At 40.3% G+C, this 232707-nt stretch overlaps 3 protein-coding genes, 1 long non-coding RNA gene and 1 pseudogene across 7 annotated transcripts; 4 read left to right on the forward strand and 1 right to left on the reverse strand.

The window, feature by feature from the left end:
• Nucleotides 1-68715: 68715 nt before the first annotated feature.
• On the forward strand, nucleotides 68716-77118 carry Ugt3a1 (UDP glycosyltransferase family 3 member A1). The gene is made up of 4 exons (XM_087643136.1): nucleotides 68716-69255; nucleotides 72818-73049; nucleotides 74327-74546; nucleotides 76842-77118. The coding sequence occupies exons 1-4, from the start codon at nucleotides 68800-68802 to the stop codon at nucleotides 77116-77118; spliced, it is 1185 nt and encodes a 394-aa protein (XP_087499262.1). The 5' UTR covers nucleotides 68716-68799.
• A 29519-nt stretch (nucleotides 77119-106637) lies between these two features.
• On the forward strand, nucleotides 106638-119577 carry Ugt3a2-ps1 (UDP glycosyltransferase 3 family, polypeptide A2, pseudogene 1; annotated as a pseudogene).
• A 4709-nt stretch (nucleotides 119578-124286) lies between these two features.
• Nucleotides 124287-147263, forward strand: Capsl (calcyphosine-like). Its single transcript, NM_001106417.1, is given in 5 exon segments — nucleotides 124287-124425; nucleotides 140692-140828; nucleotides 143007-143184; nucleotides 143808-144017; nucleotides 146980-147263. Coding segments are annotated over 4 exon segments (627 nt in total). The 5' UTR covers nucleotides 124287-124425; the 3' UTR covers nucleotides 147082-147263.
• Nucleotides 147264-183732: 36469 nt separating this feature from the next.
• Il7r (interleukin 7 receptor) lies at nucleotides 183733-209258 on the reverse strand. 4 transcript variants are annotated; one of them, XM_087618376.1, is made up of 9 exons: nucleotides 208954-209148; nucleotides 204561-204699; nucleotides 198448-198583; nucleotides 195470-195627; nucleotides 192217-192374; nucleotides 190420-190588; nucleotides 189504-189597; nucleotides 188101-188176; nucleotides 183733-187732 (listed from the first exon to the last, which is right to left on the reverse strand). In XM_087618376.1, exons 3-9 carry the CDS (start codon nucleotides 198501-198503, stop codon nucleotides 187235-187237), a joined length of 1209 nt encoding a protein of 402 aa, XP_087474502.1. In that variant the 5' UTR covers nucleotides 198504-198583; nucleotides 204561-204699; nucleotides 208954-209148; the 3' UTR covers nucleotides 183733-187234.
• Nucleotides 209259-214548: 5290 nt separating this feature from the next.
• Nucleotides 214549-228690, forward strand: LOC148006656 (uncharacterized). Its single transcript, XR_015671177.1, has 3 exons — nucleotides 214549-214666; nucleotides 225194-225367; nucleotides 226234-228690. It is a non-coding gene; the product is annotated as an uncharacterized LOC148006656 (long non-coding RNA).
• The last annotated feature ends 4017 nt before the right edge of the window (nucleotides 228691-232707 follow it).

The following is a 232707-nucleotide window of genomic DNA, read 5'->3' on the forward strand; positions in this document are numbered from 1 at the left end:
TACACCAGTGGAAATCTTCTCTCTGGCTGTTCAGGTCTTTTGAGATTCCACTTTGCATCCGTTCTGCATGTAGGTTTTGAAATCCATGTAGGCTGTTAACTTCCCCTCTCTCCTCCCATGCCCCTTTTTGTCCCCCTCCCTTCCCTGCTCCTTCCCTGCTCTTTTCACTCCTTTCACTCACCCCTTCCCCTGACTCCTGGTTCTCAAGTAGCCCAGGATTACCTAGAACAGCTTTTGTTCTTGGTTCTTCTCATTACTTTGTGTTAGCATTTTGTCTAAGCTCTGCCCCACAGTTACCTGGCAAGAGCTATGAAAGGGGCCTCTCGCTCCCTCCTCACGCTCTTGCTCGTGCTCCTGCTCTTACTATTGATATTTTGTTCCGACTCTCTCCATTCCCTTCTCTCCACATTTCCTTCCTCCCCTCTCTCTACACGTGCTCATGACCAGCCTCTACTTCTCTCTCTTTTTTTTTTTTATTAACTTGAGTATTTCTTATATACATTTCGAGTGTTATTCCCTTTCCCGGTTTCCAGGCAAACATCCCCTCCCCCCTCCCCTTCTTCATGGGTGTTCCCCTCCCCACCCTCCCCCCATTGCCGCCCTCCCCCCAACAATCTAGTTCACTGGGGGTTCAGTCTTAGCAGGACCCAGGGCTTCCCCTTCCACTGGTGCTCTTACTAGGATATTCATTGCTACCTATGAGGTCAGAGTCCAGGGTCAGTCCATGTATAGTCTTTAGGTAGTGGCTTAGGCCCTGGAAGCTCTGGTTGCTTGGCATTGTTGTACATATGGGGTCTCGAGCCCCTTCAAGCTCTTCCAGTTCTTTCTCTGATTCCTTCAACGGGGGTCCTATTCTCAGTTCAGTGGTTTGCTGCTGGCATTCGCCTCTGTATTTGCTGTATTCTGGCTGTGTCTCTCAGGAGAGATCTACATCCGGCTCCTGTCGGCCTGCACTTCTTTGCTTCATCCATCTTGTCTAATTGGGTGGCTGTATATGTATGGGCCACCTGTGGGGCAGGCTCTGAATAGGTGTTCCTTCTGTGTCTGTTTTAATCTTTGCCTCTCTATTCCCTGCCAAGGGTATTCTTGTTCCCCTTTTAAAGAAGGAGTGAAGCATTCATATTTTGATCATCCGTCTTGAGTTTCATTTGTTCTAGGCATCTAGGGTAATTCAAGCATTTGGGCTAATAGCCACTTATCAATGAGTGCATACCATGTGTGTTTTTCTGTGATTGGGTTACCTCACTCAGGATGATATTTTCCAGTTCCAACCATTTGCCTACGAATTTCATAAAGTCATTGTTTTTGATAGCTGAGTAATATTCCATTGTGTAGATATACCACATTTTCTGTATCCATTCCTTTGTTGAAGGGCATCTGGGTTCTTTCAGCTTCTGGCTATTATAAATAAGGCTGCGATGAACATAGTGGAGCACGTGTCTTTTTTATATGTTGGGGCATCTTTTGGGTATATGCCCAAGAGAGGTATAGCTGGATCCTCAGGCAGTGCAATGTCCAATTTTCTGAGGAACCTCCAGACTGATTTCCAGAATGGTTGTACCAGTCTGCAATCCAACCAACAATGGAGGAGTGTTCCTCTTTCTCCGCATCCTCGCCAGCATCTGCTGTCCCCTGAGTTTTTGATCTTAGCCATTCTCACTGGTGTGAGGTGAAATCTCAGGGTTGTTTTGATTTGCATTTCCCTTATGACTAAAGATGTTGAACATTTCTTTAGGTGTTTCTCAGCCATTCCGCATTCCTCAGCTGTGAATTCTTTGTTTAGCTCTGAACCCCATTTTTTAATAGGGTTATTTGTCTCCCTGCGGTCTAACTTCTTGACTTCTTTGTATATTTTGGATATAAGGCCTCTATCTGTTGTAGGATTGGTAAAGATCTTTTCCCAATCTGTTGGTTGCCGTTTTATCCTAACCACAGTGTCCTTTGCCTTACAGAAGCTTTGCAGTTTTATGAGATCCCATTTGTCGATTCTTGATCTTAGAGCATAAGCCATTGGTGTTTTGTTCAGGAAATTTTTTCCAGTGCCCATGTGTTCCAGATGCTTCCCTAGTTTTTCTTCTATTAGTTTGAGTGTATCTGGTTTGATGTGGAGGTCCTTGATCCACTTGGACTTAAGCTTTGTACAGGGTGATAAGCATGGATCGATCTGCATTCTTCTACATGTTGCCCTCCAGTTGAACCAGCACCATTTGCTGAAAATGCTGTCTTTTTTCCATTTGATGGTTTTGGCTCCTTTGTCAAAAATCAAGTGCCCATAGGTGTGTGGGTTCATTTCTGGGTCTTCAATTCTGTTCCATTGGTCTGTCTGTCTCTGTACCAATACCATGCAGTTTTTATCACTATTGCTCTGTAATACTGCTTGAGTTCAGGGATAGTGATTCCCCCTGAAGTCCTTTTATTGTGGAGGATAGTTTTAGCTATCCTGGGTTTTTTTTTTTAAATTCCAGATGAATTTGCAAATTGTTCTGTCTAATTCTTTGAAGAATTGGGTTGGTATTTTGATGGGGATTGCATTGAATCTGTAGATCGCTTTTGGTAAAACGGCCATTTTTACTATATTAATCCTGCCAATCCATGAGCATGGGAGATCTTTCCATCTTCTGAGGTCTTCTTCAATTTCTTTCTTCAGAGTCTTGAAGTTCTTATTGTACAGATCTTTTACTTGCTTGGTTAATGTCACACTGAGGTACTTTATATTATTTGGGTCTGTTATGAAGGGTGTCGTTTCCCTAATTTCTTTCTCGGCCTGTTTCTCTTTTGTGTAGAGGAAGGCTACTGATTTATTTGAGTTAATTTTATACCCAGCCACTTTGCTGAAGTTGTCTATCAGCTTTAGTAGTTCTCTGGTGGAACTTTTGGGATCACTTAAATATACTATCATATCATCTGCAAATAGTGATATTTTGACTTCTTCTTTTCCGATCTGTATCCCCTTGACCTCCTTTTGTTGTCTGATTGCTCTGGCTAGAACTTCAAGAACTATATTGAATAAGTAGGGAGAGAGTGGGCAGCCTTGTCTAGTCCCTGATTTTAGTGGGATTGCTTCAAGTTTCTCTCCATTTAGTTTAGTGTTAGCAACTGATTTGCTGTATATGGCTTTTACTATGTTTAGATATGGGCGTTGAATTCCTATTCTTTCCAGGACTTTTATCATGAAGGGGTGTTGAATTTTGTCAAATGCTTTCTCAGCATCTAATGAAATGATCATGTGGTTTTGTTCTTTCAGTTTGTTTATATAATGGATCACGTTGATGGTTTTCCGTATATTAAACCATCCCTGCATGCCTGGGATGAAGCCTACTTGATCATGGTGGATGATTGTTTTGATGTGCTCTTGGATTCGGTTTGCCAGAATTTTATTGAGTATTTTTGCGTCGATATTCATAAGGGAAATTGGTCTGAAGTTCTCTTTCTTTGTTGTGTCTTTGTGTGGTTTAGGTATAAGAGTAATTGTGGCTTCATAGAAGGAATTTGGTAGTGCTCCATCTGTTTCAATTTTGTGGAATAGTTTGGATAGTATTGGTCTGAGGTCTTCTATGAAGGTCTCATAGAATTCTGCACTAAACCCGTCTGGACCTGGGCTCTTTTTGGTTGGGAGACCTTTAATGACTGCTTCTATTTCCTTAGGAGATATGGGGTTGTTTAACTGGTTCATCTGTTCCTGATTTAACTTCGGTACCTGGTATCTGTCTAGGAAATTGTCCATTTCCTGCAGATTTTCAAGTTTTGTTGAATATAGGCTTTTATAGTAAGATCTGATGATTTTTTGAATTTCCTCTGAATCTGTGGTTATGTCTCCCTTTTCATTTCTGAGTTTGTTAATTTCAGCCTCTACTTCTCAACTCTCTCCTCTCTGCCTTTCTCTGCCTCTATTATCATCTCAGCTCCCCTCCCTTTTCCTGAATAAACTCTTCTACACTGTACTATACTGTATACTATACTATTCGATACGATACAATACCTTTGTGTGGCTGGCCCCTCAGGGGGAAGGGATGCTTCAGCAGAGGGACCCCATTCCTGTACACACCACCCATACATCTACAAACATATCCCACCTCTCTTTATCTTTTTTTATAAGCACATCACTTTGAACGTTCAAGGGGAAAAAGAAGGCTTCACACATGTGCAACATGGTGCCGATTCCTACCAGTGCATGGTGAGAGGCTCAGCTTAGGTGAAAGATTCTGCTCAGCACAGAGAAGCTCAGGACAATGGCATGGAGACTGGGAGTCAGAGGGGAGATCTTAGGTGGAAGATTGTTGCAGGTGAAGGACGGGTGTCTAGCTCTGGGCATGTGGGTTGTGACTGACATGGCTCATCTCCCTCTTCTGGCAACTCCCCATTTCTCTAGCCTTCCTCTGATATAGTAATCTCTCTACCATCTTCAGCGCCCCCAAGTTCTTAGTTTGATAATGGCCATTGAACACTGTGCCCAGGTGAAAGCTACTGTATATTGATGGACCTCTTGTCTTCAGTTCTTCAAGATCATGGTTATGGTTTTACCGTGTTCCACTCAGGTAGAAGCACTCCAGTGTCAGGTATCTTTCTTATTATTTCTTTATCTCTTCTTCTCAAGGCAGACCACTCTTCTTTTTTTTATTGGATATTTTTGTATTTATGTTTCAAATGTTATTCTCTTTCCGGGTTTCTCATCTCTAAGCCTCCTATCCCATCCTCCTTCCCCCTTCTATTGGGGTGTTCCCCCTCCCCAACCATGCCCCATTCCCGCCCTAACATTCCCCCACACTGGGGGTTCCAGCATTGGCAGGAACAAGGACTGCTCCTCCCACTGGTACCCAACAAGGCCATCCTCTGTTACATATACAGCTGGAGACATGGGCCTGTCCATGTGTAGTCTTTGGGTAGTGCTTTAGTCCCTGGAGCTCTGGTTGGTTGGTATTGTTGTTCTTATGGGGTGGCAAACCCCTTCAGCTCCTTCAAACCTTTCTCTAACTCCTCCAATGGGGACCCCATTCTCAGTTTAATGGTTTTCTGCTAGCATTTGCCTCTGTATTTGTCATGCTCTGGCTGAGCCTCTCAGGAGACAGCTATATCAGGCTCCTGTCAGCATGCTCTTCTTGGCTTCATTAGTATGTTCTAGGTTTGGTGGCTGCGCGCATATATATATAGGCTGGATCCCCAGGCAAGGCAAGCTATGAATAGTCATTCCTTCAGACAGGAAAATTTTGTCTTCATATTCCTCCTATGAATATTTTTCTTCCCCCTTTTAAGAAGGACTGAAGCGTCTGCACTTTGGTCATCCTTGAGCTTCATGTGGTCTGTGGATTGTATCTTGGGTAATTTGAGCATTTGGGCTAATATCCACTTATCAGTGAGTGCATACCATGTGTATTTTTCTGTGATTGGGTTACCTCACTCAGGATGATATTTTCCAGTTCCATCCATTTGCCTATGAATTTCATAAAGTCATTGTTTTTGATAGCCGAGTAGTACTCCATTTTGTGGATGTACCACATTTTCTGTATCCATTCCTCTGTTGAAGGGCATCTGGGTTTTTCCAGCTTCTGGCTATTATAAATAAGGTTTTTATGAACATAGTGGAGCATGTGCCCTTGTTGTCTTTTGGATATATGCCCAAGAGAGGCTTAGCTGAGTAGTACTATATCCAATTTTCTGAGGAACCTCCAGACTGATTTCCAGAATGGTTGTACCAGCTTGCAACCCCACCAACAATGAAGGAGTGTTCCTCTTTCTCCACATCCTCACCAGCATCTGCTGTCACCTGAGTTTTTTATCTTAGCCATTCTGACTGGTATGAGGTGGAATCTCAGGGTTGTTTTGATTTGCATTTCCCTGATGACTAAGGATGTTGAACGTTTGTTTAGGTGTTCCTCAGCCATTCACTATTCCTCAGCTGAGAATTCTTTGTTTAACTCTGTACCCCATTTTTCAATAGGATTATTTGGCTCTCTGGAGTCTAACTTCTTGACTTCTTTGTATATTTTGGATATAAGGCCTCTATCTGTTGTAGGATTGGTAAAGATCTTTTCCCAATCTGTTGGTTGCCATTTTGTCCTAATGAGAGTGTCCTTTGCCTTACAGAAGCTTTGCAGTTTTATGAGGTCCCATTTGTGGATTCTTGATCTTAGAGCATAAGACATTGGTGTTTTGTTCAGGAAATTTTCCCCAGTGCCCATGTGATCAAGACTCTTCCCCATTTTTTCTTCTATTAGTTTGAGTGTATCTTGTTTTATGTGGAGGTCCTTGATCGTCTTGGACTAGGCAGGTTGCTCAGAACATGAGAGTTGGTCTTACCTCTGCTCTCAGGTGTGTCAGCGCTCCTTGGCACCTGGCTTTCAGCTATGGGCGCAGGCAGAAAGCTGGAAGGGTCCTGCCCTTGACTGCTCCTAGTTTCCTGTGCCCAGAGGGCACTAGGCAGGTTCCTCTTGGGCCAGGAATGTGAGCAGATGTAGAGGTCTCCCCTGAGCTCTCAGGAATGTCCACACTTCTCAAGGTAGACCACTCTTACATAAAGAAGATGCATTTCAGTAATCTGACTGGAAAAAAAGAAAAAGTACATAGAAGGTTGAAGTGTGTGTGTGTGTGTGTGTGTGTGTGTGTGTGTGTGTGTGTGTGTGTGTGTGTGTCAAAAGCATCAGAAAGCTTTTGAGTCCAATCAACGTAACTCTCCACATTCCTTTTTCTCCGTTAACTAGATTTCCACACCATCACATAAAATTCTCTGTTCAATATAGATTAATTCAGTGAATGATGTTTTATAATAATATTGTCACCAATCAGTTGAATGGAGTGTGTGATGATCAATTTTGATTGCCAACTTGATGAGAGTTAGTATCAACAACAAAGTATATTTCAATGTGTGATGGTTTATATGTGCTCAGCCCAGGGAATGGCACTATTAAGAGGTGTGGCCTTGTTGGAGTAGGTGTGTCACTGTGGATGTGGGCTTAATACCCTCACCCTAGCTGCCTGGAGGCCAGTATTCTGTTAGTGGCCTTCAGATGAAGATGTAGAGCTCTCAGCTCTTCCTGCACCATGCCTGCCTGGATGCTGCCATGCTCCCACCTTGATGATAATGGACTGATCCTGTAAGCCAGCCCCAATGAAATGTTGTCCTTATAAGAGTTGCCATGGTCATGGCATCTGTTCACAGCAATAAAATGCTTAGTAAGACACAATGTATCTGTGAGGTATTTCGAAAGAGGAAAGGCCCACTCTGAATATGGACATCCATCCCTTGGGTGATGTGAATAAGCTTTCATATTAGCCTGGTGACTAGAGTTAAGTCTCTGGAACCCATGTAAGGTGGAATGATAAAACCAACTACATATGGTTGCCCTCTGATATCTGCACACACCCTAAGGCAAAGGCACTCATATGCATAACATACATACTACTTAATAATAGATAAATAAAACTGACATGAACAATGAAGGGCTGGCTCTCTTAACAAGCCTGAGCATGGTAAACACAGGTCCAAACATGGCAAACATGGTGCTGACAGGTTGTGTACTTTTACCCCTTTTCTTCTGTCTTGCTAAAAACTGTTAATTACATCCCTAACGCTAGCTCTCAAGGTCTTTACCCTTATAAAGCCATTGATTCATCCCTGAGACAAAACACCAAGCTCCAACAATCAAGAGTTATTATTTGGGTCATATGTCCAATCAGGACTTATTAGCTCACCCTAGCACAGATTCCTGCTTTTCTCCTTAAAAACCCACTCCAGAAAGAAACAAAACAACAAAAACAAGTAAACAAAACATGAAAGCCTAACCACCCAACAACAAAACCCCTGTTGCTGCCGCCATCAACCCCCTGCACTGAGTTGGTGGCACTGTTTTTATCATCACTGTCGTCTTTCTCATCCCATGTTGCAAGTCTAGTCCTTAAAAAGAAATTACTCACTGTTACCTGCCCCAGGCTTCTCTCCACCAATTTCTACTTGTTTCTCTATCAAATTAACTGTTGAGTAGAGTGGAACAGTACTTGCTGTTGTCCGTGTGTGGTGGTACTCATCACACTATGCCCTTTCACGGTATGCTAGGTTTCGTCTCTCTGTTCTTCTGTTGCTGGCATTTGACTGGTTCTTACATCTTGCCTGTGGAAAACAATACTGCTATGAACTCCATGGCACAGACACCCACTGGCAGACTGGAGTCCCTGCTTAATGTCAATTTGGGTTCCATGTTCATGCAGTATGGTGAACTCCTTGTACCTACCTACTAGGCTAAGGGGTTGCAGTATAACATTTTAATGTAATTATTTTATAACTTCAGATATTTCGCTCAAAATTTGAAATCAAATCCACAGTTTAGATTCGGAGGACAATGTGTCGGCTGTCATGAGTTTTGAGTAAGTACCAAAAGCTACAGACTTCCCAACTCTTCAACAAATATATGAAACCACAGCAGGCTCAGATGGTGTACAAAGCCTTCCACTTTCTCATGTTTAAGAATTTTCACTGTTGTCTTATGGTAGACATCTCTAACACAATATTTTCCCTCCTCCCATCACCAATAGACTTGGATAAATGGCTGCAAGTATGGAAAACATATGATTGATGTTTGTTTCTGACTCTTAATTACCAGTATCAAACATTTGAGCCATTTATTAATTTTTGGTTTGGTCATACTCTCCCATGTCCAACTTTAATAAATAATTTGAGATGCACTAGAAAACTAGAGGGTTGTAGTACTTACCCTGGACTGGCTCTAGCCAGTATCTGGGATTACAATCAGGTTATAGGTACCAGCTTAAAGAATATTGAGAAATGCAATAAAAGAGTTGATTGTCTGGAACAGAATATTGGGAGCAATGTAAATACTATGAATATTAAACCAGAAGGAAGTGAGGATAGTGCTACAAAAAGTGTATACTGTATTAGAGATCAAATACACAACCATATAGATGTTAACTCTTTCTTGCTGTATATAGCAAAAATGTGGGAGGGAAACAAATTGAGAAAGTGATTATTAGGCAAAAAGCAAATGAGACTTCATGACTCGAGATATTCTCAGCCTGTTTGGATTTCAAGAATTTCTTAAAATTAAGAAACTTAATGTCAGGAAAGTAGTGAATCATTTTCTTGTCAAGGAAGTACCAAGAGCAACCTCAGCTTGGAGAGGGCCGGGTTCTGAGAGAAGGGGTGTCTGGGAGCAGGAAAAAAAACTCTGATTCAGCTTCTCCAGTCTGCTGCTCTCTATGTTCTGCTTTCTCTCTGGAGATTTCTCTATATTCTGCTTGCTCGGTGTTCTAAGAGGTCTCCTCTGTGTCTTGGCTTTGTGTGTGTGTGTGTGTGTGTGTGTGTGTGTGTGTGTGTGTATGAGAGAGAGGGGGGGGAGGGAGGAAGGAGGGAGGGAGGGAGAGAGAGTGAATGTGTGTTCTCTAGAAAGTTCTCTCTTTTTATCCTAAAAAAATTCTCTGGATAGCTCATCTGGAGAACACAGGTCCAATCTTTTATTTTACATAGCAATCCAGTCATTTACTCCAGGTTTTTTTTTAATTATTATCATCTGATGGATCAGCATCCCATAACCCCAGTTCTTTGAGTCTTAGGAGCCAGCAAACATTCATTTTTTTCTTTTACATTGCAAAGGAATTCAGACGTCTTTCTGCTTTTGTTAAACACAGATGATAAGCTAGTTGGGTGGGACTCTGCCCTGAAATACCCATTTCCGCCAAGCTTAAGTCTAACTTTGCTCTGTCCTAGGTTGATCCTGAATTGAGGAATCTGTCTGCCTTTGTAAGCATAAACGAAAAACTTAGCTGGGTGGGATCTCCTGCAAACTCCTTCCTTAGTAATTTTCTAACAAGTTGGCTCACAGTGCAGCTGCTTTTGTTCCTTTAGATTCATGAAGCCCCTCAGATAATTCATATTGCATCCTTATTTTTTCATAGTTGAGAAGTTACATATTTTCAAACTCCTGTATTGAGTGTTTACCATTTTGCTGAAATATAGTTACACCCTTAACTCCTGGACTCACAGTGTTTCCATTATTATACAAATATGCCTTATGCCCACAGCAGCCATCAACACTTCTGGAGGCTCACACTAGTGCCCCGTCCCAGGTGCAGGAACTTTGTCACTCTGTCCCCACCAGGGCCATGCCAGGCTCAACAAGGAAGCCAGAAGTATGAGTACACAGACTTTTCTCCCTATACAGGGCCAAAAGGCAGTGGGTTCAGTCACATGGTATGGCCATTGAAGAGCCTGTTACATAGAAAACCCACCATGCATGGCTTATCCATTTGTCTGAGTCTGGTAGAATAGAACACACATGCACACAACAAGTTGCCAGCAATCCTTTCATTATTTCCAAGTAGGCAGAAAGGAATAACAGTAAACCTTAGGATTCTTTGTGAACCAACCATAGAATCTCCCATTGATGCTTGGAGAATGCATCAGTGAATGCTTGAAGAATGAATGGAATGTCAAACTGCACATGGCTGCTCAGAACTGAAGAGCCCTGGAGGAAAGCAGCCTGCTCTGGCTTCTATATTCTGAGGGCAGTGACACACTAGGTTAAAACAATGGAGGACATCTTATTTCTAAGGGAGCAACTGCTTGAGTCACTTGTTTTCTATCTCAAGATGGTATCTTCACAGTATTATGTTCAGCTACTGCTGAGAAAACTATTCTAAGAGACAGGATTGCTGGGAACTGACTTCTTATATGGTTGATGGGATCAAAGACCATTTGGAAAATTCATGAATCACATCACTCATAGTGATGGAAGTCAGAAGCAGACATGAACCCATCTAGTAAAGTTCTCTTATAGAACTCACAGTGGCCAAAAGTGGAGGTGAAACTACCACAGTCTCCCAGCATAAGAACAAATATAGACTACCATTTCTCATTATTGGTAGAGAAATCAAAGATACCTTTTCTTTCTTCTCTTTCTCTCCCTTTTCTCTCAAATATCTTTTAAAAAGAGAGAGACTGGGCTGGAGAGATGGTTCAGCCGTTAAAGGCTAGGCTCACAACCAAAAATATAAAAAGAGAGAGACTAATTTTGCTCAATATCTGACCACTTAGAATCTTTTAAAGGTGATGAACTTGAAACATGGGACAAGAGGCTGAATTCTTTTGCTTCATCTGAGAATGAAAGAAATGCAAAACTCCTTTTTAGATACAGAGGAAAGATACACATCCCAGTCTGCCTTAGTTTCAATGTTCTTTTAGCACTCTTACTGACTTGAAAATTATTCTCAGTAGTTCTAGAGATGTTCTAATCTGGATTTTTCCAAAAATTCTTTTCCACCTTCAGGGTTAAAAGACCAAATCTCTTGATCTGATAAAATCCTCTCCTTTGACACTTAACCTATATCAAATTGCATTGTTGAATCTTATGTCTTAAGTAAATGCCTTGTTTTGGTTTTCTTTTCTTTTTTTCTATGCTTAACATTTAAAAAGGACAGCCATAAGTAATGTAAATGCATTCCAGACAACAATGTATTATTGACTTATTTACAATATGATTAATTAGCTATAACCTAGGAATTTTTAATGCATTATAAAAATTATATATAAAATATTTGGCAATGATTCAGTTTTAGATGAAATTTTTAAAAATACACATGAAGGAATGATATATTCAGTCACTTCCTTTGTGTGACCAAAGTTGAGTATAGGGTCAGTCAGAGCTCCAGAAACCATTTCTGAGTCCCCAGTCTCTGTCTCCTCTCTGGCTGGAGACTAAGGAGGCAGTGGTGAACATGGTATCAGTGTGTTGGTACTGCTTCCTCCTTTTTACCTTCTAGTAGCCAGTTAAATATGTCTGGAGGTCTTTTAAGGCTCAAAGTGAGTCTTAACTACCGGGAGACACCCCCTCCTCCAACCCAAGTGAGACAGGAGAATGGAGTTCCATGCAAATGCAAGAGGTTTATTTTCTGGTGCATCAGTGTTGACCTTCAATCAGCCCCTCGTGGTGAGTGACTGGAAGGTGACCCCAAATGGCTATAACAAGCAGTTTTTATACTTTTTCAGGGGTACAGGTTACATCAGCAAGGTTACAGTTTAAACTTATTGGCTAAGCATATTAACCTTTGAATCTATTGGCTAAAAAGCACATGACATGCATTCAAACTGGGACCAGAGGGTCAGGTGACTATCAGTAAGCACTTTCTATGGATTTTCAAGAATGTCCTGTCCCTGCTCCTCCTGAGAATTGTGGGTGGAGAATAGAATTTGACCTAGCCTTGACCCAAGGCAGGAAGCTGGTATTTGGCCTAATATTGACCTAAGGCAGTGGGCATAAAAGTGGTGAAAGACATCCCTGGCCCAAGAGGAAACTGTATACGGCCTCTGGGTTGCCGTAGAGGAGGGCCCAGGAGCAGCAGGTCTGCTGCATCTGAGACACCACCAGAACCTGAAGGGACCGACCAGATAAACAGTTCTCTGCACCCAAATCCTGTGGGAGGGAGAGCTAAACCTTCAGGGAGGCTTCATCTGGAACCCTGGTGCACGGAAGATCCCAGAAAGGGCAGCACAGATCTTCCTGGTTGCTGCCGCCACGGAGAGCTCATAAGCAACACCCCACGAGCAAACTTGAGCCTCGGAACGACAGGTAAGACCAACTTTTCTGCTGAAAGTGACCTGCCTGGTGAACTCAAGACACAGGCCCACAGGAACAGCTGAAGACCTGTAGATAGGAAAAACTACACACCCGAAAGCAGAACACTCTGTCCCCATAACTGGCTAAAAGAAAACAGGAAAACAGGTCTACAGCACTCCTGACACACAGGCTTATAGGACAGTCTAGCCACTGTCAGAAATAGCAGAACAAAGTAACACTAGAGATAATCTGATGGCGAGAGGCAAGCGCAGGAACCCAAGCAACAGAAACCAAGACTACATGGCATCATCGGAGCACAATTCTCCCACCAAAGCACACATGGAATATCCAAACTCACCAGAAAAGCAAGATCTAGTTTCAAAATCATATTTGATCATGATGCTGGAGGACTTCAAGAAAGACGTGAAGAACTGCCTTAGGGAACAAATAGAAGCCTACAGAGAGGAATCGCAAAAATCCCTGAAAGAATTCCAGGAAATCATAAATAAACAAGTAGAAGCCCATAGAGAGGAGTCACAAAAATCCTGAAGGAATTCCAGGAAAACACAATCAAATAGGTGAAGGAATTAAAAATGGAAATAGAAGCAATCAAGAAAGAACACATGAAAACAACCCTGGATATAGAAAACCAAAAGAAGAGACAAGGAGCTGTAGATACGAGCTTCACGAACAGAATACAAGAGATGGAAGAGAGAATCTCAGGAGCAGAAGATTGCATAGAAATCATTGAATCAACTGTCAAAGATAATGTAAAGCGGAAAAAGCTACTGGTCCAAAACATACAGGAAATCCAGGACTCAATGAGAAGATCAAACCTAAGGATAATAGGTATAGAAGAGAGTGAAGACTCCCAGCTCAAAGGACCAGTAAATATCTTCAACAAAATCATAGAAGAAAACTTCCCTAACCTAAAAAAAGAGATACCCATAGGCATACAAGAAGCCTACAGAACTCCAAATAGATTGGACCAGAAAAGAAACACCTCCCGTCACATAATAGTCAAAACACCAAACACACAAAATAAAGAAAGAATATTAAAAGCAGTAAGGGAAAAAGGTCAAGTAACATATAAAGGCAGACCTATCAAAATCACACCAGACTTTTCGCCAGAAACTATGAAAGCCAGAAGATCCTGGACAGATGTCATACAGACCCTAAGAGAACACAAATGCCAGCCCAGGTTACTGTATCCTGCAAAATTCTCAATTAACATAGATGGAGAAACCAAGATATTCCATGACAAAACCAAATATACACAATATCTTTCTACAAATCCAGCACTACAAAGGATAATATATGGTAAAACCCAAAATAAGAAGGCAAGCTATACCCTAGAAGAAGCAAGAAACTAATCGTTTTGGCAACAAAACAAAGAGAAGAAAAGCACACAAACATAACATCACATCCAAATATGAATATAACAGGAAGCAATAATCACTATTCCTTAATATCTCTCAACATCAATGGCCTCAACTCCCCAATAAAAAGACATAGATTAACAAACTGGATATGCAACGAGGACCCTGCATTCTGCTGCCTACAGGAAACACACCTCAGACACAAAGACAGACACTACCTCAGAGTGAAAGGCTGGAAAACAACTTTCCAAGCAAATGGTCAGAAGAAGCAAGCTGGAGTAGCCATTCTAATATCAAATAAAATCAATTTTCAACTAAAATTCATCAAAAAAGATAAGGAAGGACACTTCATATTCATCAAAGGAAAAATCCACCAAGATGAACTCTCAATCCTAAATACCTATGCCCCAAATACAAGGGCACCTACATATGTAAAAGAAACCTTACTAAAGCTCAAAACACACATTGCACCTCACACAATAATAGTGGGAGATTTCAACACACCACTCTCATCAATGGACAGATCATGGAAACAGAAATTAAACAGAGATGTAGACAGACTAAGAGAAGTCATGAGCCAAATGGACTTAACAGATATTTATAGAACATTCTATCCTAAAGCAAAAGGATATACCTTCTTCTCAGCTCCTCATGGTACTTTCTCCAAAATTGACCATACAATTGGTCAAAAAACAGGCCTCAACAGGTACAGAAAGATAGAAATAATCCCATGCGTGCTATCGGACCACCACGGCCTAAAACTGGTCTTCAATAATAATAAGGGAAGAATGCCCACATATACGTGGAAATTGAACAATGCTCTACTCAATGATAACTTGGTCAAGGAAGAAATAAAGAAAGAAATTAAAGACTTTTTAGAATTTAATGAAAATGAAGGTACAACATACCCAAACTTATGGGACACAATGAAAGCTGTGCTAAGAGGAAAACTCATAGTGCTGAGTGCCTGCAGAAAGAAAGAGGAAAGAGCATATGTCAGCAGCTTGACAGCACACCTAAAAGCTCTAGAACAAAAAGAAGCAAATACACCCAGGAGGAGTAGAAGGCAGGAAATAATCAAACTCAGAGCTGAAATCAACAAAGTAGAAACAAAAAGGATCATAGAAAGAATCAACAGAAGCAAAAGTTGGTTCTTTGAGAAAATCAACAAGATAGATAAACCCTTAGCCAGACTAACGAGAGGACACAGAGAGTGTGTCCAAATTAACAAAATCAGAAATGAAAAGGGAGACATAACCACAGATTCAGAGGAAATTCAAAAAGTCATCAGATCTTACTATAAAAGCCTATATTCAACAAAACTTGAAAATCTTCAGGAAATGGACAATTTCCTAGACAGATACCAGGTATCGAAGTTAAATCAGGAACAGATAAACCAGTTAAACAACCCCATAACTCCTAAGGAAATAGAAGCAGTCATTAAAGGTCTCCCAACCAAAAAGTGCCCAGGTCCAGACGGGTTTAGTGCAGAATTCTATCAAACCTTCATAGAAGACCTCAGACCAATACTATCCAAACTACTCCACAAAATTGAAACAGATGGAGCACTACCGAATTCCTTCTATGAAGCCACAATTACTCTTATACCTAAACCACACAAAGACCCAACAAAGAAAGAGAACTTCAGACCAATTTCCCTTATGAATATCGACACAAAAATACTCAATAAAATTCTGGCAAACCGAATCCAAGAGCACATCAAAACAATCATCCACCATGATCAAGTTGGCTTCATCCCAGGCATGCAGGGATGGTTTAATATACGGAAAACCATCAACGTGATCCATTATATAAACAAACTGAAAGAACAAAACCACATGATCATTTCATTAGACGCTGAGAAAGCATTTGACAAAATTCAACACCCCTTCATGATAAAAGTCCTGGAAAGAATAGGAATTCAAGGCCCATACCTGAACATGGTAAAAGCCATATACAGCAAACCAGTTGCTAACATTAAACTAAATGGAGAGAAACTTGAAGCAATCCCACTAAAATCAGGGACTAGATAAGGCTGCCCACTCTCTCCCTACTTATTCAATATAGTTCTTGAAGTTCTAGCCAGAGCAATCAGACAACAAAAGGAGGTCAAGGGGATACAGATCGGAAAAGAAGAAGTCAAAATATCACTATTTGCAGATGATATGATAGTATATTTAAGTGATCCCAAAAGTTCCACCAGAGAACTACTAAAGCTGATAGACAACTTCAGCAAAGTGGCTGGGTATAAAATTAACTCAAATAAATCAGTTGCCTTCCTCTATACAAAAGAGAAACAAGTCGAGAAAGAAATTAGGGAAACGACACCCTTCATAATAGACCCAAATAATATAAAGTACCTCGGTGTGACTTTAACAAAGCAAGTAAAAGATCTGTAGAATAAGAACTTCAAGACACTGAAGAAGGAAATTGAAGAAGACCTCAGAAGATGGAAAGATCTCCCATGCTCATGGATTGGCAGGATTAATTTAGTAAAAATGGCCATTTTACCAAAAGCGATCTACAGATTCAATGCAATCCCCATCAAAATACCAACCCAATTCTTCAAAGAGTTAGACAGAACAATTTGCAAATTCATCTGGAATAACAAAAAACCCAGGATAGCTAAAACTATCCTCCACAATAAAAGGACTTCAGGGGGAATCACTATCCCTGAACTCAAGCAGTATTACAGAGCAATAGTGATAAAAACTGCATGGTATTGGTACAGAGACAGACAGATAGACCAATGGAACAGAATTGAAGACCCAGAAATGAACCCACACACCTATGGGCACTTGATTTTTGACAAAGCAGCCAAAACCATCAAATGGAAAAAAGATAGCATTTTCAGCAAATGGTGCTGGTTCAACTGGAGGTCAACATGTAGAAGAATGCAGATCGATCCATGCTTATCACCCTGTACAAAGCTTAAGTCCAAGTGGATCAAGGACCTCCACATCAAACCAGATACACTCAAACTAATAGAAGAAAAACTAGGGAAGCATCTGGAACACATGGGCACTGGAAAAAATTTCCTGAACAAAACACCAATGGCTCATGCTCTAAGATCAAGAATCGACAAATGGGATCTCATAAAACTGCAAAGCTTCTGTAAGTCAAAGGACACTGTGGTTAGGATAAAACGGCAACCAACAGATTGGTTCTTTACCAATCCTACAACAGATAGAGGCCTTATATCCAAAATATACAAAGAAGTCAAGAAGTTAGACCGCAGGGAGACAAATAACCCTATTAAAAAATGGGGTTCAGAGCTAAACAAAGAATTCACAGCTGAGGAATGCCAAATGGCTGAGAAACACCTAAAGAAATGTTCAACATCTTTAGTCATAAGGGAAATGCAAATCAAAACAACCCTGAGATTTCACCTCACACCAGTGAGAATGGCTAAGATCAAAAACTCACGTGACAGCAGGTGCTGGTGAGGATGCAGAGAAAGAGGAACACTCCTCCATTGTTGGTTGGATTGCACACTGGTACAACCATTCTGGAAATCAGTCTGGAGGTTCCTCAGAAAATTGGACATTGAACTGCCTGAGGATCCAGCTATACTTCTCTTGGGCATATACCCAAAAGATGCCCCAACATATAAAAAAGACACGTGCTCCACTATGTTCATCACAGCCTTATTTATAATAGCCAGAAGTTGGAAAGAACCCAGATGCCCTTCAACAGAGGAATGGATACAGAAAATGTGGTACATCTACACAATGGAATATTACTCAGCTATCAAAAACAATGACTTTATGAAACTCGTAGGCAAATGGTTGGAACTGGAAAATATCATCCTGAGTAAGGTAACCCAATCACAGAAAAACACACATGGTATGCACTCATTGATAAGTGGCTATTAGCCCAAATGCTTGAATTACCCTAGATGCCCAGAACAAATGAAACTCAAGACGGATGATCAAAATGTGAATGCTTCACTCCTTCTTTAAAAGGGGAACAAGAATACCCTTGGCAGAGAATAGAGAGGCAAAGATTAAAACAGACACAGAAGGAACACCCATTCAGAGCCTGCCCCACATGTGGCCCATACATATACAGCCACCCAATCAGACAAGAATGATGATGCAAAGAAATGCAGGCCGACAGGAGCCGGATGTAGATCTCTCCTGAGAGACACAGCCAGAATACAGCAAATACGTAGGCAAATGCCAGCAGCAAACCTCTGAACTGAGAATAGGACCCCTCTTGAAGGAATCAGAGAAAGAACTGGAAGAGTTTGAAGGGGCTCGAGACCCCATATGTACAACAATGCCAAGCAACCAGAGCTTCCAGGGACTAAGCCACTACCTAAAGACTATACGTGGACTGACCGTGGACTCTGACCTCATAGGTAGCAATGAATATCCTAGTAAGAGCATCAGTGGAAGGGGAAGCCCTGGGTCCTGCTAAGACTGAACCCCCGTGAACTAGATTGTTGGTGGGAGGACGTCAATGGGGGGAGGATGGAGAGGGGGACACCCATAAAGAAGGGGAGGGGGAGGGATTAGGGGGATGTTTGGCTGGAAACCAGGAAAGGGAATAACACTCGAAATGTATATAAGAAATACTCAAGTTAATAAAAAAAGTGGTGAAAGACCCTAGGGTCCCCATAACCTACCTACTTTCTACCAGGCCAAGCCTCTTAATAGCTATTACACTTTAGTAATGACTAGGGTTCTTCAGTCCCATGGCTGCTAATTGTTGCCTGGATAGCCTGGCTTGTTTCCCCAGCTTTGTGCAAGATGAGGTCAAATTCTCAGTAATGATGATGGAAAATCATTGCAAGAAGAACGGCCTCTGCAATAGCTGAGTGAGCAATCTTATTCACTGTGACTTTGAAACCCTTTAAGTATTGAGTAAATGCCTTTCAGAAGTATCTCATGGGGGCATTTCCTCAAGGGAGGCTCCTTTTTCTGTGACAACTCCAGTTTGTGTCAAGTTGACACCCAAAACCAGCCAGTACAACATGATACCCTGAATTCAAGTCAAAAGATTACGTTGTGTGAAAAATTAATTTCTCCCTCTCATTCCTTGCCTCCTTGATGTAGAAAGGTAGAATTTCATGTTTTTTAAAGCTGGATTTTGAGTCGTATCTAACATGTTCAAAGAGTTGGAATGATCTTTCATGTAGTCAGTATAAGTGCCTATCAGTCATAATACCCCACCCACCCTGGTTTTTTTTTTTTTAGACGTTCTTATGTAGCATAATAAATCAAGCCTTGAAACCAATATGATAGGATGAGGATGACTTGAATTTCTCTTTTTCCTGTCTCCACATCAATAGTGCTGGGATTATAGGTTTGAACTACCATGCCTGATTAATGCGTGTTTGGCTACACACTCTGGCAAGCACTCTATCAACTGAGCCCTGCCTGTCCCCACTTTTTGACATTGTGATAGGACACGATCATTGACAAAACTCACATTCAAGAACCATTCAATTGAGTTGTCCTTTCCCAAGAAAACTGCAAAATAAATGCTATAATCTTACAAGTAAGTTCGCAATTTTGAGTTGGACCATATTCATAGCTATCCCAAGGTACATGTGGCTGCATATTGGACATACTTGGAAAAAATTGTCCAAATTATTACCAGTTAAATGGACACATCTTAACATCAACTTACCTACAGGCTATGTCTGAGATAACAAGAAAATCACTCATGAAGAATCATTAGGTAAATCAAAGCTAATCGGGACTTCCAAAAATCTATTGACAAAGTAACTCTGAAATTTTCCAAAGTCTGTGGTTGCTGGGTGGAGCTTTGATGGCTAATGGGATTTGGATAAAGAGGGAAAGAGCTGGGTAGCAGGGGAGGGTTAGGGGTCAACTGTTGAACAACTAGGTATTTGGTGTAATCATTTGTGACACAGAAAGAATGTCATGAATCTTAAACAAATGGTGTTAGTCTAACTAGATGTCTGCATGAAGAGGAATAGAAACAGATTGTTTACCACTCTCTACAAAATTCAAGTCAAACTGGATTAAAAACCTCAATATAAAATTAGATACACTACATAGAATAGAAGAGAACATGGGGAATAGCCTTAAACTCATTGGTACAGGAGAAAACTTCCTGAACAGAACTCTAATGTCTCAGGCTCTAAGGACAACCATTGATAAATGGGACCTCATGAAACAGAAAAGCTTCTGTAAGGCAAAGGACACTGTCAATGGGAGAAAATGGAAGCCTACAGATTGGAAAAAGATCTTCATCATCCAACATCTGACAGAGAGCTAATATCCAAAATATATAAAGAACTCATGAAGTTAGAAAGCAATAAACCAAATAATCCAATTAAACAATGGAATTAAGAGCTAAAGAGATAATTCTCCAATAGACAAGAAGGCAAGAAATGTTCAACATCCGTAGTAATCAGGAAAATGGTATAGTTAGGTCTTGAGGTAGAACTATTTCCAATTTTCTGGGAAACTGCCAAATTGGTTTCCATAGTGTTTGTACATGTTTGAACTCCCATCAGCAATGAAGGAGTGTTCTCCTTGCTCCACATCTTTGCCAGCATGTGCTATTACTTGAGTTTTTGTTCATATCCATCTGACATTTGCAAGATGGAATCTCACAGTTGTTTTGATTTGCATTTCCCTGATGACTAAGGACTTTGAACATTTCTTCAACTGCTTCTTGGCCATTTGAGATTCCTCTGTTGAGAATTGTTTATTTAGCTCTGTAGATCATTTTTAAGTTGGGTTATTTGAGTTGTTGTGTCTAACTTCTTGACACATTATATTATAAATTTTGTATATTAGCCCTCTGTCAAATGTAGGGTTAGTGAAGATTATTTCCCAATATATACGCTGCTATTTGTCCTATTAACAGTGTCCTTTGCCTTACAGAAGCTTTTCAGCTTCATAAGGTACCATTTATCAATTGTTGACGTTAGAGCCTGAGCTATTGGAATTCTGTTGAGGAAGTTGTCTCCTGCACCAATGAGTTCAAGGCTATTCCCCATTCTCTGTCCTACTAGATTTAGTGTGTCTGATTTTACATTGAGGTCTTTGATCTCAATTGGACTGAATTTTGTGCAGGGTGATAGATATGGATCTATTTGAATTCTTCTACATGGAGACATCCAGTTAGACTAGCACCACCAGCTGACTCAGATAGATACAGACACCCATAGCCAAACGGTAGATGGAGCTTGGGGACTCCTATGGAAGAATAGGCGGAAGGATTGTGAACTAAAGGGGATTGGAACTCCACAGGAAGACCAACAGAGTCAACTAACCTGGATTGTTGGGACTTTCAGAGACTGAATCACCAACCGAAGAGCATATACAAGCTGGACCTAGGCCCCCTGCACATGTACCAAATGTGAAACTTAGTCTTCATGTGGGTCCCTAACAACTGGAGCAAGGGCTATTCCTAAAGTTACTGCCTGTGTGTAGTATATATTCTTCTAGCTGGGCTGTCTTGTCTAGCCTCAGTGGGAGAGGATGCTCCTAGTCTTGCAGATACTTGAAGTTCCAGGGCGAGAGTATACCCAGGGGCATCCCCCTTCACTCAGAGAAGAAGGGGAGGGACAGTGAATGGAGGTATTGTGAGAAGGTTGAGTGAGAGGGGCAGTGGTCTGGATTAAGGTGAATAAATAAAATATGATACAATAATAATAATAATAATAATAATAATAGGGGAGAAAAAGAGTCTTGAGACTGAAGTAGGTTGATGACAAGGGACAACAGGGGCCACATTTTAAGAAAGTTCTCACTTTCCAGGGTTATACAAGTACAGTTAGATCTTGCAGAATCCTGGATTGAGGGCCTACTTATGTCGCACACTATAAGTTCCTTTGTATCCACATGTATTGAAGATTAAATTCTTTGGTGAAAGTTGATTTTTTCCCCATTTGACATTTTCAGAGCCATTTATTTATGTGCTGGTTTATTTTGAGACAGGCATTTATAGTGTTGTCCAGGTTGGGCTGGAGTGATCCTCGTGGATAATGCAGCACCATGCTCGGCTTTTCACTTGCATTTTGAGTAATGCATTGTCTTAGTTACTGCTGTGACAGAACACCATGATAAAGGCGACTTATAGAATGATGTACTTGATGGGGGCTTAGAATTTTAGAGACCATCATGGTGGGAATATGGTGATAGGCATACAGGCAGGGAGGCAGATAGGCAGGCCTGGTGCTGGAGCTTGTATCTGACTATCACAAGAAGGAACCAAAGTGAAGTAATTCAGGTTCTGTAAGCTCTGAGAACTGCCCATGTGCTTTGAAGGCACATCACAGACTCAGAACCATTGCTACTGAAGTGTTTCTTTTCTTTATACAAAGTAGTTTTTTATTTTCATAAAATGTAATGAGAGTATGGTATTCACTTCTTTTATTCCTCCCAGCTCCTCTGCACTTCCCTTCCCACCCAAATCCCGATTCTTTCTGCCTCTTATTAGAAAACAGACACCTAAGAAATAATAACAAAATAAAAAACAAACACATTGGAATATGACAAAAACAACCAAACAGGAAGAAGAGGCAAAGAAAAAAAACAAGAAACATGTATAAATATAGACACACATTCATATACTTAGGAATCCCATAAAACCCTCAAACCAGAAGCCATAATAAATATGTAAAGGACCTATAGGATAGAAAAAACAATCAAACCAACAAACACTCTGTCTTCACATTATAAGACAATGAACTTCTAAAGAGTCCACCGAGTTTGTTTTGTATTGACCATCTACTGCTGGACATAGGGCCTACCCTTAAAAGTGTTTTGTTTCCCCAGTGAGATGTCCTTGGAGAAAACTAATTTTTTTTTTTACTTTCCTTTTTTTTCTTTTTTCTTTTTTTTATTATTTATTTTTTTATTAACTTGAGTATTTCTTATATACATTTCAAGTGTTATTCCCTTTCCCGGTTTCCGGGCAAACATCCCCCTCCCCCCTCCCCTTCCTTATGGGTGTCCCCCTCCCAAACCTCCTTCCATTGCCGCCCTCCCCCCATAGTCTAGTTCACTGGGGGTTCAGTCTTAGCAGGACCCAGAGCTTCCCCTTCCACTGGTGCTCTTACTAGGATATTCATTGCTACCTATGGGGTCAGAGTCCAGGGTCAGTCCATGTATAGTCTTTAGGTAGTGGCTTAGTCCCTGGAAGCTCTGGTTGCTTGACATTGTTGTACTTTTGGGGTCTCGAGCCCCTTCAAGCTCTTCCAGTTCTTTCTCTGATTCCTTCAACGGGGGACCTATTCTCAGTTCAGTGGTTTGCTGCTGGCATTCGCCTCTGTATTTGCTGTATTCTGGCTGTGTCTCTCAGGAGCGATCTACATCCGGCTCCTGTCAGTCTGCACCTCTTTGCTTCATCCATCTTGTCCAATTGGGTGGCTGCAAATGTATGGGCCACCTGTGGGGCAAGCTCTGAATGGGTGTTCCTTCAGTCTCTGTTTTAATCTTTGCCTCTCCCTTCCCAGCCAAGGGTATTCTTTTTCCTCATTTAAAGAAGGAGTGAAGCATTCACATTTTGATCATCCGTCTTGAGTTTCGTTTGTTCTAGGGATCTAGGGTAATTCAAGCATTTGGGCTAATAGCCACTTATCAATGAGTGCATACCATGTGTGTTTTTCTGTTATTGGGTTACCTTACTCAGGATGATATTTTCCAGTTCTAAACATTTGCCTACGAATTTCATAAAGCCGTTGTTTTTGATAGCTGAGTAATATTCCATTGTGTAGATGTACCACATTTTCTGTATCCATTCCTCTGTTGAAGGGCATCTGGGTTCTTTCCAGTTTCTGGCTATTATAAGTAGGCTGCGATGAACATAGTGGAGCACGTGTCTCTTTTATATGTTGAGGCATCTTTTGGGTACATGCCCAAGAGAGGTATAGCTGGATCCTCAGGCAGTTCAATGTCCAATTTTCTGAGGAACCTCCAGACTGATTTCCAGAATGGTTTTACCAGTCTGCAATCCCACCAACAATGGAGGAGTGTTCCTCTTTCTCCACATCCTCGCCAGCGTCTGCTGTCACCTGAGTTTTTGATCTTAGCCATTCTCACTGGTGTGAGGTGAAATCTCAGGGTTGTTTTGATTTGCATTTCCCTTATGACTAAAGATGTTGAACATTTCTTTAGGTGTTTCTCAGCCATTCGGCATTCCTCAACTGTGAATTCTTTGTTTAGCTCTGAACCCCATTTTTTAATAGGGTTATTTGTTTCCCTGCGGTCTAACTTCTTGAGTTCTTTGTATATTTTGGATATAAGGCCTCTATCTGTTGTAGGATTGGTAAAGATCTTTTCCCAATCTGTTGGTTGCCGTTTTGTCCTAACCACAGTGTCCTTTGCCTTACAGAAGCTTTGCAGTTTTATGAGATCCCATTTGTCGATTCTTGATCTTAGAGCATAAGCCATTGGTGTTTTGTTCAGGAAATTTTTTCCAGTGCCCATGTGTTCCAGATGCTTCCCTAGTTTTTCTTCTATTAGTTTGAGTGTGTCTGGTTTGATGTGGAGGTCCTTGATCCACTTGGACTTAAGCTTTGTACAGGGTGATAAGCATGGATCGATCTGCATTCTTCTACATGTTGCCCTCCAGTTGAACCAGCACCATTTGCTGAAAATGCTATCTTTTTTCCATTGGATGGTTTTGGCTGCTTTGTCAAAAATCAAGTGACCATAGGTGTGTGGGTTCATTTCTGGGTCTTCAATTCTATTCCATTGGTCTATCTGTCTGTCTCTGTACCAATACCATGCAGTTTTTATCACTATTGCTCTGTAATACTGCTTGAGTTCAGGGATAGTGATTCCCCCTGAAGTCCTTTTATTGTGGAGGATAGCTTTAGCTATCCTGGGTTTTTTGTTATTCCAGATGAATTTGCAAATTGTTCTGTCTAACTCTTTGAAGAATTGGATTGGTATTTTGATGGGGATTGCATTGAATCTGTAGATTGCTTTTGGTAAAATGGCCATTTTTACTAAATTAATCCTGCCAATCCATGAGCATGGGAGATCTTTCCATCTTCTGAGGTCTTCTTCAATTTCCTTCTTCAGTGTCTTGAAGTTCTTATTGTACAGATCTTTTACTTGCTTGGTTAAAGTCACACCGAGGTACTTTATACTATTTGGGTCTATTATGAAGGGTGTCGTTTCCCTAATTTCTTTCTCGGCTTGTTTCTCTTTTGTATAGAGGAAGGCAACTGATTTATTTGAGTTAATTTTATACCCAGCCACTTTGCTGAAGTTGTTTATCAGCTTTAGTAGTTCTCTGGTGGAACTTTTGGGATCACTTAAATATTCTATCATGTCATCTGCAAATAGTGATATTTTGACCTCTTCTTTTCCGATCTGTATCCCCTTGATCTCCTTTTGTTGTCTGATTGCTCTGGCTAGAACTTCAAGAACTATATTGAATAAGTAGGGAGAGAGTGGGCAGCCTTGTCTAGTCCCTGATTTTAGTGGGATTGCTTCAAGTTTCTCTCCATTTAGTTTAATGTTAGCAACTGGTTTGCTGTATATGGCTTTTATTATGTTCAGGTATGGGCCTTGAATTCCTATTTTTTCCAGGACTTTTATCATGAAGGGGTGTTGAATTTTGTCAAATGCTTTCTCAGCATCTAATGAAATAACCATGTGGTTCTGTTCTTTCAGTTTGTTCATATAATGGATCACGTTGATGGTTTTCCGTATATTAAACCATCCCTGCATGCCTGGGATGAAGCCTACTTGATCATGGTGGATGATTGTTTTGATGTGCTCTTGAATTTGGTTTGCCAGAATTTTATTGAGTATTTTTGCATCGATATTCATAAGGGAAATTGGTCTGAAGTTCTCTTTCTTTGTTGTGTCTTTGTGTGGTTTAGGTATAAGAGTAATTGTGGCTTTGTAGAAGGAATTCGGTAGTGCTCCATCTGTTTCAATTTTGTGGAATAGTTTGGATAATATTGGTATGAGGTCTTCTATGAAGGTTTGATAGAATTCTGCACTAAACCCGTCTGGATCTGGGCTCTTTTTGGTTGGGAGACCTTTAATGACTGCTTTTATTTCCTTAGGAGTTATGGGGTTGTTTACCTGGTTTATCTGTTCCTGATTTAACTTCGATACCTGGTATCTGTCTAGGAAATTGTCCATTTCCTGAAGATTTTCAAGTTTTGTTGAATATAGGTTTTTATAGTAAGATCTAATGATTTTTTGAATTTCCTCTGAATCTGTAGTTATGTCTCCCTTTTCATTTCTGATTTTGTTAATTTGGACGCACTCTCTGTGTCCTCTAGTTAGTCTGGCTAAGAGTTTATCTATCTTGTGATTTTCTCAAAGAACCAACTTTTGGTTCTGTTGATTCTTTCTATGGTCCTTTTTGTTTCTACTTGGTTGATTTCAGCTCTGAGTTTGATTATTTCCTGCCTTCTACTCCTCCTGGGTGTATTTGCTTCTTTTTGTTCTAGAGCTTTTAGGTGTGCTGTCAAGCTGCTGACATATGCTCTTTCCTGTTTCTTTCTGCAGGCACTCAGCGCTATGAGTTTTCCTCTTAGCACAGCTTTCATTGTGTCCCATAAGTTTGAGTATGTTGTATCTTCATTTTCATTAAATTCTAAAAAGATTTTAATTTCTTTCTTTATTTCTTCCTTGACCAGGTTATCATTGAGTAGAGCATTGTTCAATTTCCACGTATATGTGGGCATTCTTCCCTTATTGTTATTGAAGACCAGTTTTAGGCCGTGGTGGTCCGATAGCATGCATGGGATTATTTCTATCTTTCTGTACCTGTTGAGGCCCGTTTTTTGACCAATTATATGGTCAATTTTGGAGAAAGTACCATGAGGAGCTGAGAAGAAGGTGTATCCTTTTGCTTTAGGATAGAATGTTCTATAAATATCCGTTAAGTCCATTTGGCTCATGACTTCTCTTAGTCTGTCGACATCACTGTTTAATTTCTGTTTCCATGATCTGTCCATTGATGAGAGTGGTGTGTTGAAATCTCCCACTATTATTGTGTGAGGTGCAATGTGTGCTTTGAGCTTTAGTAAGGTTTCTTTTATGTATGTAGGTACCCTTGTATTTGGGGCATAGATATTTAGGATTGAGAGTTCATCTTGGTGGATTTTTCCTTTGATGAATATGAAGTGTCCTTCCTTATCTTTTTTGATGACTTTTAGTTGGAAATTGATTTTATTTGATATTAGAATGGCTACTCCAGCTTGCTTCTTCTGACCATATGCTTGGAAAGTTGTTTTCCAACCTTTCACTCTGAGGTAGTGTCTGTCTTTGTGTCTGAGGTGTGTTTCCTGTAGGCAGCAGAATGCAGGGTCCTCGTTGCGTATCCAGTTTGTTAATCTATGTCTTTTTATTGGGGAGTTGAGGCCATTGATATTGAGAGATATTAAGGAATAGTGATTATTGCTTCCCGTTATATTCATATTTGGATGTGAGGTTATGTTTGTGTGCTTTCATTCTCTTTGTTTTGTTGCCAAGACGATTAGTTTCTTGCTTCTTCTAGGGTATAGCTTGCCTCCTTATGTTGGGCTTTACCATTTATTATCCTTTGTAGTGCTGGATTTGTAGAAAGATATTGTGTAAATTTGGTTTTGTCATGGAATATCTTGGTTTCTCCATCAATGTTAATTGAGAGTTTTGCTGGATACAGTAACCTGGGCTGGCATTTGTGTTCTCTTAGGGTCTGTATGACATCAGTCCAGGATCTTCTGGCCTTCATAGTTTCTGGCGAGAAGTCTGGTGTGATTCTGATAGGTCTCCCTTTATATGTTACTTGACCTTTTTCCCTTACTGCTTTTAATATTCTTTCTTTATTTTGTGCGTTTGGTGTTTTGACAATTATGTGACGGGAGGTGTTTCTTTTCTGGTCCAATCTATTTGGAGTTCTGTAGGCTTCTTGTATGCCTATGGGTATCTCTTTTTTTAGGTTAGGGAAGTTTTCTTCTATGATTTTGTTGAAGATATTTACTGGTCCTTTGAGCTGGGAGTCTTCACTCTCTTCTATACCTATTATCCTTAGGTTTGATCTTCTCATTGAGTCCTGGATTTCCTGTATGTTTTGGACCAGTAGCTTTTTCCGCTTTACATTATCTTTGACAGTTGAGTCAATGATTTCTATGGAATCTTCTGCTCCTGAGATTCTCTCTTCCATCTCTTGTATTCTGTTGGTGAAGCTTGTATCTACAGCTCCTTGTCTCTTCTTTTGGTTTTCTATATCCAGGGTTGTTTCCATGTGTTCTTTCTTGATTGCTTCTATTTCCATTTTTAATTCCTTCAACTGTTTGATTGTGTTTTCCTGGAATTCTTTCAGGGATTTTTGTGTCTCCTCTCTATGGGCTTCTACTTGTTTATTTATGTTTTCCTGGAATTCTTTCAGGGATTTTTGTGTCTCCTCTCTATGGGCTTCTACTTGTTTATTTATGTTTTCCTGGAATTCTTTCAGGGATTTTTGCGATTCTTTCAGGCATTTTTGCGATTCCTCTCTGTAGGCTTCTACTTGTTCTCTAAGGGAGTTCTTCACGTCTTTCTTGAAGTCCTCCAGCATCATGATCAAAAATGATTTTGGAACTAGATCTTGCTTTTCTGGTGTGTTTGGATATTCCATGTTTGTTTTGATGGGAGAATTGGGCTCCGATGGTGCCATGTAGTCTTGGTTTCTGTTGCTTGGGTTCCTGTGCTTGCCTCTCGCCATCAGATTATCTCTAGTGTTACTTTGTTCTGCTATTTCTGACAGTGGCTAGACTGTCCTATAAGCCTGTGTGTCAGGAGTGCTGTAGACCTGTTTACCTCTCTTTCAGTCAGTTATGGGGACAGAGTGTTCTGCTTTCCGGCGTGTGGTTTTTCCTCTCTACAGGTCTTCAGCTGTTCCTGTGGGCCTGTGTCTTGAGTTCACTAGGCAGCTTTCTTGCAGCAGAAAAGTTGGTCTTACCTGTGGTCCCGAGGCTCAAGTTCGCTTGTGGGGTGCTGCCCAGGGGCTCTCTGCAGCGGCAGCAACCAGGAAGACCTGTGCTGCCCCTTCCGGGAGCTTCAGTGCACCAGGGTTCCAGATGGTCTTTGGCTTTTTCCTCTGGCGTCCGAGATGTGTGTGCAGAGAGCAGTCTCTTCTGGTTTCCCAGGCTTGTCTGCCTCTCTGAAGGTTCAGCTCTCCCTCCCACGGGATTTGGGTGCAGAGAACTGTTTATCCGGTCTGTTTCCTTCTGGTTCTGGTGGTGTCTCAGGCACAGGGGTCCTGCCGCTCCTGGGCCCTCCCCCACGGGAGCCCAGAGGCCTTATACAGTTTCCTCTTGGGCCAGGGATGTGGGCAGGGGTGAGCAGTGTTGGTGGTCTCTTCCGCTCTGCAGCCTCAGGAGTGCCCACCTGACCAGGCGGTTGGGTCTCTCTCTCACAGGGTCTGGGGGCAGAGAGCTGCTGCGCGCCGGGATCCGCGGGTGTCGATTCTTTTTTTTTTAAGAGTTGAAACCCCATGTTTTATATTTAACCTACTGCAAATTGTAGACTTTATATGCACAATAGATGGATTCCATTCCATCTGAGAATGTCTTCGTCAAAGGATACAATGGACCCAGCCATGTTTTGATCCACTGAAGAACCACTGAAAAGCTGTAAAAATCCACACTTCATAAAATGATAAAAAATTTTTAAGCAGGCAAGGTGGCTCAATAGGTAAATGCACTTACTACCAAGCTTGATGAACTGAATCTGAAAGGTAAAATTTTAAAGTTGCCCCCTAGACACAAAGTTTAGAGCAGGAGAAAAAAAAAAAAAACAGGTTAGGCCCCAGAATTGTATGTTCCAAGAAGCCTCTCCTAGGGCTATAGAATGGGTAACTACATTGGCCAGCTCAACAGCTTTCTCCCAGAAACTAGCTGACCATAAATCTTAGAGAACAATCTTGAGAAGCAGGAAGCAACTTCTCCTAGGAACTAGCGGACCATAAAGTTAAACAATCTGAGAAGCAGGAATACAGCTTCTCCTAGGAAACAATCTTGAAAAACAGAGTTTTTCCTTATGATTTTTCACTGTTATTCTACACACTTTCCAATGACGCTATCCCTGCCCCCTCAGGTTGTGGTTTCTCCCTTTAAATACCTCTTCTCCCAGTCTCTTGGGGTCGAACTCCACTGCCCCTGCGTGGGATATGAGTCTCAACCCCAGTGCACTGGTTGCTATTGATAAACCTCATGTGATTACAACAAGGACGGTCTTGTGTAGGTTCTTGAGGGTTGGGGGTCGCGTCATCCTGAGACTTGAGTGAGGGTTTCCCCACTCCAGGGGTCTTTCAAATCCAATCCCCAGGTCTCACATAGTGGAAGGAGAGAACAGATCCTTTAAATATGTCTTCTAAACTCTACACATGTGCACTTTTAACCTTCACACATGTGCCATAGCATATGTAATCCTGCTACCACCACCAAACACAGAAATTATTAACTAAAACAATTTTTAAAATGGTGACAAATGGGTAAGTCCTGACTTTATAACCTAAGACATGTCTGTGGCTTTTGATTGGGAATTTGCATCTGTTAGTATTAAGAGTTAATGCTGAAAAGCCTGCATTTCTGTCATTATGTTGTTCTTGTAATATTTGGTCTGTCCTAATTTTTATTTACTTACCTGTTCTAGTGCAATTTATTCTTTACCCTTGAATGTGTTGCTCTTTCTCTGCATTATAGATTATTATTCCAAGTGCCTTTTGCATGCTGGCTTAGTGGTCAAGAATCCCTGTTTGTTATAGGAAGATTTTCTTTCTCTTCCAATTATAAAGGATACATTACTAGACATCCTAATCTGCTTTGACAGTTATTGCCATTCAGAGTGAGAGTATACAGTGTCTTGTCTTGCTTGTTGAGAAATATACTATTTTTATAAGCTTGTGTTTATTTATCTCAGCTTTCAATATTATTTCTTTTCTCTTCATACTTAGTGGTTTAACTTTAATATGGTATAATTTTTTTTGCCCTGTTTTTTTGGTCTTCTATGTCTCTCCTGTATCTAGATAACCATTCCTTTCCAACAACTGGGAAATTTTATTGAAAATATTCTTGAAGCCTCTACTTTGCACCTCTCCTTTTTAGATCCAAAAAGGTTTTGGTATAGTCAATGGGCTTTTTATGTTTAGAATCATGTCATCTGAATTAGACCAGGGGCTGTCTCTGACTCTGTTGCCTGCCACTGGATCCCCTTCCCCTCCCTAGACTGCCTAGTTGGTCCTCAGCAGGAGAGGATGTGCCTGATCCTGCTGGAACTAGATGTCCCAGGATGACTTAGTACCCAAGGAGTGCTTCACCTTCTTGGAAGAGAAGTGAGAGGGTAATGGAGGGAGGGATTTGAAAGGGTGGGACTGGGAGGAAAGGGTGGGGGCTACAGTTGAAATGTAAAGCAAATTTTAAAATTATTTTAAAAGGAAGAAACAAAAGAATCATGCTATCTAAAAATAGAGGTAGTTTAACTTCTCGCCAATTTTAATAAAGCTTGCTTAGACCACAATTTTGGAAGCTGAAAGTATGAGGTTGTGAACCTATGATGGCCTTCTGTCTAGGTCACAACAAAGGACCCGTTGTCACATGACAGAAATCATGGTAGAGAGATCTATATCCATATCCATATCCATATCATAAACCTATACATCATATACATATACATCATATACATATACATTACATCATATACACATATATAATATACATATGCATATACATATACACATACATATACATATATATATACATATACATACATGTATGTGTATAACAATAGTTAATAAAAGAGGCCATGGACTTGAAAGACAGCAAGGAGAGATATATGGGAGATGTCTTTAGTCACTGTTCTATTATTATTAAGAGAAACCATGATCATGGCAACTCTTATAAAAGGAAGCATTTCATTGAGGGCTTGCTTACAGTTTCAGAGCCTTAATCCATCATTAAATTGCGAGAGATGATGGAGGCAGCTGGCCAGCACTGGAGCAGTGGCCAAGACCTCTATACCTCTTGATACACAGACAAAGAGAAAAAGCCTGGGCATGGTGAGGGCTATGGAAACCCCAAAGCCCACCCACAGCAATAGGCTTCCTCCAAGAAGACCACACTTACTTTGATAAGGTTATCTCCCCTAATTCTTTTAAACAGTTTCAAACCATGGTGACCAAGTATTCAAATCTATGAGCTTATGGGGGCCACTCTTATTCAAACCACTACAGGAAGGTTTAGAGGGAAAAAGGGAAGGGAAAGTGGTGAAATTACATTATAATAACAAAAGATACAGAATTTAAAGGAAGAAGAGGGGGGAGTAGAGGAGGAGGAAGAGAGAGAAAAAATAGAAAAATACCAGGCCCCCTCTTCATAAAACTCACTCAAAATGAAAAATAATCTTTTCTTTGATAACCAAAATAATCCTTTACCATCATAAACTAGTTGCTTTCTAGTAGACCCCACCTCTTAAAGATAAATGCTTCTCAATTACATTGAATTAGAAGTCCAAGCTCCTGAACCATAAAGTATTTGAGTATATATTCTATCCACATGAAATCATAACAATAAATATAATTAAAAGCCCAGTTTAGGGTCTAATGGAATTTCTAAAACTTAAACACACACACAAAAAAGGTCATTCAGTCTATACAATTACTTATTTTATCTAAGGTGGCGAAGTCAAGCTGGTACGTAAGTAAAAGCTTCAACCTTACTGACTCCCTTTCACACTGTTACAAGATACTCTGTACAGTCCGATAAGAGAAAGGTCATCATCAATATCACCCAGCTACAAATCCTGTGACCTACAGCAGCAACCAGCCTGCAAGATATACTGGTGTAATAATAAATAAAGATTATGGTAGTGGGAAACCCCTTTTGGATTGAATTTACCACTCCCTGAGATGGAGCCCATAGCTGACACAGCTAGAGAGGCCAAGAGCCAAAGACTAGACTGATCATGGGCAGGCCTCCGGCAAAACCTACTATTATTCTGCAAAATGCATATGGCAATAAAATTAATCTTAATGACATTAGATTGTTATGCCCATAGACCTGTGCCTAGCTCAGCTCTCATCAAAGCTTCTTCTTGTAGTGTGTAAGAAACTAATGCAAAAATCCACAACTGGACAGTGTGCAAAGAGCAAGGGATTTTGGAACACTCAATCCTACATGGGATGTCTTCATTTAAACCCTCACCACAAGATTCAGAGTTCTAAGTATATGAAAAGACAAAAAGATTGTGAAGGACAGACTTCTTAGGAAATGGTGTCTCCCAGACACCACAGGCCTGATACACATTAACTCACCTAGACTGTGGGAGAACATGCACAGCCTGCACCGGTTGAAGCCAGACACGGTCTCAGTACTGAGAGGGGTAAATGCTCAGGGAATCCCACCCTTAACCAAGAAACTATCTGCAATTGATACCCACTGCAAAGAGGAAATACATTTTCTTCAGTGCAATGTCTCTGGGTTTATCATCCCCACACCAAAGTAGGTACTGTGCCAAGAAGTAATTGGCCAATACAAAAACAAAACAAAACAGAAACCAAAAACATGTTTGGTTTTGTAGAATCTATGTTTCATTTTGTTTTATTTGGGTATTATTTTTCTCATATTGGAGTTTGTTTTGATTTTCAAGGTTTTCTTAGTTTTGAGAGAGAAAGAACATGAGGTTGAGTGGGTAGGAAGATGGGCAGGATCGGGGAGGAGTTGGAGGAGGGGAAAACATTATCAAACTACAATTGTTTAAAAATTCTTAATAAAAATGAATAGTTCTATGGGATGAACTAATAGAACATGGTAATACCTGGCACAAATGGTGTTTTAGGGACAAAACTTGTTACCTGGTGACCATGATCTTGAAAAATTTGTGAAATGGAGTCTATCATGAAATAATGGCTTCCACCTAGAAGCAAAATAAAGTTTAATGTCATGAAAACAGGAACAAGATCTCTCATGATAAGGAGGCAGTTTCCCAGAGGAGATGAAAATCCTCACAAATCGACCTGTAAAATCACATGAAGCAGCGTGTAGTACAAAGGCAGACACAGTGTTACTCCCCTAGTATCACTTCAGGTAACATAGATGACGATCCTAGAATGTCCATAAGAAACGCCCTCTTATACCTAGCTCTCAAGCTTGAGTGAGAAACTTCATTGTGCATAGTTGTTTAGAGTTTCTTCTCCCACTGTACAAGTTGTGTTTCAGATGAGTGTGAGTATGTCCTGCGTGGTATAGCAGTAGTCCATCTGCACTTCAGCTGGGCTCTTTGAGAAGACATTGCATCAAAAATTACTGGAAATGTGAGAAATACGGAATTCTATACGTGTGTGGTGTGTGTTTCTATCAACCCAACAAAACTAGAGTTGCCCAGGGTAATAGAACCTCTATTGAAGAATTGTCTATCAGATTTACCTGTGAGTTTATATGTTGTGCATTTTCTCTATTAATGGTTGATGTGAGGGAGCCTACCCCACTGGGTGTGGTGCCACCCCTGGACAGGTGGTCCTGGGTTGTTAAAGGAAAGCGAGGTGAGCAATCACTGGAAAGCAAGCCAGTGAGCAGCATTCCTCTGTGCTTTCTGTTTCAATTTCTGCTCTGAGTTCTATGTAGTTTCTGCCTTGGCTTCCCTGGGTGATGGATTCTGACCTGTAAGATAAAATAAACCATTTCTTCCCCAAGTTGGTTTTGGCAAGTGTTTTGTAAGTCTTTGGCAACAGTAGAGCTTGTTTCTGTCATCAAAGAGTTATTTCAGAGATCTTTTGCTAGAAAGAGATGCTGGTTTTAGAAATAAAGATGAAAACACAAGAGGATGAGTTCAACATATAACCCTGTGGCCATGGATGCATAACTCAAACAAATACGCTCAAATGTATGCTTCTCTTTTTGGACCTGACTTTCGCAACCTGTTTCATTAACTCTTTATGGATAGCTGTAAGAGCAACTGTGGGAAATTCCAATGGATATTGATACCTGGAGTCTGTGACAACTTCATCATTGTAGTCTTGGGATCCTAAAGACAAAGAAAGCTGAGTTCTCAGAAGTATCAGTGTTATAACCTTCATGTCTTCTCTCAGGGCCTTGGTCTCTTTGTGATATTATTCTTGAGTATATAATTATCACAAGACAGTGGACATTATCAAAGAAGAGAAGTAATTAGAATTTCCAAAAGCTGAGATTCCAGCTTTTCTTCGAGTTGAAAGTGCCATGCTGATTAAATTAAAATACAGCTGTGCACCTATAAAATTTGTATATGTTTTCTGTAGTAACTTTTTAATGCCCAAATATGTGACTTGATTTAATATGGGACACAAAAATTGTACTTTCTACACCATTATTGAGGCTACCTCTCCTCGCTTATACTCGTTTGGTAAAAGAATGGGTACCAAGGAAACACAATGCACAAGAAGCAAATTCTAGTAATAGGTACCCATGACTAAGACTTCATCTTGGAGTAAATGTGAAAATTTCTAAATGCCAAACTGGACCAGCCTGTTCCCTGAAGTAGAGGCAGAAAGCAGTGAGAGCTCATGGTATCTCTTCTTTGGGTGGCTCAAAGAACCATAACAAAAAGAAATGGAAAATGAGACTCACAAAAATTGTAGCAGTTGGTTTGGAAAATCTCCACTACAAAGATACTCCATAATATAATGTTGGGTTTTTTTTAATGTGGCATTTGATGTGAAATGATCCTGCAATGGACAGCACAATTACCGCACTCCTTTTTCCACTCAGAGAGCCAAGTGTAAGACTGAATCAAGTCTACATATATATTCTTTACTTCCATTCAGCAACAAGGTCCGCAAGTTCTATGTATTGAAAGTGAGCCAAAGTGATAAACTGTCATTTGCAAAAGAGTTAAAGATCACTGACTCCTCATACTGAGACATTTTAAACTGTTTTTTTTTTGTGTTCTCCTTGCTTATGCAAACAAAACACAAATAATTTTTCTTCCATAATTTAAATGCCAGCCCTGTGTCATTTAAAACTTTTCAGGAAGTCGAGTAAGCATAAAATATTCTAGGATCTTCTTGGGGATGCATAATGAACTTGTCACTTTTACTGTATGCACTCATAATAAATCTCAGGTAAGATTTGAACGACTTGTCCTTACCATTGAAGTTATTCTGGGCTTCTCAAGCTTAGGACTATACCAAACTCTTCCACATCGGTCTTATGTAACTTATGTAACTTAAATGGTTACATAGCACTTAAAAAGAGAACCATTGTTTTCCACGAACCTGTTGCCCCGCTGAAATCATGGATGAGTCGATAGGGACACAAAGTAACTTATGTGCTGTTACCTGTTAAAGATGTATTTCCAATGCCTTCTCATAGAAGAGCTTACCTGCTCATAATTAGAACGAGACTAAGTATTCACTTATTCTTACATAACTAAGACTGTAAGTCACAGCAGAACAATATGTTGCTGTTAACAGTACCAATTGCCAGTGGATTATAGCAAGCTACACATTAAGTCACTAATTCTTTTGGAGAAACTTGACTACCACTGTTTCTAAAATCCCGATTCCTCACTGGCACCCTTAAATAGCTAGGGCATAGAAAACACAGAAACTCTCAGACTGTCTGCTTTGCTATCCTACCCCTTAGGTCAGATTCTACAGAACTCTGAGGTACAGGTTGACCATCTTAAAATATTTTCTCACACTATAGCACTTTAAAACAGCAAAAGATGAGTTGGAATTGATATACATTTACCCTAATGTATATAAGTGTATTATAAGTGGTTTAAATATAGGAAATCACACAGGCTTATTATGTCTTAATGAAATTCTGTCAGCATACCCTTACGGGGCCTCTGCCCTACCTCCCAGAGACCTTGTTTCCCTCTGAAACCTCCTGATGTACGTTTCCACTTCCCTGGTGGAAAACTTCACAACAGTCCCACAGAAAGTGCATACCTATTGTAGATATAGTCAGTATTTTTGCAGCCCCTGGGAGAAGGAATGCATGGAGTCAGAAGCTCACTAGAAGCAGAATCTGATGCTCAACTATGCTCATGTGTACAATGAGCTTTTAAACACCTATCAAAACGGTCCATTTAACTATGTTTATCCTGAAATTCTCAAACTCCAGACTCCTCCTGAAAGCACTTTCAAGGGCTCAAGAAGCAAGTAGTCAAGTTATCACAAGAATGACCTCGGTTCTGGCAGCTTTTTTATGTATTAACTGCACATCTCACTGCCATGACCAAACCAACTTGAGTAATAAAGGGCTCATTTTGGCTTCCATTTTCAAATTATACAATCCATCATTGCAGGGGAGAATGACAGAAGAGCCACAGAGCAGGGGATTATGTTGTATCCATAGTCAGTAACCAAGACTGGTTAATAATTGTATTCATCTCTTTTTCTTTCTGTTAAATTCAGAACTCAAGCCCATGGAAGGATGTTGCCCACATTTATGGTGGGTTTTCCACCCCAATTGACCTAAGTTACATTATAATCCATAAACACGCCCAGACATTTCTTTGTGTAATGATTCTCAATCCCTATCAAGATTAACTCTTACACCCTCTTTCAGCCTTTGTCTAATCTGTCTAGGAGTACACATGCATGATCTACTTAGGTGCAAATTTGACAAGATCTGGAGACCCAGATACCCCAAGCATGTAGTTTGCAATATTCCTACAGAAAGCACTTAGCCATCGTGGATATAGTCAGTATTTTTGCAGCCTCTGAGAGAAGGAGACCATGGAGACAGAAGCTCACTAGAAGCAGAACCTGAGGCCCAGCCATGCTCATACAGAAATTCAGAATTCACTTGTAGGCTGAACACCCTGGGAAGCGGGCTGTAGTCACTGACCCTGTGCTTCTGTCACAAAGCCCTGGCTGTAGCCTTGTGAGGACGTAAAAATAGGAAACCTGTCTGTCTTACGTTCTCTTTGCCTCTTGCCTTCTTCCTCTGCTCCACTGTCCTGAAACAGAGGTGATGCTGGATCAGATGAAGAGCTAACCTTTAAACTGACCTCTCCACATTATCTACCCCCTCTACCTAGTGCATAAACACTCAGAAATAAGAACGTGAAGATCTTGAGAGGTCCTGTTAATGATCATGGACCCATATCCCCTTTATATACACTTTCATTAACCTAAGACCTTGTCTCCCGGATTTCTCTTCTCCTTGCCTGATATTGTCATCTCTATAACCTGTGAGCCCATGGGCCAGTTTAGAAAACCTCTGCCGGTGTCCTAAATTCAAGATCTCAGAGGTTAATTATAAACCCACTATTCATGACTGTTAAAAGGGGACAAATGAAATCACCCTTTAGGATATGAAAAATAGCTGAGTACCCTGCAAGAGAACAGTGGCTCCTTACAGGGCTCCTATGCTGCTGCAAGTCTTCTGGCCTCAGCAAAGCAAAAGCCCACAATTTTACATCTTTCTCAAAAATAAGGATATATACTATATACAAAACAACAAAGAAAACTGCCAAGTTCTCTTGTCAGCTCAAAGAAGCTGGCCCCCTTTAACAGCTTGAAGCAGTTTCTATATGCTGGGTCTGGGAAAAGCCTCCCTGGGTCTCTGCTTTCCAGAAACAGAAGACCCCTTAGGCCCCATCTTTTTACAAGCTGAGCCTTCGATAAGAGGAATCGATCTTTCAGTAGTTTTCTGCTGTTCCAGTGCAGAGTGAAAGACTATTGTTATTTTACAACCTCTTTTCCATACTCCTCAGCTACAACCTTCTGCTCTCTAGTTGTCCTAGTTAGGTTTCAACTGTTGTGATAAAACACCATGACCAAAAGCATCTTTGACATGAAAGGGCTTGTTTTACCTTACAATTTGTAGTCCATCATCCAGGGGCATCCAAACCAGGACCTGAAGCAGAGACCGTGGAGGAACACTGATTCTTCGCCTTCCCCCAGGGCTTGCTCAGCCTACTTTCCAATAGAACTGAGGACCATCTGCCCAGGGTGGCACCACCACTTGTGAGCTGGGATCTTCTCGATCAATCGCAAGAAATTTGTCTACAGACTAACCTTATGGCGGCATTTTCTCAATTAAGATTTCCTCTTCGCAGACGTGTGTGTGAAGTTGAGGAAAACTAACCGGCCTGTCGCAGGGAGCATTTGACTGGTTCAGTGCAGTTCTGGGTGCAGACTTGGACTGCAGGTTCCTGCAGCTGACTGCTTGTATATTCCCATGTCCAGAGGCACTATTCAGTTTCCTCTTGGGCCAGGGATGTGGGCAAAGGTGGGCAGAAGTAGCAGTCTATCCTGTGGTCTCAGGACTGTCCATACTTCTGGGTGTTCGGGTCTCTCTCCCACGGGATTTGGGCATATTTTGTATTTTCAATGTAGAAATAAAATTAAAAATTCCAATTCAATTAAATCCTGGTTAGAAGTTTCTTATTGCATGTAAACCTCGTGTTCACAGAAATATTTTCATAATGTGATGCTAAAGTGCCATTCACAACTAATTTAGGCTTTTATCTATGACTCATCTGGATAAAAATTCTCATTCAGTTTTTTCTTTCAGTACTTGCTTAAGAGACAATGCATTCCAACAGCGATCATGGAAACAGGAGAGGAAGTCTCTGAACATTTGTAACAGGTACAGGTGCTATGCTTTCAAAGACCATGAGACTCAGTACTGATGCTAAACCTGTTATCCTACACAAAGAAGACCCATCAGTTGATAATTTAGAAGCATTCATATCTCTTAGCTCATCTCTTAACTCTTCTTTAAAACCAACATTATGTCACAAAGTGTAGGATTATCTAGCTGTTGTATTTCCTTTGGTACTCATGGTGTAGTAGATGAGCTCAAAGTGTGATATGATACCTTTAAGAATGAGAGCCTAATATGTGGTCACATGGGACCAGTCTAAGAATTAGTTATGGCTGCTTTCATGGAAACCCATATAGATCTTTATAACTGAGTTACAGTAGAAATAAAAACAAAACAAAATGAAAAACAAGTTTTATGATCCCTGTTTTTGATGTCTCCTCCAGTCATGTTATTCTATCCTGCCACCCTTCAGTTGCCATAGTAATGCCAAAAATTTCTACTAAAACTGAGCTGATGCTGGTGCAGTGCTCTTGGTACTACTAAACTGTGAACCAAGTAAAACTCTTGTCTTTACAAAATAATCCAACTTCTATTTTTTTGTTACACTATTAGAAACCATATACTACTGCTGGTTATTTTGTAAATTGTTTTCTACGTCATTTTTGACAATATGTACATAAATAGTAATTACCAAATAATTGCAAAAATAGAATAGGGAGTGATCACACAAAATGGACATAGAGGAGTATTGTCCTAGGACAATCTCTAGGAAACATCTAGGAAAAACATCTAGGAAAAGCATAGATATATTCATCTAATTTTAACAAACATGATTTTTAAAAAATCATCTATTGAAAAGGAACCGACTTCTACAACAACAATTCTTTGTAAAACTAAACATCTTTACTAAGAGGGATATACTAGATTTTTGGTTCTATAATGCATAAAAATCACTTGAAAATGGATTCTAATATAAGACCTGAACCTCTGAAAATTTTATAAAATATAGGCATAATACTAAGAAACATAGACATGATTTTCTATAGCATCTGTGACATAAAAGACAATTAAATGAATAAACAGTTTACAGAATGGTAAAAATTAATAGTTATAAATCTTATAGAAAGCTAATATCTAGAAATATAAACATATGAAAACCAAAATGCTAGAAAATCAAAATAACCCAGTCAATAAATGAGCTAATGGCATTATTTTAGTTTTGTTCTGTTGTAAAAAAAAATACCATAACCAAAAGCAATTTGGAGAGGAAAGAATTTATTTTGCTTCCACTTCCAGGTCACAATTTATCAATGAAGGAAATCAAGGCAAAAATTCAAAGCAAGAGCCTGGAATCAGAAACCATGGAGAAAGTGTTTGCTGGATCACTGTCTAGTGATAAGCATTTATCTCATGCTTATCCAGATTTCTTGTACAGACTAGGGCCATCTGCCTAAGAATGATGCCACCGATAGTTGACTGGGACCTCCTATATCTATTAATAATCAAGACAATCCCTCCACAGGTCATCTGATCTAGGCAACTTCTAGGTTCTCCTCCCAATAATTTAGACTATCTCAGATTGATAATAAAGATGAACCATTATTTACAGGCAATTCCCAAAAGATGCAAAACAAATGGTCACTGAGACCTTGAACAAAAGCTCCACATCCATAGCCATCAAGGAAATGAAAGTTAAAACTATACTGGGATTCCATTTCACCACAGTCAGAATGACTATCACTAAAAAAATAACAACAAATACAGATCATGATGTCAGGAAAAGGAAACATATACCTCTAGCGGGAATGTAAATTCGTTCATTCACTATGGAAAGCAATAGGGCAATGCCTCAAGAAACCAAAAGTAGAACTATCATGTGATCCAGTTATACAACTCCCAAGCATATATACTCAAAGGACACAGAGATACTTGCACATCCATCTCCAAAGCTGTTCCATTTACAATAGCAAGTAAAGGAACTTAGACTAAATATCCATCAATTGGTTCATGGGTAATAAAAATTAATGAATATACGTGTGGTAGTTTGAATGAAAAATGCCACCTCCCCATAGAATCAGGGAGTGTCACTATTAGGAGGTGTGGCCTTGCTGGAGTAGGTGTGTCCATGTTGCAGAAAGTTTATCACTGAGTGTGGGCCTTGAGGTTTCAAATGCTCCAGTCAGGCCCAGTGTCACTCTCTCTCTCTCTTCCTGCAGATTTGGGTACAGATGTAGAACTCTCAGCTAGCACTCCAGAAACATGTCTGTCTGTGTACCACCATGCTTCCTGCCAAAACAATAATGGGCTAAATCTCCCAATCTGTAAGCAAGTGCCAATTAAATGTTCCTCTTTTTAAGAGGTGCAATGTTCTGTCAACGAGGGTGCTGAGGGTACCTGGAAGAGAATGGGGGACAAGAGACACGAAGAAGGATGCCAAGACAAGAGTCTGATCAAGGTGACAATTTTATTTTTTTCCCCAAGGCTGACGATTCTTCTTTTTCATTAACCTCTGACTCTTAAAGACAGTGTGAGTCAAAATTAAAATAGTCAGATATACTTAAAACACTGCTCCATTTTGGATAGATGTGGAAGTTTAAAAATTGAATGAATTTATATGATTGTAAATGTTTACCGTGAAATATCACATAAGGAATGCCACCAGGCAGGGAATTACAATTTTAACTGATATTAAACATCTTAAATGATTTGGAGAAACCTCAACATTGAACTATAATCATCAGAAAAAAACAAAGACATAAATAGGTATCCCATTTCATGTTATGTCAGAAATAAGCAAACTCCAACTCAGTACAGTACAGTATCAAAAACTGAAAATTAAATAATATGTTGATACATAGAAGGAAAAGATAACATGTTGACTGTCATTGTTGAAATTCCCAAAATAATTCTAATAGACAATTCAGTTTGTGTTCCTGCAACTGTGGAAAGCCGCAATAACATTCGCCGCCACAAGATGGCGCTGGCTTCCACTGCACCCCACGTGGAAAACCGGGATAGCATTCACCATTACAAGATGGCGCTGGCTTCCGCCGCGCTAGCCCGACTTCCTTTCAGGAAGTTAGCTGTGTTTGCATGTGCAAGAGTGTCTTCGTGCCAGGTCTTTGCCCACTCCGAGGGTGTATATAAGCCGCGGCATGCTGGGGTCCCGGGCTCTCCTCTTCAAGATGTACTAAACGCTTTGCTGCAGAAAGATCCTGGTGTCCGCGTGTGCGTTCCTGCTGGCGAGATGATAGCGTGCGATATATGGTGCCGAAACCCGGAAAAAACGCCTCACCATCGCTGGCGCCGAGGAGAGCCTCCGCTCGTGGAGAGGATTCAGAACTGCAGTGTCTAGGGTAAGCTCTGAGAGATATGTTTGGTCTTGATCTCTTTCACTTCTCTCCCCATTAGAAGATGCGGTGGAGGCTTTTGTTATCGTTTTAGCAGCCCTCATTCTTTCTCTTTTGGTTTTTGATTTTGTGGCTGCTGCTAGGCACCGTAAGAAGTCGTGCCTAGAAGATGGGAAATGCCGCCCGACAGTGATAGCGGGACAGGGAGTGCTAGGGGAGTTACAAGACAGCATGTCAGAAACAGAGCGGGATGAAAGATTAAAGAGCTCAAAGAGAAAAGGTACATGTAAGAAAACAGAACCTTCCAAAGACTTCAGACCTGAGGAAGCAAGAGATAGGGGGAAAAGCGCCCCAGGAGAGAAACAGAGAAAGGAGAAGAAAGCTCTGAAAAGGAAAAGCCTTTATCCAGTAAAGGAGTTAGAGGCTTTGGAGCTTGATAGTTCAGAAACAGATTAGCTTAGCCCCTCTGAGGAAGAGGATTTAGAAGATGAGGCAGCTCGCTATGAAGAAGAAAGTTATGGGCCTAGGTGGAGAGCCACTGTGAAGAAACCGAAAGTTATGGATCCTTTGTGGGCAAGGCTGGTAATTTTGTTTAAACTTCACAGAGTCATACTGATCAGATTTGATAGAGGTAGACCGCCTGAAAAATTTATTCAGGAGAATCAAACAAAAGGACATCTCAATGCCCATGCACAGCTTGATGGGGTTAATGTAATTGGGTTGTGAGTGGAAATATTCAGGACTGTGTTTCACTTCCATACCATTTGTGAATGTCAGTCGTGCTGCTCAGATATCCCGTAATATATCTCAGTATCTTACAGGAATTTGGTTTCAACACGTTGATGGACTAGTCCAGGAATTGAGACAATCCATCGTCCATATCAACTCCACTCGAGTGGATGGTCACTGTGGAAGTGGTGGGAAAGGGGAAATCCTACCTCTCTGCTGACTTCTATTGGAATCTGGGTCCCTTTCGTGGGACACCATCTAGTTTTTTCCCCTTTGTCTATTGTCTGTCCTTGGTGCACCAAGCTGTCCATGTATGTCAGTTTATGTCTGTGGTTTTTGTTTCTTGTTGCTTAAATGTTTTATGTTTCATGTTCAAAAGAGAAAATGGTAAAAACTTTATCTGCCAGTCGTTCACACCTTGATTTGGTTTTAACTTGTTTCAAAAAGGAACAAATGAATAAAAAGCAGTTTCAATCAGTCCTTGGAGCCCTGTGCCTGTAGCCGGGTGTCTAGGTCAGCTGGAGAAGCTGCCCAGGGGTGAGCGTCTGCATGAGCTGATTATTAGACTCAACAGGTGACAAGGTGCTTCTCTTAAAATCATAGCTAAAAAGGTAAAAATGGTGCTTGGTCTAAATATTAAAGATATGTATAGCCACTTCAATTTTGTTTCTCATTGGTTTTAAATGTATAAATATGCTCTACATGCCTTGGTTATGGACTATTGGCTTTTAAGTTACTAGATATGGTTAAAAAGGTATAACATTGGTAACAGAAAGTTGACATAAAACTGGTAATTTGGATAAAGTCATTCTAGACAACATGTGGCATGAGCCAACCTAGGGAAACATGTCTAAATTGAGACAATATTTTTATGGAACTCTTAGAAACCAGGCTTCTAAAAGAATTTAGGACAATATCTCTTTGTTGAGGTATTGGAGACCACACCATCGTGCGTTCATATGGAGGAATTAACAGTCAAACTTTGTAGCATGAAGGATAGACTTGGTGTTTTGGAGACTAGATTTTGGAGACTAGATTTTGGAGACTAGATTGTTAGAGGTTGAGTTTTGCTTTCCAAAGTTGTGGTTTGCCCTGAAGTTACTGTATTTTGATGCTAATTCCACTGCCCCAAGAACAACTGCCTAGTCACATACTCAGAACTCAGGTGACTTTCCAAAGTTGTGGTTGTGCTCTGGTATTACAAGGAGAACTTAAGGATTTGATTAAAGATTGCCAGTGTTACATTGACTAACTCAAACTTATTTATAATTAAGAAAAAATCAAACAGGTAGAGATTGTTACAGGATTTACAAAGGATTGATGAGGTTTTAGAACTTGTGAGAACATTACAGCCAGTTTGCTTACTCCAACTGCCATTTCAAGACAGATTTAGAGGATTGATTTTATGCAATTTGTTTACATCATAGCGATTGTGAGTTTTCATTTCATGAGCTTGCTTATAATTTTAGAGAGCCCATAAAGTGATATCATTAAAAATTTTACAAAAGAATGGCTGACAGCCTTATATTATGTACTTTTGTTGCTTCTTCAATGTAAGAAGTTAGAACTTTAAATCTTTCAGTGTATATGGAAATTTTTACTACAAATCTTTGCTCTCAAAATGAGCTTTAATATTTGGGGAGTAGCTCTTACACTACTCCAGAAAAGAATATTTAAAACTAATTTTAAGCTTCTAAGGATATGTTAATTGCCAAAGTACTTCACCTTACCACAGGACTTAACTTTGTTATCCTCATTAGAGATAAAGCTTCAGTTGTGTTAATACAGAATTGTAGGCTAGAGTCATGGAAGTATTTTAAAAAGAAACCTGGTAAAACATACCTTATTCCAAACAACAATCAAATTGGTTATTACAAAATACTGATATTTGGGCTATTACATATACAAATTCTTCAACAAAAGTTGATAATTTTACTCTTTACATGCTTTTGTACTTCCTGTATATTTGTGCATACAACCCATAGGAAATGTGCTTACTATATTTAAAATGTTAAAAATCAAGCTTTCAATTCATATACTGATAGCCAATGTGTAGCTTGTGGTTAACAATTGATTTCAATTACTTAATGCTTTACTAGAGGCAAGTTTTCTACATGAAATCAGTGAGTGATGATTTCAGTGTGAATTGTCTGACAACTCACTGTCCTTTCAGTGCTCTGGCTCAGACAACTAAACAAAACCATAGACCCAGCTCTTTGAAAATGGTAATGGAGTTGATAACACACCCTCACAAAAAGAGGAAGACTCCATTTGCTTACTTTCAACGCCCAGCCTCACCCTGCTAGCTCAGGGATTTCTAGTAAGACTGAAATTGGACAATATTTACAAGCTTTGACATTTCTAATTAATGCTTATGTTTAGGTAAATAAAGTTTGTGAGGTGCTGGAGAGATGGCTTAGTGGTTAAGAACACTAAATACTGTTCCTTTATAGGACATTTAAGAACTCAAACTGGATTGCCTGGACCCCTTAACAAGGGAGGACAATGATACTAGACAGTTTATATCTTAATAAATAAAAAGGGGGAGTTATCCCTGTATGCTATACAATTATTTAATAATACTCCTTTTATTTCCAATTTTAAAATTTGGATGCCAAGGTTTATGGCACCCTACAACTAGGCATACTTCTGCCTAGGTGAAATAGAAAGATCCACACATTGGCATGATCCTGTCCAGGTATTTTATATGGGGAAGAGGGAATGTTTGTGTTTTTTCTACAGGATGCTACAAGAGTATGCCAGCTGCCAGAGGTGGTTGCTGAGACTTGCTGATCCTGGTTACATGAAGATTCAGCTCTCGTGGTTCAGGTCCCTGGAGTCATTCCTCTGCCCTGAGAGGAAGATAGAAGATTCCCCCTCATCTTTTGTCATCACAGAAATTTTGGTGTTGCTACAGTTAGTGTTACCACTGCGTGTGTCCCGTCCCACTGTGGCCTACGCTCAGACCCTCTGTGCACTGCTGCTTGCTAGAGAAGACTGGACTCTGTTATCCCTGCCCCCCCTCATTCCCCTGGTGACTCTTGCTGCCTTAACTGGTGTTGTCATCTTGCAGTCTATAGCTTCACAGGAATGCCATCTGCGTGGAGCTGCTGTGGACTGGGGAACTCTGCCCTGGTTGTGCAGATCTCAGACATGGTTCCATTGACTGCTGGTTGTTCCAGAGAAGAATGGCTGATCCTAAACTCTCCTGGGAAAGACCTTGTTACTTTCGCTGCTATTGTAGCAGCCATTTACTGCTGCAGCCATTGTGTCTGCAGTGTCTGGAGTTACCCTCCCCCAATCTATTGTTAGACAAGCACAGTGGGTGAACTTTCTGGAGTAGTTGCTAACAATTGGGAATTCTAAATTTTATTATAGGAGCGGCTTGACTACGGCCCTTGGTGGTAGCAGCTGAGGAGAACCAGATGAGGTGCCCACTACTTATCGGGAGTGGCTCTGTTTGGTGCAGCCCTATGCTGTGGATTAATGTTTATGCTATGGTTGGTTTGCAAACTCAGATCTCAACAGAAACGTGACAAGGTCGTTATCACTCAAGCACTTGTGGCCACTGAACAAGGGGCCTCCCCTGGAATTGGTTATCTGAGTTCTCTGCTCTTGCACCCCATGGATTTCTGGATCCATTGCACTGGGATGAGAGAGACTCAATGGATTCTTTGATCAGCCCTTCTACATCGCTGAGGTTTCCTCATTGCACGCGATAGGGTGATCATGATTTCCCCACTAACTCATTTTCTGGCTGGCCTCTTTTGTAGAGTTGGCCCTAGGTCATTTAGCAGTTACTGTCACACAGCACTGCGGTATTCAGAGACGGGCAACTTTCCTCATGCACAGACCAATCTAAGACACGGGGCCTGGTAGCGATAGGGTTACCCTACGACGGATAAGACTGTGACATAGAGGAACGACTTAAGACAGGAGCCACAGCAGATGGACGTAACTGCAGGGACCTAGACCAGCCTCATATTAGTAAAACAAAAAGGTGGAGATGTGGAAAGCTGCAATAACATTTGCCGCCACAAGATGGCGCTGGCTTCCACTGCATCCCACGTGGAAAACCGGGATAGCATTCACTATTACAAGATGGCGCTGGCTTCCGCTGCGCCAGACCGACTTCCTTTCAGGAAGTTAGCTGTGTGCACATGTGCAAGAGTGTCTTCGTGCCAGGTCTTTGCCCATTCCGGGGTGTGCCTATGAGATCATGGGTAAGCGACCAATCAGGTGTGGATGCGCCGCGCTAGGGTGTATATAAGCTGCGCCATGCTGGGGTCCCGGGCTCTCCTCTTCAAGATGTAATAAACACTTTGCTGCAGAAGGATCCTGGTGTCTGAGCGTGTGTTCCTGCTGGCGAGACGATAGCGCGCGACATGCAACAATCATAATTGTGTTATCAAAATGTCAAACCCTACGAAAGGTATCACATTGTGGAAAAATCCATATCTCAGCGTCCTGGAGTAGGTGGTAGAGCTTCCAGTTCTTCTTGTGCGATGGCAAAGGACTCGAAGCGGTGCAGTTCTTTGAGTGAGCAGCTCCTCTTGGTGGAGTGCACGCTGTAGATGAAGTCCCGTGTGCCCTGTGCCGTGTTCAGTACCTCCATGGGCTCCTTCTTGGGATGAGTGCCCAGAAGCCGAGGAGTAGGAATGTACAGGTTTTTTTTTTTTTAACAATTTTATGGTAAATATAATCCCTGTATCAGCACCTGATTGAAACATCCTAAGATCCCAAGTATAGCCACGTATCCAATCCTGGCTTCAATCCGCGGAAGTAAATTTAATATTTAGGTAGATGTACCATCCCCTTGTTTTAGAATTAGAACCTTTACAATAGGAATCTGGGACATGCATATTAGCAGGATGGGAGGTATTATAAGTCAACCAACACAGTGTATTATGTGATAAAATTCTTAAGAACAGGGGAAAGAGGCCGGGCAAGAAACCGAGAGGGTGGCCTGGAGAGAGCTGGTGGAACAACCAGATCAGGTGACAAGCAGCATTCAGTCACACAGCTAAATGAGGAAGCTTTCTTGGGACAAAAAGGCCATTGCAAAAATTAGTGCAAGTTTTTTGCCTGTGAAACAGAAAGGCAAGCAGAGGGGCAGCTGGAGTCTGTTACTGGCTGCCTCTCTGGGCTTAGATTCTCCCTTAAGGAGAACCTCCCTTCATTGTCAGCTCGGTCGCTCTGCCTCTCAAGAGACCCAGCCCCTAAACAATACCAGGCTTCCAGTAAGAATCAATAACAATGATAAAGATAAAAAAATAATTAAAAGAATTAATAACAAGAGGATGGAGAGATAGTTGGGACCCGGATGCTAGATGCCAAAAGGGTGACAAAAGAATTGTATGGCTCATCCACTTTAGCTGGGAAGTTTCTTCCAGGCTGTCAGACATGCCTGGCAACCTTGAGCCAAGAGACCAGGAGAAAATAGCATCTGAGTATCAAAGGAGGCTCGCCCAGGGGTTGGTGATCCAATTGAAGCCTCGGTTATTAGAGAGTAAGCTATAGTTAGAGATAACTGGTCATAAGGACTCTTTCTGCTGCCATTCCTGAGGCAGGACTCCACAGTTGAGCGACCTTCCTGCCTCTTACATCCAATAAAGAGATTGCTAACACTGGTATACTGACCTTTAATAGAACTGCAGCCCTCCCAGTGCCACTGAGTTCCAGGACTCCAGTAACAGTCCCTCACCAAGCTGTTTCAGTGGGTTAGAGGGCCATGCAAAAGAAAACATTGATCCTGACCTTGGCCACAGCCTCCAGTTGGAGTAAACTGAAGAGCCAGTGCCAAGACTTTCTGCTGCTATCATCTAAGAGTAAACACCTAAGAGTAAGCCCGTCCCGAATTCTGTCTGGCAAAACAGAGTTCCTCGCAGTCTGCTGCAGACTCTTTCTGAAAGTACTTTAGGGGCTCCTCTGCCCCCTAACCTGGGGCATTTTGACCACAGGGGCAGGAACTGACTGCTGTGGGGATAGGTACAGAGGCACTCTCCATGTCAATGATTACTAAGGGGGAAGGTGACTTAATGCTGGAGATCAACTCCTCTCTTGGAATAGGGCCAGCAGATAAGGCAGGCTCCCTTAAAGAACTCTCTTAATGAACGCTCTCCTTCTGTGAACAAGTGTTGAATGTCTGGCCACTGAAGGCAGCAACTGGAATTTTTTCAGGGCCAAAAGTCTCAAAATAGTCTTTAAAATAATTGCTAACTCTCCACTATCTTTTTGCTGTCAAAGTGTCAGCCCCAGCCAGCCTAATCACTTTGAAACTCCTCTTATGCCGACTTGGCCTGAGCTGTACACTGCCCATGTGCAGCCTGCAGCTTGCTTGCTAGCAGGCCTCCAAGCCTGCCACCCTCAGCCCCACACTTCCTCACTCTGTACTGTCTCTTCCTTAGAAGCTGTGAATGTCTAAGCAACAGGGAGATCCTTTCTTCAGGATCCAAGGCAAAGCTTTCAGGTTCTTGTTTATGCCTGCTTCAGACATGATCACTCGCTAACCTGGAGTCCTTCATACACATGTGTGATGAACTGTTAACAGCAGGTAGACTGGACAAGGGGAGCAAAGGGAAGGGCATCTCTCCTTGGGGAGGAGGCTCAAGACAGAAAGACAAAACTCCTTGGCAGAAAACAATTTCTCTCAAGCAAATTATTTCCAAGTTAAGCACCAAGAGGACCAAGTAAAACTCTTTGACAAACAAAACAGGCAGTTCCATGATTTCACACACAGTTGTCAGTCCATGATTTCAAACACAGGTGTCAGTCCAAGTTCCAAAATGAAACAAAAGCCAAAAAGACATAACAATACTGCAGAAAACAAACTAGACAAACAAGACCAAGACAAGGCATCCTATAAGTGAATTCCACAGATGCCTGATACTTTCAGCACCTGGCCCAAACTGCAGCTTAACCTTAGCTGCTTCTGGGATAAGGAGGACCATCTGATCCCAACTCCCAACGGAATTCTAGAGTGTCCTCTAGATTCTCTTCTCCTCCTAGAGTATCCTGTGGCCTGTGACAACTAACACGTCTGCCTGTCACAGCCGAAAGCCCCTCACGGGACCCACAGCAACCACTGAGGGGACTCAAACCCCCCTCTGAAAGGACTCAAACCCTTCAGACATTGGACAAGGACAACACAAGACAACATGAAGCAAAGACAAGACAACATGACACAGAGAGAAAACAGAAAGTAACAGAGAACACGGAACACAAATTTGCTCAAGCTTACCTCCGACCTCTTGGCCAATTGTGGTCTAGGGGGAGCACAATTCCAGGCCCATGCACCAAAATGTTGTAAGACCCCATAATGGCCTTACCTCAGGAGTGCAACCCACAGAGCACAGATTGACAAAGTGACCACTGCAATAGCATGAGGGTATAAGGTTTTTAATCCACATACGTGGGGTTGCTCATCCACACAGGGAGAGGCAACCTCGAACCCAAAAAGCACACAACTTTTATTCATTACAGAGGCCAGACTTCAGCAACAGGATTAGCTGGCCCATAAAACAATCACTTACTCTGCACTATCTTTTGTATTAATTGTTCCCTCCTGGGGGAACTATGGACAAATGTTTCCTACAAAGTATAAGAATTTCTTTAAATTTTTTTTCTTAACCCTAGTCCTCATGTCCTGAATGACTCCCTGAGTCCTGTCACAAAAGGTGACTGTAGAATGCTTGTCCCATCACTCACCACTGAGATCTGCATCATCTGGGGAGAAACACATAAAGTGTCTGAACCAAGGTCAGGGGGTGCATGGTAGCCAGAAGCGGGGGAGCAAAGGCTCTGAGGGGGAGCAAAGGCTCCAACAAAGAAGGAAGACATGCCTGTTTATTCACAGGGGATGACGTTCTCCACCAGGAGACCTCCAAACAGCCGCATGCTGGGCGCCATTTGTCAACAAGGGTGCATAGGGTACCTGGAAGAGAATGGCGGACAAGAGACACGAAGAAGGACACCAAGACATGAGTCTGATCAAGGTGACAATTTTATTTTTTCCCAAGGCTGAATTTATACCATAACAGGGGTAATAGAGGGAGGAGTGGGGGGAGTGTGAAACATTTCCACAGGCCAAGGACACAGTATTTGTGTGGTCAGATGATGTCAACTGGATGTCAGAAAGGTCACAGGTTTGTCATATCTATTAGTCAGCAGGATGTTGGTTTTTCAGAAAGGTTACAGGTCGTCACATTGGGTATCTTGACGTCAGATGTATTTCTCAGCAAGTTCACAACTTTATCATATCATTATTCATCTTGACCACCAGATTTGCATTAGTCTTCTGCAGTTGGCTGGGGATTTTCCATGAACCCAATCATAGTTAACTCTAATCATAATAAAGACATCAATAGTGGAGGGTTTCAAGGGCATCGCTCCCAACAATGTTTGTGGTGTTTCTTCACAGCAATAATACCCTAGATAGTACAAAATGAAATTTCATTTGTATTTAAAGAAAAAATAAAATTTGCAGGGAAATAGGTGGAACTGGAAAGGTATACTAAGTAAAGTAATCTGAGCTCAGAAAGAGAAACTACCACTGATTTCTACAGATGGGGAGCCTAGCTCATAATTTTTATATGTGTGTGTTTATGAGAATGTATAGAGTCCAGGAAAGGAGAAGTGGGGGAATAAGGCAGAAAGTAGAACTATTGGGGTGAGGTGGGGTTAATTGGACATACAGCAACGAAAATGAGGGAGACAAAGGAAAATATTCAACCAAACTAAGTACGAATAAAACAGTTTACAAATAACTTTTTTATTTTTGTTAGAAATTTTTGAACAGAGTGATCATGCATGGATCGATAAAACCACTTCTGGAAACCAGAGGTTGTTAAATAAAAAACCCTACTGCAGAGATAAGTTGTCTCCTCATGAATTATGGTTGACCAATGTGTATCATGAGAGTCTCAAACAATATAGCAGACTATTGCTATTGCTGTTTTTATCTAGTATTTGTTGCTAAGGACTTATTACTGATGATACCATGTCTTCAGTAGGCTTTGGTTGCTGAATATAGAAAAAGCAAGCTATAATTGAGGTAGAAGCTTTCTTCCTGATGGTTAACTTTCCTAGCCATAGACAGTGAGATGCAGGCTAGTGGAGAATAACTATAGTCAACAGTCTTGTGTCCTATACTTACTAGAAATGTGGTCTTTCTGTGAAATAGTAAAGTAATGAACAGTGTGCAATAGTGGCATGAGTACTGCTAGAGTAACCACCCATTTTCTGATTGTCTGAGGCTTGGTTCACAGAAGTAAATTCCCATATTATAACCTCTGAAAAAAATCACACAGCTAAGAGTATCATAGGCCCTCTGGAGAAGCTTCTGTTATTTTGTTAAATGGCATGGTGTCCATGTCAAATTGCTTTCAAATATATATGCTTATGCCCATAGATATGTGTTGTTTTCAGATTTGGTCAAAGAAGCTTCTTTATGCAGTAGGCAGTGGTAGCTATAGAGAGTCATAAGTGATCAAAGCCTGAGAATGTGGCTAATGGAATCCAGCTCTAACTGGAACATTTATATCATCCCTTTAATGCCAAGGAGAATACTGAAAAGGGAGTGACTTAGTCAGGGTTTCTATTCCTGCACAAACATCATGACCAAGAAGCAATTTGGGGAGGAAAGGGTTTATTCAGTTTACACTTCCACATTGCTGTTCATCACCAAAGGAAGTCAGGATTGGAACTCACACAGGGCTGGAAGCAAGAACTGATGCAGAGGCCATGGACAGATGTTACTGGCTTGCTTTCCCTGGCTTGCTCAGCGTGCTTTCTTATAGAACCCAAGACTACCAGCCCAGAGATAGTACCACCCACAAGGGGCCCTTCCTCCTTAATCACTAATTGAGAAAATGCCTTACAGCTGGATCTCATAGAGGCATTTCCTCAAGGGAGGCTCCTTTCTCTGTAATAACTCCAGTTGGTTTTGACACACAAAACCAGCAAGTACAGGGAATCAGAAAGAATTTTAAAAGCCATAGGAAGAAGTGGAGTAGCAGATTGAGAAATAATCTTTAATCCTGCATCTCCACATAATGTCCTTGTCTACCTAGAAAATATTATAGACTAGAAATGGAGGGAACTTAGGAAATTATGTGAATGGAAACTCCTGGAAAGATCATGAATGCATTTCTACATTGTGGACTCATCCTCTAGTGGCCAGCTTCATGCCCATGCCACATGAGTGTTTTACCCACTGTTTAACCCACAAAGTAGATCACAAAGAAAAAAAATCATTAAAGTGGCATGAGGACTCGGTGGCAAGAACACGGAGATGCTGGTGTCAAGAGAGGGATAAGAAAACATGAATATGATGATGTCTATAGTCAGAATAGAATAAAAATGAGTGGACACACTAGGTGCAGAGCATAAAGTATGTAGGCAAGGGCTTAACAATATAAGGCTGGATAGGGAGAACAAGTTCAGTGTTTATTCCTGGTTGGAACATAAGGGGAAAGTTTAGACACTCCCTCAATATCATCTTTATGTCAAATTTTGCTCTGTATGCTTTCTGGCCTTTCATCAAATTCATACACATTGATAATTTTTTATGTTTTTAATTGTAGTCACAGAGGGATATAAACTTCCCTCTTAGAACTGATTTCAATATGTCGCCGAGGTTTGGTTGTGTCCTGTTTCATTTTATTTACTTCCAAGAATGGTTTGATTTCTTCTTTGACCCATTTACTATTGAGTAAAGAACTGTTTAATCTCCAGGAGTTTGTACACCTACTAGAGTTTTGTTTGCTGCCAACTTTAGATCTAATGGAATAATGGTCATATAGAATACATGAGTTTATTTACAATTTTCTGCAGTTTTTGAAGTTTGCTTTGTGACCAGGTGTGGTCTGTTTTTATATTTGTAGAAGCTTCTATGTAATGTCTGAGGAGAATATACTCTTTGGCATTTGCATGAAGTATTTTGTAGATTACCTGTGGTGGTTTGAATTAGAATGGTCCCCATAAGCTTGTATATTTGAATGCTTAGTCACCAGGAATGCAACTGTTTGTGAGGGATTAGAAGGATTAGGTGTGCCTTTTTGGGTAGGTGTGGCCTTGTTAGAAAAAGTGTTGTTGGAGGTGGACTTTGTTGAGGTTTCAAAAGTCCATGCAGCAACCCTTTCTCTCTCTCTCTCCCTCTCCCTCTCCCTCTCCCTCTCCCTCTCCCTCTCTCTCTCCCTCTCCCTCTCCCTCTCCCTCTCCCTCTCCCTCTCCCTCTCCCTCTCCCTCTCCCTCCCTCTCTCTCTCTCTCTCTCTCTCTCTCTCTCTCTCTCTCTCTCTCTCTCTCTCTGTCTCCTGTCAGCAGCAGATCAATATGTGAAGCTCCCAGTTACTGCTCCACTGCCACACCAGTCTCCTCCACCACAATGATCACGGAGTAATGGTCTGTAAGCAAGCCTGTATGCTCGCTTTTGTAAGAATTGCCTTAGTTGTGGAATCTCTTCACAGCAATAAAGTAGTAACTAAGGTTTGCTTGATCTAAAATGCCATTTAACTGTGAGGTTTCTATGTTTAGTTCTGGTACAGATAACTTATCTATTCAAGAAAACGGGATGTTAAAAAATCACTATTACTGGATTTGTTATTAACCTGTGCCAAATAATTTCACTGGTATAATTCTTAATAAATTGAGTGCACCAGAATTTGATCCATATATGTTTAATATTATAGGATATTATTGATTAATTGATCCTTTGATTTGTATAAAAAGCCTTTCTTTGTCTATACTGATTAGTTTTAGTTTTAAACCTATTTTTGTCAGATATTAGGATGGCAATATCTGCTTACTTCCTGATCCCATTGGTTTATTATATTTTTTCTATTCTTTCACTTTAAGGTGGTCTCTAACTTTAAAGCTAGGAGTTTCTCATAGGCAAGATACAGATGAAAAATATTTCATGGCTTGTATAGGGTTGGGCATTGGTATGATCCAAGACAGTTTTATCTTCAGGAAACAGAACTTGCTGGCTAGGCAGATATGCATGGTGGTCATTTCTTAGGGGCAGATCTCTGCTTTTCCAGAGAGAAGCTCCCGGCTCAAAACAGCATAAGTGACAGTTTAATTTGAACTGTGCTAGAAGCAAAATCCAGGCTTATATTCTGATTGGTTAGTCTTATGTAACTAAATATTTCTTTTTTTTTATTTCTCAAGTTTTAATTTCATGTATACATAGGAAAGAAAAGACCCTGCACATAACCAATAGACAGGATAAATAATCCTTATTTTTGCTAATATTAGATGCTTAATAATACTTAATAACAAGTTCTGGAAAAATGGTTGAGAAGACACTAAAATTAACACTGCAGGATAATATGATTTCTTTCTTTCTTTCTTTTTATTAACTTGAGTATTTCTTTTTTTTTTTTAAGGCAACTGCAGCTTTGGCTTTTATTAACTTGAGTATTTCTTATATACATTTCGAGTGTTATTCCCTTTCCCAGTTTCCGGGCAAACATCACCCTCTCCCCTCCCCTTTCTTATCGGTATTCCCCTCCCAACCCTCCCCCCATTGTCCCCCTCCCCCCAACAGTCTAGTTCACTGGGGGTTCAGTCTTAGCAGGACCCAGGGCTTCCCCTTCCACTGGTGCTCTTACTAGGATATTCATTGCTACCTATGAGGTCAGAGTCCAGGGTCAGTCCATGTATAGTCTTTAGGTAGTGGCTTAGTCCCTGGAAGCTCTGGTTGCTTGGCATTGTTGTTCATAAGGGGTCTCGAGCCCCTTCAAGCTCTTCCAGTTCTTTCTCTGATTCCTTCAACGGGGGTCCTATTCTCAGTTCAGTGGTTTGCTGTTGGCATTCGCCTCTGTATTTGCTGTATTCTGACTGTGTCTCTCAGGAGCGATCTACATCCGGCTCCTGTCGGCCTGCACTTCTTTGCGTCATCCATCTTGTCTAATTGGATGGCTGTATATGCATGGGCCACATGTGGGGCAGACTCTGAATGGGTGTTCCTTCAGTCTCTGTTTTAATCTTTCCCTCTCTCTTCCCTGCCAAGGGTATTCTTGTTCCCCTTTTAAAGAAGGAGTGAACCATTCACATTTTGATCATCTGTCTTGAGTTTCATTTGTTCTAGGCATTTAGGGTAATTCAAGCATTTGGGCTAATAGCCACTTATCAGTGAGTGCATACCATGTATGTCTTTCTGTGTTTGGGTTAGCTCACTCAGGATGATATTTTCCAGTTACAGCCATTTGCCTACGAATTTCATAAAGTCATTGTTTTTGATAGCTGAGTAATATTCCATTGTGTAGATGTACCACATTTTCTGTATCCATTCCTCTGTTGAAGGGCATCTGGGTTCTTTCCAGCTTCTGGCTATTATAAATAAGGCTGCAATGAACATAGTGGAGAACGTGTCTTTTTTATATGTTGGGGCATCTTTTGGGTATATGCCCAAGAGAGGTATAGCTGGATCCTCAGGCAGTTCAATGTTCAATTTTCTGAGGATCCTCCAGACTGATTTCCAGAATGCTTGTACCAGTTTGCAATCCCACCAACAATGGAGGAGTGTTCCTCTTTCTCCACATCCTCGCCAGCATCTGTTGTCCCCTGAGTTTTTGATCTTAGCCATTCTCACTGGTGTGAGGTGAAATCTCAGGGTTGTTTTGATTTGCATTTCCCTTATGACTAAAGATGTTGAACATTTCTTTAGGTGTTTCTCCGCCATTCGGCATTCCTCAGCTGTGAATTCTTTGTTTAGCTCTGAGCCCCATTTTTTAATAGGGTTATTTGTTTCCCTGTGGTCAAACTTCTTGAGTTCTTTGTATATTTTGGATATAAGGCCTCTATCTGTTGTAGGATTGGTAAAGATCTTTTCCCAATCTGTTGGTTGCCGTTTTGTCCTAACCACAGTGTCCTTTGCCTTACAGAAGCTTTGCAGTTTTATGAGATCCCATTTGTCAATTCTTGATCTTAGAGGGTAAGCCATTGGTGTTTTGTTCAGGAAATTTTTTCCAGTGCCCATGTGTTCCAGATGCTCCCCTAGTTTTTCTTCTATTAATTTGAGTGTGTCTGCTTTGATGTGGAGGTCCTTGATCCACTTGGACTTAAGCTTTGTACAGGGTGATAAGCATGGATCGATCTGCATTCTTCTACATGTTGAGCTCCAGTTGAACCAGCACCATTTGCTGAAAATGGTATCTTTTTTCCATTGGATGGTTTTGGCTCCTTTGTCAAAAATCAAGTGACCATAGGTGTGTGGGTTCATTTCTGGGTCTTCAATTCTATTCCATTGGTCTATCTGTCTGTCTCTGTACCAATACCATGCAGTTTTTATCACTATTGCTCTGTAATACTGCTTGACTTCAGGGATAGTGATTCCCCCTGAAGTCCTTTCATTGTTGAGGATAGCTTTAGCTATCCTGGGTTTTTTGTTATTCCAGATGAATTTGCAAATTGTTCTGTCTAACTCTTTGAAGAATTGGATTGGTATTTTGATGGGGATTGCATTGAATCTGTAGATTGCTTTTGGTAAAATGGCCATTTTTACTATATTAATCCTGCCAATCCATAGGCATGGGAGATCTTTCCATCTTCTGAAGTCTTCTTCAATTTCCTTCTTCAGTGTCTTGAAGTTCTTATTGTACAGATCTTTTACTTGCTTTGTTAAAGTCACTCCGAGGTACTTTTTATTATTTGGGTCTATTATGAAGGGTGTCGTTTCCCTAATTTCTTTCTCGGCTTGTTTCTCTTTTGTATAGAGGAAGGCAACTGATTTATTTGAGTTAATTTTATACCCAGCCACTTTGCTGAAGTTGTTTATCAGCTTTAGTAGTTCTCTGGTGGAACTTTTGGGATCACTTAAATATACTATCATATCATGTGCAAATAGTGATATTTTGACTTCTTCTTTTCCGATCTGTATCCCCTTGACATCCTTTTGTTGTCTGACTGCTCTGGCTAGAACTTCAAGAACGATATTGAATAAGTAGGGAGAGAGTGGGCAGCCTTGTCTAGTCCCTGATTTTAGTGGGATTGCTTCAAGTTTCTCTCCATTTAGTTTAATGTTAGCAACTGGTTTGCTGTATAAGGCTTTTACCATGTTCAGGTATGGGCCTTGAATTCCTATTCTTTCCAGGACTTTTATCATGAAGGGGTGTTGAATTTTGTCAAATGCTTTCTCAGCATCTAATGAAATGATCATGTGGTTTTGTTCTTTCAGTTTGTTTATATAAGGGATCACGTTGATGGTTTTCCGTATATTAAACCATCCCTGCATGCCTGGGATGAAGCCTACTTGATCATGGTGGATGATTGTTTTAATGTGCTCTTGGATTCGGTTTGCCAGAATTTTGTTGAGTATTTTTGCGTCGATATTCATAAGGGAAATTGGTCTGAAGTTCTCTTTCTTTGTTGGGTCTTTGTGTGGTTTAGGTATAAGAGTAATTGTGGCTTCATAGAGGGAATTCGGTAGTGATCCATCTGTTTCAATTTTGTGGAATAGTTTGGATAATATTGGTATGAGGTCTTCTATGAAGGTTTGATAGAATTCTGCACTAAACCCGTCTGGACCTGGGCTCTTTTTGGTTGGGAGACCTTTAATGACTGCTTCTATTTCCTTAGGAGTTATGGGGTTGTTTAACTGGTTTATCTGTTCCTGATTTAACTTCGGTACCTGGTATCTGTCTGGGAAATTGTCCATTTCCTGAAGATTTTCAAGTTTTGTTGAATATAGGCTTTTGTAGTAAGATCTGATGATTTTTTGAATTTCCTCTGAATCTGTTTTTATGTCTCCCTTTTCATTTCTGATTTTGTTAATTTGGACGCACTCTCTGTGTCCTCTCGTTAGTCTGGCTAAGGGTTTGATTTTCTCAAAGAACCAACTTTTGGTTCTGTTGATTCTTTCTATGGTCCTTTTTGTTTCTACTTGGTTGATTTCAGCTCTGAGTTTGATTATTTCCTGCCTTCTACTTCTCCTGGGTGTATTTGCTTCTTTTTGTTCTAGAGCTTTTAGGTGTGCTGTCAAGCTGCTGACATATGCTCTTTCCTGTTTCTTTCTGCAGGCACTCAGCGCTATGAGTTTTCCTCTTAGCACAGCTTTCATTGTGTCCCATAAGTTTGGGTATGTTGTACCTTCATTTTCATTAAATTCTAAAAAGTTTTTAATTTCTTTCTTTATTTCTTCCTTGACCAGGTTATCATTGGGTAGAGCATTGTTCAATTTCCAAGTATATGTGGACATTCTTCCTTGATTGTTATTGAAGACCAGTTTTAGGCCGTGGTGGTCCGATAGCACGCATGGGATTATTTCTATCTTTCTGTACCTGTTGAGGCCCGTTTTTTGACCAATTATATGGTCAATTTTGGAGAAAGTACCATGAGGAGCTGAGAAGAAGGTATATCCTTTTGCTTTAGGATAGAATGTTCTATAAATATCCGTTAGGTCCATTTGGCTCATGACTTCTCGTAGTCTGTCTACATCTCTGTTTAATTTCTGTTTCCATGATCTGTCCATTGATGAGAGTGGGGTGTTGAAATCTCCCACTATTATTGTGTGAGGTCCGATGTGTGTTTTGAGCTTTAGTAAGGTTTCTTTTACATATGTAGGTGCCCTTGTATTTGGGGCATAGGTATTTAGGATTGAGAGTTCATCTTGGTGGATTTTTCCTTTGATGAATATGAAGTGTCCTTCCTTATCTTTTTTGATGACTTTTAGTTGAAAATTGATTTTATTTGATATTAGAATGGCTACTCCAGCTTGCTTCTTCTGACCATTTGCTTGGAAAGTTTTTTCCAGCCTTTCACTCTGAGGTAGTGTCTGTCTTTGTCTCTGAGGTGTGTTTCCTGTAGGCAGCAGAATGCAGGGTCCTCGTTGCCTATCCAGTTTGTTAATCCATTTCTTTTTATTGGGGAGTTGAGGCCATTGATGTTGAGAGATATTAAGGAATAGTGGTTATTGCTTCCCGTTATATTTATATTTGGATGTGAGGTTATGTTTGTGTGCTTTCATTCTCTTTGTTTTGTTGCCAAGACGATTAGTTTCTTGCTTCTTCTAGGGTATAGCTTGCCTCCTTATGTTGGGCTTTACCATTTATTATCCTTTGTAGTGCTGGATTTGTAGAAAGATATTGTGTAAATTTGGTTTTGTCATGGAATATCTTGGTTTCTCCATCTATGTTAATTGAGAGTTTTGCAGGATACAGTAACCTGGGCTGGCATTTGTGTTCTCTTAGGGTCTGTATGACATCAGTCCAGGATCTTCTGGCCTTCATAGTTTCTGGCGAGAAGTCTGGTGTGATTTTGATAGGTCTGTCTTTATATGTTACTTGACCTTTTTCCCTTACTGCTTTTAATATTCTTTGTTTATTTTGTGCATTTGGTGTTTTGACAATTATGTGACGGGAGGTGTTTCTTTTCTGGTCCAATCTATTTGGAGTTCTGTAGGCATCTTGTATGCCTATGGGTATCTCTTTTTTTAGGTTAGGGAAGTTTTCTTCTATGATTTTGTTGAAGATATTTACTGGTCCTTTGAGCTGGGAGTCTTCACTCTCTTCTAACCTATTATCCTTAGGATTGATCTTCTCATTGAGTCCTGGATTTCCTGTATGTTTTGGACCAGTAGCTTTTTCCGCTTTACATTATCTTTGACAGTTGAGTCAATGATTTCTATGGAATCTTCTGCTCCTGAGATTCTCTCTTCCATCTCTTGTATTCTGTTGGTGAGGCTTGTATCTACAGCTCCTTGTCTCTTCTTTTGGTTTTCTATATCCAGGGTTGTTTCCATGTGTTCTTTCTTGATTGCTTCTATTTCCATTTTTAATTCCTTCAACTGTTTGATTGTGTTTTCCTGGAATTCTTTCAGGGATTTTTGCGATTCCTCTCTGTAGGCTTCTACTTGTTTATTAATGTTTTCCTGTGTTTCCCTAAGTGTGTTCATGTCTTTCTTGAAGTCCTCCAGCATCATGATCAAATATGATTTTGAAACTAGATCTTGCTTTTCTGGTGTGTTTGGATATTCCATGTTTGTTTTGGTGGGAGAATTGGGCTCCGATGATGGCATGTAGTCTTGGTTTCTGTTGCTTGGGTTCCTGCGCTTGCCTCTCGCCATCAGATTATCTCTAGTGTTACTTTGTTCTGCTATTTCTGACAGTGGCTAGACTGTCCTATAAGCCTGTGTGTCAGGAGTGCTGTAGACCTGTTTTCCTCTCTTTCAGTCAGTTATGGGGACAGAGTGTTCTGCTTTCGGGCGTGTAGTTTTTCCTCTCTACAGGTCTTCAGCTGTTCCTGTGGGCCTGTGTCTTGAGTTCACCAGGCAGCTTTCTTGCAGCAGACTAGTTGGTCTTACCTGTGGTCCCGAGGCTCATGTTTGCTCACGGGGTCCTGCCCAAGGGCTCTCTGCGGTGGCAGCAACCAGGAAGACCTGTGCCGCCCCTTCCGGGAGCTTCAGTGCACCAGGGTTCCAGATGGCCTTTGGTGTTTTCCTCTGGCGTCCGAGATGTATGTACAGAGAGCAGTCTCTTCTGGTTTCCCAGGCTTGTCTGCCTCTCTGAAGGTTCAGCTCTCCCTCCCACGGGATTTGGGTGCAGAGAACTGTTTATCCGGTCTGTTTCCCTCAGGTTCCGGTGGTGTCTCAGGCAGGGGTCCTGCCGCTCCTGGGCCCTCCCCCACGGGAGCCCAGAAGCCTTATACAGCTTCCTCTTGGGCCAGGGATGTGGGCTGGGGTGGGCAGTGTTGGTGGTCTCTTCCGCTCTGCAGCCTCAGGAGTGCCCACCTGATCAGGCGGTGAGGTCTCTTTCACACAGGGTCTGGGAGCAGAGAGCTGCTGCGGGCCCGGGATCCGCGGGCATGGGACCTCTGGCAAACACAGGACGTGCCCGGTCCCATGTATAGTCTTTAGGTAGTGGCTTAGTCCCTGGAAGCTCTGGTTGCTTGGCATTGTTGTGCATATGGGGTCTCGAGCCCCTTCAAGATCTTCCAGTTCTTTCTCTGATTCCTTCAACGGGGGTCCTATTCTCAGTTCAGTGCTTTGCTGCTGACATTTGCCTCTGTATTTGCTGTATTCTGGCTGTGTCTCTCAGGAGCGATCTACATCCGGCTCCTGTCGGTCTGCACTTCTTTGCTTCATCCATCTTGTCTAATTGGATGGCTGTATATGCATGGGCCACATGTGGGGCAGACTCTGAATGGGTGTTCCTTCAGTCTCTGTTTTAATCTTTGCCTCTCCCTTCCCTGCCAAGGGTATTCTTTTTCCTCATTTAAAGAAGGAGTGAAGCATTCACATTTTGATCATCCGTCTTGAGTTTCGTTTGTTCTAGGCATCTAGGGTACTTCAAGCATTTGGGCTAATAGCCACTTATCAATGAGTGCATACCATGTATGTCTTTCTGTGATTGGGTTAGCTCACTCAGGATGATATTTTCCAGTTCCATCCATTTGCCTATGAATTTCATAAAGTCATTGTTTTTGATAGCTGAGTAATATTCCATTGTGTAGATGTACCACATTTTCTGTATCCATTCCTCTGTTGAAGGGCATCTGGGTTCTTTCCAGTTTCTGGCTATTATAAATAAGGCTGAGATGAACATAGTGGAGCACGTGTCTCTTTTATATGTTGAGGCATCTTTTGGGTATATGCCCAAGAGAGGTTTAGCTGGATCCTCAGGCAGTTCAATGTCCAATTTTCTGAGGAACCTCCAGATTGATTTCCAGAATGGTTGTACCAGTCTGCAATCCCACCAACAATGGAGGAGTGTTCCTATTTCTCCACATCCTCGCCAGCATCTGCTGTCACCCGAGTTTTTGATCGTAGCCATTCTCACTGGTGTGAGGTGAAATCTCAGGGTTTTTTGATTTGCATTTCCCTTATGACTAAAGATGTTGAACATTTCTTTAGGTGTTTCTCCGCCATTCGGCATTCCTCAGCTGTGAATTCTTTGTTTAGCTCTGAACCCCATTTTTTAATAGGGTTATTTGTCTCCCTGCGGTCTAACTTCTTGAGTTCTTTGTATATTTTGGAAATAAGGCCTCTATCTGTTGTAGGATTGGTAAAGATCTTTTCCCAATCTGTTGGTTGCCGTTTTGTCCTAACCACAGTGTCCTTTGCCTTACAGAAGCTTTGCAGTTTTATGAGATCCCATTTGTCGATTCTTGATCTTAGAGCATAAGCCATTGGTGTTTTGTTCAGGAAATGTTTTCCAGTGCCCATGTGTTCCAGATGCTTCCCTAGTTTTTCTTCTATTAGTTTGAGTGTATCTGGTTTGATGTGGAGGTCCTTGATCCACTTGGACTTAAGCTTTGTACAGGGTGATAAGCATGGATCGATCTGCATTCTTCTACATGTTGACCTCCAGTTGAACCAGCACCATTTGCTGAAAATGCTATCTTTTTTTCATTGGATGGTTTTGGCTCCTTTGTCAAAAATCAAGTGCCCATAGGTGTGTGGGTTCATTTCTGGGTCTTCAATTCTATTCCATTGGTCTATCTTTCTGTCTCCGTACGAATACCATGCAGGTTTTTTAATCACTATTGCTCTGTAATACTGCTTGACTTCAGGGATAGTGATTCCTCCTGAAGTCCTTTTATTGTTGAGGATAATTTTAGCTATCCTGGGTTTTTTGTTATTCCAGATGAATTTGCAAATCGTTCTGTCTAACTCTTTGAAGAATTGGATTGGTATTTTGATGGGGATTGCATTGAATCTGTAGATCGCTTTTGGTAAAATGGCCATTTTTACTATACTAATCCTGCCAATCCATGAGCATGGGAGATCTTTCCATCTTCTGAGGACTTCTTCAATTATTTTCTTCAGAGTCTTGAAGTTCTTATTGTACAAATCTTTTACTTGCTTGATTAAAGTCACACCGAGGTACTTTATATTATTTGGGTCTATTATGAAGGGTGTCGTTTCCCTAATTTCTTTCTTGGCTTGTTTCTCTTTTGTATAGAGGAAGGCTACTGATTTATTTGAGTTAATTTTATACCCAGCCACTTTGCTGAAGTTGTTTATCAGCTTTAGTAGTTCTCTGGTGGAACTTTTGGGATCAACTTAAATATACTATCATATCATCTGCAAATAGTGATATTTTGACCTGTTCTTTCCTGATCTGTATCCCCTTGACCTTCTTTTGTTGTCTGATTGCTCTTGCTAGAACTCTAAGAACTATATTGAATAAGTAGGGAGAGAGTTGGCAGCCTTGTCTAGTCCCTGATTTTAGTGGGATTGCTTCAAGTTTCTCTCCATTTAGTTTAATGTTAGCGAGTGGTTTGCTGTATATGGCTTTTACTATGTTTAGGTATGGGCCTTGAATTCCTATTCTTTCCAGGACTTTTATCATGAAGGGGTGTTGAATTTTGTCAAATGCTTTCTCAGCATCTAATGAAATGATCATGTGGTTCTGTTCTTTCAGTTTGTTTATATAATGGATCACGTTGATGGTTTTCCATATATTAAACCATCCCTGCATGCCTGGGATGAAGCCTACTTGATCATGGTGGATGATTGTTTTGATGTGCTCTTGAATTCGGTTTGCCAGAATTTTATTGAGTATTTTTGCGTCGATATTCATAAGGGAAATTGGTCTAAAGTTCTCTTTCTTTGTTGGGTCTTTGTGTGGTTTAGGTATAAGAGTAATTGTGGCTTCATAGAGGGAATTCGGTAGTGCTCCATCTGTTTCAATTTTGTGGAATAGTTTGGATAATATTGGTATGAGGTCTTCTATGAAGGTCTGATAGAATTCTGCACTAAACCTGTCTGGACCTGGGCTCTTTTTGGTTGGGAGACCTTTAATGACTGCTTCTATTTCCTTAGGAGTTATGGGGTTGTTTAACTGGTTTATCTGTTCCTGATTTAACTTCGGTACCTGGTATCTGTCCAGGAAATTGTCCATTTCCTGCAGATTTTCAAGGTTTGTGGAATATAGGCTTTTATAGTAAGATCTGATGATTTTTTGATTTTCCTCTGAATCTGTTGTTATGTCTCCCTTTTCATTTCTGATTTTGTTAATTTGGACACACTCTCTGTGTCCTCTCGTTAGTCTGGCTAAGGGTTTATCTATCTTGTTGATTTTCTCAAAGAACCAACTTTTGGTTCTGTTGATTCTTTCTATGGTCCTTTTTGTTTCTACTTGGTTGATTTCAGCTCTGAGTTTGATTATTATCCTGCCTTCTACTCCTCCTGGCTTATTTTTGTTCTAGACCTTTTAGGTGGGTTTTCAAGTTGGTGACATATGCTCTCTCCTGTTTCTTTCTGCAGGCACTCAGAGCTATGAGTTTTCCTCTTAGCACAGCTTTCATTGTGTCTCATAAGTTTGGGTATGTTGTACTTTCATTTTCATTAAATTCTAAGAAGTCTTTAATTTCTTTCTTTATTTCTTCCTCAACCAGGTTATCGTTGAGTAGAGCATTGTTCAACCTCCACGTATATGTGGGCGTTCTTCCCTTATTGTTATTGAAGACCAGCTTTAGGTCGTGGTGGTCCGATAGCAAGCATGGGATAATTTCTATCTTTCTGTATCTGTTGAGGCCCGTTTTTTTGACCAGTTATATGGTCAATTTTGGAGAAAGTACCATGAGGAGCTGAGAAGAAGTTATATCCTTTTGCTTTAGGGTAGAATGTTCTATAAATATCTGTTAAGTCCATTTGGCTCATGACTTCTCTTACTCTGTCTACGTCTCTGTTTAATTTCTGTTTCCATGATCTGTCCATTGATGAGAGTGGGGTGTTGAAGTCTCCTACTATTATTGTGTGAGGTGTAATGTGTGTTTCGAGCTTTAGTAAGGTTTCTTTTATGTATGTAGGTGCCCTTGTATTTGGGGCATAGTTATTTAGGATTGAGAGTTCATCTTGGTGGATTTTTCCTTTGATGAATATGAAGTGTCCTTCTTTATCTTTTGTGATGACTTTTAGTAGAAAATCGATTTTATTTGATATTAGAATGGCTACTCCAGCTTGCTTCTTCTGACCATTTGCATGGAAAGTTGTTTTCCAGCCTTTCACTCTGAGGTAATGTCTTTCTTTGTCTCTGAGGTGTGTTTCCTGTAGGCAGCAGAATGCAGGGTCCTTGTTGCATATCCAGTTTGTTAATCTATTTCTTTTTATTGGGGAGTTGAGGCCATTGATGTTGAGAGATATTAAGGAATAGTGATTATTGATTCCCATTATATTCATATTTGGATGTGAGGTTATGTTTGTGTGCTTTCATTCTCTTTGTTTTGTTGCCAAGACGATTAGTTTCTTGCTTCTTCTAGGGTATAGCTTGCCTCCTTATGTTGGGCTTTACCATTTATTATCCTTTGTAGTGCTGGATTTGTAGAAAGATATTGTGTAAATTTGGTTTTGTCATGGAATATCTTGGTTTCTCCATCTATGTTAATTGAGAGTTTTGCAGGATACAGTAACCTGGGCTGGCATTTGTGTTCTCTTAGGGTCTGTATGACATCAGTCCAGGATCTTCTGGCTTTCATAGTTTCTGGCGAGAAGTCTGGTGTGATTCTGATAGGTCTCCCTTTATATGTTACTTGACCTTTTTCCCTTACTGCTTTTAATATTCTTTCTTTATTTTGTGCGTTTGGTGTTTTGACAATTATGTGACGGGAGGTGTTTCTTTTCTGGTCCAGTCTATTTGGAGTTCTGTAGGCTTCTTGTATGCCTATGGGTATCTCTTTTTTTAGGTTAGGGAAGTTTTCTTCTATGATTTTGTTGAAGATATTTACTGGTCCTTTGAGCTGGGAGTCTTCACTCTCTTCTATACCTATTATCCTTAGGTTTGATCTTCTCATTGAGTCCTGGATTTCCTGTATGTTTTGGACAAGTAGCTTTTTCCGCTTTTTCGGCGGTGTCTCAGGTACAGGGGTTCTGCCGCTCCTGGGCCCTCCCCTACGGGAACCCAGAGGCCTTATACAGTTTCCTCTTGGGCCAGGGATGTGGGCAGGGTTGGGCAGTGTTGGTGGTCTCCTCCGCTCTGCAGCCTCAGGAGTGCCCATCTGACCAGGCGGTGAGGTCTCTCTCCCACAGGGTTTGGGAGCAGAGAGCTGCTGCGGGCCGGGATCCGCGGGTGTGGGACTTCCAGTAAACACAGGAAGTGCCCGGTCCTAGAGGAATTTTGCCTGAACTTCACCAGGCAGGTTTCTTGCAGCGGACAAGTTGGTCCTACCTGTGGTTCCGAGGCTCAAGTTTGCTCGTAGGGTACTGCCTAAGTCCTCTCCGTGGTGGCAGCAACCGGGAAGATCTGCGCCGCTCTTTCCGGGAGCCTCCGTGCACCAGGGTTCCAGATGGTGTTTGGTGTTTTCCTCTGGCGTCTGGATGTGCTCAGAGTGCAGTCTATAGATTGCTTTTTTAATTGCTTACATTTAGGCAGGAAGTTGAAACATGTTCTTAGTTCCACTATTATCATTGGGATGTTCTCTTTATGGGGCGAAACATCCAAGCTAAGATGGAGAGGATAATTTTATCGTTGAGGCTTATAGCAGTAATTGTGCTACTTATACAGACTGGCAGGGGAACAATACTGTTACTCAGAAACTCATTATAAACATAGGTTAAACAGAATTCTGCAACTGCATATGGTGACTGATGCTCTGAGATCTACTATAATCAATGATGGCTTCCAAGGCAAAAGAAATCAAACTCATATTGATGATGAATGGGGATTAAATCCTTAGAGGAAATGTGATAGGAATGGGTTCATTTTGGGAAGCAGAAATACCTACACCAGAAGGATGAAAGCTGAAGGTTTCGTTGAACAGCTGTGATTCAGATGGAAGGCTGATGCTACATGGTCACCTAGAATTCTCTCTCTCTCTCTCTCTCTCTCTCTCTCTCTCTCTCTCTCTCTCTCTCTCTCGCAAAATTACTAAGAAGTAAAGAAATACCTCCCTGTAGGAGGGAGGGTACTGTAAAATGACTTCCTATGCATCTGCTTTGCTTTTAATTAAAATGCACACTTAATTTTATGAAAAGCAATATGGTTTACATATGAAGTAACACTAGTGATTATCTTTAGGCAAAATAAAAGAAAAGATTCAAGCTACAGAGCCTCTTTACATAAAACATTAGAAATCATTTTTTTTCTGAGTGAGTCACAATTTTCTTTAGTCCAGGTACTGCTGACCTAAGACTTACCTTAAGCTCTTGCTCCTTCAGTCTCCATTTCCAGAGTGTTCGAATTATAGTCTTGTGTTTGTCTAACAGCACACTATTTTTATTGAGCATAACATCATTCCAAATAGTGTGAAAAAGCTCCTCAAAATATTTGTTTTATTTATTTATTTGTTTGTTTATTACAGGTTCGAGCATCACACCATTGTAAAGATTCATCGGCACTTTGGGGACTTGTGCAATCACTTATTAAGCAGAAAGGACATCATGGAATTCTTAAAAAATGCGAACTTTGACCTAGTACTTTTTGAGTCAGTAGACTATTGTTCTTCACTGATTGTTGAAAAGCTTGGGAAACAATTCGTGTTATTTCTTGCCTTTCAACTTGGCTTTATGGACTTCGAGTTACAAAGAGTCCCCTTGTCCTATGTTCCAGTGTATGGTTCTGGTCTAACTGACCAAATGGACTTCTGGGGCCGAGTGAAGAACTTCCTGATGTTCTTTGATTTATCCAGGAAGCAAAGGGAAATACTTTCTCAATATGACAGTACCATCCAGGAGCATTTTGCAGAAGGCTCTCGGCCAGTTTTGTCTGACCTTTTACTGAAAGCTGAGCTGTGGTTTGTTAACTGTGACTTTGCCTTTGAATTTGCTCGTCCTCTGTTTCCCAATATTGTCTATGTGGGAGGCTTACTGGACAAACCTGTTCAGTCAATACCCCAAGTGAGTGGCCATTAGCTCTCAGTTTATATTTTTTCAGAGACCTTCAGTACTCAGATGGGGGTTGTTACTTGGCAGAGATGTCCTGAAAGGAAGTATCTTAAGGTAAGGGAGGCATTTGCAGCCCACATTTTTAGGGCTGTGAAAGTACAGTGTCAGAATGCCCCACGCTGAGGTTGAAGACCTGGTTATATGGTAAGAGGTATGAGTTTCTTTTGTCCCTCTGTTTTCCTTGATTAGGTGACTCCTTTAGTTAGTGTTGATATTTCCAATTGAATTTTGACTTCACACACACACACACACACACACACACACACACACACACACAAACACACACACACACACACACGTCTGAACAGCAAATGTCTGTATATTTTGTATTTGTTAAGTAGGCAGGCTTTTCATGATGAAACATATACCCCTTTCAGAAGGCATGTACCTGGTCAGAGCTTAGTAGGAGTGGCAACAAGAACTGTATCTGTTGGTCTCTGTCCCTAGTCTGTTGAGCCCTTTATACTTCATCCAGCTATTGTAATCCATTAAAGCCGCCATCTAGTTGTCATGATCGATGCAGGCTCAAAATCTCTACCACTGAAAACAAAAGTGCAGAAAGCTAATAGATTTTTATTGCTTGTTACCTGCCACTGTGGGGTTGTTATTTTGTAGACTTTATCTTCTGTAACTCCCTGTTCCTGGCTGGGAAGAACGACCACCTTTGTTTTTATACAGTGGTGACCGAGATGCTGAAATGATGGAGGTGATGTTTTTCCTGTTTTCATCTAAAAGCAGAGAGGGTACAGATTTCTTTTGATTCTACTGGGCACTGGAGTCCTTACCTTTCCTTGCGCTGAGTGAGAAGGGCTTGGGGAGTGATCATTGAATGATATGGGTTTTTTCCATTGCTGGAAAGTGTTGTCAGCTAGGGGCTTTGGATAAAATCTGAAAACCCAAATTGGGGGAATAGGGATGCAGTATATAAATGTGGATGTGAGACAGTCATTGTCTGGGTTCCCTGGTTGAATTTCTAAGTACTAGAAGATTCATTACCATTTAGAGATCTAGATATGATTGACAGAGTCCTCACCTTCTAGAGAGGTGAGTCAGATATTGGCACACAGAGAGATGAAATGGTTGTCAAAGAGAAGAGTAGGGGAAAATGACTTGAATAATGTGCCTGAAACAGCAGTGTGGGATTTACTCTATACGTTATTTATCCCCGTTTCTTTAAGAATTGTGTTAGAAGCAAAAGAGACAGTTGTGCTTGTCAATATCAGAAGCAGACTTTGTATCAAAACTTCCACAGAATATTAAGGGCTATATATAACTATTTGAAATGTTGTGTTTATCAAACTTTATAATTACATTATTTAAAATATGTGAAACAGTTAATTCACAGAGAAGATGTAAGGAATATGTCTTATATGCACCAAATACGAGATAAAATATGAAGAAAATTGTAAGGAATTTAAAGAAGAAATAGACAACAACTTAAGACTTCAATTCTACAGTTGTAGAATGGGAAGACTACCCATATCCCTTATCATCTTCAATAACACCATAAGCTAATCAGAGCTATTAGAAATATATAGAGTATTCTTTAAATTTATTTTGCAAATCATTTTTTGCATCTGAATGTTTGTCCTTCATGTATGCCTGTGCACCAGACATGTGTATACCTGGGCTCAGAAGAGACCAGATCTCCTGGAGCTAGAGTTGCAGAGGGCTGTGACCTGCTATGTGGGTGTGGGCCTCTGGAAGAACAGCAAGTTCTCTTAGATGCTGAGCCATCTCTCCAGCTCAAGTACTCTTTCTAACAAGAACAGGACACATATTCCTCTCTAATGCACAGAACAAGATCCTTTGTTCATGCATTAGAGCACACCTGGAAGAAAACAATTCCAGTAATTTCAAACTCTTGAATTAATGCAAAAATCTCCCATCACAATGGGATGACATAGAAATCAACAATATATAAAAGTAGTCAACATACTCTAAAACATCCAATGAGACAAAGGGGAAAAATCAAGGGGGACATTTGAAAATCCTACACGTCAGTGAAAGAGAGATGAAACATAATGGAATAATAAAGTGCGGCACAAGCAAAAGAGGACATCCTCTGTGGCCTTTATTATCTCCTGAGGAGCAGACAAGGCAATGGAGGTTGATAATACAACCTTTCAGTGTATGGAAATAGATAATGAAGACAGAACTAAATGGGACACTAGAAGAAAGGAGAGGCTTAAGAATCACAGCAAAGATGATTGAAACAATGAATATTAAAAAATATTGGAATCAATAGAACAAAAAGGAATAGCATGCTGGCAAATCACTGGAATCATTGAGAAATAAATAAGAAAGAACAATCAAATAAATCTCAAAGCAAAAATTTACTCACTATTACTTAAAACAATAAAGATTACAAGGGACCTACACAAACATGATGTATTATCAAATTGGGTGGCCTACATGAATGGACAAACTCCTATGGACTTCTGTTGACAAAATGCACCCTAGGACAAATAGGCAAATCTGAAACTTGTGAGATTAAATCAGATTGGAAAAGCCAAACAAAATCTTTCATCAAGAAAGTCCAATATAACATAACAGGCAAATGAAGTGAAACACGTAAGAATTGATAGCAGTTCCTTTATAAATATTTGAGGCACTCGTTCAGGCAAGAACACTTCTCAGCCCTTTTCTATGAGTCTACCATTACTCTGTGGCCAAAGGCAAAAGACAAAAACCAGATGATAAGACATTGTAGAACAAAGTTGGTGAAGAAATGTTGTATATTCTATTGTATATTTCTAGCATAACTATAAAAATAATATAATTGATGTTAAAAAAAGTTTGGAGGGGCCTCAAGTTGTTAAACAGAGAACTACTCTTAACAATTAGGTTATTCCTAAGTTTATGCTTTAAGCATCAGAAATCAGTCACTCCAATAAAATCTTGTATATGTGTATATGCATATGTATGTATATGTATGTTATATGTATATACATATATATGTATATGTGTGTAGATGCATCTTGGTTGTCAGTTAAAGGCTGAGAACTCAGACACCTACAATATTAATGTTGGGGGTTTGAGGGTATAGAAAGCTCTTTGAGCGCCAGCCTGAGTAACCTCACAGTACACTATGGAGACACTGATTTCTTGGGTAATGGGATTTCCTGAAGCCATCTCCCCTCAGATTCTTTGTTTCTGTGTGACTTTTTTGGAGATTTATCACCCCCACACTCAGTGGCTGAGTCTGAGTTTTGTATCTAAGAGTGTGATTCAAAATAAGCTGGGACATTTTGGAAATAGACCTCTGTTTAGTAAATCTATAGGCTGCACAATTTATAAGAGCCCATGGTGAAGAGATGGCTTCTAATAAATTCAGTAAACATGAATGCAGCACATGAGACACAGTTGCACAGGGCCTATGACAGAACTTTTATCATATAGAACATGAGCAACTGAAGCATGGGTTTATTCAATACCTGGCCTGCTTTCTCATCATCACTGCCTTGACTTTTACAAATCACCTCCTTTGCCTTCTTTCCTCTGATTCTTCTAGGACTTGGAGAATTTTATCACTCAGTTTGGAGACTCAGGTTTTGTCCTTGTGGCCCTGGGCACCGTAGCGGCCAAGTTTCAGACCAAGGAAATTATTAAGGAGATGAACAACGCCTTTGCTCACCTCCCTCAGGGGGTGATATGGGCATGTAAGGACTCTCATTGGCCTAAAGATGTCACATTGGCCCCAAATGTCAAAATCATGGATTGGCTTCCACAAACTGACCTTCTGGGTAAGCTCCTCCTAGACCGGTTACTTTATTTTCATTCCCATGCTTTTAGGACTTAATTGATATCCAATGTCTGAATGCTTGGACTGGTAGAAGAAAAGGCTGCTGACAGGTAAAGATTTGTCTCCAGGAGACCGCAAGAGCAGCTAGAATTCGTGGAGGGATCAGGTTGCACTCTAGACTGGCTATAACAGGAAATTCCTTATTCTGTCCAACTCAGACAGGTCTCAAGTCCCTAATTAGATATGATCAGTTATGGTGCCTTGATGTAACAGTATCTAACATTGAAAAGGATTAACCTAATGCCATCTTGGACAATATGTGAACTGTAACTACTTTCTGGGGGCAGTTGGCACTGTTTATCGCCACCATTCTCACAATGACATGAGGACAACTTCAGCAATTTTGAAATATAAATATGAGCGTAAGCATGTAGATGCACCTTGATTGTCAGCTACGGGTTGAAAACTCAGACACTTACATTAACATTGGGGGTTTGAGGACATAGGAAGCTCTTTGAGCGCCAATCAAAGCAACCCCCAGTATAATATGGAGACACTGATTTCTTGGGCAACAGAGAATTCTCTAAAGCCACCTCTCCTCAGATTCTTTGTTTCTGTGTGACTTTTTTTTTTGGAGACCCATCACTACCACACTCAGTGGCTGTGACTGTGAGTTTTGTATCTAAGAGTGTGACTCAAAATAAGCTGGGAAATTTGGAAATAGACCTCTGTTCAGTAAAACCACAGGCTACCTAACAGGGGAAGGGCTCACTTTAAATGGGTAGATTTAACGTGAGGTATAGTTTGGGATGATTTCTGTGTGATCATAAGAAATGTTTGCTTGCTTTCAAGATGGAGCAACAGACAAGACCTATACATCTGCCAGCGTCTGGTCTATCATCCCTCTTTGTATGTTTCCCTTGAAGCAGAGGAGATAGCACACAGAATATAAGAGAGCAGCTATGGAAAACAAGAGAAGGGGCAGAGGTTAGAAAAGTGAAGAGCAAAGCATTGGTGGAAGAGACAAGGGTGACTAGAAGGGCAGGAAACATGTCTGGCTTGTCATTCTCCTTGTAGCTGGATGCCTTTGGATTGAAGTAGGACATTTCTCTGCAGAAGAAAGGTTAGACATCATATCCTGGGACATTGCAAATATCAAAAGCAAAAATCAATAAGTCCATTCTGCATAGCACATAGGTATTTGTTGGGTCTGCTGCTTTACCTAGTATCAGAAGCTTTCATAGTGAAATCTTGAACCATCTTTTCCTTTTGCAACAGCTCACCCTAGCATTCATCTGTTTGTCACCCATGGGGGAATGAACAGTGTAAATGAGGCCATCCAGCACGGTGTACCCATGGTGGGGATTCCATTTTTCTCTGACCAACCCGAAAACATGATCCGAGTAGAAGCAAAGACCATTGGTGTTTCTATTCAGATACAGACGCTCAAGGCAGAGACGTTTGCGCGCACAATGAAAGAAGTCATAGAAGACAAGAGGTATGCAGCTCTCTGGGGTTGTGGTCCCTTGGGCTGAAAGCAGGCCCGACACAAGGTATAGCCTTGTTTTCCAGTGAAACCAGAATTTTGTGATATGTGCTACAATATGTGTGTGAGACTAGAAGGTCCTGCTTTTCCTTTGTTATTAATCCTAATTTTAGTTGAGGTGCTAAAAGATGTTTCTGCCTGTGGTGGTATGGTGGCTTCTTATCTATACCGTATCTTTATGATCTCTTATATTTTTGGTAGCCATAGTAGAACTCCATTTGAAACAGGAGAGGACATCTACATGTTATTGTGGCTCACCTCCCTGAGGATCTTCTCTTTGACATTTGGACATCTCCCTATCACCTGAATTGTTATTGTCTGTCCTACAGTAGCACACTGAAAGCACACACCATGAAGAAGTAGTGTGTATCAGTTCTATTCTGTTCCTAGGGCTCAGAATCTGTTATAAAGGAAGATTTCACAATTCTAGCACCAGTGGGGTTGGAACAGGAGCTTGGAGACCCACAGAGCTCTTGCACATTCAGCACAGTGACTTATGAACCCAACAGGAATAATAGAGCCAGGCTTCAACATCCTAATGGCTTCAATCAGATACACATCTGTTATATCCGTTCACAGTATTTAACGTGATTATCTGTCCATGGTATAGGGTATAAAATGTGTTTTTTTTCTTTTCTGCAAACAGTGACTACTTCTCTTAACTCCTGCCAGCCCTCCTTCCAGTATCCAGCCCAGCCCCTTCAAAGGCTTCTCCTAACCAACTGTTCTTCTCTTCAGTTCCCCTCTTCTTAAGCAGTCTCTTCTCCCTGTGTCCCTTCATTATAACAACTGTGCTAGCCCATATACTCAGTTTAGCTTCTTTTGGCTCAACTGTCTCTTAACAATATCTTTTGCTCTGACTGCTTTTTCTTCTCGCTTTGCTAGCCCAGTTCACTTTCTCAACCTCTGCTGGCTTTATTTTATTTTATTTTATTTTATTTTATTTTATTTTATCTTATATCTTATCCTGTTTCCAGAAATCCAAGAGGCAACCAGCACTGAAGGTCATAGGGTCAAGCAGCTCTAACAGCTAAGAATTCATTTTCCCATTAACTTATTCATTCATTTTACATCCTGATCACAGTTCCCTATTTCCAGTCCACTTCTGACATAGCCCCTTCTCCCTCCTCACTTCCTTTTCCTTTGAAAAGTGGGGCTTCCCCCCTTATCAACCCACCCTGGCATATCAAGTCACTGTGGGACTAGGTACATCCTCCCCATTGAGGCCAGACAAGGCAGCCCAGTTAGGGGGACAGAGTCTATAAGTGGGAAACAGAGTCATGGACAACTCCGTCTCCAGTTGTCAGAGTATCTGTATTAAGACACAATCACACATCTGCTACATATGTCTGCACTGGGGTGCTAGATCCAGCCACTGTATGCCCTTTGGTTGGTGGTTCAGTCTCTGGGAGCCCCCAAGGGTCCAGGTTAGTTGACTCCTTTGGAGTCCTATCCCCTCAGGGTCCCTCAGTCCTTCCCCCAACTCTTCTACAAGACTTCCCTAGCTTGGTCTAATGTTTGGCTATAGTTTTCCCATCTGTTTCCATCAGTTGTTTCGGTTCACTGTCCTGGCCCTCTCTTCCTGGATGTCCCTACATCTGATTCCCCTTTGTTCCCCTCCCTATCTCCTCTTGCATTCACTTCCCTTCCTTCAATGACTATTATATTTCTCCATCTAAATATTTTCCCTTCAAAAATTAGTTATGATCATTCTGTACATGTTCTTCTTTTATATTGAACTTTCAAAAAGTATTTTTGTATCTATTCTTGAAAAATTTTGTTTATATGTAGTGTATTTTGATCAAATCCACCTTACTCTCTTTTCCAACTCTTCCTAGGACTCCCTCAAACAACACCCTCTCAACTTTATTTCTCCTTTCAAACCCTTCCTTCCTTCCTTCCTTCCTTCATTTATTTGCTCTCTAACCAATTGCATTTGACTATCCACATGTGCATGGGTTTGGTGGGGGTCATCTACTGTGTCATGGGACTTTGTGATGGACCTTGAGTAACAATGTTGAGTTTACCAACATATTTGGTTTAGAGCTGACCTATGGATATGCATTAGCAGTGTGTGTGTGTGTGTGTGTGTGTGTGTGTGTGTGTGTGTGTGTGTGTGAGAGAGAGAGAGAGAGAGAGAGAGAGAGAGAGAGAGAAGGGGGTGTCTTGTGTGTATGTGTGTTTATGATGTAAGATCTAAGTACTGGCACAAAACATTGGTAACACCCTCTCTCTGTCTATGTCTAGGTACAAGTCTGCAGCAATGGCCTCCAAGATTATCAGGCACTCCCACCCACTGACCCCTTCCCAGAGACTTGTGGGCTGGATAGATCACATTTTGCAGACAGGGGGTGCAGCACATCTCAAGCCCTATGCCTTCCAGCAGCCATGGCATGAGCAGTATCTGCTGGATGTATTCCTCTTTCTGCTAGGGCTCACGCTGGGCACCATGTGGCTTTGTGTAAAGGTTCTTGGTGCTGTGATGAGGTATCTGAGTGGAGCGAGGAAGGCAAAGCAGACATAATGCTGAAATGCTGAGCTCGGATCTGGTGTAGGGATGGGAAGTCTGTGGCTCTTCAGAGTCCTTCCATAACTCAGCACAGAGCAACTCTAGCATTCTCTGTCTCCCTCTTCTACTGATGCACCTGAGTGGGGACCTCACTACTTCGGCCCTTTTGCTTCTTGTTTTCCTCTTATGACCTCCATCCCTACTTAGACATAAACCATTTGCACGCATCTGTGCCTCTTCCCATTCATGTATCCTGAACTCACTGCTTCAATAGGTTGGTCCTGCCTGTGGCTCCTCATGTTCCTTTCTTTACTCCTTCTATGTGCCAAATTATTTTCTCTTGTTCCTTTTCTCTTTTCCTATAAACACTCTTTAGAGCTCAGAACAACGGCCCTGCCTTACTCCACTGCTTCCCTTAGGGAGGGAGAGCAACCATTTCCAGGCTACAATATAAATGAATTAATCAAAGAAAATATGAAGTAGAAAAATATAATAATTATTTTTTGGTAAAAATCAGAATAAAAATATGCAACGGAAACATTGGAAGAAAATGCTTTCAAAATGCTCTTGATATAAAAGATTTATTTCCAAATGTTTAAGAAATTAAAAAAAGGAAAGAACCTGCTATTTATTTATTCATTGACATAATGTGTCTATATAAAGTAGAATAAACCAGAGCTTTATAAATATATGTAGGATGGGGTTCAGTATTGTCACCTAAACTAATGCCAATGAAGGAATAAGTATGTCCTCTCATGTTTTCTAAGAGGACTAGTGTACATCTATGTTTCATACACTGTACTTTTATGCTTGAAAAGAACTCTAAGTTAGAGAATCACATGATGGTTCCACTCACTATATAGGTGAAACAGTGTGAACACATCATAGTTCACATTACCCACAGGTGTGCCAATGTTTTGTACACAAAATACGTTAAAATGAACAGAACAGGCAAACCCATGAAATTGAATATACACCAAAACGAGTGGTCTTCATCTTCTCACCAGAATTTTTATTACCAAGAAAAGCATGGAAAACTAACACAACTAATGGCTAAAAATATTTTGAATGTCAAATTCTAAGTTAAAGAAAAACATACATGCAGGCGGCCTTGTGGTTTTACTGTTTGTGTTTCATAGTTGTGTGGATGAGTATTTGAGAACCACTGCAGAGGATTGGATGAATAAATTTGTAAATAATGATAACACCAAGTGTTGTATTAAGAAACGGCAATATGAGAAGAACAGTAACCCAAGTGGGAGTGTATTTTAATTTAAAGTATGACTAAGATCTCACAATTTGATACAATAAGGATAGGCATGCTCTTCTGGATAGTTACATGGTATTTTTGTAGCCCTATTTATATCGGAACATTTTTTTTAAATCATATTTTATGACCATGAACTGATCTCCAAATACTATTCACCATGGGAAAGATTCATGGCACCTTGCAAGTGATGGTTTGAAGAATGATATTAGGTAAGTAAGATGGTCATGTGGCCAGAGGAAGGAGGAAAAATGCTCCGAAAGGGTGATTCTGCTAGAACAAGAGAGAAAATACGTGTGGTGGTGCATTATATCGCTTTGAAAGTGAAATGACTTGTTATAAAACCAGTGAGATGTTTTGGTGGGTAAAACTTTTTTTTTTTTGCAAGCCTGACAACTTAATTTCAAGCATAGAAATCTATGTCTATGCAAGGCAAAAGCCATGTCTGTAAAATTGTTGTTTCAACCGCACACATGCTGTGTGGCATCTGTACATCCAAGAACAACATACATCATGTAAACACATAAAGATCATAAGTTAAAAATCACACACAGACACACACAGACACACACAGACACACACAGACACACACAGACACACACAGACACACACAGACACACACAGACACACAGACACACAGAAACACACACACACACACACACACACACACACACACACACACACACACAACTAAGAAGGCAACGCTTTCAGAGAGGTAAGGTGCTCCTTGCCTCTCATCTCTGCATTATCAGGGAGATGTCTGAATTGACGGCCCACTTGAGCTATATAATAACAATTCACAACAAACAAACACACACAAAGGCAAATCTCTTGGCAACAAAATATATGGTTGTAAATGTGTGAAAATAGAGTTAGAAATTGTTTTTTTTTTTACAGTAGCACAGCCTGAGATTCCTTTCCACACATCCTCAATAGCTTTTATTGTTTTCTGATTCTTTTTCCCCCATCTTTATTAAATTGGTTATTTCTTATTTACATTTCAATTGTTATTACCTTTCCTGGTTTCCAAGCAAATATCCCCCAAACCCTCCTCCTCCCCTTCTTTATGGGTGTTCCCCTCCCAACCCTCCCCCCATTACTTCCCTCCCTCCAACAATCATGTTCACTGGGGGTTCTGTCTTGGCAGGACCAAGGGCTTCCCCTTCTACTGGTGCCCTTACTAGGCTATTCATTGCTACCTATGAGGTCAGAGTCCAGGGTCAGTCCATGTATAGTCTTTAGGTAGTGGCTTAGTACCTGGAAGCTCTGGTTGCTTGGCATTGTTGTTCATATGGGGTCTTGATCCCTTTCAAGCTCTTCCAGTTCTTTCTCTGATTCCTTCCACGCGGTTCCTGTTCTCAGTTCAGTGGTTTACTGCTGGCATTCGCCTCTGTATTTGCTGTATTCTGGCTGTGTCTCTCTGGAGAGATCTACATCCGGCTCCTGTCAGCCTGCACTTCTTTGCTTCATCCATCTTGTCTAATTGGGTGGCTGTATATGTATGGGCCACATGTGGGGCAGGTTCCGAATGGGTGTTCCTTCTGTCTCTGTTTTAATCTTTGCCTCTCTATTCCCTGCCAAGGGTATTCTTATTCCCCTTTTAAAGAAGGAGTGAAGCATTCACATTTTGATCATCCATCTTGAGTTTCATGTGTTCTGTGCATCTAGGGTAATTCAAGCATTTGGGCTAATAGCCACTTATCAATGAGTGCATACCATGTGTGTTTTTCTGTGATTGGGTTACCTCACTCAGGATATTTTCCAGTTCCAACCATTTGCCTATGAATTTCATAAAGTCATTGTTTTTGATAGCTGAGTAATATTCCATTGTGTAGATGTACCACATTTTCTGTATCCATTCCTCTGTTGAAGGGCATCTGGGTTCTTTCCAGCTTCTGGCTACTATAAATAAGGCTGCGATGAACATAGTGGAGCACGTGTCTTTTTTATATGTTGGGGCATCTTTTGGGTATATGCCCAAGAGAGGTATAGCTGGATCCTCAGGCAGTTCAATGTCCAATTTTCTGAGGAACCTCCAGACTGATTTTCAAAATGGTTGTACCAGTCTGCAATCCCATCAACAATGGAGGAGTGTTCCTCTTTCTCCACATCCTCGCCAGCATTTGCTGTCACCTGAGTTTTTGATCTTAGCCATTCTCACTGGTGTGAGTTGAAATCTCAGGGTTGTTTTGATTTTCATTTTCCTTATGACTAAAGATGCTGAACATTTCTTTAGGTGTTTCTCAGCCATTTGGCATTCCTCAGCTGTGAATTCTTTGTTTAGCTCTGAACCCCATTTTTTAATAGGGTTATTTGTCTCCCTGCGGTCTAACTTCTTGAGTTCTTTGTATATTTTGGATATAAACCCTCTATCTATTGTAGGATTGGTAAAGATCTTTTCCCAATCTGTTGGTTGCCGTTTTGTCCTTTGTCTTACAGAAGCTTTGCAGTTTTATGAGATCCCATTTGTCGATTCTTGATCTTAGAGCATAAGCCATTGGTGTTTTGTTCAGGAAATGTTTTCCAGTGCCCATGTGTTCCAGATGCTTCCCTAGTTTTTCTTCTATTAGTTTGAGTGTGTCTGGTTTGATGTGGAGGTCCTTGATCCACTTGGACTTAAGCTTTGTACAGGGTGATAAGCATGGATCGATCTGCATTCTTCTACAAGCTGACCTCCAGTTGAACCAGCACCATTTGCTGAAAATGCTATCTTTTTTCCATTGGATGGTTTTGGCTCTTTTGTCAAAAATCAAGTGACCATAGGTGTGTGGGTTCATTTCTGGGTCTTCAATTCTATTCCATTGGTCTATCTGTCTGTCTCTGTACCAATACCATGCAGTTTTTATCACTATTGCTCTGTAATACTGTTTGAGTTCAGGGATAGTGATTCCCCCAGAAGTCCTTTTATTGTTGAGGATAGTTTTAGTTATCCTGGGTTTCTTGTTATTCCAGATGAATTTGCAAATTGTTCTGTCTAACTCTTTGAAGAATTGGATTGGTATTTTGATGGGGATTACATTGAATCTGTAGATCGCTTTTGGTAAAATGGCCATTTTTACTATATTAATCCTGCCAATCCATGAGCATGGGAGATCTTTCCATCTTCTGAGGTCTTCTTCAATTTCTTTCTTCAGAGTCTTGAAGTTCTTATTGTACAGATCTTTTACTTGCTTGATTAAAGTCACACCGAGGTACTTTATATTATTTGGGTCTATTATGAAGGGTGGGTGTCGTTTCCCTAATTTCTTTCTCGGCTTGTTTCTCTTTTGTGTAGAGGAAGGCTACTGATTTATTTGAGTTAATTTTATACCCAGCCACTTGCTGAAGTTGTTTATCAGCTTTAGTAGTTCTCTGGTGGAACTTTTGGCATCACTTAAATATACTATAATATCATCTGCAAATAGTGATATTTTGACTTCTTCTTTTCCGATCTGTATCCCCTTGACCTCCTTTTGTTGTCTGATTGCTCTGGCTAGAACTTCAAGAACTATATTGAATAAGTAGGGAGAGAGTTGGCAGCCTTGTCTAGTCCCTGGGACTAGTGGGATTGCTTCAAGTTTCTCTCCATTTAGTTTAATGTTAGCGAGTGGTTTGCTTTATATTGCTTTTACTATGTTTAGGTATGGGCCTTGAATTCCTATTCTTTCCAGGACTTTTATCATGAAGGGGTGTTGAATTTTGTCAAATGCTTTCTCAGCATCTAACGAAATGATCATGTGATTTTGTTCTTTCAGTTTGTTTATATAATGGATCATGTTGATGGTTTTCCGTATATTAAACCATCCCTGCATGCCTGGGATGAAGCCTACTTGATCATGGTGGATGATTGTTTTGATGTGCTCTTGGATTCGGTTTGCCAGAATTTTATTGAGTATTTTTGCGTCGATATTCATAAGGGACATTGGTCTGAAGTTCTCTTTCTTTGTTGTGTCTTTGTGTGGTTTAGGTATAAGAGTAATTGTGGCGTCATAGAAGGAATTCGGTTGTGCTCCATCTGTTTCAATTTTGTGGAATAGTTTGGATAGTATTGGTATGAGGTCTTTTATGAAGGTCTGATAGAATGAAGTCTTTTTTTTTAAATAGCTAAGTAGTACTCCATTGTGTAAACATACCACATTTTCTATATCCATTCCTCTGTTGAAGGACATCTGGGTTCTTTCCAGCTTCTGGCTATTATAAATAAGGCTGCTATGACCATAGTGGAGCATGTGTCCTTGTTGTATGTTAGAGCATCTTTTGGGTATATGCCCAAGAATGGCATTGCATTTCCCTGGTGACTAAGTATGTTGAACATTTCTTTTTTTTTCTTCTTTTTCCCTCACCCCTGAACATTTCTTTAGGTGCTTCTCTGGCATTCTGTATTCCTTAGCTGAGAATTCTTTGTTTAGCTCTGTACCCTGTTTTTTTTTTAATAGGATTACTTGATTCTCTGGAGTCTAACTTCTTCAGTTCTTTGTAAATATTGGATATTAGCCCTCTGTTGTATGTAGGACTGGTAAAGATCATTTCCCAACCTGTTTGTTGCCCTTCTGTCTCATTGCCAGTGTCCTTTGCCTTACAGAAGCTTTCCAATTTTATGTGGTCCCATTTGTGGTTTCTCTCTATTTAGTTTGATGTTGGCTACAGATTTACTGTATATTGCTTTTACTATGTTTAGGTATGGTCTTTGAATTCCTGATCTTTCCAAGACTTTTAACATGAAAATGCCTAGGCGTGTTGAATTTTGTCAGATGCTTTCTCACCATCTAATAAAATGATCACATGGTTATCTTCTTTGAGTTCGTTTATGTAATAGATTACATTGATGAATTTCCATATATTGAACCATTCTTGCATCTCTGAATTTCCTCAGTTTCTATTATCATGTTTCCCTTTCTTTTATGGTTTTGTGAATTTGGATACTCTCTCTGTGCCCTCTGGCAAATCTGGCTAAGAGTTTATCTATGTTGTTGATTTTCTCAAAGAACCAGCTCCTTGTTTTGTTGATTCTATATATAGTTCTTTTGGTTGATTTCAGCTCAGAGTTTGACTATTTCCTGCCATCTGCTCCTCTTAGACGTATTTGCTTCTTTTGCTTGTAAAGGTTTGAGATGGGCTGTCAATCTGCTAGTGTATGCTCTCTCCTGTTTCTTTTTGGAGGCGCTCAGAACTATGAGTTTTCCTCTTAGCACTGCTTTCATTGTGTCCCATAAGTTTGAGTATGCTGTGCCTTCATTTTCATTAAATTTAAAAAAAATCTTTAATTTCTGTCTCTATTTCTTCCTCGGCCAGGTTATCATCGAGTCGAGCATTGTTCAACTCCCACGTATATGTGGGCTTTCTGTTGTGTTGTTTTTTTATTATTGAAAGAACAGCCTTAGTCCCTAGTTATCTGACAGGATGCATGGGATTGTTTCTACCTTCATGTATCTGTTGAGGCCTGTTTTATGCCCAATCACATGGCCAAATTTGGAGAAGGAACCATGAGGTGCTGAGAAGAAGGCATATTCTTTTGTTTTAGGATGAAACGTTCTATAGATATCTGTTAAATCCATTTGGTTCATAATTCTGTTTCATTATGTCTCTGTTTAGTTTCTGTTTCTATTATCTGTCCATTGCTGAGAGTAGGGTTTTAAAGTCACCCACTATTATTGTGTGAGGTGCAATGTATGCTCTGAGCTTTAGTAAAGTTTCTTTTATGAATGTAGGTGCCCTTGCATTTGGATAGATGTTCAGAATTTAGAGTTCATCTTGGTAGGTTTTTCTTTTGGTGAATATGAAGTATTCTTCCTTATCTTTTTTGATAACTTTTGGTTGAATGTTGATTTTAGTTGATATTAGAATGGCTACTCCAGCTTGTATCTTGGGAATATTTGCTTAGAAAATTGTTTTCCAGCCTTTTACTTTGAGGTAGTGTCTGTCTTTTTCACTGAGGTGTGTTTCTGGTATGCAGCAATATGCTGAGTCTATGTATCCAGTCTGTTAGTCTGTGTCTTTTTATTTGGGAATTGAGTCCATTGTTATTAAGAGATATTAAGGAAAATTGGTTGTTGCTTCCTGTTATTCCTGTTATTTCCTGTTGTTAGAGGTAGAATTATGCTGTATGGGTATCTTCCTTTGAGTTTGTTAGAAGATTACTTTCTTGCCTTTTCTAGGGTATAGTTTTCCTCCTTGTGCTGGAGTTTTCCATTTATTATCCTTTGTAGGGCTAGATTTGTGTAAAGATATTGTGTAAATTTGGTTTTGTCATGGAATATCTTGGTTTCTCCATCTATGTTAATTAAGGGTTTTGCTGGATATAGTCTGACATTTGTGTTCTCTTAGGGTCCCTGTGACATCTTCCCGAGATCTTTTAGCTTTTAGAGTTTCTTTTGAGATGTCTGGTGTCTGGTATAATTCTGATAGGACTGCCTTCATATATTACTTGACACTTTCCCCTTATTGCTTTTGATTATTATGTGACAGGAGTAATTTCTATTCTGGTCCCATCTATTTGGACTTCTGCAGACCTCTCTTATATTCATGGGCATCCCTTTCTTTAGGTTAGAAAAGTTTTCTTCTATAATTTTGTTGAAAACATTTATTGGCCCTTTAAGTTGGGAATCTTAGCTCTCTTCTATATCTAGAATCCTTAGTTATGGTCTTCTTACTATGTCCTGGATTTCCTGGATGTTTTGGGTTAGGAGTTTTTTGCATTTTGCATTTTCTTCAACTGTTGTGTTAATGTTTTCTATGGTATCTTCTGCACTCTAGTGTCTCTGTTCTATCTCTTGTATTCTGTTGGTGATGCTTGCATCTATGACTCTTGATCTCTTTCCTAGGTTTTACTTTCGCCAGGGCTATCTCTCTTTATTTCTTTATTGTTTCTATTTCCATTTTTAGATTCTGGATGGTTTTGTTTAATTCCTTCACCTTTTTGCTTTTGTTTTTCTGTAAATCTTTAAAGGAATTTTGTGTTTTCTTTTTAAGGGCTTCTACTTATTTTCCTGTGTTCTTCTGTATTTCTTTAAGGGAGTTTTTATGTCCTTCTTAAAGTAATCTATCATCATGGTGAGATGTCATTTTAAATCTGAATCTTGCTTTTCTGGTGTGTTGGGGTACCCAGAACTTGCTGTGGTGGGAGAACTGGGTTCTGATGATACCCAGTAGCCTTGGCTTTTGTTGCTTAGGTTCTTATGCTTGCCTCTTGCCATCTGGTTATCTCTGGTGTTAGTTGGTTTGTCTGGCTGTCTCTGACTGGAGTCTGTCCCTCTTGTGAACCTGTGAACATGTGATCTAAGGTGTGTCAACACTCCTGTGAGACTAGTTCTCTCAGGGTGGTTTTGGGTTCAAGAGCTGTGCCACAGGGTTAACCCCAGGGTGCAGATGGAGACTGGAAGTCTCCTGTTCCCAGTTGCTCTGCAGTTCCTGAGCACTGTGGTCTCCTGGCAAGTCTCTCTTTGGCCTGTTATTGGAGTAAAAGTGTTCATATCACATGTGAACTTAGGAGTGACACCACTTCTGTGAGACCAGCTCTTTCCAGGTGTGACTTGGGTCCAGAGAACTGTGTCAAATGTGTAAAATCTTAATAAAAGGTAAATACCTGAGAAAGAGTACTTAATGTAGAATCAAAATGACATCATGAAAATTATTACCAACCTGAAATCATGTGCTTCAAACTGTGTGCCATGAAATGGGACTAATTGTTAATTTAAGACAGATGGAGGGAGAGAATAGGGCTATCTATTGGATCTATGACCTCTAAGGGTTCTCAGTTCCCTGGAGGAAAGTGAGTCTCCGTCTCCTAAAAGCCGTCACCTGCTAACAGTTCCTCAGATAGTGCAGCCTCATGAAATCCTCTCCACACATGATTAGATTTTGTTTACCTCATGATTAGTAAGTCTTCCTTTTGCCATCCTAATCTTATTGGCTCATGTATGAAACTATGATGTCACGTCTGGAAAATAATCTTTCTATACTTTCCAAATATCCATTCCCTCTGGCCATTACAACCTTTCCTTTTCATTTTGTCTTGCAAGTATCCCTGAGCTTTTTGTAGAGCAATGTCAGAAAGATACCTTGTTTTGAGCCAAAGACATCAGTCCCTTTTTATTTGCACTGACCATTTGTTGGTATCTGTATTAATCATTATCTACTGTAAAAAGAAACTTCTATGTTTAGAGCTGAAAGATGGACTAATTAATCTATGGGTATAAAAGGAAGAACTTAAGTGTAAATTTTTAACTGTGTCTATTTAGTAGAACAAGAATACTAGGGTTCTCTCCTCAGGCTTATGATATAGAAAGCTCCAGAATTTTGTCTCTGATAATGGTACCAGGCATACAGTTAATATTTTAGAACAGGCTTTTAATCTGATCAGAAAATAGTTGGTTACTTTGACAACATTTGTACCACTATTGTACCACTGGGTAGTTGTTAATTTATAGTTCACAGAGCTCACAGCTAGGTAAGACTCATGATGATTCTTCTCTTCCAATAGCATGTATAGAACCTTCTAGCATTATGAAAGTTAGCTAGTAGTAATAAAGCTTCTGGTTTGGTGCCAGTTTGATTGTTTCATGTCCTATGAATAAGGTATTTGTTGTCTTCAACAAGAGTCTTACCTTCAAGTTCTGGGAAGTAACCAAGAGCAATGGAACCAGGTTGTAATGTTTCAGGGAGGGGGCTTTCAATGGTATCTCATTGGCCAAAACACTGAAAAAACGTAATTTTTACTTATGATACCTATTGATGTTTTATTTGACAGCCTATGGCACTTTCAAAGGCATTTATTCCTCAGTATAGATAACTCCCATTTAATGTCCTTTAATCTGTGTTTCTGTAATTTTTAAAGAAAGCTTCTATTATAGTAGGTTTCCCTTGATACTTTCAAAGCTCTTTAATGTTAGTTATCCTTTACTGTATTTCCTCCTAGGTGTTCCCTCCATCTCTCACCTCATTTATCCCTTCCTATTCTACTATTCTTCTTTCTCATCCTCACCACATGCATTTATAACCATATTCCTTGAAATCCTGCCCCCATGACCTCTTTCTAGAATTCCCTGAATTCTATGGGTACATCAGTCTAAACACATGTATCTAAAATAATCAAAGATATTGCTTCTCCATTTGGTACAGTGTTCAAGAAGTTTGATCAAGGGGATCTTTCTTAATCACAACACTGATCTTAAAAGGATTCTCTTGAAATCCTGTCACAGATGGTCTGTAAATTATTCTCTTTCATCTATCTGGCTCGTCAATCTGGTCATGGTTATACCTCTATTGAACATCATGCTACTCAACTTTGAAAAAGTCTGAGGACAGTAAATTAGCAGCAGCTCTTAGGAGAATAGTACACTTCATCTACTTCTCTGTTACTGTTCTTTTTTCTTTCTCCTAGTATTCTGTAGGCTTAGATTTTTCAAAAACTACTTTAATAAGGGTTCTGAAATGTTTCAACCTTCTTTCTAGCCCATTGTTCAAAAGGTAGGGGAGAAAAGACAGTAAATAGACCAAGGGGATATGGGCCTGTTTAGAAGCTGTTCTTTGGGCACAATTCCAATCTTTGTTTGTCAGGATACTAGTAGTCAAGTTCAGGACTGTTGGGATACCAACAGTCAAGTTCAAAAGTGTCATCAAACACAAATTAGCAAGAGCAGTGTGATCCGACAGAAACCACAAGGCCTGCAGAATCGGTATGAGTCAGCAGGAGTGATCAGAATCAGCTGAAATTTAAGGAGAAGTTCTCTGCTGTGCCTCTCTCTCAGTGAAGTGAAGATCAACGAAGACGTGAGACCAATGAAGTGTTGCACAGCTAACTATACAAGTGACCCATCATTGTCCAGTCACTGTTGAGTTCTACTTACTATCTACACTCTCTCTAAACATCACATGAACTCTCACAGGTCTTACCTCAGCATAACATCATGTGAGTCTACATCATATGACATAACCAGAAATTTCCACTTCAGGACTCATTACAAACTATTGGTCAGAAAGCAATTTAAGGGAACAGAAATTTATTTTAGATCATAGTTTTAAATCATTATGTGGATGAGAGAATGTGGTATCAGAATTTCATGTATTTGTGGATCAGAGAGCAGGTGAGACTAGAATCAAGGGTTTACTCTAAATCTCAAGGTGTGACCCTAGGAACCTACACCTGCCAGGTAGGACCCATATTCTGAAGGTTCTGTAGCTTCTCTAAACATTATTACCAGATAGAATCCAAGGATTAAATGTGAAAGATATAGGAAAAATAGTACATTAAACCACCCACATCATCTGTGGAATATATATATATATATATATATATATATATATATATATATATATATATATATATAAAATGACTTCATCTCAACAAGTCTTAAGGTTATAAAGTCAAAGTCAGCACACAAATGTACTCATGTCAAGTATTATTATTTGCAATATACTATTGGAGAGTAAATAACCCTGTTGCAAATGGCAGGATTGGCAATGAAGAAAGCAAATATGACACTACAGGAGGAGGGAAACCTAATAGGAGAATCACCAAACTCTGTAGCCAATGTTCCTCATGGGAGGCACAAGGTGGCATCATCTTGATTCCAACAGACTGGATTAGGCCTACTATGTGACTCTACTTTTTGAAGCACACATGGAACCTTGTCTTAAGTCGACTCTACTCTGCCTGCACTTTTCTTTGGCAGATAAAACAAGCTATTGGCATCTGTATCATCCTGAGGACTTCCATGGAACTGGAGCTCCATCTTGACAGCTTCATACATTACATCATCAGCCACCCCTTTGGGAATTCCAACATTCCTGTATTTTCCTGTTCATATTAACTTTTCATTGAAACTTTACCATCAGCTCTAATAATCCCATGCATTTTCCATTCTTCCTACCTAAAAAAGTAGCAGATGCAGAGCTTGCCGAGGTCTGCTGCCAGCTCCAAAGGCGCCTCCCTCTTTCTAAGCTGTGGAAGAAATCGCTTCAAGTGTGTATATGGCTGAGCCTGGAAATACCCTTCTGTAAGCAGGCATATTTGAATAAAGTACTTGGAGACATTAAGACATTGCAAAAGCTCAGGAACTATCACATCAAAGGAAAGTCTCCATGGTTTGGTTATTACTCTGAAATCTCCCTTTTTAGTGTCTTAGTGAAAAGTATCTGGTATTTGGTGAAAAGTATTTGGTGAAGTACTTTTGATTTCTGCCTTATTCTAATTTTCAGGACATGAGCAGAATGTAGCCAGATTCCTCGACAATATGTAATGTGAGGGCTTCTAGAACAGGTCTTGATTCTTCTCTCTAAAACCTCGTGAATGTAGTATGTAATGCCTTGTTTCTCTTGTTACATTGGTCTTCATCAATCCCACCTGAGTTGTCCATTATGTTGAGCTTGCAACAGGTTTTCTGCATCCTGGAGCTCTCTGAAGTCTTCCAAACTTCCCAGTTATGACACTCACATGACCTATATAAATATGTATCTCTGAGGCACAATGCAAACCTTTAAATTTAAGTTCCTCTTTCAAAAAGCAAACAAGCAACAAAAAACCACATGTCTAGTAGAGACTGTTATTTTCTGATAGGGCAATACTATTTTAAGTGTCTCTAATAGTAGGTTTCCATATGACTTTTTCAAAATACGTTTTTCATCCCTTTCCTTATTATCTTCCACCTCACCTCAGTTTCACCTTTCTATTTTATTATTCCCCTTTACCCCTTTTTTTGCTGCTATCTTCTGTCTTCTCTCCCTTGAAAGCTTACCCCGTGTTTGCTTCATAATTTCCTGACCTCTGAGGGAATTCCAGATGAAACACATATATTTGACTATTCTAAGCTATCACTTACAGTTGCGAGAAAACATACAGCTTTTACCACATTGGGTCAGATTTACCTCACTTGGAATAACTGTTTTTTATCTTCAGACAGTGATTTTCATAATTTTTTAATAGCTGAATGATATGCTATTGTGTAGATGTATCATATTTTCATTATCCACTCATTACTTTATGGATATTTACTAGGCTGTTATATTTACAGGCTATGGTTACTAGAGCAGCAATGCACACAGATGATCAGGTCTTTTGATTGTAGGATATAGAGACCTTAGATATGTTTCCAAGAGTGGCATGGCTGGATCCTGTGGTGCATCTCCTAACTTGTGGAGAAAACCTCTGCATTGGTTTTCACAGTGGTTGTACCAATTTGTACTCTCACTGGTATTCCCGTTTCTTCATACCCTTCACAGCATTCATTGTCTCAACGCTCATCTGAGAAGCTTCTTTTTGCAGTAGATCATGAGTAACACAGAGACTCTCATCTGGTCAAGGTGTGGAGAACAAGAGGCTACAGAATGCTCAATCCAAAATGGGGTGACTCTAGCACAACCCCCAAAGCTCATGGGTCATTGTAAAAGAAGATTAAAAAGAAGCATGTAAGAATTAGAAGAGTGAAGGAAGGCAGAGAAGGAAACAGTGTCTCCTGGAAACAGTGACTATGAATGTTAAGATCTCACAGTCATTGTGACAGCATGCACAAGCCACACCAAACCTAAGAATGGAGAAGGAAGTGGATATGGAGTCCCTAGCAAAAGTGCTGTTGGTAGTTAGCTGTTGGGAGAGTTGGTTTTCTTTAAGAATGTTGCTGGTTCGGTCCCCAGCTCCGAAAAACAGAACCAAAAAAAAAAAAAAAAAAAAAAAAAAGAATGTTGCTCCTGGTAAATTGCCCTGGTAAATTTTTTTTCAAGACTATGGACAAAGGCAATTTGTTCAAGACTATGAACATCACTAATTGGACTTGATAGGCTAAAAAAAGAGGAGAATAGAAAGTTGGAACAGAATGAGTCTGGAGGGTTTGAGGAGGGAGAATGAATATAACTGAAATGCATTGCATAAGATTCACAACAATAATGAAAACAAAAATATCAATATGCTAAATATCTCCCATGTATTTAGGAGCAGAGTACATGCACTCATTTTAAAGGGAGTAGTTCAATTCTAAGAACCACAAGACAAGCTTTATTAAGACAGCTCTGCCACTGAGATTAATAGTTACTCTTCTAAGGCTTCTAACCATGATTTGATCCAAGAAACTCAGAGTGGATGCTGATGGTAGCTCATAGTCTCAGTAATGATGACAAGAAAGAATTCATGGGGGTGGTAATTTAAGACTAACTTGTTGCACATCTGATCAGAAAGCACAAAGTAGATTGGAAACAGATCTGTGTTACAGCTCTAAAAGCCCACTGCCACCATAATACATATGATAATGACATCATCCCATGTCCTGCAGGTTCTGTAAGTTCCAAATGCATTGCTAATAAACAGGAATCAAACAGCATTTGCATGCGTGAGCAGCCATTTTGATTTTTAACCATAATGTATCATTTCATGAGTTCATAACTTTCAAAAGACCCTAAAAATAATCTGAGGTTCTTTCCCTTTCAGATTAGCTTTGGCAGTTTTGAATTTCACACAAGAGAAGGGATTTAGTGAGACACCGCCGGAACCTGAAGGAAACAGACCAGATAAACAGTTCTCTGCACCCAAATCCCGTGGGAGGGAGAGCTAAACCCTCAGAGAGGCAGACACGCCTGGGAAACCAGAAGAGACTGCAGTCTGCATACACATCTCGGACGCCAGAGGAAAACACCAAAGGCCATCTGGAACCCTGGTGCACTGAAGCTCCCGGAAGGGGCGGCACAGGTCTTCCTGGTTGCTGCCACCGCAGAGAGCCCGTGGGCAGCACCCCGCGAGCAAACTTGAGCCTCGGGACCACAGGTAAGACCAACTTGTCTGCTGCAAGAAAGCTGCCTGGTGAAATCGGGACACAGAGGCAGAATTCCTCTAGGACCGGGCACGTCCTGTGTTTACCGGAAGTCCCACACCGGCGGATCCCGGCCCGCAGCAGCTCTCTGCTCCCAGACCCTGTGGGAAAGAGACCTCACCGCCTGGTCAGGTGGGCACTCCTAAGGCGGAAGAGACCACCAACACTGCCCACCCCTGCCCACATCCCTGGCCCAAGAGGAAACTGTATAAGGCCTCTGGGCTCCCGAGGGGGAGGGCCCAGGAGCGGCAGGACCCCTGCCTGAGACACTGCCAGAACCTGAAGGAAACGGACCGGATAAACAGTTCTCTGCACCCAAATCCCGTGGGAGGGAGAGCTAAACCCTCAGAGAGGCAGACAAGCCTGGGAAACCAGAAGAGACTGCACTCTGCATACACATCTCGGACGCCAGAGGAAAACACCAAAGGCTATCTGGAACCCTGGTGCACTGAAGCTCCTGGAAGGGGCGGCACAGGTCTTCCTGGTTGCTGCCACCGCAGAGAGCCCGTGGGCAGCACCCCGCGAGCAAACTTGAGCCTCGGGACCACAGGTAAGACCAACTTGTCTGCTGCAAGAAAGCTGCTTGGTGAAATCGGGACACAGAGGCAGAATTCCTCTAGGACCGGGCACGTCCTGTGTTTACCGGAAGTCCCACACCCGCGGATCCCGGCCCGCAGCAGCTCTCTGCTCCCAAACCCCGTGGGAAAGAGACCTCACCGCCTGGTCAGGTGGGCACTCCTAAGGCTGCAGAGCGGAAGAGACCACCAACACTGCCCACACCTGCCCACATCCCTGGCCCAAGAGGAAACTGTATAAGGCCTCTGGGCTCCCGAGGGGGAGGGCCCAGGAGCGGCAGGACCCCTGCCTGAGACACCGCCGGAACCTGAAGGAAACAGACCGGATAAACAGTTCTCTGCACCCAAATCCCGTGGGAGGGAGAGCTAAACCCTCAAAGAGGCAGACACACCTGAGAAACCAGAAGAGACTGCAGTCTGCATACACATCTCGGACGCCAGAGGAAAACACCAAAGGCCATCTGGAACCCTGGTGCACTGAAGCTCCCGGAAGGGGCGGCACATATCTTCCTGGTTGCTGCCACTGCAGAGAGCCCGTGGGCAGCACCCCACGAGCAAACTTGAGCCTCGGGACCACAGGTAAGACCAACCTTTCAGCTGCAAGAAAGCTGCCTGGTGAACTCAAGACACAGGCCCACAGGAAGAGCTGAAGACCTGTAGAGAGGAAAAACTACACACCTGAAAGCAGAACACTCTGTCCCCATAACTGACTGAAAGAGAGGAAAACAGGTCTACAGCACTCCTGACACACAGGCTTATAGGACAGTCTAGCCACTGTCAGAAATAGCAGAACAAAGTAACACTAGAGATAATCTGATGGTGAGAGGCAAGCGCAGGAACCCAAGCAACAGAAACCAAGACTACATGGCATCATCGGAGCCCAATTCTCCCACCAAAACAAACATGGAATATCCAAACACACCAGAAAAGCAAGATTTAGTTTCAAAATCATATTTGATCATGATGCTGGAGGACTTCAAGAAAGACATGAAGAACTCACCTTAGGGAAACACAGGAAAACATTAATAAACAAGTAGAAGCCTACAGAGAGGAATCACAAAAATCCCTGAAAGAATTCCAGGAAAACACAATCAAACAGTTGAAGAAATTAAAAATGGAAATAGAATCAATCAAGAAAGAACACATGGACACAACCCTGGAAATGGAAAAACAAAAGTAGAGACAAGGAGACGTAGATACGAGCTTTACCAACAGAATACAAGAGATGGAAGGGAGAATCTCAGGAGTAGAAGATTCCATAGAAATCATCGCCTCAACTGTCAAGATAATGTAAAGCAGAAAAAGCTACTGGTCCAAAACATACAGGAAATCCAGGACGCAATGAGAAGATAAAACCTAAGGATAATAGGTATAGAAGAGAGTGAAGACTCCCAGCTCAAAGGACCAGTAAATATCTTCAACAAAATCATAGAAGAAAACTTCCCTAACCTAAAAAAAAGAGATACCCATAGGAATACAAGAAGCCTACAGAACTCCAAATAGATTGGACCAGAAAAGAAACACCTCCCGTCACATAATAGTCAAAACACCAAACGCACAAAATAAAGAAAGAATATTAAAAGCAGTAAGGGAAAAAGGTCAAGTAACATATAAAGGCAGACCTATCAGAATCACACCAGACTTCTCGCCAGAGACTATGAAAGCCAGAAGATCCTGGACAGATGTCATACAGACCCTAAGAGAACACAAATGCCAGCCCAGGTTACTGTATCCTACAAAACTCTCAATTAACATAGATGGAGAAACCAAGATATTCCATGACAAAAAAATTTACACAATATCTTTCTACAAATCCAGCACTACAAAGGATAATAAATGGTAAAGCCCAACATAAGGAGGCAAGCTATACCCTAGAAGAAGCAAGAAACTAATCGTCTTGGCAACAAAACAAAGAGAATGAAAGCACACAAACATAACCTCACATCCAAATATGAATATAACGGGAAGCAATAATCACTATTCCTTAATATCTCTCAACATCAATGGCCTCAACTCCCCAATAAAAAGACATAGATTAACAAACTGGATACGCAACGAGGACCCTGCATTCTGCTGCCTATAGGAAACACACCTCAGAGACAAAGACAGACATTACCTCAGAGTGAAAGGCTGGAAAACAATTTTCCAAGCAAATGGTCAGAGGAAGCAAGCTGGAGTAGCCATTCTAATATCAAATAAAATCAATTTTCAACTAAAATTCATCAAAAAAGATAAGGAAGGACACTTCATATTCATCAAAGGAAAAATCCACCAAGATGAACTCTCAATCCTAAATATCTATGCCCCAAATACAAGGGCACCTACATATGTAAAAGAAACCTTACTAAAGCTCAAAACACACATTGCACCTCACTCAATAATTGTAGGAGATTTCAACACCCCACTCTCAATAATGGACAGATCATGGAAACAGAAATTAAACGGAGATGTAGACAGACTAAGAGAAGTCATGAGCCAAATGGACTTAACAGATATTTATAGAACATTCTATCCTAAAGCAAAAGGATATACCTTCTTCTCAGCTCCTCATGGTACTTTCTCCAAAGTTCACCATATAATTGGTCAAAAACCGGGCCTCAACAGGTACAGAAAGATAGAAATAATCCCATGCGTGCTATCAGACCACCACGGCCTAATACTGGTCTTCAATAACAATAAGGGAAGAATGCCCACATATACATGGAAATTGAACAATGCTCTACTCAATGATAACCTGGTCAAGGAAGAAATAAAGAAAGAAATTAAAAACTTTTTAGAATTTAATGAAAATGAAGGTACAACATACCCAAACTTATGGGACACAATGAAAGCTGTGCTAAGAGGAAAACTCATAGCGCTGAGTGCCTGCAGAAAGAAACAGGAAAGAGCATATGTCAGCAGCTTGACAGCACACCTAAAAGCTCTAGAACAAAAGGAAGCAAATACACCCAGGAGGAGTAGAAGGCAGGAAATAATCAAACTCAGAGCTGAAATCAACCAAGTAGAAACAAAAAGGACCATAGAAAGAATCAACAGAACCAAAAGTTGGTTCTTTGAGAAAATCAACAAGATAGATAAGCACTTAGCCAGACTAACGAGAGGACACAGAGAGTGTGTCCAAACTAGCAAAATCAGAAATGAAAAGGGAGATATAACTACAGATTCAGAGGAAATTCAAAAAATCATCAGATCTTACTACAAAAGCCTACATTCCACAAAACGTGAAAATCTGCAGGAAATGGAAAATTTCCTAGACAGATACCAGGTACCGAAGTTAAATCAGGAACAGATAAACCAGTTAAACAACCCCATAACTCCTAAGGAAATAGAAGCAGTCATTAAAGGTCTCCCAACGAAAAAGAGCCCAGGTCCAGACGGGTTTAGTGCAGAATTCTATCAGACCTTCATAGAAGACCTCATACCAATATTATCCAAACTATTCCACAAAATTGAAACAGATGGATCACTACCGAATTCCTTCTATGAAGCCACAATTACTCTTATACCTAAACCACACAAAGACACAACAAAGAAAGAGAACTTCAGACCAATTTCTCTTATGAATATCGACGCAAAAATACTCAATAAAATTCTGGCAAACCGAATCCAAGAGCACATCAAAACAATCATCCACCATGATCAAGTAGGCTTCATCCCAGGCATGCAGGGATGATGGTTTAATATATGGAAAAACATCAACGTGATCCATTATCTAAACAAACTGAAAGATCAAAACCACATGATCATTTCATTAGATGCTGAGAAAGCATTTGACAAAATTCAACACCCCTTCATGATAAAAGTCCTGGAAAGAATAGGAATTCAAGGCCCATACCTAAACATAGTAAAAGCCATATACAGCAAACCAGTTGCTAACATTAAACTAAATGGAGAGAAACTTGAAGCAATCCCACTAAAATCAGGGACTAGACAAGGCTGCCCACTCTCTCCCTACTTATTCAATATAGTTCTTGAAGTTCTAGCCAGAGCAATCAGACAACAAAAGGAGGTCAAGGGGATACAGATCGGAAAAGAAGAAGTCAAAATATCACTATTTGCACATGATATGATAGTATATTTAAGTGATCCCAAAAGTTCCACCAGAGAACTACTAAAGCTGATAAACAACTTCAGCAAAGTGGCTGGGTATAAAATTAACTCAAATAAATCAGTTGCCTTCCTCTATACAAAAGAGAAACAAGCCGAGAAAGAAATTAGGGAAACGACACCCTTCATAATAGACCCAAATAATATAAAGTACCTCGGTGTGACTTTAACCAAGCAAGTGAAAGATCTGTACAATAAGAACTTCAAGACTCTGAAGGAAGAAATTGAAGAAGACCTCAGAAGATGGAAAGATCTCCCATGCTCATGGATTGGCAGGATTAATATAGTAAAAATGGCCATTTTACCAAAAGCAATCTACAGATTCAATGCAATCCTCATCAAAATACCAATCCAATTATTCAAAGAGTTAGACAGAACAATTTGCAAATTCATCTGGAATAACAAAAAACTCAAGATAGCTAAAACTATCCTCAACAATAAAAGGACTTCAGGGGGAATCACTATCCCTGAACTCAAGCATATTACAGAGTAATAGTGATAAAAACTGCATGGTATTGGTACAGAGACAGACAGATAGACCAATGGAATAGAATTGAAGACCCAGAAATGAACCCACACACCTATGGTCACTTGATTTTTGACAAAGGAGCCGAAACCATCCAATGGAAAAAAGATAGCATTTTCAGCAAAAGGTGCTGGTTCAACTGGAGGGCAACATGTAGAAGAATGCAGATCGATCCATGCTTATCACCCTGTACAAAGCTTAAGTCCAAGTGGATCAAGGACCTCCACATCAAACCAGACACACTCAAACTAATAGAAGAAAAACTAGGGAAGCATCTGGAACACATGGGCACTGGAAAACATTTCCTGAACAAAACACCAATGGCTTTTGCTCTAAGATCAAGAATCGACAAATGGGATCTCATAAAACTGCAAAGCTTCTGTAAGGCAAAGGACACTGTGGTTAGGACAAAACGGCAACCAACAGATTGGGAAAAGATCTTTACCAATCCTACAACAGATAGAGGCCTTATATCCAAAATATACAAAGAACTCAAGAAGTTAGACCGCAGGGAAACAAATAACCCTATTAAAAAATGGGGTTCAGAGCTAAACAAAGAATTCACAGCTGAGGAATGCCGAATGGCTGAGAAACACCTAAAGAAATGTTCAACATCTTTAGTCATAAGGGAAATGCAAATCAAAACAACCCTGAGATTTCACCTCACGCCAGTGAGAATGGCTAAGCTCAAAAACTCAGGTGACAGCAGATGCTGGCGACTATGCAGAGAAAGAGGAACACTGCTCCATTGTTGGTGGGATTGCACACTGGTACAACCATTCTGGAAATCAGTCTGGAGGTTCTTCAGAAAATTGGACATTGAACTGCCTGAGGATCCAGCTATACCTCTCTTGGGCATATACCCAAAAGATGCCCCAACATATAAAAAAGACACGTGCTCCACTATGTTCACCGCAGCCTTATTTATAATAGCCAGAAGCTGGAAAGAACCCAGATGCCCCTCAACAGAGGAATGGATACAGAAAATGTGGTACATCTACACAATGGAATATTACTCAGCTATCAAAAACAACGGCTTTATGAAATTCGTAGGCAAATGTTTGGAACTGGAAAATATCATCCTGAGTGAGCTAACCCAATCACAGAAAGACACACATGGTATGCACTCACTGATAAGTGGCTATTAGCCCAAATGCTTGAATTACCCTCAATGCCTAGAACAAATGAAACTCAAGACAGATGATCAAAATGTGAATGCTTCACTCCTTCTCTAAAAGGGGAACAAGAATACCCTTGGCAGGGAAGGGAGAGGCAAAGATTAAAACAGAGACTGAAGGAACACCCATTCAGAGCCTGCCCCACATGTGGCCCATACATATACAGCCACCCAATTAGACAAGATGGATGAAGCAAATAAGTGCAGACCGCCAGGAGCCGGAGGTAGATCGCTCCTGAGAGACACAGCCAGAATACAGCAAATACAGAGGCGAATGCCAGCAGCAAACCACTGAACTGAGAACAGGACCCCCGTTGAAGGAATCAGAGAAAGAACTGGAAGAGCTTGAGGAGGCTCGAGACCCCATATGTACAACAATGCCAAGCAACCAGAGCTTCCAGGGACTACCTAAAGACTATACATGGACTGACCCTGGACTCTGATCTCATAGGTAGCAATGAATATCCTAGTAAGAGCACCAGTTGAAGGGGAAGCCCTGGGTCCTGCTAAGGCTGAACCCCCAGTGAATTAGACTGTTGGGGGGAGGGCAGCAATGGGGGAGGGTCGGGAGGGGAACACCCATAAGGAAGGCGAGGGGGGAGGGGGATGTTTCCCTGGAGACCGGGAAAGGGAATAACACTGGAAATGTATATAAGAAATACTCAAGTTAATAAAAAAAAATAAAGCTTCAGCAGATGAACATAATTCCTCTTACTCCTCAGATCCCACAATCAGAGAATTTTAATTATCATGATAGGTTCACCTCTTAAACAACTCTGACCTCCCCAAATTTGACAATTGCTATAACTTCTCTCCCTATCTGGTTTTCTTTAAGACACACCCACTGACGTGATGACATTTGTACTCTTCTGGCTTCTCTCTCCTTAGGTTCCTTTCATTTTCCAACATTAATTTTATTGCAGCCTATTGTGTGTCTAGAATCCTTCAGATCTACTTTTGAGGTCTTTTTTCCTGATATTTTTCCTTAATCAAATAGAAAACAAAATTCACATCAAGAACAGAAACTTTTTGCCAAATGCATTTGAGTCTCAAGAACTTGGATTCTAAATGGCAGCTTGTCAGTTTGTTCCCATTGCTATCTCTTTACTCACAAATTTCTATTTCAAACAGTAGTATAAATTAACATAGATGGATCAAAGAAATTGCTCTGAAAGTTATCCACTCAGTACCTGTCAACCTCATATCCAAATTATATATCCATATATAAGTTTCATACATTTTCTATCACTGCAGTCTTATTTTTTTGAGCATAAGGTCTTTTAAGATCCCATTTGAAAGAAAATCTGTAATAATTGTTGAATGACTAACTTCTTTTTCCATCAATAAATTAATTAATTTATTCACTTTGCATCCTCATTACAGCTTCCCTGTCTTTCCAGCCCCTCCTTACACAATTCCACCTCCATTCACACCTCCCCTTCACCTCTGAGAAGGGTGAAGTGCCCCCTGAGTACCAACCCACCTTGGCACCTGAAGTCACTGCAGGACTAGATACATCCTTTCCCACTGAGGCCAGAGAAGACCTGGAATGGGAGACTCCAGGGAATCTATGAGGGTGACTCTAGCTGAGAGTCCTAGCAGTGGGGGATATGAAGCCTAAAGTGGCCAACTCCTGTAGCCAGGCAGTACTCCCAGTGGAGGAATACGCACACGGACCGACCCACAAAACCTTAGACCCAAAATTTGTCCTGACTACAAGAAATACAGGGACAGAGATGGTGCAGACTGAGGGAATGACCAGCCAATGACAGGCTTAAGTTGAAATCCTTCTCATGGGCAAGAACCAATCCTTGACACTATTATTGATCCTCTGTATTGCTTGCAGACAGGAGCCTAGGCTGATGGAAACAGATGCAGAAACTCACTCACATCCAAACATTAGCTCAAGAAGTCTTGTGGAAAAGATTGGGGGAGGATTGAAGAAACTGGAGGGTATAGGGACTCCACAAGAAGATCAACAGAGTCAACTAACTGGGACTTTTGGGGGCTCCCAGAGACTGAACCATCAACCAAAGAACATATAATGGCTGGACCTAACACCTCAACACACACATGTAACAGATGTGCAGCTTGGTGGATTCTAGAGATGCACCCCAACCTTTCCATTCACTTTCCCAGCCCCCTCTCTCTGGCTTTCCCTACATCTGTTCTCTTTCCCCAATTTCCTCTCCCCTTCTCATCTCTTACCCAGTTTCCTGTTCCATCCACCTCTGATGACAATTTTGTTTCCCCTTCTGAGTGAGATTCAAGCATCCTCCCTGGTGGCACATGCCAGTAGGATTTGCTTAATGACCAACTTCTATGACCTAAGCATAGAGAGTGTCCTCTCACTGGCATGGAGATCTTTAGTCATAAGAGAGATTTTTGGTGAAATTATCATGTGATATGGATCTGGGTCCACATGCTTCATCTTAATCAAATTAAGGTATGGGGATAAAAGGGCTTGTCTCTATTTGTGCATTGTGCAGTGTGCAGCTCTCTAGCCTTGCCACCTCATTTCCCAGGTTTCCATTTCCCTTTGGATATGTCAGCCTTGCCATCAGAAACATACTGTGATTTCAAAACGGAGTTATTTCCTGTTCCTACGTAGAAGTCATTGCCTACTGATAAACCGTTCCTCTGAAATTCTCTAAGAGCATGGTCACCAGGTGATTAACATTGTTTTTGATATACCATTCATCTCAAGTACTTAAAATTTTACTACATTCTTCTACTTCATGATATCATAAAAATGAGCTGATTTTTTTAAAAAAGAATTTGTTGTTTGAGAATGTCATACATCCATATAGTGTGTCTTGATTGAGATTTTGTCGGGATTGATCTTCTGAAATTCTTGGGTAGGCAATCAAATCCACTATGAGTTTTGCTTGAAGCAATGGCCCTGTTATTTGGAGAAATTACTGTTTTGTTGCAAAAGTCCTCTTCTTATGGTTCTTACAATTTTTTATAGTCTTTTCTTTGATGACTCTGTTTGTGCCTGTGCATGGGTTTGTGTGTGTATATTCACATGACTCACATGGCTTTCTCTTGTTCAACTCCCACATATGATACAACTGAATGCCCTCTTGAGTATTGAATTGAGTATGAAGTATTGAGTGCATGAATTATCATTCTAATCAGAACAACGCTTTTCCTTTACCATTGGTTCAGAGGCTAGATAGGACAAAGATGTGGAGGGTGCTATAGTGCCTTTGAGTTTGCATCTTCACTGGTCACATTCCTCTCCTGCAACAAGACCTCTAAAGGAGAATTAGTCATCCAGAACAAAAAAACAAAATACTGACAATGAATCCTTAAAGCAGCCAGAGGTGGCACTTCTCTCATTTATAGTCCTTGATCCCCAAAATTGAGAATCCTTGCAATTGGAGAAACAGCGTCACATATTAGGTGTGTATAAACATATACCTAGTTTCCTGTAGAATATTGCCCAGGACACAAGCAAGTTCCAGGACAGCTAAGGTACACAGAGAAACCCTGTTGTCACAAACACAAAGGAAATAATAACAGCAAAAGTGTCAGTGTTATTGGCCAATTGAGCATTCTGCTGTTGTCTCTATTTTTATGAACATGGCTTCTATGTCTCTGAACCCACTCTGCAATGACAAGACCAGCTGGGGAAAATTGTTTTCCTCAGAATGAATCAATGTCTACTCTTTATTAATGCTTCATTTGCTGAGTTCTCCTAAAGTGAACATTTGCATAAGATCCAATAAATTTTATCTCTACAGATGGATTTAATCATATCCTCCTTTCTGGATTTTTTTTTAACTTGAGTATTTCTTTTTTTTTTAAATTTATTTAATACTTAATAATAATTCTTTGGTTTCCGGGCAAACATCCCCCTTCCTCCTCCCCTTCCTTATGGGTGCTCCCCTCCCAACCCTCCCCCATTGCTGCCCTCCCCCCAACAGTCTAGTTCACTGGGGGTTCAGTCTTAGCAGGACCCAGGGCTTCCCCTTCCACTGGTGCTCTTACTAGGATAGTCATTGCTACCTATGAGGTCAGAGTCCAGGGTCAGTCCATGTATAGTCTTTAGGTAGTGGCTTAGTCCCTGGAAGCTCTGGTTGCTTGGCATTGTTGTACATATGGGGTCTCGAGCCTCTTCAAGCTCTTCCAGTGGGGCAGGCTCTGAATGGGTGTTCCTTCAGTCTCTTTTTTAATCTTTGCCTCTCCCTTCCCTGCCAAGGGTAGGGATCAAGAATCGACAAATGGGATCTCATAAAACTGCAAAGCTTTTGTAAGGCAAAGGACACTGTGGTTAGGACAAAACGGCAACCAACAGATTGGGAAAAGATCTTTACCAATCCTACAACAGATAGAGGCCTTATATCCAAAATATACAAAGAACTCAAGAAGTTAGACCGCAGGGAGACAAATAACCCTATTAAAAAATGGGGTTCAGAGCTAAACAAAGAATTCACAGCTGAGGAATGCCGAATGGCTGAGAAACACCTAAAGAAATGTTCAACATCTTTAGTCATAAGGGAAATGCAAATCAAAACAACCCTGAGATTTCACCTCACACCAGTGAGAATGGCTAAGTTCAAAAACTCAGGTGACAGCAGATGCTGGCGAGGATGTGGAGAAAGAGGAACACTCCTCCATTGTTGGTGGGATTGCAGACTGGAAAAACCATTCTGGAAATCAGTCTGGAGGTTCCTCAGAAAATTGGACATTGAACTGCCTGAGGATCCAGCTATACCTCTCTTGGGCATATACCCAAAAGATGCCTCAACATATAAAAGAGACACGTGCTCCACTATGTTCATCGCAGCCTTATTTATAATAGCCAGAAACTGGAAAGATCCCAGATGCCCTTCAACAGAGGAATGGATACAGAAAATGTGGTACATCTACACAATGGAATATTACTCAGCTATCAAAAACAACGAGTTTATGAAATTCGTAGGCAAATGGTTGGAACCGGAAAATATCATCCTGAGTGAGCTAACCCAATCACAGAAAGACATACATGGTATGCACTCATTGATAAGTGGCTATTAGCCCAAATGCTTGAATTACTCTAGATCTCTAGAACAAATGAAACTCAAGATGGATGATCAAAATGTGAATGCTTCACTCCTTCTTTAAATGAGGAAAAAGAATACCCTTGGCAGGGAAGGGAGAGGCAAAATTAAAACAGAGACTGAAGGAACACCCATTCAGAGCCTGCCCCACATGTGGCCCATACATATACAGCCATCCAATTAGACAAGATGGATGAAGCAAAGAAGTGCAGACTGACAGGAACCGTAGGTAGATCGCTCCTGAGAGACACAGCCAGAATACAGCAAATACAGAGGCAAATGCCAGCAGCAAACCACTGAAGTGAGAATAGGACCCCTGTTGAAGGAATCAGAGAAAGAACTGGAAGAGCTTGAAGGGGCTCAAGACCCTATATGTACAACAATGCCAAGCAACCAGAGCTTCCAGGGACTAAGCCACTACCTAAAGACTATACATGGACTGACCCTGGACTCTGACCTCATAGGTAGCAATGAATATCCTAGTAAGAGCACCAGTGGAAGGGGAAGCCCTGGGTCCTGCTAAGACTGAACCCCCAGTGAACTAGACTGTGGGGGGGAGGGCGGCAATGGGGGGAGGGTTGGGAGGGGAACACCCATAAGGAAGGGGAGGGGGGAGGGGGATGTTTGCCCGGAAACCGGGAAAGGGAATAACACTCGAAATGTATATAAGAAATACTCGTTAATAAAAAACAAGTACTAGTATATAAAAAATAAACTAGGGCCATGCAGAATAATTTTGAATTAAATGAAATGTTTAAGTAAATGTTTACCTCAATACTTTAAATCATTGAGGAAACTCCATAGGAATGAGTAATTCTCAATCCATTCGATGAAGTTACTTTTATTTGGTATTAAGCCTAGAAGAAAACCAGAAAATAACACATTATATAAAACTGACTGTGTGAAGGATTTTCATATAGTATATTTATACAATAAATATAAACTGGTACAACTGATATTCATAATAGTTCAAAGTTGCCACAAATTGCTAGATGTAGAATTGGCATAACAAGTCAGTCTCTTCCTAGCAATATATCTTTTTTTTTGTAAGTCTTTTTTTAAAATTTTTTTTATTAACTTGAGTATTTCTTACTTACATTTCGAGTGTTATTCCCTATCCCGGTTTCCGGGCCAACATCCCCGCTAACCCCTTCCCCTCCCCTTCTTTATGGGTGTTCCCCTCCCCATCCTCCCCCCATTGCCGCCCTCCCCCCAACAATCTAGTTCACTGGGGGTTCAGTCTTAGCAGGACCCAGGGCTTCCCCTTCCACTGGTGCTCTTACTAGGATATTCATTGCTACCTATGAGGTCAGAGTCCCGGGTCAGTCCATGTATAGTCTTTAGGTAGTGGCTTAGTCCCTGGAAGCTCTGGTTGCTTGGCATTGTTGTTCATAAGGGGTCTCGAGCCCCTTCAAGCTCTTCCAGTTCTTTCTCTGATTCCTTCAACGGGGGTCATATTCTCTGTTCAGTGGTTTGCTGCTGGCATTCGCCTCTGTGTTTGCTGTATTCTGGCTGTGTCTCTCAGGAGCGATCTACATCCGGCTCCTGTCCGTCTGCACTTCTTTGCTTCATCCATCTTGTCTAATTGGATGGCTGTATATGTATGGGCCACATGTGGGGCAGGCTCTGAATGGGTGTTCCTTCAGTCTCTGTTTTAATCTTTGCCTCTCTATTCCCTGCCAAGGGTATTCTTGTTCTCCTTTTAAAGAAGGAGTGAAGCATTCACATTTTGATCATCCATCTTGAGTTTCATGTGTTCTATGCATCTAGGGTAATTCAACCTAGCAATATATCTTAAACAATTAAAAAAAAGCAGTTATTCAAGTGAAATCTTATACATATATTCATTTGTATGGTAATTCATAAGAGGTTCAAGGTGAATCAAATCAGATATTGAGCAATGGATAAGGCAACAACAACAACAACAACAACAACAACAACAAAACCAAATTGAGTGATATGTGTTAATATTTTTCTTGCACCAAAAGTATTGTGGTATATAATATAATGTGGATACACTTCAAAGTTGTATTCAAAGTATAGTGGACAACAAAAATGGTATATGATGTATATTACCAGTTGTGTGTAATTTTAATAATATGCACGCATAGAGACAAAATAATCACATTGGTGAATTTAGGGCTGAGGAAATGAAGACATGGAGAATGAATGCTTACTCAATAAGAGGTTTAGAAATCATATAGGACTGGTGGTAACACAATGATTATACTAAATTAATGTATGTTTTTATTTTACAATGCATATATTTTCAATGTACAAGTGTCACTTGAATAAGAACCCCACATTGTGGGCAATATACATCAACACCACACCAATCTGGGGTTAGCCCTGATGATTAGTACGGTAAAGATATTTACCTTTTTCTATGTCATGGCCTCAAACAGTAAAACAGGAGATGAAATATTAAAAAGTCAGTAAAATCAGAATATCATGGAACAATGAAGCAAAATATGTCAGGTGGTACAGTTGACAGGGTCTATCCCATCCTGCTCATAATTCTTATGACACTAAGATCATTTGTGGACTTCCAACTTATACTCAAGGTCAATCGCTCCTTTTATTTTTAATTCAAGAAATCTCACTGCATTGTCAGAAACACTCGCATCTTTTAGTTAGCATGGAAAATCCTCAAATCTCCTTTCCACCCATAACCTTCAATAGAAGAGATGGCGAGTCTGATACTCTAGTTAACATTTCAGTGTAGAAGGACGTCCTCAACCGTCCGAACTCCCAAATTCATGAATATTGTTAGACATAGACATTCAGGATCTTGAACTTTCGCAGGTATGTTTTGTGATAAGAACAACATGTGAGATGAATGATGTTGCTCCAGTCATTCTTAATTATTCAGAACATAGGTTAGGTTGGGGATGGTATCACATAACTTTTACCCCAGGACTTGGGAGGTAGAGGCAGGTAGATATCTCTGAGTTTGAGGCCAGCCAGGGCTACAAATAACAAAATCCAAAAATATATGTTTATGTGAGAATATGTTGGCAAATCTCATAAAATAGCTCCTAATAAATCCAGATACCATAAACATGAACACAGCACACGTGACCCAGCCGCCCAGGGCCTATGAAAGGATGAAGCATGGGTTTATTCAATCCCTGGCCGTCTTTCACATCGTGCTGCCTTGGCTTTTACAAACCACTACCTTTGGCTTTTTCCCTCTGTGATTCTTCCAGGACTTGGAGAATTTTATCACTCAGTTTGGAGACTCAGGTTTTGTCCTTGTGGCCCTGGGCTCCATAGCAACCTTGCACCAGACCAAGGAAATTATTAAGGGATGAACAGTGCTTTTGCTCACCTCCCTCAGGGGGTGCTATGGACATGTAAGGACTCTCATTGGCCTGAAGATGTGAGATTGGCCCCCAATGTCAAAATAGTGGACTGGATTCCTCAGAGTGACCTGTTGGGTAAGGATGACCTGGATCTGCTGTTTTACTCCCATTTGTGTGTTTTGTGGACTCACCCAGTGTCTTGATGGGCACTGATATTGGTAGAGGAAGAGGCTGATCACAAACATAAGTCTCCAGAAGGCAGGAAAGAAGCTGGCTGGAGTTCTCTGGAAATCAGGCTGTCCTTCAGACTGGATATAACCCCAGTTTCTATTTCCTTTTCAACTCAGGAAAGGTCTCAAGTTGCCAAATAAACTTCTTCTTTGAACAGAATCTAAACTGAATATTGTCATTTTAATCTGATCCTAGACATGTGAACTGCAAGGACAGAGTCCAGCTTGTAGGCTTGCAATGTCTGTACGAATACTTGCATGGCATAGGCGGGGCATGAATATGAACGCAAACACGCAGACACAATTTATTTGTTTATTAAGGTTTGAAAAACACAGGGCACAGGTCTTCCTGGTTGCTGCCGCTGCAGAGAGCCCCTGGGCAGCACCCCACGAGCGAACCTGAGCCTCGGGACCACAGGTAAGACCAAATTTTCTGCTGCAAGAAAGCTGCCTGGTGAGCTTGGGACACACGGAAGCAGAATTTCTCTAGGACTGGGCACGTTCTGTGTTTACCGGAAGTCCCACACCCGCGGATCCAGGCCCGCTGCAGCTCTCTGCTCCCAGACCCGGTGAGAGAAAGACCCAACTGCCTGGTCAGGTGGGCACTCCTGAGGCTGCAGAGCTGAAGAGACCACCAACACTGCTCACCCCTGCCCACATCCCTGGCCCAAGAGGAAACTGTATAAGGCCTCTGGGCTCCCGTGGGGGAGGGCCCAGGAGCAGCAGGACACCTGCCTGAGACACTGCCGGAACCTGAAAGAAACAGACCGGATAAACAGTTCTCTGCACCCAAATCCCGTGGGAGGGAGAGCTAAACCTTCAGAGAGGCAGACAAGCCTGGGAAACCAGAAGAGACTGCTCCCTGCACACACATCTCGGACGCCAGAGGAAAAAGCCAAAGACCATCTGGAACCCTGGTGCACTGAAGCTCCCGGAAGGGGCGGCACAGGTCTTCCTGGTTGCTGCCGCTGCAGAGAGCCCCTGGGCAGCACCCCACGAGCGAACTTGAGCCTCGGGACCACAGGTAAGACCAAATTTTCTGCTGCAAGAAAGCTGCCTGGTGCACTCAAGACACAGGCCCACAGGAACAGCTGAAGACCTGTAGAGAGGAAAAACTACACGCCTGAAAGCAGAACACTCTGTCCCCATAATTGACTGAAAGAGAGGAAAACAGGTCTACAGCACTCCTGACACACAGGCTTATAGGACAGCCTAGCCACTGTCAGAAATAGCAGAACAAAGTAACACTAGAGATAATCTGATGGCGAGAGGCAAGCGCAGGAACCCAAGCAACAGAAACCAAGACTACATGCCATCATCGGAGCCCAATTCTCCCACCAAAACAAACATGGAATATCCAAACACACCAGAAAAGCAAGATCTAGTTTCAAAATCATATTTGATCATGATGCTGGAGGACTTCAAGAAAGACATGAACACACTTAGGGAAACACAGGAAAACATTAATAAACAAGTAGAAGCCTACAGAGAGGAATCGCAAAAATCCCTGAAAGAATTCCAGGAAAACACAATCAAACAGTTGAAGGAATTAAAAATGGAAATAGAAGCAATCAAGAAAGAACACATGGAAACAACCCTGGATATAGAAAACCAAAAGAAGAGACAAGGAGCTGTAGATACAAGCTTCACCAACAGAATACAAGAGATGGAAGAGAGAATCTCAGGAGCAGAAGATTCCATAGAAATCATTGACTCAACTGTCAAAGATAATGTAAAGCGGAAAAAGCTACTGGTCCAAAACATACAGGAAATCCAGGACTCAATGAGAAGATCAAACCTAAGGATAATAGGTATAGAAGAGAGTGAAGACTCCCAGCTCAAAGGACCAGTAAATATCTTCAACAAAATCATAGAAGAAAACTTCCCTAACCTAAAAAAAGAGATACCCATAGACATACAAGAAGCCTACAGAACTCCAAATAGATTGGACCAGAAAAGAAACACCTCCTGTCACATAATTGTCAAAACACCAAACGCACAAAATAAAGAAAGAATATTAAAAGCAGTAAGGGATAAAGGTCAAGTAACATATAAAGGGAGACCTATCAGAATCACACCAGACTTCTCGCCAGAAACTATGAAGGCCAGAAGATCCTGGACTGATGTCATACAGACCCTAAGAGAACACAAATGCCAGCCCAGGTTACTGTATCCAGCAAAACTCTCGATTAACATTGATGGAGAAACCAAGATATTCCATGACAAAACCAAATTTACACAATATCTTTCTACAAATCCAGCACTACAAAGGATAATAAATGGTAAAGCCCAACATAAGGAGGCAAGCTATACCCTAGAAGAAGCAAGAAACTAATCGTCTTGGCAACAAAACAAAGAGAAGAAAAGCACACAAACATAACCTCACATCCAAATATGAATATAAAGGGAAACAATAATCACTATTCCTTAATATCTCTCAATATCAATGGCCTCAACTCCCCAATAAAAAGACATAGATTAACAAACTGGATACGCAACGAGGACCCTGCATTCTGCTGCCTACAGGAAACACACCTCAGAGACAAAGACAGACACTACCTCAGAGTGAAAGGCTGGAAAACAACTTTCCAAGCAAATGGTCAGAAGAAGCAAGCTGGAGTAGCCATTCTAATATCAAATAAAATCAATTTCCAACTAAAAGTCATCAAAAAAGATAAGGAAGGACACTTCATATTCATCAAAGGAAAAATCCACCAAGATGAACTCTCAATCCTAAATATCTATGCCCCAAATACAAGGGCACCTACATACGTAAAAGAAACCTTACTAAAGCTCAAAACACACATTACACCTCACACAATAATAGTGGGAGATTTCAACACTCCACTCTCATCAATGGACAGATCATGGAAACAGAAATTAAACAGTGATGTCGACAGACTAAGAGAAGTCATGAGCCAAATGGACTTAAGGGATATTTATAGAACATTCTATCCTAAAGCAAAAGGATATACCTTCTTCTCAGCTCCTCATGGTACTTTCTCCAAAATTGACCATATAATTGGTCAAAAAAACGGGCCTCAACAGGTACAGAAAGATAGAAATAATCCCATGCGTGCTATCGGACCACCACGGCCTAAAACTGGTCTTCAATAACAATAAGGGAAGAATGCCCACATATATGTGGAAATTGAACAATGCTCTACTCAATGATAACCTGGTCAAGGAAGAAATAAAGAAAGAAATTAAAAACTTTTTAGAATTTAATGAAAATGAAGATACAACATACTCAAACTTATGGGACACAATGAAAGCTGTGCTAAGAGGAAAACTCATAGCGCTGAGTGCCTGCAGAAAGAAACAGGAAAGAGCATATGTCAGCAGCTTGACAGCACACCTAAAAGCTCTAGAACAAAAAGAAGCAAATACACCCAGGAGGAGTAGAAGGCAGGAAATAATCAAACTCAGAGCTGAAATCAACCAAGTAGAAACAAAAAGGACCATAGAAAGAATCAACAGAACCAAAAGTTGGTTCTTTGAGAAAATCAACAAGATAGATAAACCCTTAGCCAGACTAACGAGAGGACACAGAGAGTGCGTCCAAATTAACAAAATCAGAAATGAAAAGGGAGACATAACTACAGATTCAGAGGAAATTCAAAAAATCATCAGATCTTACTATAAAAACCTATATTCAACAAAATTTGAAAATCTTCAGGAAATGGACAATTTCCTAGACAGATACCAGGTATCGAAGTTAAATCAGGAACAGATAAAGCAGTTAAACAACCCCATAACTCCTAAGGAAATAGAAGCAGTCATTAAAGGTCTCCCAACCAAAAAGAGCCCAGGTCCAGACGGGTTTAGTGCAGAATTCTATCAAACCTTCATAGAAGACCTCATACCAATACTATCCAAACTATTCCACAAAATTGAAACAGATGGAGCCCTACCGAATTCCTTCTACGAAGCCACAATTACTCTTATACCTAAACCACACAAAGACACAACAAAGAAAGAGAACTTTAGACCAATTTCTTTTATGAATATCGACGCAAAAATACTCAATAAAATTCTGGCAAACCGAATTCAAGAGTCATCAAAACAATCATCCACCATGATCAAGTAGGCTTCATCCCAGGCATGCAGGGATGGTTTAATATACGGAAAACCATCAACGTGATCCATTATATAAACAAACTGAAAGAACAGAACCACATGATCATTTCATTAGATGCTGAGAAAGCATTTGACAAAATTCAATACCCCTTCATGATAAAAGTCCTGGAAAGAATAGGAATTCAAGGCCCATACCTAAACATAGTAAAAGCCATATACAGCAAACCAGTTGCTAACATTAAACTAAATGGAGAGAAACTTGAAGCAATCCCACTAAAATCAGGGACTAGACAAGGCTGCCCACTCTCTCCCTACTTATTCAATATAGTTCTTGAAGTTCTAGCCAGAGCAATCAGACAACAAAAGGAGATCAAAGGGATACAGATCGGAAAAGAAGAGGTCAAAATATCACTATTTGCAGATGACATGATAGTATATTTAAGTGATCCCAAAAGTTCCACCAGAGAACTACTAAAGCTGATAAACAACTTCAGCAAAGTGGCTGGGTATAAAATTAACTCAAATAAATCAGTTGCCTTCCTCTATACAAAAGAGAAACAAGCCGAGAAAGAAATTAGGGAAACGACACCCTTCATAATAGACCCAAATAAGATAAAGTACCTCGGTGTGACTTTAACCAAGCAAGTAAAAGATCTGTACAATAAGAACTTCAAGACACTGAGGAAAGAAATTGAAGAAGACCTCAGAAGATGGAAAGATCTCCCATGCTCATGGATTGGCAGGATTAATATAGTAAAAATGGCCATTTTACCAAAAGTAATCTACAGATTCAATGCAATCCCCATCAAAATACCAATCCAATTCTTCAAAGAGTTAGACAGAACAATTTGCAAATTCATCTGGAATAACAAAAAACCCAGGATAGCTAAAGCTATCCTCAACAATAAAAGGACTTCAGGGGGAATCAGTATCCCTGAACTCAAGCAGTATTACAGAGCAATAGTGATAAAAACTGCATGGTATTGGTATAGAGACAGACAGATAGACCAATGGAATAGAATTGAAGACCCAGAAATGAACCCACACACCTATGGTCACTTGATTTTTGACAAAGGAGCCAAAACCATCCAATGGAAAAGAGATAGCATTTTCAGCAAATGGTGCTGGTTCAACTGGAGCTCAACATGTAGAAGAATGCAGATCGATCCATGCTTATCACCCTGTACAAAGCTTAAGTCCAAGTGGATCAAGGACCTCCACATCAAACCAGACACACTCAAACTAATAGAAGAAAAACTAGGGAAGCATCTGGAACACATGGGCACTGGAAAAATTTCCTGAACAAAACACCAATGGCTTATGCTCTAAGATCAAGAATCGACAAATGGGATCTCATAAAACTGCAAAGCTTCTGTAAGGCAAAGGACACTGTGGTTAGGACAAAACGGCAACCAACAGATTGGGAAAAGATCTTTACCAATCCTACAACAGATAGAGGCCTTATATCCAAAATATACAAAGAACTCAACAAGTTCGACCGCAGGGAAACAAATAACCCTATTAAAAATGGGGTTCAGAATTTGCAAATTCATCTGGAATAACAAAAAACCCAGGATAGCTAAAGCTATCCTCAACAATAAAAGGACTTCAGGGGGAATCACTATCCCTGAACTCAAGCAGTATTACAGAGCAATAGTGATAAAAACTGCATGGTATTGGTACAGAGACAGACAGATAGACCAATGGAATAGAATTGAAGACCCAGAAATGAACCCACACACCTATGGTCACTTGATTTTTGACAAAGGAGCCAAAACCATCCAATGGAAAAAAGATAGCATTTTCAGCAAATGGTGCTGGTTCAACTGGAGGGCAACATGTAGAAGAATGCAGATCGATCCATGCTTATCACCCTGTACAAAGCTTAAGTCCAAGTGGATCAAGGACCTCCACATCAAACCAGACACACTCAAACTAATAGAAGAAAAACTAGGGAAGCATCTGGAACACATGGGCACTGGAAAAAATTTCCTGAACAAAACACCAATGGCTTATGCTCTAAGATCAAGAATTGACAAATGGGATCTCATAAAACTGCAAAGCTTCTGTAAGGCAAAGGACACTGTGGTTAGGACAAAACGGCAACCAACAGATTGGGAAAAGATCTTTACCAATCCTACAACAGATAGAGGCCTTATATCCAAAATATACAAAGAACTCAAGAAGTTAGACCGCAGGGAAACAAATAACCCTATTAAAAAATGGGGTTCAGAGCTAAACAAAGAATTCACAGCTGAGGAATGCCGAATGGCTGAGAAACACCTAAAGAAATGTTCAACATCTTTAGTCATAAGGGAAATGCAAATCAAAACAACCCTGAGATTTCACCTCACACCAGTGCGATTGGCTAAGATCAAAAACTCAGGTGACAGCAGATGCTGGCGAGGTTGTGGAGAAAGAGGAACACTCCTCCATTGTTGGTGGGATTGCAGACTGGTAAAACCATTCTGGAAATCAGTCTGGAGGTTCCTCAGAAAATTGGACATTGAACTGCCTGAGGATCCAGCTATACCTCTCTTGGGCATATACCCAAAAGATGCCTCAACATATAAAAGAGACACGTGCTCCACTATGTTCATCGCAGCCTTATTTATAATAGCCAGAAAATGGAAAGAACCCAGATGCCCTTCAACAGAGGAATGGATACAGAAAATGTGGTACATCTACACAATGGAATACTACTCAGCTATCAAAAACAACGAGTTTATGAAATTCGTAGGCAAATGGTTGGAACTGGAAAATATCATCCTGAGTGAACTAACCCAATCACAGAAAGACATACATGGTATGCACTCACTGATAAGTGGCTATTAGCCCAAATGCTTGAATTACCCTCGATGCCTAGAACAAATGAAACTCAAGACAGATGATCAAAATGTGAATGCTTCACTCCTTCTCTAAAAGGGGAACAAGAATACCCTTGGCAGGGAAGGGAGAGGCAAAGATTAAAACAGAGACTGAAGGAACACCCATTCAGAGCCTGCCCCACATGTGGACCATACATATACAGCCACCCAATTAGACAAGATGGATGAAGCAAAGAAGTGCAGACCGACAGGAGCCGGATGTAGATCGCTCCTGAGAGACACAGCCAGAATACAGCAAATATAGAGGCGAATGCCAGCAGCAAACCACTGAACTGAGAATAGGTCCCCTATTGAAGGAATCAGAGAAAGAACTGGAAGAGCTTGAAGGGGCTCGAGACCCCAAAAGTACAACAATGCCAAGCAACCAGAGCTTCCAGGGACTAAGCCACTACCTAAAGACTATACATGGACTGACCCTGGACTCTGACCCCATAGGTAGCAATGAATATCCTAGTAAGAGCACCAGTGGAAGGGGAAGCCCTGGGTCCTGCTAAGACTGAACCCACAGTGAACTAGTCTATGGGGGGAGGGCGGCAATGGGGGGAGGGTTCGGAGGGGAACACCCATAAGGAAGGGGAAGGGGGAGGGGGATGTTTGCCCGGAAACCGGGAAAGGGAATAACACTCGAAATGTATATAAGAAATACTCAAGTTAATAAAAAAAAAAATACTGTTCAAAAAAAAAAAAAAGAAATACTCAAGTTAATAAAAAAAAAAAAAGAAAAAAAAATGGGGTTCAGAGCTAAACAAAGAATTCACAGCTGAGGAATGCCGAATGGCTGAGAAACACCTAAAGAAATGTTCAACATCTTTAGTCATAAGGGAAATGCAAATCAAAACAACCCTGAGATTTCACCTCACACCAGTGCGATTGGCTAAGCTCAAAAACTCAGGTGACAGCAGATGCTGGCGAGGATGTGGAGAAAGAGGAACACTCCTCCATTGTTGGTGGGATTGCAGACTGGTAAAACCATTCTGGAAATCAGTCTGGAGGTTCCTCAGAAAATTGGACATTGAACTGCCTGAGGATCCAGCTATACCTCTCTTGGGCATATACCCAAAAGATGCCTCAACATATAAAAGAGACACGTGCTCCACTATGTTCATCGCAGCCTTATTTATAATAGCCAGAAACTGGAAAGATCCCAGATGCCCTTCAACAGAGGAATGGATACAGAAAATGTGGTACATCTACACAATGGAATATTACTCAGCTATCAAAAACAACGAGTTTATGAAATTCGTAGGCAAATGGCTGGAACTGGAAAATATCATCCTGAGGGAGCTAACCCAATCACAGAAAGACATACATGGTATGCACTCATTGATAAGTGGCTATTAGCCCAAATGCTTGAATTACCCTAGATCCCTAGAACAAACGAAACTCAAGACGGATGATCAAAATGTGAATGCTTCACTCCTTCTTTAAATGAGGAAAAAGAATACCCTTGGCAGGGAAGGGAGAGGCAAAGATTTAAACAGAGACTGAAGGAACACCCATTCAGAGCCTGCCCCACATGTGGCCCATACATATACAGCCACCCAATTAGACAAGATGGATGAAGTAAAGAAGTGCAGACCGACAGGAGCCGGATGTAGATCGCTCCTGAGAGACACAGCCAGAATACAGCAAATACAGAGGCGAATGCCAGCAGCAAACCACTGAACTGAGAATAGGTCCCCTAATGAAGGAATCAGAGAAAGAACTGGAAAGCTTGAAGGGGCTCGAGACCCCAAAAGTACAACAATGCCAAGCAACCAGAGCTTCCAGGGACTAAGCCACTACCTAAAGACTATACATGGACTGACCCTGGACTCTAACCTTATGGGTAGCAATGAATATCCTAGTAAGAGCACCAGTGGAAGGGGAAGCCCTGGGTCCTGCTAAGACTGAACCCCCACTGAACTAGTCTATGGGGGGAGGGCGGCAATGGGGGGAGGGTTGGGAGGGGAACACCCATAAGGAAGGGGAGGGGTAGGGGGATGTTTGCCCGGAAACCGGGAAAGGGAATAACACTCGAAATGTATATAAGAAATACTCAAGTTAATAAAAAAAATATCAAAAAAAAAAAGAAAAAAAAAAGAAAAACACAAATCTTCTTATTGAAATTTACAGGGTTTGAGGACACAGGAAATTACCTGCACGTCAATTTGAATAACCTCAGATATAATACTGAGACATTGAATCATTAAGCAAGAGAGAGTTCTTTATGTTTCAAATAATTGTTCTTGTTTCTCTATGGATACTGGCCTCTGCCACACTAAATGACTGGATCAGAGTTTCAAAATGAGTTTATGACTGAAAATTAGCTGGAGAATTTTGGACAAAGGTGATTTTTAGTAAAACTGCAGCTACATGACAGTGGGAGGACTGACTTTCCAGGGAACATGAGTAGATTCTACACGAAACACAGTCTGAGATAAATTTTTTATAATCGTGAATAATAAATTAGCTTGCCCTCAGCCTGGAGCAATGGACAAGGCCTGTAAATCCAGAAGTGGATGTCTACCGTGCCCATACTAAAAGCTTCTCTCCAAATAGAGGAAGGAACACACAGAGGATAGAGTTAATGAGAAAGCAGATGTGGAAAGCGAGAGAAAGCATGGGTGAGAAAAATGAAGAAAGCATTAACAGCAGGGAAATGGATTAGTGCAAGGACAGGGGACATGCCTTTTTGTCACTTGCCTCTGTAGCTGTCTCTGACTTCTCTATCCTACATGATTCTGGACTGAAGTCCATTATCTGGACTGAATCTGTGGTGAGTCGAATGAACTTTGCATCCTGGAATATCCCCCTTTGTAATTTATATTTTTCATTTAATTAAAATATAATTGCATTATTTCCCCACCTCTCCTCTTTCATCTACTCTGCCCACATCACCCTTCACCTACCTCCTCCCCAATTCACAGAGCCTTCTCTAATTATTCTGTTACATATGCGTGTGTGTGTGTGTGTGTGTGTGTGTGTGTGTGTGTGTGTGTGAACATATAAATATGACCGTCTGAATCTGGCCAGTGTTGCCTGCATGTATATGTTTTTAATGCTGACCATTTCCTATTGGATAAAACTAATCAGGGGGCTCATTCCTGGGGGATGCTAATTCTCTCTCTCAGCTGTTAACTGTCTGTCACTCTTTATCTGTGGCAAGTCCATGATATCCTATGTATACCGGGATGTCAATTGATGCCATTGTTCAGGTTAGAAAGCTGTGTTGTTGAGATTCTGTGGGTACAATTTCCCTATCATAGTTGCAAGGACTTCCTGACGCTCTGGCTCTTAGGATCTTGCCATTCACATATCTGGGATGTGTCCGGAGGCTTAAGTGCAGGAAATGTGTTGTGGATGTGTCAGTCAGAGCCAGACACCCCACAGTCAGCTGTTCTATACATTTTGACTAGTTGTGGCTTTCTGGAATGGTCCCCGTGTGCTTGCAAGGGAAGATTCTTTGATAAGAAGTGAGATCTCTGCTTTGGAATGCACTAGTTTAGGAAAGAGGCTTTCTTTTCAGTGCATTTTGCATTTCTACTGGTATTTCTTGGCTCTGCTGTTTTACCTGGTATCTGAACCTTTTTATAATGAAATCTTGAACCGTCTTTCTCTTTTGCAACAGCTCATCCTAGAATCCATCTGTTTGTCACCCATGGGGGACTGAACAGTATAAATGAGGCCATCCAGCATGGAGTACCTATGGTGGGGATTACTGTTTTTGGAGACCAACCTGAAAACATGGTCTGAGTAGAAGCAAAGACCATTGGTGTTTCTATTTAGATACAGACACTCAAGGCAGAGATGTTTGTGCTCACAATGAAAGAAGTCATAGAAGACAAGAGGTACGCAGCTCTCTGGGGCTGTAGTTCCTTAGGCTGAATGCAGGTCTAACACAGGGACAGGTATGATCTGTTTTCCAGGGAAACAAGAATTGTGTGGGATGTGTTAAGAGCATGTGGGTGTTCTTGAAGGGCCTGCCCTTCCTTTAGGTGAGGTGCAGAGAATATGCTTCTACCTGCTTTGGTCTGGTGATTGATCTACACAGGATCTTTCAGCTTATTTATGAGATACCTGCAGACTCCTCATTGACTCAAACTGTCTGTCTTGGTTACTAATCTATTGGGAAGAGGTACCATGATCAAAGCAACAAATAAGATGTAATTGGGGGCTTGCTTATGGCTTCAGAGGTTAGTCCATGACCCTCATGGCAGGGGTCTGGGCACAGGCAGCAGGCATGGTACTAGAGCAGTAGCCTAGAATTTACATCCTGGCCTGTAGGTAGGAGCTAGAAAAAGAGCAAGACTAGGCCTTGTGTGGATTTTTGAAACCTCTGGTGACAAACTTCCTCTAACATAGTCATAGCTCTTAATCCTTCCTAAACAGACTACCAACTGGAAAATGAGCATTCAAATATATAAGCCTATGGGGGGGGGTCAGTCTCATTCGAACCACAACAAGGATCTTTGCATATGCTTCATATGGTTGGTCTCCCCTTCTAAGGTTTTGTGATGCTTCTCATAGAACCATCTCTCTAATGTTGTCCTCTTAGGAGACCATGTACTTAGCTATTTTTTCCTACCCTTGAGTTCACCCACAATCCACTACTTTCTTCTTGACATTTGGAAAGATTTGCAACATCTCCAACATGTGTGTCATTATTTTCTGCTCCACACTAGCATCTAGAAAGCATGTACCATGAAGAAGCAGTGTGGATCAATTTCCACTCTGTTCCTAGGGCTCAGGACAAGTCTGTTATAGAGGAACTTTTCCTAAATCTAGCACAAGTGAGACAAGAGCAGGTGACCCACATATCCCCTGTCCATCTAGCACAATGATTTCACAACCAAATGGGAGTAAACACTCGGGTTTCAATGCGTCCTAATCACTTAATCAGATATAGATCCTGTCCCATATGTTCAAATGTTCTTAATGTGAGCATACCTTCAGCACCATAAGTGCAATCCTTCCAGACATTGTCATTTAAAAAAAATTCCCTTCAAGGGTTAATTTTGATCCTCTCTGTATACGGTTTTTGTTTTTATCTTCTTATTAAAAGGTTTAGTTGGAATCAGGTAGATAGTGTCAATGTATGCCAACAATTTTGTTTGACACTGACCTATGGGTATGTCCTTGAAACAAGTATGTGTATGCATGTGTGTGCACAGGTGTGCACTGGGTATATTATCTGGTCTCAAGTAGATTGCACAGCACATTCCCAACATGTTCTCTCTGTATTTGCCCCTAGGTATAAGTCTACAGCAATGGCTGCCAGAGCCATCAGGTGCTCCCACCCTGTGACATCTGGTGGGCTGGATTGACCACATCCTACCAACAGGAGGAGGGGCACACCTAAAACCCCATGCCTTTCAACCACCATGGCACGTTCAGAACCTGCTGGATATCCTATTGTTTCTGTTGGGGTTCACTGCAGGCCCCTTGTGGCTATTTAAGAAAGTGCTGAGCTTGTTGTTCTGGTCCCTGAGTGGGACATGGAAGGAAAATAAGTCATAATGTTAAGTTTGACCTGGGAGGATATTGGGAACTCTGACTCTTTAAGGGATTTTGCCTACCCAACACAAGGAACTTCCGGTTTTCTCTAGCCACCCATGGACCGCCAGTTGTTCTTAGTATTTCTGTTTATTTTATAATACTTATATAATTCATTGACTTTCTGGTGACTCCTCATTATCTGGATCCCCTGCTCTAGTACAAATCTCCCTTTCCCAGCCATTTCTTTCCTTCACTTCTTTCTGCCACTCACTGTGTTATAACAGTTTCATTCCCCGTGAGGTCTCCTTCAATTCTTATTTCTCCGATCATTTGGGATAACCTCCTTCCCTCTGACATATTTGACAAGTTCTTTTTACCCTATACTTTTCTTATCTTGTAACCTCTCCTTATAGTTCAGAATGCCTTCTCTGCTCTATTGTATTGTTCCTGTTAGGTGAGAACAGCCAATCACAGGGCTGAGTCTATAATATAATATAAACCAGTTTGTCTAACAACGGCAACATGTGAATTAGTCTTTTTCTTTTTTCTTGAGAGAAATCAAAGTTAAAGTACATGTGCAATTGAAAACTTGGGAGAAAACATTTTTGGTATGACTCTGACATGGAAGATTTACTTCTTGATGTCTGAGAAGTTAAAATAAGAAAAAGAAACGTCTGGAGGTTCCTCAGAAAATTGGACATTCCACTTCCTGAGGACCCAGCTCTACCTCTCCTGGGCATATTCCCAAAAGATGTTCCAACATACAGCAAACACACATGTTCCACTATGTTCATAGCAGCCTTATTTATAATAGCCAGAAGCTGGAAAGAACCCAGATGCCCTTCAACAGAGCAATGGATACAGAAAATGTGGTACATCTACACAATGGAGTACTACTTAGTTATCAAAAACAATGACTTCATGAAATTCCTAGGCAAATGGAATGAACTAGAAAATATCATCCTGAGTGAGGTAACTCAATCACAGAAAAACACACTTGGTATGCACTCACTGATAAGTGGATATTAGCCCAAAAGCTCAAATTACCCAAGATGCAATCCACAGACGACAGGAAGCTCAAGAAGAAGGATGACCAAAATGCAGATGTTCCCACTCCTTCTTAAAAGGGGAAAAATCCATAGGAGGGGATATGGAAGCAAAGTTTAGAGTAGCAACTGAAAGAATGGCCATTCAGAGCCTGTCCCACATGTGGCCCATATATATACAGCCACCAAAACTAGATAAGATTGATGAAGCTAAAAAATGCATACTGAAAGGGACTAGATATAGACCTCTCCTGAGAGACACATCTAGAGCATGTCCAATATAGAGGTCAATGCTAGCAGCAAACCACTGGACTGAGAACAGGACCCCCTTGGGGGGAATTGGAGAAAGGATTGAAAGAGTTGAAGGAGTTTGCAACCCCATAAGAACAACAGTGCCAACCAACCAGAGCTTCCAGGGACTAAACCACTACCGAAAGACTATACATGGACTGACCCGGAGCTCCAAATGCATATGTAGCAGAGAATAGGCTTGTTGAGGCACCAGTGGAAGGGGAAGCCCTTGGTCCTGTCAAGGTTGGACCCCCAGTGCTGGAGAATATGGGGAGGGGAGGCAGTAAGGGGTATGTATGGGGGGAATACCCATGTTGGGGAGGAGGAGGAGAGGGGATGGGGGCTTATGGACAGGAAACCAGGAAGGGGAATAACATTTACAATGTAAGTAAAGAAATATATTTAATAAAAAATAAAAAATAAAAAAATAAAAATTAAAAATTAAAAAAAAGAAAAAAGAAACTAGAGTTTATCCACTCATTGGAGTAACTGCTATATGTAAAATGGAATAAACCAGAGATTTATAACTTGGCACAGAATGAATTTCAATGTTGTTAACTAAGGAGATACAAAGAGAAGCAATAAATAGAGAATGCCTTATTCTTTTTTCAATATTGTGGGAGTTAAAGCCTGTCAGTTTTATAGGAGTGTTTGCCAATGGGAATTACCAGATGAATCCCAGGATTCAGGACAAAAACAATTTATAAACTTCATCAAAATTCAAGGAGTTTTTTTTTTAAATACCACAAAGAAACAGAACAATAACATTAAGAATAAAGATCTTAAGGAGAGGGAACCCCCAAGTGAGGACCGAGGACACACAAATGTAAGGCTGGTGGGAAAGATAAAGCAAATTTAGGACTTGAGAATGGAAGTCAAAACGGAGATCAAAACACAGAAGAGGGTTCAGAATGAAATGAAGATAGACTGGAAGACACAATAACTCAGCTAGAAAGCTCAAAGAATAAGAGCAGCAGGGTGGAAAAATCAAGCAAAAGGTGAAATATTGGGACTCAAAGCAAAAGATCTAGGGCGAAGAGTATGAATGACTGAAAAAAAATTAGGAAAGGAACACACAGAAAATATGAGGTATAGACAGATAGATCTTCAACAAGACCATAGAAGCAACCTTCTCCAGAATAAGGAAAGACATAGCATACAGATACAAAAAGCACACAGAACACCAAATGAACAAAACCAGAAAAGAAAATCCCCACAGCTTCCCCTAGTTAAAACAACTAAGCATTCAGAACAAAGAAAGAATAATGGAAACATCAAGAGGAAAAAAGTTCGCAGAGAAAAAACAAGCCATCAGAATAACAGCTGACTTCTCAATGGAAACCTGAGAGCAGGAACAGCTTGAGATAATGCATTTCAAATCCTAAAAGACCAGGATGACAACCAAGAGTAATACACCCAGCAAACTTATGTCCCACGTTTGAAGAAGCAAAAGGGCTGTCCATTGACTGAACAGTCTAATAAAATTCACAGACAACAAACAAAAGCTAAAATATTAGAAGCAACATTTCAGGCTGGAGAGAGAAGTGAGTCTAAAGCCTTTGAGTCAAAGGAACACCAAGCACCAACCCAGATAACTGTGCAATGCGCCAGTGCCAGGCCTCAAAGGTATCTAAAGATGTGTGTGTGTGTGTGTGTGTGTGTGTGTGTGTGTGTGTGTGTGTGTGTGTGTGTGAGAGAGAGAGAGAGAGAGAGAGAGAGAGAGAGAGAGAGAGAGAGAGAGAGATCCAGACCCAGACCCAGACCCAGATCCAGACCCAGACCCACACACTTGTCAGAATGGCCCCCCAAGAATCAGAGAAGACAGGAAGAAGAATGACCCTGGTGAAACAGCCTTTGAGGAACTGAACAGGAGAGACCTCAGATGTGGTCCAGCAATAAGTGGTTTCCATTTGGATAGTTTATTGATGCAGTCAGTAGTTTAAGGCATGGATGAGTGGCCAGTTTTAATCCCCTAATGGGCACAAGTAATACTGGAGAAGAAGAGGAAGAAATATGAGTTGAAAGGTAGGAAGGATTTCAAAATGACGCCTTCAGGGTAAAGCACAACCTTTGTAACGGGAGCTCAATGAGAGGGCCTGTCCTGGCTCTGCACACTGACAGCCTGCCATGGATGGAGGAGAGACTTAGCGGGCTCTGCCCCTCAAGGCTGATGTTATATCCCGGGAGAGGAGAATGATCGAATGCCTTCAGCCATGGTACCCACTGGTGACCTCACCAGGCTCTAATGGATGGTTCCGCTCCAGTGGTTACACAGTTAATCCTCCTTAAACCAAATGGGACCAAAACCGGACCCAGAGACATGAATCTGGGAGTGAAAGCATACCGAATCCCTGCATGGGTGAGGTGGGGACATTCTTGTTGGAGACATGGGGACAGGGGTGGGGGTGGGAGGTATGGGATGTGGAACTGTTGGGGTGGGGCGTAGACCGGAAGGGAAACAAAATATTGAGTGTAAATATAAATAAAAACTTACTTAATTAAAAAAAATTGTTAAGTACCATTTTCTACTGAAAGGGGACCTGGAAATAGTGTCTGACCCTGAAAGAGGAAGAAAAAAAAAAAGGAAGCTTTTGAGCAGGTGGTTGTTAACATGGAATACATCTCATTTGATGTTTATATAAAATCTCAGAAATTATATTGTTCATTTTAATGATATTAAAAGTCAACTACCACACTTGCCTGAGTAAAATGCACAACAGAAAGTGGACCAGAGGCCTTTCTAGAAAGTTCTGGTCCTGGTTCTGTCTCTAAATTCAGAATAGAGGGAGCCAGGGGGTGGGAGTGTGGAAGGCCGGTGGATGTTACAGATACTCAATGCAGGAACTATGGCTTAGATGATTTCCCCCGAAGCAAACAATTAGCCTGCTTTTGCTCTAGCAAACGTATTGCTAAGAACAAGTGTGAAGCGAATGGAGAATAAACGGTAAAGTTACAGAAGCCAAAATACTGTGGGAAAATACTTCTCAGTGTGCGAATGTAGAATAAAAACGAGGGCGCTGCCTGTAATTGCTGCTGCTTGCTCCTAAGGGTTGTGGTTTCCTGGTTCACCTGGCAATAAGCCACCAGGGAGTCAGCCCTGAAGAGTCAGGAGGGAGCTACCTGAAGCAAGTAAGGCAATTTACCAAACATTTCCTTTTAAAACGCTGGATACCGGTTCTGATGCTGTTTTAGAAACCAAACAGTTGCCAATAGAACTTCCGCCTGTCATTTCTTCCAGAACAAACAGCTTGGGCATTCATAGTCACTGGGATTTCCTAGGTAACAAGGAGTGTAAACTTGAGAAAAGGCAGCACCAGCATAGGAGTGACAGCGAGCTGAGCGAATCAGAGCATGAGTTTGCTTCAGTGTTTCCCAGGCCATCCAATTAGAACTGAAAGCCTGGAAAGGCAGGGCCAGCAAAGGAAGACAGGTAAGAGGGAGATACAGGACCTGGGAGGAGACTAGAGTCCCAAGGTGCAGAAGTCCATAGTTTCAGCTTGAAGCAGCCTGGGGCTACAGATTAGCATTTCAGGTAACTAAATGCTTTTATTCATTCTATTAACACATTCTTTTGTTTCATTTTTAATGATGAGGATCTGTTATCTAAAAGAAAGTTAAAAGTCGGTGAGAATTGACGTCCTGAAGAAGCCAACCCCTAGGCTGTCAGTGCCTAGAGAAAACAGCTTGTCTTTAGGTGTAGACTCTTGGAATAGATGCTCAGATAAAAATTAATTCGTTTAGCAAAGGCAAGGGAGACAACACTTTCAGAGTGGTGCCTATTTGCTGGATTATTGGATGAGAAGTTTCTTTAATGATTTGCAATAATCATCCCGATGGCCACAGACAAAAAGGAGCTTAGAATTCTGTCTCCAACTCACAAAGTGATCAACAGATTTAGCATTATTCCTATTTATTCTGTGAGGTAAGTTTGTAGTGATTATACCATATCCTGTGAATTGATGACAGATACAGGATAAAAATTAGAGTTTTTAATTTAAGTTTTTTTTGTGGTTGTTATTTGAGAATTGTGTACATTAGTACAATATTTATTTAATAACCACCTCCTACTTTCTCGTCCGTTTCCCTCACTGCAAATTTATGGCCTCTTCTTTCTCCTCTAGGCCTCTCTCTGTTTCACTTGGGCATGCGCACTTGCGCACACGCTCTCTCTCTGCGTCTGTCTCTGTCTTTGTCTCTCTCTTACACACACACTCACACACACACACACACACACACACAGCACTAAATGAACTCATTTAGTGATGCCCATAAGTACACATGTTTAGGGTTGATTGCTTCATGTGGGATAAGCTATCGGGGAACTCCTCTCTGCAGAAAATGGATTCTCCTTGTCTCAGTCGCCATTCATGGGCTGTATCTCCTTTCCTTATGATTATTTTAAAAAAATATTTCTTTGAGATTATAGTATAACTGGATCATGCCCCCATCTCTTAGCCCCCTCCAATCCTTCCCATGCACCCACTTTGCACATTGGTGATGTGTTTCTCTTGCACTAACATAGGTAGACTAACATAGTGTATGAACACTAAGCATATTCTGGTAGCTCTGAGGGTACCATCTATGCACGCTATTATGCAGAAGAGACTACAGGACCCCAGTACTGTGGAGTGTGTTCACAATATTACACATCTTAGTGAACCTTTGGAGGGATTAAGAATAAAGGCACACTTTATGACTCTGATCCAGACCAGCAACTGAGGCATCTTTCTCTTTCAGTTCTATTAAGGCAGTGCCATTTTAGTAATGGTTTCTATGGTGATGGCGATGGACAAGGCAATGGGCACATTTGTGATTGGAAGGCATAGGTACTTACCTTCAACAGAAGGAGAAAGGAGGGTGTTAGTATGATCTCTGTGATGATGAAGCAGTTGACACATTCTGGAACTACTATTCCTGGTGTTGGGGAATGTAAAAGGCACATGAAGCCAATGCTGTACAGAGGGATGAGGAAAACATACTTTGAAAGCCATCCTTCATCACAGTAGGCAAGCAGCAAGCAAGAGTTTGGCTAGCTCATACTTTTCTTTAGGATACCGTGCATCTTGAGTGATTTATCCCAACTCTGTTAGCAATGGACTGCCTGTAGCTCTTAATCTAGGGGTGATTCCTTGAGAAACTTCCCTCATGCACACTGGCAAAATGAGAAGTTTTGCTACAGAGTGTTGACCTGACACTTACAAAACTATAACAGAGAGTTGATCTGATTAATGATAAGTTGTAGAGTACCTTAAAGAATGTAAACCCTTCCACCAGTCTGGAATGTAACTTAACTATTCTAGGTAATAAGTTCCTCTTTTCAGAGCTCTTTCTTTTTTCCTCTCAAACATCTTGTTACCACAAAAGGCTCCTTAGTTTATTAATAGCTTCACATATGGAAAAGTAGATTTCAACTCATTTGTTTTTGTCTTATGTGAACAGATGATAGTGATCAAATATATTGCAGTGAAGAGACTTTCATGACCATGGGAAACCTTATAAAGGAAAACTTTTTATTTGGGGCTGGCTTACGGTTCAGAGGTTTAGTCCATTGTCTTCATGGTGGCAGGCATGGTGTAGCACAGGCAGACACAGTGCTGGAGGGGGAGCTGAGGATTCTACATCCAGATCTGCAGGCAGCAGGAAGAGAAAGACAGACTAGGCCTGAATTTAGCATCTGAAACTCCAAAACCCACCCCAGTGACACACTCTGTCGAACAAGGTCACACCTCCTAATAGTGCCACTCCCTATTAGCCTGTGGGGACCATTTTCATTCAAACCACCACAAAATCCAATCCAACTTAATACTGCAGCATTATATTAAGTGCTGAGATATAAGGATAAGGGGGAAATGCTGCATATAGTTCTTGTTTCAAGGACTTTACAAGCTAGACAGACGTGTAGTGTAATATGGACCCTGTTTTGGACATAGATGTTCATAGTACATCACAAAATATTTCACTGTGGTGGCAGTGACTGTGTGAGGCTTCACCAAAGTGATTATCTAAGGATGAGTAGTATTCCCTAGGCTAACGAGAGAAGGTGTTCCCTAAATGTGACTGCATATACAAGGACAAAAAGTTATGATTACATCATTCCCCCAATCCTTTCTTCCATCAAAATTCTCCCATACGTCTCTCCCTGCTCACTTTCCAATCCATGGCCTTTACATCCCACTAATTGTAGATATGTCTGTCTGTGTTCCTCTGACTGTCCCCTCTTCTGCAATGATCTTTGAGCCTTAGGTGCAGGAGTTGTGTTATAGATGGATCGACTGGGACTGTGTTTCACAACTCTGCATTTTGATTGGTTGTCTTTTTTTTTTCTGTCTGTTCCAAAGAGGATTTTCCTTCATGAGACATAAGGACTGCAGCTTACACGTGGGTGTAAGGATAAATATTTAGAGTGCTGTTAGGGGTCATGCTGGTTTAGTAAAGTGGTGGTTGTAGGTTCTCCTCCGAGATCCATGGCTTCACAAGCCCCGGATAGTTGGTTAGGCTTCCAGTATCAGAAATGATTTTCCTCTTGTTGAACAGGCAGATCTTCAATTGCAGAGTAGTTGGTTACCGCCAAGGTGAGCATGACACTACCATGGAGGAGTGCTGCTTACTGGCTTGCTCATCATGGCTTGCTTAGCCTGCTTTCTTATAGAATCCAGGATCACCAGTCCAGGCTGATGGTACCTTATAGTGGTACCTTCTAGGACCCACCAGTGGTATAAATGATGACGCAGGGGCTTTTTTATATTTTAGGCTAACATTTAATTTAATATGAAAACTAAATAGCTTAGACCTTCTAGCTATGTGCAGTCTCCCAGCCAGCTAGTTAGCTTAACCTAACTAATCCTGGTACCGTGTCCCACCTTATGGCTCTCCCTCTCTGCTCAGCTCTGGGCTGTCTGTTCACCTCCTTGTCTGCTGGAGAATTTCTTGCATTTCTTCTCTCAGCATCCATCTGTATCTCTGTCTCTCTGTCTCTCCCTCTCCCTCCTCCCCGCCACCCCCTTTCAGAAATTCTGCCCTCCATTTCCTGCCCAGCTTCTGGCCAACAGATCTTTACTACAGCCAATCAGATGTAATGTAGATTGCCACTAGGCAGCTGAGGAAGAATGAATTTAAAATATGAGACTGATAGTGGGCCACAAAAATGATAATAGCAAGATCCTAAGAGCACTTAGTTCTCTGCCTGTATACAATTAACAATGGAATATACAGAGACAGACTTTCACACAATGAACCCCAACAGTAACATCCGAAATGAGCTGTATAGAAAATGTGTGTTCATTTGTTCAGGTTGATTCTGTCTCTAGCCATTTTGCTGAGTTTATCATTTCTAGAAGTGTTCTCGTAGAATTTTTGGCATCTCTCATGTATGATATCATATTATCTGCAAATAGGGATTGTTTGACTTCTCTGTTTTCTATTTGTATTCCTTTACTTTTTTCTCTTCCTTATAGCTTGACCTAGTGCTTCAAGTATGTTATTGAAACTGAGTGGGCAAAATGGACAACCTTGTTTCATTTATTACTTCTGTGGGGTAGCTTCAAGTTTTTCCCCATTTATGATGGTATTGGCTGTGAGTTTCTCATATAGAGCCTTTGTTACTTTGTGGTATGTTCCTCTGGTACTACATTCTCTAGAAAGTTCATCGCGAAGGCACCTTGGCTTTTGTCAAAGTCCCCTTTTGAAAGATTGAGTGACTTTTGTCTTTAAATCCATTTGTGGGTTATGCCATTTATCGACTTATGTAGGTTGAACCCTCTCCACATTTTAGAGATAAAACCAACGTAGTCATAGTGGAGATGGTTGAAGCATGGTAGATAGGTTGAGTGATTGGTAAAACACTAAACATTAAGGTGGAAACCGGTGGGAAAAGAATGGACTCACGTGCCTGAGGCACTCGGGGGTGGGGTTGGGGTTGTGCCAGATGTTAGCAGGAGTGACCAGAGCTGCCTCCATTGAAGGATCACAGTCATGAATGAGCTGATTCTGCAGGGAGCTGGAGCTGGAGTTCACTGTGACCTCCTCCTGCACCTGATATGTTAATGTCTTCCACTCACGGGCTCCGATTGGAAGCAGAGATGTAGCAGTGTTCACTGGGGGTTTACTTGATTTGTTATTGATGTGGAAAGGCCTGGCCCACTGTAGGTAGCGTTTTCGGGCAGGCGGTCATGATTGTATACAAACACTATAAACATAAGCCTGAAAGTGACCTCGTGGGCAAGCAGCATCCCATACCAAGGTTGTTGGCCTTCCCTGGCTATAAGTGAGCTCTCTGGTTAGAGCGGTGTGGATTACCAAGCAGGCCAGCTTTCAAGTACGTGTTTGAATGCTTGGCCCTGACTTCCCTTAGTGGTGGACTGTAGTCTGTAAGGGAAGCAAGTCCTTTTCTTTCCCCAGCAGCCCTTGGTCAGTATTTTATCAGAGATAATGACGAAGTGATATTGAGAGGCTACTCGGTCAGTTTTGTAATGCAAGGAGGATTCTGCAAAGTCTGCAGGTATCTAGGTATCTACAGAGCATGCGCAGTCCTGGCCTCTTGCAGCGACTCTGTAGCGGTGGCAAGACGTTGCCTTGATAATTTCTTTTTTGCCTTTAATGTTTTATTTTAAAAATAAACTATATTTTACTGATTTTTCAAATAAAGGCCTTTTTTTCTGAGCTGACAGAGACATGCTTATGTGTCTACATAAAAATAGTTAAGAGAATTTAGAGAGGCAGGTTTCTGTGTTGCAGAGACAGACAGGTACTCAATGAAGGGATCATTGAAAGTCGCCTGGAGACTGTGGGAAAGGCCACATGATGTCTCTGGTATTCCCATGAGATTCCCTTTATTCCTGATAGTCTGGGAAGATTTTCCCATATGTCTTAGGCACTCAGCATCTGCTTCTCCTTCTGGTCTGAGAATAATTGCTCCCCATCTTTGTATTTTGCACAATCTAAAGGCAGAAGAATAAACTTTCCTAAGCACTGCACTTTAGAAGGTGTACTCTGAGATCAAGGCAGTCCTCAGTTGGGGAGGATGTGGCAATGTGTCACTCCCTTGGGAAATGTCTCCTCTGTGGCTACAACGTGGGTTGTCAGGAGGAAGGCCAATCTCCTCCAGGAGCCTTGGCGTTACCTGATTTGCTAGGCATGGTTTGTTCAAATTTTTGTCCTAGATTTTATATATTCTGTGGAGGTTACAAGGACTCTTTGTTGACAAGACAGTATTTTCTAAAAAGTAATGTGTAACTACACACACACACACACACACACACACACACTATATATATATATATATATTATTTATATATATTTAAAATCTTGTCTTGCTCTTAAACCCTTGTACATTCATTTTCCTATTTTGTAAAATGAGGCTAACTATGTTTCCACTACTGAATGCAATTGTAAGTTGAAACTGCTAAGAATTATTATCAGGATCTACTTTATACCAAAATAACCTCCTCTTTTCCTCCTCTTCTTTTTCTATTAATTTATTTCAACCCGGGACATGATGAGAGTCTTGGCATGCTTCTGGAGTACAGAGGAACACTTGTCCTTTTCCTTTCACCATGTGGGTTCCAGATTGAACTCAGGTTGCCCGTCTTGGTGGCAAGCATGTAGCCACCTCACTGGCCTCCGATAAAAACAAAACAAAACAAGACAAACAAAAGAACAGCGCTGTTTAGAATAGACTGGTTATGAATAATCTGCAAAACACAGTTCAGCCACAGCAGGTGACCTTGATGTAGTTTATATGCTAAATAATGTTTCCTGTTGCTATTATTTTGATCTTTGACAGATCATTTCTTCATAAGCCCAACAATAAACAGTCACATTTTACCTTTGTAGGCCCAGCAGGAAGGTAGACACAGGTCCTATATAAACACATCTGTGCACTGATTTCCAATAAATCCTCAGTTACAGAAGCAGGTGGCGGGCCAGATATGGTGTCCAAGCTTTGTATATTCTTGAGTGAAGACCATTTTTGGTTATGTTTGTGTGAACCCAGAGTATCTTGTTATAGGTTGATCGAGATTCACCATGGCCATGAATACATTTTTAACAAATAAGAGTACTTATCAAATAATGGGCAAGACCATGGACACTGTCCAGGAACATGCTGGAAATTCCAGATGCTCGGAATATAGCTCTGGCATGTAGTACAGGGTTTATAAAGGAAAAATATCACACACACACACACACACACACACACACACACACACACACACACACACACTTACAAGGCTTTTGGAGGTCAAATTAGCTCGTATCCTACAGTGTCTACTTTTACAACAGACATTCTACAGATGCCTCAGTTATCTCCAGTAAGCAGGCAGTATTTAATAGCAGAAATAGCAGTTAGTTCCCAGGACCCATTGTCTGGCAAGAACAATAGAGGCAGTACAATTTATGACCATGGGCAATTTCTTAAGATTAGCTCAACTATTCTGGGGAAGTCATCTATCTTAGATCAGTTCACGGACGGGGGCCTTTCACAAACCATCAGCTTACAAGCTGAAGCAAATTTCTCATGAATTCTTTCAGTACAAATCGTGAACATGTTATTCACTATCACAATCTCAGTTTTAGAACGTGGACCAGTATATAGTTTGAAGAAACAGTGGTTGGAAAGTGTGATGCCATTGCTGTGGTAAATTCTGAATTTGGTCTTCTTCATGTAGGTCCTCCACATGCCTGTACAAACCTCAGATTTGTAGGACACTGGTTCTGAACCTTCCTAATGCTGTGACCCTTTAATACGATTCCTCTTGTTGTGGTGACCCCAACCATAAAATTATTTCATTGTTAATTTATAATTATAATTGTGTTATGTTTTGAACAGGAATGCGATATCTGATATACAGGATACCTAATATGTGATCTATGGGGTCGTGACCCAGAGGTTGAGAACCACTGCTGTAGGCAGTGTCGAGGAAATAAGCTCTTCTAGAGCGGCAATAGTCTAACTTTCTGAAATAGCTGCTTCTTCTGCCAGCAGTGGCAGAAACTGTGGGCTGCCAGTTCACTCCCAAGGCTCCTTTGTATGAACAGAAACTTGGGGTCTGGCTTAGATGGCAGTGTCTCTTGATCTTTCCTGCTGCTTGGAGTGTCCCGCCTGGTGTTGCTTCTGTTATTATGGACTTTTAGAAATGAGTATAGAAGTGACTAGGATCTTGGGACTACGGTGACTGTTTGGACCATTTCCAAACTTTTGTACATGAAAGGAGATCAAAGTCTTACTCCTGGCAATGCGTAGTGGCCATGCTAGCAATCCATCCAGATATACCATCCCCACCAATGTTGCACTATGACATCAGATTTCTATCTTCTAATACTTTTCCATTTTCTCAAAGTGTCAATTAAGGTTACCAAAACCTCATTGGATTTGTGGATGTTTATATATTTAATCTTATGTAGACAAATGGTTCCCAGATAAACACTGTACATGATTACCCAAGTGCCTTAGTGTTTTAGGTGAGTAATGGCTACAAAGACACAAATGCTAACTGGGGTTGTAACTCTTCCTGTATTTGAAAATGTTGAGGAAAATCTTTGTCCTTGAAGTGGATTAGAACCCACTGCCTGAGACTAAGCCTTCACAGCTCTGGAAAAAAATGTTGCTTGCTTGTTCACATTAGCATAGTATTGAAACCAGGGAGCTTGGAAACATTATCTTTATTTTTTCCTTTTTCTAGGCTTTATCGATCTATTTTAGTGTCTTGTGTACAAATCTGGCTACATCTGTGCTCACTTTGTTTCTTTATGAGTTTTCATCTGGAAGACTGATTAGATTCAGAATAGGTGGTAAGTTCTGTTCTGATCAAAACCCCAGAGACTCAAAGTCAGTCCACGAGGAGAGAGAGATGGTAGAGGAACAACAATGAGGATGTTCTCCACTTATTTCCTCACCACTGCCTGGCTGTCCCAAGGGAACTCAGTGTGACACAATCTAAATGCAATCTCTGTGTTTGACTAAGTCTGGATTTTCCCTTCCCATTTAAGTTATAGGAACCCTTAAATGGCATGATGAGTACATTTCTCTCTCTCTCTCTCTCTCTCTCTCTCTCTCTCTCTCTCCTCTGTCAAAAGTCTTAAAGAGGCTAATATCTAACAAGTAACATTCTGTTGAGAGAAGAGGTTTATAATGGAGCAGTACCCCTAACACTACCCCTGCCACAGGCTAATTCTTAGAGCAGCTCATCATCATACTCTGTAGAGTTTTACCCAGATCACAATAAATATCTAGAATCAACTTAAACAAAATCATTGTGGGAATATGTATTTGCCAGTTATGTCAAACAAGAATACTTTGGGTGTAAATATCAGAAGACCTGATCATCAACAGATTAAACAAACAATTTAAATCATGCCACAGTACCCTGGAGTCAGGTAGTTGTGGGCATTGGTGAAACAGCTCTATGGTATTAGTGTTCTAAGGTGTTATAGATATGAGCCCCCAACTATACCCTCAGGAATATGTAGAAGCTGCTATGGCAAGACATCATAATCTAAATCAAGACAGAAGAGATATTTCAGAGTCTCCCACATTCTCATTTAGATCTCACTGGCTAGAACTTGTTCCTAAGGCCATTCATTGGAAAGTGCAGTATATGAGAGAAAGAGGGACATGGAGTGATGGTGAATCAGTTTTCAGTGTCCAAAAAATCAGCAGTATTCAAAATGAAGAGGTGAAACTTTCCCTACAAATGCAAAGGCCATTAAGTGCTTCCTACATTGCTACTGAGTAGCACAGACTAGATATTCAATAAGCATGTTGAATGCAGGATGAAAACCAGGGTGAGACAAGGGAGGTGCATGGCACAAGTGTTAAGGAGATAGATAATTATTATCTCTCTTCTTAATGGTGGACAAATGCTGGGTTAATTTTTGTGGTCTTGAAAATAGAGTGACTCCTTACACATTGTGCTCCAGGCCCTGTGTGCTCCTTTAACATGGTCCCCTGTCCTTGCATTAGGAGTACAAAGCCCAGTTGAATGAATAAAAAGAAATATCAAAAAATGAAGTCATGAAGTAGATATTTTATAATGATGATTGTGCTGGCTAGTTTTGTGTCTAGTTAACACAAGCTAGAGTCCTTTTGGAAGAAGAAAGCTCAGTTGAGAAAACGCACTCACTTGATTGGCCTGTGAGCAAGGACTTGGTGAATTTTCTTGATTGATGGTGATGTGGGAGGGACCAGATTACTGTGGGCAGTGTCACCCTTGAGCTGGTAGTCCGAGGTGCTATATGAAAGCAGGCTGAGCAAGTCAGTGAGCAGCACTCCCCCATGGTCTCTGCATCAGTTCCTGCCTCCAGGCTCCTGACCTGTTTGAATTTCTGCCCTGACTTCCCTCAGTGATGGGCTGTGCTATGGATTGTAAGATGAAAAAAAATTCCCATTGCTTTGGCCATGGGTTCTCTCATAGCAACAGAGACCCTAAGACAATGATACCTTAAGAAATACCTTTCAAATATGTTCCATCACAAACATAAAGATTAGTACTTAATTTTCACCCTAGTATTAATAGAAAGAGTAAAGGATAGACTTCTGAAGAATATAGGGTTCATGGCACCATTGCATTGAAAGGACAGAGAGGGTCTCACCAGTCACTAAACTAGAACTCTAGGGGATAAATTTATTTCTTTATAAATTATGCAGTCTGTGGTATTTTATTAGGGGGGAAGAGGAGGGAAAGAGAGAGGAAGAGACCAGGAGCATATTTAAGGAACCCTATAGAATAGAACTTAGAGCAAGCATTGGGCCTAGTCAGTCAGAAGGAGAGATGCCTTTAAACTGTTATCTCTGATCTCAGCTTGAGCAATTTACTAAACCTGAGACCGTATCAGAGTAACTGAAAAGACAAACTTGTACTGAGAAGCCAGCCTGCCGCTGTGTGGAATGGATGGGCAGGCTGTAGACACCCAGAGGGCAGTCCACTGCCATGCTATGTAGCAAGGGGGAGTGGAAGACATTCAGATACTAGCCCACCCCCATAAGGCTCAGGTGGCATTAGACACCCAGAGGGCCATCACCCACCTGCCTCTCCACAGTGGGAGCCACTATGATATGCAAGTATGTAGTGGAGGGATGGGACATGTACTGGCTGGTTTTGCGTGTCAACTAGACACAAGCTGGTGGTATCACAGAGAAAGGAGCCTCCATTGAGACCCAGCTCTAAGGTATTTTCTCAATTAGTGATGAAAGTGGGACGGCTCAGCCCATTGTGGGTGGTACCATTCCTGGGCTGGTGGTCAATAAGAAAGCAAGCTGAGCAAGCCAGGGGAAGCAAGCCAGTAAGCAGTATCCCTCCATGGTTTCTGCATCAGCTCCTGCCTCCAAGTTCCTACCTTGTGTGAGTTCCTGTCCTGACTTCCTTTGGTGATGAATAGCAATGTGGAAGTATTGTTTTGTGCAGGAATACAAACCCTGACTAAAATGCAGGCTTTCCCATTTCTCCCATGAGGTAAAACTTGCTTTCTTCCCCAAAATAACTTCAAGCCCTTCTGTCTTTATCAGTAGTCACTTGCTTTGTAGATTGCTTTCCTACTCTACTCTTTTCATACAGAGCAATGTTTTAAAGCTGTGGAACGATTACAGTAATTCTATGTCTTTTGTTTTTGAAATAGTCTAATGTGATGGAGTGGATGCTCAACAACTACAGAAATGCCTAAAATGGCACTTACGGGGCTGGGCTCCTGCGATTGCCACCCGCTAGGGTGATTTTCTTGTATCGCACATTCCCTGGGCCTCAGGACACTGGGCAGTAGGGGGGTAAAGGAAGACTGGAAGAAACCAAATAAGACTGGGTCTATCACTGTGGTGCACACCCAGGAGTGAAAGCTTTTTCTCCTCGATATACATTCCCAGGTCCCACCCCTCTGCTCTGTCTTCTGTTGAATAAGTCTCCGTTGAATAAGTTTGCCCTCTACCTTCTGCATCTTCACAGATTGACTCCTTTCTCTTAATTTTATTTGAGGAGGCCAACACTGCTTCAGTTCCCTTGACCTCTTGTTAAGGGAACCAAGGGCAGGATTTCATTTTTGAGGCTATAGAAAGACATCTTTTTGGTGTTAGTAATAAACTGGATGTGGAAGAATTTGGTGTTTTACGCTGTGTGGGCAAATATAGTAGAGAGAGCTCTTCAGTGACTGTGTCTATTACTGTGTTTATAAGTTCTTTGTTAGGTAGAGGGGGAGAGGAGGGAGGGATGCCAAGGACCAGCCTCAGCTTGGAGAAGGGTTCTGGGAGAACAAATGACTCAAAGTCAAATAGTGGGTGGAAGCTGGTGGCCTATGCTCTGCTTGAGACAGCTTTTCAGCTTGCTTTCCCTCTGATCTGGAGATCTCTAGAGAGCTCTCTATGTTCTGCTTGAGACAGTTCTCCAAGCAGCTCTCTCTTGCTCTTCTAAAAAATGTCTTTGGGTAGCACATTTCTTCCAGATCAGAATTTACACATCAATCCAGTCATTTACTCCAGGTTCCCTTTTGATTATTCAGTGAATCAGCACCCTGTGGCTCCAGCCCCTTAATTCTTAGAAGGTAGCAAGCACACTTTTTTTTTTAACATTGCAAAAGTATTCAGGGATCTGCCTGCCTTTGTAAACTTACTTTGTCCTGAAATTCTGATTGCTACCACACCTGGGCCTAAATTAGCTCTGTCCCAGGCTGACTTTGAACTTAGGAATCTGCCTGCATTTGTATCTTTCTGACAAGCTGGTTCATAGTGCCGCTGCTGCTTCTGTTCTTCTAGATCTGTGAGGCCCCTAATTTTTTTATTTCATCCTTATATTTTTACATAATTGAGGAACTATTTCAAATAATATATATTAAGTGCTGTCCTGAAGGTCCCAGTGTTTAACCATTTGCTGAGACATTAGCCATACCTTTGTCTCCTGGACTCACACTGTCTCTAATTTTCATTAAGTCATTAACATTAACATGGAGGACATTCCTTGGAGGAGTGTGAAAATACTTACAACAGTATACAAACAAGCTCTTGACAGCCATAGACACTGTGGAGGCCCAAGCCCTTTGTCCCTGTCCCAGGGGAAGGAACAATGTCATTCTGTCCTCACCAAGGCCATGCAGATCAGCAGAGGGGGGAGGGAGGGAGGGGTAATTCACTTTGCAGCCACCAGGTAGCACTAAGACAACCCAAAGTAGTGGAGGAGAGCAGGTGGGGCCTTAGTGAATCTTTATTCCGTACCAGTTAGCCTAAACAGAACCTTTAAGAAAGGAAAGAAGGAAAGAAGGAAGGAAGGAAGGAAGGAAGGAAGGAAGGAAGGAAGGAAGGAAGGAAAATTAATGCAGAGCAGACCTGATAAATATGTATGAGAACACTTTGGAAAAGAACAACTAATAAGAATCATGAAGTTTAAATAAAAGAAAGAATCTGAGGTATAGAAAAAGTCACATGTCTACCTTCATAAGAAGGAAAATAGTACAGATAAAAGAAAGACATACTTGTCTCTATTTTATCATCTATCTATCTATCTATCTATCTATCTATCTATCTATCTATCTATCTATCCATCCATCTATCCATTTGTCCATCTGTCTATTTATCTGTATGTTTAAAAATTACCTTATGGTACATATCACTCTTTTCTCCCAATAGTCAAATTTATCTTTATTGTATAAAAAGAAAGGAAAAAGAAGAAGAAATGTTCTTAGAAGCAGATCCCTGCATCTTCAACTTTCCACATCCCATCTGGCAAGAATGCTGGAAATCCAGGCTGAGAACTCTGTCAGGGTCAGTCATCTGTACAAAAGAGCAGTGTTGTGAGGCAGCCTGCTCGGGACTGGTGCATGAGGTTTCTTTGAGGCTGGCTATTCCACTCAGCCTCGGTCCCAGATCTCCCAGTCATTGCTTTCTGTTGCTCTGTGGATGTCCATTGCCATTGTGGTTATGACTGGGTGACAATAGGGAGAGGCAGAGGCAGCCAACAGCTCTGGAACCCTAGCCTCCTTACCCCTCAAACCCCAAGTTTAGTCACTTGCCATTTTAAATGAATCCATCACTGTTCACAGGGTCCAAGCAGCATATTGGATGCAACAGGCTCATCCTGGCCACATACTATGTCTTCTGTACCTTCTCTACACTGTACCCACAGGGTTTTCTACGTCACTGTTCTTTGTAACCACTGTGGTCCACCTCTATCTCACAGTCTCGTCCTAAGCTCTCTTTGAATGGATACCAGTTACCTGGCTGGTTTTATTCTTCTCCACATCTCTCCTTCCAAAACTTCCTTTTAATCTCCACCAGTCTCCCATGGTTCACCAGTTAAGACCACTTGCTGCACTTCCCCACGACCCAAGTTCAAATCTCATGTCAGACAGCTCACACCTGCCCATAATCAGCTTCAGATAATCCAGCTCTCTCTTTTGTCTTCCTTGTGACATACATGTACACACACACACACACACACACACACACACACACACACCAGACACAAATACACACACAAATTAAATAAAAATAAACATTGGCCAACTTATGTCATTGACTCTTTTGCTTTGGCCAAAGTGTGTGGTATAGCAGTTGTCCAAAATATGTACTGCTCTGCCTTGTTGGACCCTCACAGCTCTAGCCTCGATAATATTTACCTTTTATTATGAGTAAAATGTAGGCATTGTTTCCTTTCTGATGTCTCAGAAAGTTCTTATGCTGAGCTGTGATAGCCGTGTCCTCCTTGTTGAAATGAACTGTAGCTCAGCAGTGGACCTAGAGGGGGATTCTAGGCTCTGAAGGCCGTCTGTGTCCTATATTGACCCAAACCTCGCAAACTGGGCAGGCGTAATGAATCTCTCAGACATTTGTTGAAGGCATGGACGGAACTGTGGCTCTGACAAGGGTACTGTACATATGATGAGCCAACACATGGTGGTGCTGTGGCTACAGGCATCAGTAGGCCAACTCCAACCTAACAAATTATATTGTGCTCAAAAAAGGGGTCTTTTGGATTCTTTAATGGGGGCTGTGATGTCAGTGACATCATGTTATCATATCCAGAGGCTGCGTGTGTCATTGAAATCTCGAATTTCTGAGTGTGTGCTGCCTTTCTTTATCAGAAGTACTACTGTATCCTGCCTTCCTCTCAAACCCCAGGTCCTGAAAACTTTTTTGTTCTGTTCTGCTTTAATACTAGACCTCAGCATTCAAACCAAGAGTCTATGCTATTCAAGAGCTTGATTCTTTCAGGTTTCCCTCCTACCTTCTGTTCTGACAAGGCAAATTGAAGAGAGGACATGACAAAAACATACTGTGTTTGTTGATAAATCAGAGAAGGAATATGGAAACTTCAAATATGTGATTAGCTGTAATTTTCCCCCTGAATTTATCAAATCATATTCAGAGATATCAGCTTACATCTTCCCTGGTAGAATTGGCCTCAGTTGGCAGAAGTGAGTAGAGCCGGATTCCCAGTATCTGGTCTTCCCAAACTCAGCTTTTATTTGCATAAGAAAGGGCCAGAAAAACCCACTTTGAATTTCTCACATATTGTTACATATGGTGGAGGAGAAAGAACCCTGCTAGGACTCAAAAGCCCAGTGTCTACTGTTTGAGAGGACTTACAGGAGAGTTATTTTACCAATCTGTACTTTGGTTCCTGCTCTGGTTTTATTATGCACCCGCCATTCGTGTGTTAGAAGCTTAATTCTAAAGTTTATATGCTAATGGAAGTTTTGAGTAGGAGCTTTGAGATAAAATTAAGGTTAAAGGAAGTCCACAGGTAGGGTCTTCATGATTGCTACTGTACAGCGTGACAAAAGAGAAAGGGACCCTGGAGTTAGCATGCTTCTGCTGCTATGGTAAGTGATGCCCTCTGAGTCATGATGCAGTCAGGTGCTGCAGCAGATCCTGGTGCTGTGTGCTCCCTGGTCTCTACTGTCATAAGCAGTAGACAATGGAGGCTTTGGGGGTAAACTCATAGTCACCAGAAATGGGATTAAAGAGGTAAAACCAGAGCTCAGGTCTTTAGGCTTTTGGTCTTGGACTCTTTCCACTGAAATAAGAGCTCCAAGAACTAAGTCAGGACCGCCCAGGTTATGTTCTTCTACTTCTGAATATTTACTACACAAAACACAAACAGATGAAGGGCTGTGTGTGTGTTTGTGTGTATGTGTGTGTGTGTGTGTGTGTGTGAGAGAGAGAGAGAGAGAGAGAGAGAGCACTCTGCCTTGTTAGAGTTTATGAATTACTGCTAAGCATCATTAACACTCAAATTGAGAAGCCCAGTGAAAACAGAAGTAACAGAAGTTAGCATTTAATCCAAGTTAGAGAATATTAAATGAAGAGTCAAAGGCATATGGAGCATTATAAATAAAAAGAATATGTAGCACATACAATTTGCTCAAATAAATGAATGCTGAGAAATTCACTGTTAACTAATGGTCCAGGATAAATGATTTCTGGCACTTCCATATATATGCACATCCTGATTTGTTTAAACTTAGCTTCCTTAGCAGCTTCTGAACTCTCTTATGTCCCTTTATCTGGCCTCTTTCCCTTCTCTATAAGGATCTATTTGTATGGAGGAAGGAAGGCTTTGGAAGGGTCAAAGCATATTGGGAAATGGCTGTGTATTTAGTTATTGTGCACAGTGAAGAGAGCAGGTGTCCTTGAAACTTAATAAGTTGCAAATGAGCCATGCACACAATGGGCAGAGTTAAAAATGGCAAATTCTAGGAAGCTTGAAGTTATTCCCTGAAGGCTAGTAGACAGAAAGCTGTAAATTTCCCTTTGTCAACTGCCCAGCCAGAGGTAGGCAGTAGAGTGTAAACTCCACTAACATGCTGTGTATTTTCCTCTTAGATGGCAGGGACAGCACGACATGACCGAGAGATGGCAATCCAGTCCAAGAAAAAGCTCTCCACAACCACTGATCCTATTGAGAGACTGCGATTGCAATGCCTGGCCAGGGGTTCTGCAGGCATCAAAGGACTTGGCAGGTAGTATGTTGTCTTAGTTATGTGTCTCTATTGCAGTAACAAGACATTATGACCAAGGCAACTTTTACAAGAAAACATTTAGTTTGGGACATGTGGTTCTAGAGGGTGAGTCAATGACCATCATGGTAGAGAGGATGGCAGCAGGCAGGCAGGCAGGCAGGCAGGCAGGCAGGCATGGCACTACAGTAGTAGCTGAGAACTCACACTTGGTCCACAAACAGAAAAGAAGGAGGGAGGGAGGAAGGGAGGGAAGGAGTGAGAGGGGGAGGAGAAAGGAGAGAGAGGGGGAGAGGGGAAGAAGGGGAGGGGAGGGGGAAGAGAGGGAGAAGGAGATGGAGATGGAGAGGGACGGAGGGAAGGCAGGAGGGAGGGAGGGAAGGAGGGAAGTGCTCTTAACCTCAGAGCCATCTCTCCACCCCAGCCCACTTCTTATAGAAGGAACATTTATTCATTAACTCATCTAGTTGAAGACTATTAGTAGGGTTGTTGCTACATAGTAAGCTTATCACAATGTAAAACAGATGGCTCATAACCCATGTTCAAGTCTGTATGGTGTGCTTAGGCAATATTCAAAGTGTTCTTTCTGTTTTTTAAAATATATGCAATGCAAAGGAGTAAGAAACTGAAAATTTATTTATTTTTTTATGTTTTGCATTGCCGTTCTGTGTAGATGATCACATTATGGCATTTTAAACATAAACATATTCATCATCCATTTTTCTATTCCTTGCTGGTCTACTTTCTCCTCACCGTCAGGCATCAGCTTCTTTGTCATTTGCATCTGAGTCCCTCATGGCAGGACTAGCAAAGAGAAAGCTGTAAGTTGTAACTTAGAAGTTGCATATTATTTTAGATTTAACTAGAACTAAGGGATCAACAATGTAGACTTTTATTGAAAAGTGAGACCCGGAGCGGTAATAAGTTACATTCAAGTTTACTTAGCTGGTGTTAATGTGGAGATAGAAGACAAGCTCATTTTTTGAAATCCTAAACGATAATTCTGTCTCTTATGAGTGAAAAACATGATTCTTGGGGCTTGGGCTATGGTGGGAAAGAAGAGAAAGGGTGGGAAAGAGTAAGATTATAACTGTGCTATGAAACTCATAGAAAGACCATAAGAACCACAAGATTAATGAGAAGATATATCATCTTCCATAACAGTAGCAAGTACCATGTATATGGGATGTTTAGATTCCAATGTGTTTCTAAGTAGAGGCTTCCTAAGGACAAAGTAGCATCCATCAGTTTATGTGGTCAGTGCCCATAAGGTAGAGAAATTAGAAGCCTTATTTGTGCTCAATATTAGGTTCTAAAGATTTTTGCCAAGATTAATATGGTAAACTATGATTCAATTGCTTGTCTACATTTTTTCTTTTTTTCCATTTCTTTATGTAGAAGACAAGGAAACTATGGGTTTATTAGCAAACATGAATTTCTGTAAAGGTTTTTTATATTAGTAGCTGGTCATTATTATAACAAGCCTATGAGGAGAAAAAGTTCATTTTGGCTGATGGTTTCTGAGGCTTCAGTCTAGGATCACTGAACATTATGACTTTGGGCCTATGGCAAGGCAGGGCCTCAGCCCAGGACACAGACAGTAGGGGTAAAGCTGCCTCTTTTTGGTGGCTGAGAGGCAAAGCACACACACACACACACACACACACACACACACACACACACACACACCAAAACAAACAAACAAACAAAAGAAAACAGAAAACTAGGCAGGGTCCAGACAGGGTCCAGGTTAGCTATGTCCCTTGCAAAGGCATGACTGCCATCCTCTGACCTCCTTCCACGAGGCCTCTGCAGACATCACTAACCTCCAACTGCACACGGCCCCCAACAGCCAAGCCTTCACACCTTGGAGCTTCAGGAGACAGAAAAGATCCGAACTATTGTCGGTGCCACACACTTAGAATCAAACAGTGTAAGTGTTGCTTTCTCTGTGCATTTGTATGTCCATGCACACATGTGCTTGAAGGTTTGCTTTCCAGTATGAAGTGCCAAGGAAAACCTCAATGCTTGACTATGAGGCTGAAGAGGAAAACGTAAAACTTCTGTGTTGTACTTCAAAGACAAAGAGGGGCGGTTCACTCTTTGCATCTTCACACACATCGTTTTTGTATTTTTATCTATTTTTTTGCTATTATTTTTGTATCATATTGTTATCTTCAGAGTGTTTCGGATTATGGATGACAATAACAACCGAACCCTTGATTTCAAAGAATTTCTGAAAGGCTTAAATGATTACGCGGTGGTCATGGAAAAAGAGGAGGCAGAAGAACTTTTCCGGAGATTCGACAGAGATGGAAATGGAACAATAGACTTCAATGAGTTTCTTGTCATGTTAAGAGTAAGTGTGAATCTCGGTGAGGATTCAGCATTGCTAGTGTAGCAGAAGCCAGGGGCCTTGAACCAGACTGATCACTCATTGAATATTTGTAAGTGAAGGAAATTTGGACAAATGGGTATATTGTGGGACATATTGTGACAGACCATAGCTTCCGAGATGTGATGGTTGTTGTTTCTTATTCATTTGCTTGTTTTAATTTCTGGTTTCTTTTGAGGGGGGAAGTTGCAAGGACAGAGGGCACATATGAAGAGACAGGGAGAGGAGTGGGATTGGGGTGCGTGATGTGAAATTCACAGAATCAATAAAAAGTTGAGGAAAAAAAGAGTAAGTGTGGTCCCCAACCCTACTCCCATGGATCAGTATTTTCTGCTGAGGAGTTTGGCTTTCTTATGCCTCGGGTTAGCTACTCCAAGGCTTTGTTTCCTGAACTTGCTAGTACATCTCAGAGGGTGTGGGCAGAAGACTGTGAAGCAGTTGAGGCACTTTATGAAACATCTCACTGAGTGGTGTGTGAGCAATTTCACATCAGTGAGGGGAATAAGTAATACCATCTGCTACAGAAGAGATTCATTTGCATGTGTATTTCTCCATGTTTTCTTCTTTTTTTTCTTAAATTTATCTAGCCCCCAATGTCCAGAGCCAGAAAAGAGGTAATCATGAAAGCTTTTAGAAAGTTAGACAAAACAGGAGATGGGGTTATAACCATCGAAGACCTTCGTGAAGTTTATAACGCGAAACACCATCCAAAGTATCAAAATGGGGAATGGACGGAGGAACAAGTCTTCAGGAAGTTTCTGGATAACTTTGACTCACCCTATGATAAAGATGGGTTGGTAAGTGAAAAAGATGAATCCAAATGCAATTTATCTACCCGAATTAAAATTGTAAACGAGAAATAGGTTCCGAGCCTTACAAAGCTCAACCCGTTGACACCATAACTGTTACAAATAGAAGAAAACATTTCTTTGGGGCTATATGAATGGTTGAAGACTAAAGGGATAAAATATTCATTTCAAATGGGTGATGAGACAGCAGTCTCATCTTGGTAGTGGATCCATGAGCTACTAATTACTTATCATGGAAAATGTGTTGTTTTAAACACCAGCTCATCTCATTGTTACCGTATTCCCCATGTACAGGTAGCTATATTCTTATGATGTAGATTACGGTAAACAAATGCTTGATTTTAAATGGGACCAAGATGCCTTTCGGGATGTTCGGCTCCTTTTACTCTTGCACCAAGGAGCATCTTTCGCCTTCACACTTGGCTGTGTGAAAAGAGGCTGTCGGCAAAGGGAATCCCAGAGAGCAGAATTTACCCTGACTCACTCTGTAGTCAGTTTTGAGATTAGCTTGCACATCTAAGTTCCAGTGAACTTCAAGGCAAAAGCAGCTCCATCTTCATTGGTCATTACCTTCAAGAATAAAAATGTTCTATACCGGGAGAGCTGGAGTAAGATGCACAAGCTGCCTGTTGAACCATTTGGAGGCAGTTTTTAATCTTAGATGACCCAAGATATGGGAAAGGGAGTTCCTCAGCCTCAGCAGCAGAAGTAGCAGCAACAAGAAGAGCAGGACCTTTGAACCTTTGGGCCATACCAGAAAAGATAATTGGGACAGTGACTAGGAAGAGGTAGTGCTTATGATAAGAAGCAGCAAGCCTCCTCCCTCTGCAGGGAATTTCCCCCTCCCTTTCCCATAAAACCTGATGACTTGTCTTATTCTCAGTGGGTGTGAGGTAAGAAAAGGAAGTTCCCTTCCTGTTGACATTTTGCAGGCAGACGTGGAGAAGTCGCTGAAGTAGTGTCTTGTAGGTTGAGGAATTGTGACGGCAGACACAAGAAGAGTCCCAGCTTCTGTTGGGCAGCCAAATGTCTCCGACAGAAGTAACAGAACAGTGTGTTTCCTCTACTACTGCTGTCTTTGATCTGCAAGATGTCAGAGAAAAATAGCCAACTGCCATTTCCCCTAATAGCTCAGCTCTACATGAGTCCCTGTTGTCTCTGGTTCCTTCTGCAGGTGGTTCCTCTTTGTCACAGGGGAAATGTCACTGCCCTTGTCTCTACCAAGTCCAAGTAGCCATTTGTGATTCAACTGATTTAACATCCCCATTTCATCCCCTTCTGACATTTACCTTAATCAGCCATGCTGATCTCTCAAATTCTCAAAAGGTTATTGAGGGTTTTTTTTTTTTGTCCTTCGGTAGTTACAATGGTTGATATTGCTTGAATATCATAAGCCTGGTAATGCTGAATATTAGTTGTTCATTATCATTGGCGGTGTGTGCGTTAAAAATGGAGATTACTGGCTGTACTGAGGAACCACAGAACCCGACATTTAGGAAGATGTACCCTAAGTGTTTGCATATTTAATGTATGCCCCATTGGTGCTCACACACACCCATATTTGAGATTCTTGCATCTAAATCATTTTAAAAAGCTTATTTTTATTACTAAGCAATATATATGTATATATATATACAGCCTTATTTAATATAACAATAAATCTGAACAATATTTATTGGACACTTGTCAACTGGCTATTGTGCTAAGGCTTCACAGATATTTAATAGACATAATAAATATGTTCATCAAAGTGATTTAAACTTTTGTGGGTTCTGGGAATTGAACCCAGGTGTTCTGAAAGAACAGCCAGTCCTCTCAGTGCTGAGTCATCTCTCCGGCCCTCAAACTTTTATAGTTTTAATAACATCCAAAAAAATAAGATATTGTAGATAAAGAAACCACCCTATGACAAACACTTTCACATAGACAATAAGTCCCACATGTATGTTATTTATTTGTATTTACAGACTCATGACCACAGATCCACTATTCACTGAATTCAGGGTCATTTTCCCTAAAGTCTTTCACTGGTCTTGAGGGAAGAGGTTTGGAGAAGATTACAGATCTGGTTAGCCTATTGCTTTTTGTTTTGTTTTGTTGAATTTTTCTGCTGGTCAGTGAGCCCCAGCAGTACATGAAAGAGATGCTAATGGTTCCAAAGATTAGTGGGACAGATCAAGCTGTTACAGACTAGAAACAATTCTTCAGTTATTTATCAAGTTCCTTTCTTGTGATGATTTTATCTTTTGGCCTAGAAGTTGCCAACTCCTACTAACTTATGAGACTTCCCCATCCCCCGCCCCAATAGTCCTATGAATCCTGACATGGATAAACACATCCGCCAATATTCCAGGCAGCAGTCAGTCCTATGCAGCGCACAGTGGAGAAGCTGGGGAGGGCTGGGAGGAGAGCAGCAGAAGGTAATGCTTTTGTTTACTCTCAGTCTTGAATGGAGAATTCACACTTGAGAAACACAAGCAAACAGCATATGCTTTACTAGAAATCGCTTTCTTTTGTAGGACAAAGCATTTGTTGAAAGGTGAGAGACATCACTTATCCTGACATTAGACGTGGCCTGCTTCTGACATGTGCCAGAAGGATAGTACTAACTGCAGCCGAAGGACATATATTTCTTATTCTGAGTCTAGTCTCTTGTGTCTGAACTAACAAGCCCCAGTTCTTAAAGAAAAGATCTCACCCCATGACTCTCTCTCCACTTAAGATGACTTGGATATTTTCAGGTATCGCCTCTCCTCCTGCCCTGAGTCATTCTCACCATAACCTTTAACTTGGTTTCATCTTTACTTTTCTTTTAGGTTTGTTCCTCAGCTGTAACCACACAGGAATAAAGCCTTAGTGGATTGCCCTTTCTCTTCGCAGGGATTGAAGGGAGGCCTCCATTAAAACAAGAAGCAAAGTGTTCTTTCTCTTTCTGACTTTCCCACTACAGGTGACCCCTGAGGAATTCATGAACTACTATGCAGGTGTAAGTGCATCCATTGATACAGATGTGTACTTCATCATCATGATGACGACTGCCTGGAAGCTCTAAATACCTGTCCCTGGAGACCAGGCCATGTATGCAGTCACGTGACTCTAAGTGATTAAACTCTACCCCCTAACTCAGGACGATAATTTTTTTTCACTGTTCATTGCACAGGCTCTTCTCTGCCAACACACTGTATTTTCTAGGGCTGACAAAAGGACAGAAATAAAGTCACTAAGTAACTATGGGCTTGCTTCCTTTGAAACTGTTTCCTTAGCTCTAAAATACGAATTATTAAATTTGCATCTCCGAACTTCCAAACGCTGTGGCTGATTCACACCGGTGCTTAACCAACTTTGGCTTGTCTACCTTGGTCACAAATGAAATCTTGAATATTCGAATTATGATCTCATGTTTGCCCAAAGTAGTATATTTTCACCTTTAAGCCAGGTATGAGAATACCTTTACCTGTATAGTTGTAAACTCTTAATGGTTTTAGTCTCAATTTGGGGAATTTGAAAGAAATAATATACTAGATTTATAATTTCTCTAAGTGAATCTGTAGTTTCACTCCTTGGAGTCTGTGGAAGCCCTGTTTTGACAAACAGATTGAACATGACCATTGGATTCTGTTGTTTTTTTAGAAGATGGATGTGAGAGTGGAGGCCATTTCTTTGAATACTAGACCCATGGCTGTTCAGTACTTCTCTGTTGGAGTTCTGAGTCTGGCCTGGACTCTACCACTTTATGTGGAAGAGCTTCACTGTGGTAACTAGCAAACTTTCATGCAGTGTTTAACTCTTGTCTGTTGTCAGCCAACACTGCTGACAATTCTATCCACCCAAAGAGCATGGGTGTGGTGCAGACTAAAATCAAAGAACATTCCAAAGCAGAGTTTCCATCTTGACACCTCATGACTCCAGTCTTCCTTCTCAGCCCTGCTTGTTTATCATTGACATGAGCGCCTCAAGCCATGAAAAGATAAAGGATACAGGAAGCCCCAGAAATGAGAGAAACAGAGCCTCGAGCTACATACAGTTCCTATTCTAGGTGATTTGTGCTTACAGACACAGACAACACAGTGAGCAGCCTCTGGTTGTAGTGCTGCGAGAAATTCTACCTGCTTTGGTTGCTTGGAAGTCTCTTGTACAGACCCCTTTCTGTCTGCCCTAGGCATTGGCTTAGGAACATGTATTTGGTGTCTTCAAGATCTTATGACTTTAAGAAGCTCCATAGAGTGGGTCTCAAATCACTTAGTTTTAACTTTTACCCTACCCCATTACTTACTTATTCTTACACACTTCTCTAAGTTGATATTAGGTATGATATCAATTTAGAACCTTGGAAACAGTGTTCTAAGATGAGAATTATAGCAGTTCTTTTTATTTTTTCTTTTCTTTATTTTTTCCAGAGCTGAGGACCAAACCCAGGGCCTTGCGCTTACTAGGCAAGTGCTCTACCACTGAGCTAAATCCCCAACCCCCTATATCAGTTCTTTATTAGTGTATCTTGCTTTGTTTCTTGTTAGGAAAGCTCAACTTATTTATCTTAATACCGGCTGGAAAACAGGCCTTTATCTTGAGATTGGGCATGAATGTCTTCATGTCATGGGAAGCCAGCCTCTTCCCTCCCCCCACACCATTAATTATATGAGCCATATTTTCTATTGAATTTCCTAACTAGTCCTTTTAGAGAATGGCAGGGAACCAATAGCAAATGTAACAAGAAAATGTTTATAAGTCATATAGGAAGCACAGCTGTGCAGGAAGATATCATTTTTAAAGCATGCATCCTGCACACTGTGGCTCAGGAGAAGTCTCTGTGTCCTAGGCATGGTGGATATTAGGCCTCCTGCTCTAGATAGATTTTTGTCTTTGATTCTGGGTATGAATCATGTCTTGCTTAATGGGGACTACCGAGTGAGCATGTGATTCTGAGCAGAACTGGGTTGCAGGCATCAGCTCTTTCTCTTCCAGTGATGCTTTGCTTCCTGTCTTACGGGGGTTCAGGGCACAGTGATCTGGTCTCAGATAACCCTTGTCTCACTGTGCACATTCCGTTGCCTCTCTTCAGGGGTTTAGGTTCTGGACTCAGGAACAAGATTCCACCAAGGCCCTCTCTCACCTTAGAGAAACAAGATCTCATAAGAACCTAATGTCCAAGGAACACTGCACCCCTACTTCTGACCTCATCTATGATTTCTTACATGCACAGTCAAGGATGACTTACTAATTCACTCCTAGTCGCTGCGGAAGGAAGAGAGAGGGGCCATTTAAAGATATTTTCTAGCAACTTAATAAACTCGGTTCTCATTTATTTAACTTGTAGATTTTAAACAGAATTCCACCTGTAAAATGAGAAGTAGCCACTTGGGTCAGAAGGCAGAATGCAACACAAACCCCTGAACGTGTTTCTAGGGAAGACTTTTCTACTGGACGTGGACCTAATACAGGAAAGAGAGAGGGTGGAACTAGCAACATTTTAATGAAATAAAACTAACATATGTAGACAATTCCAAGTTACAATCTTCTGATCAAGTGAATGCAACTAATACTGAACCTGGAGGTGTCTTTCAGAACATAGACTTGCGTAAGAATGGGAAGAGACTTAGTTCCTATGAAGAGCTAGATTCCAGTGTGAGTGCAAGCGAGAAACAAGGTATGTTGAATTCTATATAGCCTGGAGCAGAGTTCCTCCTGCCAGTCTGAAGGACTATTCTCATCCCTCTCTTGCTCTTGGTAGAATTTTTCCACCCCTGCATGGCAGTTCATTGGCTTTGTGTGGTTTATACGCATGGACATAGTTACAGATCAAACTCTAACACCACGTGGTAGCCCTCCATGTCACCTGGCAACTGACTCAGCAAGTACCATGACTTGCAGGTGACAATGTCTTCATAATAATTATTCACTGAACTTCATGCTGTTCTCAGGAGTGGGTGTGGAGCAGTGAATTCGATGCTACCAGTGGCTTATAAACCAAATTGTAATCCATCAGTTAATAGACCAGAGATGGCAGGGAAGGAGTAGCATCTAGCACTGAAGTTCCCCTCTCCAACCTCACACAGCCTTTCAGGAACACAGCTGGAGCCCATCATTTGTGAGGGAATTCCAAATCCTCACAGTCTGCCCAGGCAGTGCAATCATGTTGCAATGCATATCCTTTTGTCCTGGACAACGTAGATTGTCTCATTGGACCATGAGAGTACAAGCAGGAAGTGACCCCACCTTCATGAGTCTACCTACAATCAGTTTATTATGTTGACATTTAATCAAGGAAATAGTTAGCTGATATGTGGCTACTCTTCTACTCCTACTTGATAAAATTGCATTAGCATCCTGTGACTCAACATATATTCTATAATTATGCAAATCTATTTTGAGTACAGAATACAAAATATATAACTTCCAACTTTTCAAATTGGCCAACAAGCTTATTTTCTTGGAAATTATTATTATTTTAATTAAAGAAATCTATTGGATGAAGCAGGAAAGTTTAGTCATAGAAATGCTTTTGACTCAAAGGGAAAACGAAGATTTTTGAGGGGCTTTTAAGAGCTTCTGGAATACAACAGCAAGGTTTTAAATCTTAGAAATGCTGTGTCTCAAAGTACAAACAAAAGCTCCAAACATCTGCTGTAGAATAGACTCGTTTGACAGGCCATTTTGTCAGCATGGTTTGACTCCTCCAAGTTGCTTAGATGAAAACTGTGCTAGCTAAGTTCTTATGTTCTAACAACAGCAGCAACAACAACAACACAAAGCCCTCACCAAGTTAATGCCTCAAATTGTTTCTTCTAAAATAGATGACGGGTAGAATCTGTTGAAAGCTATATAAGCGAATGATTGATGGGGCTTCTGAGAACACAGTTGTGAGAAGACATTCTCTCTGGCGTCTGGGTTGATGCGGTGAGAGGCTGTGGTGAAGCAGCCCTTCCTCTCTGAGAATAGAGCGGCTCTCTTGTTTAATTCTCACACCTGCTTTGCCAAAGCCAGTTTTTTCTTCCCCTCAGAAAAATGTAATGGAAGTAAAACTCACTGCGAATATAAACCACCCACTGGCAGCCGAGTTTCTGATATGGATCTCACATGTAGCAGTAAGGTAAAGTACACCACAGGAAAACCCCCTCAAAATGTCATCTTAAAAAAAAATCACTTGTATTGGATTCCTCTCCTGACTCTTCATAACAGAATTTACTGACCTTAACACTTGGCACTCAGACAGTGGTATTGATCTCATAGCTTCTTTCTCTAGTGCTCAAAGATGCCAGTGACTGGTATCTTAGAAACGCTCAGGCTGTGTGCAGAACTCATGGCAATCAGCAGTCTGAGGGAGGCTCAGGACAGAGAGGGAGCCTGACACTGAGAGAAAATGATGGATGGAAGAGTGGCTTGTTCCTTCCAGGGCTCTCTTGGGTCTCGGTTCTTCTACACTGGTGGGGCAAAGTACATCACAAATATGGGATATTATCTAATGGTGAGCACTGCCTTACTAAGCCCAGGACATAACCTTCATTTCCAAGGGAACAGAGAAATAAAGTACCATTCCAGAAGTTTCATACTTACTCATGTCTCAAATGTCATTTAGCAAGATCACTCAAAGTACATTTACTTAAGGTTGTTGTTGAAGCTGCAAAGGGCAGGCAGTAAATCATTGTGAATTTGAGCTTAACTAATCAGTTATTTAGAAAGTGTTTGAGTAGAAATTCACTTTTATTTAATCTAAACTAAAACGAGAAACAAATGTTAAGTAAATCAGTAATACAATAACACCTAGAAGGGCTATGTCTTCCTACATCCATATGTTTATGGGATATATCTATTTTTATGTAAATACAGTCAGTATACTAGTAGTGAAAATGTCTCATACACCTCTAGAAACAGTCCTAGGTCAATCGTGAGTTTGTCATTTTATAAACAAACTGTCACTCAAGCTATTTTCTCTAGAGAGAGATGTTCTCATACGGAAATATTATCTTGACAGCAGTTAAGTAGAAATCGAATAAACACGGCTTCAAAACAGCATTCTGCTTGGTAAATAAGAATTTTGATGGTATTTATGCAATACATGTTAAATGTCTTATTTAAAATAAGGTGTGCTTCTAGTGGTAAGCTCTGTGTGTATGAATGTATCTACTTGGAAGGATGAAAACAGCTGGGACATCACCTCTAGTAACCAGAAGTTGAGATTTCTGTGAGCTACCAGTTAGACATCAATCAAAAACATCATTTGATACCTTCTCAGAGATTTGCCTTTAACAAGTTCTGACTTAGCAGATTTTGTCTTTTTTTTTTTAAATTAAAGGTCAGAAACAGCAACTGTTTCAATAAACAAGAACATCTAACCGTGGCATTAAAGTTTAAACCAATTCCCAAAGTATGTTTTCTCTCGTTAGCTAACATGTTACTTGCTTCCTTAGGCTCCCTGGCTGTGCTTTTGTTTTTTGATAAAAAGGTAACACTTTATTGTAATACAGAATACTTAACCATAACGAATTCTATAGAGGTTAACAGGAATGTATATTGTTTGGGACTGGGCAAGTGTCTATTTTTGTGCTGATTTTAATCTAGCTGTGTGGTGTTTTTATTGATGATCTTTTTACAGTAGAGTGATTGTGCTTCAGGGCCATTTATAAATATTATTGGTATGATGTTTCTGTTACAGGTGATAACATTTTACTTTGAAAATATTAGTATTCTTAAAATGCATGACGTAATAACTCGTAAAATTACCATTTTGACAGCCAAGGATAAGATATTAAGACACAACTTACTATTATTATTCCTTTCTATTCTTCCCACAGGGTCAGACTATGTTCACCTAGGAGGCTTACCAACTTCACCTCATTCTCAGCCTTGAGTTGTGCTTCTAGGTCCGAGAAGGATAGAATAACTCTATTACCAGTACAAGGAGTTGGAGAGGCCAAGAAAGAGGGAAGAAGAGAGAGAAGGGAGGGATGGATGGATGGAGGGAGGCAAGCTAGGTGCTGGTTACTGTTCTTTCTTCTCAGTATAGTCACCTAGCATAGAAAGCCAAGGTTGATCTAATCATCAAAACACACTTCTTGGCCAGACTGATACGTTGGTTTCTGTGCCTACAACATGACAATTGTTGTCACCCGTTGGGTAGTATGCATCCTGTTTTTAGAGTGCCCCCTTATGAATCCTGTAAGATGCCCCTCTGTCTAGTTCTATTTCTACATGTGTTTGGCCTAGACTCTTCTGCAAAGCTTTTATTGTCTGCTCATTTATGCTGTAAAATCTTTATCCTAAGGCTTAATCATTGCCTTTTATCCATAGAGCATTTATTCCAGGACTTACCCTAAATAACAAAATTCTTAAACGTTCAAGTCCTTTATATGAAACAACATCATGTTTTTGCTCTATAAGCAGCCTCTTGTACATGTATAGTATAGACACAATTTTACTTACTTTAAATTATTCCAATGAAAGTTGATCAAATCCATGAGTATAGAATCCGTGAGCACAGAGAGGTGACTGTATTAATCATGGTCACAAGTGGGCAGTATGTATTCTAGGACAGGATTGCCTCATAAAACTTGCTGTAGTGACAGAACTGTTCTCATCTGTGTTTTCCAGTATACCATTGCTGGCTATATGTAGCCGATGAGCAGAGGGAGTACGGTCAGTGGCCCAAGTAGTGTGATTTTTCATTAGACTTCATTTTGATTAGTGTAAATTCAAATACCCATATGTGGTCAATGGCTAACTTATTGGGTGATGTGAAAGAGAGCTAGCAATCAATAGTGATGGCCTGAGGAAGGAGTTTATACAACTGAATGCCAATGAGTCTTTGGCTGCCCACTGTAAATATCCCAATTCAGAAACTGGTTTCAGAAAGGAAATACAGGGCAAATTCTTGCTGACTTAGGCAATGCTGCTTGATTATCTGTTGCAAACCACAGATATAGTTAGCATGTTGGGAGAAATGAAGTATGTGACTCACATATTTTGACACTGTTTCTTCCACCTTTACCTTCTTCCTTCTTCAGGTCTCCGAAGAAGATTTTGTGAATTATTATGCAGGCGTCAGTGCTTCAATTGACACAGACGCTTATTTCGTTTTAATGATGATGAATTCTTGGAGATTATGAATTTTGTTTAACATCCTCTTGGAGGAAATTGAGAGCTCTCAGAAAGCAGACTATGGTCGTGAGGAGTCTGATACTATGGATTTTAATAAAATGCAAACTAACTCTAGACAAAGGACTTCAGGCAACTAAGGACTGCTAAGAGAACTAGTCTTTCCAGCAAGGAGAGTTCTGATCGGTTATCTAATGAAATCATATATCTTTAACAACAAAACTGGGCTTTGCATTAATGTATTTGTAGATCTATTTATTATCTACCTATATGTCATCTATGTTTCTATCTCATCTATATCTATCATTTCTCTACCATTTGTCTATTACAATAATAAAGAAGAGTGCAAGTTTTAGAGGAGTTAGAGTGAGGTGATATAGGAGAGGTTGAAGGGAGAAAAGAAAAGGGGAAAATGATATATTTTACCATAAATATATTTTAAAAGATAAAATTAAAATGTTTTTAAAAGTCTGGTGTTTTAATTCCAATAGATCTTGTGTAATCTTAATAAGAACTCGAATGTACTCATTTCCACAAATGCTGGAGAATGAAAGGAAGGAAGAAACAAACTACAGGAGTCATGAACTGAGATTAGGAAGTGGTTTCTGTATAAAAGTCACTTGTATTGGATATTTCTGTTGTAGAGACAAATATAGATGTCCCTCACACTTCTGTGTTGTTCCTTTTCTTGACTGATAGATATAACATCTCACTGTAAAATTTCACAAACTTACTTACTCTACTAAAAAACATCACATTTTATTCTTAAAAGCATGTTTTTCTTTAGTTCCAAATTTAAGTGCAGAGTTTTAAATTCAGCAAACTCCCATGCCATCAAGTACAAGAGATATAAATATATGAGAAATGGCAGGTGTGTTGGGGTAATACTTCAGGTTGGAGATTGGACTTTCACGAATGAGATCACTCGCCAGCTTGGCAAGTGGATGATGGAGTGACCGCTACAACTGGATGCATTTTGGAACTTTGTGTTAACTACGAAGATGGGTTTCATACCATCTGGAGAAATTTTCAAGTGCTTTTTCTTCTTCTTCTTTTAAGGTTTTATGTAAAGAACTGTATTTACATTATTTCTATACCTTCTTCACCTCCTTTAAGTTCTCCCATGTGCTCTCCATTCTCTGTCAAATTTATGATCTCTTCGTCAATTCTGACGGTTATATGCATACACACATACAGACACACTACCTTCTGAGTCCATTTCATTTAGTGTTGCTTATATGTACATGTGTTTAGAGATGATGACTAGGGTTGTCCCTGAAGTAAAGGATTCCCCTTCTCTCAGCAGCTAATGTTTACTGTAGTTCTTAATCTAGGGGCAGGGCTCTGTAAAATTTCTCTCATTCACATTGGTTTATCTTGTGGTCATTACTCAAAACATACTGTTGAGTTTGCATAAGTGTATCTAAATGACTTCCAGTTACCCCAGAAAATATGTACTATGAGTGTGGAGGTTGAGTTCCTGTTCAGTGAATTGTTTCTTTATTAACAGAGCTAGCTGAAAGTTGAATGCTCACATCTGAGGGCCCTTTGTAGCAGAGAACTGAAGGGAATGAGTGGGAGAAGTCACAGAAAGATGCACTCATGCCTCACTGAACACTTGACGACCTGGGAATGTTGTCAGCATGCTGTTTCTGATTCAGAAGTTTGGGGTGGCTGCTAAGCTTTGCACAGTGAACACGGTTCACTGTGATGCTGATGTCTCTGGTCTTCAGAGAAGCCTTTGGGTAGAGAAGGGTAGATTCTAACTGGTGTGTCATTTGGTGTTTGGTCAATGATTTTCCTACCTTCACTTGTTCATCATACTTTGTAAACTTGGACTGCTGCATCACCCGTCTTTCCCTAGTCTTTAAAGACCGTGAAAACAATGGCACATAGGCATGGGTAGGAGAGAAGCAAACTTCCCACTGGAGAAAATGTTGAAATTCAGGCCTTGACAGTGCAGTCTCCTAGCTCATACCAGTTGTTGCTAAAAGTAGAGCTCTGGCCACTGAGCAACTATGGCAAATACAATCCTCCTGTTTCCTGGTTGAATCAAAATAATCACAAAGACACATCGAGCTCATGTCAATCCTACAGAATGAGAGTAAAGGCCATCACCTACCATTTTGGTTAAAGTAAGCAAGCTTTATTTTCTGTCTGACAGCCTGTCCTAAGGGGGTTTGAGACAATAGCAGTGAAAAAACCAGACAGGTTTGATGTAACTTGAAATACTAGAAGACTAGGGGTTTTCTAAGGATTTTTCTTTTTAGTTACAAAATAATTTGGCTGCTCATTTCAAAATTATTTGGCAGAACATCTGATAATGGTGGACGTCAGGCTATGGAAAATGGGTCAAGATGTAAAATAACACCCCCATCAAAAAACAGGAGTTACTTTATTTTTGACCTGTAAGAAAATACCATCTGACCTTAAGAGGGAGTCAGGCTGGTGCATCCATCACTATGATATTTTATATAATACTAATATGAACTCCAATGCCTTGCTCTGCTCAGCCTGTTGCAATAACATAAATGGATTTGGTTGTATTTTATGTTTCACCAGCAAAACAAACTTGTTTCTCACAGACCAGGACCCAGAAGACAAAATCAGGATACAGGAAGATTGAATCTGGTGAATCCAACTTTAAGGATGTGAGAAACAGCAGCTTACTCTCATGTCTAATAAATACAGAGAAATATAGTTCTAATAGCAGAACATCTTTCCATTGAGTGGTGATTTAATGGAAACAGAGCAAATGTGGTTTTCTGGACAAAAAAGCTGCCTCTCTCTTAAAAACTGTGGTCCTCACTGCCTTTCTCTTGATCATGAAAACATGCTTTGTGGTCTCAATTCTCTGTGGAGTATCTTGTATAGATCTCAGGATGAAGAAGAACAGAACTGAGATCCTCCTATTCTTAGCAATTTTAGCAAATATAAAACCATCTTATCTAACCATGCAAGGTAATGAATTTCCATGAAGCAAATCCTATCACTAGGGCCTATTAGTATCATTCCAACACTTGAATTTATGCTACAGCTCAGTAGCAACTCTTCATCTTCCTCCATGGAATGCAGGGAGTTATTTTTCATTTATCTAATTAGGTTTTATTTCTGAAGGGAATTGAAATTATAATATATACTTTAAACTGGTTCTTTATTAATGTTGGCAAATGAGAAAAATTTTATTCTAGAGGCAAATCCATCACCAGAGTACTAATTACAGTCATAAGAGAGTTTTAGTCATTTGGATCAGAACAAGGGATTTGAATATTAAAACATGAGAGAATTAAGCTGCTGTCTGCTTGTAGCTTGCCAATGAAATCACAACACTCACACCATAAGACTGTAAATGATATTCACTGACCTTTCTCTTAGGATATCTAACCGTAAAAGGGAAACTTCAGTTTCATTATTAATATAAATGGTTGTGAACTTGCTCTGGATATAGACAACTTGTCTACCCAGTGATGCTTAGTTTCTTTAGGGAAATTGGCCTTTGTACTGGGCCAGATTCCATTTTTCAGTGTCTTGATTTTGTCTTCCAACTTCCAGAATGTGAGGAAAAAAATTGATTACCAGCAAGCAAATCCATTACATGATGGTCACCAGGCTAAGAATAATAAAGCATCTTAGTCATTAGTTTTATTTAAATTATCACAGCTAATCTCGGGGTTTCTTTGTGATTATTTTCATGTTGTTGGAGTATACATTAATGTTTCTCCACTGAGCGAATCACAGAGTTCAGCCCTTCATGTACCATCATATCAGAGGGAAGGAGGAGTAACAAATATTATAATCTCAAAAATAAAAAAAATTGAAAAGTGAATACATTTAACCTGGAGATAATTAATTAGAACAACTAATTCATATAATTTAATAAATCAGGAGGGGGCATGTGCTTAGGAATAGAGTGAACACTTTAAGAGTTGAAACTTTGAAACCACTAGAAATAAAAGTAGAAAAATTCAAGATACAGAGAAAGCCAGAGACTTCTGAGTACGGTTTCAATATTAGAAGACATACAGTAAGAATATGTGAGATTGAAATTCCAAGGTTTTGCCTGGCAAAGGAAGCAGTTGAGCGAGGAGACATACTGAAGAACGGAGAAAAATTTGATGAATGTTCATGTGAAAAGAGATTGATACATAAAATGTAAATAAAAATAAATTAAAAGAACAAATAATCCACCAATAAATGGGCAAATGAATTAACCAGAAAGTCCTCAAGTGAAGCAAAACTGTCAATGAAAACATGAAATCCTTAGCAATAAAGGAAGTTGGAATTCTGTCTCATTATAGGAAAATGATTATCGTCGAGAAGGTAAACTAGGGCCAGGAGAGAGGGCTCAGCATGATAGAGCACTTGCTGCTCTTGCAGAGGATCTGCACCCGATTCCAAGAATCCATGCAGCAGCTTATAATTGTCTGTAACTATACCTCTAGGGTATTCATTATCCTCTTCTGACCTCAGCAGGCACCAGGCATACAAACAGTACACACACACACACACACACACACAGATGAGTACTACATATAAATACGCAAATCATTTTTTTTTTATTTATTTTTTTATTAACTTGAGTATTTCTTATATACATTTCGAGTGTTATTCCCTTTCCCGGTTTCCGGGCAAACATCCCCCTCCCCCCTCCCCTTTCTTATGGGTGTTCCCCTCCCAACCCTCCCCCCATTGCCGCCCTCCCCCCATAGTCTAGTTCACTGGGGGTTCAGTCTTAGCAGGACCCAGGGCTTCCCCTTCCACTGGTGCTCTTACTAGGATATTCATTGCTACCTATGGGGTCAGAGTCCAGGGTCAGTCCATGTATAGTCTTTAGGTAGTGGCTTAGTCCCTGGAAGCTCTGGTTGCTTGGCATTGTTGTACTTTTGGGGTCTCGAGCCCCTTCAAGCTCTTTCAGTTCTTTCTCTGATTCCTTCAATAGGGGACCTATTCTCAGTTCAGTGGTTTGCTGCTGGCATTCGCCTCTGTATTTGCTGTATTCTGGCTGTGTCTCTCAGGAGCGATCTACATCCGGCTCCTGTCGGTCTGCACTTCTTTGCTTCATCCATCTTGTCTAATTGGGTGGCTGTATATGTATGGGCCACATGTGGGGCAGGCTCTGAATGGGTGTTCCTTCAGTCTCTGTTTTAATCTTTGCCTCTCCCTTCCCTGCCAAGGGTATTCTTTTTCCTCATTTAAAGAAGGAGTGAAGCATTCACATTTTGATCATCCGTCTTGAGTTTCGTTTGTTCTAGGGATCTAGGGTAATTCAAGCATTTGGGCTAATAGCCACTTATCAATGAGTGCATACCATGTATGTCTTTCTGTGATTGGGTTAGCTCACTCAGGATGATATTTTCCAGTTCCAACCATTTGCCTACGAATTTCATAAACTCGTTGTTTTTGATAGTTGAGTAATATTCCATTGTGTAGATGTACCACATTTTCTGTATCCATTCCTCTGTTGAAGGGCATCTGGGTTCTTTCCAGCTTCTGGCTATTATAAATAAGGCTGCGATGAACATAGTGGAGCACGTGTCTCTTTTATATGTTGAGGCATGTTTTGGGTATATGCCCAAGAGAGGTATAGCTGGATCCTCAGGCAGTTCAATGTCCAATTTTCTGAGGAACCTCCAGACTGATTTCCAGAATGGTTTTACCAGTCTGCAATCCCACCAACAATGGAGGAGTGTTCCTCTTTCTCCACATCCTCGCCAGCATCTGCTGTCACCTGAGTTTTTGATCTTAGCCATTCTCACTGGTGTGAGGTGAAATCTCAGGGTTGTTTTGATTTGCATTTCCCTTATGACTAAAGATGTTGAACATTTCTTTAGGTGTTTCTCAGCCATTCGGCATTCCTCAGCTGTGAATTCTTTGTTTAGCTCTGAACCCCATTTTTTAATAGGGTTATTTGTTTCCCTGCGGTCTAACTTCTTGAGTTCTTTGTATATTTTGGATATAAGGCCTCTATCTGTTGTAGGATTGGTAAAGATCTTTTCCCAATCTGTTGGTTGCCGTTTTGTCCTAACCACAGTGTCCTTTGCCTTACAGAAGCTTTGCAGTTTTATGAGATCCCATTTGTCGATTCTTGATCTTAGAGCATAAGCCATTGGTGTTTTGTTCAGGAAATTTTTTCCAGTGCCCATGTGTTCCAGATGCTTCCCTAGTTTTTCTTCTATTAGTTTGAGTGTGTCTGCTTTGATGTGGAGGTCCTTGATCCACTTGGACTTAAGCTTTGTACAGGGTGATAAGCATGGATCGATCTGCATTCTTCTACATGTTGCCCTCCAGTTGAACCAGCACCATTTGCTGAAAATGCTATCTTTTTTCCATTGGATGGTTTTGGCTCCTTTGTCAAAAATCAAGTGACCATAGGTGTGTGGGTTCATTTCTGGGTCTTCAATTCTATTCCATTGGTCTATCTGTCTGTCTCTGTACCAATACCATGCAGTTTTTATCACTATTGCTCTGTAATACTGCTTGAGTTCAGGGATAGTGATTCCCCCTGAAGTCCTTTTATTGTTGAGGATAGCTTTAGCTATCCTGGGTTTTTTGTTATTCCAGATGAATTTGCAAATTGTTCTGTCTAACTCTTTGAAGAATTGGATTGGTATTTTGATGGGGATTGCATTGAATCTGTAGATTGCTTTTGGTAAAATGGCCATTTTTACTATATTAATCCTGCCAATCCATGAGCATGGGAGATCTTTCCATCTTCTGAGGTCTTCTTCAATTTCTTTCCTCAGTGTCTTGAAGTTCTTATTGTACAGATCTTTTACTTGCTTGGTTAAAGTCACACCGAGGTACTTTATATTATTTGGGTCTATTATGAAGGGTGTCGTTTCCCTAATTTCTTTCTCGGCTTGTTTCTCTTTTGTATAGAGGAAGGCAACTGATTTATTTGAGTTAATTTTATACCCAGCCACTTTGCTGAAGTTGTTTATCAGCTTTAGTAGTTCTCTGGTGGAACTTTTGGGATCACTTAAATATACTATCATGTCATCTGCAAATAGTGATATTTTGACCTCTTCTTTTCCGATCTGTATCCCCTTGATCTCCTTTTGTTGTCTGATTGCTCTGGCTAGAACTTCAAGAACTATATTGAATAAGTAGGGAGAGAGTGGGCAGCCTTGTCTAGTCCCTGATTTTAGTGGGATTGCTTCAAGTTTCTCTCCATTTAGTTTAATGTTAGCAACTGGTTTGCTGTATATGGCTTTTACTATGTTTAGGTATGGGCCTTGAATTCCTATTCTTTCCAGGACTTTTATCATGAAGGGGTGTTGAATTTTGTCAAATGCTTTCTGAGCATCTAATGAAATGATCATGTGGTTCTGTTCTTTCAGTTTGTTTATATAATGGATCACGTTGATGGTTTTCCGTATATTAAACCATCCCTGCATGCCTGGGATGAAGCCTACTTGATCATGGTGGATGATTGTTTTGATGTGCTCTTGGATTCGGTTTGCCAGAATTTTATTGAGTATTTTTGCGTCGATATTCATAAGGGAAATTGGTCTGAAGTTCTCTTTCTTTGTTGTGTCTTTGTGTGGTTTAGGTATAAGAGTAATTGTGGCTTCGTAGAAGGAATTCGGTAGGGCTCCATCTGTTTCAATTTTGTGGAATAGTTTGGATAATATTGGTATGAGGTCTTCTATGAAGGTTTGATAGAATTCTGCACTAAACCCGTCTGGACCTGGGCTCTTTTTGGTTGGGAGACCTTTAATGACTGCTTCTATTTCCTTAGGAGTTATGGGGTTGTTTAACTGGTTTATCTGTTCCTGATTTAACTTCGATACCTGGTATCTGTCTAGGAAATTGTCCATTTCCTGCAGATTTTCAAATTTTGTTGAATATAGGTTTTTATAGTAAGATCTGATGATTTTTTGAATTTCCTCTGAATCTGTAGTTATGTCTCCCTTTTCATTTCTGATTTTGCTAATTTGGACGCACTCTCTGTGTCCTCTCGTTAGTCTGGCTAAGGGTTTATCTATCTTGTTGATTTTCTCAAAGAACCAACTTTTGGTTCTGTTGATTCTTTCTATGGTCCTTTTTGTTTCTACTTGGTTGATTTCAGCTCTGAGTTTGATTATTTCCTGCCTTCTACTCCTCCTGGGTGTATTTGCTTCTTTTTGTTCTAGAGCTTTTAGGTGTGCTGTCAAGCTGCTGACATATGCTCTTTCCTGTTTCTTTCTGCAGGCACTCAGCGCTATGAGTTTTCCTCTTAGCACAGCTTTCATTGTGTCCCATAAGTTTGAGTATGTTGTATCTTCATTTTCATTAAATTCTAAAAAGTTTTTAATTTCTTTCTTTATTTCTTCCTTGACCAGGTTATCATTGAGTAGAGCATTGTTCAATTTCCACGTATATGTGGGCATTCTTCCCTTATTGTTATTGAAGACCAGTTTTAGGCCGTGGTGGTCCGATAGCACGCATGGGATTATTTCTATCTTTCTGTACCTGTTGAGGCCCGTTTTTTGACCAATTATATGGTCAATTTTGGAGAAAGTACCATGAGGAGCTGAGAAGAAGGTATATCCTTTTGCTTTAGGATAGAATGTTCTATAAATATCCGTTAAGTCCATTTGGCTCATGACTTCTCTTAGTCTGTCGACATCACTGTTTAATTTCTGTTTCCATGATCTGTCCATTGATGAGAGTGGGGTGTTGAAATCTCCCACTATTATTGTGTGAGGTGCAATGTGTGTTTTGAGCTTTAGTAAGGTTTCTTTTACGTATGTAGGTGCCCTTTTATTTGGGGCATAGATATTTAGGATTGAGAGTTCATCTTGGTGGATTTTTCCTTTGATGAATATGAAGTGTCCTTCCTTATCTTTTTTGATGACTTTTAGTTGAAAATTGATTTTATTTGATATTAGAATGGCTACTCCAGCTTGCTTCTTCTGACCATTTGCTTGGAAAGTTGTTTTCCAGCCTTTCACTCTGAGGTAGTGTCTGTCTTTGTCTCTGAGGTGTGTTTCCTGTAGGCAGCAGAATGCAGGGTCCTCGTTGCGTATCCAGTTTGTTAATCTATGTCTTTTTATTGGGGAGTTGAGGCCATTGATATTGAGAGATATTAAGGAATAGTGATTATTGTTTCCCTTTATATTCATATTTGGATGTGAGGTTATGGTTGTGTGCTTTCATTCTCTTTGTTTTGTTGCCAAGACGATTATTTTCTTGCTTCTTCTAGGGTATAGCTTGCCTCCTTATGTTGGGCTTTACCATTTATTATCCTTTGTAGTGCTGGATTTGTGGAAAGATATTGTGTAAATTTGGTTTTGTCATGGAATATCTTGGTTTCTCCATCAATGTTAATTGAGAGTTTTGCTGGATACAGTAACCTGGGCTGGCATTTGTGTTCTCTTAGGGTCTGTATGACATCAGTCCAGGATCTTCTGGCCTTCATAGTTTCTGGCGAGAAGTCTGGTGTGATTCTGATAGGTCTGCCTTTATATGTTACTTGACCTTTTTCCCTTACTGGTTTTAATATTCTTTCTTTATTTTGTGCGTTTGGTGTTTTGACAATTATGTGACGGGAGGTGTTTCTTTTCTGGTCCAATCTATTTGGAGTTCTGTAGGCTTCTTGTATGTCTATGGTTATCTCTTTTTTTAGGTTAGGGAAGTTTTCTTCTATGATTTTGTTGAAGATATTTACTGGTCCTTTGAGCTGGGAGTCTTCACTCTCTTCTATACCTATTATCCTTAGGTTTGATCTTCTCATTGAGTCCTGGATTTCCTGTATGTTTTGGACCAGTAGCTTTTTCCACTTTACATTATCTTTGACAGTTGAGTCAATGATTTCTATGGAATCTTCTGCTCCTGAGATTCTCTCTTCCATCTCTTGTATTCTGTTGGTGAAGCTTGTATCTACAGCTCCTTGTCTCTTCTTTTGGTTTTCTATATCCAGGGTTGTTTCCATGTGTTCTTTCTTGATTGCTTCTATTTCCATTTTTAATTCCTTCAACTGTTTGATTGTGTTTTCCTGGATTTCTTTCAGGGATTTTTGTGTCTCCTCTCTATGGGCTTCTACTTTTTTATTTATGTTTTCCTGGAATTCTTTCATGGATTTTTGAGATTCTTTCAGGCATTTTTGCGATTCCTCTCTGTAGGCTTCTACTTGTTCTCTAAGGGAGTTCTTCATGTCTTTCTTGAAGTCCTCCAGCATCATGATCAAATATGATTTTGAAACTAGATCTTGCTTTTCTGGTGTGTTTGGATATTCCGTGTTTGCTTTGGTGGGAGAATTGGGCTCCGATGATGCCATGTAGTCTTGGTTTCTGTTGCTTGTGTTCCTGCGCTTGCCTCTCGCCATCAGATTATCTCTAGTGTTACTTTGTTCTGCTATTTCTGACAGTGGCTAGACTGTCCTATAAGCCTGTGTGTCAGGAGTGCTGTAGACCTGTTTTCCTCTCTTTCAGTCAGTTATGGGGACAGAGTGTTCTGCTTTCGGGCGTGTAGTTTTTCCTCTCTACAGGTCTTCAGCTTTTCCTGTGGGCCTGTGTCTTGAGTTCACCAGGCAGCTTTCTTGCAGCAGAAAAGTTGGTCTTACCTGTGGTCCTGAGGCTCAAGGTCGCTCGTGGGGTGCTGCCCAGGGGCTCTCTGCAGGGGCAGCAACCAGGAAGACCTGTGCCGCCCCTTCCGGGAGCTTCAGTGCACCAGGGTTCCAGATGGTCTTTGGCTTTTTCCTCTGGCGTCCAAGATGTGTGTGCAGGGAGCAGTCTCTTCTGGTTTCCCAGGCTTGTCTGCCTCTCTGAAGGTTTAGCTCTCCCTCCCACGGGATTTGGGTGCAGAGAACTGTTTATCCGGTCTGTTTCCCTCAGGTTCCGGCGGTGTCTCAGGCACAGGGGTCCTGCCGCTCCTGGGCCCTCCCCCACGGGAGCCCAGAGGCCTTATACAGTTTCCTCTTGGGCCAGGGATGTGGGCAGGGGTGAGCAGTGTTGGTGGTCTCTTCCGCTCTGCAGCCTCAGGAGTGCCCACCTGACCAGGCGGTTGGGTCTCTCTCTCACCGGGTCTGGGAGCAAATCATTTTTTTAAAAGAAGACAAACAATGATGATTATGTGGTGAAGAAACCCATATTAACCATTGATGGGACTTCAAATCAACTTTTCATTGTTATGGAAATCAGTATAATTGTTCCTCAGAAGATGGAAAATAAAACTATCATATGACTCTGCTATATCATGTTTTGCTATTTACATAAAGAACTCAAATCATCACCTAATAGATTTATCTACACATTGGTGATTTACTTTAGCATTATTCACAATAGACAGCAAGGAACCAACCTAAATACTTACCAATAGATGAGTAGATAAACAAAATATGATATATGTTTGTGCTATTTATATGTACATACATCACGCATACATATCATACATCACACATACATATGTACATACATACAGGGAAAAGTATTCTTCAGACATCAAAAAATATAGAATTATATCATTTTTAGGTAACTAGCTGGAATTGAAAATGCCATGTTAAGCAGAGCAAATTAGACTCAGACAAATGTCACATTTTTCTCTAATAACAGAATCTGTATTTATAAAGAAAGATGCCTGCCACTCTCCTAAATCAGTATTATTTCTGATTACTTATCCTTACACCCACAGAAAAGTATAGATCCTATTCTTCATCAAAGAAGCTTCTTTGCATGGCAGATGGACGACAATAGAAATACACAAATAGTCAAAATGCAGAGAAGCCCAACTGATAGAAAAGCTGCAACCAAACTCTTATGACCAAGTTTCATAGAACAGCAGAACAGAGGGGCCAGAAACACTGCAAAAGTCAGAAAACTGGGATATGTGCTGAGAGCATGTCTTTTATGTATGACAGAGGAACAGCATTTATGAAATCTCAACCATGTAGTTACCTAAACAAGCCTTACACAATGTGTGCTAGTTTGTATGCTAGCATTCATGGAGTAAATATTAGAAGGTCCACCCCTAGATAAAGAGCTACAGGCAACTAACAACAGCTAAAAAAGGGAGAATTGGTCTTCAGGAACTTGAAACACTTTCAGATAATATGAGAATGTCATAAGAAATCAGGCTGGATTGTAGAAATAACACGTACTAGTAATATAGTCATTTTTTTTGACACAAATAAAACCTACTTTCCTCATCTAAGTAGAGGATGATAGTGAATATACTACAGAATGAGGGTCAACAGGTAGCACACATGAATCTGTTCCCTTATAACTGCATCTAACAACTGTGTGAGCTCTGCACTAGTGCTTCCTAGTATTTCATGTCACTTCTTAGAGTCAACTGTTAGTTCGTGTCCCTTCTCATTTTGTACTCCCAGTTTATCCTAAATATTATTACAGATCATGAAGCACTCTCCTGCCTACACTCTCACACCATTCTACTCACTACCCCCCACAACAGTTTTTAAGCCTAAAGTTCATACACATCATTAACAGTTGTCTCTACCTCACTGGTAAGTTCCATCACCTCAGCTGGCAGTTAAGTTATCCACAGTGTACTCTAACTTCTGTTTTCAGAGGTATCTTCTATGGCATATTATCATTTCCCATGCTTCAGCTGTATGTGTATGGGTGGAGAATCTGCTTAGTGCTTTGGTATTTGTCATGGATGCAGGGCAAATAGCTTCTAAAACCCTTGTAGTTGCTAATGATGGGCATTTATTAAGTGATCATATGTTGAGTTGGACTGAACACCTTCCTAGATTAAAGAATTGGCTTGCTAGTAGAGAATTCAATCATCTGTGTAGAAATTTTGGACTTTCACCATCCTAGCCTCTAAGGACAAGAGGGGCATTAGAGTTGAATTTTTTAATTGGGATATTTTTTATTTACATTTTAAATGTTATTCCCTTTCCCGGTTTCCCATCCATAAGCTCCCCCATGCCCCTCCCCGTCCCTCTTCTTCTATAAGGGTGTTCCCCCTCCCCAACTACCCCTTCTTCCTATCTCCCCACCCTGACATTCCTCTACACTGAGGGGTCCAGCCTTGGCAGGACCAAGGGTTTCGCCTCCCATTGTTGCCCAACAAGGCCATCCTCTGCTACATATGCAGCTGGAGCCATGGGTCTATCCATGTGTAGTCTTTGGTTGGTGGTTTAGTCCCTGGGAGCTTTGGTTGGTTGGTATTGTTGTTCTTATGGGGTTGCAAGCCCCTTCAGCTTCTTCAATCCTTTCTCTAACTCCTCTAATGGGGATCCTGTTCTCAGTTCAATGGTTTGTGTCTGTATTGGTCATGCTTTGGCCGAGCCTCTCAGGAGACAGCTATATCAGGTTCCTGTCAGCATGCACTTCTTGGCTTCATCAATATTGTCTAGTTTTGGTGGCTGTAAGTTTCCTTCAGTCTCTGCTCCAAACTTTGTCTCTATATCCCCTCCTATGAATATTTTTCCCCTTTTAAGAAGGACTGAAGCATTCACACTTTGGTTGTTCTTCTTAAGCTTCATGTGACCTGTGGATTGTATCTTGAATAATTTGAGATTTTGGGCTAATATCCACTTATCAGTGAGTGCATACCATGTGTGCTTTTTTGGGATTGGGTTACTTCACTCAGGATGATACTTTGTATTTCCATCAATTTGCATATGAATTTCATGAAGTCATTGTTTTTTTATAGCTGAGTAGTACTCTATTGTGTAGATGTACCACATTTTCTGTATCCATTCCTCTGTTGAAGGGCATCTATCTGGGTTCTTTCCAGCTTCTGGCTGTTATAAATAAGGCTCCTATGAACATAGTGGAGCATGTGTCTTTGTTGTATGTTGGAGCATCATTTGGGTATATGCCCAGGGGTGATATATCTGGGTCCTCAGGTAGTACAATGTCCAATTTTCTGAGGAACCTCCAGACTATTTTCCAGAGTGGTTGTGCCAGTTTGCAATCCCAACAACAATGGAGGAGTGTTCCTCTTTCTCCCCATCTTTGCCAGCATCTATTGTCACTTGAGTTTTTTATCTTAACCATTCTGACTGATGCAAGGTAGAATCTCAGGATTAGAGTTGAATTTCCACCATTTGTTAAACTATATTCTAGTTATCCCTGTGGTAGGGTATAATAACCACTTGAAACTAGCTGCTTTCCAGGTTACTCTTTGGGACATAAAACATCTATGCCACTTTTCTAAACTAAAATGGCACTATCCATGATCAATAAGATAATTTTTGATTCAGAAACTGGGAGTCTCCCTGTCTAGGGACCTCTTTGAAGTATATGAATACAGACTTGGTGAAAATCTGGTTAGTGTCAATTTTATAAATGGCTTGACAGATGGTTGACAACACTTTTTGAAAGAGGCAGCAGGAGCTCCCATCACCCAGGCAGAGTCATGAGAAAATCTTGTTTTATAACTTCCAAAGGGTAGTCTCACTTCTGAAGGTTAAAAGAACCATGGTACATAAGAAGACCCATGAGAAGATGGGAGATATTATTAGTCACTGTGCTGGTTGTTGATGTGGTCATCCATAGTAGTCAGTATTGGCTGTGAAATCAGTCATAGTAGTTTGTCACTGTAGGGGCCATTGGGTGTTCAGTGTGCACTGTAATTGGCAATCATAGTGGTCAGTGTGATGGTCATTGATGAGATCAGTTATAGTATTGTGATGGTCAGTCCTTGTGGCTACTGTGGAGGTCAGTTGCAGTGTCTATTGTGACGGTGAATAATTGTTGGTCATGAATGTGCTCAATTTTAGTGACCATTGTTCTGGTCAGTCATGGTGCCCACTATGATGGTCATGTGTAGTGTTCATAGGGCTGTTGTACTTGATATATTATAGGTTCCCTATCTGGGGTGAGGAGAAATATGTGTTGTGTCTCCCCAGCCACTAAGCCTGTTCACATTATGAGTGAAGGTATTACTTGTTTCTTTCCTTTTCTCCTATTGCTTCCTATTCCTATTTTGGACACACTACAGTCTGACTCTTGTTTTTCCTGACATTCTGGGTATCTTACACTTACGGAGAGCATCCTTATTGTCAAGATGCTGCTCACAGAGTTCCACTGTCCATCTTGTCTGTTGCTTTTACCTCTCGCTCAGAAAACAAACTCTCAGGTTTTTTCCTTTTCCACCTCTTCTTGGCAGCTGCCAAGATCTTTGTCTACTCTGTTTTTCTCCCCGCTCAAACGTCAATAAATTATTCTTGAGCTTTCTCCTCAGTTCATTTATTAATTTTTAATTTTCAAAAAATCTGATGTCGAAGAACCTAAAACTGTGAGGCAGGCTAATCTGAGAATCACTTAGTGACCTAGAAATCCCTTTGCCTTAGGCTGAATTTACTTCCTTGTAATTTAATGCACCCAGCACCCTGATAACATCACCTACATGCACTTTGCACACATGCACTCTAAACATCATGCCCCTAGCAACTCCAGGCCCCTGATTCCATTAGGTCCCATATGCATCTAAGCAATTGATGCACTTCTCCTCCCCTAGCAACACTCTCCTGTAGGCTGGGCAGAATAAAGTCTCATCTGGTGTGAATTGGTTCTGAATGTGTAAACAAAAAGACAAAATGTATCCTTAAGAAATCACTAAAGAGAATCCTCTGTTGCCAGTGCACAGTTGAGAGTTCTTAGGATTAAAATCAGATACCTTAGGGGAAAGCGCATAAACAGTATAAAGATAATTATGTGACCTAATCAATCAGAACAGAACCACACTTAATAATACTTTCACAATCAAACCTTCATTCCCTGAATCTTGAGTTCTTGAATAAAAGAAATTCTTAATTAGCAATCATGGCCTTTGAATATTTTTGCGTCTATGGGCAGCTGCTCTCTTACAGTGCATGATAACCTGTTCTATATCTTTGCTTCAAATAAAATTTTTCCTATACTTTCATAATCTATGCAAGCCTGTATTTTAGCTGCTTAGGTAAAAGGCCAAGATTCTAGAAATACCTGGCTCAGATCTTAACCAGTAACAACAAAAGGGACTTTGTGTATCCCATTAACATCTGGCCTGTCAACTGTGATAATGAGTGCTGAGGCAATGTGTTTCTTCCTGGTTGATGAACACACTGATGTATGGGCAAGAGTGTGGTGTGCTATGACATCATGAGAAGGGACACTGTGTTGCCTCTCTTATTTGGTTGATTGTCCTGTTTTGTATCCATTGTAGTGAAACTAAATTTAAACAGTTATTTTCTGAAATGTGTGAGGGAACTATGTTGTTGACAATTTAGTGACCCTACGGAAGGCACAGGAATCTGCACTGACTGACTGGAAATTTGAGACTACAACATAGTGACCCAGTCTGAGTATCTGCTTTACCTGGCCTGAGCATCAAAATTCAATCAGGATTGCAACATTAATACTTATGTGAGTGTCTAGCTTGCTGGCCTACTTGACACATTTTTTCCCCACCACATAGCATTTCTACTGACTCTCTTGGAGTTTAACATCATATACCCCAATCACAATCCCTTCCCACTCGTGCCCTCCCCACCCCATAAAAGAGGTAAAACAAAAATTGGGAAAAAGTCCACTTTGTGTTATCTATATCCTGACGGGAGCATGGTCACACTCTCAGTGGCTGCCCCTTGAATAGAACAGGGTCCCTCCCCTCCCACACCTGTGACAGAATCCATTAGTTGTGGAGAGCTACTCGTTGGCATTTCCATCACACTTCATAAAAGCTCTCTCTCTGGTGGGTTCCTGTTTAGGCTGTTTCATTTTTTTTGGAGTGAGTTGGGGCAGTAGAGGTTGTCACAGAAGCTTCCCATGTTCCTCCCTCTCAACAGTGCCTCTGAGGTCATTGATACCACAGCAAAAGTACCCTTCTATCACTTCACAGTCAAGGGGAGCACAGATTGTGGGCCTCCTCATAGTTTCTGGTGACAGCACAGGTCACAGATCTGTTACAGTAGAATCACAGACCTCAGAAGAACCATGCTTGGGACATGGTCATCAGCCTGCCTTCAAGTGGCAGCAAAGGTCAGCCGAATCAACATGCGCCTTGGCCCCCTTCCCCCCAGGCAGCATAACAGACGTTGATGTTGCTTCAGGCAGCAGCACACAACATGGACATCTGCATGGCCTTTAGTGGTAACAGGGGTCACAGATATCAACACAAACCCCTGCTGCAGGAAAGCCTCAGAGCCAGATATGGCCCTTGGTGGCAGCTAGGACTAGGACTTCGCCAAAGCCTGATATGGCAGTGCAGACCACTCATATCAACATGGTCCATGCTGGTGGCATCACTGCCCATGGATATCAACAAAGCTTCAGACTACAGCACAGACCACAGGCATCTGCATGGCCCTTGGTGGTAACATGCGGGACAGACATCATCCCAGTCCCCAACATCATCCCTGGCTGCCTAGCTCGCCTGGATGCTGGCTCTTCTCTCTTGGGACTGCCCCTTATTTAATAGAGTTTAGATTTCCCAAAACTTACAATTGTGGGAGCCAGCATTTTCTGTCTGTCTCTGTCTCTGTCCTTGTCTCTGTCTCTCTCTCATTCCCTTTAATCCCCACTCCCCCCTATCTCTCACTAACCCCCCAACCCTTTTTATACTTATTATTTTAGTTTTATTGTGGGATGAAAATAGATTCAAGAGAGGATTTGCTTCAGAAGATACAAGTCTGGAGATAGCTATCCGGAGCTTTGAGGGAAGGTGTTATTCAGCTCTGATGAAGAAAGCCTGGGCTTCTGTAGATGCCCCTTGGCAGCATCATATGATTTTTCACTATTAATTCTGCAGATAGGGTGAACAAGCAGACATGTGCATAGGGAGATACTATACATAATCTTTTCCCATTTTATATGGCACTGTAGTTTGCATAGACATACTGCATACATTGTGATGGGATTTAACAGGCATTTAAAAGAGAGTACACGGAATCTTAAAATACATTCCTGAACCAGCCATACCACAAAGGAATCAGATTATGATTCAAACAGCACAATATCTTTTATTTAGTTTTGGGAAGGGATCTCTATATACAGATCAGGTTAGCCTTGAATTCTCACACATTCTGCCTCAGTTTCCTGAGTGCTGAGGTTTCAGGTCTTTATTATAACATAAAACTCCTTTTCAATTAATATGCCAATAATAAAACCATTTTATTAGTAATTTTACAGAGAAAAATTGGAAAAGGAATTCTAACTACAAATGAGAATTACATTAAAATGTTTTATTTTATTATTATAAAATAAATATTATATTATATTAATTAATATATAATATTAAATATATAATGTTAAATAAATATATAATATTAAATAAATATTATATTATAGTGTGTGTGTGTGAGAGAGAGAGAGAGAGAGAGAGAGAGAAGAGAGAGAGAGACAAGAGAGAGAAATATAAAAGAGACAATAGCTATTTCATAAGTGATAAAAAGATGGCAGCCATGGTTGTTGCAGTGCCAGTGAGACAGGCAGGGCTTCTTCAGAGGGAAACACTTGTTATCAAATGAATGTGTGGCTGGAGTTGTTCTCATGTGTGACCAAGTGAGTTGAGTTGTGTGAATATCTTGACTCTTTGGCTCTTTTCCTATTCTCCTCTTTGTCACGTGATTCTGTGCCTTGGAGGGTGCATGTATTTGCTTATTCTTTGAGTTTAGGTTGGTCACAGGATACACTTGGATGATAGCATGGATGTAACTGATGACTGTTATCATATGAGAGTAACGGTCTTTACATTGTCTCTCTTCTCGCTCAGCTAAGCCAGTCACCTAGTTCCAGAGAGAGGAGGTAAACACACAGAGTGACTCATTCCAACATGAACTTTGGAAGCAGTTGGCCTCCTGCTTTCTTATGCAATTTTTTCTTCCATTTTTAATAAATTGGGTATTTCTTATTTACATTTCAAATGCATTTCCCTTTCCAGGTTTCCTGTCCATCAGCCCCCTAAGCCCTCCCCATCCCATTCTGTAAGGGTGTTCCCCTCCCAGTCCACCCCCCCATTACTGCCCCCACAACAATCCCCTACACTATAGGTCCAACCTTGGCAAGACCAAGGGCTTCCCCTTCCACTGTTGCCCCAACAAGGCTATTTACTGCTACCTATGCAGTTGGAGCCCAGGGTCAGTCCATGTATAGTCTTTGGGTAGTGGTTTAGTCCCTGGAAGCTCTGGTTGGTTGGCATTGTTGTTCATATGGGGTCTCAAGCCCCTTCAAGCTCTTTCAGTCCTTTCTCTGAATCTTTCAATGGGGTCCTGTTCTTAGTTCAGTGGTTTGCTGCTGGCATTCGCCTATGTGTTTGCTGTATTCTGGCTGTGTCTCTCAGGAGAGATCTATATCCAGTTCCTGTCAGCATGCACTTCTTAGCTTCATCCATCTTATCTAGTTTGGTGACTGTATATGTATGGGTCACATGTGGGGCAGGCTCTGAATGGCCATTAGTTCAGTCCCTGCTCTAAACTTTGCCTCCCTATCACCTCTTATGGATATTTTTGTTCCCTTTTTAAAGAAGGAGTGAAGCATCCACATTTTGGACACCCTACTTTAGTTTCATGTTGTCTGTTCATCTTGGGTAATTTGAGAATTTGGGCTAATATCAATTTATCAATGACTGCATACCATGTGTTTTTCTGTGATTGGGGTACCTCACTAAGGATGATATTTTCTAGTTCCATCCATTTGACTATGAATTACATGAAGTCATTGTTTTTGATAGCTGAATAGTACTCTATTGTGTAGATGTACCACAATTTCTGTATCCATTCCTCTGTTGAAGGGCATCTGGGTTCTTCCCAGCTTCTGGCCATTATACATAAGGCTTCTATGAACATAGTGGAGCATGTTTCTTTACTGTATGTTGGAGCATCTTTTGGGTCTATGCCCAGGAAAGGTATAGCTGGGTCATCAGGTCCAATTTTCTGAGGAACCTCCAGACTGATTTCCAGAGTGGTTGTACCAGTCTGCAATCCCACCAACAATGGAGGAGTGTTTCTCTTTCTCCACATCCTCGCTAGCATCTGCTGTCATCTCAGTGTTTGATCTTAGCCATTCTGGCTGGTGTCAGGTGGAATCTCAGGGTTGTTTTGATTTGCATTTCCTTTATGACTAGAGGTGCTGAACATTTCTTTAGGTGTTTCTCAGCCATTTGGCATTCCTCAGCTGTCAATTCTTTGTTTAGCTCTGAACCCACTTTTTAATAGGGTTATTTGGCTCTCTGGAGTCTAACTTTTTGATTTCTTTGTATATTTTGGATATTAGCCCTCTATCAGTTGTAGGATTGGTAAAGATCTTTTCCAAATCTGTTGGTTGACGTTTTGTCCTAACAACAGTGTCCTTTGTCTTACAAAAGCTTTGCAGCTTTAAGAGATCCCATTTGTCGATTCTTGAGCTCAGAGCATAAGCCATTGGTGTTCTATTCAGGAAATTTTCTCCAGTGCCCATGTGTTTGAGATTCTTCCTCACTTTTTCTTCTATTAGTTTGAGTGTATCTGGTTTGATGTGGGGGTCCTTGATTCACTTGGACTTAAGCTTTGTACCGGGTGATAAGCATGGATCGATTTGCATTCTTCTATATGCTGACCTCCAGTTGAAACAGCACCATTTGCTGAAAATGCTATCTTTTTTTCCACTGGATGGTTTTGGCTCCTTTGTCAAAAATCAAGTGACCATAGGTGTGTGGGTTCATTTCTGGGTCTTCAATTCTATTTTACTGGTCTATCTGCCTGTCAGTGTACCAATACCATACACTTTTTATCACTATTGCTCTGTAATACTGCTTGAGGTCAGGGATGGTGATTCTCCCAGAATTCCTTTTATTGTTGAGGATAGTTTTTAGCTATCCTGGGTTTTTTGTTATTCCAGATGAATTAGCAAACCTATCTTTCTAACTCTCTGAAGAATTGGATTGTAATTTTGATGGGGATTACACTGAACCTGTAGATCGCTTTTGGTAAAATGGCCATTTTTTACTGTATTAATCCTACCAATCCATGAACATGGGAGATCTTTCCATCTTCTGAGATCTTCAATTTCTTTCTTCAGAGACTTGAAGTTCTTATCATACAGATCTTTCACTTGCTTGGTTAAAATCCCACCGAGGTATTTCATATTATTTGGGAGTATTATCAAAGGTGTCATTTCCTTACTTTCTTTCTCAGCCTGTTTATCTTTTGTGTAGAGGAAGGTACTGGTGTGTTTGAGTTAATTTTATACACCGACACTTTGCTGAAGTTTTTATCAGGCTTAGTAGTTCTCTGGTGGAATTTTTGGAGTCACTATCATATCATCTGCAGATAGTGATATTTTGACTTCTTCCTTTCCAATCTGTATCCCTTTGACCTCCTTTTGTTGTCTGATTGCTTTGACTAGGGTTTTGAGAACTATATTGAAGAAGTAGGGAGAGAATGGGCAGCCTTGTTTAGTCCCTGATGTTAGTGGGCTTGCTTTCAGTTTCTCTCCATTTAGTTTAATGTTAGCTATTGGTGTGCTGTATATGGCTTTTACTATGTTTATGTATGGGCCTTGAATTCCTGTTCTTTCCAGGACTTTTATCATGAAGGGGTGTTAAATTTTGTCATATGCTTTCTCAGCATCTAATGAAATGAATGTGGTTTTTATTTTTGAGTTTTTTAATATAGTGAATTATGTTGATGTTTTTCTGAATATTGAACCATCCCTTCATAGCTGGGGTGATGCCTACTTGACCATGATGGATAATGGTTTTGATGTGTTCTTGGATTCAGTTTGCAAGAATTTTAATGAGTAATTGTGCGTCAATATTCATAAGGGAAATTGGTCTGAAGTTCTCTTTCTTTGTTGGGTCTTTGTGTGGTTTAGGTATAAGAGTAATTGTGGCTTCATAGAAGGAATTCGGTAGTGCTCCATCTGTTTCAATTTTGTGGAATAGTTTGGATAGTATTGGTATGAGGTCTTCTATGAAGGTCTGATAGAATTCTGCACTAAACCCATTTGGTCCTGGGCTCTTTTTGGTTGGGAGACTTTTAATGACTGCTTCCAATTCTTTAGTAGTTATGGGGTTGTTTAAATGGCTAATCTATTCCTGATTTAACTTTGATATCTGGAATTTGTCTAGAATATTCTTTCTCCATTTCCTCCCGATTTTCCAGTTTTATTGAATATAGGTTTTTGTAGTAGGATCTGATGGTTTTTTGAATTTCCTCTGAATCTGTGTTATATCTCCCTTTTCATTCCTGATTTTGTTAATTTGAACATACTCTCTGTGCCTTTTGGTTAGTCTGGCTAAGGGTTTATTTATCTTGTTGATTTTCTCAAAGAACAAGGTTTTGGTTCTGTTGATTCTTTGTATAGACCTTTTTTGTTTCTACTTGGTTGATTTCAGCCCTGAGTTTGATTATTTCCTGCCTTCTACTCCTCCTGGGTGTATTTGCTTCTTTTTGTTCTAGAGCTTTTAGGTGTGCTGTCAAGCTGCTGATGTATTCTCTCTCCTGTTTCTTTCTGCAGGCATTCAGAGCCATGAGTTTTCCTTTTAGCACAGCTTTCATTGTGTCCCATAAGTTTGGGTATGTTGTACCTTCATTTTCATTAAATTCTAAGAAGTCTTTAATTTCTTTCTTTATTTCTTCCTTGACCAGGTTATCACTGAGTAGAGCATTGTTCAACTTCCATGTATATGTGGGCATTCTTCCCTTATTGTTATTGAAGACCAGCTTTAGCCCGTGGTGGTCTGATAAGATGCATGGGATTATTTCTATCTTTCTGTATCTATTGAGGCTTGTTTTATGACCAAATATATGGTCAATTTTGGAGAAAATACCATGAGGTGGTGAGAAGAAGGTATATTATCCTTTTGTTTTAGGATAGAATGTTCTATAAATATCCATTTGTCCATTTGGTTCATATCTTCTGTTAGTATTTTTTGTTTCCATCATCTGTCCATTGATGAGAGTGGGGTGGTGAAATCTCCTACTATTATTGTGTGAGGTGCAATGTGTGCTTTGAGTTTTTAGTAAGGTTTCTTCTAGGTATGTAGGTGCCCTTGTATTTGGAGCATAGATATATGGGATTGAGTGTTCATCTTGGTGGAATTTTACTTTGATGAATATGAAGTGTCTTTCCTTATCTTTTTTGATGACTTTTGGTTGAAAGTCCATTTTATCCGATATTAGATTAGCTTGCTTCTTCAGACCATTTGCTTGAGAAGTTGTTTTCCATCCTTTTACTCTGAGGTTCTGTCTGTCTTAGTCTCTGAGGTATGTTTCCTGTAGGTAACAAAATGCTGGTTCCTCTTTACATATTCAGTCTGTTAATCTGTGTCTTTTTATTGGGGAATTGAGTCCATTGACGTTGAGAGATATTAAGGAATAGTGATTGCTGGTTCCTTTTATTTTCATATTTAGAGGTGGGATTAGGTTTGTGTGTCTCTCTTCTTTTGTTTTTTTGCAAGGAGATTACTTTCTTGCTTTTTCTAGGGTTTAGATTACCTCCTTGTGTTGGGCTTTGCCATTTATCATCCTTTGTGGGGCTGTATTTGTAGAAAGATATTGTGTAAATTTGGTTTTGTCACAGAATATCTTGGTTTCTCCTCCAATGTTAATTGATAGTTTTGCTGGATACAGTAACCTGGGCTGGCATTTGTGTTCTCTTCGGGTCTGTATGACATCTGTACAGTATCTTCTGACTGTCATAGTCTCTGGTGAGAAATCTGGGATAATTCTGATAGATCTGCCTTTATAAGTTACTTGACCTTTTCCCCTTACTGCTTTTAATATTCTTCCTTTGTTTTGTGCATTTGGTGTTTTGACTATTATGTGATGGGAGGAATTTCTTTTCTGGTCCAGTCTATTTGGTATTCTGTAGGCTTCTTGTATGTTTATGGGCATCTCTTTCTTTAGGTTAGAGAAGTTTTCTTTTATGATTTTGTTGAAGATATTTACTGGCCCTTTAATTTGGAAGTCTTCACTCTCTTCTATACCTATTATCCTTAGGTTTGATCTTCTCATTGTGTCCTGGGTTTCCTGTATGTTGTGAGCTAGAAGCTTTTTCCATTTTCCATTATCTTTGACAGTTGTGTTTTGCTCCTTAGATTCTCTCTTCTATCTCTTGCATTCTGTTGGTGATGCTCGCATCTATGACTACTTATCTCTTTCCTAGGTTTTCTATCTCCAGGGTTGTCTCCCTTTGTGCTTTCTTTATTGTTTCTATTTACATTTTTCTTTCCTGGATGATTTTGTACATTTCCTTCTCCTGTTTGGTTGTTTTTTTCCAGGAGTTCTTTAAGGGATTTTTGTGTTTCCTATTTAAGCGCTTCTGGTTTTTTACTTGTTTTGTCCTGTACTTCCTTAAGGGAGTTATTTATGACCTTCTTAATGTCCTCTATCATCATGATAAAATGTGATTTTAAATCTACATCTTGCTTTTCCAGTGTGTTTGTGTATCCAGTGTTTCTTTTGGTGGGAGAACTGGGTTTTGATGATGCAAAGTAGTCTTGGTTTCTGTTGGTTGAGTTCCTGTCTATGTCTCTAGCCATCAGGTTGTCTCTGGTGTTAGCTTGTTTTGCTGTTTCTAAAGGTGGTTCGACCCTCCTGTGGGCCTGTGTGTCAGCACTCCTGGAGACCTGTTTTCCTGTTTTCTTTCAGTCAGTTATGGGAACAGAGTGTTCTGTTCTCAGGTATGTAGTCTCTCCTGGTGGCTGACTTTCTGCTCTCCATGAGGGCAGGAACTAGAAGGGTCCTCTCCCTAGCTTTCCTAGGTCCCTGTGAGCAGTGGGCACAGATGGCACAAGGCGTTTTCCTCTTGATTCTGGAATGTGGGCAAAGAATAATCTCCTCTGGTTTCATAGGAATGACCACACTTCTGAGGGTCGATTTGTTTGCAGGGAGCTGTTTGACTGGTTCGGTTCAGATCTGGGTGCAAATCTGGACCGTAGGTCTCCTCCAGCTTGACTGCTCCTATATTCATGTGTCCAGAGGCACTATGCAGTTTCCTCTTGGGCCAAGGATGTGGGAAAAGGTGGGCAGAAGTGGCAGTCTGTCCTACCCTGCAGTCTCAGGATTGCCTGTACTTCTGGGTGTTCAACTCTCTCCCCCATGGGATTTGGGAGCAGTGAGCTGTGTGCTGGGATCAGAGAAGTTAGGGCCACCTTACAACCAATTTAAAAAGACACACTTCTTCAACTTGTCATTTTTTATTGTTAATGTCATGGAGCATGTTTTTATATTTCAATTAGTCTTATTTTTTCTGAGAGCCTACTATTAATATATTAATATGCTTCACTCATTTTTCTTTGGATACTCTATCTTCCAAAAGCTTTTGGATGTTAAAGACATTTCACTTAAAAAGAGCTGCCAAAGTGTTTCTACATTTTTCTATTACATTTTTATCTTTTGTTGAGGAGATTTTAGAACGTAATAATGAAATCACCATTATAAATTTTATCTGATTTTTTTGATCTTTTGCTTGTCTTGCTTCTGTAAAAGAAATTAACATGAGTTATTAAACATGATGTCCTGTTAGAATGAGTTCAGAGGGGTTTTGCTAAATCATAGAGATCAATGTTTATTGATTATGATGTAAAATCGAATACTATGCTAGTGTGATAGTAAAAAACCCAATAAGGGTTGAAAGGAGTAAGTGAAGTAAGGAAATATTGCAAGGGAAATGCCTCAGGTAGGAAGCCTCAACTCTCTATTTACTGTATTCTTTGGTGTTTTCCAATCTTGAAGTAACTTCAGTTTCCAATGATGATATAACTTAATAGAGTTTTAAATCTATTGATATATTTAAGTAGCTCACTACTGAGAATGACATTGTCTTAAGTTTTATCAGAATTTTACTAAGTATTTAAAAGCAACATACTAATCATTATTAAACTCTTTATTGGCAATTTAACCTTAAGAAAATTTATTATTATGAAGATAAAAATTTTACGGTGTATGTATCAATGTCATATTACAGCATATACTGAACTTTTATATAATTAAATTATTGGTTCCCCAGCATCTAAAATTAACAATTCAGTCTACTAGTAACTAAGATTAACATTGAAATACTTAGGAGTATCCTAAATATTTTGATCCAAGGTCTTAAACACCTTATATATTTAGGAGTGAATTTGACATCAACAGAAATCTTTTTCCATACTATGTGATGTATTGCCCTTGAGGATGATAAATATTTATCTTGAGAGAGAGACTGGCACAATAATTTACAGTTGAGGAATGTTTCAGATTAACTCAAGTGTTTCAACAGAAATGAACCTTCAGGTTATTTTCCCAACCTGTTGTTTGCCTCACATTTTGTTTTTGTCCATGTTTTGAGGAGTGTTAATATGTTCCTTGGACTCAACAAGCTTTATGTATAACATTTTGTTCTCTTTACAGCTGTTACTTCAAGCTACCTACAAATGTTTTCACATAGGCACACAGTGTCATAATTCAGAAATCAAGGTTGGCTTTCACAGGGACCTTAAATGAACTAAATTTATCAATAAACAAAATGAAATGTAGATAAATATCAGAGAAGTGAAGCTAGGAAAATTTTTACCCCCTCTCACTCTATAATTTCCCCACTTTTGTGGTCACAGTGGTTAAGAGTACAGCTGGGAGGGAAATGTGGACGGGGATGGCAACTGACTCCTTGCACGTGGCTGTCCAGATGCTCTGCTTCCCAGGGATGTGGGGCCAGCTCTTTCTGAGCAGTTTAGTTGCCTTTTTTTTAGAACAGTGATGAAGAAACAATGCAACATTATTTCTTCATGTGTTCATTCATTCTTTCCTTTGGTATTGTGTTTGGCAAGAGATACAATGTCCTGTAATTGTAGTCCTCAATGCCATACTACTTAGAGTCCATATTTAAAGAGGAATCACAGGATGATCATAGATCAGTGCGGTGTTGACAGTAATAAGAGTGAAGTAGTATAGGGATATAGAGATCAGCGAAATCCTGATTTATAAAGATATCTCTTCCAGAGAAGATAATATCTGAGAGGTAATGAAAATGAAATTACACAAGGTATTTTACACAATAGGCTTCTGAAGATGGACATATCCTGATTACAAGAGCATGTACACAGGACAAACAGGCTCTGTATATGTAAGTACAGTAAAAATATTGAAATAGGGAGGTGATTTTCATCTGTGTACATTTAATACAACCATTTCAGTTCTCATTAGGGGAAGGGAAAGAGCAACAGCCAAAGAAGATATTATAATAAGGGGAACTTGTTGCAACTATTCATTTCCATGATAAAGGGGTGATCTGAACCCTGGATTCTAGAGAATACTATTTGCATGAGCAACGAGAAAAGCAAGGAATGAATTCTCTAGAGATTCCAGAACCATGCAGTCCAGTGAATGCTTGGATCTTCAGCCAACTATGATTTGCTTTGGATACCTGACTCCTTGCTACATAGGGGAATACATTTGTTTTGTTTTAAGAATCTAAGTAGGTAATAATTTGCAATAGTAGCCATAAGAAATGAATAGACTAGAGCCCCCAGAGCCTTTTCTACCTGCTTGGAAGCTATCACAAGGCTTTCCCTGTGGAATGACTTGAGCAGGTTTCTGCTATAGCACTATTTCTCTGGTGATTTTGTTGGGTATGTCATATGAGAAGCAGGTCAGGGCAGGAAGAACCTCTCTGTCCACCCAGGCAGAACATTTATCATTTCCATGAATTAGTATTTATTAAATACCCAAGAACAGAGTGGAGAGTAGATGTTAACTAGAAGCTGAATTTTAGAATTGAAGACAACGGCCAGAAATCAGTGAAGGGAAAAGGCAATTAGTACCATAAAAGGAGATATGGTGGAAATAAATAAGGGTATGGCAAAGAGAAAAGGAAAAGCATCTTGTTTTTGACATTGTGATGTCTTCTGTAAGAAAATTACTCTGAAGCTAGGGCATAGAAGCCACATAAAGATTGAGAGGATTGTGGGGGACAAAGAAAATGTGCCTTGTACTTTCGAACCTTGCCGTTATTAAGAGTTGGAGATGATTTCATGTAGGTCAAAGCATGAGAGCCCATAACTGGACGTGAAAGGACTGATTCAATTAAATAGAATTCAATAGGCTTCCTCTGAGAAAAATGACAGGAAAATGTTAAGTGTTTCATGTTTGCATCCATGAAACCCAGTACACACCTGTACCTGGTGGTTTCTAAATATGTGTTTAAAAGATTTGCTAGTCTGCAAATGATCCCTTTTGCAAAGGAAAACTTAGTTCTGACCATTGTTATCTCCAGATTTCATCTGAGTAGGCCTCAATGCTGTCACCGAGTCCAGTGCTTTTTGACTATAATATGATTGCTAATCTTTTGATAGTGTGAGATGTGTATATATGAGTTTGTATATGTATGTGTGTTAATTCTTTCTAGATCCTTGTAGAATTTTACCTTTACCAATATTTTTGTACTTAAAAATGGTCAGATATGGGCAATTTTCATGTTTAATATAGACCTTTGCAATGTCTGATTTGTATCCTAGTATTGGAAACTAAGTCTGGGTCAGAAGAAAGCCCCCCATAGAGAAACTTGCATTCTAGAAATTGAGTTTTTTACTAGACTTTCAGGTATACTCAGATGTCCAGATGATGTGGGGAGGCAGAATTCCCACACAAGAGCAAGGGAAAGTGGTATCTTCATCATGAGAACGTAACTTATAGAGTGTCAACTTGGGCTGCTAAATTATTAAGTACATGTGTGTACACGTGCCTGTGTGAGCTTAGGTGCACTATGATCACACAGCAGTCTCAGTCAGAGAACAACACATGCCCTAGACCTGCAGTTATAGGCAGTTTTGAGCTGCCACGTGGGTACAGAAAACTGAACTGAGGTCTTTTGCAACAGTAAGTTCTTAAATGCTGAGCCATTTCTCCAGCTCTCACATGAAATTCTTTTTTCATCTCTCCCTCCCTCCCTCCCTCCCTCCCTCCCTCCCTCCCTCCCTCCATCTATCTATCCTAAATGCTGCTCCCCTTCCTTCCTGGTCGCTGTCTCACAGAGTCCCTCCTCTTATACCCCTAACTAAAGGACATACATGGGCTGGAAGGAGGCTCCCAGCACATCTGTAGCAGACATGAAGCTCACTCCCCATGGCTGCCTTGTTGGGCCTTGTTTGGCCTCAGTGGGAGACGATGTACCCCACGAAGTTCTTAAGGTCACACATTTTTACAAGCATACTCAGCCCCTATAGGCTGAATAACAACAATCAAATTGTATGCTGAATTGTTGTCCTCCGTCAACTCTGTCATTTCCTCTCTAGTCCCGGCCTTTAGACCCTCTGAAACACTTGCTCTTAGGCAAGTAGCAGCTCACAAACATGACTTTACCACACCGCTCACTGAGTGAACTGCTTCTATTCATCTTGTTTTAAATACATTAAGACTAGGGTGCATACACTCTGCACGACTGCTTGTGCTTAATCACATCTTTGCTCACAAAAGATAGTTATAGATGTTGCCTCTTGTTTTAGGCAGTAGAACTTGTTATAATGATAGTTAGGGAGCTAATGAATTATGACTATGCAATGAAAGGCAGCTCTCGAGCTAAGAGAATGACCTTGAAAATTCTGAGGACGTAATAGCTCTACAATCTAAGAACATTGCTAAAAAAATTTGAGTAGCAAAACATTGGCAGAAATTCTAAGGGCAGCAAATATATGTTTTTAAAGACGGGACTCTTTCTGTCTCTTCAATGATCTTGAAGTCGTTTCTCATTCTAAAGAAATAAAAAGTTAAAGAGGGTCATTTGTTGTTCAGTGCATTTATTGAAGAAATTATGACCATATCCTAGGATGAATGACCTTGTAATGTGCTGCAGTCCTCACAATTCACATAGAAGTTTTTTCTTCTTTGAAGTAGGACCTTTTAAAGTCTGTCCAAGGGTCCTTAGGAACACCTTCCATGATGTAAGGCACAGTGAGAACTCAGTGCTCTTTGACTCAGAGCCTTCATCAGAACTCCATGACAGCTGTGAGAAATGACTTTCAATTGTTTTTAAGTTACTTGTACTACAATGCCTTGTTTAAGTAGCCCAAATTGACCAACATAACATAGAATATACAGACATGCTTTAAGTAAACATTCAAGATGAATTGTGTTATTTCCATGAAAATGTGATTTCTCTTCCTTTCTGCAGTTAGTGGAGCTAAGTCTGAGTCAGCAATGACTATGGTAGTTCCTATACTTGTACATTCCTCCCAGTGCTTTCTGTCACAACTCCATGGACCACTATACTTTCCCTACAATGAGAGAAACCCCATGTCATCTCCAGGCTCAGATACTTGTCCCACTCCAGTGCCTTGCATTACCCTATGAAATGTGACCTTCACGTTGTCCTTGTTTGGATCTTCTTCCATATAGTCTTTACCCATTTTTTTAAATATTTTAAAAATTATTATTTTATCTGTGTGTGGGTGTTTTGTTTGCATCTACATCTGTGTACCATATGCATGCCTGGTGCTCTGGGTAGCCAGAATAGGGTGTTGGACTTCTGCAAAAAAGAAGTTACAGACAGTGCTGAATCACCATAGGAATACTGGGAATTGAACTTGGGTCCTCTGAAACTGGCGGGCAGCCAGTGTTTGTAGCCATTGAGTCATCTCTTCAGCCTCTTTACCTGGTTTTGTTTCTCTTTTCTTCTCTCCTAGAAGTAGAATCTTCATTGTATGTTGGAGATTTGCCCCAAATCCCTTAGCAATTGCCTGCATTTACTGTATACTTAAATGTCAGGAGTTCTTTGTGGCCCACACAAGGGCAAAACTTGCTGCTGTCATCCACAGGCTCTGGCTCTGTTATACTCCAGCAATCTGTGGTGTGAAGTCACTGGGTGTCATCACTAAGACTTCCCAGGAGCAGGTGCCCCCAGGGAAAGTAACGATGTTTAGTTTCTGAAGGCGTCAGTCTCAGAGATATAGGGAGACGCTGTGGCCTGCAAGACTGGCTCTTCACCCTTCCAGCGGGTCTGGGAACCATCTAATATTTGAGTAAACTCTCTTTCTTCTTAAAATGCACTTATTTTGCTAAATGCTAAGAATCTTGACTGATATTTGGCATAAAACATAAGTGTGATATATTTTAATACTAGTCTCTTTTTTTCCATATAACTGTGAGCTTGGAGTATCTCATCCCATTGTTTAGTGGCTAGCAGAGTGTAAAAGTAAGGCAGAATGGAGTCTCAACATATTGCTATTAGTTCATTATTGAATTACTTAAAAATATCTCTCTGAAAATAGTAACACATTAAATGGCCTAGGAACATTTTAAGTAGGTAAAGAGGTCTGTGCTGAACTATAGAGCCCATTTATTTATGTGTAGTTTTCATAGTCACAGAGTACATTACAGACATACAGTTCCTTAGCATTTAGTTAAACATGAAATGGTAATGCATACCATACATTTATCTATGCAATAGCTCTACAGAATACTATTAATTCATTTAAAAAGTGTACAGTCAACCCAGAGAACTTCATTGTAGTGGATGTATGAAAGAACACTGGAGAAAAAAAATGCTGAGCTAAAAAAAGAAAAGAAAAGAAAAGAAAAGAAAAAGACCAGCACTGTGTCAATCCCAGAAATTTGCCCATTCTTTTATTTGAAGGCAAAAATTCCCATGGAAGTCTGGATGAAGAGAGAGACAAAGGCTTATAGAAAATAAATTGAATAACTAGAGATTCTCTGGATCCAGAAATAGTTGGTTGATAAATTTGTTACCTATTTCTCATTGTATTTCACATTATTTAGACATAGTTCTTGACATCTCTGTTTTGCATACTGTCTCTGGCCAAGAGTTTTGGTCTTCCTTTCTAAATATCAAGAGGAAAAATGGCAGAACAAACCAGTAATGTTACATGGCATGTGGTTCCTGAGTATATAATCAAGCATTAGCAGCAGTTGTAGTTATCTGAATATAATGCATAGATATAATACATGACCGAAGAGACACACCGATTTAAACAACCAATGTCAACACTGAAACAAAGAATTTTAATGCTAAGGCACCCAATCACGGTGTCTTTCAGTTATTTGTTGTTTTCTTTAGGAGATTGGCCATACACAGCAGGGATTCAAGATTGTGGCTTGCAGTCATGAATCAACATTTGCATTTGAGTAACTTACCCATCTTCTTTATGCTTCCACAAACAGAGTTTCAGTTGGGATAATCACTGAGGTGTGCACAGCCCTTTCTTCCTGTAGTTTAGGCAATATCCAAGGCTGTAGAACTTGGGGTAAGGTGTAATGGTGTAATGGTGTCACAGGAGGAGACATCTACTCACTGTTAAATGTTGCTCTGATGTAGGTTGGCCATAGCTCCCCATACGATCTCACAGGGAAGCCGATGGGTAATAGCAGCAGGAAGATCATGGTCTAGATAACTGACTCTGGAACTTCTTGACTTATAACTTATTACTTTTTGGGTTCGTTTTCAAATGAAAGAAAACAAAATCAAATGAGCTTGGTGCCTTTTTTCTTTCTCCCACTTCCTTTGACACATGGTCACGGTATTTCACTCCCATAAGTGTATTTTGTCCTCTATGTTCATCCTCATAGACACTTTACGTGAAGTGACCATGTATCCACATCTCTCTAAGAAAGATACAGTTTATGCTTGCTATTAATTTTTTCTAACTTTCCCTTTCCAAAATGACCCAGTTTGGATTCTGACTGTAACCACCCACTTAGTGGTGATGTTTGATACTCAGTAGTAGGACAGGTTCATGGCCAAGGAGGGTTGAAGTTGGAATGCATGCTTCATCTGTTGCTGGAAGAAAAACCTGGACATTACTTAAAAATTTCCACTTTCAACTTCAGCATCTATGACAAAGAAAATAACAATTCTAATGGATGAACCCACATTGTAGTATTATTGTGAGGAAGAAATGAGAGCCGTTGTGTACTGCTGGATATATAGTAAGTCCTAATGATAGACCCACCACTGACATCCTTCTCTTCTTCCTGTATTCACCTCCTTCTATCTTTCCCTTTACTCTTCATTTAATTGAGTTTTACAATTTTAATTGGGTCATTTGTACTCATATGACTAATCCAACAAGGGGAAAGCAGATTCTTCCTGCTTTGAATAAATGCTTTTGAGCTAGGAGATCAAAATGATTTCTTAGAATGCTGAAGATGTGTAGCAAGTCCATGTTGACTTTCTCTTCTAAGAGCTATGAGGGAGACAAGCATTCCAGACTTTCCATCTCAGTGATCATTTGGTTTTCTGTGGAAGGGGTCTCAGGTTTCTTATAATTCATTTGTTTTGGTAAAAGCTAGACATAGTGACATATGCTTCTTCTTGATTCAATACTGAAGAAGTAGAGATGGGCTGTCCTTGAGAAACTGGTATCAGGATTCCTGACTGGAGAGGAAATGGTTGAGGGACAGTGCCATTTGTGTTTCTGGAGCTTGGCAGCAAGTCTTGATACACATGAGACCTATTTCCGTCACCTTCTCTGTAGTCAGGGGACCTAGAGGAAAGGAATGCAGGGGTATTGCATGTGCTTAGATTTCTAGCCAGGCATCTTAGGGGTGATTCTCTTCGGAACGTTTCTGGTGTGCTGCCTGAAATCTCAGATGGCCAGTTTGCACCGTGTACAGTTGCTCTATGTCCCTGCTTCTCCAGCTCCCCAGGCCGTGGAGGAAGATCATTTTGCAGAAAGCTTTCCACTTCATCCCTGGCTTGAATGCCATTCACCTCATGAATCTGGCAGTCCAGGAAACTTTCAGGATTGAAACTCACATTCAAATTCTGCAGAGAAAGACAGAAGCATTGGTGGCAATGGAAAGAGGAGCTACTATACAACTGATTCAGGAAAATAAAAAATGTCTAAGAAACTTTCTCACACAATTTACAGCACCATGTGAGAAAACAAACTGCTTGGTCTTCAGTTGGCTTCATTTCGACTGAGCTGTGATATGACAGGTTTGAAGTAAACATTGTTTTTTTCCTCCAACCCCCTGCCTTGTGTATCTTGGTTTTATTCTTCAGAGTCTTGTAAGGAGTCTTATTTATGAGATAAACGAAAGACCAAAAGTTGAGTGTTTGTTTCCCCTTCTCTTTTTTTCTCTTAGATTAAGATTTCAACATTATGGTATTTCTCCACCTCAAGCAATTACCTTTTTTGGCTTCTTACATAGTTGTTCCAGAGTTTTCTTATGATCAGGAAGACTAGGCCATACAACAGGTTTAATCCTAAAACCAGAGAACAGTCATACATGAAACAAACGGCAGAAGGAGAAGGCACATGGCCATCTCTTTCCCCTTATTTGAGGGAAAACAGTTTTCTGGTACTGGCTCTGTTACTGCTAGAGAGCAACTGTGGAAATATATCTTATTCTCTCTGACAGTATCTTGCTCTTGATTTAAGGAAGAGATAGAACAGAGCTCATTGATATTGATCTACTATGAACAAGACATTGGAATTATGTTGCAAAGCGCCCCAAAGAGAAGAGGGGGGTTTGCAGGGAGGCACTGTTGGTGTTGATATGGAGTTAAAATGGACCTGGTCTTTAATGCTCAATGTTGGCATTGTTGTCTTATTCATTGTCCTTACTGGAAGTAAAGGTTTTGCTTTAATTCCAGTGGAAATTGGGAATGCATTCTAAGCCATTCAAGGGAATTATTTTATGGTAGCACTTTTCAAATTGGAGTACTTTTTGTCCTAGGAATATGTAGCCCTGTGCTGAGGGCATCTTCCTAGAACACTGAGTAATTTCACACGGCATGATTCTACCACAGAGTAGAATACAAAAATCTTGCGAATTTGTGTGCAGAAAGTCATGAGATCAAATAGACTCTACACTAGCATGAGTAATCACCTCTTCTGCCTTTAGGAGGCTGTGGGAAAAGCACTAGAAAACACTTTTTAAATAATTCTTATTGGGGTGAGGGTCATGGCCTAGGGAGATAATCCAATAAACAAACTTCTTACCATACAACCCTGAAGAACTGAGTTTGGATAGCAATGCATGATAACATATATCTGTAACTCAAGGATGTTTGGAATGGTAGGGGCCAATTAGTCTGACTGAGACTGTGAGTTTCATGTTTAGTGGAAGACCCTGTCTCAAAAGACAAGGTAGAAGATAATCTGTATTGAGTTTGGATGCCAGTAGGCCAGTACACATTTGCATGTGTACACACATGAACACAAACATATACACAGACAGCCACCACATACATACACACACACACACACACACACACACACACAGTCATGCACATTCACATGTGTACATACACAGACACAGATACACACACATGTGTACACACACATAGAGAGACACAATTAATATTTGTGGAATAATGTTTGTCTTATATCTAGTTTGTATATTTTTACCTCTTCTGAGATCATCTACAGTAAATTGACTGGGACCTAGGAATAGGAAAGTGTATACTTGCCACTGTAATTCTGGAAATGTCAAGTCTTTTTAAAAATTTTCTAGATCAGTAAGTGGAAGCTGCGTCCTGCTTTTCTGGGGCTCCACAAATAACTCTCTTGATTATTAAAGAAAATCACCTTTTTTTCCATAGCACATGGGCTAAAATGACCAACAAAACCATAGAGAACAAACTCAGAAGGATGATACTTGGCAAAACCGGATCCCATCCCCCTGGAATGTAAGGAGAGATCATAGTTAGTATTCAGTAAGCATAAAGTGGGGGTATATATTTGGGGTGGTTTGACTTTACTTAATAACACAGTCTCGCCTAATTGTTTCTTAGAAACAGTTCTTTGATAGACAGGAAGAGTGGTGCTGATCTTGGTGACCATGGCAAGAACATCAGCTACATGAAATATACAGACCTTTTATGATGGCCTAAAAACTTGCATCCAACTATCCATACCCAAAGGGAAACAAGTCTAAACAAGAGGTTCATCCTGAGGCTACACAAGTTCCAGAGTGAGAGTGTGAAGCTGGTTCAGCAGGGAAAACCTCCATCCTCCTCAAATAGAAGCTTTAGGTAAGTTGATTTGGGCACTGTGCTGAGGTATGTTCTCTGGCTTCTCTGACTATTGACATTCCCCATAGCATCTTTATTGTTCTAGGAGGGGAGATGTGATAGATACTCAAGCTGACCTGCTCCCTTTCTATTAGCAAAGATATTTATTACCTAGAGGGACCACAGAAAGATCAGCCATGACCCCTGACAAAGGTGCAAAGTGTGTAAGAAGTTCATGCAGATTCATTAGTAGATTCCTGAGAACCTAAGACAGTGACGTCGAGACAATCTGCTATATCCATTATCTGGCACTATGGCTCAGCTCCCACTGCTCTCAGTCCAGAAAAATGGCTAAGGTGGCAGGCAGACAATTTTCCAAAGAAAGTAAAGAGGGCTCCCAGTGTCCCAGCGATCTTCTGCTCCCTCTCTCTGCCACACTTCAGAATATAAAGTCATGGGGAAGGCACAGGGATTTTACAGCCTTTGCCTACCTTGATACTTGGAATCTGGTGTTTCAAAGGTAGAACTTGGACTCCACTCACTCCAGAAGCCTTTGAAGTATTCATGATTGGGAATGGATCGGACTTTGATTTCATACACTGCTTTTGGTTGTAGTTTTCTCTGTAGGATTGTTGTTCTTGTATGGAATAAATATACATGCTAGGGTGAAAAAACAAGTTACATTATTAGAAGCAAAAAGACATGTTGGCTAGACCTCTCAGTTGTAATAGGAACCCTTTTAGTCATGTTGGTAGTCTGTGGCAGTTCCTTCATATTCCTTAGATGAAGGAGTTGAACTCTGCAAAGTTTCTGAGGAGCAGAATGAGGGGCAGGCTCTAAATGATAGTAGGTGAGGGTCGGTACTCAGCTGAATTATTGTCTCTCACTTTGGAGGGTATAACCCCCTCCTAGGCTCATAGCTACCTCTTCTACTCCAGTATCTCCTTTTTCTTTCTATCTCTTTTCATGCACCAAAGGGAAACATATGGTAGGCAGTGAACAAGGCATTTCTGTCCAGAAAGATAACATTTTACACCATATATAATAATAAAGATATGATTTTTCCAACACTGTATTGTTTTTAAGAAAAAGATATTATATTGATTTTACAGACAAAAGTAGTATCCCATTGTTATTTGTATTTACTTGACTACGTTAATTGAATTCATATATTTCTTATTTATGACAGCTTTCTAAGTTTTCTGCTCATTCACCTGTTGTAATGTTTGTCTCTTTCTTGATGATTAACTAACAAGTGTATGTAGACAGACCATCTGTTAGCAGTTCTGTAGTCGTTTGATGCTAATTTTTTATTTGACTTAGCAATTACATTAGTGTGTATTGACACAAGTAAGCCTCAAATAGAGGTCAGACATTTTAATTTACTTTTTTTAATAGACAGTAAGTTTATTGTCTTAGAACCATCTATTCATAATCCTTTCTTCTTCTAATGTTGCTTTTGCACTGGTAGCATGGTCAGATGATGAACGAAAGAAGGTAGGATGAAGGCCATCCAGTTTGCATGTGGCTGTGGAGTAGATAGAGGAAGTCAACAGATGGCTTTGATGGAAATGCACATCTGGAAGTGGCATGCCTCAGCATACTGCAAAGTGCCACCAATGACCCAGCTTGAGTAAAGGGGCATCGGGCATATATGAGCATTCTTTTGTTCTTGAAAAAGAGAAGCCATCTTCTGTTTATCTATTTGAAATAGGGAGGGCTGAGGTTAAGCTGGCAGATGAAGAGAATCCCAACTGCCCAGGATCCGTTCTCTCCCAGCTCATCTCCCAAACAAAAGATAAGCCCAGAAAGATCATTTTAACCTCAGCAGATCATGAGGAAGCCCACTAAACATCCAGAAAATGAAGAGATCGGAAAAGCAAATTGTTCCTTCTGCAACTGAATCCTTAGGCATTAACATAAAAACAAAGTGACAGAAAAACCTTCCACCCTTTCTTCTGCTGACCTCCTGCTGCCGCCAAAAAGTCCTAGGGGAAAAAATCGTGGCTACTTCTTGGTTGTGCTATGCAAAACCATTATTCTTCCTGATCATTCCATACACTGGAGGCTTTGTATAGCGAGGATCAGGTTTGTCTGCGCATCCATTCCTGTCTAAGTTCAAACCATAATGAAAAACTAAAGTAAGTTCAATGAAGAGCAGCCAAGAAGATGCAGGAGCTGTGGGGTCTTAAAGGTGTAGGACTGTGGGGACCGCTCTGAGTGAAGACTAAATTCTAAAAACAGAACAAGATGATATTTATTTTATGAACACAATTGATTTACATTACCGTCCAGTTACTTTCACCCCTTTCTGGGCGGTAGGCCACATCATGCTTTAATGCTGTTACATATTTCTTTGTTGAGTGAGATGTATTAAATGTTACCAAAAAGTCATTTGCTTCTTTTCGATAAACTACTTTCAGGTTAGAAGGCGCCTCAGGTTTAACTGTTAAAAAAAAAAAGAAGAAGAAGAAGAAAAGAGAAAAGAAATGAAATCTGTGTATGGAGCCAAAAAGGACATAAGTACACTTAAAAATTATGTAATTGTGTCATTTTCCCCTTTCCTGGCCTCCCTTCAAACCGTCCCACATACCCTGCTTGCCCTCTTTCAAATTCCTGACCTCTTTTTCCATTCACTGTTGATAACTACATGTTCTAAAGCCCTCTGCTCTGAAACTCATCCAGAGCTTTCTATTTTAGGAGCTGATCATTCACAAAGCCAAATGTTCTTTCTCCTTGATTCACATCCAGACAGCACTGCCACACCCTTTCTGTGGCTGGTGTGGCCTTTTGAGTGTTGTGAGTAGACGGAACTGTCTCAGTTCCAATCTTGGCCCCTAAATCCTTCCATGTATAAATCTCATCTTGGTCTCTTTCTATATACTGAAGTCCTAGGGGAAAGAAAATTGGGTCACAGTGTGGAGGAAGTTCTAAATGGTCATAAAATAAATCTCATCACCTGTATACATCAGAATACAAGAGAATGTGTTACTAATGGGCTTCACGGTAAAAGAAGTGCAAGGATAGATCGGAGACCTCTGGCCCTCACCTCAAATACAAACAAATGTGGAGTCTTCATCCCGGCCCTGGCTAACAAATTCCAGAGTGGCCTCCAGACTTTCTTCTGTCAATTTTAGCTAAATAAACCTATTTGCTTCATAGGCCTCTGCCTGCCTCATAGAGAGGCTGTTTAGAAATAATTTGCCATGTAAGATACACTACTGGAAGGAGAAAGCTAACACATCATCCGCACAAACCCAGAGAAAAGTATTGATTTTTCTAGGAAAACATCTGTGTCAGTCTGTTATGTCTAGCTTTGGCCTGAGACAGTTTTATCAGTGTCCGAAACAAAGCAGGAAGGCAGGACAGTAGGCTGGGCCTCTGTGAAGAAATGGAGGTGGGAGAGAAAGTTGCAGGTGACTAGGATTCTGGTTCTAGGTATTAGTCAGGAGAGCATTTAGTTTAAAATTTGTGGAAAAGATAATTTAGTGAATGAGCTGTCTCTTGAGGAATTAGGAGGAAATAATCCTATTATTATTATTATTATTATTATTATTGTTGTTGTTGTTGTTATTGTTGTTGTTGTTATTGTTATACTTGTTCAGGGATGCAGCACTTTCTAGGAACCCCCCAGAGACCCACACCACCTCTTTCACTGGGGAGCTGTTCTCCCCTCATTGCCTCTCATGTAAGAGGTTAGTCTTGAGGTCTGTTGTGGAAGATGTCTCACGGTCCTTCATGAACACTAGATATTTTGGAACCAGGATTATGTTTGGAGCAGGAATCCCCAGATCCTGTGGGTGTGCTCTCTCTGCTCCCATAGCTGCAGAAGTTTGTGTTCTTAGATGGTTAATGCAAGAAAGCGAACATCTCCTGATGTTGAAGTGCTTTCTTAGATGATCAACAATTGCTACCTCACTCTTCAAGAGAAATACCTTAGCAGTCTGAGTGACTAGCCTTTCAATATGGTGCCTTTGTTCAGTGCACAAATTAAGCACTGATCTGTAGAAAAATATCATCTCCAAATGAGTAAACACCAACTTGCTCATGCTCAAAGCGCAAAGATCTTGTTCATTGGCGTCTATCCTCTGCTATTCATGCCAGCCTAGCTTTTGTGTCGTCAACCTGTTAAGCCATCTGTGACTTCTGCTCTCTCCCTAAGACATTGTTTAGACATAGAACTTCTATTTTCCTCTTTATTATCATCATTAAACAAAGATGGGGTAATTTTCCCACTGTATCTCATAGCTCTGTTTTCTTTTAGAATAGTGAAAGAGATATTGAGAAGAGGGGTCATAGACTTTAAAACCAGCAAAACTTACATGTATGTGATTATGCTGAATGCTTTTCTATATATATATTTCACTTGTAAATTTCCAGAGGCAGAAAAATAAAATAGTTAATATGCCATTGCATTAATTCGAATTATAGTTTAACTTAAAATATAACTGCCTTCACTATTATATAATTATGTGTATTCTAGGTTAAATCAATGTTTCACTCCTCACTTAATCTCTTTGGAAAAATAATTATATTTTAGATCATAATGGCTATGCTATGGTATTTACTTTTTAAAAGCTAAATAACAATCTAACGATATTTTAAAGATGTGATTAAAATGTAAATGAGTAGATTTGGAGTGACACTTTCCATAATCAGTAGGCACTGTCTGGTCAGTAAAAAACCTTTAGTTCAAAGGTATAAATTCCTTTCAGAAACAAGTTTGATTCAAATATGCAATAAATTCTTGTTTTCTACCTTAAGAACTTAGACCCAATTCAGCAACATCCACACTTAACCCGCACTTATAACCTCTAGCTTATCCTAAAGATTTTAAAACACCACTGTCCCAATCAGAGGACCCAGTTCTTATATCTATGTATCTATAACTATATTATATCTATGTATCTATCTATATATCCTATCTATCTATCTATCTATCTATCTATCTATCTATCTATCTATCTATCTATCTTCTATCTATCTATCTATCTATCTATCTATCTATCACCTATCTACCTATCTAGTTATTTGTCATCCATTGATTTATCTAGCTACCTATCATCCATTTATCATTTACTTATCTATCCATTCATTTATCTCCCACACCTAAGTTCTCTTTCACTTATAGAACTTTGAAAAATATGGAAAACGTATTTTTAAATGATTAATTGAGCCATACACATTTGGCATATGATGTGACTATGGAGAAAAGATCTCAAGATCTTCAGGTGAAGTGAATGAATTAAAGGAAAGACATATGGGAAGGTGGCAGATGGCCTGCTTCAGTTACATTCCTTATACTGATGTCAAACCCTCTCTTTCATAGCTGAGTTTGAATATTCTCAGCATAGTTTCTCACAGTAGGAATTCATGATTCAAGTGTCAAATTTTCATTTCTTAAAAATGAGTCAGAAAAGTTGCTATTGTCTATTACAAAATGTTTTCATGACTTGCATATTTTTATCACTCTGAAAGCACAGATTTATCTCAGCAGCTGTCTGAACTATGGAAGCCATTCCATTACACACACTTTCTTACCTATTGTGCTTATGTCCAAAATTTTGCAAATTACATCCATTTTTCCAAGCTTCACACATACACTGCTGTTACCAATCAGTAAGAATTTTGATGTCTTTATAAAATACATCTCTCGTAGCTTATTAAGAGTTAGGCAATCTATGCCTAGAAGAGCCCCACTGTAGAAACAAAAAGTTATAAGTCTTTATTGAGGTATAACTTTCTGCATACAATTAAAGTAACATTGTTCCTTTAGTTATATGAATTCAATTTTAGTGTCCACAGGTATGTAAGTAGGTGAGCTAATGCTGAGGAGAAAAATAAGAGTGAATTTAAATAACAGAGCTTTCTGTTCTGTTACAATTATTATGTGCAAATGATTTTGAAGTGGTGAAAGCGTGCTTATGGAAATTAGGAGCAAGATCTATATAGTTCTTAGAATTAATCATTAAAAAAGCAAAAACTTTGTTCAGATAAAAAAGTAATCAATGTCTCTTGGGGACAAATGAAAAATATAACTGTAAGAAATGTTGATACTGTTACTTCGGATAGGATTAAAGGGAATGCTAAATTGGCTGGAAAGGTTTATATATACAACTACATATATTTAATAAGTAAGCTAAGGTGTTTTCATAGAGCCTTTGTGTATTTTTTTGTTGTTTGAGACAGAAACCTTTCTATATAGTCCCAAACTCATTATATAGACTGGCTCTGAACTCACAGAGATCCCACATAGTGCTGAAAGCACGTATCACTATGTCCAGGATCATAAGGACTTTGGCTAATAGAACTCAACAAGATAGGTCAAGAAAAGGAATCGAAGTTCTGCGTGGCAGATCATGACTGTAATCTTAACATTTGAGAGTCTAAAGCAGAAGGATTGCTGTGGATTTGAGTCCAGCACTGTCTACACAGAACTTCTATGATACTCTGGGTAGAAGATTAGAAGTTACTAATATCTGAAATGTCAGAGGAGACACAATTTTATATTACATAGATACTAAAACTATAGGACATATAACAATTTGTGAGAGTGAACATGAATTTTTGAAGTGAAAGCATTCTTAAAACTTAACCTCATACAAATTAAATGTCTCAATACAAGTCACATTCATATTAATACATACCCTCACAATTAAAACTACGTGCTTGATGGCTAAAGGATGCTGAGTTCTAGCAAGTGGTTAAGGAAGACAGTGCCAATACCACCAAATTTCTTCCCCAAATAGAGACGATCTATGTTATTCTGTGAAGACCATTTATAATTGGCACCCAAACCTACCAAAATATAGGAAAGAAAACCATCTCTCCAGACTGTATACATAGGATTAAGGACTCACTTGTAGAATACTTACCTAGTTTCCTCAAAGCCCTACATAATTCTACCATGGCAGAATATACCTGTAATAACATGCTCCAAACATAGAGGGAGGAATACTAGATGTTTGAGACCATCCTCAACCACTTAGTGAGACTGAGCCAGCATAGGGCATCTAAAACAGTGTCTAAAAAAATGTATACATGAGCAGAGGTCTGCCTGGTCTGGCCTCAGAGAGAGAACATGCACCTAACCCTCAAGAGACTTGAGGTCCCAGGGAGTGGGGAGGTCTGGTGGGGTGGAGCCATCCTCTTGGAGACTGGGCTGGGGCATGAGGGGAAGGAGGAATGGGATGAGGAACTGTCAGAAGGTGGACCAGGATGGGGTAATGACTGGCCTGTAAAAAGAGATTAAAGAATAATAATTTCAAAATGTGTGTATGGTTTTCAAAGTAATCATACTGTATCATGTCAGGTGCGGTGAGTGCCAGCAAAACAGAGCAGGTGCAATGTTCAATCGTCAATCAGCATAACTGACCACACTGACAGAAGAAAAAGTCACTCATCTCTCATGGAAGCAGAATTTTTGATAGAATCACATATTTATTCATGATTAAAAACTCCCCAACCAACAAGAAACTGAATAAAGACAGTTGTTCAACTCAGTGAAATGCAATTATAAAAATTTAATATAATCATAATGGCAAACATGAGGACAAGAGACAGTTCTCTTTGTACACTCAGACACAGCAGCACACTGGAGCTCCTCCTCAGTTCACAGGAGAGGAGAAGCAAAGGCAAGTGTAAGCAGAATTGAAAAGAAAAAAACAAATTCATTTGCAGAAAAAACCTATCTGTTAATATGGACATTTATAAAGACTTCCAACATAATTAAAGGAAATAATTGAATCTATCAAAGCCACCAGAAAAAAGCTAGCTGTATTTCTATGGATAGCATCACAAAATTAGAAAATGAAGTTTAAAAATGATAGTTCCTTTGAGATAATAGTAGAAAGATAAAAGACTTAGAAATAAAATTTATAAAGGATATTCAAGGACTTTGTACTGGAAATTACAAAACATTTCAGACAGGTGTTTGAAGAAATTTAAATAAATTGCGCCTGCTCTGTTTTGCTGTGCAAACAAATTTGCTGCTTATAAATTAGAGCCTTTACTATTTTATATACTACTTATCAATGTTTTATCAGTAGAATGAAAGTATAGAAAAAACAAAACATTACTGAAAAAACAGAAGAATGAACACAGATGGCTTAAAATAGCACAGTATATAAATATGATCCTTAATCCTATACGATTTTATACATTTCTCACATCTAAATACAAAGTTAAGCCATAAAAATAAAATAATGTAAAAGATAATATTTCAGTTTTTCAGAGTAACCATATCTTGAGCACACACCAAGAAAGGCACTCAGTTCACCAAAGAAATCACCAAACCTTAGTTCCCAAGACTTATAATCCATTCTGATCCATATGCATATGCTCATACATACACACACACACACACACACACACACACACACACACACACAGAGACACACACACACAAAGGGGTGGGCAGCCGAGACAGAGTCTCTTCCTCTCACACATACAGACACACACACACACACACACACACACACACACACACACACACACAAATGCACAAGACACACACTCACATGTAATCGGTTAGTAGGAAGAATTCATTTCGTGTAAGCAACTTGTACAGAGTCATTCTGCCAAGATCGCTACTTCCAACTGGCCCCAGCTTTTCTTCTCTTCAGGATGTCTTGCTGGGCTTGAAGAACAAAGAGTCTGCAGGAAAATAAACTCACAAGGACACTTTTCAAAAGAGGGAAATTAGGCTTGAAACATGGGAAAAGAGAACAAAACTAGCATTTTTTTTGCTCTGTATCATTTATTTTTATGATGAGAATGCATGACTTAATTTTTACTTCTCCCCCATTACTCCCTTAACTTTGCCTACTTTCTTTGCTCACAGTTCACTGCAGGGTTTGGAGTGGGAGGAGGGAACTGTGCATAGCAAGATATGTCAGTCTTCAGTGGTTTTTGAGAAATATGTGTGGTATGCAAATGTCAGTCAAGTTCTAGGTGTAGGATATTTCTTTTACACTGAATGGTTGCCTTTTGAGTGTGTGACAATTAACCTGATTCCTAAGGAAAACCAGAGTCCTCCCTTCTTTCCTGTCTTAGTTTTGCCAGCCAATAGTAGTTCTCATCAATGTAAAAACATTACTACTCGATTCTTTCATTCTTGACTTCTTTCATTTGGTCACATGCCCAGGAGTTGTAGTCTAGATGATGCTCATTTTCCTATACCCCGTCTTTGTAACTACTGAGTGGCCAGTCACTGGATGAATATGGTACAAGTTTTAATCCTTATTAGATGGCTCCTACCCTTTTTTTGTACCGGAAGACAAAGGTATCCTCATAGCTTTGGCAAAGCTAGACTTGGGTCAAAACTTACATGAGTAAGTTTATTTTTAATACATATATATTAATTTTTATATTTATTAAATTTATTTATTCACTTTCCATCCCAATATCAGTCTCTCCTCCTAGTAACCCTCATGCCGATCCTTCCTCTATTCCTCCCTCCCCTTGTTCCCTTTCCACTGTCAAATTTTAGTTTTTGTGAACGACTATCAGGATAGAGAGTTTTTCAGAAGCCCACATCCCCAGAATCTCTGTGTACCTGTGTAGGTTGAATGCAATGTCCTCTCTGAAATGTATCACTTAGAAAAAGAGTAAAAATTTAAAAAGCATCAACGTGAACTACATACAAGGGAACAGATGTGAAATGAGTGAAAAACTCAGAAGTCTGTCACCAACAACCACTTAATAGAAAGGCTGCCAGGATTTGCTGAATTAGAACAGAAGTGAGAGAGAGAGAGAGAGAGCATTGGGGGAAATACCAACTGTTGAGCTCAAGGTACCAGTGTGATGTAGAGAAAGCAGAGGCTAGTGGGCTCTAAGCAACTACTTAAATTTAAAACATCTTTTAAGTAAATGAGTAAATTCTTCAGTTATATGTCATGAACCTGAAGCAGCTCTTTGGTATTTTAGAAATTTAGGCTCGACTGCAAATGGCATACACCTGCTTCTTCGACAATGACATTAGTAAGTGATGACTAGTAAGAAGTCCCATATATCTGTCTGTGATGCTGGGCCCCTTGTGGACAGGTCCTAAGATCCAAGAACTGGCCATGTAGAGGGGAAGCCATGCTGGCATGGTAAAATAAAGCAAGTCGACTACAATCGCCAGCTTTTGTTTGTGTTACAACTTTACTTACACAATGGGAGGAAACTCATCATAGCCAGCAGGAGTATGCAATTCAGTGACAAAAATTTATTTGGTCTCTCTGTATTGGCTCACTTAGAGATGATTTGAAACTCTAGTATTCAATCCAATAACCACTCTCATATATATATGAGATATATATCTCAGTTGAAATATGGCTAGTTCAAACTATAATATGGTCTAAATGTATTTATGTACTGTATAGTTTGCACATGTTTATAAAAGGGGCACAAACTATCTGCGCATGCTATTTATATTGATTACATGTTGAAATAATAATTTTTGAAAGTATCAAATTAAATAACACATGTTGGAATGATTAACTTCATTTTTGTTTTAGTTTTTGAAAAAATGTGCTGCTGAAAGAGGTTGGCCAGATAACTCAGTGGGTAAGACTCTGGTTTAATCTACAGAACCCCTATAATGGAAAGAGAGAATTGGTATTACCTGTGTACTGCACACACACACACACACACACACACACACACACACACACACACACACATGAAATCATGCACACATGCATATCTACATGCATATGCACAAATACAAACACTAAATGTAATAAAAATGTAATGAAAACAATTTAAAGTGACCTATGTGCTCATAGATTTCGGGATTGCATTATATTTGTATTGACCAGAGATTCTCTAGGATATGTACGGCAAGGAGAAGATCACAGTTGTTACTCAAGTAGTACATATATAGTTCATGATTCTGATCTTGTATGCCATTCCTTGGGACACTGGCCCTAAGTCACATTCTCAAACCTGTTCTAAAAGTAGAGAGTGATGGCTAAAGATCATTTAACCTAAATTTTAATTCCATCATTCTCTTCTTCCCCCAGTCTTGTGCAGTTTAGTATGAGGGATGTGTTTGTCTTATCAACATAAACAGATGTTCAGACCAAAGGAAAATGTAGAAAAACAAAATATAGCAAAATCAATCAATCAATCAACCAACCAACCAACCAAACAAACAAACAACAAAAATGGCCATGAAAGACAGGATATGACTCGAAATTTAAAGAGATAATATAGTTTACTGTCCAGAGGACTGAACACTTAACAATACTTGATAGATATTCCTGCTAAGGGCTATAATATCAGTTGGCCTGTAAAGGTGACAGTCATGGAGAAAATTAGTGACATAATTAAAGTTGTAGGTGGTATGTGGGAATAATATGAGGGTACAGAAAACGTGGAAACAGTATGATTGCTTTTGTGGAAACTGATAGAAATTGAATGAGCTCCCCCAAAAGACATATCTGACTGTTGAATGCTAACATAATATTTTTATGTGAATTGCACTGAGAGATTGTCCAATTGGCAGTAGTAAAAGCAACAGATTGCCCTTGCTTTTTCCCCTATATGTTCGGGGACTGGAGAGATGGTTCAGGAGTTAATAGCACTGACTGTTCTTTCAGAGGTCCTGAGTTCAATTCCCAGCAACCACATGGTGGCTCACAACCATCTATAATGGGATCCGATGACCTCTTCTGTTGTGTCTGAAGACAGCCACAGTGTACCCACATACACAAAAATGTTCATACTGAAAGAATCAAGTACCATTTACAGATGCCTAGCACATGCCAGGCATTCACCAGGTGTACCCCAGTGTAAGACAGTTGCTGTGATGCTGGTCTGAACATCACCCTGGGAATAGGTCTAGTTAGCTTGACTGCTGGACTTTCATCCCAGTACTTCTTCCAGAGCTTTGTTGGTCAAGACACCTGAAACCTGACTCAAATTTCAGGGGAGAAAAGGTAGGACACTCTGTAGATAATTTAGGGTTTTTCTGGTATGTAATCTGTTGGACTTTTCCACCCTCTTCACCCTTTCCCCATTAATTCCTATTGGACCAAAGCCAATCATGAGTATTTATATCTTCATAATAATTGTATCTGTCACTGTGAACTAGCCCATTGGTATACTAGCAATTCACATCTGTGAGCTTTGTTAACCTGATCCCTCCCTGAAATCAGTTAACTAAAAAACAAACAAACGAACAAACAAACAGTCCATTTCTTGTTCAGTGATTGGCGGTTGGATCTAGGACAGATGTTAAATTTATCATGTTCTGAGAGAAGGATCCTAGTATCTACCAGTGATCACTGTGTAAACAACTTCAGTAAATCCCAACTTCTATTTCACACATTTATTTTTTAAAAGAAAACAAATGTTTTACAAAACCTAGTACCCTTTTGAAGAAGAAACACACAAATTCAGAACTGTTTAATTACCATATTCTCAACCTAGAAGGTACATGAATGTCCCTCTGAGAGTGTAGGTGCCTCACGGAAATGTTAGTTATCTAGAAATCTTTTTCAGCTATTTGACATCAACTTTCTGTTTTCCACCTTGTATACCTTAATCCATACACACACACACACAAACACACACACACTTACAAATACACACTCACACACACACTCACACACACTCACATTCACACACTCACACACTCACATTCACACACTCACACACTCACACACGTACTCACACACTCACACACTCACATACACACACTCACACACACATACACTCACACACACACTCACACACACTCACACACTCACACACACATACACTCATACACTCACACACACACTCACACACAGATATTAAGGCAGGTTTTCGAAACAGAAATATCTGTCCAACTGGAAAACATAATGTGACGATGCTCTGGAGAAGCTAATATATGTCAGAGGAACTGGGAACAGTAAAGGGAAGTTTGTTACAGTGGGCAAGAGCATGATTGAATATGTGAAAGAAAGTGGACACAAAGGTCAGCTGTGGCTTGGTCAAGTGAAACAACAGTGTTCATCACAGCTCACCAAGAACTGGGTGGGAAAACACAACCTCTGTGTGAAGGGGTATTTTACTTCCCATAAAAACTGAGAATATTGCTTAGATGAGTTAATTTACTGATTTATCAAGTTGTAAGAATAATTCTTGACATCTGTATTTTGTTTTGGTTTGAGTGTGGGGTATGTATGTATGTCCTGTATGTGTGTGTGTGTGTGTGTGTGTGTGTGTGTGTGTGTTTGCATATATCTGTGGGTGTTGATGTGTGAACACACCTTTGGAGAATAGTGGCCAATATCTTGGGTCTTCCTCTATCATTCTTCATGCTACTCTCTAAAACAGGGTCTCAGTGAACCTGGAGCTCATTGACTGGACTAGCTTGAGTAGCCAGTAAAGCTCACACATCCATCTCTCTTCATAACCCTCATCTGCAGCATAGCTCAGGGGTGGAATTGCAGATAGCACACTCAGCTTTTACATAGATTCTAGGCATCTCATCTCAGATTCACCAGCTTGCATAGCAGGAAATGTACTGACTAGGGTATGTCTCCAGATCTTGGGTATTTATGCTTTTGTTCTCCATAGAAAGTGTGCTCTAAAAATACAATAACAAAACCAGACAGGTGTTATGCTGTGAATTTCGACTCCAAGATGTTGTTCCTCTAATGGCTTCAGGAAAAACTTGTGCATAGACTCAGGAAGCTGCTATAGATTCAGAAAAGTGAGAAGCTACGGCTTATCTGGGTTGTAGATGGCAAAGGACTTCCTTAGTGCTCATGGAACTTAAGAAGTCCTCTTTTACTACTGCAGACCTTGACATACTTTCCTTATATGGAAACTTACAAAAAAGGAGGTCATCTGATATGAATTTGGAAATAGCCACAAGTCAGAATCTCATATTAGAGATAATAAACCTTGAGAACAAGCGATGACTGGTGAGGGAGGGAGAAGCTTCAGCTCCTTGAGGTCTCCATTAACTTTCAGACCTAAAGCTTTTCTTGCAGTTTGATTTCCTCCAGGGCCATATGAAACCAAGAATCAACTTGGTCCTATGGATAACTGGAAATTCTCCATTGACTAGATTGTCTGGAATTAAACTATTTCAAGAGGGTGGGTGTTTTAGATATATATGCATAGAATTATCACTTAATGTCTTTTCTCCATTACTAAATATTAGATGTTTATTTGAGCTCTTTACGTATATTTAATTGTTTAATCACCATAACTTTCCTGTGTGATCAAGTCATTCATTTTTTTTACATGAAGAAACTAAAGAATACATGTTGCATAACTTGCTGCAAATCAAAAACGTATTAAACATTGGCATTGGGACTAGAAGCCAAAGCAATTACATTGCATAATGGAATTTGAAAATAGTACACTGCCTTAAGAGAATGTTCTAGGCAAAGCAGCATTTATTTAGATTACTGTGAAATATGGAGGGATGTAGAATCTCCAAGATCAAAACCACCATTTGCATGTGTCCCTGTGAACTAACAAATGAAGTGAGAGTTGCCTCACTTTAATTTCTGGCAGTGGGCAAAGTATTTCAGAAAGTTTTGAGAACCTAGTAAATTTTAGCATTTGATACTTAGGACAGACACTCCCTCCTTTGCAGGTCCTGAAAGGAACACATAGAGAAAGGAGACAGATTCCTCCTCACCATATTTGAAATTCCAGATTAGTGGTTTTGATGTCTGGGTCATTAAAAGCACACGTCAGTGAGTGCTGATTTCCATCCACTTCCAGCTGGCTGTGGCACCAGAAGGAGTGATCATCTGGTTCCGCATCCTCTAGATCTCCTGGGAAGAAAGAACAAGACACAGCTGTTAAGGGGCAAAGGCAAATGAATATATCAGTTGAAAATCTAATATCCTTTAATTAAAATGTCACCTGTGTAACAGACATGAAGGAGATTGATTATATATATATGTGTATATATATATATATATATATATATATATATATATAAATAAAGAAATTCCAAAGACACAGCAAAAGTTTCAATGTGCTCTGTCTCTCTGTCTCTGTCTCTGCTGTCTGTCTGTCTGTCTGTCTGTCTCTCTCTCTCTCTCTCTCACACACACACACACACACACACACACACACACACTCCAGAAACACACACACACCAACCTCAATGTGCAGATGCAGATTACAGAGTGTTCTAACTGAAAAAAAAGTCATAGTGGAGGAATGTGTCAGGAACATACAAACAGTTCTACCATTGGACTGGTATCTTGGAAAATTATAAGGGACATGGACAAACCCCTTTCCTTGTTTATATAAGAATTCCTTTGTTACACTTTAAAACTGTATTTAGAAAATATTTATTTGAGGTTATATTCTCCACTTCAGCCAGGTGATCTATCATGTTTGGGGAAGGAAATGCCTCGCATAAATAAAAAGTACTAAATGTTAATAAACAAATCCCCAGTGAGACTTTAAAATGTTGAAATTATCTTTTTTTACACTGAAGTGTTTACATGTTTCAGATAAGAGATCTTGTATTTCACTTATATGCCACCTAATCCAACCCTGGGTTTCTCTGCAGGTCTTCGTTTGTTCCCTTCCAAGTTTCTTTTCAAATGAAAGATAATAATAACTATTCTGGTTCCAAGTTCACATCTTTATATGTGTCTTTATTGTTCCCTGAAAGGACATCACAACCCAACAGTAATATTGATGGCTCTATTCTGGGCAACAGAGAGCATCTTATCTTAAATGACCTACTGAGGCAAGTATAAAACAGTAGACTCCAATGACGAGAAGGTTTAGCCTACATGAGTAGATTGTTTTCAGCTACTGTATTCTATGCATATCAGCAATATTCTAGAAGAAAGTGGGAAATGAATTTTTTTGCATGTGTAGCCATTTTAGGTAACTGCCATTTATCAAAGGTATTATTTGATTTCCTAAGCTACTTATAGAACCCATGATTGAATAGGTATTTGTGTATATATGTATATGAGATAGCCACATATGTATATATAAAGTGTGCACATATACATATATACACTATATACAATGTATTATATATGTATATATAATTATATTTAATAGGAGAATAAAGTCAGAAAAATCTTCCAGTAAATACATTTCAATAAGGACAAGGAAAATCTAGAGCAATCACGGGCTTATATCATGATAGTGGAGTGTGGACAGCCCCTGACAGCTTTCAGATGTTTAATCTCACCCAAATAGAGATTTTATACTTTTCTGGTTTTCATATGGAAGCAGGATGTACTGACAATAGCCCCAGATGAGTGACTGAGCAGCTATATGCAGTTTCAATTGCATTCACTTTAATGAATGACCTCCAAAGGTCTGTGGAAAGGTTAATAAAAGATTGTGAACAGGCCAACCAGGCAAAGTGACCGTAATAAGGAATAGATCTCAGAGCTCACCTAGACACAGACTGGCGTCCCTGTTCACAAGAATTTAACTTCCTAGGCAATCCCAGAGCCTAGCATTTCACAGCTGGAACATCAACAAGTTTCTTTATGTATGGTATAAGTTATTGCCTGCCTTTACACAGCAGCTCTCAGCTCTCATACAGTCTTGTACTTCGCTTGTGCCTCTCACCAACACTCTGTAATAGAGATGACCTACTGTTTGGGTTTAGACATCCCGTGGATCATCTTTATTACAAAACCTTTCCTTCGATGACAGAGAGAGTGCACTTCAAGCCGATGACAGGCACCAGCTGAAGAAAAGACCTCCACACACTCCAACCACCCAGTGTGACAAAGTATGTCTCAAGTTATCTCACACAGTATGCAAATAGCTGACCACGCCATGTTTCCTGCACTCAAAGCAGCTGCGTTGACTGAATGAACTGTCCATTCAGTCTTTAGCAGGTGTTCTTACGGCATGCAACTGCTCTGTAACCAAAATCATTGCTGTAAAAATGGGGGAAAGTCACATGCCATTGTGGGAGAATAGTCTACCTCCTGTGAGCTGAAGAACTCTTAGCTGAGAGTACCACATGCAGGGGGTGTGCATGTCGATCTTCGCTGTTCTAACTTTGTAGCTGGGCTGGGCTCTCTTACTGAATGCACAGACACCCAAAGCCCATATTCACACACACACACACACACACACACACACACACACACACACACACACACACACACGTATCCATGCAGCCTTTGGAGTTCTTTTGAAAAAAGATTGTAGTATATTGATGGAAGCTTTTACTCTTACTGTGGTTTTGAGATTATGTGGAACAATGAGTTAATGCATCCAGCGTTCGATAGGAAGTATCTAGGCATTAAATACAAATTCTAAGTGTAGAAATTTAAAACATTTGGAATACATATTATAAGCAAGGCAGTGCCATTTAGAAGACTTCTCACAGAGTGATTACTTGATGAAGAGCTTGAACTGTCAGGGCTTTTGAAGTTTTCTTTGCTTGATCTGACCCTCTGTTAGTTATTAGAAAACTAACTTTATCTTTAAAACAACAAAAGCAGATTGCCTCCAGCACAAAGTAGGAGGTATCTTGACATGCTTATGTGATGCATATGGGTGGCTATGCTCATCAATCTGAAAAAAAAATCCCGAAATTTAAAAAGCTGAAGTGAAAATCCAGTTTACAGCAAGAATTTTTGCTATTTTTTTTTTTAAGCAGCAGTATGGCCAACAGGAAAAAAATAGTGGTAAAGGATTGCACGAAACAGCAGCAAGTTCTCATGCTTCCTGCCATACATTTGCACACATTTAACATGAAATAATGACTCTCCTCACAAAGTGACTCATGCTCAGTCATGCTGGAGAGTGGGACTCTGATGACGCTCTTTGTAAAAAAAATGCAAGGGTTTTCCATCCTTGCTGATTATGAAGTAAAGTCACACAAATATCTAAGCTTAGGAAGCGTGACTAAGGGAATTTGCCTAAAGAGCTAAACCGAGTCTCTAGACTGCTGTGTATTGATATTTTCCGTAAAGAAAACATAAATGTGTTTTGAGACAAGCTTTTATTATGTAGCTTAGGCTGGCCTGGAACTTATGACCTTCCTGTCTCAGACTCCTAAGATTCAGGATTACAGAAATGTGCTACAGTACCCAGTTTAAGAATGCACATATAAGTCAGGCATTGTGGTGCCTGCCTTTAACCCTAGCACTTAGGAGGCAGAGAGGCAGAATATATACCACTTTTCTAATGGTGTGTGTTTGTGTGTATGTCTGTATTTGTGTGTGTGTGTGTGTGTGTGTGTGTGAGAGAGAGAGAGAGAGAGAAAGAGAGAGAGAGAGAAAGAGAGAGAGAGAGAGAGAGAGAGAGAGAGAACAGTTTAATTAATTTGTAGAAACAAATTGGAGATCCACATTCCATGTAGCTCATTTGTCTACCAGAGACTTTTGAACACGTCTTGGAATTAGAATGCATATTTTTAAGGAGTCAAGATCTAAGTATTTTATGGATTCAGAAGAGAATTGTGATGACCATATGATGGATTCGCTGAATATAAAAGCAATCCTGTGTATTTCAAAGAAGACACTTTCCCCAGCACACTACTGAATTATTCATCAGCAATTTACCATGAATCTGCAGAAGCTAAAGTATTTGGAAGAAATACATTATCAAGTGACTCCTATGTTCTAGACACTAGAAATACAATTCTGGTGAATTCACAAACCTATTGCTTCTGACCATTAATTTATCATGGATATCTAGGGTTTTAGAACTCCATACATAGTTAAACAAAACAATGATGACTATATTTTCAGGCAGGCACAATTTTGGAAGAGATTTGTCCAACCAGCCCCAACAGAGAATTGATAAGAGGTTTCTTTTCTGAGTGCACCAGCATCCGTCCACATTTATGAGCCAGACTTTGAACCAAATTCACTGCTCCTTGACAGTTCTTGTGAGTTACAAGCCATTTGCAGCATTGTCCTCATTCCCTCTGTCCTGGTGATAAATACCCACAAAACGACCTAACTGGTGCTAAATTCTTGCTGCCCAGCTCTGGCCTGTTAGAGAACTGTGTAACCTAAACGTGTATGCTAAAGACAACCTGAAATCCTTTCAAAAAGGAATGAGAAATGACTCACCATCCTGGGCATTGCCACTTTCTCCAGAAGCAGCTTGAAGTAAGCAGAAAACTATAGCGAAAGCTCTACCCAGAGCCATCATTCTGAGAGAGAGAAGAGAGAAGAAGCACACTTGTGTGCGCAAGTGAATGAGAGAGGGGGAGACCAAACCCAGCTCTGTGCCTACTTAACCACAGACAGGGAACTATGAACATCACAGAAGAAGGCAAGTGCCAGAAACAGGAAGTCTGAGCAAAAGGATTGCTGCTGTAAGCAGAGGTAGAGGAAACAGAGAGGTAGAGTGTGACTTTTTTTTGTCTGCATCTTAGTATTCCTTGCAGCACTCAAACTTAACAGCTTACTTTTGAGCAAGATGATAGGCTTCAAGTGATGGTTCAGGTGATCTCAGGGCCCAAAGTAACAGGGTCACAAGGCCAAAATACAAACTTCTGGTGCTCCACAGATGGTTGTTTCGGCAGGTTCTTGTTTTAGGATAATGCTAGGATTTAGTTGTCCCACTTAGGGCTGAACCCTCAATGGTCACACCCAGTTCTCTGCTCTCTGAGAGAGAAGTGAGAAAGGAGCTTCTCTAATGAGAGGCAAGGCTGCACTAATCCATGGGTATAAGGACAAATGTCTAAAAGACAGTTTGATACTATATGTTCTTTAAACAAAACAATAGTAGTGTGTTTCCCCCTATGCTCCTTGACCTTCCCCAGCAAGGGTTCTTGGCCAGGCTTATAGTACCAGCCATGAATCACTCCCCTTAAGGGCTCAGGGAACACTGTGGAAGAGAGGAAGAAAGATTGGGTGAGCCGGGGGCCAGAGAGAAATACAGTGAAATTATCTATTATAAAAATAATAGGATCTATGTGTTCAGAATTTCATAAAAGCTGTGGTTGCCTACGGAAGGCTGGCACAAGATCACACCAATCAACATTCCAAAATGGATGGGGCAGGTTTTCAAGAGGCTGCTTCCCTAGCTGAGAGCTACCAGCAGTGTCATAAATACCAGAAGAGCTAGAATCAGTTCAGTTTTCTTTAAAAGAGTGTCCCATGATAGATCGCCCAAACTCTAGTGGACAGTCTTACACTCATGAGCACAAGAGCAGAACTAATTGGGTTCTGTGGTTTCTTTTTGTTAAAAACCATTTTTAAAATTGATTAAGTTATTTATATATCCTACATCCTGATTTCAGCTTCCCCTCCCTCCTTTGCTCATAATCCCTTGCTCTCCCATTCCTCCTCCCTTCTCAGAAAATGGGAGGCCTCCCTTGGATATCAACCAGCCTTGGCAAATCTAGTTGCAGTATGATGAGGCGCATCTTCTTTGGAGGCTCAACAAGGCAGCTCAGTAAGAGGAAAGAGATCCACCAGCAGGCAATGTAGTCAGAGACAGCCCCTCGTCATGCTTCAAGAGTCCCACGTGAAGACCCAGCTGCACAACTGTTACATATGTGCAGAGGATCTAGGTTTGTCCTGAGCTTGCTTCCTGGTTGATAGTTTAGTTTCTACCAACCCCTGTGGGCCCAGGTTAGTTGATTCTTAAGGTATCCCAGACCCCTATGGGCTCCTTCGACTCTTTCTCCCTCTCTTCTGTAGGATTCCACAAGCTCCACCTAATGTTTGGCTGTGGGTCTCTGAATTTGGTTTCCATCAATACTAGGTGAAGCCTCTCAGATGACAGCTATGCTAGGCTCCTGTCTGAATGTATAGCAGAATGTCATTAATAGTGTCAGGGTGGGCTCCTTCTCATGTCTCATGCCAGTCATTGGTTGGCCCTTCTCTCTCATTCTGTTTCATCTTTTACCCCTGCACATCTGGTAGGCAGGACAAACTGTGGGTTTAAGGTTTTATGGCTGGGTTGGTGTTCCAATCCCTCCATTGAAAGTCTTGCCTAGTTACAGGAGATGGGAATCTCTAGGACTAGCTAGAAACCTAGGACAGTGAAAACTTCAGGAATCTATGGGGGTGACCCTAGTTCAGACTCCTAGCAATGGGGGATAAGGAGTCAGTGGGTTATTAAGGAAGTAGAGAACATGGAGTTGGGAAAGAGAGTAGGTGTTGGAAAGGGGTAGGTAGGGGAGACTGGAGGGTGGTTATGGCTTAAATATACTCAATACATAGTTACAATTTCTAAAAACAAGTAAATGTACAAAATGAAGGTTTCATATTTCATAAACTATTACAGGTTCATTTAAAAAATTTTTAAACTCAAACTTTCAGTGTACAAAAGCAGCCATTTTTCTCCTTTGAGTTTTGCATATCTCTAGTACACATTTTAATTTAACTCTTCATTACAGACATGCAGGAATTATTAAACACAAGTGTTGGCAAATTGTGACCCAGGAACAAAATTTGATCCTTCACCTTGTTTTGTAAGTAATTCATTGTTGGAGTTCAATGCTACCTATTTGTTTGTATACTGTTTGCGGCTGCTCTCGTACAATCGTAAACATGAGTGGGCAAACAGGGAATTTTATGATTTATAAATAGTAAAACTTTTGCCATCTGAGTTTAAAAAACCTTCTGATATCTAAACAGCTACATATATATAATCTTGGAATATTTGAAACAGTTTCATCATACTGGTTATCAACTTTTTAGGAACAAAGGCTCTGTATAAACTGCATTGGCTCCAAGGCATGTAGGACAGGTGTTGGAGGTGGTCATAATTCAGACTGCGCATAAACTTATATGTCAGTCCAGTTTGTTTTTAACATGACCTCAATGAGAAGTGGTGCTTTTTGTTGAGAATGGCTGAGACTTTGATAAGAGTTGGATTATTTTCTTTAATTCATTATCAGGATTACTGTTGACTGGTTAGGAGTCCAGTCATAACTTGATGGATGACCGCTTTCCAGGTCTATGAAGGAAACAAGAAACTTATATCCAGACTATAAGTACAATTTTGTTGTTTTTGTTTTGTTTTAATTCACGATCACTCTTTGTCAAGAAGCAGGAAGACTGACTGATCACAATGGAAGGAGTTCAGAACATCTGAGTGGACAGGATGTTATGAACTTCTGTTATATCTCTATTTCTGGCTAACTTAGTTACTTGGGCTTATAAGATGACTGAGTAAACATATATGATCAATGCATCTCAGGGTTTGAATAGCATTAGTACCTAGGAGCTCTAGAGTTTGAATATAATTAGTCCTCAGAAGTTGGATGACTTACCTTTCCTCAACATGTCTTATTGAGATGACCTAATAAAAAAGGAAAGAGGAGATGGGTTATTTGTTCTATTCTCAGAAAATTTCTCTTCAGGTTGAGGGGATCTTGGAGGCAGATGTAATTTTCACCTGTTGTAGTAGCATGCTCTTGATTACAAGCCTAAGAAATGATGGAGAAAGAATTCAACTGAAGGTAGCATATTCCATCTATGGTGTGCATTAGGGCCTCTTTTTGAAATTTCAAAAGTTCTCCCAACCAACATAAGAGGTGATTTTAGGGAATCAGGTAATCGTTTATGCTCTGGCTTATAATCTTGCTTTGAAAGCTTTATCAGAAAAACATATCACAAAATCAGGGTGTTTTGCACCTTAAGTTGAACGTGCTTTCTAGAAACTACAATGGTAAATTCTTGAAACTATGTAAAGTATGTATCTCTACCAACCCAGACCTCTTAACCTTTTTATGGGTTATCACTCCATGCTGAGCAATTGGGTCATGTCTCTTTAAATTCTCTTGTTTATCATTTAAGTGGACTATCATTTTGATTGTATCTCTTTCCTTTAGTTGTGAAGATGTAAAAGAACAAAGTCAAGACATAATATTTTGGTACAGCATGTGCTAGTTTGCTCAGGGGATTTCCACTAGTGTGCTTACCCCCTTTGGGTGGGGCAGGAGATGCTGAAAGGACATCAGAGAGAAATCTAAATAGAGTGCAGGGAACTTAAAGAAAAATGAGAAACATCACTAATCCTTCTAGCGATTGTGGGTGAGCAATGGTGACTCTGGTTCTTAACGTGGATTCTTTGAAGCTGAAAAAAGGAAAAGAACTTCCCTTTTCTTATCTGTCCTCCCTGACCTTCACATGACAGGCATGTATTGCACTGCTTTGTCAGGGTTGTTTGAAAGGAAGATGAAGAAAGGGTCTCTAGGCATCTGAGAAGCCAGGACTCAAGGCAATGGTCCTTAGGTTTATTCCTTGGGTTTGGTCCTTATTAGTTTGCTCAGATTGTCAAACTCCTCTCTTCAGTCATCTCTTCCCTTCCTTACTCTTCTTCTCTAGTCTTTGTCTCATAAGTTCTTCAATGTGGTGGATCCCTAGAAAGGGAAGCTGTCTTCTCACATCTTGTATGTGAGCAGAATTGGAGCATTTCATAGATCTTCCAGTACCACTTGTGCAAGTGTCTGGAATCTTCTCTGGGCATTCAGGGCATCTATGAAACAGGCAAGCTATATAGGGGAGGTTCTTATTTTTGTGTTGTAAACCATCTTCCTATATAAACAAAGACTTTCGCTGAGGCCTTTGAGAGCTGAGCTTTTAGTGAGATTCCAGGTCCCAGGATGCTAAAACTGGATGAAGGGCTATGTGAATTCTCCGAGTGAGTACTCCTTGTTTGCTGATTCAGAGTCTACCCAAGAAAGGCACACATTACTTATATTCTCCCAGTTAGGAATGTTAAAACATCTTCTAGGAAAGTCTCAGACTGAATATCTTTTAAAGACGAGTTACTATTGATTTTAGTCAGTATATAAATGACTGGGTGCCATAATGACATTTTCGTGTTTATTACTTTATGTTGGTGGTAATCACCTTAATCACTTTCTTGGGCCTCTTACTAACATGCCTATTTCCTTTCCAGAACAGTCTCCCTCTTCATGTCACCCATTCATGTGTATCTCTATGAACTGTATATGTTCTGCAGATGAGAGTAAACATGAGACATTGTTTTTCATTTTTAAATCATTATTGTACTTTTTCTTCCTCCTCTTCTTATTCCTTACCTTCCTTCTGCCCTCATAGTCTTTCCTCTATTTATAAAACTTAACCCCTTCACACACACACACATACACACACACACACACACACACACACACACACACACACATGATTCCACAAATGAGAGATACTGTGATTTTTCTGAGTCTGACTTATTTCCCTCAGTCCTACCTGAAGCTTCATCCATCTTCCTCCAAATAGCAAAATTTTCTTTTTAATTTTCTTCATATTTTTAATTGGTTATTTTATTTATTTATATTTCAAATGTTATTCCCCTTCTCAGTTTCCCCTCCACAAACCCCTTAACCCCTTCCCACACGCCCTGCCTCTATGAGGGTGCTACCCAACCCATTACATTAAATAAGAGTCCACATATTCCTTATCCATTCCTTTCTGTCAGTGAAAAGTACTAGTCTGAATGTTTTTACTTGAAGGCTATAAAATTTCTCTTAAACATTATATTTTCCAAACGAGGACAATTGGAAAGTCACTTACCTTGCACACGAGTGTTGAAGGACATCAAAGTGAAACGATAATCAGAATAACAGGCATGGGATGCTAATCCTGGGTCCAAATCTGATGTTCTGCGAATACTTAAAAACGCTTTCCTGTATATTTCATCAGATCTGTACTAACTGCACCCCTTCTCCCTTCTTTAATTAGTAGATTCTGTATTTGAGATGTGAAGCAATCTTGGGCACCTGCTTTCTTCTGGGAAAGATCGTTACATCTGCTTAGTGGAGCAAGCGGTAAATGAAATGAAAACACTCCCAGGCATCAGGTAGGCGAGGGTGGTTGAAGGAACTCATTTACTCCAACACTAACTGAATAGAATTGTCTTAGCACTTTATATCGTGCTGATTCAGTCCCCAGGGCTCTGAGGGGGAGTCCCAGCATCTTGAAGTTTCATTTCTAGGAGTACAACTTTTTCCTTCTGTTGCTTTTCTTACATTTCTCTTTTCTCCTTACCACACATCTTCAGTTGTGTACCTTAATCTTTCAGTTTGTTCTCCTTCTTTTCTTCCCGGGTATAGTATGAAATGGCATAGCGTTATGCCTCCATAAGATTTCAAACTGTATCTTTGGGTATGACAGACACAGAGTCTGTGAGTTTTGGTGGTTTACTCCTTGTCAAAGACATTTCTATAAGCAGGCATGGACATCCCTTCCACTATAGTGATGATGCCTTGTCAGGAAAAGCACCCAGAGTAGTTTAAGGAAGAGGCTGGCTAAGAGACTGGTTCTGTCTCTGTTATGACACAGACCTCATGAGCCTGTGTTCTGCCTCCATCCCTTGACCTTAGTCCTACAAGGTGCTTTCTGAGGGATTTCAGCTGTTTGCCACCACTCTTCGAGGCATATTGTAACCCAGATGTGATCTGGAAATTATTTCTTTCTTGAAACTTATTGGTCAGAAAAAGTAGCTGTTATGATCACTTTAGTTTCAAAGGAAGAAGGGAAATGTGTGCTGAACTAAAGCTAGAGTTATATTCTGTAGTGACCTAAATATTAATATCACCAGGGTCCCATGGTTCCAAGCAAAGATTCCCTTCAATAGATTTACCTACTTCCTGTTTGGGTTCAAAGGAGGGAACATTATTTCAATATTGTCCTCTTCTTTTCATGCCACAACCTTGCTGTTAAAGGAAAATGACTCAGGGCCAAGCTAATGGAATTCTTGGTAAAAAAAATTAGGTTTCATATTGTAGTTCTCTATGTAGGATTTTGTTTTAAAAGTGATTTCTACTTCAAACAGCACTTCAATGAACTACCAGGGATGAGGCCTGGACTTGGAGTTGTTCCAGAGTTCAAATCTTCTTTTGGCAGGGTCTTTCATATGTACTTCCATAATCTGCAAAATAGGAGCTGGCTTATTCCATGGCCATTCTGCTATCAAAGTATATTATTCAGTACCATCACATGTCATTTCGTGCAACCAATTTTCTTTTCTGCCCTCTTTAATCATGAAGATAAATACAGCAAACTACACAGTAGGACATAAAGACAAATGCTCCTGTTTTCATTCATTTTTACTCCATGGCAGCAAAGGCATCCTTTAAATTTTACTTTCAATTTCTAAAGCCACGTTCCAGAAGACAGGGACGAGATCAGCTGTCAGGAAAAGCATACTTCGCCTTCCTACGTTATTTTAAACTAGTTTACCACACACACACACACACACACACACACACACACACACACACACACACACACACAGAGAGAGAGAGAGAGAGACAGAGACAGAGACAGAGACAGAGACAGAGACACAGAGACAGAGATAGACAGAGACAGACAGAGACAGACAGAGAGACACAGAGAGACAGACAGAGAGACAGAGACAGACAGACAGAGAGACAGAGACAGACAGAGAAACAAAGAGACAGAGAGTGTATCTTAAGTTCTGAAATGGAAAAGGTAGGCAAATTAAGTCAGACTGAAGAGCAGGGTAAATGCCGATAAATCTAAACTTAATCTAAACTGTGCTGAGAAAACCCCATAGGCTCAGGAGTTGCAGAAAATAGAGGCAAGTTGGCTTCCCTTCTTAAAGTGCTTCACCACAGAATTTTCTTAAACTAGCAAAGCCACAGGGAGCAGAGGACAGGTTAATTTCTTGGGGTCCCTCTCAGGAAGACTTTAGCTGCTTTCCTCAGTCCCCATGCACCCCACTTGTCTCTGAAAGGGTAATCTTTTTTATTCATTCCTGAAATCTGGAGGCTGTGTGACAAAGGTGCTTTAAGGTTAAGGATGTTTTAAGGATGAGTTAAGTGAATATAGTCCACATGCGTGGAGGTCTTCGGGAAGATGTTAAACTGAATATCCTGGCAAATGCTATGTACAGAAACACAAACGTATGGACGAGGTATCTAAGTGAAATGCCAATCACACCCAGGAAGAGAGAGGAAAGAAGAAAAAAATTCCTAACTTAGTTAGATCAACTAAAATAGGACTTCCATCCTGAATGAGAAAGTCAAACTTTTCACTGAGGCTAAAACCAAGGACTGAGGTAAAAGTGAGTTCCTGAGTTGTAGAAGTAAAGGATCATATAGCTTACACACCACAGTGCTCTCCACACCTAAAAAACCAGTGCACTTTCTTAGAGAAAAAACAGGTCCCCAGGGAAAGCCTGGACCCACAGTGCCCAACAGAACTCTGAAGATCTCTTATTTTATGGATCTCTCAACCAGGCAAATCAGTTCTAGGCAGTGTCGTCAGTGATCTACTTGCAACAGTTACAGGAACGCCATCAGCAGGGCCTTGGCTTCCGAGACTCATTCTGAGAACTGTGACTCGATGGCTCACTGCATGCTTTTCTCTGTAGCAAGAAGTCATCCAAAGGATAAGGAAGTCCAAGGCCATTTTAACTGAGGAGTAAAAACCAGGTCCAACATTTATATTTTTTTTATGCGATGTAGACTTCCCAGGGAGTACAAAAAATCTTTGTCTTAACATTTATTAAATAACAATATATCCAGATGCTTCCCTGACAAGTAGAGGATCCTAGGCTTGTTTTGAAAATGCTGTCGGGCTACATGCTCACCTGTGGCCTCGGCCTCAGGAGCTGGGTGAATTTTAAAGCTGACTCTGGAAGTCCAGTCCTTTAAAATGTGGGCAAATGAAAGATTGTTGGATGGGTTTTCCACAGTCAAACAGATAAATACAAAGTTGGGGAGAAGCTGGCCAAGCATGCGAGCTTGTGATGTGTTTCTGCTCAAAGTTGTCAGGGCTTTGATTGTCAAGTGGGGACAAGACTGGCATGTTTAATTATGCTCTAATGCTGAGCCCACAGACAGGAGAAGATTAAGATGAGGAATTATGACCAAAATTTGAGATGTCTAAAACTTTTCTGTCTACTTTTGTAGGAAAGAGAGCTATAGTTTTCCTCAAGTATCCAGGTGTCTATAATCTCAAAGATGTTAATAAATACTGTCTGCCTGACTTGAAATGGGTGAAGGACAGACACGAAGAACTCAGAATACTTACTGCCTCAGGTCCCACATCTGGTCTCCACATCCCTGATTTTGTCATTTTCATTCCCATTGGTTTTCAGCCCGACTGAGTCTCTCACTCATAATTATACAGTATGTAAAGTTTAAGACGTTCAGCCTTGTCCTTGACCTGCAGCTTCAGTATGCGTTAGCATGGGCTCACGGGGGAGCGGTGTCCCCTGGATATTTTGCATATGGGCGTATTAGAGAATCAGTGCTTATTTGTCTCTGCTACTGCATCATATGCTCCTACCAGGAGGCTGTGTTAGAGGCAGAGCTTCCACCATCGGCTTTGGGTCTTAGAGCCCCTGTGCGCTTCTTGCTACTGAAAATCACAGCAGCTACTGAAAACTCCCTTCTCTTGATTTAATGAATTCGAACTTTTCCAAAGAAGTTTTACATTGAGAATAAAAACAAATGAAATGAGGGTATAAATAAAACAACCTATGGAGCTCAGTTTCTCTTCCCTATGTAGATGACCTAAGAAAGTCTGCCAACTCAAGACTGAGCTGTTGCCACTCATCTTGGATCCCTTTCCATGCCGACCTTAGGCCCAACTGGTAACCTACTCTCACCGCATCCCAAATCCACCTTCCATGGTCGATATTCCTATCTGTTTTCATAGCCTCTGGTAGTGCTCAAATGTTCTCCGCACGCTGTACCCCATCCATCTCTAGGATGAATGTTCTTCCTTACAGCCTAGGGGACCTGCTCTCTTAGACTAGCTTTACGACTCCAGGCAGAAGCCTGCCATAGTCCCCATCCTGACTGCTAAGGTGTCATCCATCCTATGTCACAAACACCATATTGTCACATGCACCATCTTTTCACATGCACTTTATGCCATTCACACTCATTCTTGCCAGCATTGTGTCGAAGAACTAGCTGAGCCCTGGTTCAATACAGTGGTGGTCAATACAGTACATAGATCTCCTCTAAGATCTATGACTTCACTAGTCCCAGGCAGTTGGCTAGATTTCTAATACCAGGCATGTTCCTTTCCTTTTTGAGCAGAGCTAGTGTTGCGTATGTCACTATTGTACTTTTATGGATATTGTGCCATGTTGGTCATTGTTGTAGTTCACAAGCATCATAGCTGTGTAGGGCTATTAGTTGCTCCCATTCTTTGGAAGCTTGCATCTGGAACCATGGAAGCTAGCCCTCAGGGAGAAGGGCTACTGACTCTGTATGTGGTATTTTCAGCAATAGGCATTTATCTTCAACCTCTGGAAAGCGACCTTCAAGGTCAATATAAAGAGTCTATCATGTTTGGGAGTCTCTTGGACAACCCTGTCTAACAACTTACTGACAAAGACATCATACTTTATCAACATAGTATGAGTGACCAAAATCACAGCATGCCTACAGGAAGAGATGACTCAAAGTTCAGAAGATGTGATTTAAGAGTTACACATGACTCATGGGATTCCCATGAAGTTGACCAAGACCTCATAGGTCACATGGTGATATGATCATAGATGTACATGTGAGTCAGAGATCATATTTAAAACTGCCCACATTTCCCAATGCTGCAGGTGTGATGGAAAGCATGTCTGACCAGGACTGACATTTTCTCTTCGGGCATTAGGGCTTGGACAAGATTACCAGATACCTGTGTGTGTGATGGTTAGCTCTGTCATGTATAGTGGCAAGGTTTTAGAATTGACTTCATTTGTTTCATTAAAGAAAAAAAGATGACATTACGTGAATATATGGAGAAAATTCAGACATGGGTTCAAAGATCTTAAGGGGGAGGGAGAACCTAGGAACCAAAGGAGGAAGAACAGTGAACTGGTTTGACAACTGCCATGCTGTAGAAACTTGAGAGCAAATTGAGTCTAGGGGTACCCTACTGTGTGTTTTCATAAACAATAGATAGCTCTGATTCCTGTTCTAAAGAAACTTGCAGTAAAATCACCATCACACACACACACACACACACACACACACACACACACACACACACAAAGGATGGGAGAGAGAGAGAGAGAGAGAGAGAGAGAGAGAGAGAGAGAGAGAGTGTAAGAAATCAGTTGCATGGTACAAACAAACCACAGAAAGTATGTTCTTGTTTCCATAGAGTTTTAGGCTTCTGGAAAATGTCCTTAGCAACACCAAGAGTAGGTGAAATTGCAGTAACTCTGCCTCCTTTGCAGTTAGTTTGGGTGCCATGTTGATTTTTTTAATTGCCTAATCCCTATTCATAAAGACTAGTTACATTTTTGTTAGATCCCCACCCCAATTTCTGTGTAAATTTCAATGTGCTGATACTATTTTGCTTTTCCCAGAGGTCTCTGAAACATAACCATTGTTAGTTACTTTTTCCCCCTTATTTTACACTTTATAATTCTTTTCACAATTTGACTTTGAAAATTTCACTCCAAAGAGCCTTTGTCAGAAAATGAAGAGCTCATGTAGTCTCTGCTATAACTTTCACAATGTCATAGAATAAACAGAATTCTGCAAGAATTTGACTCCCTAAGGCATTGTATTCTAACAGGTGACATTGTTCATTTACCTAAGACAAATTGTGTCACTCTACAGACTTTTCCATGGCAGGTGTAATTGTACTGCAACTAGACTCATTAAATATTAGATGAATTTTCAATGCAAAACAAAATAATTATTCAATAAGACGTGTGTGAATTAAAAGTAGTTGGTTAATTTATTGCATGGAAACACCATGAGTATGTGTGACATAAGGTTAGGAAAGTCTGCTTCACAAAGCAGCATCATACATCATGGGTTATCACTGACCTTCACAGGTATCATTAGTTAATTATTCCATGTAAAAGAAAGATACACGAGTTTATCACATGAGACTTTCTGACCAGACTGGGAAAATATATCAAACTTTCTATATTCGGGGGAAACTCATTATTATTAAGAAATTAGAAATGAATGCATTTAATATACTTCAAATACAAATGTTTAGGTTATAATTTTCTTTAATAAATTTGACTATTCTATTACTTTTAGCTAACTGGTAATCCCTGCTCCTAATAGATTACGAACTTTTGCAGCAGTCAATTTACTGTCATTTATTTGTGTAAGGATTGGTTGTTTTATTGATGCTTTATCAAAATAATTTTAACTGATTATATAATTCCCATGTTATAGGTTAAATGTGTAAAAATGAAGTTATGGACCGAAAGTCTCACAGTTAGAACTCTATAATCAAAAAATAAATAATAGAGAGAATGAAACCAAAAATTCTCTCCTATTCAAATTTTTTTATTTTTTTATATTTAAAATTTTTTATTAGATATATTTCTTTACCTACATTTCAAACATTATTCCCCTTCCTGGTTTCCTGTCCATAAACCCCCATTCCCTCCCCCCCATATGGGTATTCCCCCTAACATCCCCCTTATTGTCCCCCATATTCCCTGCACTGGGGTTCCAACCTTGGCCAGACCAAGGACTTCCCCTTCCCCTGGTGCCCCAACAAGGCTATTCTCTGCTACATATGCAATTGGAGCCCTGGGTCAGTTCATGTAGTGGTTTAGTCTCTGGAAGCTCTGGTTGGTTGGCATTGTTGTTTTTATAGGGCTGCAAACTCCTTCAATTCTTTCGATACTTCCTCTAATTCTCCCTAAGGGGGTCCTGTTCTTAGTTCAGTGGTTTGCTGCTAGCATTGATCTCTGCATTGGACATGATCTGGATGTGTCTCTCAGGAGAGATCTATATCTGGTTCCTCTCAGCATGCATTTTCTAGCTTCATCAATCTTATTTAGTTTTGTTGGCTGTATATATATGGGCCACATATGGATCAGGCTCTGAATGGCCATTCCTTGAGTCGCTGCTCTAAATTTTGCTTCCATATCCCCTCCTGTGGATATATTTTTCCCCCTTTTAAGAAGGAGTGGGAGCATCTACATTTTGGTTATCCTTCTTCTTGAGCTTCCTGTGGTCTGTGGATTACATCTTGAACTAATATCCACTTACCAATGAGTGCATGTTTTTCCGCGATTGAGTTACCTCACTCAGGATGATATTTTCTAGTTCATTCCATTTGCCAATGAATTTCATGAAGTCATTGTTTTTGATAGCTGAGTAGTACTCCATTATGTAGATGTACCACAGGTTTTTTAACCCATTCCTCTGTTGAAGGGCATCTGGGTGCTTTCCAGCTTCTGGCTATTATAAATAAGGCTGCGATGAACATAGTGGAGCACGCGTCTTTTTTATATGTTGGGACACCTTTTGGGTATATGCCCAAGAGAGGTATAGCTGGATCCTCAGGCAGTTCAATGTCCAATTTTCTGAGGAACCTTCAGACTGATTTCCAGAGTGGTTGTACCAGTTTGCAATCCCACCAGCAATGGAAGAGTGTTCCTCTTTCTCCACATCCTCACCACCATCTGCTGTCACCTGAGTTTTTTATCTTAGTCATTCTGACTGGTGTGTGGTAGAATCTCAGGGTTGTTTTGATTTGCATTTCCCTGATGACTATTCTACTCAAATTTCTAAAATTGTAATCTTCATTCATTAAAAATAAACAAACAAAAGAACAACTAAGGGTTAGAAGAATACTGGACAATTTTCATAAATACATATATCTAAAAGTGACATGATTGTATGAAACAATTAAACCAAGTAACCATAATCTAATATGTAAAACACTATGGCCACAAATCTAATCAATTACAGGGTGGTATCAAGAATATAGCTGTGTAAGCCATCCCTCTATTTTCCTCTTCCTCCTTCTTTTTTAGATTATTGTTTTCAAATTTTGTTTTGCAAATGAAATTACTATTAATGCATATAATACCATTCTAAAGGAAAGTTTTTTTCAAGGGCAGCTAGCAGTTGCTCTGCAAATGGTGGCTATTTCAGCTAGCAGATCTGTTGGCTTTGTGAGCATCTGAACAGAAGGCTGGTTCTGCTACTTGGTCCCCTTTGGTTTTATGAAAACTGGGGCTTTTAAATTCATGGCCCATGAATCAATGAATTCAAACTACATCCATGAGATCAGTAATTTTTGGAGGTCATACACCCTGAGTTTATCTTCTTATATATCTTCCTGTGCTGATCCTGGGTGGATATGGTCCATGAACAACACCTCCCAAGTCATTATGGTCCTGTGAGGCTGGGAGAGATGGCAGTCAGGGAACATGAGCAAAGCTTTCTGAAGTAATATGAAAATTCAGCCAGCTGAGGGATGGCGAAATGAATTCTTGGTATCCGCATTTATTTCTGTGCCTTGTCAGGGGTGAGTTGAATATTTCTTATGTATATCTTTTCTTTTTTATACCAGTTTTTATTTGTCTCTCTTTTGGCAAAATAAGAGTTTTTTTATTTTTATTGCCAATTCCCTGGTACTTTGGTACTGTTTTTATTTTTTCTCCTTTGAGTTCTTATTGGTTTTGTTTCACTATTGCTCAAGATGTTATTCTCCTTTTTGGTCATCATTAATTCACTCCTGTTTGTCACATTTGCAAATGAACTGAGGTAAGCGGTCCACATGCAATTTTTATCAAGTTTAAAGCTATAGTTATTGGGAATTAAAATTTCATCATTTGGAAAATTAAATTTCCAGAAGTGAGTTGAAGCAACTGAAAAGCATGTTGGAATCCATATTTAATGCTAGCCACTGGCTCCCCTGTCAACTTGAAGAGTCTCTCTCATGTCTTCAAAGATGCAGTCACAAAGTACCACTTTCAGTCTTTCTCTGATTCACATTGAAAACAGAAACCAATTACCCTTTCCCCTCAACTTTCTAGGTAGATACTTTTGTGATTACAAGAAATGTTTGTTTATGAAGCCACTGGAGGAGCAATTACAATGCAGAATACAAGTTAATCATGAGTGTCAGCAGTAGCCAGCGTGACTATTGCTGGAATCACAAGGGATTTCTTTCAAAGGAAAACTCTGAACATGTTGCATGTAGAATAAAAGAATCCTAGTCAGAAGAGGGAATTGAGCAGCTCATGGTGGGTAAGCCCACACAGGTAGGAAGGTAGTACAGTGGTGTATTGCTTCCCTGTAAGTTCTGAGAGTCCTGAAGTTATCAGTCCCCAATGAGCTGTGTGAGAAGACCCATGTAGCTGCTGACTTGTAGCTGTTCTTGCTGGTGTTCCCATCTTCTTCCCACCACAGCTAAAGCATGCTTGGGACTCACATTTGTGGCTGTTCAGGTGAGTGCCACTTTCATGAGGAACATTGTGAACTTATAAACACACTTCCCCTTCCAAGAAGAGCCTCACTGCATGAATTTTGGCTACCGCTTCATCCCTCAGCACTTCCTTCCCTTCCCTTCCTTTCTGAGGGCTTCCCAAGCTTTTCTCCAGGTGTGGAGGTCTGGAGAGCATGCAGCAGGGTTTGCTGTGGCAGCTCATGCTCTTTCACCGCCGACTCCTTTGACCACACCACTACATCTTCTACAATCAAGAATAAACTCTTGTACCTTCCATGACAGCCAAGGCATGTGTGGAGACAATTTCAGTGAAACAGGAAACACAAAGGAATATGTTCAGGAACAAACTAATTTACTATTTAAAAAACTTAAATCTGGCCTGGTAAGGGCACCAGTGGAAGGGGAAGCCCTTGGTCCTGCCAAGGCTGGACCCCCAGTGTATGTGATTGTTGGGGGGAGGGCGGTAATGGGGGGAGGATGGGGAGGGGGACACTCATAAAGAAGGGGAGAGGGAGGGATTAGGGGGATGTTGGCCTGGAAACCGGGAAAGGGAATAACATTTGAAATGTAAATAAGAAATACTCACGTTAATAAAGATGGAAAAAAATTTTAAATCTGAAAATAGGTCACTTCAAGTTTAATGAGAAACTTGAGTTTTGAGTTACCCTTGCCTCATTCTCGTTCTTTCTTTTTAAAATCGAGTTATGTATTTACATCCCAAATGCTGCCCACCATCCCAGTCCTCCCTCCCAGGGTTCCTGCCCCCAATTCCTTCTCCCTTTCACCTCTGAGACCCATCACCCAGCCCTGGCGCATCAAGTCTCTGTAGAATTAGGCGCATCCTTTCCCACTGAGGCCAGACAAAGCAACCCTCTGCCCCTATGCATCTGAGGCCCTCGGCCCAGCCTGCTTATGCTCTTTGGGTGGTGACTCAGTCTCTGTGAGCTCTCAGGGGGTCCAGGTTAGTTGGCACTGTTGACTGTTGATCTTCCTGTGGGGTTGCCATCCCTTTCAGAGTCTTCAACCTTTCCTCTAACTGTTCCATTGGGTTCCCCACCCTTGGTCTAATGTTTAGCTCTGGGTTTCTGCAACTCTTCCCTCACATTCTTATTTTAATTCCAAGTTAAACTAGTGATCTGATTTTTTTTTTTGGTCTATATTTCCTCCTTGTCTCTCTTTTTAGCGCAGGCCACACATAGCTCATTCAGTTCTGTCACCTACAACCCAACCACACTTTGGCTCCCTTTCAGAGATTGACTATGTCAAAGGATCAGTGTTTTAATCGACTCACATGGCCGTCAGCCATTCCTCAGTCATGCACCAGCTTGCTTGCCGAGCACCGAGACAAGGTGTACAGGTAGGAAACTCACAGAAGTGGGGTTTTCCTGTTTACACAGTTTAGACAACAGTTCTGTCTCGATGCACAGCTTTGTTCCTGTCATGTACCAGAAGCTTCTCAGCCACTTTGAGGTACTCATTTGAGGTTTCAAATGAGTAGGGTTGCGTCTTGCTTTTCAGGCATTAAAAGTACAGAAAAATCAGCTGCCTTTTATTTTTTTTTTAGCTGAAAGGGAAAGCATTGCTGTTGCCCTTCTGATTGATTTACAAAATCTACTTTGTTCTTGGCCCCTTTCTTTTTACATGGTCTTATTACCTTCTGAGCTGCGAGCGAACGCCAAGTCTAAGTCAGTCAGCACTTTGTCTTAGAGCTGTGTTGGTTTCAGCTTTTGCTTACAGATGCAAATTGTTCATCAACAAACGTGGGAACCAAGAACTTTGTTTATTCTGACACCACTCCACTTGTGGTTTTCTAGGTGTTAAAAACTTTTTCCCAATAAGACAAACTCAAAATACATGTAATCAGTGCTTTGGCCATTAGGTAATTTAAAAAAAAAAAGATGGATATGGGTAGGGAGATAATTTTCAAACCTCTAAACATGTAGGTCTTCACAAAGCTCCATCTTGTCTCATTTCAAGATGATGTACACTAAATAAAGAATTCTTTAGGTGTAGTGGTGTCCGTTCAGCACCAAAGATATGTAGATGGATTACCTGAGCCTTCCAATACTATAGTGGCTAGTGACCAAGTCTCTCAAATAAGTTTTGAAATCAGAGAATTAATACAGCTCATTCAATTATGAATCATCATCTATTAGGAGATAGGAGTTAATGAAAGAGGGCTTTTTTTTCCTGCCAGTTTTATTTTTATTCTGCTTTTCTTAGACAGGGTCTTGCTATTTATCGCAGGATGGCCTCAGCTCATGACAACCGTTCTTCAGCCTTCTGAGTACTGAGATTATGGATATGATCATGCCTACTTCAAGGTTGAAATTTTGGCTCTTCAGAATGATACATCATTAGAGACACTCAAGGAGAAAAGTAGAAGATAATGGAAAATGATGTCTTTGTCTACAGAACAGAGAATATGGTTTATAATAGTACTTTCCTGTCATTTTATTTCTATCTGACTGAAGAAGCAATTCCATAATGATTTTAATTTATGTTCCATCTCAACAAGTACTTGGAGTTTTTTTAGAACCTGAAACAGGTCAGCCCAGCCAGAATGGTGAATGATTTGCAATTGTGCAAACCAGTCCCATGAAAGTAGGTCAAGGCATCGTCCTGCTCAGGACCTCTCCAGTTGTTCAGGAAGAAGTCCATCTTTAGCATCGAAGATCCATGCAGAGATTGACAACAAACAAGAAAGAGATTAGAGCTGTACATTCTGCCCCTTGGAATGCTGAACTGTGTGTCTCAATGCATTAATATAGATGGAACTGGCCTACACTATAGCGAGACAGATTCCTAGCTTGGAAAGCAACAGTGTCAACAGTAAAAATAGCCTTTAGAACAAAATGGCTGTCCTGGTGACATCAAATATTTCAAATTTCAGTAAATAAATAACCACAAAGGAAGTTTCATTGTGGGATAGCGATAAAAGAAATATTTCCTGGATTAAGACATAGCTTAAAAAAAAAAAATCAAAGGGTCAAACGAACCAACCCAACATGATAAGGCAGGATTAAGAGAGCAGCTTACTCTAAAAGCCTTTTAATTACTTGGGCATGGATAGGATTGATTTGTGAATTTAATACTCTTCTGACTTAAATTCAAAAATATTTGATAAGTATTCCAATAACTACTTGGTAATCGATTCCAATTTCAAGGATGTTAATTTGTTAAAAATTTTTTAAAAGATATCTATAGAAATGTCTGTTGAGAAGTCAGCTCTTTGTCATGCTAACCTTGCAAACGTATCATTGATGCTTAGAAAGAATAAAAGTATAGAATGTTATGTTTCTCTTCAGTTTAGAGTAGGTGCCCCATCAAATCACTAAAATCATACTTCCCACTGTGCACGAGCAAGGGTCACTCATGTTGCTCCACACATTCCTTGTGTGTTGCACAGTTTTGTCTTCTCATGAAATGGCTTTTCCTACATCCTCTTCTAATATTACTTGGGAGTATATTCAGTAATTAGAAGTCTAGAACCTAGCATTTTAGGTGACATTAGTATTCTGGAGATGCTAAGGAGAAAGAAAGCAGGGTGAAGCTGTTACCACCTTGGTGACCTCCCAGCCAAGGTAATGTCTCCTAGGAATGAGCAGGTATTGGACGACATCTAGCTGTAGGTTAGTGTTTGTCTGGAGGAAAAGGTGGCAAATCAAAAGGTAAATTATTCTTAGTTGATGGCCATCACCATTTCAACCAAGTAGGATTTAGAGCTTGTCCACTTGATATGTGAAATATGTTTTCCATAGACAATGGGAACACATACACAGACACAGACACACACACACACACACACACACACACAGACACACACACACACAGACATATATGTAAACACAGAGACACACAAATATACAGACATGCACACAGACAGATGCACACAGGGACGCATACACACATTGGTTCACACAATTATATTTGCCAAAGGAGATTAAATATTTATACTTACTTGACACTTGAAATTCTTTGAACAAGACCCCCATTATCAAATTATTAGTAGTTATATATATCTGCAATATTATTACAAGAAAATGAGACAGAAGACTATCTTTGTCCTACCTCATGAACAGAACATTTTTTGCAAAATAATAGTAAGAGAAATAATAATAACAGTAATAACAATAAAAACAATAACAAAACAAAAGATCTCAGGAAGAAGGAAGCACATAGCAGATGTTTTGATGTCTGGATGTCATTGTACTTCCCCATTGCCAAAAAAAGTAAACCTTTGAGTGAAAAAACATAATTTTTTAGACCCAATAGTTTGCACTGAAACCAAGCTAAAGTCTGTGCCTGTAGCACAGAGAGAGTTCACGAAACTTACATTTAGTTATATTCCTGAAGTGGTTAAAAATATTTCCCTGGACTCTGAAGCTAGGACTGTGGTTTTGGAAACGATCTTTGATATTATCAGAAAATCTACAAAGCAAAATGCAAGTGTGGCCATATTTTTTTCTTCCTAGTTGATCCGCTATATGTGTATTGTAGATGTCTCTGATTGTGTTCAGATGTGGGTAAGTAGTGAGGAGGAAAAAAAATAATACATCTAATCTTTGAGGATTGGAACAAAAACCCTTTTAACTTGTGTCTGTAGTAAGAAGGAGGAAGAACTGATACTTCTTAACTCTGAGGGCTGAAAATAAAACTTTCAAATTACGTATGCATCTCATATACTTGGGTAATGTGTCCCCCCTTCTGCACCACAATGTGGGGCAGACGTGTAGTGCTAGGGATGTGTGTTTCTTCAGAAATGGGTGGAGAAGGACATGTGAGAAGAGGCACTGAAGAAGGTTGTACCAACCTGGTTTAGGAACTACCAGACCTAGAATCAGGTAAGGTGTCAAGAAGCTTTCATTACTGCAATGATGCTCATCTTTAAAGATGACTGATTTGAAGGGGGTGGGCTCATGTCACCTTGGTCATCACTATGGTATCAGTCTTCACTGCCATTTCACTATTTGGTGGAACACCTGATCTGAGACTTCTCTAGGTATTAATCAGGTAAGCAAGACTCTTAAAGAAGTTAATCATAATGCTAGTTTAATAACTTAAGAAGGACAGACCATGTTCTGCTAGTACTGAAGCACTATGGTTTTTGTCATAAACTACATACATATTTTGTTCCTTTAAGATTTTATGATTTGGGAATTTAATTACACGAATATATTGTGTCTGGATCAAACCTACCCATCTATTATTTCTTCTTAAATGCCTTTCCTTCCCCCCATCACATTTTCCACCCAACTTAGTGTATTCCTTTTCAACATATTGAATTCACTTGCTGTTTTCAGCTTGCTCATGGCTATAGGGCTATGTACTGTAACATGGACAGCCTGTTGGAGTTGCATCCAGTGAAAACAGATTGTCTTTCCCTAATAGTCATCAGTTGACAATAAGCCTCAGATAAGGATGGGGACTTTGAGGGCGCCCCATCCCCCCAGTGTTGGAATGTAGCTGGGTTAATCTTGGGAAGCTCTTGAGCATATTTTGTTGTTAATGTTAGTGGGTGTTTTTTTCCAGTGTCAGTATGTGTAAACAGGGTTGTGTGCCCATGTATAATTTTACATCAGTATAATAGTAAATGCTACTTTTGAATGTTTTTCATTTTTTCCCTTGTACTCTCAATTTGGTCCTTAAATTTGGAATAATTAATTAGTGTGTATATTACATAGTTACAAATTTATTTGTGTGTGTGTGTGTGTGAACAGCTATGTATACATGAGTGTGGGTACCCAAGGAGGCCAGAGGATAACATCAGAACTCCTGTATCTGGAATAAAGCTGGTTCTGAGCTGCCTAGCATGCATGCTGAGAACTAAACTCCAGTACTCTGTAAGTTTTTTTAATTTATTTATTAATTTACTCCCCAAATATTGCCCCCTCCCCATTGAGCCACTGCAGATCTCCTCCATATTTTTATATAGGAACATAGAATAATATGCAGATTCTGTATACATAAACAAAAATATGTAGGTAGTGCTAAACTAAGAGCAGAAATTGATGCTTCCCTATGCCTGAGCTTCACATCTACTCAACAGTGTTCTGTGGAAACTTCTCTAAGTTATTAATTCTATAGCCCTTTCCTCTTTTATTAAAACACTGCAGTGCCCTGTGTTACAAATATATTACTACTGATTCTATTTTTTTTGAGTGGGCTTTTATTTCCTAGTTATGTAATTGTTTTTCAAAAAATATATTTTTTGATAGATTTACTGTGTATTCCAGGCTGGCCTTGAACTTGCAACTTTCTGGCTTCTGTTTCTCTTGGGATAAGGTATGTGCCATCACACACAGCTTACTATATGCAAAAACCAAAGGATCACAGTTTAGATATATAAAGCATCAACATTTTTATGTCTTTAAGTCTTCCTCTATATAACAGTACTAAATGAAATTTCTGAGTAGATTTCAAATATTTAGTTTTAATAAACTAGTTTGTTGTTTTCCTGGCATTGACTCTTACTTGCTTCCCTGTATGGGAGTAAATAAAATATTCTAAATAGTTCCCCAAGTGGAGTTAATGGATGCAATAGGTAAACACACAGGTTGAAGATAGACTTCTCTGGAATTAAAACCAGAGAGTGTGAACCCCAGTGACTCAGATGCACTGAACCCACTGAAATTCCTGTTTTCAATCACTTGCCATCAGTTAATCTGCAGGTATAGTCATCTACCATCCGTCTCTCCAACAGTTGCAGAACACAGCATAGGGGCTGGTTCTGTGGTGGAAAGTACCAGAGCTGGGAGATGAGCCTAGGATTAAAAACAGTAAAGGCTACTAAATAAGAAATACTCAAGTTAATAAAAAAAAACAAACAAAAAAAAAAACAGCTTTTAGCCATATATTTGTGTGACAAGGGATCTAGGCACGCATTTTTCTCTTTCAAGGAGAACTCTGCAAATAGTTACATCTTCCTCTCCAGACTCCCTGGAAAAATAACTCACACACCTCTATCAGTGTCATCACACCATTGCGTACCCATCTAAGAGTTGTGGTGCAAATGGAAGCATTTCCCAGCTCTGCATCTTAGGTCTCTTTTGACGATATGAGAATGTAGTGATGTCAGTGAGGGTTTATTTGATAGGGCATAGTTGGTAAAGCAGAAAGTGAGTCAGTGTCATAGGAAACTTGCAAACATTTCTACACAGTCCCATGGTTTGAATTATGACCACGAACCTTCTGTTAAATATGCAGTAATGGGCCTTCTAGAACAGTAAAGGCTACTAAATTGACTTAGATGCAGGGATCTGACAGACTGATTTGAGACACCTTGAACCCCAGTGACTCAGATTTATACAGGGTATAAAATAAAATTTGTTGAGAGGGTGAGGTTTGACGACATGCGTAAGTATCGCTATCATGTTGGTTAGCTTTGGAGCCTCTTCACCATAATGCTGGTTCCTAGAAATCTTCCTCAGTTGAAAATCCCTGACAGGAACTGAAAATGTGAGTCAAATGCTCAGGATCAGCTCCCCAAACCAACATCAGGTTTAAGAAATGCCTGCAACTACAGTTTCAATGGATCCAGCACCCTCTTTTTGACCTCTATAGTGACACCCACACATGTTCACACACACACACACACACACACACACACACACACACACACACACACTTAAAAATAAATCTTAGAAATGTCCCTCCTCTGCATCAGGAATGCATCATTTATATAATTTCTTCTTTGTTAGCATTTCATGAAGCCTAAAAACATACAGAAATCTAATTGGGCTTGCATAGTTAAATTCCACAAGTCTTTTAAACCTCTTTAAGGCTGTGAATAGTCTTACTCTTAAAAGCAGATATTCACATTTCTGTAGCTGTTACCTCTACTCACTTTCTCAGGGGCAATGGCCACCTAAAAATGTTACCCAAGTATTTTGGAGGAAGAGGGCTGTCTCCATCTTTTCAAGGCAAGTCCTGTTGTCCTGGGAGCACCTGCCATTCCTAACTTTCCTTCAGATTTGCTCCTTTCATCTGGGCACTCTCGTTCTTGCTGGTAAAATCTGCCTCTGCTTTCTTCTAGCATGCACTGTTCCTGGTATGGCTAGAATGTAGAGGGATGGATAGGAAGAACATTGCCTTCTTCGTGGCGGAAAGGACTCAGTCTCTCTTCCTTATCTGCCATATTTTGATAGAAGCACCAACCATCAGATGGTAGGGAAACAGCACTTAGCACATACTTAAGTTTCTCTTTTATGATTTTTTTGAGATTATAACACAATTACATCAATTTCCTTTCCCTTTCCAAACTCTCCACACACTCCTCCCAGCTCTCCTTAAATTCATGGACTCTTTTTCATTGATTCTTGTTACATGCATATATGTGCAAATGCAACCTGCCCAGTCTGTATAATATTTCACATTATGTGTGTGTGTGTGTCTGTCTGTGTGTGTGTGTGTTTCAGTGTTTCAGGTTGACCATTTGCTACTAGATAACAAATTGCTGTGCTTTTCCCATGGAAGACTCTTTCTCTTTCCCCAAACCTCTGTATTTCTTAGTTGCCTGTAGTTCTTTGTGTCAGGTTTCTCTTTCCTGAGGTCATCAGTACAAGAAAGTTGTGGCAGAAGACAAATCCAAATAAAAGAACACAGTGCCTGTGACTCTATCTAGGAACCTGATTGCTGGGCTCTGTCTGCTTCATCTGTGCCCAGGATCCACTTTATACAGGATGCTAACTTCCTGAG

This window comes from Rattus norvegicus, chromosome 2, assembly GCF_021556685.1.
Source record: "Rattus norvegicus strain SHRSP/BbbUtx chromosome 2, alternate assembly SHRSP_T2T, whole genome shotgun sequence".
NCBI classification, from domain to species: Eukaryota; Metazoa; Chordata; class Mammalia; order Rodentia; family Muridae; genus Rattus; species Rattus norvegicus.

Bases quoted from the DNA above. Each gene is read 5' to 3' on its own strand.
- Il7r (XM_087618376.1), bottom strand. From the start codon at position 198,503: ATGACTCTGTACAAGTTGCTTACACGAAATGAATTCTTCCTACTAACC. The intron at 192,375-195,469 runs GTAAGAAAGTGT...TTTTTTTAACAG, and splicing joins TTTGGACATAAGCACAATAG to TTAAACCTGAGGCGCCTTCT. The intron at 189,598-190,419 runs GTAGGCAAAGGC...CTTACATTCCAG, and splicing joins ACCAGATTCCAAGTATCAAG to GGGGATGGGATCCGGTTTTG.
- Ugt3a1 (XM_087643136.1), top strand. From the start codon at position 68,800: ATGGAATTCTTAAAAAATGCGAACTTTGACCTAGTACTTTTTGAGTCA. The intron at 73,050-74,326 runs GTAAGCTCCTCC...CTTTTGCAACAG, and splicing joins TCCACAAACTGACCTTCTGG to CTCACCCTAGCATTCATCTG. The intron at 74,547-76,841 runs GTATGCAGCTCT...GTCTATGTCTAG, and splicing joins GAAGTCATAGAAGACAAGAG to GTACAAGTCTGCAGCAATGG.